Source organism: Larimichthys crocea, chromosome XIII (assembly GCF_000972845.2).
Source record: "Larimichthys crocea isolate SSNF chromosome XIII, L_crocea_2.0, whole genome shotgun sequence".
In the NCBI taxonomy this organism is placed as follows: Eukaryota; Metazoa; Chordata; class Actinopteri; family Sciaenidae; genus Larimichthys; species Larimichthys crocea.
The window spans coordinates 5,101,753-5,390,110 of record NC_040023.1 but is presented as its reverse complement, the minus strand read 5'-3'; the positions used below and the strand labels follow the sequence as shown (position 1 = coordinate 5,390,110).

General features: G+C 41.1%; 4 protein-coding genes, 1 long non-coding RNA gene and 7 other non-coding genes across 20 annotated transcripts; 7 read left to right on the top strand and 5 right to left on the bottom strand.

The window, feature by feature from the left end:
• The first annotated feature begins 61,523 nt into the window (after nt 1-61,523).
• ctps1a (CTP synthase 1a) lies at nt 61,524-68,756 on the top strand. Of its 2 annotated transcripts, none has more exons than XM_027287325.1 (19): nt 61,524-61,762; nt 62,835-63,028; nt 63,119-63,289; nt 63,381-63,481; nt 63,592-63,708; nt 64,893-64,976; nt 65,076-65,156; nt 65,247-65,398; nt 65,495-65,627; nt 66,639-66,727; nt 66,826-66,920; nt 67,029-67,091; nt 67,468-67,511; nt 67,595-67,691; nt 67,778-67,833; nt 67,917-68,013; nt 68,093-68,237; nt 68,326-68,417; nt 68,496-68,756. In XM_027287325.1, the coding sequence occupies exons 2-18, from the start codon at nt 62,860-62,862 to the stop codon at nt 68,408-68,410; spliced, it is 1,779 nt and encodes a 592-aa protein (XP_027143126.1). In that variant the 5' UTR covers nt 61,524-61,762; nt 62,835-62,859; the 3' UTR covers nt 68,411-68,417; nt 68,496-68,756. The 2 variants fall into 2 exon arrangements, with proteins under 2 accessions (XP_027143126.1, XP_027143127.1); XM_027287326.1 differs by lacking the exon at nt 61,524-61,762 and adding an exon at nt 62,214-62,362.
• LOC113747510 (small nucleolar RNA SNORA16B/SNORA16A family) lies at nt 65,764-65,900 on the top strand. Its single transcript, XR_003463667.1, has one exon. It is a non-coding gene; the product is annotated as a small nucleolar RNA SNORA16B/SNORA16A family (small nucleolar RNA).
• Nucleotides 68,757-68,795: 39 nt separating the features above from the next.
• Nucleotides 68,796-69,983, bottom strand: LOC104924888 (uncharacterized). Its single transcript, XR_002042512.2, has 5 exons — nt 69,849-69,983; nt 69,691-69,749; nt 69,460-69,511; nt 69,152-69,222; nt 68,796-68,968 (listed from the first exon to the last, which is right to left on the bottom strand). It is a non-coding gene; the product is annotated as an uncharacterized LOC104924888 (long non-coding RNA).
• LOC113747531 (small nucleolar RNA SNORD99) lies at nt 69,038-69,111 on the bottom strand. The gene has a single exon (XR_003463688.1). It is a non-coding gene; the product is annotated as a small nucleolar RNA SNORD99 (small nucleolar RNA).
• Nucleotides 69,297-69,426, bottom strand: LOC113747522 (small nucleolar RNA SNORA44). The gene has a single exon (XR_003463679.1). It is a non-coding gene; the product is annotated as a small nucleolar RNA SNORA44 (small nucleolar RNA).
• Nucleotides 69,576-69,651, bottom strand: LOC113747509 (small nucleolar RNA SNORD103/SNORD85). The gene has a single exon (XR_003463666.1). It is a non-coding gene; the product is annotated as a small nucleolar RNA SNORD103/SNORD85 (small nucleolar RNA).
• LOC113747511 (small nucleolar RNA SNORA16B/SNORA16A family) lies at nt 69,813-69,949 on the bottom strand. Its single transcript, XR_003463668.1, has one exon. It is a non-coding gene; the product is annotated as a small nucleolar RNA SNORA16B/SNORA16A family (small nucleolar RNA).
• A 1,222-nt stretch (nt 69,984-71,205) lies between the features above and the next one.
• On the top strand, nt 71,206-76,515 carry rab42a (RAB42, member RAS oncogene family a). The gene is made up of 2 exons (XM_027287497.1): nt 71,206-71,669; nt 72,937-76,515. The coding sequence occupies exons 1-2, from the start codon at nt 71,455-71,457 to the stop codon at nt 73,376-73,378; spliced, it is 657 nt and encodes a 218-aa protein (XP_027143298.1). The 5' UTR covers nt 71,206-71,454; the 3' UTR covers nt 73,379-76,515.
• Nucleotides 76,516-78,316: 1,801 nt separating this feature from the next.
• LOC113747527 (U11 spliceosomal RNA) lies at nt 78,317-78,451 on the top strand. Its single transcript, XR_003463684.1, has one exon. It is a non-coding gene; the product is annotated as a U11 spliceosomal RNA (small nuclear RNA).
• Nucleotides 78,452-79,231: 780 nt separating this feature from the next.
• Nucleotides 79,232-79,366, top strand: LOC113747528 (U11 spliceosomal RNA). The gene has a single exon (XR_003463685.1). It is a non-coding gene; the product is annotated as a U11 spliceosomal RNA (small nuclear RNA).
• A 3,270-nt stretch (nt 79,367-82,636) lies between these two features.
• On the top strand, nt 82,637-99,459 carry gmeb1 (glucocorticoid modulatory element binding protein 1). 2 transcript variants are annotated; one of them, XM_019268104.2, is made up of 10 exons: nt 82,637-82,766; nt 84,646-84,839; nt 85,075-85,127; nt 85,224-85,339; nt 86,550-86,653; nt 87,281-87,429; nt 88,229-88,354; nt 88,476-88,613; nt 88,931-89,053; nt 90,425-99,459. In XM_019268104.2, the coding sequence occupies exons 2-10, from the start codon at nt 84,712-84,714 to the stop codon at nt 91,273-91,275; spliced, it is 1,788 nt and encodes a 595-aa protein (XP_019123649.1). In that variant the 5' UTR covers nt 82,637-82,766; nt 84,646-84,711; the 3' UTR covers nt 91,276-99,459. The 2 variants fall into 2 exon arrangements, with proteins under 2 accessions (XP_019123649.1, XP_010736666.1); XM_010738364.3 differs by having other exon boundaries at nt 88,916-89,053.
• A 16,471-nt stretch (nt 99,460-115,930) lies between these two features.
• ptprua (protein tyrosine phosphatase receptor type Ua) lies at nt 115,931-285,344 on the top strand. Of its 7 annotated transcripts, none has more exons than XM_019267015.2 (31): nt 115,931-116,613; nt 167,586-167,714; nt 199,649-199,920; nt 210,483-210,564; nt 215,916-216,031; nt 219,858-220,029; nt 220,820-221,113; nt 227,436-227,756; nt 230,704-230,813; nt 233,635-233,836; nt 237,004-237,106; nt 238,875-239,154; nt 242,413-242,449; nt 247,860-247,998; nt 249,645-249,674; nt 250,132-250,289; nt 250,640-250,827; nt 255,073-255,145; nt 256,554-256,630; nt 258,743-258,760; nt 262,572-262,608; nt 267,114-267,211; nt 269,080-269,196; nt 269,361-269,515; nt 271,326-271,461; nt 273,273-273,422; nt 275,775-276,089; nt 279,320-279,445; nt 281,806-281,963; nt 282,642-282,783; nt 284,281-285,344. In XM_019267015.2, exons 1-31 carry the CDS (start codon nt 116,544-116,546, stop codon nt 284,341-284,343), a joined length of 4,368 nt encoding a protein of 1,455 aa, XP_019122560.2. In that variant the 5' UTR covers nt 115,931-116,543; the 3' UTR covers nt 284,344-285,344. The 7 variants fall into 7 exon arrangements, with proteins under 7 accessions (XP_019122560.2, XP_019122564.2, XP_019122559.2 ...); XM_019267014.2 differs by having other exon boundaries at nt 115,932-116,613; nt 250,129-250,289; XM_019267016.2 differs by having other exon boundaries at nt 115,934-116,613; nt 250,129-250,289; nt 282,648-282,783.
• Nucleotides 285,345-288,358: the final 3,014 nt, after the last annotated feature.

Here is a 288,358-nt window from a genome sequence, read left to right as displayed (position 1 = left end):
ATGATTGAATTAGGATGGAAGCCAATCAATGGGTAAGTGAATAGCAGTTTCCCAGTCGGAGAGCAGAATGTCCACCTTTAGAGGAACAACAGGGAATGCTCTGTCACACTTGAAATGTTGAACGCCTTCCTACATATGATCCCTGACCTCTTGCTATTGTCAAGCCTGCAATGAAACAAGGAGAAAGCCAAAAGCCAGTGTACACGAGACTGTTTTCCACCTCCAGGAAGTCCCTTCTATACATTCCTGTTTGCAATAATACGGCGTCTTAATAGCCATGTTATCCTGGCTCATGAGATAAATAACTGGCACAAATTTTCCCTTCAGAAAAACAGAACAAGCGTGCGAGCGTACAACAAGATGACGTCGAAAAGAGCACCAGCTGAGCCATGGGAGCAATGAGGACACTGTTGGAGCGGAAACAGCTGATCAGTCATGTGACTTAAATGTGTAATAAGTCAAAACCGAGCGACAACCTCCAGTGCTGGGAAGTGAAGCCAATGCGGAAGTGCTAAAAAATGTAATTCCTCGAGCGGCCATATTAATATGTCCAGATGGTTTATTCGAGCACCCAGGGAAAATTCAACTTGCCTCAGATCGCATATGATCTATGTCTTGATTTTTAGATCAGCTGGGAGGCGGAAGAAGTGGTACACCCAACGCGGCGACGGCCAGCGGCGCATATTTTCGGCTTCAAAAGAACGGGTGAAGTCAGTCAGGCTCTGTTCATTCTTTATACTGTCAATCGTCAAAACTTAGTCTAAGAAGGTGTTTCCATCACTTATTAAACGCAAAAAACTAACAAATTTTTTTAAATATATATCTCTTTTTTGCTAGACTTTTTAAAATTTTGTTTTGCACTTTCTGTCGATCTTTTCTAATGTGATAGAACATTAGCTGAAATTAGCAGCTTTTTTGGACCAACCTTTTTTTCAATACCAGTCACAAAAAGCTCAATGCAGATTCAGCAATCTTACTAATTTGTTTTTAAACATTTGAAACAAGCAAAATAATTATGTTTTTTTAATTTACTTTTTAATGTTTGTGTTCCTCAAATTAAACTTACAAATAAATGAAATGAACTGCTAAAATTGGTTTATTTTGTTCTATATTTTCTAAATGCTGCCGTCCCAGCCAACCAATACACACTAATCACTGGCTTTCTCCTGTTCCCATCACCATCTCATACAAGTAAATGAGTGTAAAAAGGGCCCGATAGACAATACCCTAAAACCAATACAACAATGAGATTCATGAGTGATTGACTGAGTTGCTAATCTAAACCTCACATGAGGGAGGCTGTCCCTGTTTGCATTTCTCACACTATCAATAGCTTCAGCTTGTTGTTAGAGAAGCAGAGACTTTTTAAACACTCTGTTCCACTCCTAAATTAGGCTTAATATTTGTGTTATCGATACATGTGGGAGACACTACCCTATATATCTTCCTTAACCTCTTCCTGTTCATCTAGCTGTGGACTCCATTGGTAAAATTAAGTACTTAACTTAATTAACAGCTTCAGGTATTGAGAAGCCACGGGAACTAATCTAAAAAAATGCATATTTGAATATGCTATATAAAATCGAGTCAATTTTCACACCCGAGGAAACATCACAGATGAGGTGTTGTTTTGTTGTCTGCGCTGTTGCACAACACATGTAATTAAGAAATGTAAAGGGAACACGCAGAGGTGTTTTTATGCTTATTAATCGCTGCTGTAGTACACAGCCACAGAGAAAGCAATCAGCATTGGTGCTTGTTGTATGTAAGCTGTAGCAGACATAAGGTTTGTGTTTGACCAGACCATAACGTTCAGGGCTGCAAACCATAGAGAACGAGCATGTGGCAAATTAACAAAATACATAAAAATAAATATAAAAATGCAGAGTTTCCAAGGTTGGTAGGGTTGGTAAAATGGTTCCAGAAAGAGTTCCTGTGGTAGAAATGGGATATAAATTGGAAAGGACCCTAACCCAAACCCGCAAAGATAAAAAGCAGCCTACTTATTAGTGACAATTGTTTGACCAGGCTGAAAAACTGTCCCTCATAGTCCACCAATTTTCAGAAACTCACAATCCAACAAGTGCGACCACTTCATGCAGCAATTAGCCAGTTGTGCAGGGGTGATACAAGTTATGAGCTTCATTCATGACTGTCTGGACCTTTGTTCCTGTGTTCCTGAGTTCTTTCTTTAAACCGTTCACAGGTTCCTGGAAAAGTCACTGTGATAGGAAAGGCATAATAGTAGGGGAAATGCTACAGACGGGTGCTAGGAAGTGAGTTTTTATTTTTTCTTTCAGCCTGTACAAAGGGATCACTCCCTGGCTCTAACCTTTGTACTCCTAATCAGCCGAGCATGGTGTGCACAGACAGGAATGAGAATGCACTCCTACCCCTCCAGTTGCTATTGGCAATGTAAAACAGGCCGGGTCCTACACATTGTAGTATTGATTATGCCGGTGTATCTTCAAGAGAATAGGTTCTGACCAAGAGATGATTGCAGTGTGTCTGTATTCATTTAGTCATGGGGTGCAAAAAGGAAGAGCTGATTCTGTAATCAGTGTCACACAGTGACAGATCAATATGGTTCGAGACACGTTGCAGGAAAATATGGCTCTGCTGGCTGTGAGGGTGGCTGCCAGAGCCATGCTTCATAATCAAAAGCTCAAATCACAGGAGATGTTGTTATTCCTCTGTGAAAAAGGGCTTCAATGCCCAGCAATCATTTTTTAGCGTTCACTGTATCCTGTGTGAAATGGACATAAAATAAGGATGAGCAGCTGCTGGCATCAAAAGCTATCAGTCAAATGGAGCAGAGGCTAAAAGAAAAGGACAGTAGAACGAGGACAGTGGATCTTTGCTGCCTTTTTCTCTGGTCTCTGTCAGTTCAGTCAGCTGTGATTTCCATATCAATATTTGAGTGACACTGAATAATTTAGAGGCGTGCAGTGACACAACGGGATGCAAGGCTGAGTGGCGCCCTGCCACCGCTCTTATTGTTTGTGTGTGCATGTGTGTATCTGTGCATTTTGCCGGGTTGCATTCAGAATATATATTTTGTGAGTCAACTGACAGAAATTGAAAAAGCAATCATGTATATGAAAGTCTGCATTGCTAGAGCAGGCTCTCAAATAGTCCTGCCAAGGAGCCATTTGCTCCCATGAGAGCAGTTCTGACTAGTTCAGCTCAGGATACATTCACAAGTAATATTTAAAACAATCATAGCATGACAGATGACATCTAAACAAAACTTATTTTCCATAGAGTTGTATAATATATTCATAGGGTAGATGAACGAAAAGGAGCGTCTGTTTTCCACATGGGCGACATGTTTGAGTTTGTCATCTCTCTGCCAAAAATATTCTGGGTTTGTCCAATTCTCACAGCTGATGAACCATCGGCAAGTGGTCCATTGGCGTAAAACAGCAGCAGCAGTCATATTTTTCAGATTGTAACATATTGTGCTTTTAGTGGAATTACATTTAGACATTTTTAAACTCAATTAATGGAGCATTAAACTCAATTCTTGGTCATAACAAGTATACCATAGTATGCCATGAGGAAATAGTGTACTGTGTAATATACCGTAATGTAGCATACTACAGTATACCGTAGTGTATAACACCATTTTTACAACCAAGTCATTTCCATGAGTTCAAAGTACAAAGCAGCTGTGTTGGTGGAGCCCAATGAATGATTAAATAAACAAACAAATCATAATCTACAGTCACTTATAACTGTTTCATGTAGAACTGTTGTATGTAAAAGCAATATCACACTGGAGGTTGTGACGTTATACCGAATATCAGCACAGCTGTGACTCACAGCCATGCTGATATTCAATACAATTGCATTGTTTTTGTACACATTACACACATTGTATACATCATGCAAAATAATATAATACAGTACTAGTATCGTATAGTAATATGCATAATATAATTTGTAATAATACACAATATTATAGAATAATGGAATGTAGTTAAGCCTAGTTTATACACAGTAATGCACAGTGTATAGAGTAAAGTTTAGCTCATATTATGCATAGTATACTAGAGTATAGTGCAGCTAGTAAAGCGTAATGTAGGACAGTTTAGTGTACTGCCAGTATGTCTGCAGAACAGACTGGTACTGTGGTCAGTATGTGGTTTACAGAGAGTGAGCAGTAGCTCTTTGCATTCCACTCAGCTACTGTTGACCCAGAGACTTTGCCCCTGTCTCTGTGACTGATCAGCCATTTATCAGCTCTGTATCTTGTGACTAGAGGCTGCTGTCACTGCCTTCCTCCCTCTGAGTTGCCTGGAGACTGTTGCTCCTCTATCCACTTCAGGTACAAGGACAAAGGGGATGATGCACTAATCCGCTCTGGAATATCGTGGCCAAAGTGCAATGTTTCTTAGTGGAATGTCTGGTTACTGCTTAACGGAACAGGGAATTTGATTGCTTTGATTTAATAATGCGCATGCTGTTTTAGTTACCTAAGGATTGCTCATATCCTCATGCAACACATTGTTAGATCACTTAACTCCACATACACTGGAAAATCAACACTTCTATTTGTCTTTGGTGTGCAGACAATCAATGAGGCTGGCACTGTGATTCATTTTACTTGGTACTAACAAAACAGGGAATAATCAGTAACACATACAAGGTTGTTAAGCAGCATAAGCATAATATAAGAGATTGTATTCTGTGGCATGGATTATAAATGTGGTGCCAGTCAACTACATTAGCAATGGCAAATGCTTATTTTGATAAACAGGGAAGTACAATGAAGCTTATCAATTAATAACACCACACGCTTGCTCATTTTCAATATCTGATTGTAGGTGAAAATGATTTTCTCAGTCTTTCTGTTATTTCTAATTAAACATTTATCAGTTAGTTTCTCTCCTTGGGCAGCAAAATTGAGTTTTGCTGCCACAGGATTTTTTTTACTACATTCTACGACATTGCAAACAAATAAAACTTTTGTATTAGCTGAGACTAATTGGAACTGGAAGGAATACAATTTGACCAGTTACTACACTACCACAACTTGGACTGACTGTACTATTGATTGTTCAGCTCCTCTGCTTGCTTGCTTATAATTTTTAGCACACACACTGACACTCTTAAGTCATAGCACGTCATGTTCAGTTGTCACTCAGTTTGGTTGGAGTTAAGTCCTCTGCTGTTATCATCAAATAGACAAACCGGTCACCGTCACACCAATCTGTAATTCTTTTTGATTTTAGTGTGTTTATTTTGCCTGGGTTCTGGCGATGGTGTGTAATGACTTGGCCGATATCAGCCAATGTTTATTTCCCTCCTAGACCTAAATATGTGGATATTTTGTTTTGTTTTTGTTCAAATTACCTGAGCTACTCCACAATCTTTCCATTTACCCCCTGGAAAAGGGTACATCCTGGATTGAAATCAATCTTTTCTAAAGTAGGCAGAAGGCCCATAATTCTTCACTGCACTCCTGTCACAAGGTTTATTTTCCACCCACCAAAAACACTCCACCATAATGCTCACAGGGCATATTCACATTATCACAGAAAAACAGCTTCAGCTTGTGCCTCCTCCATTATTGTGTATGCAATGTGTAACATGTAGGGAAGTCCATGGTGCAGGTTCAAATTTGACTTTGACTAAAACTGCATTGACCATTGGATGCTGCCAATCACTGCACAAAGGAACTGTACAAAAACACTGTTTGTGAGTCTGTGAAACACATAGATGCATAAAATGTTGAGGTACTATCGATTAGTAGTACTATCGGTTTCTGAAGAGCCGTTCAGTACAGTTGTCATGAACTGGAAATTTGAAAAAACAGTTTTTGGTACCAGGCTGTAAACATCATTATTTCTGCTGTGAAGTTAGTTATTTTAATATAGGGGCTTATGGAGATTGACTCATTTTGGAAACAGCCTCAAATGGCCATTTGAGAAACTGCAGTTTCACGTCCACATTGGCTTCACTTCACAGCCACAGGGGTTGTCACTTGGTGAAACATAGTAATCTACTGCTGGTACTATAGGTAAAGTGGCACCTTTTAATACCAGAGTAGTAAATACTGCAACGAACGCACGGCACAAGACCCTTGCTTTTCCACTGTAGTGTGAATGTACCTATAGAATAAAGACTAAAAAGAGTGGGTGTGTGCTTAACCGTAGTGCCACCCTGTTATAGTCCATTATTACTCATGCCATCTAAGGTGAGGAGTGATGTAAGAGAGGTACCTGTGCTCCATTAGTTATGTTATCTTTCAGGTCTTGAACATCGTTCCATTAAGGAATACAAAATCATTCTCAAACCAGCCAATGTCTCCAACATTAGCATTGGTTGGATGGCCAAAAACTTTGGTCACAAAGTTGTTTTTGTGGGCATGACTTTATGCCAGCATTTTGTCATCATCCCCCACATAAATATAATAAAAAATGTCCAACCAATCCATATCCAGCTGAACATCAACCACTGTCTCTGGGCGCCAGCCAATAAACAGCCTTTGGGGACTTTATTCTGGCTCCACAAACATGATGGGGACAGATATGACTGCTCCTATCGCTCTTTGATTTCTCTCTTCATTTCTCTTCCCATTTGTCTGCTTTGTCAATTTCAGCCTCCCCAGGCAGCTGTATGGAAGCATGTAGCCAGGCTCATTGTTTCGTTGCACCAACTATTTCCTTCTTCTTTATAGCCCCTGGATACATGAACCAGGCTCCATTTGGCACACACACACACACACACATGCATTCATGGATAGAAAAAAACGACAGGAAATCAAGAGAAAACGGGTAGAGATGGGAAGAGGGGGGGTTTAAGACAGACAAATGACTGGAGGCCATGTTTCCAATCTAATCCTCTGTTTGTCTTCCAGGATCTCTACTCTTAAAGGGCTTGACATCAAATTCAATAAGAAGATCTCAGGCTGGCATACCACGGAGCTCATTGGCTTTCAGTCCCTGTTCGCTTTCTCTTTCTATCGCCGCTTCATCCCATCTCTCTCTGTGCGCACTGCTACGGTTCAATACTGTAGGGTTTTTTAGAGGTCACAGCGACGAGGGCTCGAGTCTGATCTGATTTAAAAGGGCAGCCATGATCTGAGTCCATCATGCTGAAAAGTTAACCATAAAACTAATGTTCCTGCTCATATGCTCGCATCTCTGCCACTTTGAAATCTGATCTCAGAATAAACTTGATAGTCTTCATTGTGGATTCATTGTGTCCCGCTCTGTGTGGTCTTTACTGTGTCTAAATGTATGTAGAAACTTCTTCTTTCTCCACATTTACTGATGTGAAAAATCCCCCCACGCGCAGTCCTTGAGTGTGGTCACCTTCCCCATGGTCACATGTCAAAATATAGCTTGTAATGGAAGAAGGGGGGAGAGAAAGAGAGAGGGGGAGGTGGAGGAATAGAGGACAAAAGGAGACACTGAAGTATGGAGGTGAGAATAGCAAAGGTGGAGCCTGTCATGCTACTCATTATGAAAGGACCAAGGTGGTAAATGTCCCTGCGTGCCTAAACACAGAGCTCTTGGGAAATGTAATACACCTTAACTGGATGCCTGGATGTCCTACACTCTGGTTACATTTATGTATGTACTATACATTTCAGTGCTGTTTGTGAGGCCGAGGTTATAGATTCATAATGATTCTTTGCACACTGCCAGGTCTCCAGTGGATCAATGAACAATCCTAGAGGGGAGAACATTTGCACTGAAAATGACTTTGCTAATAAAGAAATTCTAAAGTTATTGACTGTAGTATTACAGAAAAGTAGGAAATAATCCAACTTCCACTATTGTGTGGTCTTTACAATCAGCAGTCTTGGGACTGGGAGAGTTCAGAGCCAGTTAAGCTGTGAGGCGTTATGTGGGCACAATGGTGCCTTGAGTAAAATGCTAAAATTAGCATGCTAACATGCTCACAATGACAACAATAACACGATTGTTTGATTGGCTATGTTAACCTTGTTTACAATCTTAGTTTAGCATATTGGCCTTCTAAAATTTGGTAATTAGCACTAAGTACAGCTGAGGCTGAGAGAAATTATATTAGTTTTGCATGATGGCGCATGGGAAATCCCGGACTGGATATTATTTGACTTGACTGGACTGGACTAAGGTAAATCCATAAAGCAGTTTGGCTTATTTCTTTTTTTGTTTATGTTAATATGAACTGAACTGTTTATTTCATACATCAGTTGTGTTGAACTGAACTGTGGTGATCCTGAGTTGTTATTGTTTTGTGGTGCTGATTAACCAAATAGTATGACAGATCGAACTTTGGGATTTTCCGGAACGGGCTATTTTCTTTGTGTCTATGTGTGGGCTTTAAGGTGATTTAAGGATTTGGTGTAATGAGTTTGTCTTGTGCTCTTTTCCTAAATCCTGTGTATGGTGGACTAACAAAAATATTTGGCTCACAAACCCGACTACCCTAAATGGCATCCCAATCATACAGTCTACCATTACAAAGGGATCATGAAAGTTATTACAAAAACAAAAAGCAAAGAAACACTGTAGAGCCTCTGCACTAACTAAAATTGAAAAAAAAAATATAATTGCCTGGCATTGCTGGACCAATTTGCGAATACTCTGGAACCACTCACTTTTTCCATTACCAATTGGCGCACGCCAAAATGCCTCTGGACGCTTGGATATGCCTTCAACCAATCAGTGCAATAAAATGTGTGATGTAGCAAAGTTAGTCAGTTAAGCCTACCAAATCCTGTTTGAAACATATGTTTAAGATCAGTTGCTTGTTCTTCTTTTAGAGAAAATATACCATCAAGTTTGTCTAATATTGACGTTATAGCAGATCCAACAGAAACAGTTCCACATCTGTCCACCATCTTGGTTGTTCCCAAAAATGCTTAAACAGCCAATAAGGAATTCCTCATACAGTCATCGTATAAAATCTGGCTCATGTTGGCCCTGATCCAGGATTGCTGGAAATCTGTCTGAATGGGAAGAGAGGCCAGGCGTATCTGCCATAGTAAATAAAACCTGAGCTCACACATCTATCTGATGATAGTACCATTGTGTGAGTGTTTGACATAAAATAACTGATCACAAATTTAGATTTAGAGGTGGAGGACTGTTTGGTAAATCTGACAGGATAATAGTAAGCTGGTAGATGGTTTTAAGTGTATTTAAAGTTTGAGTCAATCCTGCAGCTGTGAATGAGTCAAACCTATTTCCTTCAGGCCAGGGAAACAAACTCACAAAGGACAACCTGAAACATCTTTGAGTCAAACTTTCATTTCACTTGATTTGTGCCAGGCTGTTTTCCTTGGCTATCATTAAACATAGACCAAGAGAAAGACAAGAGCGAACACTGGCCCTGATTGATCCCTAATGTGATTTTTATGGCTTTCAAACTGAGTTTTATTACTTGGCTGCTCTGTACTGTAATCTTAACATTTACCACTGACATTGGGCTTAGACTATTATGAAGCAAATACTCATACGCTTCCATATCCAACTGATGTAATTTATTCTGCCTCACATCTTTCTATCTCTTATTCTTGTTGTATCTATCTAGTCTGCCCATTTTCAAGAGTTAAAAGCCGTTGGTGCATGAAGACGCAGGTCTGTAAGTGTTCACCCTCGGACTAGGGGTGAATAAGAAGTGGAAGGGCATACATGGGGGGGTGATCAGAGAGGCGGGGAGACTCACATCATTGATTTTTTAGGGACTCTGGCCAAGCAGTTTCCCCACTGCTCCTGCAATAAAAGGTCTGTGCTGGAAAATAATCAATGTGCAGGGATTCTTACCTACTTGTTAGTACATTCTTTTTCTTGCTCGAGGTTCATGCCCTTATTACACCTGACATGTCTGGCAGCAAGGACAGCAATTGCCCCAGACAGCGTACAATGGATTATAACGGCTTCAGCAATAATATAGCTCTTGAAAAGTGAAATGTTGTTAGGTAAGCAGACTGCACTGCCTGCGCAGCAGCTGCTGCCAGTGGATCCTATATGTGCGCAGTGATATAGTATATCAGTTTTGGGTTTTATATTTCTATGAGTATGATAGAATATTTTAGATGTATCTTTCACGTTTTACATTTTAAATTCCATAGATTGCACTGTCATACTATTCATCATGGCTCTAAGTAAAGAAAAATAGTCAAAAATAATCCAGAAAAAATAGCTTTAATGTGCAAATGTGTGACAAAAATACAACCAACCACCAACTACTTTACTGATTTTGGTGAAACTGGATCATATTAAATAGAGAAAATGTGTTCTGGTCTTTGCTCTGAAGTGTCCTCCGGCTTCTCCGCCTCGACTCTCTGCAATTTACAGAGTTTCTTGATAGACGGTCAAGTAACTGTTGCAAACTGTAGCTGCTGTTCGCTGATGTTAGTTTGTTAGCTGGGCTGCTTGAGCTCAGAGCACCAGGGGAGTATTAGTGTTTGTACCACAGACATTTTGGATCACTGTTGGGAAACCGATGCCGATGTCGAGCTAGAACCGGAGCTGGAAAAGCAGGGCAATGTATCTGGGCTCAGCAGCCTCAATGAACATAATGATAGAGGCAAAGAGACTGAAGAGGATGTCGATGGTGGATGCTTTTTGATCATAAGTAATATAATCATAATAAATATAATATAAATACATATATATTTATAACAGTGGTATTACACTATTACAACTTACTATATTGGGGAGCTAAATCACAAAAATACAAATTTCTGTGTATGTCATGGATTATTCAGTATAAGGGGTGTCAGTCTTTTATGCAAATACAGTTCTGTGGATTAGGAATGAATCCTGTGTCAGTATTAATATGGACACCTGACTATAGCTTTAAAAGAACTGAGAACCTATCCTTTAAGTCCTCAGTATTCTTCAAACAAACTATATCCAACCACAATAGAGATGTTTATACCTGTTCTGAATGACCACACTTAAGGCAGGGCAAAAAGTTCTTCCTACATCGCATCGACTCCCTGATGGCGATTCCACCATCGGCTTACAATGTTTCAAATGCTGTCAGACTCCATGACAAGCACTTCGTGTGATGTATACTGAGGGCTTTGCTATATACTCAAAGTACAGCATTTGGGGAGGTCAGGGGCAGTTGTATGGACACCCAGATTTCGTAACTCCATTCGACTGAGTCCTTTTTCACAAGCCTGCTGTTTTATACCCTCTAGGCATCCCCAGTATCATGACACACCATTTATTCCCCAAGCACAATCTCGTAATCATGTCATACGCTATAAAGTGAATGTACTCACATAGAGTTGTTGCTGTTTGAACAAGTTCATTGACTAAACCATAAAGAAAAGGCTTGTTTTTCTGTGAGTGTCTCTTGAATCTATCAGGCTATTGAGTCTGGCTCGACACAGACAGCAGCAATGGAACAGATGCTGTTGAATGAAAGCCCTGTCAAGACCAGTGGTCTCAGACAGTCTCTCCTTTCTTCTGGAGTCTTTCTGTGCTTTCTGAGAGCCCTCCAGCCACGCTGCCTCTTCCTCATCATCTGTCGGTGGCAGACGTCAGGTCAGCTCAAAGAGGCAGCAGGTGGTCTGTAGTGACAGTCAACCTCTCCATCTCTGACTGCGTAAACTCTGGATCAGCTCGACTTGTGTGAGTCCTGGCTCAGGTCTGCTCTATAAAGTGAATTTGTGCGTTGCAGTGTGCCCCTACCTGTGCTGACACCACAAATCAACAGCCGTTGATCTAATTTGACAGTAGAAAGTCCCTTGTATTCTGCTAACCCCAAAAGACATGGTGCAAAGTTACTGGGAGCTACAGTTAAGAAGTTGGATTTGGTGTTGTGTTTCATTTCAGTACAAGCTGTATTTTTTTTTCTTCTTTTTTTTTAGTTCCCACAATTTAATCAAGCATGAAACCCGTTCGGTCAAACTCAAAATTGATTTCCCTTTGAGTCACTCTCTGGCAAGGAAGAAAAAAACTGTTCTGGCTTGGTGCACAGAGGTGCAGACAGAATATGTTATAAAAGCGATGACACGTGACTTTAAAGCTAATACTTACCAGTCCTATCTCAGAGAATGTTGACTACATTGATGAACTGTTGAACATTGACTCAACAGGAAGAACTTTAGTCTCTTATTCTCAATAACCTACAAACTACTCGAGATATACTGGACTGCTATGGATGTTGTTGATTTTCTTTTTCAGGCCACCTGGTGTGTCTCAGAGCCCTTTGTCACACCATAGTATCTGTGTTTACCGCAATCGTTCGAAAGATTTTCATTCTCATCAACTTGGTGACACTTGGCGATTACTGTAGCAATAAGAAATGACATGTGCATTGACCATTGCACTGAGCAGCTGAGCGCTTACAGTCTAATCTGCATTTGCAAATTGATCTGGCGATCCCAAGCAAGTATCTACAGCCACAGACGGCCACAACACAGACTGTTTACCTGCTTGTAATCAAAGCTCACTTAAATGTGATTGGTCAGTACTACTTGGACTACAAACAGAAACCAGAATGCTATGAAAGAATATCTTGTCCCTTGCTTACAGATTCTGCGTTCGTGTGCAGATATCTGTTTATAGACATTAGCAAAGGGGAAGTGATTTTATACGTAAAGGTCAGATTGCTTGTTATGAGTTGTGATGACCATTCTCATTATTTTTTATGGAGGGGCAACAATAACTAGCCGAAGTACCCTTTTGATGCAGCTCGGACAACGGCTAAGGGAAAGTGATCAGAACAAATAGGGACAAACTGTATGAAATCATGAATAGTGAGGCTGTGTTTCCTTTTGCATATTAAAAACAGAGTAGCAATGCTACAAATGTGGAAAAAAATCCAAATATTGGTAAATGCTTTTACACCCGGCTGAGGTTGGTGTGTTTTTAAAAGTGGCAAAATCCAGTAGAAACAGAAACGGACACATGAAGCATGTGATTCTTACTGAAGATCTTGCAGATTATTTGCCAGAACTCAAAGACTGTTTAAAATTCATAACTAGTGACATGACCAGAGGGAAAACCCTGTAAGCTCAGAGAACATTGTGTGTTTAATTATTATATCCTAGCAGACCTTAAACTCAATATGCTGTGCTTAACCAAAGTGTGTTGGCCAGCTGCTGGACAAGCGCTGCCTGGTCGATGATATGAACTGAGCATTGGGCTGTGAGTAATATACTGTTTCTCTGAATCATCAGTACACTGTAGAAGGATTCAGTGGTTTGCAAAAATGGAAAACCGAAGACTATCAGTAACTGGAACTAGCATTTAAATGTGTGCTGCAATGAGTCAGGCTGCTGCGGTGATGCAATGAGTCAGGCTGCTTCGGTGATGCAAGAAGTGAGGCAACATTCTTCAAAACATGATGAAGACAGAAAAACCTCCACCTCTTGTTCAATGATTTTCTTAATTCAGTCACACTTGGTTAAAGGCCCAGAGGTTGCGCAATGAAGGAGAACCGGTGTGCAGCTGTCAGGTCAGAACTGATCAAGTTGTTGGTTTCAGATCAGGTCGACAGGCAGTCAGGTCTCATGTAGGTCTGATCCAACACGTCTAAGTTAAGTCTGACTCAAGTCTAATCTCAGGTCTATAGCGACGGCTGTTATATTCTATAATTCAAGCAACCTTTTCATGACTGATTAATGGGAGTAATTCTTGTACCATGACACATTCAGCCAGACATCTTATGAGACAAGATGTGTAGTGTGAGCAAGGAGCAGCTCTTGGGATGGGCTCAAATTACAATGGGAAAACATCTGTGGTTTATAGCAGTCTGGGATGGTACGGTGCTTGCCACACCCAAGCTTAAGTGGTTCCAAAATGTATTTAGCGTAGATTATAAAGTAGCAAACATGAAGAAAAGTTCCCCTAGATTTTTTATTTTATTTTATTTTGTTTCTATTTCGCCTTTTCTCTAGTTGTTGAACTTTTAAGCTCAAAGTGTCAAAACAAACCTGATTCCAGTCCCTGCCAGTATCTCAGTATGAAATGACTTGTTTGCAGCAAGCAACAGCAGCCGCTGTGGCTGTCAAGTGAAGTGCCAAAAACTGCAATTTCTCAATCAGTCAATCCCTATAAAGTCCGTATTAACATGTCCAACTTCACAGCAGAAATAAACTTGATTACAACCTGGTTCAGAGAACGGTTTTGGTCTCTATAGCTAATTTCCCTGTTCATGACAACTGTACTGAGTCTGAATATCTACCCGTTGAAATTATATTAAGGCCTAAATTTATGCATAATTAACAGCATTTGATAAACAGGTGGGTGGCGTTACAGTCGGCCTATTTGAGCACCCAGGAGTAATTCAGTCCGCCTTAAATCCACCCATGATCCACATCTTCCCTCATTTTTAGATTAGCCGAGAGGCGGCAGAGACAGAACTGCCAAGATGGCAGCAGCCAGAGTCGCCACACTCAATGAGCTTCAGGAAACCCATGGAGGACGTCACGGATACAGCGTCCATATTTATACTATCTATTGTTTGCGCCTGTAATTTATACCCCTCTGGTGTAAGAAGAAAATAATTGTTACAAACTATTTGAGCTGCTTTACTTAAACCAATATCCTGGAGAAATGATTACTTACTTACTCATGATCATAATCATCATGTGTGTCTTTCATTTTGTTTGTTTGTCTTGTTGTTCGTTCACACGACTTCAGGTTGTAGCTTTACAGCGACTAACAGCTGGGTGCCGTTGCTTCACAGACTCTTGGCTTAGGCTACCCCTAACCAGACTGTGCCGTCAATCACCATGGGCGAACCTCAACCAATCAGATCAATGAACCAGTTAGCATAGTCAAACTCTTAGCCTCTTAAGCAGCCGTCATTATTGTTTTTGTACAAACACACAGCTAGAATTAAAAAATCTAAAACACCTCCCAGCCCAGTGGTATCAATCTTCTCAACTGACTTTAGTAAAGAAAATGTTGAACTATTCCTTCAGGCTTTGTACGATGGTAGTCGTGAACATGCCAGAAACATAGAAGACGAAGACAAATAGAACCATTGGTTTTTAAATATGACAAAGAGCTGCTGACATGGTCTGGTCTGGTTGAACTACACGCCGTCCTCCTCTGAATACTCTGTCCCACGCTGAAATAGTGTCACAGTCAAGTTGAAAGTGAATTCTTTAAATTTCCTTCCCGTTGAGTGTTCTGCTCACAAATGCATGGAATGAGAATAATGTCAGCTGCCTGTGGATATGAGGTTGCTGCGTTTGGTGAAAGGTTGTCCACTCTCTGAGCAAGGAGGCAGCTAGATGTGACCTCCTTTCCTCGGCTTTACTGTTGTTTCTTAATGCGCAAGAGGGAGCCCAGAAAGCCTCGGCTTTACATTACACTGTTTTTAGATTAAGTTGACAGAGTGAAGTGTGTGTATGTGTGTGTCTCCACCGGCCAGAATCCATCATACTGTTGTAAGGTGGCTATGAAGCTTGCCACTGCTACGGACCCCAGTTTAATCACATCCTCTCATTGTCTGTCCCCGGCTTCAGGAAGGAGTGGATGGAGAAAGATTGCATTTCCTTTCAACAAACTGTCACCTTGTGGGTTTCTGTTGAGCAGAAGCGCTTTCACGAGGCTAATAGGCAGCTGCTGGTGTCTTCTTTTCTCTCTCTCTCTTTTTTTTTTTCATTGAGTGAATGGTTGTAGTTGTGGATGTGGTGGTGGTGGTGGTGGTGGTAGATGAGGGGATGGCAGGAGGGAGATTTGTAACCCGAGGAGACGCGCATCCCTAGGGTGTTAAGTTTAGAAAGAGGACAAGAGCTGAGAGAGGTGGAGTGTGAAAAGAGAGGGTGAGATGCCAGCAGAGATAACGCAAACTGAGGAAGAGCGAGGGGGGAAATTATCTGATTGAGTTTTAATAAGAAACAAGAAAAAAAAAACAGAACGCTAGACTGTGAAAGTTGGGCTCAAGTCAATGATTATTGCTTTAACTTCGTCTGTCTCCTACTCACACACACATATTTCTACACATTAACAGTGGTGGAAGATCTTCTGCTTAAATACAAGTAGAAACATGCAAGTAAAGGTCCTGCATTGAAGATTTCACAATAAAAGCATTGACCTTAAAACATACTTTAAGCACCGGTGTGTAGGATTTAGCCGTGTAGTTGCTGATTGCAACCCCTTTGCCTCAATAAGGCATTAGTGCAATGCTCAATGTTTGCTTACATGGTATGGCATTCAAAGGTGATGCAAAACATGTACTGATATTCATGATATGATATAAATAGAGCCACTTAAATCTGACACACTGAATCTTTAATCTGTACCTGTACTTGCAGATGGTAAAGCTGGTGGAGCTAATTTTAATTACTTTATCTACTGCTGGGTAGCTTGTGAATTCCCCCAGGGATCATTGGTATACAAGAATTATTATATATATATATATATATATATATATATATATATATATATATATATAATAATATATATATCAAGTATTAGTATCTGAATTTGAACTGCAATATCAGCCTCCACATTGTAGTGGAGTAAAAGGAAGTTGAGTAGATGTAGTTGCTTGCCACCACTGCACATAAACACATGCACAGACACGCTCAAGTCATGCTCGCTCATGCATGTCTGGCAAGAAGAAACACACAGAGCCGATATATCACATCAATATTGACCACAATGTGTCCAAAAACTGATCCCAGTCAGTATATTGTGCCCTCGTTCTAAAGCATCATTGTGATCAAGTTCCAAGTGATTATATTACTTTGGTTCAGTGGAAATGTAAAACACATTAAATGCTGAATATTGGTACAAATTGACTGCCGACTCCACCGCTAATGTGGCGTCAGTCTTTAACAGACCCGTATCGCTCGAGCCATAAACAACTCACAGCATGGCACCCTGTTCTCTGCACATCCACAGAGTAATGCTACACTCACAATAGCACGTGTGCACCCAGTCCATGAATCATTAACCATCTGCTGGTTGGGTGGAACGAGGGAGGGCGGGAGGGAGGGGGTGAGGAGGATGACAGGGAGAAAGAGAGAAAGAGAGGGAAAGAGAGCATAGAACAAAGTCTGCTTTTTTTATGGCTTCTCTAAGACCCAAAACAAAGGATCTGTTTAGTTGCCTGCAGCATGATGGGAAGATTAGGATGTGAAGGGGGCGGTGGTTAAAGCCGGCAAGAACAGAGAAGCCCAGTAATCACTTATGGTGGTTAGCAGAGGCTGTTCATGACATTGATATTTGTCATGTTTTACTGTAGTCCACGTTGCATTGTGTACTTTATCTTTGTTTTGACTAACACTACTATCATTTGAGGCAGCTTTGTCAATTTGACATGAAACACAGCTAACTTACCCAGTTAACCATCACGTTTAATAATTATTATAATCGTCCATCTTTCCTGACCCAAGTTTTCGTTCTATGTTTGAATCAGAATGACTTTGCTTTTGTCGCTTTGGTGTTAAATTAATGTTTGATTCTTGCGTCTCGACATGTGACATGAATTCAAAGACACGGCATTCTTGGAAAGGGATCAGGGATCACTGTGATGTAACCGAGGGGAGGCGAGTGTAGTGTATTACGTGCAGGTTTTAAACAGGTTTAAATTCTTGGCTTTAGACTTGGTCAGGCGACACACTCAAGTGTTATCCAGTCTAATGCATTGACGCATTAGCAGGGTTGGGTCAGATTACTCTGAAATGTAGTCAACTACTGAACACAAAGTACATGTTTGCAGTTAGTAATATAATCCAGCAGATTCTGGAAAAATATAACCTAAAACACTTTTGGATTACTTCTAAATTCAGATCTGACACATGTGGCATGTGTTAATAGAGCATAATTAAAAATTAGTAAACCATGTCATTTATATAGTTTAGATTAGAGATTATAGTTACTTATTTTGCAAACTGATTACCTAATCCCAATTGCATGTATTGCAACTTTGCGCATTAATTAATACAGTTATGTCATTACTTTTTATAACGAGTAGTGCAGGGGATTACAATAATTACCTTATAGTTACTAATACTACAGTAATTCTCCATTATTTCAGCAGTTTGGGGCTCCAGATGGCACTCGAGTGTTCTGTCAGAGAGACTAATATTGGAATATTGGTCTGTGAATATCTCCAATTTGGAAATCATATTAAACCACAATGTCCCATTTTCTGTTTCTGCATATGCTAATAGAGTATGTGACGTATGAGCGTGGAGGAGTGCTTAGTGTTTAAAGATACTTTTGATGAAGTTGTCCTGAGTTACAAGTTAGTAAAGTTACAAGTAACGATACATTTAGTAAAGTAATGATTGATTTTGCTGTTTAGTCATGCAGCTGATCAAAAATGTTCAATTAACTTGCTCAACACTGCAACAACAACCCTGAACCCTGAAGTGAGTCCAGCTCAAACTGTCTTATATAGCTCAGTACTAAACCTTTAGGCGGTTCATAACTTAGCAACCAGCCGTCTGCTAGAACTATAACATGTATTTTTTTGTACCCTTCACAGTCTTTCAGTGAGGTTTTAACCAGAAAGGCATATAACTGTACACTCAGCTGCCAATGGAGCTTTCAGTGGCATGTGAGGAGTGTGTCAGAGCAAAAGGTACGTCATGATTTTATACACTCAGCGTTAAGGATTCATTCATATACACCTGTAATTGCAATTACTGAATTGGTTGAATGTGTCTCACTGTGAGGTCAGAACAACTCAGGAGTCTCACAATGGTACTGAAACCTAAATTAGTAGGTAGGAATACTGTATGTGTCACTGAGTGACTCAGCCGGGTTGAGCGAGGGAGATGAATGGCAGCCATGACAAATGCTATAATTTAGGTACTATATTAATCTTATATTGTGACATTTTCTTAAAGCACAGTAGCACAGTCTTGCCAAACAGCACTGATATGTTCATTTTAAATGAATGTAGCAGTACAAATGTTATTGATTTCTTAATGGGTTACAAAGTAAAATGAGCAGTCACACCATATCAATCAGTAATGTGCAGTTAGCATTTACACACATCTCTGACAGTGCTGACAAAAAATTACAGCAATTAAAAGCAAGAAGTTTGCAGATTATTGAAAGGCTGTATCAGTGTATCTAATAAAATGTATGTAATTATAGATAGGATTCAAAGAAGTTGACTTAATAGAGCCTGAAGAGAGAAGACAAACAGGACTTATTTGGCCTTGTAGTCTGGAGAGTGGGCATTTGGATGGAGACCCTAAGGAGCAAGTAAACGTTGGAGGTCAACAAAATCAAGCTCACCAACTTTTGCCAAAAGTTATACTTTGTAGGAAAAAATAGACTGGACAGCTAAAACTGAAAGGCGTTAAGTTTTTTATATCTTTTAATAAATCCCTGCTCTGCTGGGGTGTAAACCACTCAACCAAAGAGATGCAGCATTGTTTGCAAGTCTAGAAGTCGTGATACGGGAGTAAATGATCAAAACTATCCTTGAATTCACTGGGACAACTCTTCCAATCCACAAACCGTTGGGCAAGGCATTGAACCCCAAACCTTGCACTGCAGTTAGCTGACATCGGTGTCTCAATGGTCAAATGAGAAGCAAATTGTAAAGGGCTATATGCAGTAAATGCAGCCACTTTCTATTTTATTTAACTGTCCAGTTAGTGACTGCAAGTTGTCACTACGTCACCAACCTTCAAGCACCAACTATTTTGTTAAGACATGCAAATAAAGTTTGTGGTGCCACGATCTGGGATCATAAGACTTCACCCTACAGTCTTGCTAGTGGTACTTTGATTCAATGCACCACTATGGTAATGGATGAAAGCACAGTAAACAAATATATTATATTATATATATAGTATATTTTGCAAGTGTTAAATCATGAAGTAAAGTACTGAACATTGGCAGTGGTGCAAAGTGATTCATTGAAGCAGACATGAATATGTGTAGTGGATCGGCCAACATCCCTGGAGCCATAAGACTAGTGAGTGAACCTTGACCTGTTTTGTCAAATTAAATCAGGAATATTTACAAGTATATTTAGCCTTTGTTGCATTTCTATAGTTATCTTAAGAACACCAGCTTCAGTTTAACCTTTGAGGATATTTTCTATTCTTACCGACTTTATTTTACATAATCTATAATATCTTCAAACAATGGTTATTTTCCTGACATTTACCACAAAACAACGTCGCGTTTTTTTCTTTTGAAAAACTGCTGCAAATTAATGTTTTGGCAGCAACAACCACAAAAAAACACTCCTGGTGGGCCTGCTTTATGTTGCTACAATGTGTCATTGTGTATAAGATAATGCTCTCCAAGTGTATGTGTGTGGCAGCAAACAGCAGTGTGTTGGAGTAATGGCAGGGGGCAAGGATCGAGCATAGCTGCAAGCTGTCACACTCCTGACTTAAAGAGGCAGTGCGCTAACTCTGCACACACACACACACACACACACACACACACACACACACAGTTACACACCAGCTATTATACCCAAGCAGCCAGTCTGGAAGGAAATGAAGCATCATTGTCATACGCAGGCACACACACACAAATACACATCACAGCCTCAAGTGTTCTCTTTTGTTGAGGAGGGCAACAAAAGACAGTGGGACAATGAGAGGAGGAGATGGCTGCCTCTGAGGGAGGCAATGAATGAAAGAAGTAGAGATGGAGGAAGGAGAAAGAGAACAGACGTGTTGTTGTTGTGATGGACAGGTGAAGGCAGGCGGGGAAATGGAGGATTGGATGAGCAAATGTCGATTTGTATGGCATTTAACCAGTGGGCCCATGTCGGTGTTATTGTGTAGGTACTAGGTTTTGGTGTAGGGAATATTAGTGTGCAGCACAAGAATAGGATATGCATTAGGTCACTTTGCATGCAAGAGGCAGACGGCTCTTTGGTAACCTTGTCTTTTTATCTGGGAATGGGGGCTTTTGCATAAACAGCATTTGTAAAAAGCCAGGGACACGATCTGTGCCAAAATTGCCTTATATCTCGGATTTATCGCAGCCCAAGGTCATTAACGTGTCCTTGTTCTGACCAAACCCTGTGATTTGTCCTTCACTTTTAAAAACCCAGCCTCTCCGCTCGGATCGCCTCAACATTCACATCACACTCACACCTTCTACCCGCTGTGCACAAACAGCTGTGCACGTCCGTAGACAGACATTCATCCAGATACAGCTCCCCACCCACACACCCTCCAGAGCAGAGCATAGAAGGGCTGCGTATGCCTGAAACCTCACCGTGCTCTGTCAGAGACCCAGTGGCAGGAAAGTGGCCGAATGCATGTGCAAGGATGGGGGTGGGATTAGAGCTATTTAAAGCTGTATGCGTCTGTCTCTCCAGGCTCAAGCACCAGATATGTTCCCCACCCTTCTTCTCTCTTTTTCCTTTTTCCACAGAACGCATCCCATGCACCACTGTGGCTCGGTAAAGCAGGCATGCAGGCCTCTGCTCCTGGGCTCAATCCACTTATATAACATTGTCATTGGTGGAGAAGGAGCACCATCTGGGCCTGGGGCTACTGTACTCACTGTCCTCAGTGTGTGTGCGTGCCTTTGTGAGTTTGTGTAACAGAGAGGGAAAGGGTATTACTGTTTATCAGGTTTTTTCAGTCATTAGTGGTGTTGTTAAATCCCATTTTTAAATACGAATCTATCAGTGTGACATCGATTGTGATGTATTAGAATGATTTATTCCAAAGGATAAGCTTCAAGATAAATACAGCTTCAAACCCCAGACAATATCTGCCATAAAATTGTTGTTTCCACAGTTGTTTTTGCATGAATGTGGTAGAATTGATTTTTCCAGCTGCCTTTTCATCAGCCTTTAGGCATCTTATCTGTATTCCCAATATACTTTTATTAGACTTAGATTAGACTTTTATTGCTACTGGGGGAGCTAGGTCATCTGGGAGAGATAAGTGATCAAGTGCAGGGTGCCTCAGGGCTCCATCCTTGGCCCACACTTCTTTTCTATTTACATGTTCTGCATAGCAAATCTTAGAGAAAGTTATGGATTTGATTTGTATGCTGATGATGCACAACTGTATCTTTCCACTGATCCTAACAGGATTGACCATCCGAAACATACTGAACAAAGATATGTTGCATATCCATGCTCTCCAGAATGAGACATACAAGGATTTTCTGAACTGTCAGATGTTGTTTTGTAGGATTTGAGAAAAAACAACAAAAAAACCTGATGCTGTGGGGTGCTATGGGGGTATGTGTGCGAACTTTGAACTTGCTACCTTATACAGTGTCAAAAAGTAAATCCAAATGCACACTTGAAGGTGGACAAAAAAGGTAACTTTAATGGTTTTCTTCAGAGGCAGGTAAACACAAAATAACAAAAAGGTGGCTGAGAAGTCCGGGCAAAAACAAACTAAATCCATAATACAAGATAAACAGAAATCCAAACAAACAAAAATCCAGAACTGAGAAAATCTACTGAACAAAGAACCTGGGAATAAGCAGACAATCTGACAAGTGAAAACCAAGGAACACAGAGGCTAAATACACAGGTGAGGACGATGCAAAACACAGTGAAAACTAGTCAGGTACAGGTGAAACTAATCAGGGTGGAGAACCCCAACAAAGACAGAAAGTAAAGATACAAAACATCCTAGGAAACCTAACACTTTCAACACAACACAGGAAATGCTAAACAAGAAACACAAAACCATGACGTATACGTATTTTGAAAAGGTGACTCATGCATAACAATGTAAATGTTGTAACCGCTGATAAAAACAAACCACGAAACTCTGAAATTCCCCTCATCTTCTCATCACATCATGGTTTTCATTGTTTGTTAGCATCAGCTGTCTGCACTACCAATACAATACCAGAGCTTGACACCAGCATATTAATGCAGCACACACATACTTACAGCCTAAATCTTGACCTAATGCCTACTTTATTCTATAGAGATGGAGCAACATAAGAATTAAAAGTTGCCTGACAGGCTGATGTGTGGCCCTGTACTGAAGTTAACAAAGAGGCATGGTAGTTCACATCTACTGAATTGAGAAGTCTGTTTTTTTCTTTTGGGTCAAACCACAAACCAAGCTTAAATGGATGGTGGCAAACAGCCACTCGCCACCATTTATCCCTTGTCTCTCAACAGCCAAACTTAACTCTAGCTGATATAAGTTCGCCTTGAGGGGAAGGAAAACTCTTTCCTCATCCTTCAGTATTACTTAACTTTAACTGATGTGGGCCAGTTTTTTCATGTTCTTTCATGCCTATTGCTCCATAATTTCTGATGTGGGGGAGGCTTTAAGGGCATTGGACCATGTCCTGCTGTGTTGCAGTAGGCTGAAGTTCCAGCGACAACACAAAGATATCTTGTCAAAGGCATTGCCACCCAAAAGTCTGAAAAAAATATTTCATTCTTTAAACCTCATGAGCCTCTAGGTTATTTTTCTGCTCTGCAGTTTTCCACTGCTAGGTTTGTCATAGTGCTAGCTGGTATCTGTTTTATAACTGAAATACTTAAATACTCATACTCCAGTACACATTACATTTAAAACAATTGTTTCACACGAGAGGCACTTTACATGGCATTACTCCACAAGACCCCAGAATGTTGTAGTCCTTTGTGTACAGCGCCGGGTTGGCAGATTGTAGTTCAACCTGCTCAGATGCTGGGACAATTGTATGATTGGACAAATGATAACATGCAAAATTGTTTGCCACTGGGTTAGCAGGGTCAGTACTGTGTTTTTTAATATAAAGCATTGGAAATTGTTACTTTGTAGATAGACACTAAAGATGGGCTTTAGGAGGGCTGATTTTTGGCTGATTTAACCCTAATTTGTCCTGGTACCAATGTTCGGCCCAGAGTTTTTGGTAATCTGATGGGTTTATAGATCTGGTCTTAAAACTCCCAACCTGCTTGTAGACTCATCTGAGCCTAATTGGAGAAGTAATCAACCAATCAGAGTCTTATAGGACTGAGAATTACAAATATTTTGTCACAAAAATGGCAATATGTGGGAATGAAATGAGTACAGCAGTACAGGTTATTGTCCTTCAGCATATTTCTTTCATGTTAAGTGAAAATGACATTGGCAGAACAATTTTAACACTCACTAGTGATTGGTTAGGGAGCAACCATCCCCTTAAACAAAAATCAATAAACATCAGTAACATGAACATGATATCAACGTAAAGTAAAGGGAATCTAGGCTAAATGAGTGACATATCAACCCCATAAGCAGCAATGTGCATTTCAAAAGATTCGGGACTCTGTAGCTTCATTTATGAATTAAGTTAAGGCATGCAGGTGCTCCATCCTCCTTACTTTACTCTTGTGCGTCTTTCATTTGATTAATCTATGCCTCGTGTATATTCCTTCCCTCTCCCCACCAGCCAACACTTGACTTTACCGCCTCAGTATCACCTGATGATCACCAGTCATCTGTCCACCCAGCTGCTTCTCTTTTACAACAAGCGACATGTCGACTATAAAGGGCAGTTTTTAGCCACTGTCCGCCAGATTGTCTTTTATTTGTTACCTTCATTTTCCATCCTTTATTCTCCTATGCTTTCTTTAGCCCTTCTGGCTTTGTTCGCCTGGTCTGACTCTTCCCTTTCGTTGACTGTTGCATGCCTTTTGACCTAGTTTTCTAGAGTTTTTAACCACAGCTGTTCTGCCTCCTGAGTCTGCTTTGCAGTACTATGATCCATGATGCAGTGTTACACCTGCACTTTTTAAAACAAGTGTTGTGATTCTTTTCTCATATGCAATATGCAAATCTATTTAGATGGTATCAAACAGCAGGAGACCGTGAGTTCGTCTCCCTATCCAAGTCAGCTACACCTTTTTTTTCGTTTGATAATAAACCTCATCACGGTATAATCAGTGTTATTCTTCTATGATTGAATGTATTATGTTTAAAGTGTGTACTATTGTTTTTTATATTTTGGTAACTGATTGGCTATAGATCACAGAGTACCAAAGTGGGTGTTATTTTGGGCCTTACAGGTTGTGGAAATTTTTTCCAGTCATAGGTGACTGGCAGTTGGCTCACTTCCCAGGCTGGGAATAATCTACGATGGATGAATGGATATGAAACTGTCCCGTTTGAATTATTAGTATAGGAAAGATGAGCATGGAAGTTCACGTTTGAATATGACAGCCATGCAGGCTGTTAGGCTGTACTTGATCTAAATGCTACCTGCCAAATTTCATGGCAATGCATCCAAAAGTTGAGACATTTGGCGACAAATGTGAACCTCACGGAGGCAATGTAGGGAAAGTCCAGGGTTCACCGAAATGATGATTCCCAGGATAAGTTTTCGTCTATGCTACATACTATATAGTATACAGTATATACCTTATATCAGTCACTAGGACACAGTGGAGGGGGTTTGGGTTGGAATTCAGTTGCAGGAGAGATAAATGTGGGGACAGCTTAGGACAGCAGCGCCAGATGAGTTGATTGACACAACTGGAACTGGTTGTCTAATCACCGTCTCCTTTAAGCGGGAACTCCTTTAGATTAGCCGGGAGGCAGAAGAAGCAGTACATCCAGCATGGTGGCAGCCAGCATCTGCATATTTTCGGCTTCTAAACAGCGCTTTGGAAACCTACAGGTGTCAAAGTATCGTGCCTGTAACTGTTCTGGGAACCCACGGTGGCAGCAGACTGCTACAGACACATACTATGCCATATTTCACACACGCACAATCCATGCTTTGAACCACACAATATTTACAACTCAAAGGCACACTCACTCATCTTCATTATTCACTGAGCCAGTCCAACTGAATTAAGCCACTTCATAGCCTTGGGAAAGAATGAGCTCTGGGGCCTCTGTTGACCCCCCTTTTCTCTGGTAGATACAGTTAAAGTGGTCAATAGAACTTTTCCACAGCAGCCGTTTTGACATGAAGTAGTGGTGTTTCCAATGACACTAATTAAGGTTCAGTTCCATTTATTGCAGCCGAGCCTTTGCAGTGAGCCAACATGGACCACAGCAAGCACCCTGAATCTGTTTGGCCTGAATGGACCGGAGCCTTAATTTGCATCATTGGTAACACCTGTGCTTACCCTGCTATTTCATGTCAAAACGGCCACTGTGGAAAAAAAAGGTCTATTGCTGTAATAAGCTGATAATCAATTGGGTTCATGCACTGTGACCTATGAAGGAACTGCATGAGCTTCTGAGACATTACCTGGTCATCTCCCCCCCTCCTAGTTCTCTGCTTCTGTCCGTTATTTCATGCCTCAGCAACTAAATGGCACACAGTTGATCTGCTGCAGGTTACAAAAAAAAAAAAAAGAACAACTTGATAAGTGGTTTCAGTTCAAATGTGACCTGCTGCATTTTAGCAAAGAAAAAAAGGCCAGAAGAGGAGAGCGTGTGTGAGTGCTGTGTTGAGCCCTGCAGCCTCTTCACTCCCCCCTCAATGTTTCCTCCTGTGCAGAAGAGCCAGCAGTAATGACCTCCCTCCGCTCTGCAGAGCACCTTCAGCCTGGCCGTGGGCTGAGGCAATCTGTCGCTTGTTTGTGCCGCTGACATCTGCTCCCATGGGGACACGGGATTATTTCTCCTCTCTTTTTTTTTCCAAGATCCTGAATGTGAACCTGTGTTTGTGGATTTTTTTATTATATGTGGGGGTGTGATGAGTGGGAGAAACGGCGAGAAGAGCACTTTTTATGCACACATGTTGTTGTTGTCTACTGAAAAGATCAGCCTGTTCGAACTCCCAGGTCCTCAAATACCACCGCTTTGTCACGCCCCCCCCAGGCTTCAATGTAGACCCATCCACGTCAGGTGACGTAGTTTAAAGCATGACCAAGTCCACACCTGGAGATGACTGGCTCATAAAAATTTCACAATGGAGAGCAGGGTTCATGTCTCATGTGAAACCAAAAGTAAACGTTGTATGTCTAAAAGTTTTAAGTTACATAACTTATAATCGTGGTCCATGATTGGCATCAGGTGATTTGCAACATAACATAAGTAACATAACACTTATTTTAAACCTAACCAGGATCGTTTCCTCTGTAGTACCAAGTTGTCTTAGTGCCTAAACTTAACCGAACTGTTTCACAATGTTAACCACGACTTAAAAAGGCTTTTTGGCAGGACGGTGCGCCTCATAAAAAACGATAAAGCATCTGTGTGAGATCTAGAAGGTGCGTGACAAAGTGTTGGTGTTTGAGCTGACCTGGGACGAGAACAAGTCTGAGAACACAGTTGGTTGAGACTTGGACGTTTTTTTTTGTAACTCTTCATGGCTGTGGTTCAATTTACCTTAGTGCATCTATTGCCCAAAATGGGGCACACAGTGCAGCGAGTGTCAGTGTCATTGCTGGTTTGCAACAGACGCAGTTGTCATTTTCACACCCATGGTGTGTAAGCTGTAGATATACCTGCACCCAGAGGTTAAACTGGGATTTGGCATGTTGGGGAACCCTAAAATCCGGTGTAACCCTATGGGGACCATAGCAGCAGATGAATGTGAGAATATGCTGCATTTATCTATTTCATATAATCTTACATTCAATGTTTTCGGGTGTAATAAGTCATTTGAAGATGATCCCAGAAACTAATATAATAAAAAAGGTTATCAGAGAACTCACTTTAACCCCTTCTTGTGCCCATTTGTGTAAATATTGGTGCATTTGCTCACATGCAGTCAAAAGCAGTTGTGGATGGGACAGACGTGTGCGTAACTTTTCTTTTATTTTGGCAAGATATCAAACGCGAGTGTTTGAGGAGAAGGGGGAACTGTGGCGCTGCACATTATGAGACACATACAGGTCATGGATATATTATAAGATCAGTAAGGTTATTTTTATAGTGAGCGCATCGGTTTCTGCAGCTGTCTTCAGTTCTCCACCTTTCAGCACAGAAGAGATTTGTCCTTTATGAAAATCACCGAGAGCACAAACGGCACAGTTTGCATCGCTTCAGTTAGCAGAGGTGTATTTTCTAGTATGACATCTATCTAGGCAGCTATTGATGTGACTCAGTAAGGTTGTCTTTGATTCATATGTGAATCTTACATTAATGTTCAGGTGTCACTGAACGTACCTGGGATCAAAACATCAGCACAGATGTTCCGTTTGTCGTCCACAGCTGGCTGATTCTTACCTGCAGCCTCACACAGCAGCAGCAGAAACAACACGTGCATCTTTTAATTGAGAGTGATGTGCACATTTACGCAAGGGGCACAGCGGCGGAAATCACATGAGGTCCCCTGGACACTAATACTGGTCTGTAATCACTGCTGGCTGCAGTGACTTTGTTCGTTTTGGAGGTATATGAGTGCACAGAGACAGCTTATGTTAGCTACCAAATGAGAAACAAGTCCTATAATATTACACAGAATGGCTATTAAGTAAATGTTGCCATTATTTATCCCAGTTCTTGATTATACGTTTATTAGGTTTCATTCTTCTTGATTTAATTTATTGTTATTGCATTTGTAAAGCTTTAGTTTTAGTCGTCTACTCTTCGTGCACATGTGCAATGGACCTGTGAATTAATATTAGATGTAATGTAAACAGCTCAGTTTCATGTGTGCAGCAGAATTGCTTGTGACTGTGATAGATTTTATGTCTACCCCGGGAGCAGCAGGATTACAGCTAATACTACACTCTGCTTAGAAAATGTACCTATGGAAATTCCTCATAAGAATAATGCCACAAGCAAGCATGTGTGTGCGTGCATGTTTCTTAATGTTGCTCCATACTGTAGCCCCACACTAGTGTTGCCTGGCATTTTTTTTTTATTACCACAATAAAAGCCTCCTGAACCAGATTAGAACTGCTGCAAACACCACACAGTAAAGGAAACAGAATGAAGAGGAGGGAAACAGTGAGTTACAGTGTCCCTGGGCAGTGAAACGCAATTTGTCGAGTGGTGGGAAGATACTGTATATAGTGAACAGTGTGTGTTATGTATTCGTAACACGACTACACAGCGGTGCTCTGGACCTAATCGCAACTTACTCTCGGTCAGCATTCCAACAATCTGACTGCTCCCTGCACAGCAGATTCAAGCCATCGACCTACTGCGGATCAAAACCAATTACGTCTGATCACTGACACAAATGGAGACAGAGGGGGAGAGAGAGGGAGAGGGCTATAGAGGGGGAGAAAGGAGCATGTTAAAGGCTCATTTTAGATTATGGCGCTAAGCAGTGATGTAGCATTAAATCAAAAGGGAGGCAAACCATTACCTCCAGTAATTATCTTTATGAAAAACAACCCCTAAAAATAAAACCAATCAATTACAGTTTAAGCAATAGCATCAATCTGATGCTCTTTGCTATAATTACAAGATGGATTGATGCCATTAAGGTTTATGTCAGCCTATAAAGGTAGACATATTACATAGAGAAGAAGTAAACTGAGTGAAGGTGGATTTGATCACCGCTGCTGCGGCATCCTTTTTTCTTTAATTTATTTTTTTATCAACCCTCCTGTTTATTTTTCGCAGAAAATAGGTCACATGGAGGAACGTGAGCTGCACCGCATGAGAAATTAAGTCCCCAAAATCTTGCAGAAAACAGTCGGATGCAGGTGCGTATTACTACTGTCTCTGGATGCTGCGCATTCACTAAGTCTCTCCAATCCACAGGAAGCTTTTCGTCATTCAGCAGGTTTCGACTCGAGACAGTAAGACACAAACAGAGGCACAGTGGGACCTCGGCTTTCAAGGAAGAATCGTTGGATGGTTTTTATCCCGTTTACATATTCTAAAAATATAGTAAAATCCAAAATACCCACTCTACTACTACTACTACTACTACTACTACTACTAGTGTAGCGTACTACTCAGTGGTAAACTGCATCCTTTTTTCTGTGAAACTTGCTCATACAAATGTTCAAAGACAGATTCAACTTCTCTGTACATACATAATATCATAAATGCTGAATACCACCTGTTAAGAGGTGCATCATTAGCTAAATAATTTGAGATTTCTGATTCTAATTGTCTTTGTGAGACGCAGACAAGGTGAACAGGATGGTGTCTGCATGTGTGGTTCCCACAATGAAGCATGAATTAAGTGGTGTAGTGGTCTGCTGCTGGCCATGTTGTTTTTTTTTTTCCAGTGAATGTTCGAATTACTCAAAGTTCCAGGCACACTTAACCGGCATAGACTTCTGCAGCAACTTGCCATCTGGTTTGCACTCAGTGGGATTATGACCCAAAACACACCTCCAGGCTCTGGAAGAACTATTTGACCAAGAAGGAGAGCGATGGGGCGCTACATCAGATGACATGACCTCCACGATCACCCAAACTAAACCTGATTAAGATGGTTTGCGATGAGTTGGTCCACAAAGTAAAAAGCATCGAACAAGAGCTCAGCTTGACTACCTCATGAATCTAATTCTGAAACTAATTCAAGTGCTACTTTGAAGAATCTAAAATTTAAAACTATTCTGGATAACACTTTTTTTTATTGGCTTCATATAATTCCATATGTGTTATTTCATCGTTTTGATGTCTTCATTGTTAATCTACAGTTTGTGTCCAAACCTTTGACTGGTACTGTAGAGGGGGTAGAAAGGAGGCAGTGGGGGCACGAGAGACCGTAAATCTGGCACATGCAAACATGTAGGCTTGTGTATCTTGCCAAGAAGGAGAGGTTGCCAACAAACATCCAAAGAGGAGAAGGTCAGAGGAACAAAAATATTTCTAAAACGTGCTTATGATCAGGCCGAATAAAGCCACATTAATATCGGTGAGGCTTTCCAAGTTGGAGAGACCTCAGAGAGTTAAAAAGGCACAAGACAGATGCAGAGGTTGCTCTGTTTCTGGGTAACATTGGTGTTGCTATGTTTCACAGAACAAATAGGTCAGTATTGTTTTGTCTGTTGTTGTGATGTTAGCTCTATAGTAGCAGGAGAGTTGCGAGTATTGTTGTCTGGAGCCGGTGTGCTGACTCCAGGAAACCATACCGTCCTCTGTGCTTGTTATCTTCCTTGTTAGCTTTGCTACAAACCTGAGGTTCTCTCTCAGGTCACTGCAGTTTCTACTCCATTGTGTTTTGGATGCTGTGTTCGTGTGCTTGCATGTCATTTGTTTGACTTTTATATTAAAATGTTTGTTTTGCTTCAGCTATGAGAAAGAGACATTTCCTTCCACACCTCCTTGGGCTGGTTGTTGTAAGTGTTGTTGCCTTGGCAATGCACGTCCGTGAATTCGAGGGAACTGAAGTGAGGGGTGTTACTTGTTTGGCTATTTTCAACAATCTTTCTCCAGAATGATTAACCCTCCTCATAGTATAAGTTGTGTTTGAGACTGTTAGGGTTATCAGTCAGGCTTGCGCTTGTGCTATCAGGTTGTATCGAGTTTGAAGTAGTGAGGTGTTAATAATTGGTTAGTGTTTGGCATGAATGTAACTGTGATTTTTGGTCTGTTTGGTGAAGATGCAGCTTATTTATGTTCAGTGTTGTGAAGATGATAAATGTATAGCTGATGAGGCAGATGTAGCCATATTACCCCATGACCAAGCCAACGCACATCATCACACAGCAAATGTACAGATGGTAATACTGCTGCACTTCAGTTCTCTACTTTGATTAAAATATTTTGTCATATTAGAGAGAAGGGTGTTGTTTTATCTTTTGTTATTTCATTCTCTTTGCTATTCAAGGGTCCAATACAAATATGAACAGGGAGATCATAGTCATAAAAACAATGAAACATGAGATTCAACCAATCCCAAAATGTTTACACATCGTATCCCCCTATTGTGAATGAAAATGTAATGTCTTGTTTTCATGCTGGTTATTGACTGATCTTGTGTATGGGCTCAGTTAGTCAGCCCTCATTGCCATATCCCCTCTGTGGAAATCAAACAAAGACATGCGTAAAAACAGCGTGGATAATGTGACTCTAAACCTGAAAGGGCAGTGAGTCAGATTTTAAAATGCGTAACTGTGTGTGATGACATTCCCATCCGGTTTTACTGCCGTGCAATGATGTGGTTGTTGCAGGATAGTTTAAGTGTAGTGTGTGTGACTTACTAAACTTCACTTTCACTTTGTGGAATCTAGCTATGTAGATACTTTTGGTAATTGCCCAAATTTTGAGATATCAGTTCGCTGTCTCCGTCGACTTTATGGAAGGAGATGTCAGTAGGTCCAGACTGAAATATCTCAACAACTACAGGATGGATTGCCATGAACTCTTATTAGATATTCATGTGTCCATCAGGATGAATTCCCGATTTCTCATTTAGCGCTATCATCGGGTCAAAGTGTGATACATTTTATGACCAATTATGACATTCACAATTTGTTTTGTAATGTGTGTTGATCCACTCAGTTCACAAAATTGGTTCTTGTTAAGTAAAAGTGTTAAAGCTTGTGAACAAAAGCTAGTAGTAGAGTTGGTGGAGACCAAAACAGAGTTAGAAGGAGATTTAATACTGGACTCAAATTCACCAGGTGCCAGAAAGAGCTCCAAATGAAAGCTGATGTTGATTTGTGTCTGCCCTCTATGTAAATCAACATAACAACAAGAAGATGCCGCACACAAGGGGCTAACAATGTCTGTTAATGCAGCTTTAACACTGGCATATTTTAGAAGAAGGCACAAAGAAAAAAAAATGCCTTGAGCAGAACAAGAATAAAAGATTCATTTTAGTTACAAAAGAATAAGTATATAAAATACAAAAAGATGACATTTTCCTCATGCAGGGTCATGTGAGTGTGTTTTCACCCCGTGAGTTCATGCTGCTTGTTTTCCATTTAACTGTTCTGATGACACATGATTTACGGGGAATTTGTTTTGGAGCCGGAGGAGTAATAGAGCGGAGTGATGAGTGTTTTTACACACAGATCCAAAGCCTTATCAGCAAGCTGTGCATGTTCCTAGTTAGTGTGAGACATTCTGTTATCCAGGGTCACGTTGGAAGAAACAACATGTCTCTGTCTTCGTACATAAACAAGGTGGAGTCAGACCATAGAGGGGTATGACTGATACAGCTGATTAATATTAGCCTTTGATTAATAAGGTCAGACATCACAGCTTGACTGATCATTTTGCTTGGCTGGTTACTGAGTCTTTGGGTGTCTTACAAAGTAAAAAGGCTTTTCTTACATTAAACCATGTCTTTATACAGTTCCTTACCACACTAGGTGTTATCAAGCTTAGTGATGAGCTCCTGTTGGCCCTGAGCAGGCCTTACATTTACATTGGCAAATCAGTGGCTAGATCTAAGAATATATGCTTTACAATAGCTCAGTATTCCCAGGAATTACATTCATATTGGATGATTCTGTAGCGATAATGTCGAATGGTGGATCGGCATGTAGCACATCCAACCTTCATGTTTAGGACTGGAGTTTAAATCCCTTCACATATTGCCCTTTTACAGATTTCATTGTGAGCTTTCTCTAAACTCTTAAACTTTAGCAACAGTCATTGATCGTCCAATATGAGCCTGCAGTTGGGTTGGTTCATTCAGTAGATATTTTCTTACATTTGTTTTGGTCTAGATGATAGGATATGTGTATGAGCTGATGTGCACATATCTTGAACAGCACCACCAACAATGTTCACCTTGGTGGGTAGCCAGCCGCCAAGGTGACCAGTCTTTGGAGACCAGTTTGCACGTTCATCAAGCCTCCAAATGAAGCATTGCATGTCAAATTTATCCATATTCATGCCGTAGTCAGTTTGGAGGTTCAGTAGCAGCTGACTTTGAAAAAACAAATCAAAAATTCACCAAACGGATGTTTCTCCTTGAAGGTAACCTGCAGATTTTATTTACTTTTTCTTTTTGTTACTGTTTTTTTTTATGCATTGATGCAATACATATTCATGCCAACAACACTATTCCACCGATCTACAGGTGGCAGCGAGAAATGCAGAGATGGACAGGCAAAAGGCAGGAAAGACGAAGACAGCGGCCTTTGCAAATGTTTTATGAAGGAGGCAATGCATTTATTAGACCTCAAGGACACACAGTGATTTGGTGAGTAACTCCACAGGGTGCCTTGTAAACCCCATAAATAACAAATGTATTTTATTTTTATTTTCTTACCTCAAACATATTGCAAAGCATTTTTAAAACCTTCACTGTTTTACATCATTCCATGTTTTGCCCTTCTCATTTATGGACTATTGTTAACTGTTACAATGCACCAATATTTTTATTTGTTGACCATGCATAAGAAAATTGTTGGCACAGACCTAGTCTGGTAGACAAGCTATTTTTAAAAGTGTAATTAGTATAAGTGATCAAATAAAAATGTTGAAAGTGATTCTCAGTATCTCAGAATTAAACTTTGCTGGAGAACTAGAGGAGGTCTTGTCCAGGCATGTCACAGCACTGTGTTCACTGGACTATATTTCTACATGTACAGAACAGAAATGCTCTTTCTCTGCTCTCTTGCTTTAAAGCTCTGTGTGCACAATACTGCACTGTGTGCTCATTTCACAGCTCTGCGCATGCAAAATGTATGAAGCCACACAACAGTGTGGCCTGTCATCTGTTATACAAGATGACAACACTGTAATTTTCATGTAAATAGTAACAGTACGTATATAACACTAACTGTTTTACTGCATTTTTATTTAAATTGAATGTGACTTTTGGCGCTGAGTGGGATTTGGATCTATTCTCCTTGTGCATACTTTTATTTTATTTGCTTGTAATCTGTGATGATTAACTAAATAATGTTTTCAAAAGGCCCCACTTGTCTTTGTTAGGTTCATTACTGCTTGACTAAAAAGGGGGCCTGTGTGATTCAAGGTTGGATGATTTTAAATTACAGAAGTCTGGGACTGACAACATTAAACTGAAATTATTCAGTCCAACTGACATAAAAACCTGTGGACATCTGTTCTATTAGTGTTGTAATTGCTGCGATTAGAGGATTTCAATCAATTTGTCTCCTGAAGTCCCGGTTACACCAGCTTTTAACATGCTGAAATTATACAGCAGAATCCATTAAATTTTAATAAAATCACTGCAATCAGTCAGGCTGCTTGTGGGAGTGACGTAAATCCATGTGTTTGTACATCAGAGTTTGTCTCCTATCACTGACCTATTCTGTTGATAGGGATGAATTTTGAGGAAACAAAGGTATCTTAATGTATGAAGATATGGTGCAAGCACTTTTTTGTTTTGGTTGTAATCTGCTGCCTCACCACTAGGTGCAAATAAACACACTGGACCTTTAAGTGGCTGTTCTGTTAGTGATGTCAAAACTACAAACTCACAAGGTAGCTATCCCAGAGAATTAGACATGGACTGAGTAGTAATAAGTAGTCAGTCAACAGGCAAAAATTTTAGTTCTAAGCTTGCAAGTCATTACTACATTACTAAGAACTATGTATTTCATATGTAGCCTTTTTCACACACGAAAGTGGCATAATGAAATTATCCAGTTTACATACACCAAGACTCCATTATGTTCTTTCTTACATCTAGCAGTATTGGGTAGCCATGGGTAGAGTTTTTATTTTACTTGCCTTAATTGAGATAGTTGTCTCTGAAGCTACATTTCTATCCCAATATAACGACTGTGAATGCAATTGTAAAAAACTAAACTGCAATATCTCTTCACATGATGACACATGACTCATCCCTGTTCCTCTGGAAAATCCACAAATCTCACTGTGACCAGTTTCCATTGGAACTATACTAATGAAATACAGTCCCTATGATCAGTTTTTACAACAAGATCTGTGGATTATCCAGAAATCTCCACAAATTGGGTATTTTTCTCATTCTTACTGTTTCGTATGATTATTATACACTCCATTATCTTCATACTAATGTTTAGTTTTAGTTTGCATAATTATATTGTCATATATAAAATCAGTATTTGTTGTGAACAAACATTTACTATAGCATGTAATGGGAATAATAAATGAAATCTGAAAACTCCAACAAAACAAAAGGATCCTTGAGTGAAAGTAATGGCATCAGGTTTTGAAGCAAAAGAGAAAGGGCCTTGAACCGAGGACCTGGGGCTCTGCAGGCTTATAAGAACTCCTGATTCAGGCCCCATGGTGCTGATAACAGTATAGTACAGGCAGATGGAAATCCCCCTCCGAGGCTGGGGACTGAGATTGTAAATTACGGCACCATGGACCAAAACGACATCCTGATGAGCAAAGAATGGCGATTCGAAAATTCAAATATGGAAGAACTACAGCTGACACCATTATTTCTAGAAGTGGGCGTAGGGGTGAGCTGGGGTATGAAAATGGGTGAGCCGCTTCGAGCCAACTTGGGTTTATTTCTTGCGAAAGAAATAACTCTATTGCCTCAACTCGGTTTCTGCTCAGAGAATTATTTCCGACTCTTTCTGTCTTTTCTGGACCTTTCAAAACTTCTGTAACTCTTTACCATTACTGTAGCTATGGGCTGTTACGTTGGACCTTTTGAAACTTCCATAGCCCTTGACCTTCACCGTATTTATGTGTTGGAAAAGAGGTCCAGATTTATGACACAAACGTCTTCTGTCCAACAAAGTTTGATCGGGAACCTTTGGGGTTCATGCTTGGCATCTTAACCCCTGTCCAACAAAGTTTGATCGGGGACCTTTGGGGTTCATGCTTGGCATCTTAACCCCTAAGACACAAGGGCGCCCCATGCCAACCTAATTTCTGAAATCATTTCTGGAAGTTTTGATCTGCCTTCGACAGATTTCATAAATGCTTCTATAATTTAGATGAAAATTCAAGTGTCCATTTACATATGGTGGGCTTTGATGGGCACTGAACTCCAAAATGGATTTTGGCAGTAGTAAAGCATTTTCAAACAAGGAAAAACCTGATTTCAATTTTAATTTGAATGTTGTAATCATCTTTGTAATATTATTGAACTTGGACATCCGTACAAAACCTGACTGGATGCTTTCACAAATTATATCAGCAGCTTAACTTAAAAACAGCAAAATCGACGTGAGCTTTCATATCACTTGACGGTCTTATCTAAGTTTTGCTTTACACCTTCTTTTCCTTGGGCAGCTGTTTGTGTCCACCGCTGCTGTGGAAATGAAACATTCTCTACATTCCTGACTCTCAGCCGCCTCCATTGAGGTCACTGCTTAGGCCCCTGGGCTCATTCACAACAACTCCCTGCAACAGCATCATAGTCGTTATTTCCTCAACCAGGCAGCCAGAAGTAGCACAGATGAGTCAACAGTGCACTCATACAACTGGTGATATATCTGAGCTGTATAACACATCTACACATGATTTAATTGTGCTGTGGGGTTTTTTTTTTTGGAGCAATCAACAGATTTCAGTGGGCTGAAACAATTCCTTTATTCATTAGGCTGTACCTTTCTACTGAGCTGAGTTGTATGACAAAAAACCATGCTTGGTCCTGATTAGACTGTGGAGAGCACTTACTGATTTTCCCCTATGGCCTTGCAATCAGTGTAGGATCAGGATGAAACAGCCCAACTCTCCTCTGACAACTCCCACATCAGTAAATCGCAACTAAAATCCTCAAATCACTTTATGACTCCTGACATATGCTATTTAAGTGCTGTATGATTCATTTTTTGACCAAAAAAAAATAGACAATCAAATGTGAGGTGCTCTTCAGCGGAATAGAGTAATAATATTTGAGACATTTTCAGACAAGAACAAGTATTTGTTTTCTTTTTCTCATCACATTGTCTCACAACACTGTTTCACATATCAGCAAAATGCCAAGTCCTCTAAATACAACTTCAAAACACATCATTGCTTTCCAGAACGAAACCTATTAAGCATTTTTCTGGTCTGACACCACTGTTACAGAAAAACAGTGTTCATTTTTCAGAGAAACCATCGAATTACGGTCTTCCATGTTGAACATTCTGTTGCTGAAATGAGGAGCACTGTTCCTGGTCCTGGATCCAGAAGATCTTCCCCTAACATATGCCAAATCAACCACTGACTGTTTGGTTGTATTGTATTGGTTGGTTGTATTCCCAGTCCCACTATTTCTATCTCTACCCAAAGCACATATCCATAGATGTCACATGACAAGTAAAACAACTTCGACTACTTCAGCTTCTCCACGACTATGGCACCGCACCGATCCACCGATCAACCAATTGTTGATCTAACCCTCCCACCCTCACCCAACTCTTTCACTTGGGGTATCAGCTCATTTCCAACCCAAAGAGAGTAATCCATGGTTGGAGTCAGAATATCATCTCCTCAGACCTAACAGCGACCCCAAGTACCCTGCAGGATCTACTTCTCTTTAGCTACTTGACTTATCTTCACCTGGACGATTCTAAGAATGACCAGGCCGGATGAGATACATCAGATTCTTTCCAGCGTATTCTAGTTCTGCCCCTTAAATCTCCTTGCATGCTAATCAGATGCCTGAACCACCTCAACTGGCTACTTACAAAACAAAGTGGCAGCAGTTCTACAGCATTTTTTGGTTGGTTGCATCTGCAAACGCTCACTCATGATCAAAAAGCTTGTGACCGTAGATGAAAAGGTAGGAAATATCAACTGGGATATTGTGAACTTAATTTTCTTTCCACCACAACAGTGTGGTACAATGAACTAAGCAGAAGTACTTCATCAGAGAGATGACGCAGTTCTTGAAATCACTCGTTGGCGGTGCTTCGACAGTGAAAATGAAAAACGGAAAGACAAGGGGCAGCCTCTGCAAAGGTCAACACCCGCTGAGAGCACAGTTAATTTACTCCTGAAAATGCAAATCCAGTACCAAGGTGACACTATGCTTCAATCGATGTGTTTGTTGGATCACCAACAAACAGCTTTCTCTCTGAAACCTCTTCCCTCCACATCTGTCTGACCGTGAAAATGAGTTGGCCTGCGTCCAGCAATTTTTGTAACTTTCTAAAACTGACAATCGGACAAGCGCATCCACTTCATGCAGTGATCGGCCAGCTGTGCAGACTTCCATCACTTTTCAAGTGTGCAACTGGAGGGTAAAAAGAAGACTGTGACTGTCCAAAAGTGTACCCGTTCCTATGACTTCAGCCATTAGCTTGCTTATATGAATTAATTCCTTGATAATTATTATTATCCTTAAGTATTTGGAACACTTACTAAGACGTTTCCCTCTTCTATAACAGGAAAACAAAAACAGGCGTCATTAAACTATAAAATATATCTTTAAAACAGAAAAACATGTAACCTGGAAGGGCACTCGGAGAGCATAGTCAGGGTCAATTGTCCGTGATACAATATGCAAATCTGTGTTTGTATGTCTAATTACATTCAACCTATCTACCTCGGTTGATAAAGGACTGTCATTAATATAAGCCTGTTCCACATTAAGGCCTGTAGCTGAGGTTAACAAAAAAGAACTGGCAATTTACATTACACCGCTGTAAATAATTAAAATCTTACATAAACACAGTTCAGTATTCTGTATACTGCATAGATAAAAGATTTGTTATATGTCCAAACTGTTAAATAGGTTCTATCTATATATCTAATAAGTTAAAAGCAGCAGCGAAGAAGAGATGCCGTGTAAATTTTTCCACCCCAAATGGTGTTCTCATGCTGTGTTGCCATAGAAGCCTGATTCGATGTGTAATTGCTAATGGGCTCATTAGTGAGGGGGAGAGATGTGAGAGGGGAAAGGAAAAAGTCCAATGTTGTGATGCAGCTTCGTTTCATGTTAACTGTGCTATATCGACATTGTTGGATTCTGTTTAATGTGTTTTGTGCATCGGTGGAGTCTTTCGGTCGGTTCACAGAGATTTCCAGCTGGTGTGTAAAGCAGGATCGTCGTTTAAACAATTGCTGTCAATTTTAATAATTTTTTTTTACAGTGTACCTAGAAAAACAGAGAAATCAGTTCATTTTCTGAAATCTAGTTCACTCTATTCTGTTTTGAGGCTTGTTCTCATCAGTGCCGTAATAAAAAACAGCAGCGGCAGTCTCAGGCTCCAGCTTCACTTGTTCCCTCCTCAGCCGAGAAAAGACACAACGTTCTGAGCACCGGCGTGCTCAAGAAGGAAACAAAGAACACTGTGTGAAGTGCTAAGGATAAACGTGCAGATCCTGTACACGAGTGTGTTGACTGTGGGTCAGAGGAATAAGAGGGAGGGAGGGAAGGTGTGCATAAAACTGCATTCCAAGTAGGACTTTGTGGACCGAGCTTGTTCTGTTGACATCTACTATTTTTCTCTATTTACTCTTCATAGGCTTCTACTGGGAATAAGAGGAAAAGCACAAAACAGCATGTGCTGAGAATTAATAACATCCTAATATATATATATATATATATTTTTACTTCTTAGAAATCTCAGCATTTTAACCGGACCTGTATGTTTTTGAAATAAAAAAACAGGTGGCTTTAGTTGTGTTGGTATATAATTGAAACAGTCTGACAATTCAATTCCTTTCTAGTAAACAGATAACGGCATTAGCCGTTAGATAAACGGCTAAGGGAACACAAAGGAAATTGTTGTAGACACAGAAAACACAATGGAGCCATGATTGAAAAGGGTCATTGGTTAATGTCTTGCCATTTTAGATAACCAGAACAAAAGGAGTGTAGATTCAAGTACACAGCAGATGGACAGGAACAAGAAGAAAACATGAATTTAAAGGTCATTGTGTCTTTAATTTGTTGATTTCAGCACAGTTCAGCTGACGTTAGCAGCACACGAACAAGGAAAATATGGGTTTTTGATACTGGAAACAATCAGTTAAAGGGATAGTTTGGATTTTTTTAAAGTGGGGTTGTATGAGGTACTTGTGGTCAGCGTGTTACGGCAGTCGCCGAAGTACTGAAGTAGAGCAAAGCACTGCTGTGGACAGGATCAGCATAAAAAGATGTTTTAGGCACGTAAAAATGGCAAATCGCGGTGATTGCTCACACCGCAGAGGGTTAAGTGTACGCTATAGTGAACCTACTCTTACTGTTTTACTTTGCCAAACTGGTAGCACGCTAACTACTGTCTAGTGACTATGAATAAAGTACCACACACAACCCCACTTCAAAAAAAAAACAAAAAAAAACCCGAACAGTACGTTTAAAAGAAAAACCTGAACTCTTTCATTTCTTTTTTTTGGCTTTTTACTTTATTTTTTTGGATAGTGACAGTAGAGAGAGACAGGAAAGGTGAGAGAGAGATGATGACAGCGAAGAACCCGAGCTGTCAGGATTTAGCCTTGATCCGAGGTACCCCCACTAGGGAGTTACCGGTGGCACCTAAACTTATTAGTGGGAACTACTTTAGGAACTGACGGGAACTGCAGAGTCAGGGGAAAATACCCTGTGGGTTTGTTCCTAAGAGAGCATTGCACAGTGTTTTAGTCTGGGGTCCAAGTAATCGCCCGCGATTGCAAAAGCAATCGATAAGGCCATTGAGAAGTTTAATTATCACTTAATTATAAGCCTGATTATTAAACATGTAGAATGCAAAGTCACATTTTGTCTTAGCCCGTCACAATAAATACATATTTTGTCAATTTATTTAATTTCAATCAATCCAATATTGCGTCACTTTTTTCTAGCTATGATACAGTACTCATGTAGATACGGAAATATATATTTTGCAGATACAAGACAACAACTTCTTTTACCTACGTGGTCGATATATAGTAATCCAGAGTTGTCTGTCAGTCCGAGGTACTGCTTGATTTTTAGTCCATGTAGGTGCTTTTACATGCAGTGGGTAGATTGCATTCATCACCTGTTTAGTGCCCACACACACACACACACACTGTCCACTGAATAAATCAAAGACACAGAGTGGACTTTTCATAAATTTAAGTGCTGCATTAATCTCAGTGACAAGGCGAAGCCGTTGCAAACATTAAATACCGTTTCATAGGCCAAAAAAGCATATGGAGAAATTTAGAGTTTTGCAGAATCTATTTTGATTTAATTAAAAGAGTAAATTCTAAACACATAATTTCATTTGACAAATGTACATTTTTATGGTTGCTGCGACTATGAAGTGAAAGTTTTAAAAAATGAAGTCATGTAAATAAAGGAAATGTCTCAGCAGTAGTTCAGCATTTGGGAAAATACACTCATAACTTACTCTTTTGCTTTTAGATGTGACGATTGATACCAAATATGAAACTGACATATGGAGAGGACAGCTAAGACAGTAGACTTAGCTATCATTACCTGACAAATTAGGTTATGATTCATGTGTCAAATTATGCACATTTTGAATAAACCGATCGCTTATTAAGAAAGAGAAGCGGTCCAACAAACACATGTTGCTGGCTTTGTTTTTGTGATTTTCATGTTTGGATAGAGGTGATCAATAAATGTCAGTAGCGGTCAGGAAAGGGACGCAAGCCTCTTAGCCTCAGTACAGTCAGTGTTAAATTATAATATTAATTGTGTATGATGTCATGTGATAATGAGTGCACCGAAAAGCTGATGTCCAACCTCTCCACATGAAACATGTGTTTGTGGTTCAGAGGCTGTGAAAACCTAAGATAAGATAAGATGGACTTTTGAGCCCACACTGGGGAAATTCACTTGTTAGCTCACAAGAAAATAAATAATAAATCATAAATAAGAAATACATCTGAAAAAATGTGCTTGAAATAGAGAGTCTGATCATCTGTGAGCACATATTCAGTCAACGTGGGTATTTATTTGTTAAAATACTTTACATTTGATGCCTACTGGTACTTATTTCTCTCCATATTATCGCCAGAAAACATTTAGTTTGAAGAAAAATTGGAAAATGGAAGCATCAGCCTCTTTAAACCACAACTTGTCATTTTTGTTACTGTACAAAAGCTTTATATTTTCTGTACAGACATGAGTGCTATTGATTTTTTTATGCAACTCTCACCAGGAAGGCGAATAAGCACATACTTTAACCATACATTTCACTCGTTTCACTCGTTTCCTTTGCATAAAACTCCTCTGACATGCAGGAAATTATGGATTTTATATTTGACTTTGTTTGTTTGGCCACCACGTATGAACGACGCGGATAAAAGCAATAATTATAGAAAAGTCAAACTTCAATAGTAAGGAAAATAATTCACAGTACTGCCCGCATATTGACTGACAGCTGATCTCTGGGTGGCGCGGTGCAAAAAGACAGCAGATTCGAGCCGTAACACCAAACACAGAGGCTAAACGAAAACACGTCTTTAAACAGGAACCAGAAATGTAGATATACAGTAGTTTTCCAGGAGGGGGGCCTTTTTTGGATTCAGGCCACACGTCCATCAGCTAAGTTGTGATGACTCATGCTGTTACACCATGCCTACGCATCTATCCCTCTGCTGCACACCAGCTTTATCTGTTTCTGTCTTTTCCTTTCCATCCCTCACTGCTGTTGTCACACACACACACACACACACACACACACACTTTTATGGACAAACTCTCCTCCCCTCCCCTTTTTATTCTGCGAGGCAAAAAGCTAGAACACAGTATTCTTCACCGCCACCAATCCGTGCCCTCATTTTAAACATATCTCCTGCCTAATTCACTCAGTTACGTAACAGACAATTATACAACCAATTCAGCTCGCTCCTCAAAGACTAGCCTCGCAAGGGCACTTCAAGCGCCGCAGTAAGCAGGACGCTGGTGATATGGGGGAAGAGGAGGAAATGTGTAAGTAATTTTAATAAAGAGATGGAATACAGTTAAGACCCATCATGGACTAATGATAGGAAATGAATAACGGGGGAGGGAAGGAGTCGGTGTGAAATTGTCAATTAGGATTTTCTTCCTGTGGTGACTAGAGGGAATTCAATAAGCCACAGGCAATAGCAGGCCACTTCTGTATGGAGATCATAGAGGCCTGCTTCTTCCTCTCTGTGTGAGCTGAAGCTCTTCAAGCTAAAGGCAAACTGCAGATTACGAGATCAGCTTTAATACATGAAGTGAAGTGCTCATGGAGGAGGGTTTTTTTTTATGATCCAGTCAGTGTCATCCACCTCTGCAGTTTGAATGATGACAGACTTATTGCGATTTTTATTATTTATAGAGCACATTCAGTGACTCTAATGGCACTTTCTGATCACATTTCATATGTAGTGTAAGTTCACTCAACATATTTTGACCTGTGACATCTCTATTATATTTATTTATTCTTTTATACGGGTGAATATATGAAAAAAAAAAGACTGTTGAATAGAATAGTTGAATGATGAATAGATCGGCGGCAAACTATTCTTCTTATCATCCATGTGCGGTCCTGACCCCAAGGTTGAAAAACGATGTGAACGATTATCTAGATATTTAATGCTACATGTTTAGAATCTCACTTTGAAAGCTGCTATAATGGATATTTTTATAATATCAATGTATCAAATGATAATGTGAAAGGAGCCGCTCTTAGTGATGAATCCCTCAGAGAATTACCAGGCCGACAAAACTCTCCAAACCATTTAGCAGCTAAAGAGCCAGATATTTCTGTGTGGTCGGTAGAGACCAAAACTAATCTTAAAGAGTGAACAAACACGTCTCCTAATGAACTTTGTAACTGCTGGATGTGTAAATAAGAAATGTTCGCTATGTCAACTGTCACAACTTGTTTCCCAAGAAATCAGTTGACCGGTAACTTATTAGCTTGTTAGCCTAGAAGTGGTGTGCAATGGTGAACAAAACGCCAGGGGGAAGTAAACAGAACAGTAAAGATTAGATCAAGGGAAGCTTGGTGAGATATTTTTTTTGGTACCCTAAACATGGCTTTTCTAACATCTATTTTGGGCATGTTGTCCTGGATGCCAGGTCAAAAGAAAATGGATCCTAATAATTAAAAAACTCCAGAACGGCTACCAGACGTCATAGTGAGATTGTTTCCTCAATTGTATCATTCAAGAAAGACCTTAAACATCCGTTTTTTATGGGTTGTTTCAGAAGGCAACGACGAACAATTTTTTCTGATAGAATAATCCTGACTTAAGTCTGCTACTCTTTTTACTTTTAGCCACGTCTCATAGTCAGAGTACTAGACAAGTATGTGATTTCATAACAGCTCATGTATTTTGTCGTTCGAGAGTCTGGCCATCAACAGCTTCAGTCCCAATACATCAAATTGGCTTTGACTTTTTTAGAAATTCAGATCAAATGAATAAACACCCATGTTCATATTATTCATGGCTGCCTCGCTGCTCTCTTGTAAGCAACATAACCAGCCCTGACACATGGTCTGTTCTTCTCTATCCTCAAATTAACTGAGCTCGTCCGCTGTTTTCTTGCTGATGGCCATGAGCTTCCCACTGCTCGCCCACAACAGAGCCTAACATTCCTGGGAACATGTGATTTTCCCCTCTGCTTCCCTTCCCTGCTCCCCCCCCCCCTCCCCACCTTCCTGACCTCCCAGACACGTGGCCGCAGAGCTGTTACTCCCTGGAAAACAGCCCTACCAAAGAGCTAGGAGGCCTGCGACTGCAGAGAGAGAGACAACTCGAGCATGTGCGAAATTATTTCTGATAACATAATAATTAAGCCAGCATCACTGCTGCTGCTAATACTACAACTTCTTTACTGCAGGCTGCTCCTGCTGCTATTTCTACCTGTGCTAGTACTACAAAAATTGCAGCTACTATTACTGCTAGGGTTGCCACCTTCATTCAGTGTTGGGAAAATAAGGGACACCTTGCCAGCAGCCTCATGCCCAGGGGACGCAAATCAAAGCGCAGGGGTCTGGAGTTCCTCTCCCTCATGAGAATTTGTGAGTCAGACACTTTATTTCCTGCATTCTGGTGAATTTTTATGCACCAACTTGTGCTTTTTATGTATCAAATTCAAGGTCCTCTGCTACTCTCTACGTGAATGTAAAGGAAACAGTCAATAAGTGTATGCGCAGGCATTATAAAATAAGTTTCATTTAACCTTCAGTCCTGTGCCTTTCAGAAAAGATGCCTTTGGAATATAAATTTCCACCGAGTGGGTTATTGGTTAAATTTCTCGCTTTCTCACACACGCACTCTCTTCCTCAGAGGAACGTCTGTAAGAATGGCACGGCCTTACTAAATTGATAACTCTAAACACTATCCGAGTCAGCTATCAACCCTGTGACATCTCGATTTTAAGTCACTTTGTAAATCTAATAACTACACACATCAGACAACAAGAAGTTACTGTATCCTCCTCTGGGGGAAGTCTCGGTGTCATGAATTAAGTGATTCCACTCTGCCCTTGTGCTGCTCGGATGTCGTAGACGTCTGCTGACTGTTGTTCAGGTTGGACAGTCCATCATGGATACGGAAAATACTCTGCAATTCAGATCTGTATTTTGGACAGTCGCTTTGTTTTTACAGGCGGGCATGAGCTGGAGGTATTCGCCCACATTGTATTTTTTAAACCGCCGGTCCAAGTCTCTGGAGCCAGGGCTAAGCTGACACGGTTTTATGGACAATTTGTTTGTCATCCTCGGTGCCATTCTCTTTCACAATTTATATATTTGTCTGCTATGTCTTGGGAAACTCCTTTTGGTTTTACTATTTCTCATGTCTTTACAATCATGTGAAAATGTAGTTTACAAGTTATTTTTTGTCTAACACTGGACAATCCCATACCTGTACTAGAACTACTCGTCATTCCTAATGCAACAATAACTACTCCAATTAATACTAATACCACCTACTACTATTGGAACTGCTGCTAATACAACTGCTTTGAATATTAAAACTATTAAAACTATCATTGCTGTTACTGCTACTATTAATACTACCACAACTATATGCTACTTATACATCTACTATTATTCATATCGCCAATGGTGCTGCCATCACTACTGCTTCTGCCAAATCTTTTTTCCCTTTTACTATTATCAACAGTATAACTATTATTGCTACTGCTATGACCGCCCTTGTAGTATTACCACTACGATTACTATTACTACTGCAATGTTCATTCCACTGCTTCATCTACAACCATTATGAATACAACTGCTTGTACTACTGCTACCATCACAACACATCTATTGTTGCTGCACTTACCAGGCCTCTTCCATTACTATAAAAGAAGAAATAAAACACAATAACAACTGGAGGATATTTGTCCAGATGGATGCAAGAATTGCTGGATGGGATCGGACAGTCTGCATCACTCCAAGCCAAAATGAAAACAGCTGCGGTGCACCGCACTCCAATCATGTACCGGCCATATCCAAGAAGGTTACTGGGACAGCTGTTAAAACATAGCCACTCATCTGCTTTTTTGAGACAAAAAAAAAAAGAATCATATACCAGCCTACTTTTGGAGCAACAATCTTACATAAGAGAAGCGAAGGCACGAGAATCTTGAAGATTATCTTTCTGCCTCTGCAACCCAAGCCAAGGTCAAATGAGTGTTGTGGAACAAGATAACACACAATTTAACAGCCACAGATATTTTCCATAGTGTTCTTAAAAGACCAGTGTGACCCCAATGACTCCTTCACCTCACCCACTCCTTCCTAGCATGAAGAAGAAAGTATGGTGGGTGCGTAAAACACGAAAAGCCTTATCTAGAGGCAGTGTTTGGTTTGTCCGTTGTACACTAATGAAACCAAAGTAAATAGAGCCCCCTAAATCTTATCTCACGCTTTGGATCTATAAGGTAGTAACTTTTTACTGGAATGGATTGGACCTATTGACTGGTATATATATATATTTTTTTTATCTTGGTGGCTCCAAAGGGCAGTGACTACATTTACACGCACACTAATTCTACACTTCTATTGTAAATATGACAGTATTCCAATGTGTGGATATTCCAAATGTAGCATTTTCTGATTGAGACATGTCGATATTATTCATGTTTTAGGAGCTTTCTTCGAGGATGTATGCAGTGTATTTGGAATATGTGTTTCGGTTCAAGTCAAAAGGAGAAAGGCACCACAGGTTTTTGGATATGTACAAATATCACAGCACCAACCTTTTCAAGAAGGCGGTCATTTTAAGCATGTGAAAATGTAGTGTAGTCTATGCATTGGAGTAGTCTCTCAACAAAAATGTGTGATGAAGTGTATTGATTCAGTAAAGCCTTAACCTGACTGGGCGCATCTCCATTAAGTCGTGCCAATGATGCTCTTTTGGTCCATTCTCTACGCAGCTTCAAACCCCACCAAGAGTATTTCAGAAGTGTTTTTCCCACCAGACTTTGTTCATTTGCTCAGATTTGGTCATTGTTCCTTGGTTTATGTGCTTCTAAATATGTAAATATGCTGATTCTGGGATGCTTCTGAAACAGACTGCAGAGCTTCTGGTGGGATTTCAAACAATGACTAGAAAGGCCACGATTCGCTGCAGTGGCAATGTTACACACAGGTCTCATACGTGCCTGTTGGTATTTAGCCAGAAGAGGCAGTGCATTTTATTTTTCAATGCAGGATGATCCTTTATTATTGTAGCCACCCTTAGGAGCTTGGTAATAAGCGAGGTTAACTGCTTTAACTGCATAAGTTAGAGCAGACTATCTACCACACCGTAAATAAATTGTTTTAAGATGAAAAAATAAAGATGTCTTGAAGCAGCAGAAAGAGGTAGTGGAAGATTATTTCATTCAGGGAAAGCTTTCTATTTATCTTATATCTGAGTGGATGTGGAGATCTGTATGGAACAAAAAAGACATTTTGAATTAGAAAGGACAAACACAATAAACACATCTGAAGGTGAATTGAACCCAGTGAAGTTGCCTTCTAGATTTATTTGCACAGAAATCTTTGGTAGCTTCATCTTTAAAAAATGTGAGGTTTTTCATACAGTGACTAAACCTTCAGTCTAGTCGAGCGTGTAAAACACAATGCAATGAAAGCCTTTATTTACCTTGAGGGGCTGTCAGCCCACCACAAAAAAAAAAAAAAATCATCTGTCTGGCTTTCAATAGAGAATCCCATGGTGGTATAAACAACGATCCCACACCAACACAGAGCGGTAACACTTAATACTTGTAAATTCTCTTAAATGTAAAAAAAGATATAGCTAAAAATATAGACGCAACATTTCTCATGAGTTGAAGTGAAATAGTATTAGCTAGAATTTGTTGGAATATTAGGGTATAAGACGAAGAAGGGTTGGTCGTGACTTTGCCCTCCTGGGGGTAAAATTGGGAGCAAAAACAAGTGTTGCGTTGATTGATTGAGTTTCCACATTTATGTGGGTTGGAGGACTGCCTGGTCTAACAGATAGCCTCTCCCTCACTATATGCAAAACAAGGGAACGGCCACCTCTGGATGTGCAAGGTGGTCATGGTCAGGACAGTCCAAATGGGAAAAAAAACATGTCACCAAGAAGGACACCAGAGTAGACCTTTCTCAAGGTCGAGGTCATGTAGGAATAACTTAACCAAGAACAGTGTGTGTGACATTCAAACTCCCCTTCCCGTTCAGCTAGTAATTTATATGAATGAGATCCTAAAAAAATAAAACGGAGGACAAAAGGAAGGTTTGCCCTTCACTTTCCTCTGTCTCAATCAATGGCAGCAGGAGGAGTTTTGATTTATGTTTCCCAGGATCTGTGCTCCAGGAACAACCCCAGCTGTTCCATTGACACGGCTAAGGCCAAGGGAGAGACGAGTAATGTCATTAACCAATGAACGAAAAGGAAGAAGATGAAGAGATCGGTCTGTGTGAAGGGGGCGAGGCGTGGGGGTACAGATGCCCACCGATGTTCCCACGCGACGGAGTCATATCTCAGCGTGTACAAAAGCCCTGCTCCGATGTCATCCTCTCAGCATAATTAAATGAGATAAAAGTCGCAGTGGAGGAGTGAGCCTTAAAGCCTCACGACTGCATCAGTGTGACGCTGCTCAATGGCATCGGTTCATGTTTCTGTGATATAAACATGCTCAGTTACATCTTGGGGCAGCTCACCGGCTCGTGATGGAGCATTAACAGATGGGGAGGGAGTCTGAAGCAGAGGAGGCCGATAAAAATCGAATACAAATACTGAAAGATTTGCACTTAAGCTGCCAAAACCTGATTTTGTGCAAATATTAAAAATTAAAAGAACACTCCATCGGAAATCTATCCTTTAAGTAGGGTTGGGTTCAATCATATTTTACTGATCTAAAATCCAGTATCAGTCCATCAACAAATCTACTTAGGTTTAGCTTTTAACAAACAAAGTAACAGAAAAAAAGTAGCCTCTCTCTGTGTCTTCTTGGGCAACACATTCGTGGTCAGCTTGGCAGATTTAAAGTCCCCATGAAACATAAAGCATAGTGCTATTTGCTTCCACATGTTTCCTGTAAAAACAGGCAGATAAAGAAGGACTTGTAGATATTGATTGGAGTTGACAATAGCCAATAGAGCTGTATGTGTGTTACCCAGACTGCTATGAATTGTAGGTAGCGCTAGTGATAAAGTCAGCATCTACCTTCCAGTAAACACAGACATACCGGAGGGACTGCTAATAACTTCCAAAAACAGTATCATGCTGGTCTGAATCAATTTGTTTAGCTGCATGGCTGATTGAACTAACAACAGTTAACAGTTTGCTACTTAGCATTCTTACCATCGACAAAATCTGTAAATCGCCTCGGTAGTCTAATTTGCGGTTAGGCTACTTCAGGAGGTCGTTAAAGCTTCGTTCATCAAGAAACTCTGTAAATCACTTAGAGTTGAAGCTGAGGCACCCGGAGGACATCGGAAGGAAAAGAAAGATATAAAGTTGTGGTTTTCAGTGAAGTCTGGCCGTACATGCATGTAACAGCCCTACTGAGTCACTCATAGACCATATAAAACATGAATCATTCCGCTCCGGCGGCATCGTAAGTGAGACGTTTCATTGGATGCAAAATGAGTGCAGAATGAGTCGGCAACAACTCTTTATCCTTACCAGGAAATGACAAACTCTAAAATACCATTAAGAATACCTGAAAATACTTAAAAAACTTCACACTTGTTGGAGAAATGGTAGCATTTTGCGATAAAATCAATTAATTCCAGCAGGGGATGACTCCCCTGGTTGCACAAATAACCCCAGCTCCACCCTCTTGTCCAAATATGGTCACTTCTGGCTCCAAAAAACCAAGATGGAGCAGAAAAAAAGAAATTTAAAAACTAGGCTTACTGTTGACACTGTGAGACAAATAAATACTATTTATATAATCAAATCATCAGGAAGATAAAGCCAAGATAATGACTAAGCCAATATCAATACTGATAATTTCATATTTGAGTGACTGACATAAGTAAGCGTCCAGTGTGTTAGTAAGGTACAATACAATACAATATATGAATATTACAGAGAACTATAAATTCAAATAATTTCAGCATTCAGCTTTAACATCGGCATGGCAACTGCCAACTGAAGCATCTGAGAAAATGTGATATATCTTGTTATCAGTGTAGAAAAGCTGTGACACAGCTGTTAGACCATCACAAGACATTCTGCATATCGTGATAACACAAAGCAGTATGATGTGGCTTTGATCTGTGCAGCATATGGCAGAGCTTGACAAAATGTTTACACATGCAGCCCCGTCACCACCCCGCAGCACACTGTTGCCCATTAAGTGGTTAATGATGTCATGTAATGAATGTTCGCAATGCGCTAGTCAAGCTCCTCCGTCTTGAGCAGACGTCATCAAATGAAATCATTGTGTGCACCGGTGTACGCGGCATTGCAGTCGCAACAGACCTGTACAGTGTACATAAAGACTGTGTAAAGCAAGAATACATATGTGTTCTTAGTTTGTCAGACCAAAGAAGAAAGTGTTATTAACCACCCAGCCAAATTAGAATCATTATAAACATCGTCAAGTTTATGAAATCAGGCGTCAAAATCGGGTCCGCCGAATTCGCTGAAGCCACATCCACTTGCAGCATCTGAAACGTGTCAGATGAGTTCAGAAAATGACACGACTAACTTTGAAACACTCTGATCGAGATGAATTCATCTCTATCTCTCCGCTAGGGGTGCAGGAGTACGCTCAGGGTGGCCTCAGCGTGTCATCGAGCCACCCTTTAAGGACCGCCCACAAAATCCTGGACTGAAAACTGATGAAAAACTGTTTTAACCTCTAACTCCACATTTCAGTAATATCTGTAATTTGTAATTTGAAAGATATTTCAGAATTGCCTTTACACTGACTTTAATATTTCGACTTTTTAATGCCATTAGCTCACTGATAACGACGCCATAATAGATAAAATAATCACTGTAATGAGTTGTGGTATTTTTAAAGGATTATCTGCACGATTGAGGGGTAAAAGCACTTTAAATTGAGCGAATAACACGAAAACCACATGGTTAACCCCCCACAGGCGATACTAATGTGTGCCTGATTAGACCCCTTCTCTGTACACACTGTACTTGATTGACATGTTCCTGACTCTCCTCGTTGCACCTGTTACGGCACAAATTACACCTCTGAAGTGAAGACAGACAACTCGTTTTGCTTTAACGTACCATTATGAAGTAGTAAAGAAGTAATGTTGCTTTCACAGAGTAACTGCGATAGAAGGGCACCATCTATGTTTATACTTGTTCCCTATACTCCTCACCACGATATTTCACAGGAAAATGAAGGCTTGATTTAAAAGCTTTTTCGCCAGACGTTTCCTTCAACATCACCCCCCCTGCTGTAGTTACTTGCTTGTGCGAAATTCAATATCAAATTCTGACAATCTCAATTAACCTCTTCGGTGAACATGCTTCTTTCTTTTCGTATATTTCCATAGTGATGTTGATCATTTCTTCGCGGAGCCAAGCTCTGAGGAAAACAGATGGCAACCCGGTCAAGGGAGCTCGACACACTGCCACTTCAGAAAACACAACTAGAAAAAGACACAAGCAGTATTAAAAGATCATCAATTTTCGCAATAAATGTGCAGCGTTTATAAAACACGCCGTAAATACACACAACACAACGAAAGAGAGAAGGTAGAACATGCAAAAAGAGGCATGAAATCCTCTCTTGTTCACCTCTGTAAGAACATTCATTGGACAATTATCACCTCCTTTTACACAAAGAAAATAGAGTCTCAGGAAAGCACAGAACACTTTAAATGGACCCGTTTCAATTTGTTTGTTTATAATCATGTTGGATCAGCCTAGAAAGCAGGAATTATGAGCACTTCTGGTCATTGCATGAAGAAATTGATCAATCTATTAGAGGAGATGGCTGTTTGAATGAAGTCATCACAAGCATTTACATAACACACCTGAATAACTAAAAGTCATCATTTTAGAAGCCTGAGAAGCCAGCAACATATTTGTATTCCATGTCTGAGCTGAAGGGCTTTATTATTAGTGTATGAAATCCAGAACAAAAGTCAACCTGAGCAGAGGTCAGATTGGAGAGTGTGAGGGGCCTTTAATGTTTACCTCAAAAGGACCTTTATTTCTCAATTGGGCTGGAAATTCGTGTTATTTGATGCATTTCAGTGCTGTTGTACACCTCAACACCTCTTCATTCATGGAGAAAATCCTTAAAATAGAATGTTCAATTGATTTATCTATTTGTAGATCAACCCCTTACGTTACTTTAATGGCAGACCTGTTAGGAATACAAATTGCTTCTTATATAATCCCTTCATATATATTCAAGTCACTCTTAAAGGTGCAGTGTGTACGATTTTGGGCCTTTATTTTTAGACTGAGGCAGCCATGGAATATAATATTCATAACTATGTTTTCATGCATGTATAATCACTTGAATTTGAAGGATTATCTCATGATTCTTGTTTCATAGTGAGGGGGAGCTTTGTGATATAGGCCTGTCAGTAACTGTATTTGCATAAAGCATTAAAAAAAGTTGGTGTAATGTGTGTGTATATACAGATATATATCTGTGGTAAGTGACAACCTTTTATATTTTTTATATCCGAGGTGGATGATCAAGCTGAATACTATCTGCTATCAGCCCATTACATGAACAAACCGTCTGGATCTATTGGTCTAAATGGAGAGCGGTTGAGAGCAATAAAAGAGTCAGTGTGCATGAGAGAGAGAGACTTCATCACCATGGTGTAAGACATTGTAATCTGCCCATCCCCCTTCACAGCCCGACTCCACTCTGCTCACACACTCACATGGAAAGGCAGTCCTCAGCACTAAACTGCTTCGGCATGGTGTTTAACCCCCCACATTATTACTAAAGCTTTACTGAGACAGGCCTACATTTTTCACAGTGGATGAGTGGGATAAGGATTGTACCACGCACGACAAATGTGATGAATTAGACACCATCGTCAGACAGATCTACTGGTCTTTTATTTAAAAGCTTTCATGCTTTTTCACATTTCAGCGCTTAAGATTTTCCTCCTCTGTTGGCAGAGGGAATCATCAATGAAATCGGTCTCACCTTGCCTTGAAGATACAGTCCCTTTGTAGGAGTGAGAAGTCATTTCACTGAATTAAGTATGGAGCTTCTGGATGCGTTTAGCCTAGCTTTGCGTAAGATTAGATGCAGGAGGAAAGAGATTGAACTGGCTCTGTCCAAAGGTAAACACAACAACTCTCATGTTATCTGATTGTCAGTCGTCTGATGCTGTATCTTCTTTGTTTTATCTGTGCATGGACTTACAAGCTAGTGATTTCTTGGGGAACAACTTGCCAGATTTGGACTCTCTACAGGCAAGATGGTACCAAACCTGGTAGACTAAAGACTTGGAGAAGCTTCCTGTTGGCTGTTGTTCACCAAGAAGTTGTTCCAGTATGTCATTCCTACTAAAACCATACGGTCAGTTCAATGTTATTTCTTAGATAGTCATTCATCAACTGATTTAGCAAATGAGAAACATGTTAATGTATGTATGGCATGGCAGGATGACATTGAATAGAATAGAACAAATGCTTCCACAATCCATCAAGGAGACATTTTTACATATACGGACCTCAAATACAACCACACACAAACAAAGGGGTCATAAACCTCTATACTTTTTGTCCAATGCTGGACTTGAACCCGACTGAGCTACTGCTGCCCTCATCGTACAACAGTGCCTTCCAGAAACTCTGGAATTCTCTATTTTAAAAGAAATAAATCAAATTTATGATGTGACAACACAACGGTTATGGTTGGTTAGTTTTTAGGAGAAATATCATAATGTGGGTTAAAATGAGTACTTCAAGGTTAGAAAAACATCTGGACTTGGGTTAAAGATGACCGCTTCCTTAAGGTCAAGGGACCATCGTCGTCATGGTTACAATTATAGCCACTTGGTTAAGGTCACGGTTAAAAGAAACCAATGTTGACTGTCGGTGGAAAACAGGAAGCAAACAGATGTCTCCAATGACATTTTTCTGACCGTCCATCCACCCCACCCTCATCCCTGTGTTGACTCCATTGCTCCTGACGGACAAGCGTCATAATTCCTGCAGCCGCGAGGGAGCTTTGTCGCTTGCAAACATTTGTCATCTTTCCGACATGAAATGACTAATGCTGTCGTTTTTCTTGGGGAGGACAGTCTTGCGTATCAGCAGTGGCAGTAGAAATGTATTGTAGTCTGTATAAGCCTTTAATAACTGTATATGCATCCAGTGTTCCACCCATCCATCTTCTGTTGTCTCTTATTGAAATACAGCAACCCAGCTCTCCTTCAGTGACATGACAATGAAATCATTCTTGTTTCCCCCTTTTGCTGCAAAGCACACAGCGCTGTGATGATTCTGTACTGCTCCCTCAACAGATGTGAATCAGTGTGAGCACTATTGTTCACGAATTATGAGTTTCTCTCTGTGACGCGCTTCGTTTCTCTTCGTCTGTGTAGCCATGCATGTTATCGCTGCTTATACCACCCATGTTTTCCACGGGGAACCAAGGCAGAGACGATGTACCATATAAAAGACAAACATTTATCATGTCTTACATATACAGGTCTACCCACGCACGCTCTAAACACACAAAGAAGTAAACTGCATTATTTCCTTTGTGTGCAAGTTCCAAAGAAAGACGGCAATAAATAGAACAAGCCATAAAACAATGGTTGGAATATTGTCAAAATAAATTGTTGGTATATTAATCACAGGTAGACAGCAAGCAGCAACCTCTGTGGCTGTGAAATGAAGCCAGTGTAGAAGTGCAGATCCTCAAACATGCACTTGAGGCTGGCTACAGAACGAGTCAATCGCCATAAGCCCCCATGTTAAAATGTCCAACAAGAGAAATAAACATGTTTACAGCCTGGTACATAAACCAGTTTTGGTCTCTGTAGCTAATTTCCCTGTTTGTGACAAATGTACTGAGTCTGATTTTCTATAGAACTAATCTGTTCAGATTATATTAAGGCTTAAAGTTATGTCTAATTAACAGCTTGGCTGCTTTGATTGACAGCTGGCTGCCATTACAAGTGGCTTGCTCAAGCAACCATTCAGCCCACCTTCACCCACGATCCAAGTCTTTGCCCATTTGTGGTTAAGCTTGGAGCCAGTGGATGCAGGTCTGCCAAGATGGCAGTAACTAGAAATGCTACTCTTTGAGCGTCACAGCGACTCTTCAGAAACCTATGGGTGATGTCACGGATACTAGAGTCTATTCGTTACTTACCTCACCCATCTTAAAAAGAAAAAAATTATGTTTGATGTCTTAGAAGGACAGTCTGTTAATAGACAAGCCCTTTGGCACCTTGCTCAATGTATACTACCACTATACAGGGTATAGTCAATGTTAAATATCAGGTAACAATGTGAAAACAATGTGTATAAAGAGGTCGCTCATCGCGATGAACCTACAGAGAGTTGTGACCTGAATCTGCAGCTCCACTCATCTTTATGTAGCCATTGTGTAGCTGTCCGACTGCAACTTTATTGTTTAGGTTCAGCCTTACCGCTCTCATTTTCAGCTGCAGCAGGCAGCTGTTTCCAGAGAAAAAGCTCTACAATACCAAACTGCAGACAGACACAGTTAGAGACTAGCTGGTGGACACAGTGGGACATTTAGCAGCTCAAGATATTTCCCTTTGGAGTTGGTGGAGACCAAAAAAAAAAAGCAGAAAGAGAAGAAAATACAAAGAGAATATTGAACTTATATTTGCCAGGTGGCCAGAAACACAACTCCAAATTATCAACCTAAAAAGTCATATCAATGTTAGGTTCATGGCTTGTTTCTACTGCAGCCCAAGGCCACAAAAAAAAAAGGAGGTTAAAGGGCTAGATGAACGTTTTGGGAACTCTGCTTCTTCAGCATCTCTGAGAGGAATCAGAATGTGTGCATCCTAGCTTATCATAAAGACTGGAAATATAAATTGTAACCACCAATAGTGCCAATATCTAACAGCCAAAATCAAAATATAAAACATATATATTGCGTCTAAACATATATTACGCTATTCACTGCAACTGCTTCACCTCCAGCAGCTTCCTCGGCCGACATTTTCACAGTGTCGGTGGTCCTTCCCATTCCTCTACGTAGCCACAATGGCCACCATTGAGGGCGAGAAGTGTCTAGTGCTCCACACACAACTTTTTGACCATTATTAGTACACCATCCGGTTACTTGTAGTGCACTGCACTTCAATTATTTACAGTGTGAACAGAGTTAAGTACTTAAAAGCAAGTTCAAGTATGGAAGTACGCAATATGTAACTATTACAAGATGTAACTTGTAAACGAGACAGCAAATAGACAATTTTTTTAGGCCAAGCTGGGATAAATGCATTGTGGAATCCAGCCTATAAGCATATTTCGTTAAATGTTACACTCAATGGAGCAGAGCGCACGTGTGACAAAACATTAACATACTCTGTAAGAGTATATGTCGCATAAAATGAATGAAGAATAGCCAGTTTCATCTCAGACTGACCTGCCGCCCTGCCTGCTGCTTCTGTTACATGTCTAATAGGAGGAAATGGCTTGTGGTGAGGAGAGGATCCAGCCCTTCTGTGGGAGTTTAATTCAATCACAGCTCCGGTCAAAAATGAATTAAAACTCTCATTAAACCCCCCTCCAGTGTTCCAGAGACTAAGCTGGCTGCTAAGGCTCACAAGTAGAGATTTGGGTGTTACATAGAAGCATCAGTCAGCTCCGCAGTTATCTGTCTGTGAGTCAGCCATCAGTCACTAACTCCATCATTTTGTTATTCTAATTTGCAGCGCTTGCGCTCAACCCACACAGTGAGCCCAGTGAACCCGGTTGCAGATGATCCAAACAACAGTGGGCTTCGCGGACGTCTTGTTGTTTAATCTGAACGAGTCACAGTTTGACAAAATTGAGACCGCAGTGCTCCCTGCCTAGACTTCATATCTCACTGAGCACAATGAGGATAATACGCTGCGATCCACATCACAGGACCATTGACCTTTCCACAGTACACTGTAACTAACCACTTTGGACTATAGGCACTTATTATATGGAGCAGAGCGACAGAAAGTGTTGTTTTGTGTCAGGGAAAGAAAAAAAAGAACCTATATGTTGTCAGCGAGCAGGAAAAACATCTCTGAGCCTCCGATCAGTGAAGTGTTTCTGCTGCAGGATCAATTCAGCCTCGCTTTGTTGCTCCTGAGCAGCAGCTTACATTATCACTGGTGTCACACTGATACATTGTTAGAGCTATTGTCAGGACAAGATGGCTCTGACAGTGGCATTTAAGCTTATTCCATTCATCGACTAACACTAATGTATTCTAGTCATTCTTTGTGGATTTAGTAATGAACAAATAAATTGTCACACAGATAAAAAAAATGTGCAAAACTTGTGACGTTTGATGAGTGCGAGCAATGCTCGGAGCTAAATAATCTAACGCTGATAAATACCTCGCACAGTCTGTCAAGCTAAACCAAACATCTAGTTTTTTTATTTTTTTATCAGCTGGCTAAAAGCCTTTGTACATGAGGGAAAATGCAACTTTTTTTTTTTTTGTTCCATTCGCCAACCTGAGGCTTTAAACGTGAAACTTGAGCTCCCCCTGCTGATTCATAAAAAATGTGCTGCCTTTAGGTGCTCGTGACAAGAAAACAGCCAGGGAAAGTCATAAATCTAGTGCATGTGAGGGGTTTGTTGTGATAGCCAAGATATACACTCACTGGCTACTTCATTAGGTAAACATATCCAATCTGTGATCCCATGCTCTGCCATAAATTTTACTTTTATATAGCTCTGTCGACACTGTCAGGTAATATTTCTACTAGACTGTAGTGGGTGTAAGTGTTGTACTGGAGTGTATTCTAATATTCTAACCCTCTCATGTATGAAAATGGGGTGGCCAAAATATTACAAGAAATACCTAACTGGTGTGTAGACAGTAGTGGAAAGTAACTAAGTAGACTATTCAAGTAGTTTAATGTAGTACAACGTGTGTTTCTTATACTTGTATCCTACAATTTACACTTCATCTTTTATCATTACAGTAGTTGGAAGTTACTTTGCAGATTACATTACATTACATACAGAACAGAACACATGATTCTTTTAGTTTTTAAAATACGATGCATTGTTATAAATTAATGTGCCCAATAGTATATGTAGCAGGTAAATATGTGTACACATGACGCAGGTACAGCATTCAAACATTGATTACATGTTCATAACAATCCATTAATTCTGCTTATATAATATAACTCTCTATAGGTCTTTCATTATGAGTACATAAATATTATTTTTGACATGCTGTGCTTGTACATTGTAGGTATCCAAAAGGCTGTGTTGTGTTTAATGTACCAAATTTGCTATAAGATTATTACTGACCGAGGCGTTATGTTATTGAGCTCATTTTGCTAAAGAATTTTGTATTTTTCTATTTTCTTTTAAGTTTTTTTAGGGGAATTTTGCAGGCATTGAAGTTGATATTTGGAAATGGACAAATAATACATAACTTGCACTTGACTCATTCTCTGACTAATGGATGCATTTTTTTTTGCAGAAAGTTACTGTACAAAGTTTGTGTATATTTTTAATTTGTATATGTTTTTAAAGTCATAAAACTGGGCGATATCTATCTATTTTCTGCTTTATTAGACAGACACAGCTGGAGAGATAGAATCGAAGTTGCTGTGGTCTAGATAGATAGATAGATAGATAGATAGATAGATAGATAGATAGATAGATAGATAGATAGATAGATAGATACTCTATTGATCCCGAAGGAAATTCAAGCATCCAGTAGCAGCATGCAAACATACATTAAACATACATTAGAATTAACCTATAACACAGTATCCATATGTTAAAACTGAGATAGATGTAAATTTAAATATGTACAGATAAATTAAACATTTGCAGAGCAACTAAACATTTGCATGAGATTAAAAAATGTGCAGAGGAGTTAAACATTTGCATAAAAAATAAATATATAATATGTGTTAAGAAGTTAACCCGTGGTAACAGCTCTAGCTTGATTTATACGTACATTTTGGTTTTCATACATTTGAGTTTAAACTTTGTACTTATTTACCCACCACAATAACCATATTCTATTCTTTATTACTATCCTTTTATATACATTTTAATTGATAGTAAATGTAGGAGCCTGAGGAAATACATTCCACTATGAACGTGTTTAACTTTAAGTAATCCATCTTGACTGTAGTCAACAACCACACACACACTATACACGTGAACACAGGGGCGCCGTATAGGGAGGAAAAGTTAGGACAATTCCAAGGGCCCACGACTGACAGGGGCCCCCCAAAAATAGGTAAACACCAATATAAAATGATTAAACCATCATCATTGAGTATATATATTTCAAATATAATAATGAAATTAACTATCTCTTTGTTTTTACATGTACGGGCAGTAAAAGTTAAATAAAAAATGGCCTTTAGCACATTTTTATGGTGGCTTTTAATCTTGCATCAAATAGTGAACTGCACTGCATACCAGTGATGCACGGGTTGATCCAAATTGAGCGGGTGACACGACTGGCACGAAGAAACCGCATTTTGATAGGCTACTTTTAAATGAATATAATAACTCAGTAATGCCATTTTATGTAGCTCGATGACGCTACGAAGTTAAACAAGAGTATAGACTACTTTTTAAAATGCGTGTCAGGGAGCGGGTACAATATTTAACAATTATTTGCTGCGGTCCGAGTTCGGGCGGGTTAGTTTAAAACGTCAGTCGGTGCAGGTCGATCAAACATGGACCCATGCATCACTGCTGCATACTGTATGCAGACGAGCATGCATGTACAAATCACCAGCAGTAAATATTGTTTTAGTACTAGTATTGAACTACAAAACAGTTGCAAGTCTTCAATTCAGTGGTTCTTAACCTGGGTTCGATCGAATCCTAGGGGTTCGGTGAGTCGGTCTCAGGGGTTCGGTGGAGCCTCCGCCCTGGAATTTTTTATACCTTTTGTTACAACATATCTTTGTGAGCAATCGTTTTCGAGGATGCTGGACATAAAAACTAAGAAAAGGAACAGACTTTGCTGTGAAAATGACATGAGACTGGCACTTGCCAAGGTGAAGCCACGCATATCTGAACTGGTCTCTCAAAGGCAACAGCAGAAGTCACACTGAGGTAAGTTGTTGTGAGTTCATGCACTGTGTTGGTTTTGTTATTTGAACAAGGTGATGTTAATGCACGGTTCATTTTGTGCACCAGTAAAAAAAAAAATCATATTTTATTTTTTACTAAAGAAGAGAGGTTCGGTGAATGAGCATATGAAACTGGTGGGGTTCGGTACCTCCAACAAGGTTAAGAACCACTGCTTTAATTAGAGTTATGTAAAGCTTTTGATGGGATAGTTAAGTCCTAGAGATGTGGGGGTTTTTTTTGTCATGGGGCCCAAAATTCCTGGCGGCGCCCCTGCGTGAACGGTTCGAGTTACGCAACCACGTCGACATTTGAACGCAACATTCCACACCACAGTTTGTGTAGGGCTGTTTCCGAGGCGCACCTGAAGGCAGCGCAGTGTTGTGAATGATGTGATGCAGCGGCGGCGAATCGTGGTCCACACACGTGTCGAGTCAATCTGAGGATAGATGGGTCTGTGAAAAAAATCTAAAAGCGTTACTGTCAGGATCCATATCTCGTCTGTGGGGGGGTTCAAAGTTCTTGTGAACTGTCGTCGATTTGTTCCCGAAGAAGGAGCAGCAGCAGCTCTGGTTGAAGAATATTTCGGTGAGTCGGATTTTGATGCTAAACGCTGCTAAAGTTAGAAGCTAAACACGATACACAACGGCTACTTCTGGTTAGAAAGATTCAAAATAAAATACTGTTTAAAAATACAATGCGGTTAAATGTATCTTTAGCTCAGCGGTAGCTTCGTAAACCAACACAGAGCATTAATTGATTATGTAGACAGTCTTTGTGAACTATATCGCTGCTTTGTTGGCTTTACTTTTCATATAAACGCTAACCGCCGCTTTTATTTTGAAAGTTGTGGCCTCGTCTTAAGTTAGCCAGCTTGACTCGGGAGAGCGCGTTAGCGACCTTTTTTTTCTGTATTTAAAAGATTTAACTTAAATAAAACAACCGTAATGTTCGGTTAGGCGAATGTAACATTTGTTTGTTTTGTAACAGAGGCTCTGTGTGTCTCGTAGTAGTTCTCGTACGTCGACATTACCTCAAGTTAGCCTAGAAAAAGCTAATCGCTCTGGCGGGTATTACTTTGGTGTAGTTGACTTTGTTGACGTGGGTAACCCGGACGGGCGGCGCGCTCGCCTTATACACTCCTGGCTTAAGGGAATGTGGAATTTCCCCACCCGGTCGGCCCGTGCGGTGTGTGTAAAACGAGCGCCTTCTAACGCGCCATGCTCGCATATGGTGAAACTGTTTTTGTTCTGGTGAAGGATGAACTTTTATCCTTCAGCCACGTGTATTGTTGTGAAATGTTGGTGTTTTTAATTAAGTTAATTAATTTCACCGTTTAATGTTTATTTAGCTCGCTGTAAGTTGCCACGGCAACAGCCAATAGGGTCCGCGTTGTAGAGCAAGAACATGGAGGTTTAGCCAGCCACAATTGACATTTACAGAAATGTTATGAACCCTTTATGTGAATAAAGCGTCAATATTATTGTCAAATATAAGAAATCTGATGAGTTAGCTTCAGAAAATATTAAAAATATATATTTTATGCACTTTATATGTGTGTTTTCTTTACATATATTTGAAATTAAAGCACAATATGCTTACTAAATCATATCAGGACCTTTTTTTCTTGTTTATCATCTGTCTTGTGTTTGTTTTTCAGTCTTATCTGCAGATACCAGAGCACAATGATGAAGTACATCCTGGTAACCGGAGGAGTCATCTCCGGGATCGGCAAAGGCATCATCGCCAGCAGCGTGGGCACAATCCTGAAGTCGTGCGGCCTGCATGTCACCGCCATCAAGATCGACCCGTACATCAACATCGACGCCGGCACGTTTTCGCCCTATGAGCATGGTACGTCAAAAGGAAAACCATTTAACACGTACACGATTACACATGTTATTATGCGTGTGTGTTTTTACGATTGTGTCGCGCTCTGTTTAGGTGAAGTGTTCGTGCTGGACGACGGCGGCGAGGTGGACTTGGATCTGGGGAATTATGAGCGTTTCCTCGACATCCGGCTGACTCGAGACAACAACTTGACCACCGGCAAGATCTACCAGTCGGTCATCAACAAAGAGAGGAGGGGAGACTACCTTGGCAAGACTGTGCAGGGTAAATAACTGCTGTTTGTGACCGGAAGAAGTGCCACGCTGAAGAGAAACGAGCCGGGAATGATTTTGTGCTTTTCATTTTTTCTTCTCAGTGGTACCACACATCACAGACGCCATCCAGGAATGGGTTATGAAACAGGCCAAAGTACCCGTCGAGGACGACGACGTAGAACCTCAAGTTTGTGTGATAGAGGTGAGCGGAGCAGCTTATTTTATCGCGTCATGCTTTCCACCGCCGACCATCTGTTGTTTTGAAAAATCCCCGCTGCTCTCCACTGATGATATTTGTGTCTGCGTTTGCAGTTAGGAGGCACTGTCGGAGACATCGAGAGCATGCCTTTCATCGAGGCCTTCAGACAGTTCCAGTTTAAAGTGAAGAGGGAGAACTTCTGTAATATTCACGTCAGTCTGATACCACAGGTGAGACGGTAACACCCTCTGGCCTCACTGCTTTTATCTTGAGGGCTTGTGTGTGTCTTGTCCTCTGGAGCTATTAAACAACTTAACAGAACTTTGTTGTTGAGCAGGTTTTCTGGTCCTGTCATGAAATTTTTCTTTAGCTGAGAATTCACTGCAGGGTGTCCCATAGTGGCTTACAGTAGTCATTCAAATGTTTTTATTTATTTATTAGTTATGTGACAGGGTTATTTAGAACTGATTTCCTCCTCGAACTTCCCCATAATATAATATTTTGGAGTACAGTTCTAGTTTTTTGTTGAGCATATTAAGCAAGGACAGAGTAGGTGTTCTAACCATTGAGCAGCAGGAAGCAGGTGTCACCACATGTAAAAACATGCCCTCGAGCTGAAACGGAAGAAAGTGTGAAGAGAATGTTGTGAACGTGTGGGGGAGGCTCAAGGAGTGGCTTGTGAGAACCAGTCCCCCCCCCACACACACATGTCCAGGCCGATGTGCATGTTGACTTTTCAGGAACACCTCTGTAGGCGCCACAATATATGAAACCCAATATGTCAAGCTTTGCGTCTTTGCTCTGTGGTGCATCTCTTTGTGTCCACGAGTCGACGTGGTAGCAGATAAGCAGCTGATTGCAGATAAAGTTCAGAGAGTGGTGCTGAAAGGATGACTCAGCGAATCCATTAGACAGAAAGTCAATCAATAATAATGCAGTTAAAGATTTAATCATTAAAAATGCCAAAACATCCTCTGCTTCCAGCTTCTTTTTATCAAATCATTGTGCATTGAATCATTTTGTTGTTTTTTTTGTCTGTAACATGCAAGTTCAGAGTATTACAGCAATAATAACCCCATACTGGGCAGCTGTGGCTCAGGGGTAGAGCGGGTCGTCCACTAATCAGAAGATTGGCGGTTCGGCATCTTGCTTGGCAGCCAATGCCATCAGTGTATGAATGGGTGAATGAGATACGTACTGTAAAGTACAGTTCTATTCACTCCTGAACTGTGATATTAGATCCACTCGTCACTTTGTCAAAAACCAAGAAATCTTCTTGGATTTTTGAGGGGATCAGGACTCCATGTCCTCTGTGTTTCCTGTATTCTGACTGAAGCCTGTTTTGTACACTTGTCTCATGTTCAAATGGGAAGTTGGTTTAAAATATGTTTTGTCTTTATTTTATTCTGTTCAGCCCAGCGCAACAGGAGAGCAAAAGACCAAACCAACCCAGAACAGCGTCAGAGAGCTGAGAGGACTGGGTCTGTCCCCTGACCTGGTGAGTCACCTGCTCTACACACACCTCCTCTTTTCTATAAAAGTTGCGTGATCAGATGTGTACATCGTTTAAGTTTCATCTTTTTTTCCGTGCCAACAGATCATGTGTCGCTGCTCCACCGCTCTGGAGAACTCCGTCAAAGAAAAGATCTCGATGTTCTGTCATGTAGAACCCGAGCAGGTACGTCCCGTTCTGTCCTCGTCCTATTTGATGAAGCAGAGCGCCGACTTCTCTCAGCTGCTCTAAACTCACCGTGCTTTGTCATCCCAGGTCATCTGCGTCCACGACGTGTCGTCCATCTACAGAGTACCGCTACTGCTAGAGAATCAGGGCGTGGTGGGCTACCTGAGCAGGAGACTGAATATGCCCATTGAGGCCAGACCCAGAAAAATGCTGACTAAATGGAAGGAGATGTCTGACAGGTGAGTCTTCAAACATTAAACACTAAATCACCCATTGCAATTTGACGATTTGACTCCATTTCACATGGTGCTATAATCCTCACGTTGTCTTCACAGGTCAGACAGACTCTTGGAGCACTGCTCGATAGCACTGGTTGGAAAGTACACCAAGTTTTCTGACTCCTATGCTTCTGTCATCAAAGCGCTGGAGCACTCCGCCCTGGCCATCAGCCATAAATTGGAGGTTAAGGTACGTTCAGCGTTGTTAACACTGCTCGTTACTACATCATGACCTACACTGTAGCAGCAGTGCCTTTGCTGTGTCAAGCTCAATGTTAAAGTCTCTGGGGGAAAAATGGTCGAATAATCATGAATGATTGTATGCAACAGGCTCCTATCGAAGCCGTCCATGCTCTCTGGTAGCAGTGGACGGTCAACAGGAAGCCGAAATGAAAACTTTCACCGACGGTCGCTGTTCAGTTCGACGGTAACTGCCTCAGCAACATTTAGGGGAAGGACATCAGGACTTAAGTCCTGATCCCAGTCAAGCCTTTACAAGGATATTTTCTAAACGTTTGACTTTATTTCTGCTGAATCATCATGTTTAGTACTCATGATGCTCTAGGGAACCTTAACAGAACGTTCTGGAGTTGCAAGGAGCATCATGTTTCTCTGATTCTAAGCAGATTTATGGAAATATTTCTTTGAAAAGTTTGTCACAACAGAATCTAAAAATATGTATTATCATGTGACAGATTTGATTTTGAGTCATGACTCCTAGGAGGAGAGCTATTTTTCACCGCGATCGAGCACTAAGTGTTTTGAAATATCTTAAATGACCAACTTCCACCCACATGCACCCGTTTTTGTCTTCATGTAGTATCTGTAGGATCCTAGTCTAAAACAGAAAATATTTGCCTCTTTCCAGAGGAAATCCAGCAATTCTTTCCTTTTTCAGACAAAAATAATGCGTGAAAACTCGAATGTTGCCTGGTACGATGTACACCCGTATCAAGGGGCAATATCCTACTTGCCCTTCAGCCCGTAATCGCAGAAATCAACTGTGGCGACCATCATTCTGTCACTGTCCATGCGTCTTCTGTGTCTGAGTTTAAATGTGTTGAATTTGTGAATCATTAAACTGTTAAAGAGTAACTTGGACCCAGATTGAAAATCCTGCTTGTGCTGCCATCTAGTGGTTGTTGAGCATTGTACACTTTCTAGACCTGCCACCTGACGTTGCTACGTTTCTCCTCTTCAGTATATCGACTCTGCGTTTTTGGAGCCGAGCACTCTGCAGGAGGAGCCAGTGAAATACCACGAGGCATGGCAGAAACTCTGCAGTGCTGAGTGAGTGCTGACGTGCCGCTTTTTGTTGTAAGTAATACAACCTGGATATTAAAATCTGTAAACTCATCAACTTCTACCCCCCCACCCCGTATCTTCAGTGGCATCCTGGTTCCTGGAGGTTTTGGTGTCAGAGGAACTGAAGGAAAGATTCACGCCATCAACTGGGCCAGAATGCAGAAAAAACCTTTTCTAGGTAGAGGATAACTGTTAAGATAACAACGCTCTATTCAGCATCATCTTGCATTCCTAATGTGTGTGCACAGCGAAGCACAGTACTGGGCTGACGTGTGTGTTTCTGCAGGTGTGTGTCTTGGAATGCAGTTGGCTGTGTGTGAGTTTGCCAGGAACACACTCGGATGGACAGGTAATAATTTGTCATGTTATTCAAACTTGCAAAAAAAAAGTTTCCAGGCCAGTTTTCTAACTTTTCGGTCAAAGACTGAGAGAGAGGTTTTGTCAGACCTATGCTGAGCACAAAGTAGTGTAACAATTTCCCAGACTGTAAAGAAATTGAATATAAAAGTTAAAAGGATAGCTGCTTGACAAAATGATCTCAGCTCCAGGTCTACTTTTTGGCTCTCTGTGCTCCAGAAAAAGCAATTTAATGCACCTGGAGTTAAAATTATTTTGTCAAAGTGAGAAGAAGTATATCTCTATAAACTGCAGCAGCCTCAGGTGCCTCTGTCTGTATGTAAGGCGAGGAACAGAACTGATCGCTTGTCTGCCTGTTCTATTCTTAGACGCCAACTCGACTGAATTTGACCCAGAATCAAAGCATCCCGTGGTAAGTTTGTTTCCAACTTCAGAACTGATCTAGTTGTGACTTTTTGACCTCGAATTGAGATTCTGACTTTTTAATCTCTGCAGGTGATCGACATGCCAGAACATAACCCGGGGCAGATGGGTGGAACCATGAGGCTAGGGAAGAGACGGACCATTTTCAAGAGCAACAACAGTGTATTGCGTAAGAAAAACTTCCCCAAAAATTCATTTTTAGCCCGATATCGCTGCTGTTGTCTGTCCTGTGCTCAAAGGTACTCTGTGTTCCAGGCAAACTTTATGGAGATGCAGAGTATGTGGACGAAAGGCACAGACACCGCTTTGAGGTATGTTGACCTCTCAGTTCATCAGCAGTGTTAAACCACTGCTGGTCTGCATGTTGTAACTTGAAATGTTTCTCCTGTTGCAGGTCAATCCTGAGCTCAAGGGTCACTTTGAAGAGAAGGGCTTCCGCTTCGTAGGTCAAGATGTCGAAGGGGAAAGAATGGAGGTCATAGAGCTGGATGGTAAGGAAACAATCCCGCTGTAGACTCTGCAGGGGTGGTGTTTACCTCGGGGGTTCTTAAAAATCGAATTGTGTTTCAGATCATCCATACTTCGTTGGAGTGCAGTACCACCCCGAGTTCACCTCTCGACCCATCAAGCCATCGCCTCCTTATCTTGGCTTGCTGCTGGCAGCTGCCGGGAAGCTACAGAGCTACTTGCAGAAGGGATGCCGCCTGTCGCCACGGTAAACACGGCAGCATCACGTCATATTTCTCAAATTCATTACACGCTCAGCTTTACCAATCAGACTGACCATTTTGTCTCTGACACAGGGATACATACAGTGACCGGAGCGGCAGCAGCAGCCCAGACTCTGAGATATCAGAGTTGAAATTACCTTCCATCTCAAATGAGTGACCATGAGGTAAAAAAGAAACTGAACGTGAAATGTTGCCATTTGTCATGCAATTACCTGAAACACTTCCCCTTTCTGGTGTTGCAGAGCTCAGGACTTCATGGTGGCATCTATGGACTACAGCACTGATGAGGGTTGCTGCTGACAAGCTGCAGTGAATGAAGTGTTTGGAGCACCCGTCACCTAAAACGGTTCAACTATTGACTTCGATAATGCAGCTGTAACACCACGATCAGATGTTTCTGTACACTATTGTGGCCTTATTGTAAATAAACACTGCTACAAGTTGCAGCTTATTCATAACATGTCTAACAATGAATGGTGGAAAATAAAACTGGTTCAGAAGTAGTTCTTGGTTCATTGCATTCTTTATTTTACAGGTCTTAATACAAATCATGTAACAAATACATGAAAGTTCCTACTGCACATTCAAGTCAGTACAAGTTTATTGTTCTTTGCACCACTATAGCAAATTAAACATGCTGGTAGATTCTAAACATTTCTCCATCTTTCCAGATGACTCAGTCCCTCCACTTGTTCAGGCTTCTTGTCAACTGGACCTGGAATGTAAAGACCAAGATGACAAATTAGTGCAATTCAGGAGCCTGTCTGCACATCTTAACATAAAAAGCTGATCTCAGTCCCATATCCGCAAGCTTCATCCAACAGTCCTCAATGTGTTAAGTGATCATCATGGATCAGACTAGAAACTAGTGCTCTAAAAACAAAATGTCTTTACATACCTTCACAAGCCAGGACTGTTTGAGAGCTGAAGCAGCCCAAGGATGCCACGCTGATCACGAGCAGATGATTCCTACAGAAGAAATGAGTGTTCATGAAAACATCTGTGGCATGTGAATCACTTCTGACTGTGCCATCAGACACAGCAACTGTAGGACAGTTGAGTGGCTGCTGATGGCAGAAGGGGCCACAACAGTCAAAGACCACCCGATTTTCTTGCACGCACTTGGAGAACCTAGAGCTACGAACAAGCTCCGGTCCTTAGGATAGCATGCTGTAATGTGGATCAAAGACCAGAGGGAATATTTACCTCAACATGAGATGTCCTCATCCAGTCTTCAAGAGTCAGCCATGCGGGTCACCTGAACAAGAACGGCAGTTTTTAAATACATGTTCCCATTTAACTAAGAACTTAGTTTGAAGAAACGTGGCTCAGTAGAGTACATTGTGTGTCTCAATCAAGTCTGATCTCAGTGAGGGCAAGTGTGTCATCACAGCCAAGAACACTACACATTTCTTCAAGTGCAGCTCAGAAAGTTACCTGCATGTGATTCAGTCATTGTCAGGCTCCATCCTCCCATCTTCAGCATTGCCTGGCACCTGCAGAAAGTCAAATGTTTAGAAGATATCCTCATAAAGGCTTGACCAGGATTTTTGAAGTCCAGATGTCCTTCCCCTAAATGTTGCTGAGGCAGTTACCGTCGAACTGACCAGCGACCGTCGGTGAAAGTTTTCATTTCGGCTTCCTGTTGACCGTCCACTGCTACGAGAGAGCATGGACGGCTTCGATAGGAGCCTGTTGCATAGCAACACAGCATGAAGAGACTGAATATGAGAACTTGCCTGCACTCTGAACAGCCAGTCATGATGGTTATAGACATCAGGTAAGGATCCTGTTGAAGGTTTGAACCTGTAGAAGGAAGAAAAGTAGTCAGTGCATGTGCTACAGAAGTCATTTAAAGCAATCCTGTGGTTTTAAAGTCTGCAGGGAGACGAGCCTAAGTCACTGTGCGCTGCCTTATGACGCCTTATAACCAAGCCACGTGGTTCAAACATTAGCATTATGCTAACACGAAGCTAAGCAAGTCTTAACCCGAGTCGTTAACAAAATATATTATAACACAAACCAGCATAATGTGATTTATAGTGCAAGTAACGACGTGCTACGTCATAAAGCGTGATTGTGTGTTTTTACATTAGCTGCCGTTAGCAGGCCTAGTTTCATCTCGTGTGGCTCAGATTAACCAGTAACTCGACGTAAACGTTAATAAAACACACTCAATGAACGTGTAAGCTCACTGTAGCAAACTTATTTATGTACATATCTTTTCTGTGTATGGAAATAAATCATAAATCTAGCTGAAAACCTTACCGAAGTTTAGCTTTCTCCGCGCTGAAGCCTTGAAGAAGAAGAGGACGGTTGAGAGGCGCCTCGTGCTCTTATATACCGAGCAGCAGCCCGCTGATTGGTCCACGTGGCGAGTTGTATGCCGGGATATGTAGTTCTACACGCTTTTTAAGCTAACCTTTCATTTTATTGTCACTTATACCAACCCAGACAGAGATTTTGACGCTTCGCCAAATGTATATCTCTCACAGAGAAAGATTTAAGTGAATATATTGTGTAAAAAAATATATAAATATACGTGTAATATTATTTTTTTAAGCCTACTACTTCAGAACCACGGACAGCAACCTTTGAGCTCATGGTGTGCACATAAACAGCTGTTAAATATGGACCATGAAGGAGAGTACAGTGAAAGAATTTCACACAATGCAGACAAATCCTATTTGTGCACATGAGCCTGTGTGTGAACGTTTTTTTTTTTAAATAAATAAGTAGCTAACTTATGTAAGAGCTTTAGGCAAGGCAAGTTTATTTGTATTCGTACACAAGGCAATTCATAGTGCTTTACAGAGGCAAGGAAAAACATTAGACATTAAGACAAGCAATAGCAACAGAAATAAAAAATAAAAAAAGAGAAGAAACATCAGAATGTCATTTAAAATCATTAAATCAGCAAATGTCTTTATGTGTAAATCTGTATTGTGGCTTATCTCTGACTCCCTCGTATAACAATTGTCTCATTCACGGCTGCAGCCGTGTAGTAGAGCATAGGTAAATCTATCACATGATTGCTTTTCCTGAGCAGAAGGCAAGGCAGCAGCAGCAGGAGCGAGAAGAAGAGGAGGAGGAGGAGGCAGGAGGCAGGAGCCGGGGCTGCATGTAAACACGCCGCGCACAGGGCTTTGTTTCACGCACACATATACTCTGCTGGTATCCCCCATCTTTCTTAGTCATGCCATGGATATTTTGTGGCAATACCAGTTCAGGATCATTTTACTCGGGGATTCGACGGTGGGGAAGTCGTCGCTGCTGAAGCGCTTCACGGACGGGATTTACAGCGATGTAGCGGATCCGACGGTCGGTGTAGATTTTTATGCCCGCTCGCTTGATATCGAGCCCGGGGTGAAAATAAAGCTCCAGCTCTGGGACACGGCTGGTCAGGAACGATTCAGGTACGACACATTATAAACATCATAATGAGAATAAAAAATGTTGCAGATATGGAAAAAAAAATTAAATAACCACCATTCTCCACCGTGTAGATTTAGTCGTTAAATAACCGAGAGGCCTTTGGCTCGCTGACGTGTTTTGGCTGCTATTTAAATTAAATTAAGGCCATCTCCTCTCCCATTATGGTATAATGAAGTGAGTGTAGACGCTGGAGAAAAGGGTCATGAGAAGATTATAGGCCTCGATCTCGCCTGGCCTATATACAAAAAACTGAAAATGGAGTTGCATCATTGCATTCATTCATGGATGATGGGCAGCCTCCTCATATTTAGGCCCCACTTTGATTCCCTGACATACCATACATCTATGCACCAGGGTAACACAAGGTAAGGATGACAACTCTGTACCCAAATCTAGTTTTTGCATTCGTCTACCCTGTTGCTTGTTCTGTTTAATGTGTCCCTGCTGTCATGAATGACTTCCTTTTTTAAAAGCTCTGCTTTGCTGTCTGAAGAAGAAGAAGCTCCGCTCTTAGATCTGCTTTCTCTTTTGAAGCCCGAAGCTTCAGAGGGTGTTTTTCCACCAGGCTTCACCAGGCTTAAGTCTTTCGCTTCTGTCTTGGGCGAATATGAGAAGTGTTTGTGGAAATCAAACAGTGAGCTTGACAGATTAGGACTTGTGTATCAATGGATCTTTGGACAGATGGGGCAAGGGAGGCTGCAGCTGCAGGACCCCCAGACCTTTAGGGCTCCCAAGGATCCCATGTTTACGATTCAGTTCAATTTAATGCTGTCAGTCATCCCCAGCAGGCTATTTAAAGTGCAAATACCATACTTTACTGTAATGTGTGGCCATTTTGAGGCCCTGCCTTGTGAAAGCTACCCTGCATTAAAATCCATTTTTAATACCTTTATTATTTTATATTTATTGTGTACACATGATGCCTGAATACCTCTACATTTGCACATACAAACAGACGCACAATGAACCTAATTTTCGGGCATGTGTATCCTATTTAAGGCAATGTTATACATACATAAGGGAGTTCTGGTTGGGAGTATAGTGATGGATTTTATCAGAGTTGTAGACTTGGCTGAGACTTGACTCACAAAAATGAGGACTTACTTTGAGACTCGGCACTCCAAACTTTGGATTTTCACAAAGTGATTTCAGGATAGTGGTAGGTCTTTGCTGGTTGGTGATGGTTGTGTCTAAGATGTCCATTAGTGCTTAAATGACTAATGTTTCATTCATCTATCTACCCACCAGGTCCATCACAACTTCATACTACCGTAACTCCGTTGGCGGGCTACTAGTCTTTGATCTCACCAATCGCAAGACCTTTGACCATGTGAGGGAGTGGCACAAGGAGGTGAGTGAGCACATCCTGCCTCACCACATGGTCTACATCCTCATTGGCCACAAGAGCGACCTCAACAAAGACCGCAAGGTGAGCCGCGATGAGGCGGAGCAATTGGCGGCAGACCTGGGCATCCGCTACGTGGAGACGTCAGCCAAGTGCAACAGCAACGTCGACCGGGCTTTCGAGCTGCTGACCAAGGACATCTACGAGCTGATGAAGATGGGGGAGATCGTCACCCGTGACGGCTGGGACGGGGTGAAAAGCGGCCTCACCGCCAAGGTCCTCTACCCGGCAGAGGACGAAGAGGAACTAGCCACCGCAACCGCTGAGAAGGGATGCCACTGCTGACTGAGAACTGTCCAAACACTCGTCTTGTCACACCAAGAGCTCACCTTGTCTCACAGCTGTCCATCGAAACCAAGTCACTCAGGCTTAACACTCTTGTCGTATCACCTTCCATCACTTCCTCACCTTGTGCTTTGTGCCCTATCTGTGTGTCGGTTCCTCTGACAACTGGGATTCTTTTCTAACAGCCACTGTATATCCCAATGTGTACCTTGTAGGCAAGTTGTATCTCTAAATTCATGTGGTGTAGCATGAGCCAACCTGTTTCGAGCCTCAATGGGGTTCGGAAAACACAGAAAGCGTGCAGTGGTGATCAGGTCTTACGGTTTGGAGTGTAGCCAGTCCTCCTTCTTCATAGCCATGGAGTTAATGGACTACTGAATATATTAAAGGTGCAGATAAATCCATGGACTATGACTTCCTGTAATCTGGCATCTATTGTCGGTTCCTACCTGTCAAGGTTTGTGCAATGCTTTGCCTGCAATCTCTTGTGACTGTAATATTGTAAATAATAGTGAAATCTATAGAGCTGAAAGCTAAACAAGTCACTGAAAGCTATTTAACTGATAGTGTGAAGACAGATACAGTGCACACTACAATAAGTGTCATCATATTAAATCAATGTGCTCCTCTTGCTACTGTAAGCTGTATGTGCACTTACGCCAAACTGACTTTGATCATCCTGTGAATAGATGAGTAATGTTTTGTAAAAAAAAAACAAGAGAGAAAAAAAAATAGATTATTTCTAGTTTTAGGTGTATACATAAAGATAGGCCACTGTAATTAGAGAAGGTGGTCTCATTTAGGTATTTGTATCATAGCATCAACAGGAGCAAGAAAACAAGTGTGTCACCTCTCAGCCATCAGACATTTATTGACTTTGTTTAACGAGAACAAAAGGGAGTTTGAATTTCACTTGCAGCTGTTTGCAAAGACTGCAACAGCTGTTTCTCTGATTCAAAACTCAATTCACTCAAATAATATTCCATTCAGGTCTGAGTGGATGATGGATGCCAACTCATTACATGCAATAGTGTGGATGTATGTGCTGCTTGTGTTTATAGACTTAATGCTGTGTTCCAGAGGTGTCAGTAGGAGATTTAGGAGAGTCTGGCGAAAAGTAGAAAAGTGGAAACTGATTTGTCAAGGCTGAGGATGCTATATTAACGGCTGCATACACTGCAAAAGCTAATTATGAAACCACAGCACGCTGGATTAAGTTTTTAGCCAAGGGCCTTGCAGCATGTATTTGCTGCTATGACTCATATTTCCAATGAATTTACAAAATGCAGGACCTTAAATATAGTTCAACATTTTGCAATTTGTCTTCTTTCCGAGATCATTTCTGCGTGTTAAAGTATGGAGCTGGATGAAGGAAGCAAGTAGCCTATCTTAGCATTAAGAGTGAGGGCAGGAGTAATCAGTGAGCCAAAAATACAAAACTACATCTACCAAGCAGCACCTCTGAAGGTTAGAAAATAACACATTGCACCTTGTGTTGTTTAATTCATATATAATGACAAATGTAAAATAAATGGATGGTTTTGGAAGAAGCTGCATGCTGTCACTATTTCTTGATGAAAACGAGCCAGCCTCAGTGTTGGTGTCTTGGTGTCTTGTGTTGTAAAATTGTGCTGGTAAAGACACTAAAACCTCACTGACAATCTGCTGTCCCGCAATTGCTGAAAACAAAAGTATTCATCAAGAAATAGTTACAACATGAAACTAAACCTAAAATTTAAATTTCAACATTCCTCTTTGGGTACAAATTAAACAAATGTGATACATTGTGTTACTTTATAATATTAAGAGGTATTTGTAGGTGTGTTTTTCAGCTTTCCAAAGACCTACGTTAGCTGTTTTCCACCACTTCCAGTCTTCATGCCAAGCTACGCTGGTCGCCTTCTGGCTCCAGTTCCACACTTAATCCTCAGACATGAAACAGGAATTAATCTGACGTCTGAGCAATGTGAAAGCAATGTGTATTTCCCAAAATGTTGAACTATGTCCTTAAATCTATCAAAAATGCCTGAATGGATTGCCTACATCCATTGACTTTCTAGCTGCACTGAAAGTTGCTGAAATTCTAATTACTAAGTAGCTTTGACATAACTGATTAGGATTCACCCACGTGACACTACTAACGCCAGCTGTAATGGAACCTATCAAGGTCAGCTTCCTGTTCTGAGGTGAATTCATGATGAATGCATGTCTGCACGTACAACTTTCATACACAAACAGTAACAATAACTACCTTTGACTCAGAGGATCACACATACTTACACCAAATCTCCAGAGGCTTTGGAGTGCATACGCTATTAATCTGTTGTTTACAGGCCTAGAGTGTACAATAGACGACAGTACTACTCTTTGTCTGGAAACTCACCTCACCTCCCACCACTCATTCACCTTTCACCAGCATCTCACCAAAAAAAAAAAACAACCTGTTCACACACACTGTAAACAGCAAGAGATTATGCATTCTATAGTTTTTACTCTGCATTCATGTGACCAAACTGACAGATTTGTTTGAGTTGATAATGGCTGTATGGGTGATCCAGTAGATATACTGCACGGTATGTAGTTGAAGTTTGGTATTTGGTAAGGAATGTATTCTAATGCATTTGCATCAACCCTTTATTGTTACTTTTCAAACTGTACAGTGTTTTTTTTTTTGTTGGTCTGACAATCAGATGTTAACATATTGTGTTCACAGCGGTACTATACTTTAAAATCTAACTAAATGTCCTTCCAACATCCAAAATCACAACTTGACAGAAAGTCTGACTTAAGACTACAACAACCTTTCTCATGTTTCTTCCTCATCTAAACAGGGTTCAACTGTATGATATTCTTTGGATTTGTATGTCAATGCTGTGCCGTTTAGCAAACTGTTCTCCACTGAGCATGAATCCCATTCCTGAGCACTCTACATCAGAAGGGTCCGTTGTACTGCGTGGTGTGAAGATGGCAGCCTCAGAGCTTCGGAAAATATTGGTTAAATTTAAAGGACAAGACTGGAAAGATGCCAAGAAGAAATGGCTTTTTTGAAAGACTGACTCTGTGGGAAGAAATAAGCTTATCAACCATTACTAGACGCCTCCATATCAACCAATGTCAAATAGTTAGAAAATGAAAAATAAAGAAATGCCAAGACTTACAACAGAATCTGTAATCTTAACAAATAGTGACCATCCTGTGTAATGATGGTGGCCAATCTTTAGTCCAGATCCAGCCTCTTTCTTGCTGTTCTTACAGAAGTGGTTCAACATTTTGGGAGATATACCAGGAATTACATCCGGAGATTGATGTTACTCATCAATGTTGTATCTTGTTTGGTTTAAACAGAAAAGTAAATTAAGGTTGTTGGGTAGGGGGGGAGCTACCTGCTGGATCTATTTCTTGGTGACCAACAGCTGGGCGCAGTGACGGTTGCCAGATTTGGTACCATCATCCCTTTACAGAGATACCTTTACTAAAACCAACAGTCTGAGTCTGGGGTGATGCACAGAAGTACTAAACTGTTTGTCAAGAAATAGTTCCAGCATGTAACTGTAAACCACAGATAAAACAACAATGAACCACCAAGATACAACGAGTAATCTGCAAGCTCATATTTTGAAACTTTGGGTAGAGTAGCTGCCTTCAGTCTCGTCTGTTAGCCGGGCTAATCACATCTTGGGTCCAGCTGCGTACTTAACAAAGTGACAAACTATTTCTCAAAATGTTGAATTATTCCTTTAATGGTGTGTTTTTTATGTTGTTCACATGAATGATCAAACTAACCCACCGATTCTGCTTCTGTACCAGAAAAACATCAGCAGCTGTGTTAGACCTGCGCAGTGGTACACGGCACAAAACTATTCAGCTCCTGATCCCCATGCATCATGGCCACATTTCACAGCTTTATTGAATAAATGTTATTTATTTTATATATCATGTATAAGGGGGTTTGCCTTTTATTTGATGTGATTTTATTGATTGATTAAAAAAAATAAATAAGAAGAAATAAATAGATGTACAATGAATGATGTCTATACTCTTGGTTTGTTGTTCTGTAACTGGAGTTTGGCGCCCTCTTCTGACAGATTGAAGGAGGATCATCATGACCTAGATTGGTTACTTTTGATATATTAAGGATGATGAAGGTTAAGATTTTAGAGAAGATCCAGACCAATCCAGGTGTGCCATATCACCTTTAATCCAGATGTAGTGGTACTTTAGTCCTGATTAAATTTAATGTCTGAAAGGAAACAACCTAGAATAAAATAGGTAGGTCTATATTGGCTAGAAGCTCTAGTTTGACAATGAATGTCATAGAAATTAAATGTTTTTTACATATATATGTTGACAGCGTGTCCTATATCTGCACAATAGTCAAGTCAAGATCATTTGTATAATTTAATATTGACATTTAGTTGACGCTTTTATCCAAAGCAACTTATAGGGAGGAACTTACTGGAGGAGCGGGGATCGAACCGCTGACCATCAGATTAGTGGACGATATATATGTATACCCTTGATTCAACTATGGGATAACACCTTTAATTTAAATCTAATAACATAATTTGTATTGCTTCCCGTTGCTTTAATATTTAATCAAATGTATGTTAACCCACAGTAAATATTTGTATTTTCCAGACAGTATGTGAACGCAGCACTAGTTGGACCAATGAGAGCCCACAACTTGTCGGTTGGCCCCGCCTTTTTTACCCATCGTGCTTCGCTGTTCAAACCCATGCGTTCAAATCTTCTTTAATTTCGACGATAATTCACAAATAACTCCATATTTCAAACATATAAACACGCATTGTGGTGCATGGATGTAAAGACGACACGTTATAAAACAGTCAAACGTGGAGGCACATTTTCACCCTCCTGCACCGTGAGTGAGGAGCGTGTGTGCGCTGGTCAGGACGTGGGGTGTTCACGGTACTCGTTAAAAAGGGCTTCTGCTATGTTTGGCACAGGAGGGGTGGGGATCAACCACTCCTCCTGCGGAATCGCCATCAAGAGATTTCGGAAGCACAATTTTTAAAACAGGGGCTGCTGGTGATCGATCATCCCGGCGCCCCGTCCCAAACTGTACAAAGATAAAGATATATATAAGTTGTGTGCATTGGAAGAATATCTGTATGTTTATACATTATAAACAAGAAATAAACAACTGTGAACTTTCTTCAATACTCGCACGTTACTGCGCAACAGCTGTTTAATTTTAGAACATATTGTATAATTATATATATATATTGTGTATACTTTTAATACTCATATTTGTACTTATAATGTTTATTTTGCACTATAACACCAAGACAATATATCTGATTGCAGTATCCCTGTGTACACTAGTGTAATATATCATATTTATATAGTGTGTTCATTTCTATTTATGCAGTAACACTTCTTAGTACTTGAAGACAGTTATCAGTAAACATTCGTGTATATTTTTCAAATATACTGTACATATATTTTTATGTTATTGTGCTGAGCACATTTCATTGCATTGTTGTTGCCCTGTGTTACCGTTTTTTCTCCATTTCTCAAAACAGAAATGGCATTCTCAAAACTCTTAAGATCATTATTCTGTCTTACAGTTCAGCACAACAGTGTAGCTCAACTTGCAAAAGAGCATATCTCTCTCAAAACAGTTAACTCATATCAAAACTTTAGATTTCTCATATAAATAGCCAGTACCTCCAAAATGGAGGTAAAGAAGATTTCAGGGTAAGAGTAACCTCCATATCAGAGTAAAAAGGAAAATTATATATGTATGAATTATGTGTTTTCCATTCCTGAACCCCTGAGTGAGGAGCGTGTGTCCGCTGGTCAGGACGTGGGGTGTTCACGGTACTCGTTAAAAAGGGCTTCTGCTATGTTTGGCACAGGAGGGGTGGGCATCAACCACTCCTCCTGTGGAATCACCATCAAGAGATTTCGGAAGCACAATTTTTAAAACAGGGGCTGCTGGTGATCGATCATCCCGGTGCCCTGTTCCAACCTGTACAAAGATAAAAAAAAAAAAAAGTAGTATTAATACCTATAAATAATCTACTAAATGTGAATTCTGTTTTGTTTCCTGTCAAATACTTACACATTACTGCACAACAGCTGTTTAATTTTAGAACAATTCTTCTTTAAAATGAACATGAGGTTAAGACTTGTATCAACTTCATGCATTCCACATTATAACTAATTCTTGTTATAACTAACAACCTAAAGGTTTAGGGCAGGCATTGTCCAAAGTCCGGCCCAGGGGGTCAATCACAACCCGTGGTCAGATTTCATGTGGCCCGAAGCTTTATTTTTATAATATATTAAGATTGTCAGATACTGAAGCATTTGAACGCACTAAACATTAACCTGTAAGGACACAACTGCTGTAAACCTTAATGTTACCACACTTTATATTACTCATGTTTAAAATGAACGTGAGGTTAAGATCTGTATCGACTTCGTGCATTTGTATGGAACTTTTACTGTTTAAAATGAATGCATCTTCATATCTAAACACCCCTGGTTTAGGGTTAAGCCCTCAGGTTAAGGGCACTCTTTAAGAAACTCTGCTCTGTGCTGCAACTATTCAAATTGCCAAACCGGCAGTAGCTCAGTCCATAGAGACTTGGCTTGGGAACCGGAGGGTGGCCGGTTCAAGTCCCAAAAAAATATGGAAGGTGGACTGGTAGCTCCTGGGCACTGCCAAGGTGCCCTTGAGCAAGGCACCGAACTCCCCCCCAACTGCTCGCAGGGCACTGGTCTGGCTGACTGCCCATCTCTCCACCATCTCTCTCCCCACATTTGCATGTCTATGAGCCTTGTACTTGTACTGTATGTGTGTTTGGGGTTAAAAATGCATGTAAATAAAAAAAAATTGCCCAATTCCTTCCCAGGTAATAAAGTATATCTTCTTCTTCAGTGATACCACTGACTTCAGTGATACTAAAGCATCTGAACGCACTAAACATTAAACTGTAAGTGAGAAGATTTGTATCGACTTCGTGCATTTGTATGGAACTTTTACTGTTTAAAATGAATGCATCTTCACATCTGGACACCCCTGGTTTAGGGTTAAGCTCTCACTTCTTCAGGAAACTCTGCTCTGTGCTGCAACTATTCAAATTTGTATCCAAACCAACCACCAATGACAGCACTAACTAGGCTGCAGGCAGAACAGGCCAAACTCTAACGCGGCATAACTTGTGTCACCAAACGTGGCACACTCTCTCCTCTTGCAGATGATCTAACACACACTTTTGTGTGACGGTCTGCAGAAGGTTACAGCTGAACTTTTTTGCAGAGTTTTTTTTTTTCCAGTGATACCACTGACTTCAATGATACTGAAGCATCTGAACGCACAAAACGTTAAACTGTAAGGACATAACTGCTGGTGTTATGTACCTGTAGATGTGACACAAAATATTACTTTCTGAATGATTTTGTACAAGACAAGAGCAAGAGTGATATGTTTTAAAACTTAGACGTTAACACACTTTATATTACTCTTTAAAATGAACATGAGGTTAAGACTTGTATCAACTTCATGCATTCCACATTATAACTATTTCACGTTATAACTAACAACCCAAGGGTTTAGGGCAGGCATTGTCCAAAGTCCGGCCCAGGGGGTCAATCACAACCTGCGGTCAGATTTCAAGCTTCATTTTTATAATATATTATGCTAAGATTGTCAGATACTGAAGCATTTGAATGCACTAAACGTGAACCTGTAAGGACACAACTGCTGTAAACTTAAATGTTAACACACTTTATATTACTCATGTTTAAAATGAACGTGAGGTTAAGATTTGTATCGACTTCATGCATTTGTATGGAACTTTTTACTGTTTAAATGAATGCATCTTCACATCTGAACACCCCTGGTTGAGGGTTAAGCCCTCTCTTCTTCAGGAAACTCTGCTCTGTGCTGCAACTATTCAAATTGCCAAACCGGCAGTAGCTCAGTCCATAGAGACTTGGCTTGGGAACCGGAGGGTGGCCGGTTCAAGTCCCAAAAAAATATGGAAGGTGGAGTGGTAGCTGGAGAGGTGCCAGGTCACCTCCTGGGCCCTTGAGCAAGGCACCGAACCCCCCCAACTGCTCGCAGGGCACCGGTCTGGCTGGCTGCCCATCACTCCACCATCTCTCTCCCCACATTTGCATGTCTATGAGCCTTGTACTTGTACTGTATGTGTGTTTGGGGTTAAAAATGCATGTAAATAAAAAAAATTGCCCAATTCCTTCCCAGGTAATAAAGTATATCTTCTTCTTCAGTGATACCACTTCATGCATTTGTATGGAACTTTTACTGTTTAAAATGAATGCATCTTCACATCTGGACACCCCTGGTTTAGGGTTAAGCTCTCACTTCTTCAGGAAACTCTGCTCTGTGCTGCAACTATTCAAATTTTTATCCAAACCAACCACCAATGACAGCACTAACTAGGCTGCAGGCAGAACAAGCCAAACTCTAACGCGGCATAACATGTGTCACCAAACGTGGCATACACTCTCCTCTTGCAGATAATCTAACACACACTTTTGTGTGAGAACAGTGGTTCTTAACCTGGGTTCGATCGAACCCTAGGGGTTCGGTGAGTTGGTCTCAGGGGTTTGGTGGAGCCTCCGCCCTGGAATTTTTTATACCATTTGTTACAACATATCTTTGTGAGCAATCGTTTATGAGGATGCTGGACATAAAAACTAAGAAAAGGAACAGACTTTGCTGTGAAAATGACATGAGACTGGCACTTGCCAAGGTGAAGCCACGCATATCTGAACTGGTCTCTCAAAGGCAACAGCAGAAGTCACACTGAGGTAAGTTGTTGTGAGTTCATGCACTGTGTTGGTTTTGTTATTTGAACAAGGTGATGTTAATGCACGGTTCATTTTGTGCACCAGTAAAAAAAATCATATTTTATTTTTTACTAAAGAAGGGTTCGGTGAATGAGCATATGAAACTGGTGGGGTTCGGTACCTCCAACAAGGTTAAGAACCACTGCTTTAAAATGAATGCATCTTCACATGTGAACACCCCTGGTTTAGGGTTAAGCCCTCACTTCTTCAGGAAACTCTGCTCAGTGCTGCAACTATTCAAATTTTTATCCAAACCAACCACCAATGACAGCACTAACTAGGCTGCAGGCAGAACAGGCCAAACTCTAACGCGGCATTACTTGTGCCACCACACTCTCTCCTCTTGCAGATAATCTAACACACACTTTTGTGTGACGGGTCTGCAGAAGGTTACAGCTGAACTTTTTTTTTTTTTTGTACAGGAGCGTGATAACAACAAGGCGAGCGCTGTTCAGCAGGAAGTCAAGCTATATGAGCGAAGCGCGCATGCGCCGCGGCTCCTCTCCTCAATCTAGGGCTGCGTTTCTCTTCATAAAAAACGGTAAGGACGCGCTAATTTCTCCACTGCGTGCTTTTTAAACGTTAAACATCAGCTCTCACGACGTCCACGGTAGTTTTAGCCGGGTGTAATTGCGTGGAAAGGGAGAGAGAGAGAGGGAGAGAGAGGGGGGGTTCAAGCACGACCAGGCTCGTAGCAGAATGGAGGGGCAGCGCCGTCGCCGCGCCGTTGTTTGCTGTACGTGCCGCCGCACAGGGAGACGTCATTTTGAGGGGGAGCGGAGAGTTAAAATGCAGAGTTACGAAGGGACGTACGGTTCAGAGACAAGCGGCACGTAACCGTCACACTGTAAATGCAAAGCTTCGCCCGTCTCTGGGCGGTAATGCTTCGCACAACGTTGCACAATTCCTCCTTCAAAAGCGGCTACATCAAGTTACGCCCTTAGCGTTAGAGCCGTAATGGCTACCGCCGAGGAGCCCGAGTCTGAGTATTGTCAGCAGCGAGTCTGTGTGACCGCCTGCTGCTGCAACTTTGTGCGAGAGAGAGAAAGAAAGAAAGAGAGAGCAGCGTGTGATGTGTTAAACACACCCGCAGACTGTGCAGCATCTCTGCTCTTATCACGCAAAAAGAGCGGTAAAAAAAAAAAACGCGCACTGAGATTATAATATGAAACCAGGAGCTTCACGCATGCAGAAAAGGCTTTATGACAGTTCATTGTGGTAAATATAGCTCCCATGTGCAAAAACAAAAATTCAACTTTATTTATTTATTTATTTATTTCTATAGCACCTTTCATGCAGAGTTGTAGCCCAAAGTGCTTCAGATAGACAAAAACTAACTGAACTTAAAGTAAGAGAGCAGCTGCATGAAAAACTACAGATTACAAGAAAAGTAAACAAGCATAAAACTACAACAATGAAAAAAATTAAGACCTAAAGGGTAAAAAGCATGATTTAAGAGCAGTAAAAGTAGATAAGACCTGTACAGTGAATAAACACCAGAGATAAAAGTAACATGGAGTGATCAGGACATAAAAACTAAAAGCAGTGAATCCTAGTTAATTAATTTGCACATTAAAACAAAGTTAGCCCATATAAATTAGTGTATTCACATTGATGAATAAGTGAAATGTTTCCACATAATAAATAGATAGATAGATAGATAGATAGATAGCAGCATGTGAACATACATTAAAACGAACCTATAAGATAAATCTGAATTAAAAATAAGAATATAAGTGAAGTAAAAAGTAAAAAAAAAAATTTCTTTTTATTAAAATAAGAATTAGAACTACAAATGGGGATAGAAAACTATTTAATGTACAATTTATTGACTGTAGATACATTTACGTAATATGTTTTATTTTATTTATTTATTTTTACCTATGTTACAACATGCTTACAGGTACACTATGTCCACATGTTCAGTTAGCTACCTATTAAAGGCTATTAAAGTGTGTGTATATGTGTGTATATATATCAAAAAACATCATCCAAGTACTTCCAAGTATCACTATTTTGACAGATATTAACTTCCAGCATAGCGTAGACTGACTCTGTTGAACTTCAGAGGTTCACACAGGAGGCAGGATTATAAGAAATTTATTTTATTGTTAACTTTGGTTGAATGCTAAAATGAAACCAGTTCAAGAGCCAGAGAGGGGTATTTCCTGTTTGGAGCCACAGTTGCAGAGTTTATTTTAAGCATTTCACCTCGACTTCCTATTAACTAGCCAAGGATGTATGTGTGCACGTTGCATTCCAGCGACCTCATTGTTGTATTTGATTAAAAATGTTTTTAAGTTATTTTATTTCATTCAAAATTCATTCTAAGGTCACATGAGAGCCTTAAAAGTAAATTAGCTTCATATCAACTTTCATGATATATATTTTTTAAACTGTATTCATCCCTTTTTTTCCAGATGAACAAACACCTGGATCGCTGTCATACGAAAGCGGCCCCCCTCTGTAGTCTACTCTGAGTGTTGATGGCGACCACCGAGGAAGTCACGGTGTCCATGGGGGAGGTGGTGATGGTGAAGGCGGATGGTGAAGGAGACCCAGATGACCCGAATAAAACTCAGGTCATCCTCCAGCTCCAGCCAATCACCACCGGGTATGTACCGAAGCCAGGTGTGACTTCACTGAGACTACGCTAGGCGAGGACGAGCACTGAAATGACAGTTCCAAACGATATAGGACAACAAACACATCTACAGGGATTGCCACATGATGAGCTATTATTAGGTTTTAATTACAGTGGGACACTACTCCTAAGTAAATATACAACAGATATACGGAATATTTTATACTGACAAGAAGTGTGAACATGCCGAATGTTTTCTTTTCAGAGATGAATCAGCAGAAACAGATGCAGCCGTCATGACCGTCGAAACACATCCAGGTAAGAGATTGTCCGAAATGACACGACAAAAAGTTTTTTCCTCTGGCCTCACGTTAAAACGTTGTGTGCGTGTTTGTGTGTTTTTAATTCTGTCAGAACAAACTGAGGACAGTGACGTTGAAATCGGCTGTCCCATAACGTGCGGCGACAGTAAAGCTGTGTTGCTGTTGAAGAAATTTGTGTGCCCGGGAATCAACGTGAAATGTGTGAAGGTTAGTATTCATCGTCATTGAAGCACCTCAAACTATTATGTTTCATAAAGGCCAATCCGTATGCAGTTATATTTTAAATGAAAAAGAGTAAAAAGACACATAAACTCTATAATAAAACAGACAAAGACAAAGAAAACTGTTACAAATAGTTGTCACTAAATAATACTGTAGTGTCAGTAGTCACAGGAATTGAGCATGCCCTGACTGCTTGTGGTGTCTTGGAATAACCACAGTGGGAGTTAAACAGTTACTCACTAATATCAGTCACTGTCATGAGCAGCCAAGTGGAACAAATGTTCTGAATTAAACGAAACACTGAGCAAAAAAGTCTCACAAAATAAATTCAAAACAGTGGGAAGAAATAATCGAGCTCACCCCACATGTACAAAGGCCCACTTCTTGCCGCAGTGCTTCGATTGCAACCTGTGGCTATTTGCTGCATGTCACATAAATACATAAATAAATAAATAAGTGAGGTTGCTGTCAGCATTGCATAACTGCACGATGAGGCTGTAAAAACTAAATCGAACCAAAGCAAACAGTACGCACAGCTTCGTCAAGATGGTACACTTGGTGGACGAGAACACTGCCCACAAAATGTCTTTGTTGCTGTTGCTTGTACCAACAGTAAATGATATGTAGGACAGATGAAATTACAAACGCATGTTTGTGATGACACTGAAATCATTTGTTTTGCAATAACTCACGCAGAGGTTTTGCTCTGCAGGACAGAGATCTGATCTCTAACAAGAACACATTTAAGAATACGCATAGTAGAAACGCAAAGGGGCGAGAGCAGATCGTTTGTTATCTGGATACAGATGCCAGATGTTAATATCAGATGTGAAGAGTGCCAGACATTAACTGGGAATGTTATATTGTTAAAAAATATGCTACAGTTCAACACACATGTCGGACATTGTTGCTGCAACTCAGGCAACCGCTCAGAAAACATAATAAATGAAGTAAACAACATAGAAAATTACGTTTTTAACAAGGCGTACGGCCCCTGTGTCACAGTTATTACATCAAATATATTTTATAGTAGGAGCATGTGGTTTCCATTTCAAGGACAATGATGGATGTGGTCACTACTGCACAACACCGCCACAGCCCTTATTATATAGCGCACAGTTCTTCAGCACATAACATCCCCTCAGCATAGTATAAATGACCTCAATGTGGCTACTTAACTTATCGTCTCCACTAGTATGAAGACCAGCTGATCAGCCCGAAGCAGTTTGTGCACATTTCTGGAAAAGCCACGCTGAAAGACTGGAAGAGAGCCATCAGGATGGGTGGAATCATGCTCAGGTGAGGGGGACTCACATTTTGGATTAGTGAAGTGTTAGTCATCACCATTGCTGCTGCTGCTGACGCAAAGAGCAGATTTGCGACTCCTACATGAATTATTCCGCGTGGTGACACCATACAAATGAACCGAACAGACGTTATTCCATCACGTCTGAGCTGTTAATACGGCAATAAAAAACGACTCTTGGCCTTCTCATTAAACCTCCTGTCTCTTTGAATGATGGAAATGTCCTAGTACATATGGAATATCCAGTAAAACATATTTAATCATATGCAACTACTCCTGCATACTTTATGAAACAGAATATTCTAGGACCTGAAGCTATTAAAGACACCGTAGTGAACAGTTGTCCCTGTTGTCCTAACCATCTTTAGCTCTAATATTCCACTAACAAATACACAAGTATTGATGAAACTCCCCATTGCTGTTAGAAATACACAAATATTCTGTTCTGCTACTGCACAGTGCAATCAGTTGTGGTCAGTTGTTCCACTTCACCAGTCGCCCCTTTACAATCATAACTTCCAAACAACAAGAACAAGTGTCCTGAGGATGCAAATCTTTTTGTTTTCTCTCTCTTCTATTTCCAAACTTGTTTGATACTCCTCCTGATGTCTGCTCTGCAGAAAAATGATGGATTCAGGTCAGCTGGACTTCTACCAGCACAGCACTCTGTGCACAAACACGTGCCGCAGCACCAAGTTTGACCTTTTAATCAACAACACGAGGTTCCCTCCTGACGGCACCGGACTCACCACGCCCACATCCTCTCAAGGTGAGAACACAAGCACGGTCACCATGCCAGCACTATTAAAAATTGCTATTGATTTTGAGTAGAAATGTATGTGATGTCAAAGGAGAAATAGAAATATTCTCTGTGCAAGTTGCATACAGTTGGAGTTAGAGAGACTTCTTACCACATCCTCCTACAGACCTTAAGTGTAGCATCACTTGTAAGCCACAGCTCAGCTTTACGATGTTGTAAACCACACACACACACACACACTAGTTCATTGATGTACCCATAAGAACTGACTTTTGTCTCCGAGTTGTACTTTTGGCCGACACAGTGGCAAAACAAACTTTTCATGGCCCTTCAGCTACGATATACTTTACAGAGTTCACTTGTCCAGTCGGGCAAGTATGTCAGAAATCTTCCAGAAGTCCATTTTTACTTGCCCCAATACAAATAGTATTATTTAGTAGCAGTTACCAAATAGCAGCAAAGACTCTTAGTTGCCGTGCTCGGAGAAACAATATATTATCAGCCCTTGTGGCACCCCTGCTGCATTTTTTGAAAACTTGCCCTTAAACTACCCGGCAGTCCTTTTTTCGTCGGAGCCTTGCTCCACTGCTGCTGTCCTCACCTTGAATTTTACAGTGGTTCATTAATTTTGCATTTTTAATTTCCGGAGAAACGGAATGAGAGAAGTCAGTCACATACTCCAACATTCAAAAAGTTCAAGTCGGCTGCCAACTTGATCTCTGGCGTTCATTGCGATGCTTTTGGACTGCTGACCTTCAAATGTCGGACTTACCAAGTAATAACTTGTGTTCTTTTGTGTAAATTGCAGCTCAGGTGGTCCTGGGTAATGGTGGAATAGTGGGCGAGGACCGGGCCGAAATTCTGAGTGGGAAGGCGGACTGGGGCTCAATCTCTCTGGAGTCTGGAGACAAGAAGGAATCTAATGAGATCTCAGGTCACAGAGCGTGCACACAGATCACTCATTGCACAATAATGATCATTTCATGTTGAAGGTCACCGACGTACTGTAAAACAAAGCAGTGACTGAACTTGTGTGTGTGTGTGTGTGTCTACAGAGGACACACTGAACTTTTGGAAGGGCATTGCTGACGTGGGTTTGCTGGGTGAAGTGGTGACTAACATCAGCACAGAGCTGCTGGAGCTGCTGAATGGCGTGCAGCAGCGCAGGGAGCCAGCTGGCTTACAGGACACAGGTACGGAACAATGCTAATGTGTACTGGCTGCTGGAAACTGCGTCATCAAAGCAGACCATATGCGAGACTTTTAGGGCTCGCTCGAAGGCGCATGAACTAGAAAACCGAATGGAAAGAAAGGACAAATTCAGCTGCTGTTGGAAGCTGACGGATGAAAACGACGACATCGGAGAGCTTTTAGGCTACTTTTGGTTTCTGTGTCAACGAATACTTTTAACGCTTGTTTGTTTACAACAGCTGAATTTGTTCCTCCTTTCTGACTGACCAAGTGACCCTTTGATTGATTGCCGCACTGATCTCAGATTCCTGTCTGGTAGAGGTGGCGGTGCTAAGTAACCTTGCCCAAGTGTTCGGCCTGCTCGACTCGGTCAAGAAGATCCTGGAGAGGAGGAAGCAGGAGACGGATCCCTGCCAGGAGCAAATCCTCAGCACGATCAACAGTGAGTAGAGGCTAAAAATAAGTTTCCACACTTGATGTGCTGTTTTTTTTGTACGGTGTGTGATTTCCTCGGTTGAACTCTTTCTGTGTCAGTCGTCATCGTAGCCTGGCGAATATGCTGTCAGGTTTGTTTTTTTATTTCTCATGGAAGTCCTAATACCCGAGGCGTTTCGATTATAGTCACACTACAACAAATCCACATTGCTTTAAGTTTCCGCAGCAATATGCAAGCATAGACGCACAAGTTTTTTCGTAATGTGAAAGTTCTGACTTAGTGAATATTTGACATGACTGATCAGCTGTTTCCGCTCCGACAGCCTCCTCATCCCTCCACACAAATCGATACACTAACCCACACACCCATCCCCTTTTTTATCCTGGTAAGCTTCGACTGGCGGTCTTAAACTCACACCGTCTTGTTGCGCCCTCTTCTTCTGGATTGGGATTTGGCGCCACCTACTGCTTAACTCGTGCACCAACTCCTTATATTTGCAGTAGTGAACAGAAACAAACTTTTTATTTGCATTTTCTTTTGCACTGGTTTAAAATTTGTGATGCATTTGGACGGGAACACAGTCTGACAGGGCAAATGTTCTTTCGGAGACAACCAGAACTAAAAATAATACAGAGCAGCTTTCCAAAATGAAAGTTTATGTCGAGTGCTGACAGGTATCAGTTGACCCGAGGCATAAAACATTCAACAACCTCTTGCCATCTCTTTATTTCACTGTGTATTTACGAGGAGGGATGTGATCATTTAATGATGTTTATCGTTACACCTCAGTTTAAGTAACAATACAGCATCACCGCCAGCTCAGCATTATTAGCAAACCTGCTGTTTGACTGTCAATCAAAGATCCGAGGTGAGAGCAGTCTACCCTGTTATGTTTCCTTTCCTTAACCCTGAACCGGCAAACAGGTTCTGTTGCAGCAGTAACATCAGGAAGAAGCTGAAGATGAACTGACTTTAAGCTGCAGCTTAAATCATTTTACTTTTATACTTTTTGCAGTGAAATTCTTTTTTTAATGTCTTCTAATTAGTCATATTTAATGTGATAATTATGCATCATGCTGCAATGGCCTGAAATGACTCTTTAAATTATGAAAAATGACGTCATGCAGAGCTCTATATTACAAATAAGGTTATGTTACTGCGGTGTTTGAATACTAAATCTGCAAAATCACAGATGACATTTTTATTGAGTTTGTGCTTGTTTTGAGATTGGGCTTGACATTTGCTTTGTGTGCCCACCATCTCTGCTTAATATTGGTATTAAATATCAATATAAGGATGTGCAAAATCTCATTTTAAACCAGCTCAAAGTGGATTTGAAGTTCTTCCTAATCAGCTGTTGATTTCCGTCCTGTGCAGACCTGGAGGTGCAGTTGGAAGAGCAGAGGAAGCAGCAGCAGGTGCGAGCTCTCCTGTCCTGCCCACAGCCTGCCAAAAACAAAACTCCCACCAAGCGCCCGACCAAGCGGCCCCGTCTCCAGAGGCCCGCCTCCACCACCACTCTCCTGACCTCCCCCATCAACCAGCAGGCCACCCTGCAGCCACAACAGTTCACCGTTCTTTCCCCCATCTCTCTGTCCTCCGTCGGTCAGCCGTTCACCATGGCAGGCCTGCCCATCGCCACCCTGGCCCAGTCGTCCAACACGGTCACCCTGCTCCCCGCCGGTTCACAGCTCTTCACCCGTTATATGGTGACCGGAGACGGAAAGGCGGACACTATCACCTTGCACCCGTCCTCAGGCCTCACACTCCTGGGCACCACCATGCAAGACTCCAGCCAACTGGGCACAGTGATGAGCCCCTTAGAGCTGGTGCATCTGAGCCAGCAGGCCGGCGGGGCAGAGGTGGTGCCCATAGAAGGCCAGGTGGTGGATGGCACCATGCTCGTGCAGCAGGAGGTGATGCAGACCGAGGTGGAAGGCGCCCAGGAGCACACGGTCATCGAGATCAACCCGGCTCCGATGGAGCAGGCGATGGGAGTGATGGAGCTGCAGCTGACCGGGGAGTCGGGCAGGGACGGGACCGCCATGATGGTCCAGAGCGGGATGGAGGTGACGATGACTGCCGGGGGGGAGGAGACACAGTGCCAAATGCAGGAGGCGCAGACTGAAGGGGTTCAGGGGTTGCAGCTGGATGCCAGCGGACAGTTGTCAGGTGTACAGATAGTGGTGATAGAAGAAAATACTCAGGAAGAAAACAAGGTCAAATGAAACACGCCTCCTATTTTATCCAGCAGAGCAGGTATGGACTCGTACTGAGCTGCCACAGACTCATGAAACTGTAAATATACTGAATTTCCAAAATCCACAAATTGCCTTGGCTGAAGACCAAGCACTAGGGTAGCCATGTTTTTTGGTTTGTATGTATGTGTGTGTGTGTGTGTGTGTGTGTGTGTGTGTGTGTGTGTGTGTGTACATGCTCCTCAATGAATTTTATTGAAACAAAGAGGCATCACAGCTTAAAAAACCCATACTGCTTCTGTTTGTTTTGTATTTAATGGATGATTCCAGTTGATTACAACTTCATATATTTGTAATCTTGGCCATCGTTTCTAGCTGTAATAATAACACTGTACTCACCGGGTGTCAGACGAGGGGCCACAAACACAAGTACAAGACAATCAGACGAGTTTTTAACAGAAATCCAGATTAGTTTTGGAAGACCGAGCCACGAGGAAAGAGTATGATTCAGCAAAATAAAAGCTGAATGATGATATAACTTTACAGATATGTAAATATCTCTTAGCCAAAAAAAAAAACAATTTCTATATTTAAACATTCAACACATGTGAAGTCCAGCTTACATTTTGTTCACGTTGTTGATATGAAAAAAAACAAAAACAGTTAGGAGCGTCTGGTTTATCTAACGTGTCACCTCATTTACAACCTGTCAGAGTTCATTAAAGAGACGTCGCTGTCCCGGACGTCGGCAATGACCTCGATCGGTACAGAAGTGATGGAAACGATGGCCAAAAACTACAAGAGCTGTCATCACCTGGAATCACCCTTCAAGCCTCCACGAACAAGCCCGAGGACGAGCCAATGCACTGTAACTCTTAAGGTCTACATTGCGGAGCTTTAATGGTGCTGATGGTTGTGTCATTTCACGTCCTCGCTCACGCTGACTCAGCAGCCGTCTACTGTCGATCAGAATTATTTACCAGTAACAGTGTTGGTGTCACTCGAGGCTGGGATTAATTGCACTGTCTTATTGTGTCGTTGTGTCGCATCCAAGCTGTATTGTTTCTCTCTTTTTTCTTTTTTTTTTTTGCACTGTGTGTGTGTCGTCCTTTCAGGGGACTACAGGAAGACGTTCGCAAACAAACGCCTGCTCTCTGAACATTTTTTCTTTTGAACGAGGCCGCACCGTCGGGTGTGTGCAGAATGTTTTTTTTTGTTGTTGTTCCCGTGCATGGTTAAATGGAAAAAAACAAGACTGAGCTCCTCGCACTGGAAATGCATTGCTTCATGCACTTATTCTCTCAGTGGTTTCTCACCGCGTGATTTCATTCACAAAACTCCATTTATTTTTCTTTTAATGTGATCGTTTATTGCTTTATCTCAGTATGATAGGTAGTGTGAGCTACTGGGCTGATCGTTTAAGTCAATATCTAAAGAAAAAAAAACCCACATATATATACACACTTAATGTCAAACTTGGTATGCCTGTATTTTACACTTGTAAAGTAGTGTCATATTTATTAGTTTCCAAACTGAAGAGATGGGCCTTTCTTTTTATGATCCAAATATGGTTTAATTTATGCTCTTGGCTGTAGTTCACATCAACAAAGACCTGTTCAAGAATTGTGCATTTCCAGTAATTTAATTTAACAAATGAGGGTATTTGCATACAGACTTTGTAATGTGTTTTAATATCGGATTAAAACTGAAAAAAAACCAAACAAACCAAACAAACAAAACAAGCGTGACTGTATTGCTTTGTGAGCGTAGTGTCAGAGTTTGGCCACCAGAGAGCGCTGTGTGTCCGCTCCACTACGGGGCCGAAACCGGAGATGAGGCTTTACAGATGTGTTAATAGATGGTGGGAAATGGTTTGCCTCTGTAATCTCTGACTTCTCTGTGTGTCAGGTTTATTGCGGTATAATCTGCACCGTCATGGGTGCTGCCGCGATGGGCAGGAATCTCTGGAGGCTGAGCCGTGCTGACGGGGCACCGGGGCTCGCTGCTTATTACATTTCTCTCTCCTTGTAGCCCCTAATACTCCAAGACAGGCTGCGTGAGGGTGAGGGTGAGGGGAATGGCATGGGGATTTGGGTTATACAAGCACAAAAACAGACATGGGGGAGCTGAAATGGAGACCTGGTTGTAGGTGTAGGTGTACAAAAGAGAAACATCCCGACATCATGAGCTGAATGTAAAGCTGCTGGGGGCCAGGTGAGGGTTAAGAGGTTGAGAAACTGAACCTGCCGGGGTCATTGTGCGGTGTAGGAGGAGAGGATATGCTGTCCGAGTAAATTACAGAGGTGTTACATAGGGTGCAGATTGGATTTCCTCGCATGTTGTGCACAAGACAAAGAAAAAACGGGAGCAGCCAGAAGCATCAGTTACATGTCTCAAACACTCCTGAGAGGTGTAAAGGCTGGCGTTTTATCAGTATCACCTCGGATATAGCAGGTTTTTCTGAGAATAGATGCACAAGTGTGACATCTTGTGTCTAGTATATCTTTATAGGCAGGATGGTATTGAGGTCTATCTATAGCATCGGGGGAGGAAAACAGGCTCAGACGACCTCTTTCATCATATCCCAGCAGATTAAACACGCTTTGACATAAAAATGGAGTGACACGGTGAAACCATGCGTTCATTAAGGTTTTTTTTTTTTTATTATTATTTTAAGGATCCTTTCTACAAAGCTGCACATTTATTCTACACACGAAGCCTTTAAGACAGCCTTACTAATGAACTGCGATTGTTAAACCCATCCTCATGAGGTTCCATTCATGATTAGTACCCACGTTCATTACCTAGGACCAACATGTAAGAGGCGTTGATGTTGTGTTTATCCAGTCAGCACGGCTTTGAACAGCATTCTTTTTGTGTTTCCGCTGGGATGGATGGACGCCTTTGCAACAGCTTTTAAACTACAACTGGCACTTTACTGTGTCGATCAAGAAAGAACGTACGTTACTCAGCTGATTAAATAAATTTGTTAAGGCTAAAACGTTAACAAACAGTCGCACCCTAAGGAACAGGGCTGGGCTGTGAAGGAGTAGCGGCACTAAAAAGTATTTTTCCCACACAGTCTTCGTAAAACGAGTGACTGTAAAATGGTGAATACCTCTTTATGGCCTTAAAAAATCCCCAGCTACGACTCCTTTTACGACCAAAATTTGATGGGGGCAGCCTTTAGCTCTCTCAATTCTGATACTTCTATGTAGTACACTGTGTTCCACCTTGATTAGTGCACTCATTTCGGGGTTGTCTTCATTGACGGCCGTTGCGCACTTACTCGAAATAACAAACGCTTTTGAATCGCTTTTATCGTTTCTTCTTCTTCGTCAAATTGCAATCAGACAAATGAGAATTAGCACCAACATTTGACCACCAACATAAAACCGAAGCACTGCTTCAGCTCCAGCAACTTCCTTGGCTGCCAACATTTCTATGTAGTACACTATGTATTTACTGGTGTAGTCACTAATTGAACCCAGTGACGGCCATTGCACACCAGAAAAGACGATCGCAACATTGTATCAACATTGTTGGAGTATTGGCGCCAACGTTTGACCACCAATAGTTGACTACCAAAATTTACGTACAACAACTTACCTTACCAAATAACTGCTTCAGCTTCAGCAACTTCCTTGGCCGCCGGTGGTATCCACGCCTTCCTCTACATAGCCAAGAAGTGTCCAGCGTCCCACACTCGACCTTTTGGCCGTTATGAGTGCACCATCCGGGTACTCACAGTAAATAACCGACAGTGTGAAGGCACTTACGCTACTCAAAAAGCAAGAATAAGTATGAAAGTACGCGAACTGAGACACAACATCATGTCATACTAGCTGGGCACAGTGGTATCATAGTGATATCACATGTTATATACTGTGTTCCCTGTCTTAGTTTAGCATGTGAGTGAAGCATGTGAAAGATATTAAGATATCATCGCAGTTGGCTCTCGAGATTTTAGAGTGGAACAAGTTGTATCATCAATTCTCCATGGGTTTGTTATGAGTGACATCTTTTACATTGCGTTGCTCCATTGTTAATATAAAATGATGAGTAACACAGCTTAAAGTATCAAGCAGAAATGTCAAATGTTCTCCATATGGGCGCTTCAAATGAGATTCAAGAGATTCTCAGCTTTTTTTCTGTTTCATATGATTGAACATTGAACACATGAGTTTTTTGACTGCTGGTCAGAGAAAACAGGCGATCAGAAGGCTTCATCTTGCGCTCTGGGAACTCGCTATCTTTTGCATTTTTCATGATTTTCTAGCATTTCACAGATGAAACAATTCATTGATTTTGAAATGTTTGCAAACTTTCTTTTTTCTTTAAAAACTAATCTTCAAAACTATAGGAAAAACAAAAAAAACGTGCTTACCCAGACCTGTTTTTGAAGTGCATGAGCAACTCTTTAAAGCTTAACAGAGCAGGATTCAAACTTTTCTTATCAGTCTTAGGAGCCAATTATAGAGAAGCAGTACTGGCTGGAGCTTCCCCCAATAGATTTTATAGTCCGTCTTCACCCGTACTTTTATTCCCTATAGTTTACAGTTTACTGATGTAACATTATACAATATCTGGCTAACAAAATCTTTTAGATTTAAAAAAAAAAGATATATATATATATAGAGAGAGAGGGACAGCGAGAGACAGCAGCTCCTCACCTCCTCACCTCCTCTTGGGATTGCCAGATCACAAGGTTTCCAGGTGCAGCTGTAGGGCAGAGTGAGGCAGGTGCCACTGGAATTTGAAGAATAAAAAACCTTTGTCGCTGTCAAGTTAAGTCTAAAGCCAAGCCGGTGGCCCCAAGAGGATGAAATGTTCCTCAAACAACCCAGTTCAAACATATACTGGAGATTTTGCTCTTCCTCAGAACACTGTGTCTAACTGTACATGTTAAAGATTAATACGAACTTGGCACCTGCCTCAACTATTCACCATTCGTGACGCATCGAAATAATTTCCTTGATTTGGGAACATGCTGACATCGCTATAACGCAAAAAAAAATCCAACAGAACAAATGCACAAGTTTTAAACAAACCAGCGGGTTTATCCAGACTTAATAAACTACATAAATTGGAGATAAATCTGAAGTTAAAAACCATCAATAATGAACAGTCATTGCACAGGAAAACTAGACGACCTCAGCAACTTACTTTGCTGAGCACAATGTTGTTATAACCGATAAAAAAAAATGGGTGAAATTACAGAAATAAGACCCCAGTTAAAGGGACTTCAAGTTTTCAAGTCCATGGAAAGTCCAAAATGGCAAGGGCTCATCCTCTGGGGATTATGAAAGTGCTAAGTTGACATTTCATCTGTATCTGTGGACATTTTTGAATTGATGGCTATGTGATTTTATTTTTTGGTGACGTGAAAAATATGTAGGACCACTAAATATTAATTATGTTTAATGATCTGATTAATACTTTGCACCGGAAGTCGGTCAATTAAGGAAACTTGCAATCTTTCTACTTAAGTTACAGTTTTGTTTGAGGACCGCCTGTGCTTGAGTAAAGATTAGTATATTTTATCGCACTTATGTTTTAATTACGGTTGTTAAGCCATTAAAAAAAAATCTAATTAATTACATGCTTTAGTACATTTTCTTCCCCTATGATAAATTCATCAAAACGAAGTCGGTATATATTTTGGCTTATTTCAATATCCATAAAGTCCAGCCACATGTTTTAAGTAATCAGTGACAAAGTTGTTGATTAGTGGTGGCACTGAACAAATAATCACCGCTTTAATCAGGAAGATTCATCCAGTGGGGAACACAAATACAGCCACAAATAACTTGATGCCAATCTGTCTTGTAACTGCTGAAATATTTAGCTTAGGATCAAAGAGCTGAATGGATGTACACTCGGATTGACTGAATATGGCCTGAGGGAGGTGATGTTATTCAGACAGACTGAACCACTGTGTTGTTGACAGAGAAGACTGCAGTAAAAAAAAAAAGAAGCATGGTCATCCTACAAAAAAAGTTAGAACGTTTCACCCCAACACAATGTAACATGGTGCTCATTTTCGCGTCTGACTTTGATTTAGTGTCAGACTTAGTCGTTTGACTTGACTTGAGTCTGGTTTTAAACATTAAATCACCTCATCTTTGTCACTTTTGCCAGTTTCATGCCTGTAATGTCTTTATTTAAGCATTTCGAGGCTACAGTTATCGTGCTTACATGTGTTGTTCGAGGTTAGTGGAAAAGGCTCCTTGCTCTCACATGGCTGACTGACTTGATATTAGTTCTGGGATTTAGACATTCCTTTTGATCGCAACATGAAAGATACTGTAGCCATCTGAAAGCATCATCGACGGTACATGCACAGCGCTTGCTACATTGCTACATTAGTTCATCTTCAGTTTTGTTTCGGCTGTTTTGTTGCTGCATCAGCAAGTTTTTGCTTGGTCACTCCCTTTTTTTTAAATCTTCTTAGCTTCCTCTGTCAACGTCACCTTCAGTCTTTCTTCCCCTATCATGTCCATAGATGCTGCTGAGCCTGAATACATTATCCGATTTCCTATGTCTGGTTCAACTGGCTTCACTCCCCGTCTGAACTTGCCGGCCCCTCTGGGCCTTGAAAACTTCCTCTTCTTGGTGGTCTTGATGGTACAAACACAAACACTCCCCCCTGTGCTTTGAACGCACAGTCCTGGAAGAATAGCTAACAACCTGAGCTAACAGCGGCTATAGTTTGCAGCAGTTTATTTTACTGTCCATCACAGAACTCTGCCAATAACAGAGTTCATGCGCATAAAATATGATACAGTTTCACCAAAATCAGCGAGATAGTTGATGGTGTGTGTCTTAAAGTGTTACATACCGTCTCGTGGGTGATTGTACCTGGGGCGCAAAGTTACATAGTGCAAGAACAGACGTACGAATGACAGAGACACTGTTCAGTTGAATTTATTGCAGCAAAAGTTACGCAATGTTACTTTAAATGTGCTTATCCAACCAAGGAGTAAGGGACTAGAGCACATTTCGGTACATTACTTTGTAACGTGAGGTGTCAAATCCGTCGTAGTATTATGATCTGCTGTGCGGTGCCTTTTCATCTCATAAGCCTTCATGGATCTGTTACTCAAACTGTCCCCACCTGGATTGCATTTCAATGACTCACTTCTGCTGAAACAACACGGCCCGACACTACACTGTTTTTGATCTGAACACCTGTTTAGTACTTTCTGTATTAATATTAAGGTGATGTGGGTTTTTTAAAAGATAAAAGTAATTACAGAATCCTAAACATAAGAAAGAAAAATAACATTAAGTCAAATGCCAGACCTAGGCTGTCAGTCTGACACTACTAAAACTACTGACACAAGAAGCTGAGCTGTTGGTGGGCTGTTAATCCAAACTACTGTATCATCCCAAACACTCCACTCAGTCTTGCTTGAAGGGATTTGCGGCTCTGAGGACTTGTGTGTTTACAGCGTAGACAAAGAGGATTGTCGACCTTGTCTGATTCTCCTTTTTTTTTTCTTTCTTTTGGGCGACCGAGGCTGCGAAGAGAACTAATAAAACTCTGGCACCCCCATCTCCTCCCTCTGCCAGCCATGTTGGCGCACGGCGTCGGCAGCAGAAGGTGCAACTTCCCCTTCTCCTGGGCATTGACAAAGCAGACAGAGGGGAAAGGGAGGGGCCCCCGTGAGCGATGACGGGAGCCCGGCTGATGGACAGAGGTGTTAACCCCATCGTCGGGCGGGGGAAGAGATAGCGGCGTTCTTGTTTACACACACTGAGGCCGCCTTGTCACCTTGTCTGTCAGGGAAACATCCTATCTGCCTCCTCTTATCTGGCCGCGAGACAGCCAGCCAGTTGGAGAGATCTGCTGCAGCCTTACATCACCATAAATCATTTCTCTCAGCCATACCATTGTTGGTTTTCATGTTATATTTCCCTTCCACTCCCCCTGATACTACACAGTCCTCCTCCTCCTCTGCCCTCAAATAGCTTTGTCTCATATGCGCTTTTCCAAAGCTTCCCAGCATTGGCTGACAATGACCCTGTGACCCAACACGCTCACGAGGCGCTGAAGTGTATACATTTCCATAAAGACTGCGTTGTGAGATGAAAACCTTAGCCAGAAGCACTGTCTTTTGTTAAGAAGTGCTCATCCTGTTCATTACACAGTGTTGTAAATGAAATGTAAATGTCATTTGTACTATTAAATCAGGCTTGATTGTTAATCTTTATGGAGTGTTTGGACTGTTTAAACGCTGCGACCTTGCACGGAGCAAATCACATCAGCACAGTGGATCTGGGTAGAGAAGGAGGCACATCGGAGTAAATGAAGCACACACTGCACAAGGAGAGTTTTAAAGAGCCCGAGGACATGAAGAGGCAGTGTGGATGAGCTGTAGCGGTGATGGACAGTTATTCTGGATATAGATTTCAAGGACTGAGGGGGCGAGAGCAGCAGAGAGAGAGAGAGAGAGAGAGAGGAGTCCAAGGAGCTGAACATTTTCATAAATTGATGACTGCTATTGTAGGAAGCTTTAAGTGGAGAAACAAATTGACGAGCGGGGAAGTTGAGGATTTTTTATTTTTTTTCAAAAAGAGCCAAGGCTTGTCTGTCTCTCATTCCCTTGTTAAAATGCAGTAGATAAAATGTTATCAAACGCAGAGTGGGACTTTCCATTTAAAATTAAATAAGACCAATTTGCGGTGTCAGACAGATAGGACGGAAACGTCGGATCGAGGCGAAGAGGAGAAGGAGAGTCGCCGTGGTTTGAGGAGCTGGGAACGTCTATTGCTGTATGCATGAGTGCCTGTCTGAGTGCGTGTGTTTTTTTTTGTTTTTTTTGTATTTCACAAGTGCTCCTTTAGTCGCAATGATCCTGCTCAAACACAGAAGCACAGCATGCCCTTAAATTACTCAGAACACGCAGTAGGTGCTGGCTGTTACTGGAAAAACATTTCAAACGCGGACAAAGTGTATGCTAGACAGACGGTACTGTATGTCTTGTCAAATTACCAAACCTCAGTAGAAAATCAATTTTATATCTTTTCCAAAACGTGAAGTGAAAGTCTATTGACTCTTGTGGGGGGGAAAGGGGCCGGTTGAAACAGCAAGTATTTAAGAATACACTACAGAAAGAAAGAGACAGATGTCACACAGGCCTATAGCAGATATATATATATATATATATAGATTTGCTAGAACTAAACATCTGTACAGCTGAGGACGATGGGAATGTCATTGACTCTTTGGGTAGTTGCTCAGTAATCAAATTAATCAGTGCTTGATGAAAAATTTTGGAGATAATCAAAGTTGTTCAAGCACACAAGAATAAGATTACTTAAAATATTGTCAACAATAACATTTTTTTTTTCAGATTCAGACAATAAAGAAGAACTTTCAAGTTTCTTTGATAGGTACTTTCCAAGCACAACAAAAATGTCCTTGAAAAAGTAGTTGGTAAAAGGTCAGAGACACGCCAATCTCTTAAACTGCACAAGTAAGTAGCAACAAAAAACAGCAACAACACATCATACAGCTTTTGCTGAAGATTCAGAAGTGTCTCCCAGACTTCCTGGCATGTCGCATCCAAAGCAGGACAGGTGCGTCTGTCGAAGCACCAACGTCAACGTCAATCACCTGACGGAGGTGAGCGGCGTGAAACGATGTGCTGTTCCGAGTGGAAAGGATATGATTCAGTGCCTGACGCTTTGACGTGACATGATGTTTCAGCATGATGAGTGTAGTTCACAAAATGGGTCTGCAGCAGGTAATGAAATTCACTCTAGTTTAGTGAAACTTTGATGTTGGGAATGGTTGTCAATGGAAAAACTTGAAAGCTCCCCAAGAGTGAAGCCAAAATGGGTCACAAATCTCAAGGCCAAACTGAAATATGTCAAATACATTGAACGTTAAAAAGTTTTTACGCATATTTTTTGTCACACGCAAGAAAACCGTGCTCACAACGCGATGACGAATATTCCAACATAGGAAGTCCTGTGAATACCCGTGGCCTGGATTATAAAGTTTCTATATTATCAATGGATCACAGACCAAATAACTGAATTTTTATTTCACACACGAGAAGGCAGCATAAGGGCGCAGCCTTTAGTTTCCTCTTTAGTTTCAGTAATGACGGACTGAAGGCTTGTCACAAGTCTCAACTAACAACTGAACTCTGATCTGTGAAGTAAACTCTCACTGTCTGGCCACTTTCAGAGAAAGGGTGTGATTGATCTGTTCAAGAACTATCGATTGTTTGTAATCTCGTGAGTGCAGGGACATGGATAGAGGGTAACTCCAAAAAAGCATTTTTGGAACGTGCCGGTCATGCTAATGTGTGGACGACTACAACCTTGTCTACACTCTTTTTCTGTTTCGTCCGCTTTTCGTTCCATTCCTGTCGCGTCGAGCGATGGGAGGTGAACGACTGCGTGGGTCTAAATTGTAGAGAAAGAAAAACAGACTAAGCTGTTATTCAAATCAGTGATTTCTGATGAATAAAAGAGAAATGGAATGCATTAACATTACATAAAAAACACACACACAAGGACACACAAGTGCTACCATAAGGGACTGATATTTTTAGTAATGCTATTCCATCAACCTGGCTGGCCACTATAATGAGGCGAGGGAGATGGAGGCTGGTTCCTTTCACAGGTCAGCGGACTGACAAAGCCCAGTATGCTGGTCTGGAACCGGGAAGCTGTCTGCTTGCTGGGGTTTGCCTTGGTTGCGTTTTGCCTGTATGGGAGTGATCTGTATTCACCTCGTACGGCGCTGTGCCCCCTTTTCTATTTAATATGGGTCTGCTGTAGCCTCCCCGCCATCACCTGGCACTGCAGAGTTCATTCTCAGTGTGTGTTTTTATCAGCACCCCTAGGGGCATATGTAATTGCTCCGTGCTGATAAGAACAGCCCTAGCTCAAAGTACCATCTCATACCGCAATTACACCCATGGAAGTACAGGGTGGAAAAAAAAAACAGTGAAAATAAAGAAACTACCCGGTGCTGCATGGCAGGTGAAAGACTACGGCCTTAGCTCCTCCTGCTGAGCCCAGCCGAGGCTGATAGAGGACTAAAAGTCAGCCATCTCCTTGGGGATGAAGAGTTTTTAAGCTGTTAATCCTCCGTCTATGGATGATTGAGGTAAGCGTCTGACATTTGAAGCCCTTAACGTTCGAGTTTCCCAAGCTTACGTTCGTGCGTGTGCATCAAATGAAGCCAAGACAATACAGGCGGTAAACTTTCACAGGTACTTCCTGTGTCCTGTTCGCGATTTGTTTGCACACACGAGGGGGAAATCTGAGCGGTGCTCTCGCCCCCCAGATCATGACAGCTCACCGCTCCTCCGCTTATGAAAATAAATGCTGACGAGTGTTGAACTGGCTGGGGTGCTCGGGTGTCAGCTGGGGGGAAGAGGGACGGCTCTCTGGGCTGACAGGCCGACGCGGCTGGTTTGCATTGAGATTCATGACGCAGCTCTTCGCCCAGGCCGCCTATCCGGCCTCTGTGGCCCCCTCGGTTGATGCTGGTGGGAGGTGTATGACGGTTGGAGCAGCACTGATGCCAGGGCAGCTTGGACTCACGGGCCAAGGCAACATGTCTCTTATCAGTATTCTACTGTGACAAGTGCTGACGTTGCCCTGATGCCACAAAATGTCTTTGTTTTTGTCTGTCATTGCACTTCTTCTGACATCAACAACTTTTGCTTTAAGGCTTTCTTTGCGTAATTGTTTTTCTTGCTTTTTTTTCCCTCTCTGAATATTATAAGTGGCCTTCTGCCAGTTGTTTTTGTCCATGCGCCCTAAACTTCAATAACTTGACCCCTGCTTATATTAGATTTCCTGCAAACAAAACCTATTATGCTGCTAATTCATAAGCCGCCAACACCGATCCTGCAGCATCTGCTGTCACTTTCCAGCTAGTCATAAGTAATGGTAGAAAGAAAACAGCGATGGTAGTGGTCAAGAAAGCTAAGATTAACATGCTAAAATGCTCACAGTATCAATGCAAACATGCAGGTATAATGTCAGCATACTAATTAATAGGACCAGTGTGTTTACATCAAGCGGTGTTATTTCTGATTGCAACCTCGTCCTCTCCTTCCTAGCACGACGGAGAAACAACGATGGCTGCAAAATGCACCAAAAACTCAAAATGTCCTGCCTAGAGCCAAAGTTTAGTTTGTCTGTTCTAGGCTATTGTAGGAAAAAGGTGGTGCAGCATCACATGATGACACTAAAAACACACTTTTAGCTTCATGCAGCACTGAACAGCTTCCACAGCAATAAAAAAAGGTGATTTTACATGACAAATATTAGATTTTTGCCAATAGAGCCCCCTAAATTTGACATATTGGACCATTAAGAATAAACTCAAAGCAAAGTTAAAGCTGAATGTCTTTAATTCCGCAGGTATAGCATCAAAAATCAAAGTACAGGTACAATTAAATATTGAACCTGTTGACAGCGTTAGATGAAAAGGTGAGGGATCAGCAAAGAGATCACAACACTCTTTGTAAGGAGGATGATAAATGTGTGTACCAAATTTCATGACAACCCATCAATAGGTGTTAGGAAATCTCACTGGAAGCTCAAAACAACAAATGTGAACTTAAAGGTAGTACTGGATAGAAAAAGAAATCACGGGATGACCAAATTGTGTAGGCTTTTCAAAGGTGAGCGTACCTTTAAATGACCAAAAGGCTCTGGGGTGAATTTATCCACTGTTACAGTGAATTCCATTAATGTACAAAAAAGAAACTAAAGCTGAGGTAAAGCTGAGATTCTAAAATATCACCATTGTTGGTCACGACAGTTCAAATATCACAGCAGGTAAAGAGTAGGAGCTCTACTCTGCCTATGGCTGACTGATACTGATACTAGACTATCTGACCTGAATTTGGCTTCTGATGAACACATCTTTTACCCTAACAAAAATAACTCTACTGAGTCTGCGTTGCTTCTTACGACCCTTTTCTACATTTGTCTTCTCCCTGCAGAGGAGGGGAACGACAGGCATTATTATTGAGCTGCAGGGGTGGAGAACCACTGCCACCGCAATTTTAGACCAGCATTTTTCAGGTGGTTAAAGTTAAAAACATAGAGCAAGTGTCAGGTCATTTTTATTGTGTGATTTTGGTGGAGAGGCAGGGCATTTTTGTTGGCCTCCACCCGCTGTTTAAAGTGTACTTGGTTTTAAGAAAATACCACAGTGTAGAAGTACTCTGTTGTAGTCTTGAATCCAACATTTTTACTCCTGGAAAAAAACTAAAGTATTAGCCCCAATCTTGACCTAAGGTCCTAAAAGTTAAGCCGATTATCAAGCAGAATGGCCCGTTTGTGACAGTATTCTAATTATTTATACATTAATGTCTATATCTTTGTTGCAGTTGATAATGGTAGAGCTAATTTTAATTGTTTTATATTTTATTCTGCTGGGTAGCTTGGGAATTTTCCTCTGGACATGCCCCTCTACCCATCAGTTTCTGTAGTCTTATTTAAAGTCCAGGACAACCTGGTTTCAAATCTAATGTCCTGTATAACATTAAATATTCATGTTTTAATAGGTAACAATCAAAGTCAAAGAGTAATTTAACACTCTGAAAAATGATGTAGAGATGTAGTGTGTCAGATTTAGGGGGCTCTATTTATAAATTATAGCAGAAATTGAATAAAATATGCACAACTGCATTTTCATCAGTGTATAATGGCATGAAAATAAGAAGATAGATAGATAGATAGATAGATAGATAGATAGATAGATAGATAGACGAAGCGTAGATAGTAGATGATAGAAGATAGAGATAGATAGCCTTAACATACATACATAGATACACAGAAACATAGAACAAGAATTCTCATCAATTGTTACCTTAGACTATATATGTATGTATGTATGTATGATGTATGTATTATGTATGTATATTATGTGTGTGTTTTATATATATATATTATATATATATATATATATTAAATTATATATATATATATATATATTATGGCATTGCCGTTCAGGAAATTAAAAACTTTGAATATATTGAATGAAGTCTGAATATATTGAATGAAACCTTGAATATATTGAATGAAGTCTGAATATATTGAACGAAACCTTGAATATATTGAATGAAACTTTGAATTATGGAGTGAACCTTGAATATTATGAATGAAGTCGGAATTATGGGAATGAAACTTTGAATATATTGAATGAACCCTTGAATATATGGAATGAAGTCTGATATATTGAACGAAACCTTGAATATATGTGAATGAAACTTTGAATAATGAATGAAGTCTGAATATATTGAACGAAACCTTGAATTATTGAATGAAGTCTGAATATATGGAGTAACCTTGAATAATTGAATGAAACTCTGAATTTTGATTGAAACCTTGAATATATATAAAGAAACTTCACTGACGTCAGACTTCGCGGCAGTGCCTGCAGCCATCTTGTGTAACAGTCTGTAAAAGCGAAAGACAATGAGTCAGGCCGCCCGCAATTAGTTGCAGCGATATTAAACAATGAGGACATGATAAATACACTGCGAATGCGTGCCGAAATCCTCCCGAAAAAGCTCAATTTCTAACCGTGGTAGGCCTACAACAGGCATAAAGTTTTCGCCATAATATCATTATGCATTTGTCTGTCTGTCCGCAGTCCGCTGTGTGAGTAGCTTGCCAAAGCTGACAATGTGTCGCGGATCATAAAATAGTTCAATACTAAACTAATATTCACCCTGCATTGATCTATGAATGTGGGCGATGCTCTATTGTATCTAAACAATTTATGAAGAGCTTCTCTTTAGTTCATGAAATCCCTGTAGCCGCAGCAGCTCCTCAGTCCGGAGAAGTGCCGCGTCAGAGAGCAGTGCCATTACGCACGGCCATTCACTGTTTTACCTTCATTAAATCACCTGAAAACTATATAAGCTAACCATACAGTGTCTTGGACCCTTTCTTGTGTATGGTGGGAGATGTGCACTGAGTCAGGGTCGGACTAGGAACAAAGTCCGGCCCTGGCATTTTTTTCGGGACCGGCCCATCATTGGAGCCGTTTGGTGTTTAGTTCGGTAGCTTAAGCAACCGCTCCATATGTGAAGGCTCGCTGCGGGGGCGCAGGTTCGACTCCCATCTTGCGGCCCTTTCCGCATCTTAACTCGGATTTTCTCTGCTCCTCCTTTCCTCTTTTTAGAACCTCTGTCGTCCATAATTTATTGAAATTATATTCGTGCAAATACAGTATGAAGTTTATCTTAGACTGTATATGAGTCTATCCCGCTTCGGTTTCACATAAACCTAGGGATATATATAGATATATATATATACCTACCTACAGGCGCCGCAGGTTCTCTTCCAGTCTGTCATATTGAACCACCATGTGGCTCTAAAAAAAGCCTTTTGTGTTTTTTGCATCTATTACGCCCCCTGTAGCTTCTACTTCATGCGAGGAAAATTGCTTTTTCTTGTTTTACTGCCATAACTTTACAGTTCTGTTCAAACTAAATGTATTATAAAGAATTTACTGCCTGTCCCCAACCAGATGTTGCCCCCAGTCTGCCTCTCCTCTCTGACACCGGAAGAATGTACTCTGCTGAGTAGACCTAATGCCATTAAACTCCATTAAAAGTGATAAGTAGCTGTGTAATACTGCTATGTTAGGACACGCTGTAATTCACACGCTGTTCTGCTGATATATAAGGTGGCACTAGCCTGTTACACACACACACACACACACGCCAACTAAAAATGGCCCTAGACATGGCCAATATTTCCAGACGGAGTGCTCTTTAAGGCCATTGTGCATGGACATTCATCATTCGAGTTGGCTTGTACTTGATGTGGATATGCATGCAGCAGAGAGCACGCAGTTGTGAGGATGCCGCCAAAACCACAGTACAAAAAAAAGAAAAACATACAGAAAAAGCACAGGTGGTGCTTCTGTGCAATATTTTCGAACTGGATGAATAAAGAGGAGCCAGAAACACTGGATTCATACTTTATTTATATAAGAATATGTTACTGGTAAAAAGCTTTTTGTCTTGTTATGGCTGTGTTTGGTCACATATCTTATCCTAGATCAACTCTAATTATGGTGTGCCAGCTGGAGCGTTGTGTGCATGTTCTTCATCGCTGTCTGTTATGTGGGTAAAGTGTGTTTCACAGGACGTACACAATGTAGCTAAATGGATCAGAGTATTAAATTACAGTCTATCATTTTATTAATCCAAAGAGGAGAGACTAGCTGCACAGTTAGAAAAAATAAAAAAGATACACAAATCATAGCAGGTAAGATACAGAAGACGACGACAACAGGTAAACCACTTAAATAAAAGAGTGATGCACCCAAGGATGAGATATGAGATAAACCCTAAATGTACAATAGCCTATATATTTATTATTAAAATGATTATTTTTGGACAAGCAGAAAATCATCATATATCGAAGAGGACCTACACAGATTATAGATTAATAGTCTGTAAACAAAGTCTGCTTACAGGTATTTTGGAGCACTACTAATGCATTTAGTGTCTCCAGGGGGCGCTGTGTGACAGTCTGACAGTTGTCCTCAAGTGATGTCACTTGAGTCAGCGTTGGTTGCAGACTACAGGTTTTGAAAAAGAAACAAAAATGTTAGAAAATAATAAGATGAACAATAACATAAGGCTGTTATGATGTAATATGATACAATGATATGATGATAAGAGTCTGGGAGAAGGTGTTTGAAGATGATGTGTGCATGAGTGATATGTATGTATCTGTGTTTAGTGCTCCTCGGCTGATGTTTATGTTACAGTAGTAGTACAACCAAAGAGTTAATAAGCTTGTCATATAGTTGGCACGCTCAATGCATATCCAAAAACTAGGTCATTTTCCAACCGCAGTGATTGGAATAAATGTTCTACCTGCATGCAGTAAATTGTTTACTTAGGGATTCAAAGTATGCCACTCACTGTAATCTCTCATGCTATATGTAATGTTTTCATGTCGCCCGCCCACCTGAACACCTATAAACATTAGTACGCTTATTAAATTGCAGTCTCTAACACTTGACTACCACCCCCACGTTTACTTCCCTAACACGCCAGTTATATTTTTCTTTTTTGACACTGATTAAATCCCCCCGCAATGCCTAACTCACTTTTATTGGAAAATGAATGCGTGGGAATGAAAACATTGTCCACAAAATGCCCTATAATTACAGTGTTGGTTCAATACAACAGACTACTGAGCGGGCTTTTTGACGTACTAACTGAGCAACATATGCCCCTAAGCTTTAGATTGTGTCACACTCTGCTCACTCTGGAAACTCTATCACTTATTTTATAAATTTACATTTTGCTTGGTCATGATGTGTGTGTGTGTGTGTGTGTGTGTGTGTAAGGTCAGCTCAGAAATGTGTGTTGTGTTTTTTGTGCTTTGCTTGAGAAAACTTTAATAGATTGAGTATCGTTCCTAGATGCCATATGTGGTTTCGTCTATTATCAGTGGAAATGTTCAACATATTTCTCACAGTTTGACAGCTGAAGTGGATTGTGAGGAAGGCTGCTTGAATATTGTTCTGTTTTGTAAAGGCATTCAAGGATCAATTAATATATCATTTTGTTAAATCAATACATACCACTTGACTGAACATGATATTTATTATCCCTTTAACTGTTTTGTTTTGTACTGAAACACAGACTTTAATGTACTTAGCATTACTTGCTCTTTATTTCCCACAAAAAAAAACTTCCAAAAGGACACAAGCTCACCCTTATAATCAAAGTTTGTCAACCGTAAAAAACCTACGTCGATTTCTATTTAAATGGAGTATTGCTGAGCATAAAGAATTGGATTATATAACACGTATAAAGATTCATAACTGCTACACGTTGACTTCTGTCCTGGTGAAGTAAGTCCTGGACATTTGGACACAGGTAGCCATGTGGAAAGGCATTGTTCGCTTCAATATGGAACTTTTATATCAATCGATAACATAAAACATTTTACTCTGTTTCACTCGGACCCTGTGTTTTGGCTTGTCATTTGACTTTGTAACCACTGAACAATTCACTAACCAAAGCCAATGTGGATATAGATGTAGAATGGTTTATTGCATATTATGGACGAAGGTGAACCAAGATGAGCACTGTGAGAAGGATGTGGGGTGGCGGGTCAAGGGACGAGGGGAAAATCAGGGTTGTAGATGGATGGTTGGAGGAGTTCGGAGATGGACTGGTGTCAGGCTTCTGGTGGCAGGAAGACAGGAGGGAACTCCTGGGGGCCGTCTCTTTGTCGCTGTATGGGATTAAACCTTGCAAAGTGTCAAAGTGGTCTTAATTGGTTAATCTTGGTTAATTAACTTTGTGTTTTTGGTATACTCTTAGTCACCTCGATAGAGGAAAACCAGGGCTTTGATGAATAAACTTGTCCATGCATTATACCTTATATAACACACATTGTCTTTGTATTAATAACTTTTACTGTTGTACACTGTAAACTTCTTTATATTATGCCAAATGTAAACGAGCAGATGTGACAAACATGTTATTCACAAGTAAGTTCATATTCAATCCTCCCCCATAAAAAAGGCAAAGTCAGACTTAATATATACTAATATATACTAGAATGATAGAAATATGGACATTCACATGCTTAACTCATCCACAAGCTCGACGATATTTCAAAAAAACAACTCAAGACGAGTAACAAAGACAGACTGGAAATGTGACCTGAAGCTCAGAGCACTACATGAAAGATTTTGTCATTGATCGTGTCTCTTTCAGACACTGAAGGCCGACGCTCGCTCCGTTTGAAGGCCACGCTACACAGTTTGACAAAGAGTCAACAACACACCCAGCCCTGAACAACCTCAGAACTGCTGCTCAAATCATCATCGTCATCTTTTTTGGCCAGCGACTTGTTTTGTGTGCTGCTGATGTAAAAAAATAAATAAATAGAAGACGAATAAAGATGTTGGCGAAGCTGTGACCATGAAAACTGAGAGCAGTTTATATATTTTCAACAGTAAACTTGAGGTGAGCTGCAGTTTGACTATCTCTTACTGTATTGTCTCTGTGTGTGTGTGGTTAATTGAGCAGATGAGTGAATTATAAACAGTAAATGGTGTTGTAGCAGTTGATCTATATCTTAGCCCTCATTGGCTACCGAGGGTGTCCATCTGAAATTCACTTGGTGACTTAAAAGCTGCACAAATCAATATGTTTACACTGATAATGGATCAGTTGACTTTGAGTAATTAGTAATTAGCCCGGTTGCTCATAGAGACGAAACCCACTCACCGCTATCGCCCATTCTACAGTCCACAGGCCCATGGGAGTCTTTTTCTCACTGCTCTCATCAACCTTAAAGGAAAGCAGCAACGTTTAGATGTGTTCAGTGAAAAAGCTCTGACGTACCAGCTGCACACTACACACTAACTGACTGACAAAGTTAGTGACTAGCTGTTTGCCTACAAGTTTACCAGATATTTTTCTCAGGATTTAGTGGAAACCAAGCGAAAAGGAGAGTGAATATTGGACTGATTGTTTTCTACTGTTGCTACATGTTTGCCGGATGCGTAAAAAAACAGAAATACTCGCTAACATGTTGACCGTAACATGTTGATTAGGTGAAAATATGTTTGCAAACACAATCGCTGCCCCCTGGTGGCCTAAAAAAACAACCGACAAAGTTTTTGTTAAAAATCTTTACATGGACAGACAAATTTTACACAACGCACGTCCCCAAGGCTTGAGGCACCACCTTTTTTTTAATAAACTTCCAGTTTTACGGGTTTACTTTAGCAACAGGGCACTTAAAAATGCAGTAGTCAAATCTATCAATACATTTATTACATGTTTCATAGCACTGGCAGTCTGTTAAACATCCCTCAGGCAGAGCAGTGGGTGGTAAAAGGTCAAAATCTCCATCAGCCTCTGGATTCATTCCTTCACGGTTACAAAGGAAGAGATATTCTGTCTAACTGCAATATAAATATATATCCTGCTGTTGTAGTGACCGCACTTAACTCACCAAACTTTACTTTCGTGCAATCCTACAACCCCAGGCATTTGCATTACTTTAACCCACCCACATACTCCCTGAAAACAGGTGCATGCACAACTATGCTGAATACCCAACGCTTGCATAATTGAGGCCATCTTTTCCCGCTGTGCAGTATAATAGCTGTGAAAAATGAGCAACCAAAACATTCAAATGCATGAGAAAGACAAAGTACATGTGCAGTTCTCAGTTCCGGTTCAGGTTTGTCAAGAGAAAATGTCTTAAATAAAAATACCTGGGGTGTAATGGAAAGCACACTCCAGTGTGATTGTTTTAGCACATGGTGGATTAAAGAGAGGCTACCTTAACATCCGATCAATTTAACACTATTCATCAGTAACAAGGGAAAACAGAGGCTAGCTGCGCTGCTACCCTGATGAATTATGAAACAGCCCAGACCTTAAGTTGACCTGTGGCTTATATCTACTGAGCTGCTTGTATACAGAACATATTGTGGATAATAAAACCACTGCTAAAGGCCTGACTCAAGCATTGCGTGGCAAAAAAGTGCCACTGCAGCATCTAGGCATCCGCTTGCTCAAAAGCTTCCTCTGCAACCCTTAATTTACCTTTCTGCTCATATTAAATCACTCCAAATGTAACACACACACTGAAACAACTGCAGCAGCGGACTTGTGTTAGCTCGACCTCTGCTGTGTGCGTTCGAGGGAGACGACCAAAGGCAGAAAACAATACTGTGCAGTGCACCAGCCTCTGATATAGTGCAAGGAATACTCATATATCTACCTTTTTTTTAACAAGGCTAATTTTATATGGATTTTATATTATATTATTATAAAAGGTAAATAATATTTTGGAACAAAATAAATGATTCTTTAGGTGCCAAGAAATTACGATTATATATATATATCAATATATCCATTAATCTATTAATATATTTTATATATATATTATATATTTATATATTTATGTTTTGACTGATAATTGGACACATTTTTTATTCAAATTTGGTCAAAGATATAATCAGACTGTAGAATAATGACAGTTCAACATGGTTGATATAAAATGATAATTCTAAAAGGTAAGAAAAACACAAAGATTCTTATGTTCAGGTGTTTATACACTAACGAAAACAAACGTTATGAATATTAATTTCCGTTTCTGCTGTTAACCTTACACACTGGACCTTTAATAACAGGGTGGTCCTTTCAAACGTTGTGAGAGAGACACGTCTTAAATTGCCAACAGCTAATAGCTAATGTCCTGTGAACCAACTTGAGTCAGATGCCCTCCTCAGAAGTCTACAATGCGTCTCCTAGCAACACCTGTTCTCAGCTGTCAATCAACTGATGCCACGAAAAGAGCAACTCAGAGACTCTTTTTAAAAAAAAATCCAGTTTCATCCTCTTTTTTTAAAAAAAAAGCTGCAGTGTCACGATTATTTATTTATTTACACACAAGTAGAATTTCAAATTGAAGTTTAACTTTAATCCTAATACGAGATAGTTACAAGCTATACAAACAAACCATAAAAATAGGTCTTGTGGAAATATATTGTGATGCTTCCCTGCCGATGTAGTTGATTTCTGTTTCTACTGGTGGGTGTTTTTCTTATGAGATCACCAGCAGGAGCTGTGAGCTTACCACCTTTATAATTTCTAGGTTTATTACTTGTGACAAGAGTGACGTGAAATACAGCAGAATTAATACGGGCAAATTAACGGGTTATATAACATGTAATATAAGCACTTTATGAGCGAGCTGTTAATGTAAGCACAGAGGAAGTTATTAGATTTGAAGGGCATGTGGATCACATCAATATATCAACCTCTCCCAATAGTTTAGAAATTCACATTGAATTATTACAGCCTAGCAAATGAAGCAAGCTCACAATATGCCCCCCACAACCATCCTCCAAGAAATAAATATCTCCCAGACACAAGTTAAAAGCCCAGAGGCTACAAAATCAATATTTCATAGGCAGGAGGTGATAAAGAGTCTTGATCCGGCTCTTCCTGTCTTTGAAGCAGCCAGTAGTCCAGTAGTGAGCAGCAGGATGGCTTGATGCCATCTGAAGCCACAGCCAAGTGGATTTGGGCCACTGCACAAATTTAACAGGTATAGGAAAGAGTTGGCTGCACTTCACCCTGCAGTGTGCAGTTGATAATTTTTTTTGAAATAAAAGCCTGGGTGACCATCACAGGGTGCTATTTATCCACTTTCTACCAAACAGAGGTCCTGTCACTTTGGCATGACCCTGCTGTAGAGAATCAAAAGCCAGTGGATAAAAGTATCCTGCACAGGGTGGGTTATTACTGTTCAGACAGTCTAACCACTACTGATTGGGACTAGTTTACTGGAGTCCAAAATCAATGCAGAGGTTCAAGTTTCAGATCCAAAAGGGGGTCGAGAGAAGAAAAATCAAAACCTTGAATGTTGTATTTTAACACACATTTGAGATTTAACCAGCTAATTAGTGATTTTTATTACTGGTTTATTCCTGATTAATGTAGTTCCAGTCAAGAGGGTGTTAAATCTCTATTAGGTAGCTCTGTTAAACTGGATTTATAGCCGCTGCAAGAGGTTAATGGGAATCCAGTTGTGGATACCTATGGTGTTTTGATTTATTTCACCCATCGATAGAGCCACTGCAATGCAGCACACACACGTGCTGCTCATGTATGAGCTTTAATTAAAACCCCCACAGTAACAGTACATTCTACATGCTTTCATTTGCTTTGTGGTACAAAGAGATAGCGACATACAGAACTTGAATTACTTCCATGTAACTCACAATGTTATCTCGCCACGTCTCATTACCGAACAGAAGGCTAATGACGGGCAGCCTCTGTGTTTACATGCATTCATTTACGCAGAGCGGCGATTGCAGCGAATGGAAAGCTCTGTAAATGGCTTTGCTTGATGTATGTTATTGGAAAAGACTTCCTTTTGTGTTCACTATCTGCATTAGTGGAGAAAACACTCACAGACATCAACTGATAGAATTGAGAATAAGCGATGACCTGATTGGATGAAATCCTTTGGTTAGTGTTCGAGTCATGCTTTCTCTCGAAAATGTTCTTTTCATGTATTTAAAAGATAAAATCACTCAGCCCTTCATTCATCCAACCGTGGTTGATAATAATAAAGTATTAAAAGCTTTTGGATATTTGTGTTTTGTGACCGTTTTCTCTGTGTTTGGTATTTCTACTTCCTGCCTTTGTTTTCCCGCCAGTTTTCGATTCTGATCCACTGTGATTTGTTGTGATTTTGTTTCACTTGGTCCTGCCTTGTTATTTAGTTCCCTTGCGTCTTTGTTCGTGATGTGTCTGATGCTTTTTCTTATTGGAACTTGGACAGAGCCCCAGTTTCAAAATGTTTTTATTACTTTATTAACTCAGCTGATATTATGTTTACATCAGTGGTTCTCATGGCAAGAGTCATGGGCAAAGCTGGATTATCAACTGGGCAAAGTGGGCAACTGTGCAACGGCCCAACACCCACAAGGGACGTGGGAAATTCCAGGTTCACCATGTGACAGTTAGTTGGTGGTAATCAGAGCCTCAACAGGACACGTGCATTGCTTCTTAATGTTGAGTTAAAATGTATTTTTGAAAGACGAATGAGCAAGATTTAGGCCTGAATGAGACCAAATATGGCACTGCGGTGTAAACGTAGGTTTTCCCATTCATTTGACTGGGGATAGTATGTTATAGCTGCACGGCGTGGCAATACGGCCATCGTGGCAGCTAGTGGTACAGCTGCTTGTCACAACCTCAGACACAAATCTGTTGGACTCAAATGCATGACTCTAGAGCTGACGAAGATGTAACAAAGGGTATTTATTGTACAAAAAAACCACCCAATCAAACAAAAAGCCGTTCTCAATGGGGAAAAAAATCAAAGTGCCAAACAAAAGCTCACGAGGAGCGTAACAATTATCAAACGAAATTTTACTCTCAAAAAAGGAACACAAGCTTCGATTAAAACATGAAAAAAAAAACCTAAACACCAGGCTGGAACGCTTGACAACACTCAAAGACAAAGGGAGACGAGGATTATTTATACATGATGTAAGTGAAAAGAGGTGAAACCAATCAGGGGTGGGGCAAACAATTACACAAAGGGAGGAAGTCAGGGTTTGAAATGGGAGGGAAAAGGGGCTTAAGGCAAGGGGTTTATGACATGAAACACTAAACATGACAAAAATTAACACAACCGACGAGACACAACGTTGCTCGTTGCAGCGTTTGTCCGTTCTGGGCTACTGTAGAAGAACCATCTATAGCTATAAATAACCATTCTTATTTTCAGGTGATTACAATGAAAACATGAGCCTGAACTTGAAAACAGCTGGAGTTAAAACAGACAATAAGCATTACATTTCGGAATATATTTACAACATTAATCATGCTGATACCTGCTGAATACATCTTCATTAAACCAAAACCCATGGGCAAGGTCAGAGGTGAGGGTCAGCACGGCTCAAGCTGGGGAAAAGGGATTCAGCAGCCAACTTTCCTACAGGCATTTTATCCGTGGCTTGAGCCAGAACTCGGTCGCTTTTTATCACATTGCCACCCAGCTGTCACAGACCAGTGTGTTAAATACTGCAAAGAGTCGCAGAGAAGAGATACTCCTGTATCATATTACTGAAAAATAGGCTGCTGTCAAGCATATACTGATTTGGTAGCCTTTGGCAAGGTGTTACTCCCTCAACTCCAGTGAGTCAGAGTTTAATCTGGTGGTTTTAACATAATAATGTGAAGCAGAGATGAGTCAGTTTGCATGAGAGGAATCCACTTACAGTAAAGGGAACATTGACATGACTAACATGACTAAGTGTGGTGACCTACTGTATGTCTAATCATCTGTTTTGCCTCAAGAAACTGCAGACAAAAAAAAGAAAAAAAAAAACATATGCATGGGTTTGTCAAAGTATGGGTGGGAGATCTAACTCGTGGCCACATGGAGGCGCCGCAGACCCACATTCCTGCGTCCCACTTGCTCGCTTGACAGTGCAAAAAGTGGAGAGCCGTTACAGGAGAAGGGGTGTACTAAGGGGGGCTCTTTTTGAACGCTTTAGCTTGAGATCAGATGCTCCCTGTGCGGGCTTGTGGAGGGTGAGCAGGCAGGCAGTGCTCCTGCAGGGGGATCCAGCGATGAATGGAGCTGAGCGCACAACTTCTACCCAGTCCTGCTGCTGTCGCCTCCGCTGCTGGAGTTTCCTTTAGGATTTTCTGCTTCTTGTGACAACAAAAAAGAGAAAAGAAATACGAGCTTGGACTTTACTTCTTTCTGCCAACATGTATTCAGCAGCATTGCTACTGATGCTGGTCGTCAGGATCTACGCAGACAGTATGGAAGGACCAACAGGTAAAAGGGGAAAAAAGGGGAAATGTTTGGGGAAATGTCGAGACGCACGGCGCGCACCTGTTTCTGAGTTGCCGTCTTTAAAGTTGATTGCCTTGGGTTTAAAGTCGCTCTTCCTGCACAAGTCTAAATGTGCGTTTTTGTTCTTTTTCTGGAGGTTTCAACAACTTAGAAAGTTAGAAATGTCAAGAGAGAAATGTGAAATGAGACCGTGCCTGCAGCCGGTGGTGTGAACTTTCTCCCTTTTTGTGCATAAGAGTGAAACGTTAATATTCCGGAGGGCATCGGGGGATAAAAAAAAAAAAATGGAATTGCCTTCATGCTCAGAATATAATCACAGCATCATTTCATTACACGACTCAGTGGTATTGGTGATTACTGGATTTTTCTGAGGACGTTCAGTCTCGAGATTAAATCTGCAAAGTTGAAAATAATAAGCTTTAAAAAATGAAAGTGGAATTTAATATTTGCACTCTCTCTTTCCTCTCTCTCTGCATGCTCACTGTACGTCTCTCCATCTCTGCCCAGTGTATTCAGCAAACATGTCATGTTTTCATTGTCCAGGCATCATCAGTACGTGCCATCAGCACCACTCTCCACTCCAGTGTGTCATGTAAATGCAAATCAGATCCCGGTGATTGAGATTTTTTAATTGCTGATGTGTATGAAAATGCCTGCATGTTAACTGTATTGATGTGACATGTTGTATGGTAATGTTGCTGATGCAGGGGATCATTTGGTTGACTGGTTTCAGTTTGTCAGCCACCAGAGGAAGGGTTTTCTTTCTGCTGCTGCTACAAAGCAATACAGTAGAGCTGAATTAGTAACGTCAGTGTTGTGCCTCCAAATGAAATCACTGGCAGCTGATCTAAATATCCTCTCTGTGTATCTGTCAAACTCTTGAGTCTTTCAGTTTTAAAGTGTTCTCGTGGAGGAAAGCTGAGATTTTAAGCCATAATACATGAAGTCCACAGAGCCTATCTGAGACAGGAGTTCAAATCCTCTTGCCTGTGGCGAGTTTAACATTTGAATGGCTGAAGGAGTTTTTTTTTTTTTTTTTGCATTTTGAAGATTTCTAAAACCTCTGAGTCTTTTCAGGGATGTTTTCTAATACAGTAAGAGGGCAGAGAAAGAAAAATGCCTCCGGTCACATTGTGTCAAGTAAAAGTGCCAGTTGGTTTATCACGAATGTTTTTGCAACTGGTGTGAGCGCTCTACGATATAAATACTCTGGTGCATGGGTATCAGTTACACAAGCTACGAAAAACCAGTTGCTGAACAGACGTGCACTGAGCCACTCCCTGCTCTCCAGGATCAAGTTGGTTCTGTAGGCAAGATTTAATGGAACAAGCCAACTGTCTTATGAGATTATGTGGAACAACAGAGAAGGCAGTCTCGTCACCAGTTGGCATACATTTTGGTTTATTTGTTGGAAATGAATTGTGGGCATTCTGGTGGGAAAAGATTTCTACATAGGAAGATGATCAGTCAAAACAAAGCTGGTCTGGTGCTTATGTCTGTGTTTTTTTTTGGCATGGCCTGAAATATGGCCGTAGCACCTGGCATTGAAGACGTAGAGAAAGCTGGCACTTTGATGAGATGTTTCCTTGTTGAAAGCAAAGTCTTCATTTCCACATAGCTGTTGCATGTTTGCGTTAAGGCTTTTTGAATCAGTCAGATAACGTATATCACCAGGGGGCTGCAACTAATTATCATATTTATCAGTCATTTAGTTGATTTAAAATATCAGAAAATGATGCACGTCACAATTTCCTAAAGCCCAGGTGACATAGTCAAACGTCTTGTTTTGTCTGACCAACAGTCCAAAACCCAAATATATTCAATTACGATCATGGAAGACGAAGAAACCCAGCTGGAACCAGAGAATATTGACCTTTTCATGTAGATGAAGTCATGTAGATTCAACAACACCCATGTCTGCCTATGCCAGAGGTACATACAGGGTGTGCATGGTTTGTTTTTGATTGACCAATGACAATTTTTGTTCCCAGTATCTTATGTATTACCTTAGTTTAGTTAGTTTTACTATTTTTTTTGTTTTGGAAAGTTGCTTGATTTAGAGCAGAGAATCCAAAGAGCTAAACACATTTGATGGTAGGTGGGTTGCGGCAATCTTTGTAGCCATTGTGAAGGGTTTTGATGGGTATTCTTTTGAGAATCTTATTAGACAAATCAGTCATTAGTCATCCTTTATTAGACAGATGACAGGAAGTGAGGAGAGAGATGGTCAGTTTTTTTGTAATCCCTACATCACCAGAGTACCACAAAATGCTGCCTTTCCAAAGGGTTTAGCGTACGTGGATGCTTGGAAATAGGGCGATGGTGTATCCTGATGAGCGTCAAGAATCCCCTAGTCTGTGGCTTACATATGCAACAATGTTATTCTTGACACTTGTTGCTTCTGGATGCTACTTAAATAGAAGCTCCGAGGGTCAATGTGTGTCTGTCTGTACGTGGAGGTCTTTTTACTTCAGCTCCATAGTTTCACCTACAGAACGTGTGATTGTTGAGGTAAGGTGAAACCTGTCGAGTCGTTTAAGTGCACCTGACCTCTGAGGCTCCAAGGAGTCAGAACAAAAAGGTAATTTAATCCTAGAACGAGACCACGTGAGCGAACCCCAACGCTGAGTGGCGCTGACACGCAGCTCGGCACACTCTGTGATTGGAGGTCGGAAGGAGGTTAGCTTGAAAAGACCACACTGAAATGAGCACTGACACGAGAAGGTGGGTTTTCACGGGCTGCTGGGAGGATGTAGAGAGGGGGTCCTCAGTGTGTAGCGGTGTGGATCCGGCTCAGTGTTAATCCAACAGAAAATAGCCCAACACATCTCTCCTGGGGCAAATGTGGAGGCTGTAAATGGAGAAAATGGAGCGTATGCTCGCACAAAAGGCTATGATGAAACGTGGTTGTTCTGGAGGAAATAACACAAGATTCTTTAATAGAACAATAGTGAATTGCATAATGGCTACACGTTGTTCAAGAAAATGAGTACAGTCTGCAATTATGGTTCGTGATAATGAGATGGCAAGGAACAAGGGTTGTTTCAACACTCATTTCATAAAGGAAGAAAAATCAAAGAAATCTATCAATACATAACTGAGTTCACATCATTTACCACACAGTTACAGGCCCTGAGAGCTGCCGGACTAAATTTCAGCAGCGCCAGACTAAACAACGTAGCTTTAATTGTCTGTTTAGCAGAAGAAAAATGGATGCAATTAAGCTTGAAATGGATAAAAATGACCAGTTTGAAATGATAAAGTGCAGGCCACATTTCACTCCTCACCTTTCTGGTGCAGAATTAAATGGGTTGCTTATTAAAGTCCACACAAGCCTGTTTTTTTTTTTTCTTCAGTTCAAATGAATGGGTCAAGCATCAAATATGTGGACGCATTCAATCACCCAAAGCAGCCTGATAGACAGAGCCAGCCAGCGAGCAAAGCAGCCCAGGCTGAGGTGGAAGACGAGAAGGCCTTTTCCTTCCCCTATCTTCCACCACTTTGATGGCTTTTGTGAACATTTTAATTGCCTCTGCTGTTCGTTGCCAGTCATTCAGTTCGTCTCAGAGAGAGTTTTACTGGCAGTGTGGCTAAAGTGAGGCATACTTGTGAATAACAGAATTACATTTTTTTTTTTTTTTTTACTTTTAATCATCACAGCAGAAGACTTCATGGGATTTTGGAAATTCTGAGACCTGTGAGTAGCTGAGGAAGTTTGCAGACTTCAATAGCTTCATATATATTTATGTATGTGTGTGTGTGTGTGTGTATAACTGCAGCATGATAATTTCTGTTTATCTTAAAATGATTTCTTCTTATCGCTGAGGGAAGAATCGGGACTGCTGTTGTGCAATTTTCTCCAAGAGAGTTAAGTTGGTGAAATGCAGTTTTACCTCTGAGAGACCCAACAGTGGCTGTCGTGTCCTGTTCCAGCTCCATCTTTTACATTTAACAATGGGCGGAGCTTCATTCTGCTGGCTTCAACCCATTGATGATATAAAACATGGACATTGTATCTGTGATGTTGTTATAAAAATTAGGGTTACACAGTTAGTTGGATGTTTTAACTTATACAATGTTTGTTCCTATTTATTACATGTCCTTAGGGCACTTACCTTTATTGCTGTTTTCCTGAGACTGGCAGGGGAAGGTAAAGTTCAGGTTAATGTATAAATAGAGGGATTTCAGAACAGAATGAGGCCTAGGGACAGGTCAGAGAGGTGACATCAAGATTGGGGACATACTGGCTACTCATTAGGGGATATGTTGAAGAAAGCTGTTTAAATGCATTATATGCAAATTGACTGTTAACAATTTACAGAGGTTGAGACAGCCCATCTTTAGGAAAATGTATAAGAACCAACTGTTAACGGTCCTCTGGGAGCCTTTTTCTCTGTAACCCCTTTAGGGGGTTGCACTGTGAAACGCCCCTCTTGTACAAGAACAATAAATTCAACTTAAACTTTGATTTGATCCTCCTTATTTAAGGGTTTTTCTTTAAAATTCCCGGTTTCTGAAAAGCCCTCGTGAGCCTTCCAGGTAATCAAAAAATGGGCGTAGATGTGGATTGTGGATGTTGATCTATCACAATATGTCTCTTGTTTTCTATTTCTTCATTCAGAAGACGACAAGGGGGGTTAAAAGAAAGCATCCTTGACAGAGCAGGGCTGAGTTTGCCTGCTGGTCATATCTGTTACATTTGATCATCTCCAGATTATGTGTTGGAAACCCATGTTGGTCATTCATGGTGGTGGCAAACAGACCATCCCCGAACATTATCGCCTTGTGCAATATATTCCAGACGTTGATCTACCAGTGCTGCTGCTACTCCCATGTGCCTGTCACCACACTGCATTGTTAATGGAGCTGACAGTGCTGCCAGACTGCCTTAGCCTGGACCCACGGGGCATCTTTGTAGGGAGATCCAGGACTGTTTTTTTTTGCCTCTCCAGGTGTTAGAAATGTGCTGTTTTTTCCCCCCCCATCAACAACAAATCATTACTGAGCAGATGGAGTTGTGCCAGCAGGCGCCGCACTGCCTGTCAAGCTGATCGCTAAACGTGTTTAGACAATAAAGTTAATTTGCTCACTTTTTCGGGCATCCTCATCCTCTCGTTGCTGAATGCCTACGTCGGTATTCAATTTACATGATTTTAAAAGAAGCTGCCGGGTTTGTGATTGCCGAACGCTGACTCCTTCCCTCGGTGACTCATTTCATTGCTTACACAGCTCGCGGTTTTACTTCAACAAGCTATATAATGATATGCAGGATGGAACGCTTCATGAAATCAGTAAAATAGTTGAGGGGAATGAATCCACATAGCATGAAAGCATCAGCTGTTTGACAATCAGCCGCCAGTGGAATTTAGATGATGGAATCTGCTGCAGGTATGCAGAGTGCTGCTAATTGTGTGATTACAGTTTCAGAGAACTGATCTGATGCCGCGACAACGGATGCCGGGGATCTTTAAAGCATCCAGATCTTTCAACTACAGATGATACTCAGACATCATCTTGCTTTTTTTTTTTTTTTTTAGCAAATTTAAGAGAAGCCCACAGTGCCTGAGATCCCTCTCTGCACTCCTCCAACCCCCCCCTCTTCTCCAACATAAGAGCTCACCGTCTGCCACAGATCATGTCTCAAATTGTCCACGGAGCATTGAGAGCATGAGCATGATGCTTTCAAAGCAGCCGCATAGGCATCTTACCCGATTGCGTCGAAGTAATTGCGCCGACAACAATATCTGTCTCTGAAAAACCTGACTACTTCATGTCAGGAAAGTGTCTCTTAATTCCTCTAACAGCTCCAAGAAAGGAAATATCATCAAGCCAGACAGGAACACTTATCCTGTCAAATCTGAAAGAATGAACCTCGAACAATTTCACCTAAAAAAAAAAGCACCTTTTAACACCGTCGGGTAACAGTTTGAGGTGGTGTGTCTTGCGTTCATGGGCCTTTTTTTGTTGTTGTTGCTTTGGTGGCGTATATTGACTTTCCCTAACTGAGAACACTGGAGCTATATCTCAATTAGAAAATATACTCAAAAAAGTCTGTATGAATATTAAATCTGCTTGATCATTAAGTGTGTCTTTGATGGACACTATTGTCCCAAGATGGATAGCACAAAATATGAAGATGTGCAGCTCAAGGTTACAAAAAAATTCAGACAAACTGCAGACTGTGGAGAGGCAAGAGCAAGGAAAATTTTCAAGAAATCAGAATTTAAGTTAAAGACAAGTAATTTTGGCATTGTATCCATGTGAAATAGGATAGGATTATGCAACATATGTCATTTTCACATAAGAGTTACAAATAAATTTAGGGGACATTGCAAAAAAATAAAAATAAGTAAACATAAAACTAATGAGAAATTAAATAGAAATATTCTAGAAATTTCTAGAATAGAAATGGAAAAAGATGGAAGTGTAGATGACATCCAAATTAAAAAATAAACATAAAATCACAAACAAAGAAGATATTTTGTGGTGTTGCTTTTGTATTATTACATAAGAAAACAAAGAATTCAATTCGAATGATTATTTGACACAATCATAACAGAACAAACAGACAAACTAGAAAAAAGTTACTAAAATAGTTTTCATACTGAAAGATCGGAAGGTTGTTGTGTTTGGATTGCATTTAAGAACTTTAAAAAAGCTTATTTTTGAAAAACTCAGTGCGAAGTATTCAAAAGCATCAATACTGAAAGCCAGGTATTGTATCAGCACTGTTATCCACATGTTTCAAATGATAGCTTCCCAGCCTTACTTAGAGGAAGTAGACAAAGCAGGTGAGGGGAAAGTGGCTGTATCAGAAAAGTAAATTAGAGCACTTCCTCAAAATTGCCGTTGAACGCACTCAACATCTCCGATTGATGATAGAAAACACTGTTAAGACTTTCAGGGAGGATTTTTCCTTTCAAGGATAATTTACCCTGCGGTATTGTAATCATTGCTGTCAGCACACAGGCATAGCCGACTTGTTGTGACGTGGAATCCTGTTGATTGTAACTTTGTGCTTGTGTTAAGGATGAGTTGGACACAGATATGAGATATGCGGGAGCATGACTGTTCTGCAGTGATGGCTGCTTGTCCATTTAGCACAGCCCTGCTGTCTGTAAGATACGGCTGGTGCTGCCATTACCTCTCAGATTTGTCACCGCCTCTGACAGCCAGCCATGAATAATCTTTATGAATATTCCTCTAACGCTTGTGCTGCCGGGGCGACGGCGTGTTTACACTCTGCGGCTGAACCAATTGTCCGAGCTATTCCTCGGCCATGAACCTGGACCACGGACCTGTCGTGACTGATGACAGGTTGATGTGAGTTTGTGACACTGCCACTACCAGACAGGAAACTTTCGCTTGGTTATCGCTGCAGTGTGAGATGACCGGGCAGCAGATTCTGCAGACGGGGGAGGTCAGAGTTCAGCCACAGGATGATTTTGTGACAGTGTTGTCAGCAAGTGTTACTTTAGATTGAGAGGACGTCTGGGGCCAAAATGCTGGGAACAGCATTCTTCTTGCTTCCTTTCCTCTCTGAAATAACTACATGGTGCCAAAAGCTATTTCTTTTTAGCTCTGCTACCTCCTCTTCAGCGTTTTATCTTCCAGACTCTTGGGCTCACATGTTTAGTCCCCCGTGTCATTAATGTAGAAGACCATAGCGCTGAAAAACTCAAGTTAGATTAACTGACAAATTACAAACTCACTCCTATGTACCATTCATTTTCATAAGATGCAAAAAAAAAAAAAACAGGAAAAAAAAAAAAATCAGTGATATGGAGCAAGACCCGGGGTGTGTACGTCCCTGGGTAGCTGTAGATATTACACTTTAAAAAGTAGGCGTTTAAAGTTATCAAACCTGTGGGCCTCCGAGTGTCCCTGTGGCGCACAAGAGATATTAAAAGTTGAAGGGAAAACTTGTAGGAGAAAAAAAAGTAAAATTATTAAATAAATAATATGACATGTCCCCTCAGTGGAGTGAACAAGGGCACTGCGGCAATGCCTGTTCACCCCTGTCAAGGTTAGCAGTGACCCTCCTGTGCACAGCAGGGGAGGTTATGCAGCATGAGCAGCAACACCTGTGTGTCTGCTATCACTGCGGGACGTCTTCATCGACGCCTTTCTTCACTTCCTCCTCCTGTAACTAAATTTGGATTAGTGCCACTTTTTGTTGCCCTTTTTTTTTCCCGGAGCGTCTTACTTTGTGACAGTATACACAAAGTGTCAGAGCTCTAGAGTGCAGCCTGAGGAAGAGGGGTGTGTGATGAGTAGTACCCTTCCCTCCATCTGCAAGTACTCCAGAGGTACTTTTGATCACATAACCCCCCCCGGACCTTTCCTGTGCAGCTGCTCTGCGGTTGGTTACTTCTTATGCTGTCGGACCATGTCGGAAAAAAAGTGTTTTTTAGTAGTGAGCAGTAGTAGAAGCTGCTTTGAACAGCAAAAATGAGAGGCATTAACCATTGGAATGGGGACAGAGGTGCACCAATCCAATTTGTTCTCTCAAGATAATGATTCCATTACCTTAACCCAAGGTATACCAATTACTGCTCTTGTACCAGTGCAAGTCCAATTTCCCTAAATTTTAAAACCTGTACCTCATCTATGTAGCTGGAACTTCTTGGCATCATTTTAATATAAGGTAACAGGATGTCAGAAAGGTGTAGGGGAAGAGGGGTTTCACAATCTGTACAACCCTTAACACCGAGGAGCTCCCACTGTGATCTCGAAGAACTGTGTCAATTTGCAGCGGGATGTGTGAAAGTCGCTGGCTTTTCCTGGATAAACCGGTTTGAAAATGAAATTAATAAATATTTCCAGCGTCGGCTTCCTGCTGCAAATCAAACCTTTAACCCCAGCAGCGTTGATGCCTTGCCTCCCCCTTTCTTGGCCCTCTTGCCTCTCGACCCATCTGTCTGCTCATTGCTTCTTTCAGAACTTATTTGGCGTGCACAGTTTTGTTAGTTCCGTCTCTCTCTTCCTTCCACCTTCCCTCTTGACTTCTATGTTGAGGGCCGCCTTGGCATTGATTCAGACGACGGTGGTATCCTGGCAGTACTAAGATGCAATAGCACCTGTGCCAGCATCTGCTGTGTTTGCCTTCCAAAACGACGTCTGCATCAGTCGCGAGTACGGAGGTTGCGCCCCCTGTGGCCTCTGAACTCAAGACAGATAAACGTAAAGGATTACATTCATGAGCAAGGAACTGTGGGATCATGGCCTGCATGTGAATTAGAGCGCTGTAGGATCTTTGCATTCACAGAGGACAGCGTTACCCTGGCCAAGAATGATTGGAGGCACATACCTCTAAAATTCTCATTCTGTTTTATGAGATGTATCGCAGCCGGTGCCTGGAGCATGATGTTGTGGTTTTTATAAGCTTGCCGTTACAGGAGGCATTGAATCATTGATTCAATGAGCAAGACCCACAAGTGCAGGTGCTGCATTTCAGGTGGAGACGGAGAAAAAGAGGCAGGGAGTGAAGTGAAGAAAGCGGGAGAAGAGATGAATGTGTGGAGTACAGGAGGGGGGAGGCAGCGGGGATTATTATTACATTGGTGGAAGCTGTTGGGAAACAGCATGGAAATCAGCTGGTGGTCATCTTTCTGTTTCTGCTGCTACTCTGAGCATCACCTTTCATCTTCTCTCCACCGTCTGATCCAGCAGGCCCGCTCGCGAAAGTGACTCGAGAGGCATCTCCAGATCGGCCACCGAACATGTGTGTCCCTGCGCCCTCCTGGCCTACACCCCTAATCTCAGCATCAATAGAGTCTGAGCAGATGGCACTGTGGCCGGGGTCACCGAGCCCATACACAGTAATAATAGGGCATGAGAGGATGATAAGGCTGGCCCAGACACCGGAGGGGATGATGACCTGAGTAGACATTGAAAACAGATCTACTTTGTTTGCCCTTGCATGAGGCAGCGGTTGACATATGTTGTTTGTGAGCCGGTTTAAACACAGCCTCCTGTATATTGACCTAGAAAAGTGATGAGCGCAGCACAAAGCTTGCCATCAAAAGGCTGCAGAGGTTGATTTACTTCTATTCTGTGTTTCATATAGAAGCTCCTTCCTGGTGTTCATGTTTTATAAAACTAAAGAAAACTCTTTGGAAATGCAGGAAACGACGCCTCTAATGTTATTTCAGCACTGATCATTTTTATACCCTAACTATCCACTAACTACAATATTTACAGTTTTATTCCAACAGCTGCTATGGTGACAGGCCTATAGAAAGTGTTAGATGTGTCATTTTTATGAAGTGAGGCATAAGAATGTACAACAGCTCTCAACTGAGCTCGGCTCGACTTTATTTCCATACCACTTTAAATGCTTCACAGCTCATCTAGTGTGTACTTTACGGCGCAGAGAGAGGAGAATAAAGAAAGGGAGGCAAAAATTACACAAAAATCCAAATCACTGTTTCAACAGATGGAGAGAAGCAGTGCCAGTGCAAATCCATACGTCTCCTGTTTGTATGGAATATTCGACTGTCAAGTGATGCAACTTACCAGTATGTGTTGCACTTGAAAGAGTACTCCACTGCTTTAACATCGCAGTCCTGTAACACTGTCGGACATGTGATACACAGACAAAAAATCTATGCAGCAGAGCCACTGATGGTATAAAAAATGAATGACGTATACGTGATGTCACTCATGGATTTCCGAAGAGCTGCTTTTACAGCTCAAATATGCTTCCAACTCCCTGCTAATCTAAAAATCAGCAAAGACGTGGATCATCAGCGGACCTGAGGCGGGCTGAATGAAGCCTGGGTGCTCAAACAAGCCATCTGTAACGGCACTTACCTGTCAATCAAAGTGGCCACGCTGTTAGTTATGCATAACTTTAAAAAAAAATCACCCTCAGTACAGTTAGAAATTTGCTGTAGAGACCAAACCTTCTTTTGTACCAGGCTGTAAAGATGTTTATTTCTGCTGTGAAGACATTTCAACATGGGGTCTTATGGAGCCAGCCCTCAAGTGGCCGTTTGAGGAACTGCAGTTGGCACTTACACTTAGATTTTAATTCCCAGTTCAGGAGAACCAGAGACTTGAGACACAGAGACACTTATCTTCATTGTCAAAACCTGGTGCCTACATTACCCACAATGCAACTTTACTGAATTCACTCGACGGTGGACGTGTTATGCCATTAGTGGCTAATGTATCCTCAAGCAGAGATGAAGATGTTCAAACTCATTCTTTCACTCGCACATTATTTTCATTTTCAAATTTGCCAGACGCTGACCCAACTTGAGGACATTTCTCAGACTTCACACAGCTTGACTCTGGACCTATGAATATTTACTTTATTATCATATACATTTTCATTAGTATTTTCAACCATTTCTTCATATAAAAGCTACGTATTGGCTGACGAGTGAGTTAAGATAACTGTCGAGTTTTTCTCACTGAGTTGCAGAAAGTTCTGAGCCATCCAGGATTTGATGCCCTGGAGGCAGTTCTTCGGGTTTGTTAATTTATTGTGGTTACAGGGCTGCAAGGGTAAGCGAAGCAAGGTGTTGTCAGCATAACTGTGAAAAGCAATATTGTACTCGTGGATAATGTGGCCTAGAGGGAAAATATAAATGTAGAAGAGTCTGGGATCAAGTATCAAACCTTGGGGATATGACAGGAAAAAAAGGCTGCGCTTCAGCCTTAAAGTGAGGAGTCCGGACAAATTCTTGACTCAGCTGCCAGAGGAAGGTCATTTTTCACTTTTAGTTATGGAAATTTGCTACCTTGACATCCCAATTCTTTGCTGCTTGCTTCCATTATCGCGTGTCACTTACTTAACAATTAAAGTTACTTAAGTGGAGGAAGGATTTGCAGTGGCCCTGATATGGAGAGAGAGAGGAATGCATATGTAGAACAACGTATGACATGTTTGTCATTGTGGCTCCTGAGGGACGTTTTGCACATAAATTGCTTCTGCCTGAATCTGTGCAGCCACGCCCAACGGAGTTCTGTAGTGAGTCTCAGACATCTCTAATTATATGCACACAAAAGTAGGCTATGCATTGTTTTTCGTATCTCCACAGTCACCCCCCCTTCCCCTCCGCTCCCCCTACCACTCACCAACGCTGTCACCCACTTTCTGCCAGGCCGGAAGACCTATTGTTAATTAAACCTGCCAATCATAGAGAGCGAATGGGGGAGGGAGTTGAGGACACACACAGAGATAGAGAGAGAGAGAGAGTTCTTCACTTTCTAGAAAGTGATTTACGGCAGTGCTTACTTTATGGTAATCGAGTCAGTCACATCTTCATTTTTAGAGGCTGCAGCCAAGGACAGTAACAGTTTGACTTGAGCTGCGTTTATGTGTGAGTGTGTGTGTGTGTCTCCTCAGTCTGTATACGCATGAGTGCATTTAGGGAGGGTGGAGGAATTATTAGAGGGCGCAGATTAGGGATCCTGTCAAAAGTGACAGCTCTTCTTTATTTCGTCTTCATCGAAAAGGAAAGGAGGTTGATCACTGAGCTCTGCAGCACAGAGCTCGACATGAGCACGGGCCTCCTTTTGCTTACGCCTCCTTTCCGCCTGGGTGATGTCTTTGACCCCGTGTGTTGTTCATGTTTAATTACGAATCCGCTGGAGAGGGATTACAGTACAAGGCAGGGTGAGTCTGTGGAGGCAAAGAAGTGAGAACATAAGTAGAATCACTAATAGCAGGTTTAGTGTGGCCGGTTGGTCGGTTAAGATATTGAAAACAAGAACCACCAGCGTGAGTGTAGGCCAACAAGTTTATCATATCCAGGGACGGCCAGCATGTTTTGGGGAGCTTTAATGTAAATCCTCAGCTAAGCGGTCCCCTGCCTAATTAAGTTGATGTATTTGTGCTTAATTGGGCTAGAGGCGCGCTTGAATTGCTCACCTCCTTGACTGCTTACTCCAGCACAGATGTAAGAATGCCCCCCGCAACAACACCTACCTTGCAGCCATGTGAAAAAATGCACACTGACACACAAACACGTCCAAGACGATACACATGCTTAGGTAAGGGGGAAAAAAGGAAAAGTGCACACTTTTGAGCATTGACAGGAAAATCTTTTCTCTCACGTTTGTGTCACTGAAGGGTTTTTACAGTGTGCCACCACCGTTACTGAGCCGTCATCAGTTCTACTGCTACTACTTTTACTAAGGCTGTAGAAATACTAGAAGTACTGCTAATACTGCTTATGCTGCTGTCGCCTGCCATCGCCAGACTAATCTGCAAATGAAATATCATGAGCGCAGATTCGTCTGGTTCCCAAGCAAAGTACAATCTAATTCCATAACTGCTGATGCTGCAAAGCACTTAGGAACTATTCAGACCAAATTAAGCACTGTGGCGAAAACAATGTCCGGCAGGACTTTCCATTTATTCGAAAGAGGGTAGTGAGTTTAGGTTGCAGAGTATGCCAAAAAAATATGCAGTGACCTGTGGTGGACAAATTTTAACAAGGAGAAAAAAGCTGTCACACCGTGGTGGCCAATCCTGCAGCTAAATGTCACCAGACTAAACTATGATACTTCCCCAGTTGTGCCCTGGCTCGGTTTATTTCGAGTAACCCAGCTTGTATGTCTGTGTCTGGCTCGCCATCAATGCTGTGAAATAGCAACACCATGAAGGCTGCTTGGGTTCGTGTCCAACATAAACAGTGAATGAGAAAGACGATAGCGAGTCACAGAAATAAAGTTGTTTTCTGATTGTTTCACAGCTGTTACGTTCGGCGCAAATAAACATAAGCACGCCACCCACAATCCCACCAGAACGCCTGATTGGTTTGAATACGGCCCAATGCTGCTGCAGCTGCTTCCACTAACAATCCCACTGCTACTGCAGCGCCTACAAATGCTAAAACCTCTGCCGCTTCGCACTAATGCCACTACTACATCTGCAAACAAATGCTGCTGATGCAGCTATGACTACTACTACTATAGTACTAATGCCATTGCATCTTTTGTTACTAGTACTGTCACTAGCAATGTTCCAAAATACCAATGATCTTCTTATTTCACGATTGATACTAATGCTGCTATTATTACTAATACATCCGGATGTGTCACTTCTAAACACAGCTTCTAAATGCCACACACACCTGCTGCTTCATGTCATTTGACATCAGTAACAGCGACTATAGATTCAGACTGCGGCTGAAGCACTTTATCGAAAGGTTTGTCAAAAGAAAGTTGGTGTTTTAAAGTGTTCCGGCCTCTAAATTGTGCAGATTTGCTGCTTCTCTCTGCCTTGGTCAGACAAAGGAAGCAATTTCATAATAACACATAATATGGACAAGATGAACTGATTCACTGACAAAAGAGATAATGAAAATCATTAGTTACACCCCCTAATGCAGACGGAAGAAGTAGTTAAGGTTCCTAACCCTGGATGTTCTGAATTAATGTAATTAAGTTGCCGCATTTCTGGAGCATTGGCATGTGTCAACACTGGGAAATGGGACACTGGCAAAACCTAATGGCCTCGATATGTTATATGCCACTGGTGTGTGTTGCTCTTAATGTGTTTACAAGTGCTATTCCCACTGCTGCTCGTAGCAGTGATACCGCTACTACTGTTGCTGATAGTCTTTCTTCTAACGTTACCACTACAACTACTGCTTTCAGTGCTACTTCCATTTCTACCACTAGAACTAATGCTATCACTGCCGCTGCTATCAATAACACTAGTAGTTAATTAAGACTAAGGGCTTCCCAAGTGTTCAAGTATTGATAAAGTCTGCCGTTAATCAGACCAATCAGCTTCATCATACGCCTGTATGTATCTGTCTAACTCTAATTCGAAATAAACGCCGTTACCAGCGGCGTTAGTTTTTTCAGTAACGGGTAAACTAACGAGTTACTTCATCTATCGTTGTAACACCGTTACCGGTACCAACACGCCGTTACTGCGCGTTACTGAACCAACCTACTCGTTTTGAAACTGGCACCTCACTCAACTCGCATACAGGCATGCTTTTTTTTCTCCCTTTGGTAAGGGCGGGATACGTAATGACGATTGGCTAAAGCAGAGATTTCATGTTGAGCCAACCAGAGACACCCGGTGGGCGGGTATACACACAAACCAACACACAGTCGTAGCGCGCACACACACACACACACACACACACAGCATGTCAGATGAGATGGCGAGTCCCGAGGCTGAGTCTAAGACAGCGTGGAAGTATAGGCAGTATTTTAACCTCGTCGAGGTAAAAGGTAAAAATGTACATGTTACATGCACACTGTATCTAAGACCGAAGACTTTGTCCACGTCAAAACTTGTAATTGCGTTGAGGTGCAATAAATTAAAACCTCTGTATGGGTATCTGTTGTTTGCTTTACTCCAAATTACTCCAAATTATTTGGCATTTTTTAACTTAAAAAAGTAACGCATTAGTTACTTTCCTGGGTAACTAGTTACTTTTATAGTGTAGTAACTCAGTTACTAACTCAGTTACTTTTTTGGGTAAGTAACTGGTAACTGTATTACTGTATTACTTTTTCAAAGTAATGTGCCCAACACTGTTCGTTATTGATAGTATGTGCTATACTGTGCTAGCCCCATGCTGTGTATCTTTGAACTTGGGATATGAAGCCTTGTTTCTGGGGAGCTGACGGGACCACTGGACACCTGACCTCTGACCTTTGCTGACCTTTGCTGGTGCAAGATAAGACCTGTGGGCATGTGGGAATTCTGGTGGTTGGGGTTTGACTCTGACTAGGTGTCTGCAGGGTGAGGGTTGGAGAGGGGGAGGGAGAAAAGAAAAGAATAAGAACTCAAGCGAACATGTGGGTGTGCGAGTTTTGACCTAGCCCGGGGCATGAATAAAAATGTCCAGTAATTGCCTGAGTCTGTCACTGAGATCATTACCACAGGTGTTTGAGCCCTTGCGGATGCAGATAGGGATGTAAGTCTGTAGAGCTTTGACAGAAAAACAACCTTTTTTCCCCCCAGATTTTTGACTTGGCATGAAGTTATAATGATTAGGTAGGTAGGGGCCCTTTCACTGTCACTAAATTTGACAGTTGGTCTTAATGATGTTGACATTTCAAATATGCTTTGGGAGAAAATGTTGTTTGGCGCAATCGCTCTCTCTCCCTTCATGTTATGAGAAACAAAATCACTGGCATGTGAAATTTGCATGGTGGTGGAGGCGGTGGGGGTCTGTGTCTGTGGTTGTAGCAGGAACTGGGAGGAGGGCACAAGTTTTTTTTTTTTCTAGTTGATTAGGCAGCTGAAATCATCCTTTGTGAAGGCAAAGGAGGGAGGGAAGCTAAACCTCCCAGAGGAAGGCCTTTTGGGTTCATTGCTGCTGGATTGATGCATGGGCATGGGGGAGTGGTGGTGGTGGTGGGGGGGTTCGTTCTGGGCTCGCTTTCAGGGGTGTGGGCCCATTCAGAGGCGAGACTGGAGGCTCCTGGATTTATTCCGGCCCAGTGGGCAGCTGCAGCGGTGCCGGCGGGCCGCGCCGGAGGATTTAAACCCCCATATCGCAACTGCAAAGCAGCATGCGACTTGAAGAGAAAACGAGAGCAGGGAAGCAAAACCGTATACTCTCATTATCAGAGTCTACAGGAGACTGAAGCGAAGGGATAGACAGAGAATGATTGCTCCAGAAAGAGAAGCAGAATGACTTGTAGGAACAAAGAGTCACAGTAATGGGAAAAAAAGAAAAAAGTAGAAATAGCAGCAGGAAGTTTGCAAATGCCTCGATGACAATATGAAGTCTTCAGCTGCAGACTGAAGGAAGGACTAAAGAAGAAATGGAGATTAGGAGAGGAGGAAGATGAGAGGGCTACTTAGTGACTGTGTGAAGGATAGAGAGCCTGTTGTCCACTTTTTGGACACAGACAGAGACACTGTTTGCAGCTGCATGGACCCTGTGGCGGAGCTTCATCTCTGAGACTATGTGTATGGGGACAAACACACACACACACTAAAGGGAGGCTTCTCATTAGTGTGCGTTGCGGCAAGAGGCTCGCGTTAGAGACCATTACGTCGTCGTAAGAACTGCTCATTTGTCAAGACTGAGGCGCAGGAATCACCACATTTAATGCAAAGTCCACAGATACTTTAAAACTGGGACTACATAACTCCACACTCGGAAAATATCCATGCATGACTATCTTTACACACATAGCGTGTGAGAGAAAGAAAGCACAGTCTATTTATTCTCCTGGCCCTCTGCCTCCTCGGCCTTCTTTCAAGACTTCGAAACACCCAAGGGAGACGCTTCATTTTTGTAAACCAGGTGTGAGACAGGAAGCAGTTTGTGCGTACGCTGTTAACTGTGTCTGTCTATATTCAGTTCAAGTTAAAGATGCCCCTTTCGACTTAGAGATGAGCTCAGCAAGTTTTCTGGGGCACCCTCCCAACAGTGTTACCCTCCAAGTATCACGGTGTACCAAAAGTCCATCTTAAACGTAGACCTGATGTAACTCTGGGACTGCTTCATAGGGGAATGGCTGAATGGGCCTGTCTGCTGGCCTGCCCCAGGGTTACGGATGATGAATGGACAAACTCAAGGACTGCGTTCTGGAGTATGGAGTTTTCCAGGACTTTACAGTGTGACCTTGGTGCGTACGTGAAGACGATTCACAACTCTGGTCTGATTGATGATCTGTGGACCTGACCCCTCACCTCTAAGCTCTGTGGTTGCAGAGTAGAGCGACATGTCGCAACTATTAAGCTGATGTATTGGTCTGCTGATGCGGGCCTTTTATTAGAAATATAACTATCAGACAGGTGGCATTGTCCACCTTCTCTGTCCACGCTGGACATGATGCATATGAGATGATGATGATCTACTACAGCTATTATGGACTGAATCATCTTAATCTGTCTTCATTCAAGTTTCTATTGGACGGGTTTATTTGACAAATTCGGCAATGATCTTTGAATGCATATAAAACCTCTTGAAGACCACCGCGTCATCGCGCTTGAACGAGTTCTAGATCATGCATACAAATGTTTGGCAGATCAGTTAGTTAGTTGGAAGACAATTTAATGATTCAGTTAAAAAAAGTGTCGACTTCCTTCCTTTGAGTGGTCATAAAGGCAGAAAATGTATCCATTTCTTTAGTCCTTAAGGGTCCACCAATCATTTGGTGGTACTTTTAGACCATTTCAGAAAGTACTTTCTCCAAACACGATGAAAATTGATCTCTGTTGACCTCATTGTTTTGTTATTTCTGTGAAAAAACAGCCAACACTGGCTGCAAAATGTCACGTTCAGGAGGCTATGTATGTTTGTCACAATTTTAAACTCCCACCAGTATTCGCCTCAGAAATCCAGTATCAGCCGAGCTATATGAGATACCTTTTCACCCTGGGGAGAATCCGGTCGAGTGGATGTTAAAACACTGAACTCTTAAAGATGGTTAAATCAATAAGTGTACAGCAGCACAGCACTATTACATGTCAGCAGGTGGTAGAGTATTCCAAAAAAAATATTGAATTGCATGTAATCCATATCAGTCAAATCCTGTTTCCATTGTGTGTTTGATGTCACTCAGTGTGTCCGTCAGGATGAATGTAAACTGTCATCACTGCATCCAATGCGAGCAGGAGGCTGTAAATATATCAGTCAGGTTTATGCTGCATTCATGTCACATCGGATTTACCGTAAACAGAGTAGGAGCTGACAAGTGGGACGCTGGCAGTTTGGTGTCAATGTATAGGACACGAATGCATCCAAATTACAGGATCCCAATATGCCACTTTCCAATATCACCTGAACTCAGCATAACTTTCTGGTCTACTTTTACAGTTATTGCTCCACTTCTCATGGCCGATTTTCTTCCAATACACTTCCCACCGCACGAGCACCTGTTCTGTGTTTGTCATTTTCCAGTCTCCAAAGCTGACTCCGCAGAACACACCGGAAAAGGGCTTGATTACTTCAGCCAATAACACAAGTAGATCTGATTGCAAAGACCCTCAGCCATGAATGCGAGTGATTATCCAAAATTTCTGGAAAAAAAATAAATAAATGCATTTAACGTATAATACCACACAACGTAATCTATGGTTTGTAATGTTTCATGGTATGTGGCGCTGAGTGCCAACTTTCTAGATTCTCCTTGAAAGGGATGGTAATTACAGTCCTGCTCTGACAGATCACAGACTTCATGATATTGAGTGGCGAGCGAAAATGAGAAAATTGATGGTGTTTTGTCCCTAACAGCAGCTTTGCTACCCCCACCCCAAAAAAAAAAAGTCCAGGAAAAAAAAAAAAAAGATGCATCAGCAATCATTGATGCTTCATTAACAAACTGGTGATCAGTTCTTCTATTAAAGGAGGACGGAGTGAATAGGAGCTGCCGGACGATAGTTGGCATATCATCCCTCTTGCAAATAAATTACCCACTTTCTCAATGACGCATATACAATAGATTCTAATTATAATGATTCTCAAGGGTTCGAAGGGACGTGTTATATCGCTAAGTAGGCTGCCCATGCTGAGCGAGATCCCAAGACTCCGCAACGCTGAAACTCTGCCTGTTGCTTTTGAGGCACTGTGTGGGATTATTCTAGTCAATACTCTAAAGTAAAGACAGGTTTATGAGGGCGGTTATTGCTCCCCCCTCTTCCTTTCCCCTCTGATGTTCTAGTAAATTCGACTGAGTATCTTTAGAGAAGCGTCTTTCTCTGAGGAATGTGCTCCTCCACAGGGGACCGGGTATATTTGTAGAAGCGATCTGTCTACTTGAAGAATGTGTCTCCTGAGTGTCTTAACTCTCATTTCTTCTCTTACTGCCAAAATGAAAGAAGACACACAGCGGCGTCTGCCCATTATCCTCAGGGCTTAGTCTCTCCTGTCTTCTCAGATGAGAGTTAGGATGTGTGTGTGTGTGCGTGGGTGTGGATGTGTGTGTGTACATGTCTCTATCGGTTTATGTGCATTCGGTGCATGTTTCTGCCGACGTGAAGACATTCACACCTTGTGTAGCTCCCGTGGAAACCTTTTGCCCTCCCGAGGGGAAAAAAAAAAGAAAATCAAAAAAATCAGACATTTAGTTGAGATGTGATCTATGGGGTAATATTAAAAACTTAAGATGTAGACTACAAAAATCATTTTATCAAGTACTTTTGTCTAAAATCTCACCCTCTTAAAAGAAGTGAAGAAATCCCAGTGCTGCAAGATAACTCCATGTTTTACATCCAAAAGATCTCGTTTCTCGCATTTTGTGAAGTCGAGTATTATATTTTTCTTTATTCTACGCCAGCATTGTCTTTTTCAGGTCTTGAGAAAATTCTGAATAATGTCTGCACTCGTACATTATTCTACATATTTTAAGGGAGCATAGTGCACCCTTCATTTGTAGTCTATGCATACACTTGTATTATTTAAAAATAAAAGGGTTTGACAATCTGCTGGTGGTCTTTTTGTTCTGTTGTGGTTGTAATCCTGTACATAGTGAGTGTTGTAGTGCTATTAACAGGATCGGGAAGGACAGAGAAGTGTTAATGCAGTCACGTAAAACACTTAAACAGATTACTACCTCATTGTTCACATGTAGCAGCGACAAAGTGAGAAAAAGAGAGTAGTTATATGCATATCAGGTATAAGTGCAAGTACAAAATGATTAACATAAGATGTTTTTGGGGTGGCATGGTGGTTCAGTGGTTACCACTCACAGCAAGAAGGGGTCTTGCTCTGTGGGGTTTGCGTTCTACCTGCTCTCTGGGTACTCCAGCTTCCTCCCACAGTCCATAGACATGCATTTAATAGGTTAATTGGTGACTCTAAAAATTGTCCGTAGGTGTGAATGTAAGTGTAAATGTTTGTCTCAGCCCTGTGATGACCTTGTTAACTTGTCCAGGATGTTCCCAGTATTAGCAGGGTTTGGCTCGAGCCCATGATGATGTGTTTACGGAAAATGGATGGACGGACGATGTTTTCCATCCCTTTTCTTTGGCAAACATTTGAAGAGAAACAAGGTAAATCAGTGGGCTGACACACAAAGACAAGGCAACCACAATGACTGGTCTCCAGTTCATCTAACGTGCCTGATTATTGACAGCATCTGGAGAAAACCCACACAGATATGGGGGAAACAATCAAATCCCAGTCAAACCCATTGATGTGAGTTGGCACAGTAGAGTATGGCTTGTACACCATCATCTATCTTTTAAGCAAAGACAAAATGACATATTGTGTGTTCAAAAATAACAGGAGCTCACGGTGCACCACGGAAAACCTTATCGTGAAGTAAAACCTGCAAATGATTGAGAGGGTTTTTAATGAATGCCAATGACTTGACAGTTATCGAGGCAGGTGCTGAGAAATTTTGACTTTCAGAACTCTCTTTCAGTCACGCCCACACGCAGCCTCCACTCCCCCAACTCGGCCGGCTACTGGCATTTTCAGCTCACTGATGGATGGTTCAGTGAGTGAGTTTCAGCTACCGAAGCTAAAACGCCTTGTTCCCGAGCCAGAAAATGACAGTGACAAAGCGGCATTTTATTATAGTATTCATCACTGTGTTTTGCATGGTGACATAATACCTCTTAACCTCACAGTTTTATTTGATCTCAGCCACAGTTAGTCAATGACGTTATTGTTTTCCATACTGTATTCCACCTACAGTATATATGCGACTTCCATCAGCGTTGCCTCCGGTCTTTATCTTTTGCCAATAATGGTCGATGGAAGTAAGACTACTTAATGCAGGTTCAAAGCCTAATGTATACAGCGGGCCTCATAAGTTTTTAGAAAACACATATTTTCACAGATCCAAAGTTGGCAACCCTGCAGTGTCAGTGCCCTGTCTGTATGAATAACACATGAAGCTGGAAGATGGCTGGTAGCTGTGCTTGTGTTTCCCACGCAAAGCCCTCTGCCTTTCTCAAGGATCAGCTGCTCATTAGAAGTGTGTTGTTGCTAATTGATCAGAAGCGTTGGGCCTGGATGACCACCCTCCAATCAAACCATGGCCATGCCAGAGAGGAGATTTTTTTTTTTTTGATTGAAGCTCCAGCATGATCCAAAGCAGCATGAAGCCTCAGAACTACAAGCCACAGAAGCAGACAAACAGGAATAGCTGAAGGCGTCTCTTTATTCCTCCCTTACATGTGTGCACATTCACACTCACTGCACCTTCCCGCAGCCACATTTTCTTCTCTTATGCACACAAAGACAAACACACACACATCTCACACGCACGTATGTGTGCTTTTCTGCTACCCACCCACCACCCACACTCCTTGCCTGTCCTGGCCATCAGTCAGCTTCCCCGCCGCACTGCCTGTGTGACAGAGAAGCCGTCAGAGCATCTCAGTCAGAGGCTCTGATGCTGAGCCGGAGTGACAGAGCGACAGGGGGGAAACGTGGCAAACAAACAGCCAGTAATATTGCCCTGTCCTTTCACTTACAGCTCTCTGTCAAACCAGAGTGCTGACAGAGTGTGAAAAAGTACAGACACTCTTAAAACATGCACACACTTCAAGCATGTATGCACACACACACACGCATAAATACAATACACACACAGCTGTTTATGCACTATAATTGGATCATTTCAACGAAGCATTATTGCTGATGCACATTGAGTTATTTCCAGTGGCTTTTTGCCGCAAATCTCCGTTAGCCGAATGCAAAGATTCATGAATGCCAAAACTGTATCCCTCCCATTCGGTATGTGACTTTGCTATCGTAACCACCCCCCCTCTGAGCCATGCCGAGTTGTTTACACAGCTCCGGGTGAGGATTATGTCCACAGGCCCTGATTGTTTCCAATGCCTGGCTGGCATTAATGTGTCTGGGTAGCTAAACAGGGTGGGTGATGCAAGGAGATGCACAGGCTCTTACCTCAATCAGGGTCTGGATGATCCGGGATTACTGGTGATCGCATCCATTCATTCCCTATAGGCTGCGACTTGGTCTGTCTCCAAGACACCCGCCTAGTACTACATACTAATCACTGCTGAGACGCAGCATCTGCAAAACACTGCACTAGGAGATTGTGGGAATGTTTATGGATATAGAGGATTCCATTTGGGGTAGCAGCTGCGACGAGGTATATATGTTTAGATCCAGTGCTGTGACGTTATCTGCTTTTCTTGCTGTAGGAACAATCCAAAAGCATCGGTTATGTTTTATTAATGCTAGATTAAGGAATCAATGACGGATATGCCTGCTTGCACTTGCAGTAACATGCAGTTTTATAAGCACACGCTGCAGGAATTGTGGAAAATGTCACCGCCATGTGCTTCTTCACCATGCGACCTCGCCGGCCTTAACAAGGGTTCATTTTTCTGTTATATAGGGTGCAAAATAATTAAACCATGAAGTGCCATTATTGAATTTAATGTGGAAAATCAGTCCCTTTCCTTACTGAAACAGTCATTGTTTCCTGCCCGAGTTCTGCGGAACAGTGACAAAAGAGATTAAGAGGGCCTAATTCTCTTCAGAAATCCACTTCAGCCCTACTAGAAAATCTTGCCTGAGGGTTGGAGAAAGCTTTATATCCCTATCACCAGGCTGAGCTCCTCTTAGCTTTATGTGTCCCCAGTCTCACTGCCATTCAGCAATGGCAGGTGCATCTGATAGTGTTCACCTGGGGCAAATGACTGGGATTACTTCCTGGATGGCAATTCGGAAGACCTTCTGCCCTCCAGACGGACTCAACGGATTCTCAGACATCTGGTTGCTTATGAAAGATACCACATCCATACTAATGTTTGATGTAACTGCATTATTGAAGAAACCACAGTCCTCGTGGTCCTCTGTTAGGTGACCTTTGACCCAGACACTGAAGTAGATCTAGCCCAGTACACTGCTGCAACATATTCAGGCATTAAACTCTGATATAGCGCTCTTCATCTCCCAACTCATCCACTAAGGCAGGTGCAAAAGTGCAAGTGTTCAGTCTTGATTACACTCAAACACAAACAAGGATGTGTCCAGCAGCATGACTGCAGGCTACTAAGACTCCGCTGGATGCTTAATGCCGAGATCTCGCTGCTCTGGAAGGTGACACCCATGTCCGTTGACTCGGTGATGAATTATTCTCCCCTTAATTGGGACAGAAGAGACGCTGTCCGTCTTCAAATGGGCTGCACGGCCGGTGTCACCAGCATCAGGGAGTGTCATAAATCACTCCTTAGAGTTAGTTGAAAGTATGAATCATGTTGGTGGGGTTGGGGGCTTGCACAGTGCGGTCCAAGTTCATGGATGTCCTTATTCTTTGGGCCTTGTAGCCAGATGGAACAGTTAACAGGTAGTTCATTTACCCTTCGGCTATGACATACCCCCCATTGGAGGTGAAGCAGCTACTGGGCAGCTTGTACTTAAATTCATCTCCCGTCATTCCTCCCTCATGCGAGAACCTATGGATTTCTAGACTGTAACCAAAGAGAGTAATCCCATTTAGAGCCCCCCCATTTGGTCCAGATGTATTTATGTGTTTCATCTCTCTAAGAGTGATTCATTGTGTTGTGTCGGGGCTTTCTGTCTGAATAAAGCATTTGCTGGCAGGTTAGCCTAATGCAATGCTCCCTTCTGGAACTTCACTGTGGATAGCCTAAGGGTGCAAACATAAGTGGATTAGAAAACACACACACACACACACACAGAGAGAATCCACTGTCTGTTTTATAAAACCAGCACGTTCCGGCATCTCTCGCTCCCTTCCCTCCTTCTCTTTCCTTAAAACGCCCCAACAGGACTTGCAAACAAGCACATGCATAAGCATAAAAAGACCCACATGCTGGAGCATTGTTCCGGGGCGATGCATTGACGGAGGCCTTGCGCTGAGCATCCGAAAAACTCTCACTCGATTCTCGCTGTGATGTTAACATGAGATGAAGTGTTATCTGGAACGGCGTGGTTGTGAGGTTTCGCCGTCTGTGGGGTGGCACAGCACCACCGACTGTGCAACGGCGGACAGTGGGTACAACCTCGAGCAAGGCAAGGAGAGAGAGTGAGACCCAGACATAATGATGCAGTACATGTTGCTTTCGTTTTTTTTATTTATTATTTGTTGTCTTCGTTATACTGTCTGCCTCATTGCCTTTTCCACAGGCAGGCCATTAGTGGGATGTGATGGTGTCCGACGCTTTCTTCGAGTGACAAACATAATTTAATTCTACTGTGTGTTGTATCTCCATTTTAAGGCGAGGACGTGGTCCTGTGCCCGGCACCAGGATACATCATTACAGAGCAAAATGTCCTTTGTTTCTCCTTCACATAGTTTCCTCAGAGGTCCCAGGGGTCCTCGTGTTGTCTGCCTTAGATAACAGATACGGTATGCCTTCCGTGCACACACAAAGAAAAACATTCATTACTTCACTATCGACGCTGTGTACTGTAAAAACCCATGTGCGTATTAAAATGTGAGGGGGTGGGGGTGTCTGAACTGAATGTCTTCAGACAGCATTAGACAATGAAGGCATGACACTTAATTCATTGACCTCATTCCTTGATCTTGTTTATTTGTGTTCTTCTGGCTGCTTGGCAGGACCCACTAATGACGGCAGACAGCTACTGCTGCACAGCGGCTCAGGCTAATGCTGCTTAGAGGGTGTACGCGCCTCCTTTGAGAAGCAGGGCGATGAAGAAAAGCAGAGGAGATGTCAAGTTATTAAATTATTTCAAACATTATTTCAACTCTCCTTCTCATCCTTGGCAGAGACCACACATGAAAGCAGTGGAGTAATAGACTTTTAAAACCAGCTCTGTGAATGGCTGATTTAATGCCTGTATTTCAGAACACTAAATCAATACTTTGCCCCACCTTCAGGCTCAGCACAGCAGCTCCTATAGGATATCCATAAATTGAGTGGATGATGGCGGCCAAGTCAAAGCCACCTACTCCCATTAAACCCCATCATGAGGAGAGACAGGTATAGGTCACATTGTCCAAGGGCTGACAGAGATTAATTGAGGCTGTGTGACTTTGTGCACCCTCGGGGGCCTCAGGAGGCATCTCTGTCCCTGCCCTTAAATAACCTCGTGGTGCCCAGCCACCTTGCCGACAGTAACAGGTGAATATTTTATGAACCGCAGGGATTTGGGAGAAACCGCTAACGATTTTTTTTAGGTGGTATCTATGGCCTCAGACGCGAGATAGCAGATGGATTGGAGTTTACTTTCTCTCAACTCAATTTGAAGATTTGGCTATCTATTCCACAGGCAGAGCCTGTCTCAATTGCTTGAGCAAACCAAGTGTCATGTTAGTGTCTGCCCCTGCACTTGAGTATTCTGCTTTTTAAATGGGAAGGCCAAACTTATGAGAGAGCAGCTACAGTAAACTCTGTAGGGAAGTGTGGATTTTTTTTTAGAAAGGCACAGATGGCTATGCTGGAAGGGAATGCAATGACAAACTGCAATGGAGACTCTAGCTGTCATTTGTTTTTCAAATCTTCAGCTGCCTGGGACTCCGTCTCCGTCTGCTAATGTCAACCTGTCTGGCTTCGACAAACGCTTGAATTAAACTTCTTTTCATGCCCAGGCCTCTCTTTTTGTTTGTGGGTACAAAGCATGAAGAGCTTCCATAATTGGGCCAGTGATTTTCTGCCACCAGCTCATTTCTGAAAAGCTTTTTTCCCCCTATGCACACATACAGTACACGCATGGTTACACTTTTGAAGATGTACAGTGCACATGACAACGCTGCTGCGAGGAAGTTTGAATAGGCAAAAGACACAAGCGCATGGAAAGATGTGATCGGATGGAAAGGTGCATTTGGCATTGCACGCTATCGTACACAAAATACGCCTCGAACAATGTCGTCCATAGTATACTGTATTCAACAACGTAAGCAACTAAATGTAAGTTTTGAAAAGTTTACTATACTCACTTTAGGCCTCAAAACACAAATCAAGACTTGTGTGGTTTTGACTTTGGACTTGTCCAAGTCGACTTGGGACTTAACATGAGACTTCTTGGACTTTTAGAGTTGAAGGTCTTGTCTTGAGACTTGACTCAGGACTTTTTTATCATGACTGGGGAACTGAATTGTGATACTCGATTCAGGACTTGCTTGTCTTGGATTTGATCGTACCTTGACTTGGCAATATTGGTGGTCTTGATTCAGGACTTGCTGCTCATAAATGGGGACTTGCCAGTTTTGACTTGGTACTTAAATCTGGACTTCATAAAACAACTTAAGACTTACTTATGACAAACACTTATCAACTTTGCCCACACCTCTTAATAGTAGTAATTAGGCTAAACTATGAAATTAAGACAAGAAGTGTACTAAACCGGAATTATCCTGTAATCTTGCTGTGCTTAAACAATGCCTGGGAGAATTACACAGTTCTATATATTTCAAACAAACCATAAAACTGAAGTACACCACTTCCTGCGCAGGAAAAAACAACCAACGATCGAGTTTTTCGAGAGTGACACTGTTACCTTAATGAACCTGCTGTGAGCAATCTAAGCCCACCCTTGTTTGGACAGAGGCTGCTCTTTTCTCTTTTCACCCCTGTGCCGTTATTAGTTTGGAAATGAAATGACACGGTAATAGAGCTATGGATTGTTTGCTTCATTTAGAAGCTTTTTTTTTTTTTATGCGTCATCAGATCGATAGTTACGCGTTTCGAACATCACTCGGCAATTTCAAGCTGGCAGACACCATTGTATCATTTTACAAGAGAAGCGAATAAATAAGCAAAGTACTTTTGGATAATAACTTGTATTTATGTGTCAGTGTGTGTGTGTAATCGCTGTGTGTTTTCACAGCTCTGAGACAAAAGCTCAGGTGTGTACATACTTTTGTCTAAGTGAAAGACGCGCACATGTCCCACCGAACAGTGTGCGTTTTCACATTTTTGCATGTGTTGCCACACTGTGGTTGTGCGACAGTGTTTATGTGAATGTGTGATTCCATCTGTCTCTGTGTTTGAATAAATGCATGCTTTTTCAAATCGCTCTCCATAAACGTCAGAGCAGAGTACATCAAAAGGCCCATTGCCTCTCCCCCCCCTCCGCCCCCCTAGGCCATTTCACCTACTCGGTGAAATTGCGTACCCCCTAAATCTCAGCGCCCGCTGCTCCATTCAGAGTAAATTACCTTTTGTACACAAGGGTGTGACATGTCGTTGCATGAAAAACATCTTCGGTTTCATCACTCTTTCCGACATCTCAGGCGCTCGTCTTCACTCCGCTCTTTTCCTGTTTTTTTTTTTTTCCAAACTCTCATTCCCGTTCTGATGAGCTTCGGGGGTGACGAAACCTAAGGGAGGGGGAGTGGATGTCGTCTAGACACGCGGTGGTTTACAGCTGAGATGGGAGAGGGTGGAGTTGGGGATAATTCTTGCACCACGGGGGGTACGAGTAAAGGAAGGCTCTGCTAGGTTTGCAGAGGTTTGTGGGGGGTTAATGGAGATAATTAGAGACATTTTGGGAGCGCAGAGGGGGGCTGAATCATCGAAAGGCGCTCCTTCCCTCTTCCATCCTTCCATCCCTTTACACATATGGGTGTTTGCTGTGGAGAACTGCAGTTTAAATGAGAGCAATGCACATGCAAATATCCCAATGAAACACCTGCATCCTCACGTGGATGCTGTAATTTATTTATTTTTTTCACCCTGCACTTCACGTATGACTAATTATGGCTTGTGACTGAGAATAGTGATGATGAGTTGACAAGGACATCTCTCCTCCACCGGGGGCACTGTGAACTTGTAAACACTGAAACACAAGTGGGTAAGTGTCAGGGAAGATATATTTCAGATATCATTTCTACTTAAACCAACAGCCAGCTCTGTGTTTTGTTTTGTTTTTTCTGATTCCTCATGGAGTCCTCTTTTGCTCTTACACATTTAAACCTGTGTGTAAACCTCACTAACCCTCGCAAATAATGTGTTATTTTCTGATTTATCACGAGTTTCTAAATTCCCTAATGTCCAGAGGTGTTTCCAGTATCCAGAATTATATTTGCAATGATACAGAAAATAGAAAAGTAGACATTTTAGAGGGTACAGAGTCTGTCAGTATCCAAAATCCCCACCACACTGTAATCTATTTTTTGGGGGGATTTATCGATGTTTATATGTTGGATTTGAAGGAAAATTAGTTAAATTGAACATTATTTTGTTGAACATTTTTAAGAACACAACCTACTACAGAAAAATGCTTCATCATATTCTCTTCTATCTTTAACCTGGTTTTATTTTCTTTCCATTTCGTATTTGACACCTTGTTTCTCCGCCTGACGCCTGAGCACTGATCGCTGTGCAAGCTTTTTTAAACCTGTCGTTATTGCTCCCATGTGAAACACAGTCTGTTTCCATCATTGATTTAGTCTGCAGATTATTTTTTATTTCAAGCCGTAGGTGATGACATTTAAATAACATTTTTTCACATCTTTACTTTGAGATTTTTTAATACCATCACACAAGATAGAGAACAGCAGAATATATGGAATAAGATCATTTTTGGCATCTTTTTGCTTGAATTCTCAAAATACTTTCAATTAATCAGTCAATTAATTAATCATCCTGATTTGCAGCTGCAGTTTTGGTCCCTAATTCCTACCTTTGGTAGATGATTATTTTATGTTGGGTAACATTTTCATGTGTATAACCATCTAATGTTAATATCTCACAAAATAAGCCACAAATCTTTTCAATACTTTAATCTCTCTGTGCTGCCAGATGTTCTCAGTTTCCTCGTGAACGGTGGTATTTACATGCAACATAAGCAGCAAGAGTGTTGTGTTGTGTGTGACAGTGCTGCTTTAAAACCTGAACCTGTACTCACACTTCAGAAGTTCATTAAACGTAAATGTTGAAAAAACACTGTAGAGCATTACAAACCCGCTTAAACACTCCTGTGTTGTTGTTGTTTTTAACAATCAGGTCTTTCCGACAGATATTCCCACATGACTTGAACACAGCTTAACTGTGTTTCTCTCTCTCCTCTCCACTTCCCCTCTTCCTATAGCTCTCGTTTCTCACTTTAAACATCTCTGCCTCTTGAGCTCACTTGAGTTTTTCCTGTCGCGGCTCTCTTGAGCACACACCCAACCCCGTCATGCATTCACACTTGGCTCATCCTCGTGTGCGTGTTTGTATCATGGCCTGAGGTAGTGTTTATCATCACTGCAGATGATGAATCCAGTCATCTGTTTGTTTTCTTGTTCCTCCAAGATGTTTTCTCATCATGTATCGACATTTATTGACATATTTTTAATTTCCTGTACATGAGCGTCCTCCATCTGGAGATGGCATCACGTGAACAATCTGCATGTAGTAAACCTCACATAGAAATTTGCATTTTCTTTTCTTTCAGTGCAGATTCACCCGTATTTCACAGAGCCAACAATGTTTCTTCGTGCACTACGCTGCCGTCAACCATTTTTTTAAAAACATATCCTGCTGGTTCACTGGTTACAGCTTTTACAATATGAGGTTTTGCTGCTTTTCTCTGGTGAATATCATTTTGTATTCAGTCAACGTACTATTAGCTGCACAAAACAAGACGACTGAATTGTGTTTTTCTGCGCTCTGAGAATGTGTGACGGCCATTTTCTCACGTTTTATAGACTAAAGAATTGATTAACCGAGAAAATAATTGGCGGATTGATCAATAGTGGAAATAATTGTTCAATGAATGTGTCCAGTCTTTGAGATTTTAGCAGTTCTTTGAAGAAAATGACTCTGAAGATCCAAACCGCTCATAGACTTTATGATTTCCTTCATTCTTTATCAAAAATATATTTATTATGGAGCCTCTGTTTGCTTATAAATAACACCACATGACATAGTTCTTTCCAGGAAACCTGTGATGAAAATGATAGAAAATCATCTGGTTACTTGAAGTCATTATTTTAAAGATATTTTCTAAATCTAGTCTGCTCTCTCACATGTTTTGTTCGTACATTTCAACTTCACTGATAAGGAACTGAGGTTTGTTGGCTACATTATTATGAAATCTTCCCTAGTGCCTCATTCCTCCTTTTCTGTTTCATTCTATTCTGTTTTCTGTTTTTACGCCTTTTTTTTTTTTTTATTGTTGCTGCAACAGTTCAATTTCCTCAGGGCGATCATGAAAGTTTCATTTTATCTCATCCTCCTCTTGTTTTTTTCCTAAAAGTATCTGCTGCATTCTTTTACTCTCCAGACGAATACAGCAGCAATACAGGGTTGCTGCTTCAGAGCCTCCACCCGCTGTGCTCTCAGATCAGCACATGATGCTGTCTTTCTGCCTGACAAAGCAAGGGTTTGGGCTGGAAGACTCAACGATCCTCAGGGGAAAATAGTTTTGAAGCTAAATAATGATGGAGTACAGCAAAGCCAAAAGTTGATGTGTAGCACTACGGGATATAAAGGGCTGAAACAACAATTACAAAACGAAAGCTTGTTTTGTCCATCTGAGTTGTTCAAATAGCCTCATTAACCCTCTGGACCCATGACGATTTCTCGAATGTTGCTGCAGTTCACAGCTCAAAAGCAACTATCTCAGCAAACAGAAATAAACTGACAATCAAGTTGTTTCCATTATAAGAAAAACTAATTTTTTCTCATCTCATCTTATTATTTAACAATAATAAACAACAGTACAGCTACATGAGAAAAAAAAAAGAAACGCTACCTGCCGACTCTTCGGCAAACTGTCCCCCTAAAAAAAGCCTCAGTCTCGGCAGTGAGTGCCGACTAAATCCCACTGTGATTATGTGATGAAATTTCCAGCAACCCACATTATTATAAACAAAAAACAGTAATGTGGTAGTAGACAGTGTCTTCGCCAACTTATGCGAGAAAAGATCTTTGAATTTATGTGGGAAAGGGAGCACGACCCGGTCAGTGCTCGCTGCCGACTCTTCAGTAAACTGTCCCCTGAGAAAAAGGCATGAACCTCCGGCAGTGAGAGCAGGGTAAGTCCGTTTACTGAGGGTGATTATGCGATTTGACGTGAGCAAAACACTTGGACTCACAGTTTCTTTGTCGCTTTCCACTATTCGTGCTGGTTCAGGATCTCGCTCGCGATGCAATCTTACAACTTCCATAAGACGGTAAACCCAGGGATGCTTTCTCAGCTGAGCCATCACTTACAGTGGAAACCAAATCAAAGATATCAATGTAATGATGTACATTTTTGGAGCTTAGAGAAGAAAACCTTGGACTGTGTGCTTTGGGATCTATTTTAGGGTCTAGAGTGTTAAAATCAGGAGCAGCACGGTGTACCTGTGAAAACAGGTAAATTGGGGGAGCTTTGTCAAGTGTAAAAAAAATAAGCCCGGTGATTGTTTTCACCATAGTGATAATTCAGTACAACAAGCCTGTGTTATGAACTTGGGTGCCCACTCAGATGAAATACTGAGTTTCAGTAATTTTTGGCTTCTGTTGCACTCATTCATTTAGTTTTAATCTGTCCTTTGTCAGTCCCAAGTAGCAATCTCAGAACCCATCGGCTATCGTCTGATAACGATTCAACCTCTGGGAGAAACTGCCAATGTTTTGGGGCTCCCGGCGTGGCCAGTGTATATCCTGATAACGGATATCCGGGCCAAGACTCCTCTTTAATGTACCAGTCATTGTTTACATAATCTCTACAAGCAGATATCTGAATATGATTGCAGAAGAAGATGATTGCATTTCGGCCAATGCGTGCTGCCTGCATGCAACCAAAACCTGCTCCAACATGATTGGTCAATATTAGAAACCACATCACGTACAATACCAAACTCTTGGACTACCTCCTTTTAAAAGACACAAAAGCACTTTCGAACGGTGAGCAGAAACGGTGTGAGACAACAATGAAGATAAAAACATCTCTTATACACTTCTCGTGTTCTCAGATATAGCAATATTCAATATTTGTGGCCAATACAAACCTTAATAATTGAGAGTATAAAATTTTGATAACCTAACACACAGCACAAACAAACCGTTATTGTTTTTCAGATTAAAAATAAATACCAGTGCTCTCTGGCGGGCCGAACTATGTACTCTAAGTGGAGACCACTACAATTTCTCATAATGTATCGGCTGACATATACACCAAGATCGGCCCAGCTCTCATCTACAGAGGAGGGGGGTGATGATGGGCTCTATATCAATTACATGACTCTTGTAGAAAAGTAAATCCCCTCCACACACACATCACATCCCAGTCAAAACAAGCACTTTATTTTGTCACTTAGGAGCAGAGAGCGACGCTGCAAATCTCATCATATGACATTTTATCCTGAAAATGAGTAAAGCGGGGGGGATGTCTGCTCATACAAAACAACTGCCGGGATGAAAGTAAGAAAATTGGGTTATCATTACATTTGTAATGAATATGACGGGATTTTTTTTTGGGCTTTGATGGGACAGAAGCTTATATTGGAACAATCAGCAATACGATGAGAAGAAAATCAAGTTAAATTAATGAAATCCTGGTTAATGCTCCTTTTTGCTCTGGACCTACTGGGAATTGGTCAGATACATCTGGAACAACACAGGATGCGTTTCAGGCTCAAATGCATTTATGTGCATTTATATTTGCAACAGGTACGACTCGCTTAAATCCTGTTTCTCTCTCTGTTGTGCTCATTAAATTTGCATTTCATGTCATTTAATAGGAGCCCAGGGAAATGATTGCTTGTGAAAACAATTTATAAAAGACAGATTGTCCTGATATGATAAAAAAAAAATATATATATATATATAAGATATATATTAATCCCCAGTATGTAAGGAACAGCCTAGAGGTTTGTTTACTACCTCGCTGCGTCCATTCTTGTTGCTTCTTTTCCAGCAAAATGAAAAGTACAAAGCACTTTTCACTTGCACCCAGTCAGATGTAAGAGGTGTGAAGAAAGCCTGATAAAGTAAACGCTTCCTTGTTCTCCTTTCATGCTTATTTGTACAGACTCCAGCTTTACAAGAGCTCCCCCCCCCCAATCCATTTGCTTTTGAATAAAGCCAAGAAAGCGGTCAGTGGCTTCAGTCGAACCTGTGCTGATGACGGTGTTTGGGCTTATTAGCCCCATGGGACACGTTGTGCTAATGCTCTTTTTCATTACTCTCCAAGATTATCAAAAGCTACTCTCCTCCAAGCACGCTTGTTTTCTTTCTTCGCCGTGTCCCGTGCCCTCACTTCGTACACCAGCACACACACACGAGTGCCTTGACTGGCTTGACTTTGCTCTTTCGGTTAAGGCTCGCTCAGAGATGAGAGGGGAGACTGAGGCAGAGGAAGAGCTCGGTTGATAAGGCAGATGAAAGGGGGAAAAAAAAGGGAATAAACTGCTCTTGAAGGAAAATGTTAAGATCGGTAATGTGCCTCCATGTGGTGATTAAGAGGACCCAAGGGTGGCACAAGTGGTGGGAGGCCCGGGGGTTAGTTTCTTAGGAGCCAGGATCAAGGCCAGATTGACAGCCTCCACCAATTCCCTTTCACCCCGGCTCATTTCCTCAATGGTTCAGCACTCCTGGCTCCCTCTCCCCCCTCACGAGACACACTTGCAGACACACTCTGCTACACAGAGAGCCATTGGTCATTATCGCCCATGAACGTTCTGCTGGGCTCCAAGGGTCCTTCCTACCAGTCTCCATGCACCAGTGTCTGAGTGTAGACATCTGCTACGTGGCTCCTGTAGTTCCCCGGGGTTTGTCTGATGCTGTTCAGCTCTCACTGGAGGAAAGGAAAAAAACTGGGGTGACATCCTGTTGCTTCAACTCACACACGTTCATGTGTTTAGATAGTTGGTGCATGGACTTATGCGATGTTCAGTCATGTGTTAAAGGTGTCTCTCAGGACCTCTTGAGAAGCCTCTGAAGTGCTCAAGAGGTAGTGATTTTAAAAAAGCCTTTAACTGCTATTACTAAACAGCTATGAGACTGTATAGCATGAACAAGCCAATCAGTCCCACCAGGATTTCGTGGGCCTTTTTTGAGATAGTTGCGGTGTAAATGTCTGATGTTGCATGAGGTTTTCAAAAAAATTGCGGTGAAAGTTGCGGTGCTTTTTACATTTTTGTTGCGATTTTGTTGTGGGAGGAAGTGCAAGTTGTGATAAGTTGCGATTCGACAGTCGTACCGGGGGCGAGTGGGCAGCGAGCACTAAGTCCATGGCCCCGGGAAGCGGCGAGGACCGGGCAGGCGGGCGCCCCCGAGCCTTTCCAAGCCGACCCAGAGCCGGTCGTGACGCACCGCCGTTGAGGAAATGCGCCGGGGAGAGGTCCCACGAGTGGATCCTCCCGCACCTTGCAGCCGTCCCTGACCCGCCGAGTTCAATCCCTCGGGCAGACTGCACGGAAGTTGCGGAAAAATCGCGGTGATTGGTTAAAATTGCAACACCGTCCTGAATTCACAGGGATTCACTGAAGTTGCGTTGAAGTTGCAGATCGCAACATTGCGAATTCCTGGAGGGTCTGGCCAATAGAGCGATGTAGCCAATGCTAATTACTTCGATTTTTGTTGTCTTCTGTTTACAACTTTGAATTATACTCAAGTTTTAATCACCATTTGAAACCAGTGTAGTATCTTTTAATGCAATATTATTGTTTTAATGCTGTAAATAGTGATATTCATAGGTTATTTTTAGTCTGGTTGCAGTTTAGATCTTTGATCATGATTGTGATTAAATATAATAAGGTCGCCCTCCCGTGTCTCTGCCTCTATATACCAAAATATAATATTAGGAGGTTTTAAAATGTTCTGTATATATTCTTCTATTGCTGCCATGTAACTTCACATACTTGTCCATAGTGATCATGTGACTTGCCGACATGTACTGTAGAAACAGAAGGCCCTAATCCCTGAAACATGTAGGCACGTTTTTAACTGCTACTAAAAATCCATGAGATATTAAAGGCTTTTCAAATCACCACCCTCCAGAGCGCCTCAGATTTCTCCGACAATTCAAAGGGAATATGAAATATTAGCACAGTACGAAGTGGAGGCAGCCGCCTACCGTGCGTCAGGCATACCCTGGATCAGGAATATAATATAATTTCACCTTGTGTCATCAGGATAGGGATGAAACCGAGAGAGCAGGCCTGGGGAGTGGACATGATTCAAGAGTGTTTTTATAATCTGACATGTTTAATAAACCACAGCTGTAGTGGTAATCCATCATGATGTATGATTATTTCAACACGCGTTTGTAAGATTGGAGATGAGAAACTACAGGTGGGAGAGGTCAAATAAGTTTGTTTTTAAAAAAAAATATGTTGTCACTTTCCTTGGTATCTGTTTCTTTTCTTTCTTTTTACTTTTACCGGTTGCAGTTTTGAGATACTTCTGCTTCCACCACAACTCAGTGAAGGCAAACTTAGTTTCACCATTCTTTGGTAGAAAGTATTTTAATAAAAATGTTCACATTGCTAACTAGGACTGCACCTTTTTTTGAGATTCAAAGCTTGTATTGGGTTTTTGAATTAAACTTTGAATGTCTGTCATCACGTAAAGAAGTCATCACCTTGAAAAAACAAAAAAAACTCAATCTGAATAGAGTGATTCATCAGATTAAATTAAGTTAAATCAGCTTCATTTAATGATTAGAACTCGTCAGTTTTGTCAACATAAATACAGGCTGATCCAGTAATTGCATACAATTACTTAATGACTTAATTATCTAATGACTTCAGTCATTTTTGTAATCACTGTAATAGAGTTAGAGCTCAAATAGATTTTGACAGTGAAATCAGCATCAGCAGAATATTTTGTTGGATAAAAACGTCAATTTGTTTAAACTAGATTTTGACTTTTGGACTTGAAAACGCTCTGGAGTTATTTGAAATGTTTGAAAAACAATGTTACACAGCCACCACTGGAATATAAACTCAACAAATAGTAGTTAAGCCATTTTTTTAAATTTTTTTTATCTGTACTTGTGCAGAAACACCAGTTTAATAGGAATGAAACAGCCGCCCAGCATTCGGGTGTTCATTTAGAAATCCAATGCCCCCTCCCTGGACAGTTAATCCAACACTGGCATTATCAACACAGGACATCCACACACCACAAAACCTCCTCCACTCCCTACTTGTAATTACCACTCTAAAGCTAATGTGCTTTTTCCCCCAACCGGTAGCTTGATATAATGTTAACACTACACGAGGTGTGAGAGCCACTCTGATCCCCCGTTAAGAGGGTGGATGTTTAATGGGAGGTCACACTCTGCGTTCTGCCCACTGACACAGACAGCCTGAGCAATGGAAGACATATGGACCATTTGGTGCCCCGCATCTTTTACTGCACAACCGGCAAAGGGCTATGTGTTGGCAAGATGCCTACTATCTCACCTTGAAAGGACACGGCATCTCCGAATACACACAGTTTAAGGTTAGCTGTGAGAGAACAGTGTGTTTTTTGTCTTGATCAGCCCTTTTTGTCTTAATGTAATTTAATTAATTAGGTAATGTTTTATTGGAAATATCCTATATTAAAAAGGTCTTTCGGCCAGCTGCTGACTGTGTATCGGGAGTTTAACTGTCCCATGATGGTCCAATTTTTTTTTTATCAACAGTGACAAAAATTTAATTAAGTTTGGGCATAGATTTTTAATGTATTAAATGGATAATGGCTTATGTTTGGAGCCAAAAACATCAGTTTTATGGTCCTAACATAAAGCATGTCCACTCACAAACACATAATTGTTCACATTGACCCCAGAATAAAAGGTGATGCGGTTTGACTCTGTGAACGTGGCTCGATTTTGAAGATCATTTTAAGGTTACATTTTATTTCCTTTCAATTTGGAGCTGTTTGTTCGTGCTGTTACGCGGGGACGTGTGCCGCCGCGTTAAAAAGGCCAGATGCCAAGTGGTGCTAAATGAAGAACAAACTGATGTGTTTGCTCTGCGGCCCAGCCTGGATGCTGCTCCTTGTAAAAAATATTGGCAGCTGTTTGAGAGTGTGAATGTTAAATGAGGATGGGATCTGGGCTGTCGGGGGGAGGGAAGCCCTCAGTGGTCCAGCACTAGTGATGGATGGAGAGCTTTAAAATATTATCTGAACAGCGGCTTAAGTGTCATAATGGATATTACCACCGTCATAAACTTTCATTTCTTGCTTAATGCTCCGGAGACAGTCACATAAGCTTGTGCGCATGCCTGCACATATGCCCGTGGTGATGGGCGCCGCACGCCCGTACACACAGATTGCCATAAACACGAACACACACTCACATGGGCTCTAGTTAACCTCTACAGAGTCCCAGTTGCTCTTTAACTCAGCCCAGATGGCTATGTGGGCCGTGGCACCGGCCTCTATATTGGCTACGATTAATATGCAGCACAAATTCCCAGCCCTTGTAATTCTTTACCCTTGCGTCTTTAAAACTCCTCCCCAGTGACTCGACAGGGCTGCATATCAGATCGGTTCTTCTGTATGACCATGGCTAAGCACCTAATTATCAGCTTATACTACCCCGTGAAGGAGGTTATCATCCGTCGTGGTGGCGGGCGGCGCAGCGTGTCAGAGGGTGCGGGTAGCCAGGGCTGACATTGTCGTTGGGGTTTCTGAGGGCCCTTGCGAAAGTGTCAAGGCCGGCCAGCTGACCACATGAGTGCAAGTTGAGCAGGCCCCCTGGCTGTGGTAATTACAGGCCCTGTCAAAGAGCCTATATCTTAACACACACACTCGCCTCGCCTCCTTGCCTTGTTTTCCGTCGGACGTGTCATGAGTTTCTGTCTATTCCGGGCTCACTTGTTACATGTTGATGCTGCTGTCGCCCGGTGAAAAGCTGTAATCTGTCGAAGCTCCCCGAAAAGTCCTTTTTATAGTGTTGCCTGGACGGGAGCGAGAGAGTCAAACACGTGGACGAATTTAGCCACATTTTGTGAGATTCACATAAATCTGCGACACCTTAAATAAATGGGGAAACTTTTACACATAACACCAAGAATCTCAAGGCCTTTGATACCCAGAGATAATGCATCGCGAGGTCATTAAAGTGCACACCGCACTCATGTGAACCAACATCAAGCAACGTGTTGCTTTTTATGAAAAGATACCAAAGGGTTCAGAAAGCTTTGTGTTTTTTTTCTTCCAACCGTGATACAAATTATAAATATTTTCAATTACACCCTTGTGCTCACTGTTTTCACAGGCAAACATTTTGAGTATTGCTGTTTTTAATTCTTGTTGGAGCCAATGCATGGCTGTAAAACATAGTGGACCCCATAGAGCACCACTGTAGGTTACTATCTATTGATTTCATGTGTGAAAGCTGCTATTTTCACTGGTATAATACTGCTGCAATATACCATCTAGCAAAGATCTTTGTGGTATTACTTTAGGTTTAAAATAGATGCATTTTTAAATTAACATGCACAGCTGGTAAGAAGAGGTGTCTCATTTAAAGCCTCACAGAGACAAGCTATAATGAAGCAGAAGTAGCTCTGTTGTTAGCAAGGCGAGTAAATTACATGTATTTATATATACATACGATACATATATGTATGTAAGACGGGCTAATAGTTATTTTTGTGCTCTGTGCGAAGCACAACACCATGATGAACTCAGCCTCCTCAGATGTACTGGCAGGAACGTTCTTTATCTTTATACTGAGACACATCAGCGGATGCTGTATCACATTCTGATGAAATATTGTGTTATCTGACACCAGTCACTACCATCCTGTTTGAGTGGATTTGACATTTACCAGTTGTAGGATTGGAGTCAGGTCATTGAACCATCACACCTACGACGGCGGGGGTTGGTTTTATTTCCGTCTGACCCTGTGTCGACCTGGAAACATGCACACTTCCTTTATTTCTCTCTCTGACTATGAGAAATCCTGATAGATGTTCTACTCAGATCTTACAGCTCTGACCTTTTGAACCCTGCCCAGCTGTTACTCTGCTGTGAGGCTGCTGTTGTGTTGACTGGTAAACTCCTCTGCTTTCAATCCATTTCACTTCTGCTTATGCAACCTTGCTGCACGTCGTATTGACGACTCTTTCTCTCTGTTCCACCGAATTTACCATTATTCCATAATTGTCACTTGTCAATGTCACGCTGTCCTTTAGCCGACTGAAAGACGTGCATATGCTCAGGCCTGATTGATTTGTTTCTTATTTAGCTCGGCAGTTACAGATGTAGCTTTTTAATAATACAAGGTTTACGATTACTCAAAGGGTAACTGAAAAGAGGCTTTTTGCACATTACAAACACTTTCTACCTCTACTCGCTCTCTTTCTTTCCTTCCTTCCTTTCTTCATAGAAATTGAAGTTACTCCAAATAACTGCAGGCATAATTTCGTCGTGTGCAGGAATTAAGCAGCTCACAAAAAGTCTGCAATTATGTCTACATCTTTGACATTTGGGTAACTTTTTTTTTTTTGTCATAATAATGGATAGCAGTCTCCCAGCTAAGCCTCTTATTACAACGTCTCATTTAAATATATATAGTGCTGCTTACAGTGTGACGCAAAGCCTCTTGCTGCATACCGCTTCCATGTCCAACAGAGTTCTCATGGGTGAAGCTGAATGGTGTAACCTTGTGCTGATATGAAAAAAGAAAAATATGCGTGATGCATCCTCAGCACACGAGTGGAGTGAAAAATAAAGAATTAAAAATTGAGAGCAGAAGACAGAACGGCTTTGAAAAGGAAAGTAAACGATGCCACCGGAAGGAAAGGATCAAGTGTTCCACAGGGCATCTGAATCAAAGCCCTCTCTTCTCTCCACAGCAGAGCGAGAGGGGAGGTGTGAGCTGTAATTAAGCCGAGGCAAACGACAGTGCGACTCTCTCCGAGGAGCGCTGATCTCTTTCAAAAAGCAGCTCTCATCGCCGTGGTTACAGCGCTCTATTATGTGAGTTTAGCATATTGTTTGTGTGTGCAAATGCGGATTTTTTTTAAAGTGCCATTGTGGCAACAGCTGCTTTATTTGGGGGGGGTGGGGGGAGCTCGTGTATTTTGTTAAACTTTCTGACAGTTGGCTCTCAGAGCGGCAGCGTTTGTGCGTGCGCTCGGCGCATTAAACTTAACGACGGCAGCAGGTGGTACTGAAGAGAACTGCAACAAGGTGCTCAAAACATAAATCCTCCAACAACACCTGCATTTTTAGTATATGACCAATAAATTAGATATTGGTGTTCCATACCCAGTATCAAATATATTTCACTCTACTTAAGTAAAAAAGTGAGGTCATGTAGTTTTCATAGATGTTTTATGTACAGGTAGTTGACAGCTTTTCTAATTATTATACAGATAAGAGATTTTCCAATCAAGGTATGTGATCAGTTTTTAAAATATGATGCACTGCTACAGACTAAACTAGAGCCACTATTTGGCAAAAAATATTTTCAAATATGTGATTGTTTAAGATTCTTAGATGGGAGAATGTGCTACTTTCAATCCCCACATTGCAAAGAAGAAAAAAAAAATCATATATGGGCTGTGGACTGTTATTTGGACAAATAAAAGATATTTGGGGACGTCGCCTTGGACTCACAAGGTCTGATGTTCTCTGTTATGAAGGGAACATTTTGGTGACAGATGACAGATTTTTACTTAATAGTGTTGTTACTTATACTTGATTGAAGAATCTGAATATGCCCTTCACCCCTGACCAGCTCAAAGAACTGCAACTAACTCAAATAAAAACAAGGTTTTCAAATACTAAAACACAGAATCCTCTCAGAAATAAGTTTGAATACTTTGCGGTCCAACTTGATAAAAAAATAAAAAAATAAAAATAAAAAACTGAACACTGTTAGCATGCATGGGAAGGTGAGGTAAAGTGTATTGTCTAGCCATGTTTCTTGTTGGGATAAGGGCAGCAGGGAAGCTGTGCAGTCAGAGCCCTGTCTCTGTAATGGAGGTCAGGACCCTGCAGCTGCTTGGAGAACCCAGGGGACGAGCTGCAGGAGCGATGTTGGGGCCCGTGGAGCTCTGAGGACGGAGGAGCAGAGAGACTGTTGCTATCTGAACTTCTGCATCTTGTTGCTTGGTATTCTGGGCACGTTCTCTTCCCTACTTTATTATTCTTGTGTACAATATGTAAAAAAATAAATCAACTTTTACGAATAGCTTATGGTGTGTCCCGTTCTTGTGGCCGACCACCCGCAGTTCCAGGACTGAGTGCATAATGTATTCTGCAGCCAACATGAAGACGAAAGTGGCCAATAAATAAGCATCACTATCAGTCTTGCTGCAGTAGAGTTGTTTCCTCATTTGTGGTTTCACATGACTGAGTTCAGTCTGCTCGGAGCGATTCTGACCGTTTCATTTTTGCTATTTGATTGTATGGAAATCGACATCAAAGCCGCTGGGGGGGAGGTTTGGGTTTGTTGTCGTGACATCACACAATCATGCATTTTGTGTAAATCTATGCACGCCATTACCATAACTGCGACTAACATCAGGGAGATAGATGCCAGGGTATGTTTGAGGCTTCTGTATTTTAGGGATCGGACGTGTTTGAGTTCAGCTCGATCCACACCTTCTCCGTAAATTAACAGGCTTTTAAAGACCGTTCATTCATATGTTGCTTCTAATTAGCAAGAATTTAAGTGTGGAGTTTTCCAAAATGAATAAATCACCAGCAAACGAAGATATAAAGCTTACAACTAATGCATTTAGGTCAGTCCTGACATGAATATTCCTCTGTTGTAGGGGACAAAAAAGACTTGACATAACCACTTAAAGCGGCTTTCCACATGAAGGGAAAAGTGTCTCCTCCAGCACTCTTGATTAAATTTTCATATGTAGCAGTAGTTGAGTGTATCTGTCATTTTCCCCCCCCTATTCTCCATCAGGGAAGAGGGACCAGTGCTGTAATGCAGGTGCTGAAGCGAAACCCTCCATCTTCTTAATTAGTGTGATTTGAGCCTCATCGGACAAGGTCTGTTTTTATTCATCAACCTCTATTCATGCGGCCCTCTCTTCATGACATCTCTAACAATAGCATTAACTGGCTAAGCAGTTCCGATTTTTGAAGCACAGCTTCAGATTGCGGGAGATGGAGCCCTGTAATTGATGTCTCTGTGGATATATGTGGATTAAATGAGAAATGAAAGGAGAGAGCCTGTCCTAATGAAAAGTATCTGCTTTGTCCGCAGTGGGTGCTTTGTGACTCACTTTTTCCACCTAAATAAACTGCTGGCAGAGAATTTATCCGCCGTCTCCTCGCTGACAATGGGTGAAGTATATCTTAGCCAGAACCTTTTCTCTCTGCCGGTATCTATCTTATTTTTTCCATCTGGCTTGCTGGTATATCATGCAGCCACCCCTTTAATCTCGCTGTACACGGACCAGCTCATCTGTGCTGCAGTGTCGGGTCAGTTTAGACTGACACTTCTGGAACAGAACAAAACTGTGGAAACATTGATTTTTCTTCATTTCCCAAAACAGGGAACCGATCTGATTTAAAGCACATTAGGTAATCAATGAACTTCATCAACTTCAAATAGGAACTGTAGCAAATTCTGATCCAGTTCTGTGGTGCAACTAATTCATCTGCATGTATCAACAACCCTACATACCCCCTGCATGTAGACTGTGGTGACTCCATGTTACGGGGCAGTAAACAGCTATTTGTTACTCTCTTAAAGATACAGACGGATTAAGTTAAAGAGCGTCATTGGCCTGGTCTCGGCCAGACCCGGCTACTGGGATTTTGCCGAATTGCAGTTAGGGGACTGGAGCCATTGCGAACCGCTAATGAAACAATTTCACACAAGAGCATTTGCCCTGCGGTGCCAATCTTGCCATATACTCCCAACTTGAGCAAGATAAGTGCACCATGCAGTTAAAGGAAAATAGATAGATAGATAGATAGATAGATAGATAGATAGATAGATAGATAGATAGATAGATAGATAGATAGATAGATAGATAGATGAGACAAAGTTAATCCTCCTTTTAATGGAGACTTATGGTCTAGGTCTGTCTCAGGTTGGGCAGCCTTGTAGCCATTACCAGATCATTTACTCGACATCTTGTAAAGGTCACAAGAGCACAGCAGCTGAGTCCATCAGTCATAACATGCTTGGATATCTCCAGTCAAATCCCCATATCATGATAAATGAGGATAAATGACTGCAGCTGTGGCTCCGCCAACTACGTTTTGATCGATCTCTGCCCACATATACATATATATTTATATACGCAGTGTGTTTACTCATGCAGGTTGCCACGGTCGGCAGCCTCGATCAAATCAACTGATGCATTCTGCAACATGTATGTTTTCATTTAGAGACCGCTGTGTTTTTCAGTTTCACTACTTCAGCATCATACCTCTGATATGCTAATCCAGGCAGTGTGGTTGCACAGGCTTGGGAGAACAGGCTCCAACAATGTGTTGGGTTGAGAACTATCCCTGTGTTCCTGGAACATCATAATAGCCCACCGTAATAGCTCATGATGGTTGCTGCCACTGGACTCCTTTAATCATCCATTTGCATTTCAATACTTGTCCCTTGCCCACTCGTCTGTAGACCTGTCAGCGAAGAGAACCGCAAAGAGAAGTGCCCATGTTGCATTAGCATTTGTGTCTTCGTTAGTCCATCACATGTACCTCATGTACCATTTTTCTTTTAGGGTTCAGTCATTGTCATCAAACATCAGAAAGCTAATCAAATGATTTTTCATCTGTAACACTTTAATTTGTGTTTGTGTCAGACAAACAAAACACAGAAAAGGGAAATATAAATAGATAATCGATTTAATAAAAGAGCAACAAAGAACAGGAAAAAAAAATGAATGAGCACTCTTAAGACATTTATCAATGATGCACAGTTGGTTTAGAAACAGCGTTGCTTTGAAATCTTTCCAACAATCGGAATATCTGTGTGTTTTCAGGAAATCCGTGAATGAACCCCACATCTATTCACTGTTCTTCTGGTTTTTGCTTGAATGCAAAGACTGTGAGCTTAACGAATGACAGTAACGTAGCAATGAGCCAATAGTAGTAGAAAGATAATAAAGAGAACACTAATGAGTAAAAGATCTGGTGTCTGTCTTTCAGAGCTGCTCGGTATAATAATGATCTGAATGCAGTTTCACCACGGAAAGAATAAAATCGCTGAATATTTTTACGGTATGAAGAAGGTCAATTTACAGACTTCAAAATATTGGCTCTCAGTGACTTTGGTCTGAATGCTGCATATTGCTTTTGGTATTGTCAATCAAAATCCTATATTGGAACCCCGCACCCTACCGAGAGTGTTGTTTCTCTTTAATAAAACTTACATACCCTACTCTTTTACCCATTCTTCTTCTTCTTGACCCCGCTGCCTCTCTCGCACTGTTTCCTCTCCTCCTCCTCGGTGACACGTCTGAAAATGCAGTGCTTGTTATTAATGGTCTATGAGGAAGTGGTGTTCTTCTGCTGGCTCACTATTGATGAGCTGTACAGCTGCATCTCTCTCTCTCTTTCTCTCTTTCTGTTTCTCTCTCATCCCCGTCCCTCCCTCCGTAAGTAAACTTGTCAAGGGGTCTGATGCATTGCCTGCACACGCTCAAATGCAAATCACGCAGCGGCGGAGCTTTATCTCAAACCAAACAAGAGAAGCGGCAGAACATCCTGGATCCTCGGTCCCAACAGAGCTGCTGTATCTGAGAAGCTCTGATTAAAGGAGTGCCAGCTGAGCTCTGCTGCTGGTTACACAATATTAGGCAGGTTTGCCTGTGGAATTTGCTTTAATGCACTGGGAAACGGGCTTAACAGATCGAGCTGCCTTATCAGCACAGGATGAGATTTTATTTGGTCAGGTTTCACCCAGTCAAGTTGATGGCTGAAGGAAGAATCTGCATTAAAAATAGAAACTCACACACACACATACAGGAAACCTGAACTTTTCCTTGAAACATCAGAGATTAAAATCATGAAGGAGGAAGTTCAATGCTATCTTTTTTTTTTTTAATGGAGGCTTCAGGAGCATTTACAGTTCATTTTCTTCAGATGAGCAGTGAAGGGGCAATCTTTCAGACTGGCAGCCATCCATACTTGGATTTATATCCGTGAGACTCAGTCGCCACTCTGTAATCACTGTTATTCTTGTAAAAGTAATAGCGAAGGAGTGTCCTTGTTAAATCTGTATATAGATGATTTAAGCCCATCTGAGAACGCCACCGGATCAGTGTGATCAATAGAAACCTGTCCTCATCCCAGACGTCTTTGATTACCTCTTAGTGTTTTATACTTTACAGCCTTTGTAAGCAGAGAAATATATTGTTTTCCACAAATCCCCTTGTTATACACTATCTGTGATTTGTTTTCATTATCCCCACCCCTCTTTGGCTTTGCTCTTCCCTCTCTCCTTCTTCACTTTGAGAGCTCTTCACCCGGCCCACGCTTTCTGTCTCACCCCCCTCTAATTTATTTCTCCCTCTCCAGGATAAATGCTCTGCAAGAGGCTTGTGTTTTCCTCCCTCTCCATCACAACATATTTATGATGTGCCCGCTGTGCGGACTATTAGTCAGGGTCGCGGTATCCACTGTAGAAGAAGGCTGGGTTGGATAGTCGTACCTGGGGTCCATCACAAGCACTTCAAGCTGGTCTACACCTTCTCCCATTAATCTCCCTCCAGGGCCTCTTCTGGCTGCCTTGCAGCCACTTTGTGAGGCAGAGTTATGCTCTTTGTGCGACTTCCTGACTTTGATACTACACAAACACAGCTAATAGGATTCAATTAACTCCTTCTATGGACACTAAAGGGTTTTATACTCCTGACTGGTTTCGAAAGGCATCTGTCAAAGGGGCTGGTGCACACATCCAAGGGTTGGTTTTTAAGATTTTTGCCTTTACCACAATACAGTAAAACTGCAAAATATTCAGTTTGATTCTGGCTTATTGCATGTCATACCTCATGTCCTATCCTCATGGTTTCTTTCAGTCTCCACACTAAACTGGCAAATGAATGTAAAAAGCCAGAAAAGTAATTCAAAAAAAGCTCTACCAACCCTTTAATTGCTTGAATCCAAGGCAAATCAGGCTTTTTAATCATTTATTGAAATCTATCTTTTATGCTTTTGCTCATAGTAACTTGTTCTAAGGCTATTGTAGTGTAATGGCTGCTGAAAATACTGATATCAAGTATATTTAAGACAGTGGTCATATGTTTATATTTTTTATATTTAAAAAAAACAGAAATGAATTGATTGAAGTATTGAATGTGTATCAACCAGCCTGATATTTTATTCTTGTGCGCTCTATTGTTGTCCAAAGACTACAAGAGTGGGCTTGAGATTTGTTTCCAATGAGGTTTATAGTGCTCTAGAATGATGTCATCCTTTTCGTTTAAGCTTTTTAAGTAAAAAGAAAGTAAAAAAAAAAAAGACTAATATTGTGTTTTCCCTTCAGAGTTCTGACATTTCGTGGGGAAGCCTCTGAAGCAGTATTTAGACTGTCACTGAAAGCCGTATTAATGAGATTCTTAGCTGCCTCTTGCAGGCCACAAAGGATTACTCTGTACAGAAGTCTCTTTTTAAAATTAGTAATGAGAAAAAATATTTTATTGCTTGCTTATGTGGAGGATTTTGGGTCAAACCCATAAAGTGACTTGGATATGAACCTCTGGAATTGAATATGGATAGCACAAGTTTTATGTACTCCACTGTACAGTAGGAAAGTACGAGTTAGGTGAGACTCACTTTAACTTCTCACTAAATAATATTTTCTTTGCCAAGTACAAGAGAGAGTTGAGACGGGAGGACAAGCCAAACATAGATAACGCATTCCAGGCATGGTATCTAACGACAAGCTCGGGGCTTGTTCAGCAAATTACCTCTCCTACCTTTCAAAGAGAGGCGCGCCTCGTTCTTGCACATTTATTTATTTCTCTCTCTTTGTTCTCTTCCTGAAAAGCCTGTCAGCTGTGACAGCAGCTCACTAAAGTTATCTCGGGCGACGCCGTCCGTGTCTCTAGGTGTTATTGCTGCTCTGCGTGGCAACGCGTTGCTCGGGGACTGTGCCGAACGGCGCCGCACTATCGCGTCTGATAAGCAATTAGCATTCTCAAAGCTGCTTTCTCTCACATTCAAGTTATTATTATGTGGAAATTTGAGCAATCTTAGGTCCCACGTTGGCCAGATTCCCCGTTGCTGTGAAGAAAACGAATAATTCATTCCCACAGTCGTTAGAGCTTTAGCCTGTGTGACATTGATGGATTCATTATAATTTCATTCATTTTTAAGTAAGCATCCAAAAACAGCAAAACAACCTCCGCTAACGACACACACACACTTCCTGTGTGCATATTCGAAGAAATGCACGCGCACACACGCAAGTAGGAATTCAGACGAATGCATGTGGCTTTTCTAATTACATGGGCTTGCCCTCCTGCTGCCAGAGAAGCTCATTTGGGCACCGAGAGGAACGTGTGCGCTAAAAGCAAAGGAGGTTTGGGAAGGATGAGTCTTAATGAGGGGAATCAGTGGAACGTGTCTGATGGTGACATTTCTTCCCCGGAACTAGAGGGCTCTCGATGAAAGGCAGGCCTTCACCGCGGGGCCTGCTCCACCACTCAGCCCTCTCATCCTCACATAACCGGGCATGGCGCAGCACAACAAGCAGCTCCTCACACAGGAGGCAATTAAAACTCTGATCTGCTTACACACCCGGAAACACTCGGTTGGCTGCAGGCGTGAGGGGAAGAGGGTCGGGGCGGTGGGGACGTTCACTGGAGGCGGGGTGATGATATTTGTTTGTCAGCAGTTAATGGTGAAACGCCGTGGTCCAGATTTAGCAGTCTTAGTAGTTTATTGCAAGATGCACTATTTCTGCAGATAAAACTTATACATTAATAAAGAAAACATATGGCGCCTCAGAACAAAACACAAAAAGCAACATTGGGGGGAGTAGGCCAAACGGGATACTATTAAGTAGAAGCTGGCACTGAGTCAGAATAGCTCTTTAACACCAGCAGCACTGCTGCCAGGCCTTAATATGATCTGTTAGTGAAGAGGGTCCTGGGTGTATATAGGGGGTTTAGGGCATTTGGAGTCAGATATACAGTCAAACTCTGCAAAAGCAGCGAAAGCAAAAGGACACACACTCATTTCCAGCTCTGCATTCTCGGTCTGAGATGCCACTAGAGTGGCTTTGCATGATTCACAAAACATCCTTATGTATTTTATTCAAGCAAGCCCGTCAGTTGAACCTATACAAGGCGTCTCTTTGAACTTTCTTCTGATTGGCAAACTTTGCAGAGGCCTGCCAACGAGCCGCATCCAGCGCTGCACCACTGAACCCCTGCCATTATGCTCAATGGCATGATAGATTCAGCAGCTTTGTTTTGGACAATACCGATATGGGGCAATGAATTTAATTAATTTACTGTTTATCAGACCACAAATGAGACTATCAAGAATTCGGTCGGAAAAAAACTATTGATGCTGCTGGAGCATAGTGTTTCTGGGGACTGGGCCTCACTGCCTACTGTACAAAGACACACAACTAGGTTTTGGGATTGTGGAATGTGGTGACTGCCTTAAATAGATCCAATTGGGTAATAAAAATTAGTTTTGAGACAGTCTGTAAACAAGAAAACAGTTCAGTCCGATAAGTTCTTATACCCATTTTGAAGGCAAAATAGAAAACACACAACCTGAGCAAGTGTACAGTGTGTCAAAGTTGAACTAGCAAACTTTAAGCTGTTGTGGATGTTTACAAAAGACAATTTGGATTGCAATCGTACTGTTAGTCTTTGCTCTGGATTCCAAGAGATTTGCTAAAAAACATGTTGTTGTTGTCTGACTGCTGGATGGTTATTGTTTTGCGATATTGGCATGTTCCAAGACGGTGGTTCCCAATCTCTGCCTTTTTGCAAGCACCTCCTTCATAATTTAACTGATACTGGCATGTTTGATTGATGAGCATTGCCCGTTTTGCATTTTGTGTCTGTTTAAACCATGTTCATGTTTTTTGAATGCTTGTTTTTCTGCTTTCTGAATAAATCTTGTAAACCTGAATCTTGATATCCTCGCTGTATAAGAGCTTGAGCTCTGTTTTCTTTATAACTTCCAAATTAATCAGGGTTCAAAGAGTTTTTTTTTCAAAGCAGACGTTTTGACTTGTATTAGGAAAGTCACAGATGGGATCAATAACATTAATGATCCGCTGGTCCAACAATGCAATTAGTGATATGAGTTGCATCTGTTGATATATTTTAAAAATGTTTTCTACCTCGAGGTCTGAGCAATAATTGGTTGTTTTTAGTAGTTAACCAATTAGCCGACCCACAGAAACGTAACCAAGAATTTTGAGAATCGATTCATTTTTGTTTGGACTGATATTTGTACAAGACAAGAAATTTTAAATGAGTTCTGGAAAACTGCGATGGGTACTCATCACCACATGTGACATTTTAGAAACAGATTGATACATTAGTCAAAATTTCAAAAGATTAACCAGTGAAGAAAATGATGGATGAAGTCAAGGACATCCATGCATGACCATAAATTGGTTTTCCAAAAATCCAGACTTTTTATTTTATTTATTTTTAAAAAAAATCTGTAGTGGACCTGTGTTTTCTGACCAATTAAACAAGAACACACAATTTTAGCCCCCCTACTTTGACAAGCTGGTGGCCTTAAAAGCCTGTGGTTGTGTGATAATGGCAGAATAGTGAATGTAACCATTAGAGGCTAGACATGGTTGAGTCACCTTTGCCGTCTAAGAGCCAGGCTGTTGTTGTCCTCTACCAGCTGAAGAACCCCCCCATCCCCTCACTGCTCTGGTACTGCTGCCTATTATTTCTGGCAATCTGGATGACCTATTGCTGCTGTGTCATTTTCACAGCACAGGGCTAATTGCACCAAATGGTGGTAGATTTTTGAGGGAATGGATGGCATAGGCAGTACATGCTGACCGCCTGGTGCCAACCATTAGCTGTAATTTAGCTTATAGCTGCAAAGATTTTCCAGTAGTTGACGTATTAACACACATACACACACACACACACACACACACACACACAGTGAGCCTGTGGTGATGTAACTTAGCAATAATTTCACAATTTCTCTTCCTTCACCAGTTTTCTCCTGGTAGGATACTACTAATAGCTACAAGATCTATAGTTCTTCACTTAAAGCACATTTTGCTTTTTTCTTGTTGCAGCTGGCTGTACCTTTGATGAGGACTCTGACCCTGGCCTGTGCGAGTACCGACAAGGCCAAGATGATGACTTTGACTGGCAGCTCATCAGGACCTACAATTGGCCACACCCAACCCCGGATCTTCTACGAGGTACAATTCATGTGTCACAGTTAAGAATATACCACCTTGGTGGTCTTATAACTTGACATCCAACTTCAGACTTCAGAGTACATATCTTTTTCTTTTTTATGTATCTTTTTGTTGGTACATTTTGGGTGCTAATCCAGGTCAAAAATGACAAAAGGTCCCTCCAAAATACCATGAATGTCCCATGAGGACACCATCAAAGATTTCATACTATTATTCTTTATCAAAATCTTTTGACGTTTGGAGATTTCTGTTGCATGGCAAGCACTTTTCTAAAAATAGCTTAGACTTATTGTCAACATGCAGAAAACCATACATCCTCTGAGTGCCCCACATCTCTAGTTTGAGGTCGTACTGTTTCATGAAGTTGTGATCATCCCAGGGGCCACAACACGTAATTTTATACAGTGAGGTCAAGTTCAAGAAATGGTCTCACTACAAAGAGAAGGCTAGTTTGGGGACTAACACCATCCCAAATAAATGCTATTGAGCTCAATGAATCCGCAAGAGTCTCAGCTTTCCAGTTATACCCAATTTATGCAATTCCAGTACTGTTTAGGGACCTCAGTATGGAGAAATATTCAAATACCCAAGACAAAAATAACTATATCATATACTGTATGCAAGAAACTACATGGGATTAGCATAAAGTGTGCATGTCTGTAAAAGCCTCATGGGTACCCATAAAACCCATATATTGATCTCTTGAGATGAACGTAAGTAAGTTGGCACTACATTTTTAAAAGCCCCTGAAAGACAATAATTATGTTGAGGACGTCGGTGGACATTTGGATGTTAAAATGTGCAAGCACGGCCAATCACAGTGGTCACTCTTATCTCCTTTAATAGCAGCAAACTGTCAACCATGATGTATTTGCAGTTCATTAGTGGGGTGAAGACATACAATGTTGTAAATACATATTGACAGCAGCCTTCACTTTTAGAGTTTGTGGTTGATTTTCTTTCTATAATCACTCTAAATAGTATTCTCTCTCTGTCCAACCACCGCAGTCCAGAGGAAATAAGTTGATTTTGATAGACTCTGTCTTCAGTTATTGAAATGTAAAGCACGAGGTGCAACAATGAGTGGTGCGGTGAGTGCTTTGAAGCCTTTTTTTGTCCTGGGTTTTGCTTCTCGGGCTACATACAATGTACCCTACCTTGTTGGTTGAGGTTGGAGCATGATGCAACTTTAGAGGAAGACTCTAGACACAGCCTTCGCCTTCTATGAATGCACAAATCTGTACATACACTGTATAGATATATACAACATCACTTCTAAAAACTTTCTGGTTGCCTGGCCTTCAACAAACTAACCACTTTGTGCCATACGTCAGCACACATAAAGAGCCCTTAGGCTCATGAGGTATATGTACTAATGGAACAGGAAATATTACCAAGGGAACATGCGTGGGTAGTAACCACATAAACCCACGGTCTTAGCAGGTTTCCTTCTGCAGGTATTTAGGAATATATATTTTGTAAAAAAAACACCCAAAAAACAAACCAGAGACACTCCAAGTGTCTGAATATATTTATCTAGTCTAGAAATAAGTTATAAATAAACAATGCTGTTTTTTTTGTACGAAAACACATCACAGAATAACCCAGCAGTCTACTATAAGACGGGCTTGCCGCAGCTTTTATGTGCTATGCTGTTTTCAGATGGTTCATTATGTGAGCTCAGTGGATGTTCAAAATAAAATAATGACACATTTAATGAAAACAAATTCACTGCAAACTGGCTAGGACTTGCTCGTGCAAAATTCTGTCAATTACTACAGACAGTAAACTGCGAGTCCAAACATCACGTCCAAAATAATTTCAGTGAAAGCAAGGCAAGATAATTGTGTGGTCGTTAATGGGGAGGGGTCCAAAGAAAAGAGCTACGGTACTTCATTATTAATGTCAGCGTTGCTTTGAAAAGTAAGATTTTGAGAAAATGTATAAAGCCAGCCGAACCTCTGCAGTATGAATGATTTTTAATAGGAGTGTATTCTGCTAATAACAAATCTTTTTTAATTTAGATTATCCCCGACAAAGATCACTTCACAGGCATGTACTCTAGTCCAGAAAATTAATTCCCAGTATCCTATCATAAAATGACCATCTTTGATATTGTCACTCTGCTCAAAGTTAGTTTTTAATAGACAACAAGAAGATAAAGAAGACTGAGAACTTTAAACATATCACAGGAGAAATGATAAGGAGGAGGATAGTGTTTGGCACAGATTTGGATCTGTCCATTAGACCCTGTTCAGATTCAGAAACTTGTATCAAGAGTTATCCAGATTCTGTCTCAAACCTGCTGGGACTGATCGCAGTCCACCTCCCCCTCGCCTAGCATCACAATGCATCTCAGACACCTCTCCAGAGATGCTCTCTGCGATCGGATTTTGCCTCCTGACTTGCTTTTGATTTATAAGCAGTAAGCTCTTGACTGCTGCGGAACAGAAAAAAAAAAAAAAAACACATTTGGCCATGCAGCTGGAGCAGAAAGTCACAGGATATGTTGCCTCGGGGAGGCTATGAACTTCATCACCTTGTGCCAAGTTGTTTGGCAAATACGCAGTGTTTTGGGGGCTATGTTTTGTTGTATGCACAATATAAAGTTGACTATGTGGTCCTCCAATGCATAGCAGGTGGTGTTCTAAAGTGAATTACAGGTGTTTCTATAGCCCATATTAGAAACACCTCTCAGTGTAATGCAGTCCAGTTCAACACCAGTGCATACTACAACCTCAATAATAAACATGAACTGTAATTATTACCTCTCTGACAGTGTCATAGACATGCAGCAGAACATTCGATTACTTAGACCATGGAGCCTTTCTGTCTGTCTCTGTAGTCTAAACTCAGAACTGAACCACTTGACCCAATGATGAACAACTTTATTTGTTTGTGGCTTTGTTGAGCAGACAGTCATATCACATCTTAAAGCTGCACTAATCAATATTTTTACATTAACATTGGATCCGATGACTTTGTGTAATGTATTCCAAAAAAAAGAGAGAAAAAGACAGAATTATAAACCCAACTCTGCAGTTCCCTTTCGGCACTTTAGAGATTATTTAGTCTGTTTTAGCTCATTGTTTTAGTTTTGTGACTGTATCTAGAACATAGTGGAACAAATTGTGAATAAGACTATAGATGCTAACGTGTTATATGTGTCTTTTTAAACTTTTTTTTTTTAGCAGATTTCTTTAGAACAGGAAAAGAAATAGGGTCAGCTGTTTTGATTGATGGCAGTTTATATATTTATAGTGATCCCACTTTGATCTTTAATTTACTGTGAAGATTTTTTGATTTTCAAACCTAAAAAATAAAAGAGTAAGAGACAGAATCCTGTCAAATTGGCGGTCTGTGGTCTAATTTGCATTTGTTGTGGAGGTCCTTGACAGAAGTTTGACAACCCTGTTATATGATATGACAATCCATATATTTGAATTGTTGAATTCAGGCAATATTTGGCACTTTTGTCTAAAAAAAAAAAAAGACTGAAGCAATAAGTAAAATAAAACTCATTTTTCCAGCTTTTGCGATACATTATGCTACTGACCAGTCTCTAGTAAGTGTAGTAAATATAGAAAATGACGCAACAAATACTTCAAACAAGATCACCTGGGTAAAACCAAAGAAGAAGAAGCTGTCAAATAATGATGAGACATGCTGACTCGCAGTAAAATCTGGCTATTCCCAGCAGTAATCACAGCAGTCACTCACTCATATGTCCTAAAGAAAGTCTGATCATGCTTGATTTCCCCCCTGGTTGACCGCTGATGGATGTTGAAATGGACTTACAGCCGACGTCTGCGCTCTCACCAGGTTTCCTCAGTGATTTATGCCAAACAATCTTATTACGTTCCAATCATCAACCTACTGACAGCTTGTTTTCCCACATCCGATCTCTTGCTGCTTTTTCTATTTAGGTTTGCCATCACGCGTCCACACAGGTGGCCCGCATCCAATCTGACATTTTACATGTATGTTTATTTAAAATAGAGCTGTTTAAGGGAATGGTGTGCAGACGTATGTCTGACAGGAAAATCAAAATGAGGATGGGTGCTGGTTATAGGCTGCTGGCTTGGGTAAATTGCTGCAATTTGTGGAAGGAGCAGACAGATGTCCGGGATTTCATAATTCATTCACAGTTATCAAGTGCTTGTTCCGCTGTTCCAGGCACAGCTCCCCCGGGGCGGGCACGGCATGCTATGGAACTCCATGGGATTGGAGGAGACTAGCATGGGTCATTGCTGATTACACTTCCTGGTGTTCCTCGGGGGGCCTGGCAATGGCACAAAGGCCGCTCTTCATCTTATTTTAATCCATTAGAGAAGGTCAATTTCAGCCGGGATGAGCACATGCTCGGGTGACTTGGATGTTTCTCTCTGATGCTGCCGGATAAGATGTGAGGATCTGATATGTAGCTGTGTGAGATCTCATCATCAGAGGGACCTGTTGTGAGCCCTCCTTATAGGGGTCATACATAAACCATAGGGTGTGTTAGAGACTAGTAGCAAGTGCTACACTGACATCTCCTCCTCCATATGTCTCACCATTAATCCTAATAACATGGTCTTTTTCTTCTAAATATTGAATAACCCTTGTTTAATATAGATATACAGTATATGCCTGAAATACAAACACACACACACAAGGGGCTCATAGACATACAATACCCTGGGAGCAGTTAGGGGTTCAGTACCTTGCTAAAGGCCACCTCAGCAGTGCCCAGGAGGTGAACTGGCACCTTTCCAGCTTACCAGTCTATCCTCCATACTTTGGTCCATGCTGGACTTGAACAGGCCTCCCTGCAGCCACCCTTCCAGGCCAAAACCCTACGGACTGAGCTATACTGCTGCCCCCATGAAAGCAAGCAAAAAAACAAACAGATTATTTTAGTACATCTATGAATTTTTAAGCTCAACAAAAACTTGGAACATAGATGCTCATCTGTACTGGATTAAGTCTAGTGAGGTGAATGTCATCTGCCTGTTAAGCTTCCATGTGTATTTGCCCTAATTTAACATTGTTTATATGTATTACAGGGACATCTAATTGATTTGCTGTCAAGCTGTAAGTGAACATGCTGACTGCTGAGTGGAAATATTACTTCAGTCAGCTTTATCTATTATGTTTTCACACAGCAATGAAAACAGATCTATCCTACCCTATGGCTTATCCTGCAGCTCAGGAAGAATATGCAAGGTCAGAGTTTTCTAAGAGGATCTCTGAAGTAACGTTGCAAGTATATGCTTTACCTCGAGTTTTTCCAAAGGCTTTAAATTCTTTCAGAGACGCTAAAGAGACTGCGATTGAGACAACAGCTTAGTTTATTGGGCACTAGCAGCTCAATAGTATTGATTTGTGCCCACCAGCCAGTAGAATACCAATGACATGAAACATTGCAGCCAAAAAGGAACATGTTATGCCCTTCAGCTTTGCAGTTTTTCTTCACAAGAGTGTTTCTTCCGAATCTCTCAGACAGCCTTGTCAGTATTGTAATGCAGGATGTGAGATGCCAAGGCTGGAGTTATATGAAAAGGCAGACATGATTGCTGTGCATGATAGATAGTGGTTCCTCTGTTCTTTTGGTAGTGCAATTGAACAGATTTCTGCTGTGCTGGGTCACGTGGAGCAGATTCAGAGGAGCTTGACGGAGACTTTATTGGAGTTGAATTAAATTGAACCCGCAGAGGACACCTGAAAAATGGACCATGTTTAAGTCGATATCACCACAGGGTCCCTTTGAGAGCTGGCAACATCTAGAAAGGTTAGTCCAGATTAAATCCTCAAACATTGTGCTAGATAAAATAACATAAATATATAACATATAAATAATGAATATATCTTATTAAAGTATGCATGTGTAATTGATGGGTTTTATGCGTCATCTGTATAAGCATTTGCATTTTGTTTTTCTAAATGAAAAGTTGTTCTCGGTTAATTTAATCAACATTTAATCAAGCGCACACAGTCAATAGGTAGCCCCTGGTTAATACCAATTTTCCTAATTGCCTCATTTTGTTTGGACAATCATTTTCAGCTTGAGAAGTGTAGACACACCTGTAAATTGAAGCGAAACACGCCCCACTGCTCCACATGAACTACATAAGAATCTATTAGGATAATTATCACTGCAGTGAAAGAATCCTTTCTTACTACTTTAATTTAGTGTCAGTGTTTTTGCAGACAGCTGAATCGTTATATATGTATACCAGCTTAAATAAATATGAAAAAGGGTATGTTTGTGTGTTTTCCACTTGCAAGAAGTGTAGGCGGGAACAATATTCTAATGGAAAATAAACCTTTCTAAACATTTAAAAAAAAACACAGCAGCCCCAGCGCTATCATCCGTGCAGAGAGATGATGTCTTCTTTTAGATTTCTTCAAACACTCAACCCTACCATTTCAAACAGAGACAGAATGCAAATATCATTTGGCTGACTGAAAAAAAGAAAGAAAAAAAGTCAGCGTTAATGGCGGGTTTGATTCAGCATAAATCACCTTGGAGCTATAAATGCTATTGCAGTCCAACATGCACAGAGCTCAGCAAAGTTCAGCAAAGCTAAGCAGACTTCTGAGGCTTTTCTCTCTCTTTAAACTTCCCTTTTAGGATTTGAACATGATGCTCATTTGCAGTGCAGAACTTCAAAACATTCATGGTTTCTTGCCTCCACCCTCTGCCCTCTCACCTGTCCCTACTCTGCTATTCTTTTTTTGTATTCATTATTATTCTTTTTCTTTACTGAACGCTGCTGGCTTTGATGATGCTGAGTAGAAAAACTATCTAGAGGAGGCAGAATCATTCTTTGCATTTAAATGGCACATTAAAAGGGAGCCGTTTCTCTTGATCGCATGACTTATTTGAATTTGTGAGCATTGGAGAGTCTGTTGTTGTGGAGGTACAGTAAAGTCTATGTACTACTGAAGGGTTTATCTACAAATACTGGTACCGACCAGGCATTTTGTTGTTTTCTATGAAGGGTCAGCACTGGTTCCTTTTAGACCACGACTTTCACTATATTCAAAGCAAAAGCTTCTCTTTTTAAAATCCTAGCAGGTCAGGATAGTACCCATAGCTACCCGACCTATTACAAGAGCCCATTCGCACCACCCGACTAGTAAAAAATGAGTCAATGACCCAAACTCAACTTGAACCACAAAAATCCCAACATTAAAGTAGCATAATTGTCAGGTCTAAGCTGTGTGGCGCTCATCCAGTTGCACATAGTAGCTAAAATCTCTTTTTTTCTCACAGTGTAACAACATTTTTTGATGTAAACAAGATCTTGAACTATTATTCCAAGTAGGTTTTGAGCAAGTAAATCTTAATCACGATGGTAGCAAATCAAAAACCAGTCACATGAATCATTTCTAGAACTCTAATGTGGAAGTCACTTCCAATGAGACATCACATTTTTTGTTGTTTTTTGGTTTGAACCATTTGGTAAGAGCCTGGGTCGGCCGGCTTAGGTGGGACAATCTTAAAATAGTGACACTTCTCATTGCAGCTGTCAGTTACTCTGGTTCTAAATTCACTTTCTTTTATCAGACTCAAAGGGAAAGTTAAAGTGAGGACCTGACTGAGCCAGCTAAATACCAAAAGCAGACCATAGACAGATTTGAGAAATAAAAAAAACAGGATGAAAACACATAATACACTGAAGGAGAAAAGGCGAGATTCAGAAATGATAGTCTGAGGGCGAATGATAGAGCTTGTTTTATCAATGTAGCCCAGAACTTTCCATGTGGAACTTCCACCTGTCTGTTGCTTTCTTATCCTCTTGTGGTTTGTTGAATGATAAAGGCTCAGGACAAACAGCAAAATTGCACTTTGCCCTAGAAGAAAACCGATGATAACAGAGCTATCTAAAACCCCTGTCCTCTGTTGCTCAGGCTCAACCCCTGAGCGCCACACATTGCTTGCGTCAACTCTCATCAAAGGAACAAACGCACGTTTTTATCCTCGTGAATCAGCTGCACGAGTATGATGCTGTTGAAACAATGTTGACAGCACATGTTGATTGGCTTATTATGTCGCTAGACAGAGATGTGATTAGGCGGGCTCCATCTGATTCACTATTGTCTTTGGAGAACTGCTGCTGACCACTATAATCAGTTGATTCAATAGGCAAGATTTTTTCAATGGCGCATAATACAACTCCGTTCTTGAAATAGATTAAAATGCAAGCGTGAAAATCATTTGTGAGCTTTGACGAAGTTATGAACGGTCGAACCTTTTTCCCCAAGTGTGCCGTCTTTCTAAATATAATAGGAAAGAACACGCTGTAATGCCGGAATAACAGGGTTTAATTTATTTAAAACTGTAAATAGATGTACAACCTGTGTACACTTTCAACCTTGATATCCTATACTCTCACTCTGTAATTTTTCCTTCTTTTTTTTTCATGCCGCACCATGTCGTGTTCAATCACAAGCATGGGTTAGCAATTTAAATTGAGATGCCCATTTTGTCCTCACATCTGCAGGGGATTACTCTATCTCAACAGCAGGTATGACAATAATGTGACCGTCCCTCTGTAATTAACAGGGTTTTTAATGACAGACCTGTAAATAGAGGACGGTGTGACGCTGGCTCACTCCACTCCAATCCTGGCTCACACTGGTAAGATGGACCCCAGTGTCATATTGGCATCCTTTTTGTTATTGTCGTATGAGTAGGAGGACAGAGTTTCACAGAGGTTGTCAAAATAAGAAAGCTTTTCTGAGGCAAGGGTTTGTTTATAGAGCAGCCTATGCATTTGGGTCTCAAAATGAGCATTAAGATTTTACTCACCTTAAGGTGTAAGCAATATAGAGAAACACAATGTTATACTTGGTACACCTCCTAATATTTCTGGGTGTATCCATAGTGTAGCCATTGGGGGGCAGTGTGTCTTATAGCATCTTTACAAATGCTTAAAATAATATATTTGAGATATTTGAGCCACTTAGGTTTAGCCTACAGTACTAACAGCTATTCATAAGCTGAGGACCTCCAATATGGCTGCCAGCACACGTGTTAACCTCGCATAAAACCCTCCACTTGTGCTCAAAACACTAATTTCGCTTTGGTTCTTGCGACTCTTAAGTCCAATGCTAACAAGGGGGTCAATCTGAGCACCCTCTCTAAGCTCTCTCCAGTTTATGAAAGTCATTTAGAGTGGATTTGCATTATTTATTAGCTTTGCCCATGCCCTTCAATGTTTGCTTGAGCTTTTAATACCTGGTATTAACAGCATGTTGCACCTCGAGTGACTCTTCCTACAAACAAGTCCCTCTCTCCGCTCTCTCTCTCGCTACCTCTGATTATCATACGACTGCTCTTGCACCCTGTTTACTTCTTTCTCTGACTACTTTATCTGTCTTCTGGCACATCAGTTCACACACCGTGTATACACCCACAGAAACATAGCAAATCTACCGCTGACAATTTGTCGTTCCTCTCACAATTTTTTTTACGAATGTAAACAGCCTGGAAAGCCACACATGAAATACATCTAAAACAGTGGTACTGGTTAAGAATATTTTAAATTAGACGTGAATCCAACTAAAGACTAAATATATTAGGTTTGCTGTTACAAATATAATGCTGCTATAAATGTCGTGGGTTGAACTACTCCACAGACATGTTTTTTTCACATTCTGCATCACTCCAGATAAATTCATAGTATAACAACATCCTGGAGTAAAGCAGCGCCATACAACAGAGTGCCTTCCTCTGCTTATGTCAAGTTTACAGCACAGTGTTATAGCTATAGCTCATATTCTGATTAAGGTCTTACTCAGGTTAAGCTGCTTACTCGCATGCATTTTCATATCCTGACCATAAATATCCATGCATAATAATTCAAACGCTACTCACGATACACTACTTTCACAGGCGACAAAAACACGATAAGGTGTCTTAGTATTTAAGCTCTTACATTTAGGTTTGTAATAACTGGGATTAGCGCACCGCTGAGGCTATGAATTTAAATATTTTTAGCTCATGCATTTGACTATTTGTTGTTAGCTGGTAATATTTTATTATTATTCCATGTGAGAAATAGGTTGGCAGTTGGGTCTTGTATATGAGATGAGGTAATCCAGCCCATCCATCTCTTTACTATCGTTTTTGTCCCACTTTGACCACAATAAATTCAATGCCCTTAATAATGACTGAATACATGTCACTGCCAGAACAACAAATGGATCTCTTAGTTATAATTTTATTTATTCTCTTTGGATTTAATGGCAGTCTTCTCTAAGGTTGACCCCTGTTTCTCCGTTATTATCTCTTTCGCTTTCAACTCGTCTTCTTCCTCCAGCTTTCTTTCTGCCCATTGTTTCTCACATCTCTTTATCTTACCCTCTGCTTTTTGTCTTTTTTCTTCATCCTCTCTCCCTTTCCTCCTCCTCTCCCTTCCCTCAGGTGCTGACAGGCTATCTTTAGGAGATATTTCCATATCCTCTCACTGCCTCACTGTCAGGGTAATTGATATATTATATATTATAGGTTCCAGAGTTAGGATGAGTCATTTGCATATAATGGCCTGATAACTGATGTAATAATGAAAGCCTAGAGCAGGCACAGGAAGGATGAGGCTTGTGAGACTAATGACCATTTAAATAATGCACAATAAGTGATATTTTCCAGCCAGATCAAAACCTCCGGAGCTCTGTAGTGAGCAAAAGGAGAATACACGAGATATCTACAGTTTGATTGAAGTGCAGAACAAAGTCAAAATCCTTCAAAGAACTTTGCCAACTCCTTAACTCCTTTAACTACCTGCTGAGACCACAGGATCTCTGACCCCTTGTCCTAAAAGACCCAACACAGACGTTTAAAAATTGCCAAAACTGATTTTTCTCTAAGAATTCAGCTACTAGTGGAAATTTGCGAACCCCATGAACTTAAAATATGACTTGAAGCTTTAAGTAATTTGCATGTGCTGTCAGTTTCTATTTTGATTACAGCTACAATGAGGCAGAAAATGATCTTTTTTTTTTTTGCAAAACAGGTTTTGAATTCAAGTTTGCCAGACTTGAACAAAACAGTGGCGTCTCATGCTCGGTCACCCACTGTTCATATCACACTGTGTGTTTGTAAGTCAAGTTTAATTAGCCAAAATAAATCTGGAGAATACTTTCACACCAAGTGGGAGTGTGTGTAATGATAAAGTCTATTAATTAAACAGACGTACTTGTGTCACTAAAGAGCAGCTTTCCTCAACCTTGTCGACCCACTGTGTGCCTCTGGCCTGTGGTGCTACGTAGCGTGGCTTCACTTCAGTTAAGAACCGCATTCCACCCACATCAGTCAGAGGTCTTTCCTATTTAGGGCATTTTATCAGAGAGCTTCCTTCCTGTGGGAAGCTCTGCCAATTTCCCTTTTCCTCCCCCGGCGAGTGCGAAAGGTTATCCTATGCTTTTCTCCAACTCAGCTTGTCCGATAAACTTTTGTTTCACCTCGCTCTTTGGTCCTTTCGGTCTTCGGTCCCCAGTGAGCTGCTCCAGAAAATTCCCTGGTTCCTGCTGCCTACAGTATGTATGTGTGCAAAAGAAAGAATCGACTTGTTGAGAAGACAGCCTCTTCTTTTGTCTTTTGTCTGTAGCAGAAAACAGAGAGGAAAGTGTAATTGGTTTGTTCACTTTGTCCAAAAACATGTCAGGAGCAGTCGTGATATATTGTGTGCAGCAGGTTTGTAACTGGCTTTGACTGATATTTTGAAGTTCAGTGCTGATCGTGTCTGATTTAGGCCAACATTATCTGATATTTTCAAATGTTGTCCCACTCAGATCAAGAGCAAGCATCCTCATAGGCCTGTCTATGATGGATGATGGATTACATAAAAAGAAAATGAAGACTGGCAGATAGACATAACCAATCCAATGTATTAGTCTAGACCTAATGCCTGAAACATTTTACCTCCTTACTCCACCTTGCTGTGCGTGATGAATCCCTCCATGTGTGTCAGTATTTCCCACTACTCCATTTCCTTTCTAGCTCATGTGTTGCGTATCAATTGCCCCTGTGGTTGCCTGACTCTCTTAATTCTCGTCTCCGTCTGTGGCTTGCAGCTCTCTTTGGCTGCAGGTTGTTGTTGTTGTTGTTGTTGTTGCTGCCTATGCGGCGGCTGCCTTTTCCTTCCGAATGACAGATAAAATTCTGGTTGACACAGAAGGATGACACGGGAGGGTTATCGGACTCAGAACAGGCAGCCCCAGCGCACCACTTGCCCATGGTCGGCTTCCCCACATGGGTAATTGGCTTCTTCTGCTGCTTCTTCTTCGTCGTCTTCTTGCCTGCCGCCCGCTGATGAGTGCCTGTCCCTATCTATTTTTTTTTTCTTTAATTCTCACCAGCTCTTTCTTGCATCTCAACTATGGTGAAATTGAAAGTTTGTAGGATTTAAATTTGAAATGGTACTGCTAAACATCCTCTACAGTCTGCTCGCCGTTTGAAAAAAAGCTCAGGCAATGTGGGAAATGAGGCTGGCGAAGATGATGATGTCAAAAGAAAATGTTTCCACTCTCAGACACTCGCATCCAAATGTGAAAGCTCTGTCTGGGGGTTGGAAAGACATCATTTGGCTTCCTTTTAAACCTGTTGAAGTGCTAGCTTTACCCTGCCCGACTGGTGACCTTTTACTTTTCTGTATTGAGTTCACATAAATTCTCAGATAGTGGCCAGGGATTTTCTTTATCTTGACTGCTTTTCTGCTTCCATTTTATTTTGGTGATACTGTGAGCTCTTAATGCAAACTTCCTTTATGTTTAACTGTGGTTGTTGTGGTAAATCCATTTCCTATCCAACTGCACAGCTATAAAGTCATATTACTATTTGGCTGCTGTAAATTTATATTCTTTAACAGAAACATTGTTTTTATTCATTATCGCACATCGCCTCCATTTTGCAAATGTGACAAGTTTTTGGAAATGCTGCTGTTAAAAGAAACTTAACACTTCCTGTGCATATGTTGCACATTAAAATCTTTGTAGCACCTCAAAGTACATAATCCCCTAGAAACATCTCTTGATAGCACTAATGAATGAAATAAAATGTGTAAACCAAGTTCAGGTGAGTGTGATCAATCTGCATTTGTACCATGTTTTTAATGATTCACACAAACTAATAAGATACAGTATAATGCTGCTTGATGGGAAAACCTGAAGAACTTTTAGACTGTGTTGAAGACTTGGTTGAAAAAGGTTGAAAATGAATTAGTATTAATATACCCATGGATATCACAATTATGTGTGTGTGTTTGCACTTGTATACTTATCGAACTGTGGACTTTGCTACCCTTACATATTCATCAACACGGGACTGGAAAGCCAACTGAGGACATATTTCAGTCCCCTGTTGGACATGCTAAAATCGTGTCTGAAACACTTTGGTAATTTGTTTTAATTGTAATATTTCAGTCCCCTGTTGGACATGCTAAAATCGTGTCTGAAACACTTTGGTAATTTGTTTTAATTGTAGTGTGTCTATGTGTGATCCAACACACACATTTTTAAATTTTTTACTACTTTGTTTATTATTGAGGTTGTAGTGGGTAGTGTTTTCCTGCATTCGAATTAATAACAACAGAATATTAGTGAGTGAATATACACATTTTTACTTAAATAAAACAGAATATTAGTGAGTGAATATACACATTTTTACTTAAATAAATAACTAAATTTCCTTACAAATGATCCAAAGTAGTGAATGTTTCACTTCACTGACAGGCTATTCCTTTAGCAGTTTTCTTTGTCCTTTCGAGATAAACGGCAACAACCTTTTCTTACAAATCCAAAACTTGCACTCCAGTGACAAGTTGGCAATTACTTCTGGTTTCTGTCTTTGCGCTTGTTTGCCTGCTTGTCTTTGAATTACCACACAGTTCCCACAGTGCCTGTTAAAGTCAAGCAACTGAGAGACTGCCGACCACTTGCAGCGATGCTGGGAGGTGCACCCATGGGTACCTCATGGTTCTTATACTGTGCTTCAACAGTGCATGGAGGTTGTCTCGGCTTTCCCGTGGTGCATCTTTATGCTGAGATGAACTGACATTCTCTCCTGGAGCTGCCGTCGATGGAAGACAGAGAGAAAGTGAGGGAATCTACACTTGGCAGGGCTAATCCAGACTTCAGGACGTGCTGTTCTAGCCTGCTATCTTTAACTGGGGGCTGCATCTCCCACAGTGAAGAATGCAAGACTTTGATCGGGCCGCCCACACTGGTGCAATGTTGTGGCCAGAGCTGTAGGCTTACATGTATCATAGTTGTTTCTGTGCACTTTATACTTCAGGCCAGAGTGAAACAACGAATGGTGGGTTGCGACCTTGAAATTTGCCCTCGGCGTAGACAAGCATAGACTTTTGCTTTCCTGCATTCTCTCTAATCCACGAGGAGAACAAATACCTTAAAGAGATGTTGCTGCAAAAAAGACAAACCACACAATCACAGATAGAAAAACAGTGGACTGGCACATCACATTACTATATTGTTGGAGGAAAAATCTCCTGACAAAGCCAATTAAGTCTGTGTTTTCATTTCTTGACTTAGATGAATCCTAATGTATCCTGAAGAGTTTTAATTGGATGTGGTACAATCGCACCGGATTAGACCCAGTTGAAGTTGGTGCAGGGGGTATCAGTTTGCTCTCCAGTATTCTCCAGAGTTGGATTTAAAAGTCCCTGACCACCAGAAAGGGTGAAGGTTTCTACAGCGACGGCACAGGGAGATAGGGGGAGTTTATTTGCCCAAACAGGCGGATAATTAATTGGACGTGAGAGGATTGTGTAATCCTGTTTTCCACAGTCCGTAACCACCCTCGTCCTGGGACTATGGACCCAGGCACTTCAAAGGCTTGACAGAGACTGAGCGAAGTCCACCTCGCAACAATACATCACCTCTACCCGCTCTACTTCTCCCTTTTGCTGCCTAGCTTTTGCTCTATCTCCCTTCTTTTCTTCTGGTCCACACTGAAAATACTATAAAGATAGAGAAAAATGAGAGCGATAAAGTAATTAAAACTCAGGAAAGTTTCTCTCGGCACCGCACATCAAATTAGTTTTTTAAAGTAATTTTTGCCTTCAAATGGTCTTTGAATGCTGCATTAGCCGTATCTCTAAAGGCACTGTAATGAATTAGTATAAAATTTGCACAGGTCCTCATTTTCTTTTGTTCTACCTTTTCTCTTAAATTGGGCGAAGGCCCTAAAATATCATAAAACTATGTGAGGTGAGGTAAAACAGTTCCACCTAATTTTGGGGGGTACAAATTTTCCATCTAAAACATGAGGTGTGATTACCACCACCTGCAGGTGCATCTCCACAGCTGTGAAAACAGAGCTTTTGTTTCTTGCACCTGTAAGCTAGAGAGCTAGAAGCACAGATGAAGGGGGTGCGGAGGTGTAATGATGACTTTCCTTGCATCAAGAGGGGAAATTCTTTGTTTTAAGCACATAGACACAGACACCTGTAAAAATAAGGCACGTATTATGTATAACATGTTGATGTCAGGTATGGTGCAGAATTAGCATCATTCATCTGAAGGAGATTCAACGTCTAAAATGACTTTCAAGCAGTCTCAAGTCTCAAGCAGGTTCCTTTTTTGTTGTGTTATAACCCATTTGTTTGCTCTTGTATGTGTGTTCATATACTGTGTATATAAAGAGGCTGGCACGGGTAGAATAATCAGTAAAACGAAAAAACTGCCTTCTGAATCTTAAATTGATCCACCCTGGTCCTTAAAATCTTCCGTCTCTGGAAGATTGAAGTCAGCCAGCTTTTGTTTTCCATCTCAGCTCAGCTGTGGCAGCGATTTTTCATCTCGGGACTTTGAGCTTTGTCATTGTTCACAGTGCAGAACACGGTTGTGATTAATAGAGTTCTATAATGTACCAAGCGTATATACCACCCTCCTTCTGTTCACACGGTCATGAATGAAAAGAAAGAGGAAAATAATACATGTAAGCGGCTCTTGGATGATAGATTTTAGTGTGAGGAAAAACTAAAACAGGATGCTGTTTCCCTGCAGAAAAATAAATCTATATATAAAGTAAAAAAAGCAGTATTTTCTTTTTCTTTTTTTTAAATTGATGTACCAATCTGACATATCCCTATTGTGTAGAAAGTGACTTGCCCATCAAGAAGTACTGCTTGTACATTCAGCCACGTTATTTTTTTTTATATTAAGTTACAGTTTGATGCTATTGTAAAAAAACAAAACAAAACAAAAAAACTAAAAATACTACAGACAACTGCATAGTTTTAAAGTTTGATAAAGGTCATGGTTATGGCTAGTTTCACCCATAAAAGTACCCTTTACTGTTCATAGTGTGCTTTAGGGGTCCAAACACATTTGCAATAATTGTATCTCACTTTGGCTGGTTGGTGATGCTTTGCTTTGACCTTGGTTTTGGGCAGGAAAGCAGAAATACAAACATTTCACTGAATATATCTGTTTACTTCAAGAGACTCACTTTTTTCTCTCACTAGTTGGTAAGACTATTAAACACTTTTCAGGCTAAGTCAACCTTCAAATAACAACTCACCTACCGCTTAACGTTATGTAACAAAAACTTGAACAGTTTTGGGATACAATACCTGCATGTATCTTGCAGTTGCTGTGTTATGCATTTAATCTTCTTCTTCCCATCCCACTTGTTCTGCTGTAGAGGAGTTGTGCTTGTTTTTGGACCTTGTCGGGTGTCAACAAAACTCGAGTGGGATGTTTTGAGAGTGTGTCTTCTCAACAGCAGGATCTCATTATTTTCAAGGTGCCCTGGTTCCATAGTAAGGGAACAACAGATTTTTTTTTAACACTATGCAGTGGATAAACGGAAATACCAGATCACGGCTATTCCCAGAAACGACTGAAGGTGCATCCTAATTTTTTTCATGGTCATCTTAAAGTTATACTATTGGGATGATTTTTTTAGGTAAAAAATACAAAACTCTATTTGTGTTATTATTGGTGCTGAAAGAAAAAAAATAAATTCTCCTCACGTTTTCAAAGTCAGATGCTATAGGTTTGTATATGCTATAATCATATTCACCTAAATTAAGTTAAATGTTCCTCAAATCGTAAAGAACAAATTAAGCCTCAAGCTTGTCTTTGAAACACATGTTTCGAAAGAGTTTAGGTACGTGATGGAGGTTGATATACTGTAGGTTGAAGGAAGAGAAAACTCAAGTTGGATAGGAGAAAAAAAGGGGAACAAAGTGGGATGAGATCATGCAACAGTTTATTATGCAGATGAGAAGAGTCAGCGACTCCTAAACTGTCTGAGCGTTTCCTAATTCATCACTGTCGTTTTTAGTGTGTGTGTGTGTGTTCGTGTATGTGTGTGTGTTAGTTACGGTACAGCAGAGCATCTGCGTGGCAGCCACCAGCCTCTGATTGATCACCCTTCTGCAGACTGCAGGAGCACATTCCTGGGGCCATGCTGCACCCACGGGTGCCACGGAGTCTTGATTAAGGCAGAGACGACCCCAGAAATGAAGGCCACTAGAGGGTTCACACTCCCATGCATTGTTCTTTCTCTTTCTTTCTGTCTTTGCACTCCTCAGATTAATTTATCTGTCCCCTTCATTCACCCATCTGCTAATTTCCATTTTTCCCCCCCTTTATTTCTTTTCCCTCTCCTCTCTTCTCTTGTCCGGCCACTTGGCATCTCCTCTAAATCGACTTCCCTGCCTTTTTATTTGCCTCCTACTTTCTGTTTCTATCTAAGTCTTTATTTGCTATTTTTTCTTTGTTCTTCAGAGTCTATCCAGTCAGGGTTTTTATCCGTTCTTTATTTCTTTAAGTGACAAACTTTGGATATATTTTGTGTGAAGCTAAAATCCTTAGCTTCATTGTTTTGTTCATTCCAGCCTAGTCTCAAGCTAAAGTGTAATAATACACATGCCAATCCACTAGAGGATACCATGTATGTCACATTTTGCTTTGCCCAGTTGTGAAAAGTACACATGTGCATGAATGTGAAATACCATGAAGAGCCGATAATGATTCGAGCAAAGGACAAATGACCGAAGTACACTTAGGAAGAAGGTCTCAAAGTATTGAGAGTTCAATCTCAATCTGTGTGTCCATAAATAAGTCTCTAAATGTGTACAAGGATCTGCAAATGTATACAGTGGTCCCTCGTTTATCGCGGGGGATACGATCTAAAAATAACCCGCAATAAACGAAATCCGCGAAGTAAGTTTTACAATTATTATACATGTTTTAAGGCCGTAAAACCCCTAACCACACACGACTGTATTCAGAATTTGTATGCGTGCGTGTGCAATCAGATGTATAAATCCATCGGGCAAGATTAACTCCCTGGACCAGTTCATCACAGGACTAACACATAGACAGAAACATTCACACTCACAGTCACACCTATGGTCGAATTTAGAGTCACCAATTAACCAGCATGTCTTTGGACTGTGGAAGGAAGCTGGAGAACACAAAGAGAACCCATGCAGACACAGGGAGATCATGCAAACTCCACATAGAAAGACCCCAGGCAGATGGGGGAGTTTGTATCAGGAACTTTATTGCAGTGAGGCTGTGAGGATCTCTAAATCTGTTCTCTAATTGCTGGAAATACAAACAAGTCATGAGTTACAACTCAGGCGGGCCTTTCAGTTGGCGACTATAAGCTATACTTTTGCTGTGGCAAAGTGTGGAGCTTTGTCTTCCTAAACCAAAACCATCATCTTTTCCTAACCCCTACATTACCCCAAACCCCACATAAACCTAACCAAACTGCAACCTCAACCTGAAATGTTTCTCACCACGATTTATTTTGCAAGTATCACCAGATGTTACATATTTATTATATCACGCCATAGCCTCGAGGATACCATGTCAGTGTCATGTCTTGCCTCGCTTTTTTAGCCACTAAGCAGTGTTTTTCTCAAATAGACCCTTCTAGGCAGTAGTATTGGAAACTGCTGGCACCAAGTCATGAATAAATAAATGGCAACAAACATTCAGTCACACTTTGTCCAGCTTTTCATTCTTTTTCCTGAAACAGCACAGTCACAAAGACTGCCCTGCGGAGATCTGAGGGCCCGCTTTATTCAAAAACTTTGCTTTGGTTATTGGCAAAAAAAAAAAAGTAGAGGAGGAGGAGAAACAAATGTTGTAAGAAATCTGTCGAAGCTTTGAAAACAATTCCGAATCTGGGAGGTAATTTCACAATTCAAAGCACACTGAGGAAAAAAGTAGGGCAAACACTGAACAATTGTAAAGCAGCACATCAACTTTCTTAGAGTTCTTAGATAATCCAAATGGGATTCGAGATCTTTTTGCCCTCCTGCTGGGTCGTCTTCTCATTAGCAGTAACCCTACTTATCTACAGTTCTGATCCGAGCCAAGGTATGTCAGTTACAGCTACAATGTACGTCTAATGCTCGGCTCATTCATTACAAACCCAAAGACAAATACAGATAGTGCCCAATCCCATCACCTACCAAGCAGAGGTGCACTTTAAATGACTTCTTAATAGTGCTGAAATAATGGTAATTAGATCATCTACCAAAGAGTGTTATATTTAGTAATATTTCAGAATATCTAAGCTTCATCGTTATTACAACAACAAAACGAACACTCTTATTGTTAGTCATTTGTCCCATGCGTAACAGTGAGTGTTTACTGAGTAAGAAGTGCAAGAATGAAAATCCACTTGAGCGACTCAAGTTTGGGATTGATGGGTGACAAGTTCCTTTGTGACAGCTGACAAAATAACAGCACTAAGAGGTCGCTAAAGTCCTCATGTTTCAAACTGGGTAAATCCATACTTAATGAAAAGCTGCAGATTTATTTATTTTTTAAAACTTTGGCAGCACCACCTGCTGTGACAGCACCGACTGGGGAGTGACCAGAACAAGTACAGCAAGTTTCAAGGCGTCCAGTGGGAAATTGTGAAGATGTTTTTTCTGTCCTCTGATTCAGTGAGGACTTACTCTTTAAAGGGCAAACCGACAATCTACTGAATCTAGGTGTGTTACTTTTAGTTTTCTTGTCGCTCTTTTCATTTATTCTTTTCCGTTCTTCTGCTACGTTTCCATCCCTGGTGGACTCTGGAAGCAGCTGCTGACGGCTATGAATTTGTCTTCCATTAGAATGGAGTGTCACCGGCTCAAATCATACAGACGCTATTACACCCCTTAGGCATTACATTATTTATCTTCCCAGCTGACACCAATCACCCGTAGCGACTGCTCCGCAGACCCGCTGACATCCCTGCTGTCACCCCACTGCCGCAACCCATTCTCCCCACATTAACATCCACAGGGGACCCAAACGTGTGCTTTCCCCAGTTCTTACTCCATGGCGAAAGCCTCCAAACTTCCCCTCCCTATATTTGGCCCCCACATAGGAGAAGGGATTTGCGTAAAGGATTAGAGAAGAACGCAGAAAGTGTGGCCGAGGCAGGGAAAATAACACTCCCCGAGTGTTTGATTTGCTTCTCACTCCCCAATCAGGCAGTGAAATAAAACAATGAAAGTCAAAGCTGCTTTTTATGTACAGTTTGGGAAAGTTGATAATTCTTTCAGAGAACTTCAAAAGGATATTTGGGAAAATGCCAGCAGTCCAAGTACGTTAGTTACAGTACGAGCACAGAGCTGCCTAACAAATGCAACCGCCCTTGATCCAAAAAAATAAATGCCACATAACCACACACACACACACACACACACAAACACACACTACTCTCTCTCTCTCACATGCACACAAACACAGGTCAAGGGTCAGTTGTGTATTGTTTCCCATCTCTTGTGGTTTTCCTCCACCGTCCCTTTGAGTGTCTTCCAAACCGTCTCTCCTGTCATGGATTAATTGGATTTTTGACCCAGATCCAGTTCTCTCCCCCTCCCTCTCGACGTGCTCCGCTTGGGCGCTGTCAAGAGATTGTGTAAAAATGTGTGCGCATGCGGGTCATCAAATGTGTGTGGAGGATTTAGTTTGTCGTTGGCTACCTCGTTTCCAGTCTGTTGGAACCCTTTTGTCTCCCTGACACCCCCCCTTGTCACTCCCCTCATAGGAGGGCAACAGCCGATGCACAAAGACGGACTCCCTCTTCACACTTTGAACCCCTCTACACACACACACCAGCACAGACACACACACACATACACAAAAATGTATCCCCCCCTCTTCCCCCCTTCTCAGTTCCAGCCACTTGCTGCCTTGTCACAACTATAACAGCCGCTGCCACGTCCACTGCTATTGTTCTGCTGGCATTTTGGGACCACATTAGGGGGCTGCTGGTTCATCTGTAGTGCACTAAACAGAGAGCCAGTAAAAGGAGAAGAGACAAGGAATTACCCCGACTGCATGGCTGGAAACTTGTGTCTCTCTCTCTCTTTTATTTGTTGTTCCACCATTGTCGGCCTAAATCAAGCCCCAGCTCTCTGCAATAAAAGTGATGAGAAGGCCGTCTTGGGATTGCCCCTGCTGCTTCTCCGGTTCCTGATCATGAATTTGTGTTGAAAGGTCCTTTTTGTCTGCAGGCTGGAGCACATTTCACAATAAGAGCGCATGACCTTGCGCCAAACATGCTCTGGTCTTTGCAGAAGGGAAAAAAATAAAAAATAATGAATGTAATTGCTGCAACTTTGTGTGGATATTTCCCTGCAGGCTTTCATCAGGATTTTTCATCTCTGTGTTTGCTTGTAATTACAGACCTGAGGCTGCTATGGGCACAGGGTTAGCTTTCACAGCCCCTTTATGGACATTCGTCTGCTCTCCTGCCATGATTTGCAGTCAGTCAGACGTCTCCGCTCCGACTGTTAGCGGATCCGAGGATTAAGAGTTCTGCTCATAAATGTCAAATGATAGATTTGAGAACAGCGTGCGTTTTCCCTCCAACTTCAGCCGGGATGCTTATTATGCTGATTTATTGCTATTGATTTCAATTTCCAAGGCTTTATTTGCTGGAAGCCGTACCATTAAAACTGCAGCCACACAGGATATGAATTAAGATCCCGGGGATTACAAACGCCTTTCAATTGTGTCTAGCAGAGCAATGACTTTTGAATGAGCAACACTGTGTGTGTGTGTGGATCTGTGAAAGTAAATGAACTCGAAGTAACGGCTGCTTTTTGTTTGGCCCGTTTGAATTCTGCACTCAGGCTATTGGCTGGTTTGGGGTCTCCTGGCAGCCAATTGGATTGAATGTGGGTGATTTTGAATAACTCACGGCCACAACAATGCGTGCGGTACGTTAGTCCGTTGCTCGAGTCCCAAAAGGATTTTAAAAAGCCTCCCCTCCCTGTCAGTTAACGGTCCCCCTTTCAGTGACACATTTAAAATTTAAACCACCCTGTTTTTTTTAATTCAACAGCATGCCGTGTGTTTTGGCTTCAGATTAAAGACACACACGGGTTCATTGTTATTTAAAAAGGCTGTTGCAGGCCAGCATTAGTGTGCCCCCTACTGCCAAACTAAAGCCCCCTAACCATACTCACAGATTGAGGGCTGTGTTTCATTTTGTCATATAAATCTATAAGTTGTTTGATTATTTGGACTTAAATCACTCATAAAATAGTCAGCCAGTAAAGTAAAGTAAAGCTAATTCTAATATAACGGATATACTTTAACTGTTATATATTTTAACATTTGTTTTTTAATAAGTTTCAATTAATACAAGGTTTTATGCTGCTAATATATGAAGACCAGAATCATTCACAATTAAATGAATATAAATGCAGATCAAATGTATTATATAACCCTGAAACTGTGAAATGCTCTGTTGCTGCCAATGCGCATACAGCCGACTTGGAAAAAGGGCATTTGGAAACATAGTGCTGCGATAAAATAAAAATACCTCCATGTTTTAATGTTTAAAGAAGCAAGATAAAAGTTTACTTCTTTTAATATTTTTGCAGTTTTTTGATACCACTACTTTTGTGAAGTGAAAGGATTTGGTACTTGGCACAAACTCACATCTGTCAGCAGCTTTGATCTGAAAATATTTGTATCTGTACTCAACGTCAAAACCCTGTATGAGGCAAACACTAACTGTTACTGTCAGAGGTATTGCTGCTGTATGTTCATACTGTATTCCAAATTCAACCAGCATTTCCTGCCCGCACTAACCCTGGCTGACAATATGTTCCTGAGGTCAAGGTTTCGTGGGCTGGGGAAGGGACAGCTGGAGGGAAACAAGTTCTGGTGTTTGCAGCTTGAAGGTGATCTGGACCAGATGGTTGCCTCTCTCTCCTCCAGATGCACTTTACCTTTCCATATCTGCCACTGGCACACAGTAGGACTGTAACAGATATGGCCTTATCGCAGCCACTGTGTGTGTGGAGGTGGAAGTGGGACCTGCAGTGGGCCTTGATCCAGCCTGGCAGATCCAATACCCCCACCATCCCCCTTTCCTTCTCTTCTACACAGATGCTGCAGCTCTGCACTGCACCAACTGATGAAAATCTGATCCTAGGCTATTGGCCTCAAACTTCCCATCCACTTTTTATGGTGCCTATTGGTGAAGGGAAAATACAGCCAAGAAATGGCCTTATCTTGAGAGTAGATAGTTAAGGGAATGGGAGACTTTGTTTGTCTTTGCCAAGCAGCATTGAAACTGGGGACTCAAGAAGGCTCCTTTGCAAGACCTGGTTTTATTGATTAGCCTCTTCCTCCCTTTACCTCAGGTTACTCTGTCCGAGTACTGGTTCTCATGTTGCATTGTGTAATGTGCCTTGCACTTACAGGATGTTGTAAGTCTCCTCTTTCACTCACCTCTTTGTACGACTTGATGTCCGAGAGATTTCAGGATCCCAACTGTGACGTAGACTGTTATATTATACTCACTCGAGTCGTTCTTCTTTTCAGCATGGAGACTTATCCAGAAAATTATAATATGTCTATCTGAACAAGATGCATAATTATTCGTCATAATCAAGAAAGAAGTGTCTTTTAAAGGCAGACATAGAAAATAAACTACTTTTAATTTTCACTTGTAGCTTTTATTAATGGACAATGTGGTGGATAGAGAGAGCATGTCAGCCATAAATATTTCCTGGATCTATCACTGTTGGTGAGTCCCAAGCAAAACGGTGAACTCTCTGTAAATGTTTGTAGTCCCTTTGGTTCTGTCCTTTGGTTGCAAAAAGTTTGTGTGTAGAGCAAAAGAGGTGAAATGCATTGGTTAAACTACAATTTCAGGACCCATTGGCAACAACTATTTCATTTTTAAAAAACTTTCTTATCATTGTTGTGTTACAAATTACTAATCAGTCTCGGTCCAGATATCCGGATATCCGAGGGCTACACCAAAAACCCAGAAACTTTGGCCATCACCCCCAGAGTTTAAATCGTCATAAGACAATATCTGATGGGTTCGGAGATTGCTGTAAGGTTATCTGTGGACTACTTAGAGGTTCTGAACTGTGATAGTCTCAAATTTAATTATTCTCAGGACAACAAGCACAGCAGGAAATAGGATAATTTTATTCCAGAGAGGGATGGAGGCACTTCGGGAGAGAGGTCCCTGCTACTGCACCTGTTAATCCAGGATGTCCCTGCACAAGCCCTGATCTTCTACAATGAGAGAGAGCAAAGGAAAGGTATGGAGCAGGGCCTGGGAAACGACATGCTCTGTTTACATGACCAGAAAAACCTCGAAGAAATAGGGCAGAGAGAGCGAGGAATACTGGCGTGAAGAGCGAAGAGAGAGCATCAGCTCCCCAAAAGGCCTCCGGGATGGCAAGATGAAACAAACAGTAGATCACAGGAGTTAGATGAAGAGGCTGAAGGCGGGTGGTATATATCAAGATGCGGCAGAATGGGGGAGAGCTGCTAGTGGTTTGAGGGAGGATAGTAGGCCCACATATTGTCACTGGGCGGCTGCTAATGCACTATTGATTTCTACCACTGAAGAAATTCCACCACATCCTAAGTCCACTTCCATCCACTTATGTCTGTCATCTGGCCTGGACCCTGACTTAGGACCAGTGTTTAGGGGTTGAGGATAAGAAAAAAAAATGGATTTATTTTTTGGGGAACCCTGAATCCATGCTGCAAGCAACAGCAAGAAGTCCATCTTTCATTAATAAGCACTGCTTCTAGGGAGCATGGGCCGCAGACAGTCAACAAGTGTGTCAGTCAGAAAAGTTGGCAACAACTAAACTTTTTTTCAAGGTCATAACATACAGCAAGATTTCTTCTCTCTTGCTGCTATGATTGTGTTTTAAGAGTAATAATTAAGCCTGACAAGTCTAAAATGAACATTCATGTAATCATACAAATTTAATTTGAGGTTGCTTGACAAGTTTTTTCTTAAAACATGTTATATCTACTGTACTGTATGAAACACCTGCTACATTTACTACACTAAAGGTTGTTAAGCTTTGTTGTTTTGGATATCACACTGATTTTACACTGTTGCAATACCTTTGTTATGAGTGTCAGTTGATTTTTTTCTCTGTGGTCTAATAGTTTAGACAGCAACTTTTAATCCAATACTCAACAAGTTCTTTTCTTTTCTTAGACTTCAATTGAAGTTTGCTGAAGGCAAAGTACAGTTTATTACAAATTGGTTTTAATTTTCCAGCTGTAGCTATTGATCTGTTTTGATAAAATTGTATTCTCCAAAGTAATTGCTGAAGTGTCAGAATGTGGCATTTCTTAAAATAGGTCCAACATGGCATTAAGAAGCGGTCAGACGATCGATCCACCGAAAGATTGGAGAAGTCTCGTTTTCCAGGACACTCAATTTAAAGGGAAGTTATAATAATTTCCAACCTGTATATATTTGTCCTGAATGCCTGTTGGTTGTAATAACGACCACCATTGTAGACATTTGGGACCCCCAAATGAATGGTGGTAGATTCGTAGACTCTATCAAGAAAAAAAAAAGTGGTTTGAGGAACCCCAACCACAAACACTAGTAGGTATTTCCAAGGAACTACCTCAGATGCTACAGTCTGAGCTGAATAAGTCATCCTGACCTACCTTTTGGTTTAGGGATAAAATGACTTTGTTAATTCATTATAGTTAACTGAGCTTTACTGCCATGGTTACAATAATAAACCCTTATTTAAGGCTGATTGTGGTCATGTATAAATTGAAATGTTGACTTGGAAACTTGAGGCTTTGTCACACAATGTTCGGGTACTTTCCGACACCAAAACCGATGGATCAGTTTTCATAGGACAGTCTCAAATAAAATGTTATCATAACCAGTTATTCACTAGTCAAAGTTAAGCGCTATTATCTCGCACAACCACATACCATCCCTTGCGGATAGCAGTTCAGCAGTGAATCAGATCCTCTCTAGTACAGTAATAATGTGTGTGATTCTGCAGCATAAACAGAACAGTAGCTCAGGAACTACCACTACATGCGATGCAGCATTTGCATAGACATTAAAGCGTGCACTGTTGGCACATTCAATCAGTATGTGGTGCTAATCGTCGCATCTTGGAAGCTTCGGTGTCGAAACATAGTAATGACTCTGTTGTTGTCAGCGATCTCCAGGTTGTCTCTTGGGCTCTGGAGTCTCACCTAGGGAATTCATTAGCTGGAGTTGTCAGCTGCAGTCAGACTTGTATTGTTTGCGGGGCGTTTAGGCTCTGTCAGTGTCGCATTCATGACCAGCTGCTGTTGGTTTGCAGATTTCCCATTTGCACGGTGTAAGCACTGTGTCACTTTTTGTAAATGGCAAAATCTGCATTGCCTTTTGGCTCCAGTAAACAAGCCCCAACCCCAGTGTTCCTGCCAGCCGAGCAGATCACACAGTACAGCCAGAGATACAAAAAGGAGCAAACAGCGAAACCAATCTGTGCTCTTCCAATCATCTACGCTCGCCGCACTTCACTTCTCTTTTACGTGCAATATCATCTGAGGTCACCGTGGCTCCGGGTTACAATATCAGAAGAAAAAAGAATAAAAGACAGAAAGCAAATGAAGATCTGAAAGACCAAATTGAAAATCTTGGATGACCTTCTCCACATACCCTGAAGGAGGAGTGTCAAGGAAAATAGTGTCGCTCGCCCTCACCAATCCCACATTCGCACCAATCTCGATCACCATCTCCAGAAACCAGACTGTTAACTGTTATTCACAGCGAGTGGAGGTAGTGGTGGGAGGTGGAAAATGTTAGATAAAAAATTGATTAAAATACATCAGGTTTTGCTTGGCCTTTTCCAAGAAAAATATGACTTTATCATTGTGTGTGGAATAAGGCTGCCTGAGTTATACAAAGCGTTATTGATGTCAGCTGAGGAAAGGTAACGGAAAAATGATGGAGACAAACATAAAGATAAAAAGCATCACTATCTCTGCCTTTTTGTGCTGCACTTCCTTTCCACTTTCGGCTCCTCTCCGTTTTTTCTTAGTGTAAGTGTGATAAAAGTGGGCAGACCTATGACTCAGGTTCCCACCCCACATTCTGATATGAATTCAGGGAGCTGAGGCCGTCCCCTAATCTCTTAATGCATGTTCCCTCGCCCTTGGCAGGGTCATGGGAGAAATAGATGGAGCCTTATCAGCTTTTATGGATTTATGGAGAATTTCTCTGCATCGGGTGTGTTTTTTTTTTTTCCTACACCAACCTGTGTGTGTGTGTATGTGCGCGTGTATACAGCATGTGTCTTTGTGCATGTGTGTGTCCTCAAGGATTTTGAGTAAGGTTATCAGTGCCGGTAATATCTTTATGAATTTTATCATGTTTCTAATTACAGCATCAATCATGTTGACTTTTTCCCTTCAAGCTAAAATGAAGAGATGGGCCTGTTTTGACAAATTTGTGTGAGTGTGCTAACCTTCAGCAGTTATACAATATCTCATTCCTTCTCTTTGTCGAAACAAAACAAACAAAAACAGAAATGTATAGCTACCTTATGGCTTAAAGCTGCACCAGTCAATATTTTTACATGAACAATAGGGATATCAGTAAATATGCTTTCCTCTAAAGAGTCATTAGTTAATGTTAGGCCTAAACCTGTGTTTAGGTCACTGTGTTTCTCAAACCTTTTACACCACATACCACCTCAGAACATATTAGCATGAGGCAGTTTTATTCCTAATATGAAAATTATTTACTGTTATTGAATCTTAAACAGAACCTGTTCAAGAACCAGCACTAACTTGGTAGAAAAAGGTTACCACGGGTCTTTTTTGACCTGCAGGAAGAGGAAGTCTTTGGCTGCGGGAGAATGCTGACAGGGAGCGGAGCCAGTGTCGTGCCAGAACTGGAGCTGGGCAAAAGGGCAATGTAACCGTGTTCAGCAGCTCTCAAATATTGTGATGGGAATTGTTTTCTGATGTTTTACACAAAGCCAATTAATGATTAATCAAGAATATAATAGTTAGATTAAGGGATAGTGAAAATAATCGGCATTTGCAGCCCATGAATACATTTATTCAGTTTCACATCTTAGAACTGTAACCTTATGAGGTTATCACTGCTGATAACATTTCGTGGAGATCAGTGATAATGCATTCTGAGTTTTGTCTCATCTCAGTTAAGTTTACATCACATTAGTAAAGAGGCCATTTCATGGTGTTTACTTGCTTGTTACTACCACTAGGTGGCTTCAGCTGAATCCAAAGAAGACTGCAGCTTACACTAACAAGTTACTGTAAAGGCTATGTCTGAATTTGGTTTACTAAACAGAATGAGTTGCTCAAAGATATTTGATGATACAAACTGAATTAGCCGAGGCTATGTTTCTTTCAGTGTCTCCCCCTCGCTCTTCTAAATACACTGCTGTCATGAGGACAGTTGGAGGCTTGCCCTCCGAAAATGAGGGGGTCCAGCTCTCATAGCTGAAGAAAAAGCAATTTAGCCACAGAGTCCCCCTGAGAAACTGCACATCAAAGCAGCATTGGTGGCAGGGAGGCGGGTGGGGGGGAGTAAGCCAGAGCCTGCCTGGCTTTGCCTGCGAGCAGGTGAGTGAGAGAAAAATATCAGCGTTGTCCAAGAATATAGCGAGATCTCAAAGGACAGCAGCTGCTTGTTATCACAGGATATTTCTGGCAGTTTGACGTCTCATCCATGCTTTGGGGGCCGGGGAGAGGGAGCTGGGGGAGGGAATGGACGGTGGTCAGGGAGGCTTTGTGACATGCATTTTAAATCTCTTTATATCCAGGTTGTCTGTGGATCTGACCCAGCTTTTGACCTGTTTCTTCTCTCTCTCTCTCTTTCTCTCTCTCTCTTTTGTTGTTGCTTCCTTTCTTCATTACTTTAAAGCTAGAGACTGATGAAAGAAATCAAAAGTCCTTCTGTAATTCTGACCGAGCAAGCCAAACCACACTCAAGGCCACAACTGTAACACAGTCCGGACGTGGAAAATTACTTGATAACACAAACTTCACATTTTCCTCTGCCTCAACAAATAGCTGCCTTTAGAGGAAATGTTCCTTTCTTTAGATGATGGTAAAAAGCAAAAAGAGTGTCTGTGGGCTGTAGTTCGTTATCGGCACTCTAAAGAAAACATGAATCTACAGTAACAGCACAGATGACTTCCTGGAAACCTTTTCTTACCTTTGATGGAAAATGAGTCTTCACATCACCTGTTAATAAAATCCCCTCACTGATATTTTTCTTTGAGGCTTTCGCTTGAAAACAGAAAACAGATGGCGACTCTTTGTGTATTCAAACGTTGCGTTTGTGCATGTTTGAGCTTGTGTGCGTGCATTCTAGACGATTTTGAATGAAAAGAAGAAGAAGTGGAGGTGGAAAAAAGAGCTAGAGGAAGAGGAAATCAAGGAGAGGAACGAAATGAGATAGAGAGAGTCGTAATGACGGGAGAATTATAAGAGGAAGCCTCTTCTCACTCTTGGGAAGGTCAGCAGGATTTGAAGTCTGCTTTTGAGTCTTGTAAACTATATATATATATATGTGTGTGTGTGAGAGAGAGAGAGAGAGAGAGAGTAGAGTGTGTGTGTGTGTGTGCTGATATGTGTCCTGTATGTCAGTGCGCGAGTATTACAGCCATCTCTCTGGTTTAAGCATTCCCTCGGCTGCCATTATGGCCTAATAACCGTGTCAGTGTGATTAATGGCAGGAGGCAGGGCTCTGATTGTGCTCTTGCTCAACTACAGTACCTAGGCGACTACACTACCCACGATCCCAGCTGTCTGTGCTCGTTCACGGCCATCTCGGAGCAGCAGCAGCAGCAGCGCCACAGCAAACGGATATGAAGGTTACACGTAGAATTAGCATGCGCCTTCTCTCCTGCGGGCGGCATCACAAAGTCCATCTGATTGGAAGATTAGAAGTTAGGGAGGAAGGTTTGTGATCCCCAAGGCCACTTTAACCAGTCCAAGGTAATAAACACAGACAGCGAATTGCCCATCCTGTTGTCTCCTGTGTGAAGTGTGTGAAGTTACAATGAAAGAACAATTTGAGGACATCCTATTTACTTTAGTTGATGTACAATATTTCTAAATGGATTAAATGGGCAATTAGAAAGTGGAAACTTCACTTTTCCGACTGTAACAGTAGTTATTTTTCCATTAAAATGTTGCGTAAGGGAATTTCTCACATTTTGGCATGGCCATCTTTATGTGAATATGAGAGGATGTGACAAGATGACATAATTAATAATGCTCTAGTAAAGAAAGAAGATTATTGCTGCTTTCTTCCCATTGAGAATATGTAAATGTGTCTTTTCTAGTGAATTAGAAGAATGTGCTTTCTTTCATCCGCCGCTATGATGGCCTAGACAGTGTTTTGAAAAGTGTTTGTCAGCTTTTATCTCTTTTCATATTCTTTCTTTTTTGTGTGTGTGTCACTTTCTTCTACCGTTGAATAGAGCTGGAAGAATGAAGGAAGAATCGAAATCATAAAATGTGCTCGTACTGTATCAGTGGGCATTGCAGGGAAGCTGTTTTACTGAGTCTGACGTTGACAACAACGGCCGATCCAACGGCTGCGAGGACATAAATGAGCACCACAAGTGACAGTTTGCTGTTTTATTGTGTGTAGTGTGACGCAATTACAAGGCGTTGCATTATATTTCACGTTGCGTAAGGGACTTAGAATAAGTGCATTCAGCCTCCCAAAGAACAAATGACTCTCTCGACTACGAGCGTTTTAGTGTATGGCTCATGAAGTCCTTTTACACATTTGAAAATGGTTTTAATGGTGCAACTTTTATTCATGATGTTTATTTCCATAATTTAGACAAATCTGCATTTGCAACTGAAATAAAATGTGTTGGTTTTAATGTTGAATAGGTCCAGAAACAATCATTTTGCTGAAGCAGTCGAAGGCAAAGCTGCCCCCTTTATTTCCCCTCCCTCCATTGTGGCGCTCTCTTCTCGCAGGCCAGGGGATCTCTACTGTGCTGCAGGGATGAGAGAGCCAGCAGTGACTCTGTGAACTTCGGTCCAAAAATGAAAGCCCAGTCTGACAACCAGTGCTGTAGCTTTGAACACATGAGATCTGTGGCAGCGCTGCAAAACTGATGGAAGCCCTGTGAAAGAAGGGAAGCAGGGAAGAAACAGAGACGGACCAAATACAGACAAGTAGCCAGAGAAGATCACACAAATATTCTAGGTAACAACCTTGAGCCTGTCAACTTTGGCTCTCGGGCTTTTTCAGGGCTTAAAAAAAAAAAAAAAAGGCAAACGTTCTTCAGTTTGAAAACTAACATGACATATCTATCCTGGGCTGGGGTGTTACAGGTAAAGCCCAGAGTTGGATCTTGTTATTTTTTAGATTTCAAGTCACTCAATGCTGTCTGGCGGGTAAAAATGCTGAAATAGCTCCTATTTGTAAAGTACATGTAGGTATAGCTGCTGAGGAGTCTTTACTTGGCAAGGTCGATCTGTTTTATTGGGATTAAAGTTTGACACTGCTCTTTATCTGTTTAATTCACCTCAGTAAGCTGTTTCTGAGAGTCTGCCAATAACGATTTAACTGTGAAATCAGCAGTATTTGAATTGAAAAGTGCTTTTAGTCCTCAAGCATGTTCTTATTTTCTGTTTTTTCCCTCCAGGGTCTTTCATGATGGTCAATTCCTCGCAGCATTTTGGGGGCCAACGGGCTCAGCTGCTACTTCTCCCGCTCAGCGAGAACGACACCCACTGCATCCAGTTTAGCTACTTCTTGTACAGCCGTGACGGCCACAGCCCCGGGGACCTGCAGGTCTACATCCGGGTCAACGGAGGCCCCAAGGGCAGCGCAGTGTGGAATATCTCAGGCTCCCAGGGACGCCAGTGGCACCAGGTGGAGCTCGCTGTCAGCACTTTCTGGCCCAGTGAATACCAGGTAAGAGCCTTAGTATAAATATACGTTGAAAGTATCGGTCAGATTTGGAGGAGTAGTGCAGTAAACGGCCTGAAATCGTCCTACGTGAACACAAGTTGGAACACTTTTGGTTCTTTCACATGGGAGATTTTTGTATGTTTTGTCTGTGCTCTTCTCACTGATTGTATGTAGGCAGGGTTCAAATGATAAAATGCAATGTCACATTGTATGTGACCCTTCTATGCACCAATCAAGAACTTTCTGTGTGTTTAGTCCCTTTTAAACTGAGTATCTTTGGGTTGTGAACAAAAAGACTTTTGAGGAAGAACACTGATCAACCTTTTCTGATGTGTTATGACCCAAACAACTAATAGATCAATTGATTGACAGATCAATCAGTAATGGAAATAATCGATTGTTTCTCTATATTATTAAACATATAAGTTTTGAAACTAAGTTTTAAACTTTAAGATCAGTTGGATTGGACAGGAATTTGGGACTTCTGCCAGATTTCTTTGTTTTTCTTTCTATATACACTACAAAGTCCTTGTTGAAGCTGTTGTACTTCTCTACCATTTTGTCTGAAATGAAACCTGGTAGATAATTATAGATTTGTAAATTGGATCCAAACAAACTGTATAGAAACCCACACATACCAAATTTTGTCCAGAGTCTAAACGTGGTATCTCTCAAACGCTGTCAAATGTTATTTTCAGTTCGTTTTTAGTACATGAAAGATGAACAACATTTGTAGCTCAAAGCCAATTTGATCTTGCAGTGTTGTTCTTTCATGTAATAAATACGAATTTGACGCAAACACAGTGTAGTGAGTCACTCGTTAAATGGGCACGCCACAGATTTTACCCCAACTTCTTCATGGTGAACACTGAGCCTGTGAAAACAATTCTGTGGCTGGTTTTAACAGAGATGAGTTGAGTTGAGTCAAGTTTAAAAAAACAAAAAAACATAGTTATTAACCAGAAGGAATTTATGGAAATATGGTATAGAGTTAAAGTTATGGGATCCAGACATGTGTGCATGAACATATTTTCAGCAGGGGATGCTTTCCTGGATACATGCATGCATACATTTTATGTCGTGAATTTTTTATAGTTAAATGTGAAACATTGCAACAATTAACCAAGAAATGATAAACCACACACAAGGCATAAAGCAATAAAGTCATAACAAATGCAAACTTTATTGCCATGCTTTATACAACGCTACTGTCATTGGGTGATAAAATGCCTCAGTGGGCGGGTGAACATTTGAAGCTGATGAAAAGTAAAAACAGCTTTGACACTTAGTGCTGAAGATGTCTGCACAGTGATTTAAATCAAAGTCCAGACATAAAAATGATTATTTGAGTTCGCTGCCTCTCTCTCGCACATCTCTGCTTCAAAACTCAGAGGTCAGCATTATTCTTTAAATCCAATCAATTGTTTGAATCACCATGGGCGAATCATTTCACACATCTGAAATTAAGAAAGACAAGATAAAAACCAGCTGCAGCTCACTACCACGAGCTCATGCTACCACTTTAATATACTACTAGCACCCCCGTGGTAATGGATCCAGTGTTTTTGGAGCTTGACCTGTGCAAGGGATTTAAAGTTAGGATATCTCCGCCTTTGTTGTTTTGACTTCTTTTTTTAAATGTGTCTTCTGTTGTGAGGCTTCAGCTGTATAGAAATGAAATATTAAACAACTGGAGAGCCTCTTCAAAAATCCAATACTGTCAGGAGTGCTGATATTAGACGTTAACTATATAATATCAGCTATAAGTAATAAATTGATTGACAGAAAATGGATTGCAATTTTAATATCTGTTTTGTCACATGAGACATTTATTAGGTGAAGTTATTACACATACTGGTCAGAGCTTCACAAATGGATTTTCTCAAATGATTTCTTATCACTGTAAAATGAATATATTTAATATGCTACTCAAACTAAATATGACATCAATGTGGGTTCTGGGAAATTTTGATGAACTGTTTCCATTATATGCGATATTTTATCAAATGAATGATTAATCAGTACTCCAAAAATAATTAAGACATGAATAAATAATGAACAGAGCCTTTTAGTTTTTAATTTTTTTCATTTGTTTCCCTGTGATATTATGACAGCATGACATTATGACAGCATGCAGTGACATGGTGAGAGTTAATGAAAGTCGCTGGCCAAGGTCACTGTTAGGGCTGAGCAACAATTCCATAATATTGTATGTTGACTCTATGAGTAAACTCATATTGTAATGAAATGTCATGTTAGTGTTTAATGAAATCAGCCAAGTGTAATTAAAAACTAACAAAGTTTGAGTGTTTGTTTGTTTTACATGTTTGAAGAGTTTTGTATGATGCCAGCTGCATTATGATAGACCACTGCACCGCGTTGCACATTTGATGTCATTCAACTTCAAGTTAAGTTTAATTGTCACATATAGAGGTAGAGTCATAGTAAAATGTGTTTCTGTTCAGTTAAAAATAGTGTCAAATCGAACAGTAATAAAGAATGGAGTCATAGCTCATAGCTCTGGATTGGTGAAGTTGGTTGGTTGAACTATTGGATGGATTACTGTGTAATTTAGTCATCATGTCATGTACGTTCATTGCCCCCAAAGGATGAAGCCGACTAACTTTTAGTACTTCTCATTAGTGCCATCATCTGATCTACGTTTGTCCACTACTTGGATTATCACATGCAAATCAAAAGATGTTTAACATATAGCAGAACTAAACTAACAATACACTGAACTAAGACGGTGAATGGGAAACATTATACTGTTTAGCATGTGTCATTATTGGGGGGATGTTTTTCTAATATTGTGATGATGATGATTGCTTAGCGCTTGTAAACATCATCCCTCCCTTTTGTTAAAAGTTTCAGGGGTCACTTAGCATGGTACTGAACCACCAGCTGCTCCATTGAGCTGTTCAGTGACTACAGTCAGCCTCAGCAGCTTTATTATCATCCTCCATATCATTTAAACCACATGCAAAGGTTAGCAAATTGCAGCTGTGTCGTATATCACAGTGGCTCAATAGGTGTATAATTACAGTGGGCGTGTGTTTGCATTGTATCTTTATTTATTGGTCAATTTGCCTGCGTGCTGCAGTGTAATCAATAGCTCCGTTTGATGCCTGTATTGTCAATGCTGCATTATTAGCGCCGTTGTGTAGCTTGTAAGATTCTGATGACTGGATGCAGCCTTGCCTCACCTCATTACGGCCGATAATTTATCCCCTAATGCTTTCTTTCTTCCCACGAGCCCGCCGCCTCCTACACTCCCCAGCCCCAACCCAAAACAGACCTTAATGAGAACGCGATGGCTGGTGTAAGGGATTGCGGGAGCGTGGGTCTGCCGAACAGTCAATTGACCTCAATTCCATGTGACCCTCAGTGCGGGGGAGCGGGCTGGGTGTTTGCTTCCATAACCTTGGCACACTCTGGGGCCCATCTCAATAAATCAAGAGCCAGTTAATGAGATTAGAGGGCTGCACAGATCAATGAAGACAGCCTGCGCTTTACCATCCTCAACTCTCGTGTCCTGAGCGACTCTCACAAACAGCCAAACTGATTTAAAGTAATGATTTTCTTCCCTTCTGCATGGACGTTCGAAGTTTGTCTGCCTACGAGGAGGTGGACGCAAGGGGCGGGAGCTCTCGGAGGGGGTAAGCTGAGGTGCACAATCAGATAAGTCAGTCCAAGCGGGGAGTTTGCTTAGCGCTGCGGTGTTTACCATTTGGACAGGCGTGCATAAGCAATGTAATCTACTGCTATGGTTCTCCAAGGTGCCTGAGTGAAGAGAAGGCGCTGTTCTATGAAGTCCTCCCACCAGGCGTGCAGACATGGGACAGATTGTTTTATTTGTCCTGTAAACCTGAATGTTCGGCAGCACGTAATGAAGTAGGTAAATCGGTGCAGATGAGGGAGGGGACTAAAATGAAGGCCTGAAGGGGCAAAGTGTGTCTATCTGCTGTGTGAAGAGGGACAGAAGTCAGGAGTGAGGCTCTGTGCCTCTTTTTCTTTTTTTTTTTTTGCCCCAGGAAAACTCACCAGCTCCCACTGCTACGGCTCAAAGCTCGGTGCAAGCCCCACAGGGCTCCACTCATCCATCCAGTCCCATTGATAAAGATCACTGTCCAACACTCCCAGCCAAGAGATCAGGCCCTGCAGGCCAGGGAGGAGCAACTTCACACAGGCTACTTCAGAGGGGTTGGAGGAAAAAGTGTGTGTGTGTGTGTAGGTGGCTGGTGGTGGTTGGGATTAAATAAAGAAAAAAAAAATCCAGTAATCAGCAAGCATCAACACTCCCTCAGGAAAGACAGACTGCTATAGAGATATGTTGGACAGTGATCAGAGGTGTTGTTGTGCTTTTGCATTTAGACTTTCACTGATATGAGATTTCAAAATTCACAGCCAGTATTTCTGGGTTTGGACTATCATGGCGGACAGAAGAGCGATTTGATTGTTCACACTCTCCCCGTCAGCTTGGTTTTGGGAAGTGCAGTAGGCGTCGGAAGAGGTGCTCTTTTAGAAAATCCTGGCTTCTCTCCTTTAGATTTTTTTTTTATACCCTTCCTAAATTCTCCTTCATGCTTTGACTGCTTTGTCCTCCTTATCCCACCATCTTAATTCCCAATACATCACCCTATTTAGCCTCCTTCTCTCTCATCTTTCCTATCTCTCACTCTTTTGCTTGCCTACTTAATTGTTTTTTTTTGTGTTTCTCCTACCAAATTGTCACCTTATTTTACCCGTGCAGTGAAGCAGTGTAGCAAAATAGCTTTAGTCAGGGTCATAGCAAACACGGTTGTCTGTTTCTTTTCTGTAAACTTTGCTGACTTTAAAGGTAGAATTCTGGAGCTATATCTTTAATGTTATTCATGGTCATCATATTTTCTTCAATAGCAATTCGCAGATGCATTCAGTGATGACGTCTCTATATAGCAGTTTTTATTTGTTGTGAGTCTGCCATTCCCATACTAGATACAGATTGCATACCTAATCATGAAGAATACACGGGGAATTATGCATACTTAATACTAACTGAAATTAGTTGAACTATAGCTAATAATATCAGGAACATATCCAAGATTAAAGTACTCATTATCCAAAATCTTCTGTTTTAATTTATCCATTGTTATATGATTGGATTTTATCAGAGATACCGGTCAACTGATAAAACTGATTTCTTGTCTGATATATACCTAAAACTTTGTCATCTTGGTAGCAGTAGTGATGTATTTCAGTTCTCATTAACCATAGAAATACATGAAATGAATGAATAACAATTAGTGTCGGCCACCAGTGAAGCACTAAAGTTGAGGATTTATAGTTAAAGTAAAATTATAGTAAAATTCCTGCTCTGGCCTGCAGAGGCAGTGCTGAGTCTGAACGTTGCCTCTCACACACCTGCAGGTCCCCACTTGGCAAGTGGGGCGTGCAAGGCCCCTGTTGGTAAATGTCTTGACGACGCACACAAACACACAAACACGAAATGTTTACAAAATGAAAACATCCAGCATGGACTGTCTCCAGCAGCAGGCTGCAGTATACAACTCACTTTATTTCCTCAGCCTGCGGAGAAAAAGGTGGCAGTCGCAATTGCACATCATATATTTCAATGTTTTACTGCCTCATTGCCAATATGGATCAATAGTGTTGGTCTCATTGTAGCTGAAGAAATCAATTAACAGAACATTGTTGCAATTTTTGTTCACCACATTCCTCAAACGATTGCATGTAAGCCATTAAATGAATCAAAGTCCTCATGAAGATTGATATCGTCCACAGATCAGTTGAGAACTTTATCATTAGTGCGCACACATGAATAATTTCCGCAGCGCTGTAATGAAAACTAAAAGCTTAAAATATTAATTACTGTGCAAATCGTGTTTTCAATGCAATGTATTTTATTGCCACCGCACATTTTATGTATTCACGACGAGGCCTCCTGGGATGCAGTATGGATTTTGTTACTCTACACTATCAATTCTCAAACATTGAATTTTATGAGCCAAACGCGCTGCAGCAGGAGCCGCATATTAAAATGCTTGCATGCTTTTTACATCAAATGTGACTGTCCAGCTGCTTCTGTCTCCTTGACTGTCTACACTTGCTGTTCTTGTGGCAGAACTTGCATCCTGACTCGGGTTTGTTTCTCCTGTTATTTCCTTTGGCTACTGCCAGTGACACAGCCCTCCATCTTAGGTGGTGGCCCCCTACTGCTTGCAGTAAACCAAACCATGATTCACACATCACAGATTGTGCTTTTGCAGTGTCCTTCTTTTTTCTTTTTCTTTTTTTTCTTTTGTCACAACAAAAGCTTGAAAGAAAGCTGGAGGATGACATCACCTTGAACTAGGTATTCTCAATTGGACAAATCCATCTCCTACATTGTTTGCAGAAATAGATTTTCCGTCCGTGCCTACTTGTGTAAGTATTGGAAAAGGGTGAAACTTCTATCAAATATTAAAGATGCTATCAGCCCCTGTCATGACAAACAATATCAGTGTGGCTTAAGCTTCCTTCCACTTTCTGTCTCATCCTCCTATGCAAGCCGTTCCTCCACTATCTCTCCCTGCACACGGCTCCTCTCTATACATCTTTTTATGTCACCTTACTATGACAGCCCGACACACCGCAACATAAGAAAACTCATGCAAATAGACAAAAGTCAAGCAGAAAGAGGAGAAGAAATCGTCCTTTATAACTGCAGAAAAACAAAAAAGTACAGATAAATACAACAATACCATTGATTGGTTTCACACATTGTTGTTGATGTACAAGAGGATTGACATAGTGGTTGACTTGTGAAGCACTAGTTATAACAGTTAAAGTTGGTTTTTTTTGAGTTGGTTGATTACTGAGTATTGATGGATAGAGTAGGGGTAAGACTAGACAAGCATGGTGCTTCTTCCTATTCCTTTATGGGCATGAAATGTTAATGTATGTTGCTTACTGGAAAATGTTTGTTTATGTAAACTGTATATATTGTTTTTTTTGTTTTTATATATAGGGTATATATTTTATTTGTCTTCTATTTATTTATATTCAAAAAAAGCATTTCAGCCAATGCAACAATCAGATATGGACCACAGGTTTAATAGTCTGAGTGATTCAGCTCCTATGAAAGTGAAAGTGTGTGACGCACATGATAAAAGATGATACACACAGCCCATGTCATGGAGTACAGTACTATAACCATGATAAGGATTTGTGTCCCGTAAAACATTGTATTACTTAGTTTATTTCTTTGTCTATGCAACTTGAGGCATCTTTCTTTAGCTACTCTTGTTTTTAGTATTTTCAGAACATTACATTTTATTTTAAAGGGTTTTATCTATGCGACAAGATCAGTGTGTTGAGCTCTCAGGGCCACCGTACATTCTCCCACTCACACTCACTGCATACATTGAGCAAATTGTCTCATTTGCAGTGCCCTCCTTTGCGTATGCAAACATGAAGGGATTCCACTGTAGCCATTTGGATAATAGCTTGTGTTTATATGCGCACATCTATCGGATGCCAAGGTTATTCCTCAGTGTCTGGCTCAGTCATACTCAAACACACTTTTCTAAAAGTGAGGGCAGATGCGGAGGAGCTTAATGATGGCTCAAAGCGCGTATAGTTGAGTGAATCGATGACGGTGGGTGCGTTGACGCGTGATGAATTGAAGAGTTAATCGGTCAGACGTCTCTAATGGCCTGACATAGGAATGAAAAATAAAAAAAAAATTAGTGGAAAGAAAGCCTTAGTCTGTATCCATCTGCCAAGGCCCTTTGTGGTATTGATTGGCCCTGGGCACTTAAAGCCTGATGTATTGTCAACATTGCAATCTATTGCCCGTCTGAGTGCACGGTCACAGTCTGACTTCCACTGGGCTTTGGCATAGATAACTAGAGGTAGTATGAGTGGGTGACTCACACACACACACACACGTTTGATGTACTATACAGTTCCAACTATAACTGTTAATGCACTCAACCCACAAGTTCAAAGTTAGTTGCGCTGCAGTAAAAAAAAAAAAAGTGAAGAGTTGCTTGTGGAGCAGATGATTTGGGCTCTGCTGACTGTAATTACTACTCAGAAACCCCACAACGACTTTGTTGCACTCTGGGAGGCCTTCCCGATTCACTTTTCAGCTCTGCGTGCGCCCGCCTCATTTAGATGAGTGAGTGAATATTTAGGCTGTGCTTAAGGACACCTGCAGCTGCCGCATGGATTGATGAAAGGGACAGCGGAGAGGGGGAGACGCACTTATTCATGTTTTAAAAAAGAAATATCACTGTTAGACGTACATTAACAATAAGTCTAATCAAGAAGCTACACTTAACACTTAACACACGTAATGGAAGACTAACATATTAGAAGTGTTTTGTTCTTTGAAAGTACTTTGAAAGCTCGAATTCTAAAGTAGCAGGGTGTCTTTTTATTATTTGCTATACTGATGTTGGAACTGTACAGCTCCACAAGTATTTTATTTCCCGCAGTGCTTTTTTTGTATATTTATATTGCAATATGTATTGTTAAATCTGTATAATTCAACAGTGGCATTCAGTTCCTGTGTTTCTGAAACACTAAAATCTGTAATCTTTTAGATATTGTGAAATAATTAGCTAGGGACTTAGACCATTACAGATTAATCTAATATTCAGAGCTGCAACTGATTATTTTTTATTATCAAATCACCAATGCAATATTTTCTTGTATTGCTTAGTTTATACTCAAGATTATATATTGCATTTTCGCCTAATAATCAATACAAATAACCCATTATTAAACCACTTTTTTTTTTGTAACACTGGCATTATAGATATTGGTTGCCACTCCTTTGCATCAAAGCACATTTGCATGAAGGTAAAACTTCTCCCACATTGTACTTCTGAGTGTCTTGGAGTGTTGGCCACCAGTGACAGCTTGTGCACTGTGGCTCACTTCATAATGACTAGTGTCCTGTTGCTTCTCCAGTTTTCAGGTCTGTATGTGTAAATGGGGTGTTAGTAATAGCTGCGTTTGTAATATCGATTTCACTAGAGACTTTTGATGTTTTGTGGTCTAAGTGCTTTTAAAATTCTTGTATCTTACAATAACAACAGGCAGTTGGGTCTGTAGATACAGTCAAGCAGCCATCTCGGCAGCATGCATTGGAGATGTTCCTGCTCATCTTTTACTGTGTTTGATCTGACAAAAATATTCACAATTCGGTCTACCTATTAGCATTTTGAGAGCACATTTTAAGGTATTTGTCAGCACGTTTACTTTTGATCTGGGAGTATTTTGTCACAAAATGTTCCTAAGTTCAGGGTTCAGGTCTTCCATGGTCAAATCTGGAGGTAGCTGGTTAGACAGTTCTCTAGAAACCTGTGAGTCGACAATCAAGTGCAGACTCCCAGACTCAGTCCATCAAAGCAGGTTAACAAAACAATGCACCAAAGATACTATGCATTATGTCTTAACACACCTGCTCTCTGAGTCATTTGATAAGCTCTATCCAATATCAGAGCAAAGGTTAGAGAGAAGGTTTGAATGCTCACGATCCAGCAGTCAAGAGATGGTTAATGGTTAAGTAAAGTCAGTTGTAGATATATTCATATATCACAAATCAGTCAGCATAAGATACCCTCTATATTTAGACTTTGATATGATTTATAAAAATATGACACTAAAAAAAATGGAAGACACATCATTGGGATAGGTTTAGAATTAGGATCGGTTATGCCTGGTTAATGATCTGCGTAGGGCAAATAACTGAGATTTCCATTGAGACAACTAACTTGATTTATTGGCAGAAAATTAAATTGCAAATGCATGTATTCCCATGTTTGCAATCTGCATTTGGAGAGATGAGTTTAAGCATGCAGTATATCAAGCAATCCAAGCTATTTATGAACATTAAGTCACCACTCCGATTACTTTACGCCACTGAAACCACAAACTGTCAGGTGTTGTCTTGCATTCAGATCCGTTCCGGTTGGTGCAGAAATTACCTGAGCCTCAAGGGAGCATTTATATCAAATCCTGGTATTTTCCTGTTGCTGTTTCAGAGAGACGAAAAATAATCTGATTCAAAAGATTTGGACACCTGTTCAGAATCATTTCAAAATATTTTCTCTATCTTTTATTTTTCCTAAATGTAGCACTTAAAGCAGTGTTGCGCATTTGATAAAGTTGATGATTCTTGCGATTTTTAGGTTGTATCCTCATGCTTAAGTGCACTTATTGTGAGTTGCTTTGGATACGATTATCAGCTAAATAAATGCAATGCAATAAAAGCATTCTTCTAATAAATTCAATCATAGCTGTGACTAAGATACTCTGCTTGAAAGAACACAATATAAAGCTCAACCAGAAATGCAGTACATATTCCAAATAACTGTTTTAATGCCGATATCAAGTTTTACAATAGAGCTTTCTTTTAAATGTAGTGGAAGTGGAATTGATGAAAAACTTGCAGAGTTCTGTTATTGACTGGCCTTTGGACCCCATTTCCCCCAATTTCCTTCTTTGTCAGACTACTTGTCACTCAAGATGCAATGGTGTGTAGTCATTTAATTTATCGACTCTCTCCACAGGTCATCTTTGAAGCGACGATTTCCGAGGAGCGACAGGGCTACATTGCCTTGGACGACATTGTGCTGCTCAATTACCCCTGTTGTAAGTACCCGTTCTGCACTGCTCATAGCCTACCTGTTGACCTTCACTGAGCCCGGGTAAAAGGTCTGTCAAGAAACTGTTGAGTTTCCTAGGGCTCAACAGTTTCCTGGAAATATCCTTTCCTGGACTATGAGGTAATCCTACTCACAAGGGGGAAACTGAAGCACATATACGTGGTACTTGTCTAAGTGTCACAGCCACAATAACACAGTGGGAAGCTTCACTTTTGTCCATGGCAGAATGGCTGACCTTTACCTCCTCTGATGGCTGTGCTCTCAGCCGGGTGCTTTTAAAGATAATGTGATGTTACAGGAAGAAAAAGGACACGTAGTACTTTGATCTACTCCCTGAGGTTTTTTTTTTTTTTTTTTGTAATTACAAAGATATCAGGGGGTTTATAAGTGCTGGTAATGTTACATTATGTCCTGTCCATTTACTATTATACCCCCAACAGTCCTTTTGGTAGACAGGCTCTGTGTAGATGCAGTACTCATCACAGCAGCCCTTTACAGGATGATAACCTCTATTGGACGCCACACACAAAAAGCTAAATCTCATCTGATTGTTTGCCTGCAAGTAGTTGTCCTTGTTAAAGCTATACTAACCCATACTGACTCCCAAAAAGAGATAAAATGGTACTAAAACAGAATGGAAGTCAATTGAAAATGGAGTAATTATTGGCTTTTTATTAAATAATAGGTTTACACATTTAACAGTTATCAGTTTGCCCAATTCTTGTTTCCCAGCTGTGATATAATGCAGAGTTAGATTACATGTTTAGTTTATAATCATTTCTGCGCTGCTTGTTGACGGGATTCCATTAACCTAAATCAAATGTAGTGCAAGGTTTTAATTAGATTTCACACTTATATAGATCATTATGTTTTTGTTGCCATCATCATTAAATGAGGTAATCATTTCCGCACTGAGTTCCAGTAGGTTCAGGGAAGGTTGCATTGCATCGTGGTGGTCTCATTTCAGTTTCAGAGGCAGAAACTCGAAAAGCTAAACTCTCTGAATGTTTTAACGGTTTTGTGGCATATATTTGCTCATTTTGCTTATATAAGATCTGCACTGATCAATATTTTGTATTGATCAACTGATCACTCTTTGGCTTGCCTTCTTGATGCCAGGCTCACTTCCAACATTACTTGGGCCAAGATCTTGACTAGGTTACTTTGACCTGGCACTGTTTGAGATGGTTTTCCATCAAGGCCATAACAATTCAGGTGTTTTCGAGAAATTGTTCTGTACTATCTGTTATTAGGATATACAGATGTTCATGTATTAATTATTAATAATTCAGAACTGGACATTGACATATCTCCGTTTTCAAATGGAGCATGAAAGCTTTGATGAACCCCCTGTACATTATTTGTATGGCAGCAGACGGCAGACGAAGTTTTTAAGTATCTGGTCATTTAGCAGCTAAAGACTCAGATCTTTTTCTAAAGAGGTGGTGTGAATCAAAACATTGGTAAATAAGAGAGTAAAAAATTTACTTAAGTTCATCACACTACCAGAAGCTTGAAATGTTGTAGCATGTAACAGCTATGTAATATGTGACATGTTGTATTTCTAGCTTGTTCTACTGCGTCAGATCAACAATACTGACGTTGCTGTTGTTGTTCAGAAACCAAATATTTCTGTACCTTGCTGCTTAGATCCACACTGGCCTTTTATGATGATGCTAATATTGTTTTTTAGCTGTATGAATGTGAGAAAATGTTAATGGATGATAATATAGGGTATTTATGAGCTCATGAAATTCAGATATCTTCTTTTTGCTCGATTGAAAAATCAGACAGGCCGCACGTTATAAATCATTGAATCCTCGCTGGGAAACAGACCGAGGAACAGACATAAAACCAGCAAGAATCCATTATTTATTCTTTTATTTTTTTTCTTACCCAAGCTCATCTCAAAGTTTGGCACTTGCCCTCTGTCACCCTATCCTCGATGGATGCATTTCCATGCTGCTTAACCATCCAAAGATGGTTAAGCAGCATTGCCAGTTCCCCTCGGTATGTGACTCAGAGTTCAGCCTTGATGCAGATGGTGAACCATGCTATGCCTGTTAGCTAAGATTAGTGTCCCTGCCAGAGGCTGCTTTATATGTGTACTATGTCTGAATATTTTTATTATTGATTAATCTGTAAATAATCTATAATCTGCAAACCCCAAGATTCCATCTTCTGTCAAAGATATTCAGTTCAGAGAGGACGAAAACAAACAGCAAATATTCACATTTCTTGGCAAGTTGGCAATCAATTTAACAGTTGACCATTAATACATTAATTGGACACCGTAAATACATGAAACATAAAGCACAACTAATGTGTATTCAACCTCACGTGTAGACATCCATCGTCTTACACATAAACTAATGCCAAGTACTGAAAATACATGTGCACCATCACGTATTCTTTTGTACCAGCTGGTGTAGCTGCAAGAGCAGTCACCCCTAAAAACACACAGAGTCACACAGAGATGTAAGTAAACATTAGTAAGCTGGCATAAATTTCCCTACAGGCAGCAAGAATAACGGTATGCCCCTCTAGGAAAGATTCAAGTCAACAGCAACCGCTATTCAGTTTGCATTCCCACTCATTTGACATTCGTGTTGTTTTCCTCTGGAGTCTGTGTCTTTATTCAAAACACGTGTTTCAGTCAAGACCAATCCCTGCTGCATCAAGAGTAAGAGCCGGAATACATTTGAGACTCAAATTACCTTGCCTCTATTTATGTTTAGCAGTATTAATTAAGGCTAAGCAGGTCACACATCCACACTACTGGGCTTTTAGATTTTAAATTAAATTTCATCAGTCACTATTAATGCAATTGCCTCATTCTAAAATGACTTCCTCCTATAATTGGGGCTATGAACGCCTGTCTTTTAGAAGATGACTTGAAAGTTTATGCTCATTTCCTCAGCTATCTTTACTTCTGCTCTACATATGTAGAATAAGTTACGTGTTGTTACGGACATTCTCCCGAGGAGATTTGTTACCGCAGAGCCCTCTTAATCTTCTTACTGGACGGAGAGGGAAGAGGAAAATGAGCAATAGGTAAAATGCAAGATGCAATTTCTATCATCCCATCCTGAGCCAGATGTTGCTGTTGGTTACTGTGGAAACCAATTTAATTTTGTGCATCACATTGGTGTGACCAGTGGAAATAATTTGCCCAGAACATATCCTGTTTACACCACAGCAGGACTTCCAGTTATTGTGGCCAATCTCTTATATTTTGGAGATTATTATTGTCTCATTTTACTGTTATCATTTTGTTTCATTACCTGAAAAATCTTGCCAGTTCAATATAGTACGGTCTAACCCGCCGTGTAAAACCAGAATTCATTCGTACGGTTTTTATATTATTTTATTTATAAGGTGTTCTAAAGATTCAGGTTCAGTGATTCAGAAACAGAGAGGAAATTCATGTTTTTATTTATTTATTTATCTTTTACTATATTGGAGCAAAAAATGGAGCTTTCCATCTGTCACATTAAAAGATATAGTCCTTTAATCCTCAATTTATGTTTAGTGTCATTATATTAATATTGAAACCTGTCAGCTTTAATATTAATATGAATTAATATGTAAGGGTAAGCTAAATGCTTATTTATAGCATAACATCAGTTGCAAGTAACTGTCAAACAGTTGAACAATAACCTTTATTCCAGGTTTAGCCTGGAATGAATGAATGAATGATAATAAATAATAAATAAATAAATAAATAAAATATATAAATAAATATTATATATATATATAGTTAAGGAGTCATTTTTGCAGTTTGGTTCATGAGGTCTCTTACTGTATGTAAATGAAGTTAACAGCAGGTTTTAGTGTTGTACACATTTTTATGCCTGCCAAAAGACACAACTCATTGTGATGAAAAAAAAAGGGACTATTTGCAGTTTCTGGCCTGAAACCTGTAGAATTTAGTTATGTTATATATTAAGACAAAATCTAATTACTGCCAGCTCCCAGCCCCAGCATTACTCTTGAAACTTGTTTCAGTTTAAGTGTCTTAATTTACATTTTGGATGTAGCTTAGGTATTGTTGGTGATAAAGGCTACGGTCTGCCAACTTTTAACTGAATGCAAATGTTGGAGGTTTATAAATGCTTCAGTATTCCAAAGATAATTGTTAGACAACAGTACCTTTTTAGTTAAAGTAATGTTATGTAGTTTGGAGCCAAACACTGCATTAGTGAAACTGCCACTTGAACGCATTTTGACAGGTTAGAGCAGGAGAAGCTCAGGCGTAGACGATGCAGTTAATTCATTAATGGTGGCCCAATTCCATTTAGCTCTGCTCTTAAACAGGTCTGTTTTTTCTGGTGTTAGATAATGATATATAATAAAGAATTAAATTAAACAAAAAACAGCAATATTTATTAGACTAATGGGGAAAAAACAATGGGTTAAAATGTAAATTTAAACATGTTTGCTTATAAGAAAACACAGGATACCACTATTATGAATGACATGGATGTATTGCAATTTAACCATATGGTCCGGCATGCATTACAGTAAACAAATGTAATGGTGTTTGTGTATGTTGGCAGAGATTTGTGAATCACTCCAGGGTATGTCATGTGATAAGAACACAATAGACATGCATTTTAACACAGACATCTTTTATGTACTGCATGGCTTCATCTAAGCGCACAAAGAGGCAGAATTCAGTCTTTGTTTGGTAAAATTCTGCATCTCTATTTCATATTTTATTGAAACGAATGATAAAGTAATATCAAGCAGCGTTCTTTAGCTGGCATGAACAGAATAAGGATGCATTCTTGATAGAGCTTTAAAGGTAATTCTAGATTCATTAGATGTCCAGTGTGAGAGCGTGCAATATTTGATGCTGCAGAAAAACAGTCTGTGTTATCGTAGGAAACTGTCTCTGTCAGACTGAATGGAGGATGTCTGCGTATGTGTGGCTGTAATTAAAATATGTCTGTATTAATAAGTGATTTAGTCTCATATGCGGCCTTATGATCTGTGGAAACTTTAGCTACTGGGGACGAGGTGAGTCAACCTGGTTGCAAAACAGCTTCGGGTGATATTTTAAAATGTATAAAATTATTTAATGATTCATATAGAAGAATACATATGTATACATACTGTATGTTTACATGTTTTTCTGCATGACTTGTGCCATATTTACATGCTCTTATGTCTGTGAGGTTGTATCAAGGTCTGGGTGTGTAGTTATTGTACAGGCTCTGAATAAATTACAATTCACAATCTGTGTGTTTAATATATTTAGACAGTGATGCTTGGCTCCAGGTGTGCCACTTTCATCACTGTGTGTGTGTGTGTGTGTGTGTCCTCCCATCACAGACAAGGTGCCTCATTTCTCTCGGCTGGGTGACGTGGAGGTGAATGCCGGGCAGAATGCCTCGTTCCAGTGTGTCGCCACGGGAAAAGTTTCTGAGATTGAGCCTTTCCTCCTGGAGGTGAGACAAGTTGTTTTTTTGGTATTATCTTTGCTTGAGAAGTCAAGCCACCATTTCCACATCAGTACCTGTATAATAGAATGGGATTTTAAGATTGTAGGAAGAAGAAGAAAAACAAAAGATAAAAAGAGAAAGACGTTCTACATGTTTGGCATTTAGCTGACAGTCTTATCCAGAGCAGCTTACAGTTCTTTGCATTTGCATGTACGGCTGATGGCAATATTCCGATGGAAGTCTTATTCAGGCTGCTGTTTACATGAGATTTCTAATACTGTATTTTCGTACATGACTGGGAACGTTCCACGTTATCGTCAATAACACTTGGCTGTTGCTGAGATGGAACGGTAAATGGAAGAGCTTAGAGAAATTTCATTCTGTTGGGTGCTACAGCTGCCTTTATCTGAGAGACAGTTTCATTGAGGTTAGTCAGACACTCATGAGGGCCTCGTAACGGCATTATCCCAGAGTACTGGTCACGGAGCCATAAAATTGGCATGCTTGGGTGGTCCGTGTTAACTCACAAAGTCTAAAATTTCCAAATACCTTCTACCTATTCAAATGGAAAATACCATGGGATGACTAGTACAATCAGAAACTTGATCTCCAAGTTCTCAAACCCAACAGCAATGTTCTAGGTGAAAGAACTGTCCAATAAAAACAGTTGATAGTGACGTCAGAAGTCTCAGAGATGAAATATCCCAACACATTATCAAACCTAGAATGTAATGGGGTATCAAAGAGATGATTTGTGATTTATTTGAAAAGACCCTTTAAAATACTATTGTAAATGTATGGAAACACTTGTAATTGTACTGTAAATATTATGTAGGTCTGATTGATCTCACAGTGTCAGGGGAAATGCTTAATTGGCAACCAGAGTGCTTGGTAATGGGATAAACATAAAGTCCATGCTGCTGATGAGGATTAAGGGCCCCAGATGCTGCCTTGGTTATCTTCCATTATGATACACCACACAAGATAAAATGAGCAATTGCACATTGCTGCCATTACAGCCAGTAAAACATGTTTAATGTGTGTTTCTGTTAGGGGTTAGGGTTGTCATGTGTATTTTTTAATGTATGCATAAACAAAACTGTGTAAAAATGCCAAAAATTAAAAAAATAGAATCCTGAAATATTGCAAAAAAGCTTTTACACTTGTCTAAGGTGCAAACGCTGTTATATTGATACAAACAAAATGTGAAACAGACCTGTCGAATAATTCATGACATGCATGAAGTTACGTGACTTCAACCTTGATGCTTTCCTCAAACATTCCTCAAATGAATACACGACACAAACAGAAAATCTGCATTACCATCATGTTTTCTACATCGTTCTCGGCTGTTTGACTGCCACTTTTAATTATGTCGTCTTGTTGTCTTCTCCTCGCAATAATTTAATGGCATCCAACTGGAGATTTCGCATCACCAGCTCCTTATCCCAGCGAACCAACTCCTAACATTCGCACAACACTAACGAATGGAAATGTTCATTCATTTGCATTTTCTGGAGATTGGATTAAAATCAGCACTACATTTGGACTGACTCCTGACTAGAGGCTCTGAGGGAGTCTGCATTACAAGCTGGGGGCTTGAGAGCTTTGAAAGCTGCAGGCGTTTTTTCAGACGTTGAGTGTTGAAAGAAAAAGATGCATTCGTTGCATTGTGGGTGTAGGATAAACTTGTGGAGCTAGATCCATATGAGCGACTATAAGTAAGGATATCTCAGCCTTAGATGGCTTAAGGCTTTAGATTTGCATTCGAAACAAAGAATAGCAATAATTGCTATTCTTTGTTTTGAATCTGTCCCCTAAAAGTCCCCCAACTTTCTGGAAGTACAACACTAATCTGTTAATACCCAAAAATTGAATCGCCTGAAGTCACCTCCTGTGACCTTGCGATGAACTGTATGGTAGTTATTAAAGGAAATGGAAGCTATTATCTTTACCATCAGCATAATACCAGTAATAATATTGTAATTTGAAGATGTTAAATAATGCAGCAGGTTTGTGACTCTGAGTTTGTCTAATGGTTGTGTTGTTGTGGTGAAATGAGTCATTTGAGGGTTTGGAAGATTATTAAGTTCTTGCCTTTTTTTGCTTTTGTGGCTTTTTTTGATTGTGATTTAGTTTACTAAAGCCCCCAAAGTCATTTCTCTCATGCAGCAGCTGAATATAGTTTCAATTTTCTTAGTTTGAATCTGAGCTAATATTAGTCTTCAAAAATCCATCCCTGAATGCCTCCACTCTTCCTCTGGCCTTGAAGCCTGCAAACATCTAAGTGCTTTTGAAAATGACGGCAGCAGGGAGAAGGCGCTTTTGCAAATGAGATCTCCGTATACTTGGTGATCCATCCCTCGCGTTTCCCCCAGATTTTATTTCACAACCCACCCCCCATCTCTGTCTTTTCTGAACTGAAGCCTTTGAAGATCATTGGCATGTGAAAGAGCCATTTTTTTATCAGGTTTGCGACTTTGTTGACAGAGCTAGGCACACCCGCACGCACGTACAGGAGGAAGATGCAAGCAAACAATGCGAGGCTCGTCTCTTGTAATTTGACAGTATGCCGCAGTGAACCACTCTGCCTAAGTTAACACTGGCTTCGGCTCAACCCTGCTTTTCTCATTTAAATAAAAAAAAAAGAAAAAGAAGAAGGAAAAAACCCGGTAACAGCTGAAAATAAAGATATATCACAAACCATTACTGCCTTCTGTTCTTCCATTTGTTGTTCAAGGCCTGTTTGATCATCAACACTGAGTCTGCTAATTGCTACTTCTTCTTTGATCTCCCTGGCGCCGTAGAGGTCCTCTTTGGACCAGTCTCTACTCCACTCTTTCTTCTATTTAGGTAGTCCAAACAAATTGTAAGCATAATGTTTCTTAATCAATTAGCGTCACATTTTCTCTGCTGTCCTCTGGCCCAAATTGCAGACGGCTGTCTCAGATGCTGTTTACATCTTTAACATCGTCGTGTCCCAGTCCAGACCTTAATTAGTTATTGCTCAAGCTCTTAATTTTGATATGATGCAGGGGGCTTACTGCCAGACGGGAATGACAGCACACTTGGCAAATGGAAGCATCGGTTTGCTTTAAATGCTCGAGAATGTTCATGCTGTAACTCTGAAGAGTCTCTTCATAGTGATTGGTAAAAACAAAACAAGTAGCAAACAGCATTTTAAAAAGTTCATGGCGCTTTTATAAAAGCAAGAGGCGGATTATATTGACGCCTAAAATAAAGTAAAAATGAGTTATAATCTGTAGCTTCAGGCAGTTGTACCCAGCCGCTGTACATCTAATTTCACATTTTCTAACAGCGCTGCATTCTCCCCCCCTATCCTCCTAAACCAATTCAAACATGCAGATGTCAAACCCACTTGCTTGTAAAAAGCGTGAGCAGGGGACAGTTTACATAATGATCTGCTTATTCTCTGAGAGACCTGCATATATTGCGGCTCGCACCCGGAACAGCTCATTGCGAGAGTTGGCCTCTGATTTCCTGTTTCGCTGGTTGGGCCAATTGCCGGTGTGCCTGGAGCGCTGACACATTAGCATGGCGAGAGATGGGGAGATGTCAGCTCAAACCCCCGTGCCGGAAACCCACGAGGCCTGTGTCACCAGCCTCACGAGTGAAAACGCCGCTGTTACTCGTGACATTTATCACATATTTATTATCTTGCCATCCCATGTTGCTAATTTCAACCCCCCCTTTGTCTTTCCTGTCCGCCTCACAGCCTGTCTAATCACCTGAGTAGACTTCAGGTAAACATGTGTGGTTGGATCGTTGTGCTCGGCTGATTTCTCTCTGTGCTGTTTTGTCTGGCTGTCAGCGGAGGAACGGCATGTTGCTGGACACTCCCTTGCTGTCTCGGCTGAGCCATAAAAGGCTGATGGCAACTTTCCAGGTGGAGGCGCAACGTGGGGAGCAGGACCTGTACCGCTGCATCACCCTGTCCTCCAGGGGTGCCGCGGTCTCCAACTTTGGAGAACTCATCGTCAGAGGTGAGCTAGATTTGGGAACATGTGAGAAATGTTTGTTCGATTAAAAGGGTAATCAATTACTAGTTGCATTACTTTACTAGTGACTCATTCATATTTCAATACTAACCAAAAACCAAACCGAGCATTTACAGTGTGTCATATTCATATTCGAATAAATCCTGTTATGAAACACTCTGGAAGCAGGTGTAGTTTCTGTGTATTGTGTCAGTCAACAAACCTCCCTTTATCCACACACACACACACACATACACACACACACGTACACACACAACATCATGTGATGAATTAATTTGATGTTCGCCGGGATGATGAGGGTCATATTATCCATCAAGGCTGAGTTTTTGAGAGAGGACGGAATTAGTTATACAATTATTCATGCAAATAAGCTCTTATTCAGCATCATTAGAGTGAAAATGAAGAATTTACAACATTCAAGAGTCTCCCTCTCTCTCTCTCTCTCTCTCTCACTCTCTCTCTCGCTCTTAGTCCTGATGTGATTAAAAGATTTTTATGACTCGGTGCTCTAGCAGAGCAAAAATAATGTTATTGAAACTGTAAAACAAAAAAGAGAAAACCAGTGACAGAAGTCCTTGACTTCTCCTTTTGCGAATATGACTTTGCTGTTCTCTGCTAAAAAAATGTCTGACTGAATTCGAATTGAAGTGCTTTTGAGGATGGATTTTCATCTTTTTTTTTTTCTGTTGTTTCGAAGTAATACCACTCAGAACAATATCAAAAACTGAATTCTAACAGGATTATACATTTACTGACAAGATATTCTTTATTGCAGTGCCCCCAACACCAATCGCTCCCCCACAGCTCCTGCGGGCAGGCCCCACGTATCTGATCATCCAACTCAACACCAACTCCATAGTCGGGGACGGACCAGTCATTCGGCGGGAAATCCAGTACAGGGCCAGCCAGTCCATGTGGACGGAGACTCACGGTGTGGGCTCACTCACCTATAAAGTTTGGCATCTGGAGCCAGACACTGAGTACCGCATCAGTGTTCTGCTTACCCGGCCAGGGGACGGCGGTACCGGAGCACCTGGACCTCCTCTGATCAGCAGGACGAAGTGTGCAGGTGAGTTGGATCAAGCAATGAATCCTTCAAAAATGAGTTTCAGGTACAAAAACGCAAGACAGAGCTGCAAGTAATCTCATTGGTTGGGATAAATCTCAGTGGGCAGGGCTTATGTAGCATATTTCTTTTTTTAATTTATTTAAACCCATTAAAATAAGCCAGTGAGGAACAGGCTAATACAATAATTTTTCTATCCCTACTAAGCTCCTCCTCTGCACAAGTTTTACGTCAATCACTGAGAGCAATTTTTGCCTTCAGACAGCTCTGCCTCTGCAAAATCCCTAGATGAGTTCATGAGTTTTGGACATGCAGTAAAGTCACCATGGTAATAGTAATACAATTAAGACGATAATAAACTTGTGGTTTATGTGGTAAAACTTGGTTCAGGTTCAGACACTGTAGCTACTTGGTTAAATTTAGAAAGAGATCACATTTTTGGTTAAAATAACTATGATAGTTATGTAATGTTTCCTGGCTGTATTTGACCCATCCAACCACTTAAACTTCCTCCCCGTGTAGACTTTTCTTGCTATTATGTCAACTGGCTTTGACAGCACATCAAAATATTACACTAGAGGGGCGCCTCCAGAAAGTGATATTACAGGGATATATACAGCCTATAGTTTGACACGAGGAGCCACTGACGTGTTGGGAGTGAAAATGGGTTGGACTTTTGACGACCTAACCGAAGACTTAAATTATCACAAACCAAGAAACAGAGTGTTTTCGCAGTCTGTTCCTGCTGTGAAACTGTGTAATTTGCCAAAGTTCTGAGCTGCAGCTTGGAGCTGCATCGAACTGTTTTGATGCGTCACTTAACAACTTGTAGTTTGCCTGCAGCTACTGAGAACAAAAAGTTAGTTTGATGTCACTGGAAGGTGACATATTCCTGGCTTACCTCTAATAATAACATGAATGATTTACAGTCATTTTCATGCAAGATAAACATTTAGAATTTTGTGAATTTTGATTCATAATTAAGGCACCATCACCACCGCTCTTGGTTAATGACTGGTCTCAACCCACCCTAGGGGTTCTCATGTCAGGTGAGTTGAAGACAAGGTCTTCTCGCTACCTCACATCTGTGTGTTAGCCACAGTGCTGCTCATCCGGGTGAAAAAGGCACCCCGCCACTCTGTCAAGTAAGACAGCATGACGCCCCCTGTCACCTGCCACACTCTTTGATCCACTCTTGTCAGTGTCTTCCACTCGCCCACCTCCTGTCAGCTCCCATTGCTCAGATCTGAAGCTTTTTTTCCCCGGGGGAGAAAGCAGCAGACAGCAGAGGCCTCATGTGACACAAAAAACTCTGGATGAATTTGTCTTCCTAATGTGTCACACAGAGCCAAATCTTTTAGCACAGTGACTCCTCCTTTTTGGACAGTTGTTGAGTGTGACATTTTCTACTGAGGAGGATTGCAATCCCATGGGGCGATTGTTGAAGGTGGCTGGCCACACAGATGCCCAGTTCAAATGCTTTTTCCCTGGTGTTCATGCTTTTCATGTGGCTACAAATAAGAGACCTGGACATGATGGAACATTCATGTACCTTAGAATTCATGCATCCTGTCTCTTGATTACAGCGACCATGTGCAGGATTCTTGTGGAATAATTCTTCCTTTTGTTTGTAGGAAAATTGCAGTCTTTGAAAGTTGTTAATAATTGTATTGCTTTCATCTGATTCGTCTCATATTCATCTCCTCAGTATGCCTGTTACCCTCTTTCTAACACCATAAAGGCAAGTACTACATCTGAAGCGACTGGTCATCAAGTAGGTCGTTTTTTTACTCTTCGTACAAATACCGTCCATAGCTTTTTATGTGTACAATGCCATGAATGAACATCGAGGACACCCTCTCCAAAGGTGTGCAGTGCTCTTGTGGTGTTGGAACTATTAAGTGTATCGAGACAGCAGAGGCACCAATCACCAGGGCCTGATTTACTGCAGCTTTTTCAAGTGGTTGCCAGGTGCATCTCTCTTGAGATGCGAGAAAAAAGGCAATTCGTGCACATACCTGTAGTCATCACGTCTGCAGTCGGGTGACAAGGACCATTCTCAAGACATATCAAACACAAAGTGGCGGTACGGTAAAGTACGGTTCATAATTGCACGATGGTTCGGAGCCGTGTGGGAGGTGTCTCAATGGTCGCATACAGAATCTAGTTCAAACAATGCTCCCCTCAAAACATGCAATGCACGTTATCCACACTCCTGATGCCCTAAAGGAAAAGCATCTATATGTTCAAGGCAGAGCCCACAAACACTTCATAGGGTACCACAATGCTAAATTCATCCATGCATGTGCATTTAAGAGCGGTTGGTGCAGCTTATAGCGGGAGACAACAGAGGCTCATTATGTATTCTGCAGGATTTACTCAGGTCACGCACTCGGCAACTGTCAAGTGTAAACAAAGTGAAGATGGAATATTCAAGAGCCACAACAAAGGTTATTGAAAAAGAAACTAAAAAAGAGAAAAATGAGAAATAAGCAATTAGGCCTTTATTAATGTAAACAGTACCTGATTACTGTGATTACTTAATATAATATTTGTGATCATCAAACTTGGATTGTAACTTCACTACGGGCTGCAACAACATGTTTCTTTCTTTCGAGTCTGATTTTGGCTTAATTTACCTTAAGAACCCCATCTCATGAATCATAAATGATCTTTTGTGGTTATCAACTAAATTATCATTAAAGTGAACTGGTACCAGTTTTAGGCCCTGGGTCTTTCTAGATTCTGACTGTTTACATGCCAAAACAGCAATAAGTCTACAGTTAAGTCTTTTCTTTATAGCTAGACCTTTCCTCCTGCCACACTTTGAGACCCATTTCAAGACCATCCTAGGTATCAGATTAAACTGTCATGAAGCTGGGAAACATCAACATAATTTAAATATTAGATACCTGCAGAAACTCATTCGAAACAGTCACTGGTCCAAACCCTATGTGGTTCCACAGAAAGTATAGAGGGTGTGCACTGAAAGTCCATCATAATTCCAACATAGCTCCTGGCAGGAGGGACAGGCCTCAGTGGCAGCTCACTGAGGCAGCTGTTAAAGATGAGGAGGATGAGATGAAATGTGCAGACCCATAGGGACTCTCCCTGATTCATCTTTTTCACTTCCCCTGCTCATCTCTTGTGCGACCTCCCTATTCCTCTTTTACTCGCTCTGCCTCTGGCTAATCCCTCTGATTAGGCTAATCAAGCTGAATGTCAGTTTGGGGCAGGACTGGTGGAGGACTGGCGTGTGGAGAGGACAGGACCGAGACCGCTGCGGCGCTACTGTAATGATGAGTAATGGTGTCTTAAGCAGAACCTGCACATTCAGTCAGCGGGCCTCTGGTGGCAGACCTGGTTTTAACAGGATTAGGCTGCCATACAGAGCTGGTATTATTTAAAAATCTGACATGGAGGAAGTTATTCTCGTGCACTTTGGATGGATGGATATTATATGATTTTTGCTCTTTGACTGATTCATACTATACCATGGGAAGGTTTTAGTTTATATCAGTGTCTGCTGTGAAGACACAAATCAGCCAAACTCTGCCTGTTTCACCCTTTTGGGAAAGAGCAAACATCTTTCAAATCAGCAAGGACATTTCCTTCGCCGTCTCATCTCTGTCCCCTCAGAACTGATGTCTCCTTCCTGACATTGCTTTTGATCTATGTTTAGTGAAGTGGCAGGGCTGTAGCTATTGCTTCAACCAGTCCAGCACCCTCCAGCAGTCTGCAGCTCTGCACTGCCAATCCATGCCAGGCTGAAGGCATTGCCCTCCTCTTGGTTTATCTGATGTCTCAGCAGTACAGTGGACGTTTCAGGCCAGGCTACAGGACGTAAATAACCCCCTGTGTGCTTGAAACTGGACATTTTGCATGACAGGGACATGGAGATCTGCAGTCACTGCTTTCACACATGACAGCATTAATTAGGCTTTATTGATTCTCTGCCAACGCTGTGGACTGGTCTCCTGCTGAACCTCATTCACGTTAGGGGAGCTGGCACTGTAAAATGTTATGTTGTATGCTACCTCTTTAGGCAGTTTTATGCTTTTCATTGATTCACCCCTGTGTAACCTCGTAATGTAAGCGTATAAAGTAAGCTGCAACTGTTGCTGTCTCCTTTTCCCCATCAGTATTCTTCTTTTTAAGCTGCACTGGAAAAAAAATATAGCTGTCTTGTCAGCATAAATCACAAAATTGTGCTGTAACAGAGAACAAATTCTCATCGCCTCTAACTAGAAGTAAATTGATGATGGTTTTCCATCCACTCATCCATCCATTTTCTTTTTCTCTTCTATCAGCATCCAACAGCCAAACACCTGTCTCCCCTGTCTAATCTCTATGAAAAGATATCTGCATATGAATGCAGAATCTGTGGGAAAGGAACCAACATATTGGCACTGGAAGCATTCGGAAATCTGTTTGTAGACCAAGCAGTATTGACCAGTCTTTGGCTTCAACAGTCCATGTGGACTCTTTCCACCATAAGAGGTGGAAGCCATCAGCTATAATGTTATCTGCATTATTATGCATTTTTGTAGAGAACATGCATCCAGGCATTCGTGTATTCATATACAACCTTACAAACACTTCACCTCCATGACAACTCCTAGAGTAAAACTGTGGCCACCAAATGGGTGGGGAAATTTTGGTGGACCAACCAACCGACAGAGCAACCTATTGAGTTGCTGGTTGCAGCTAAAAGGAGCCATGTCTAAATCTGGACTCTCAGTTTATGAAACATGCTCTCATATTCATAATCCAGACCCACAGATTTGTAAGCCATGCCCACGGATTTTCAAAGTATATTATATATTGCAAAACCGTGGGCACGGATTATGATTCCAAGAGCATGGTTAAAAAACTGAGTAGGTTTTTTTCCTCAGCTAACCTCAGGGGATCTAAATTCTTTCAAGAAATTGAAGTTTTGAAATTGTCAGTTGCTTATAAACACACCTAACTAAAGTTGCTTATGATTTCCTCAGTAATATGTACCAATTTGCCTAGTTCTTTCCAGAAATGTCTTATTAATCAATAATTATGGACTTCAAAAGATGAAGAAGAAGACAAGCTTAGTAGCTTATCAAGTTACTAATTAGACTGCAGAGGAAGTCTCGGCCGGGACATCCGTTATCCATTTTCTGGATATCTGCTGGCTATGCCAGAAGCCCAGAAACATTGGCCGATGACCCCAGAGGCTAAATTGTCGACAGATAGCCACTAGGTTCAGCATTCGCCCTAATCAAGTCATCTTGGGAGATCCCAAGATAGTTTAGGCTGGATGTGATGTATAGCCCTTGGGTCTTCTCTCAATTTGACATGCCCAGAATACCTGCACAATAAAGTATCATCATCTCCTCATCATTAGAAGACTGAACCACTACCAAAACAGGCTCTATTCTCAGTACAGGAACAGAGATTCGACTGCACAATCCTTCTGGATATCTAAAAATCCTCATGCTCACCCTGCTCCTCAGGATGATGGTGAGGTACTGTGAAACAGATACAAGTTTTGACTGCTTGTTAACTGTAAACTCATTCTTTGGGTCACGGCCATAGTAAAGGTTGAAGTGTAAATGGGCAAATGGGTTGATGGGCAGTGCAATACTTTCCAAAATGTAGACACAGCACCAATCCTGCCTTTCAATCTCATGGTCCATTTTACTTAACTTGTAAACATCACCCATCTCATGGGTCAAGACTTCTGTCACTCCATTTCCAAAGGTGAAGTTATGTGATAACCCTAAATGTGGTTTCAATTTAGTGATAAGAAACAATATGTAGCGTGAAAAATGCCACCAAAGGTGAAATCAGAGACAATTAACTCTATGTTTTGGCACGTTTTAATTGTTTGTTTTGCTTTTAGGATCTGTGACTTTACTGTATTTTCAGCATTTAGTCTCGCTGTTCTTTTCAACCAGCAACAAGAAGTAACGCAGCTGAGAAATCCACGCAAAGTAATTTGTATGCCAACTGTATGCCAACTACCAAGCATCGAAGCGGAGTGAGAGTTACCAACTAGCTGGTGAACACAGTGGAGTATTTTTTTCAAATGTTGGAAGAGATTGGTCTAATCTGAAATTTGACATTGTTTATCTGCAGCCTCATAGATTTACCCAAATGCCCAAGTGTAGCTTTGGTTTTGAGTACTGACAATTTAGAACTGAGAAACAAAATGCTGTCAGCGAGCTTCTTCCTCACTGTGTTTGACAATTTATCCTCTGTGGTCCCTTTTGGTATTCTGTGCAGAAGCTGGTAAATATGAGCCTACTGTTTGCACTTTATTGATATCATTTCTGCTTCTTCTCCCTTTCAGAGCCCATGCGTGCCTTGCGGGGTCTTACGGCTTCAGAGATCCAGCCCCGGCAGCTGGTTCTTCAGTGGGAGCCGTTGGGCTACAACCTCACCCGTTGTCACACCTACACATTGTCCCTGTGTTACCGCTACTCCATGCCAACAGGTGGCAGCGGAGGAAACAACGCCACGGTCAGAGAGTGTCTGTCCGTGGAGCGTAACACGTCTCACTTCACCCTGAGGGACCTGCCACCCTTTCGCTCGGTCCACGTCCGGTTGGCGCTGGCCAACCCTGAAGGCAAGAAGGAGAGCAGAGAGGTCACCTTCCAGACTGAGGAAGACAGTGAGTGGGCGGTTTTTCTTTTACCCACACAACAGTAGACAAGACAAAAGATGTTTGCTGTAATAAGTTAAAAATATTACCTCTGTGCAACTCCAATATCATTATGGAAAACAGGGATGTGTTTTTTTTTTATTTTTATATCTGCATAGAAAGTCTTTATTGTCACAGTTACTCAGCTCCTGCTTCAGAGCTGGCTTCGTCTTGCATTTCTAGTTTTCTCTGCATGCTCCTCCATGCTCAGATAATTATTGTGCAACGCTTACACAAATCCATGCCTTTAGTCATCCAGTACCAGAGGGAAAAAAAAAAAAATACAAATATTGACTCACAAAATAAGCTGGATCAGCGTAACTAAATGGAAGATCAGCCTTTTAAATGGAAACCAGTGGAACATTAATCAGCTAAGGCCGTGGCTGGTAGCAGAATGGTAAAATGATTTTGCTTATCTTTGTATTAATATTTTCCTGTGTACATCAGCAGATTAGGCACATTCTAATGCAAATTCCCAGGGAGTGGAAGTACAGAAGGTCAAACGCGTATTGTGATGTAGAAAAAAAACTTTGACGTTTCAATGTAATTGAATGCCACTCAGGGATATTCTTGACCCAGGAGAGAGCGTGAGAGGGAATGATGGCTATGATATGAAATTGGCAACATTTTTTATTTTATTTCATACTGAACCTTCAAGATGCATTTGACTATCTGCTAAAAGATGTGGTTATTATAGCAAAACTTGAAAATCCCAAGCACTGCAGAAGATACAGAAAAGGAGACAGCTCTCTTAATTATCTATCCCTACACATTTCTGCCTTGTAGGCAGGAGGAAATTAATTTGCATACATGGAATAACATACAGAATGTAGCATGGTCTTGTAATTGTATTCATTAGATTTGACTGGTTAGAAAGTGACAAGTTAAAACACGTGTCAAAAAACAAGCTGTGATTTCAACCCTACCCCGCACACACACATATGCACACTTTACTTGATGTTTTGAATGTCAGCACCACTGGAAAGTTTTGCTTTTGAGCCACTGAATGCCAGTCTGACAGTCTGACAGTCCCCAATCCCCCTGTCACAAGGAGAGCCGCCATCACCCTCACAACTACAGTAATTGAGCCGCAGCCGGTGACAGTTCCTCCTGCCTGCTTCCTATTGGGCTCAACAATCAAACGCTGGTGTATCGCTTTGCTTACGCCGTGTCTCTGCTGCTTGGAGAAAGAAGATTTGGCTGTCAGGGATTCATGGATACAGCAGAATTCTCTTCTTGTGTGCTTTGCCTACCAGAACTTCATCCTCTTAGGCTAACAAACTTACAAACATCGAGGTCTCCGTGCTATCTTCTTAGAAATAACAGGTAGTTCACTTTTTTAAGCTTCGGAAGCGTCGGCATTACAACATACAGTGATGTTCAAGCACTAGACCTAGTTATTTTTTTCCTGTGTGTAGAATAGCGTACCCTACAATTCAATAAAACCCAAAAATAAAACAAAAAGACAAAAAGAGCTGTTCCAGTGAGTTAACATGCACCACAGCAGCACCCTGTTTGACCTGAATGGAACTGAACCTTAAGTAGCATCATCGGTATCAACACCTGTGTTTACCTTATTATATCGTGTCAGAATCTCGTCCTAAATAAAACATATATAATCTGTTTTTCTTTGATTTGAAATCAAGTCTTCAGTTATTTTCTTTGATTTTACACATCAAAGTCTGTTTGAAGTGTTGGGGAATACTGCTGTTTGTGTGGCAGAAGTTCTGTAAAGCTGTGCGAAGTCTGTCCTAATATGTTAGATATAAGTGAGATTCCCAGATCTCTGTAGCCAACTCATCTCTGCTTGAAGCTTCACTAAACCACTAGCGTAATTTCCAGATGAATATTTCTTCAGTTTAACTGAACTATGGGTAATGTAGGCGCCAGGTTTTGACGAGGAAGAATGCACGGAATAAAAAAAACATTGTCTTTCTGGTTCTTCTGCTTCAATATTGATACTATTTAACTGTGCACTACTCTTTAAATGCGACCGTGCTTGCTGTAGTTGTGTTTTTCCTGCACAATGAGGGATTCTTCTAGTTGCGTTCAGTTTTACCTCCAAATAAAGTGGATCAGATAGTCTGGACATGTATATATGATCAAATAATCAGGGATTGATTGTGTTTTTTTTCTGTTAACTGAGTACAGTTCCTGTATGATCCTGAACGATCCTACATTTTCTAATGGAAATATGATTCACTCTCATACAGTATAGATATAGCCAGGTTTATTTTGGGTGAGCAAATGTGTTTTTTAATCCACAGTCTCTCATGATCTGAACTTCAGTAACTTACCATGGAAACGGCACACAGTCTGTGTTATTTCAAAGACTATTTGGGGAACATTTTTTCACTTCTCTGCACAAAACTATCAGACTTCAGTACATATTATGTAACATTATTCTAAGCTTCTTTTTTTTTTTTTTGCTCTCTTAATTCTCATTTTGTGACATTGTAACAGAAAGCTATTACCACAGAGCACCATCGCCAACAATCCACTGTGGCTGATTTTTTTAACACTTATTTCACTGCATTTCATGCACCGAAAAGGGGGGGCGTACTCCTTTAAAGAGATGTATCTCATTAAAAAGAGGCTATTTTACTTTGCTATTTTTCTGTCTGTAAGGTGCTGAAAGAAGAAAAATTGACACTGTGCTCTGTTATCAGACAGCAGAAGCTGGAGTCACAATTCATCCTGAGGGCTGAGAGCAAACTGGTCCTCGGTTTCCTTTCATCACCTCCCCTCTGCTCTGTCGCTCTGATCCCCCTCCATCCCTCCCCATCCCTGTGCCTTTTTTTTCGCTCTGTCAGAGTTGTTTTTACCCCCTGGTATGACTGCAGAGGAGGCCATTAATTTGAGACCCGAGCGGAGTGTTTGTTTCAGAGAAAGCTGTTTTTCCTTTCTCCTGCTGTAGTTCCCGGCGGCATCGCTCCGGAGTCACTGACCTTCACCCCGCTCGATGACATGATCTTCCTTAAGTGGGAGGAGCCCGTGGAGCCCAACGGTCTCATCACGCAATACGAGGTAGGCTATCTTGTTTGTCATGCAAAAAAAATCCACAATCCACAATAATGCAGCTGCCTTCACATCACACGCTAATCCTCTCCAGGTGTAGGATGTGATTTTTCCCTCTTGCCAATCTATTTTATTCATCCTCCCTCAGTATAAAGACTCATATCAAGGGAAAGTCTCCTCTGCTCAGTCTAAAGACTGTATCGCTCCCACTCTGTAATTTCCCTCAGGCTTGTTTTTGCTGTTTCGTGCCCAAACGAAGGTAGCACACACATGAGCGTGAGCCACTGGAGTGGGGAGGACCCACTTTTCACAGTTCATGGGATTTACTGTACATGTTCATATGGTAATGAAGCCGAGGCACAGACTTCAGGCTGTAATTACATGGGGGGCAACCACCCTAATTACTTATTTGCCTAAGAGATGCCTCCGCAAGGGGGCAAATTTAAATGTTTCTAATTAAATATTGATGGCCCCATACCAACTCGTAGACCTTTTGTAGTGTTGGGCTTTTTCTGCAAGTAGATGTGAACATCCGCTATGGGTTAACCTGACGGGGAGAGAAACTAGTTTCCACTCACGAGCTGGGAGCTACCCCGAGAAGTGAGAGGTGCTGTAACCTTTCTCCGCATACAGATGATGTGGCCCTTGCCCCCTAACCCTCAACACTACTTCTGCTCTGGATGTGCAATACTGGATTTATGAGCCAGATACCATTGTTGCTGTTTGAGAGTCAAAAGTCTGATAACAAAATATCAGCCAATATCTGTTTGTTACCACAAAAGGATTTATTTTTAGCACAGGAGCACAAACAAAGCCCAACAGTAACACAACCTTGTGTAATGACCTTTTTGGTTGTCTGTGTTGGCTCCTACTCGTTGAATCGTGATGAGCTCCATGCCATTTCCACTGAGTCCAATCAACCCTTGTGAAAAAATCTATAAAACCAGTTTTAAATTCTGATCAACACTCTGATTTTGTTGCATGGGTGCATTGTTATAATAGGAATACCTACTATCTTTTAAAAAAAAGCGAGCCTGTGTGTGCTGACATCTGCAACTTCTATTGGCAAGTGAGCGAAGCTGAGTGGCAGGTGAGTAGACAGCAGAATGAATTTGATAATGAAACATCCAATAATCATAGACTGTATGAAGAAAAATGTGTAGTGTCACCCATACATTTCTGAGGAGTCGCGGTGGCTGTCACCATCAAGCCAATCAAAGATGCCATGCCCTTAATTCTGCACAAGCCTTAATACAATTCAAAGCAGGTGAGTGATATAAAAAAGCAATGGTGCAATTAGTTCTAGGGACCAAAACTGTTTTTTTGTGCCAGGCTGTGAACATGTTTACTTCTGCTGTGAAGCTGCGCATTTTAATAAGGGGGCTTATGGAGATTGAGTCAATTCTAGTGCCAGCCTAGTAGTTTAGTGAGTGTCCTTTGGGTGTCTAGACAAACAATGAAAAATGTTCAGTTTTAGTGTTATCGTCACTGCATTTGGAACAGGATGTGTCCATGCTCACGGGTATGGCTATATTGTGTTTTGTGTGCTGCATTGTGTCTTAGCTGACCAGAGAAAGCCATATGCCATAGCAGGCAAACACTGTATCTTTATTCAAAAAATGTAAAACAGTAATAATATTAGCTATGTCAATCAGACAAGCTCTAATGTCATATCTACGTTTACAAAGGGGCTTTAGATACAGGGCTTGGATTCACATTATGAAGCTTATGTAGTTACAATATTTGAAGAGTTAAAATAAATATGTCACATTTCTCTGACCTGTCATTTTGTAACCACCAATTCCATCCATTTATTCATCTATGTCTCAGGGTGGCTGAAGTCTATCCCAGCATGCATCGGGTGAATGAAAGGGGGGGAAACTTGTTTTACAGACTTAAACACATTCATCAAATTGCAACAGAAAAGCAATAAAATCATGCTGGTCTTCATTCATACTTGTCGTCTTCAGTACTCATTTAAATTTTTATTTTTTTTCCTCTGGCTTTACTTTATCAACTAATCCAGAGAACTGTGTAAAATCAGGCCAACGGTGCTGGAGAAGGAGGATGTGACACAGAATCTACCTGAGTCTGATTATCAGCGGCTAACAGCAGCATAAGATTTATTAGATCTGCGCTGTGAGGCGACATCTTTTTGCAGTAGTCCGAAGATTAATTGAGAGGCATTTCTCGTGAGAGAGCCTTTAAATAAAACGCCATCTAAATCCAATCTTTCAGATAGTGTGATTAATAAGCTATTGGCTGTGAGTCGCATCACGAATAATCTACAGGCTTGTACAGTAAGATTTGTTCTGACTTACCTAACAATGGTAAGAATTGGGAAATGAGTGACCTCCTTTGACACCTGCTAAGGTGAAAGCCGAATATCTAACTTGGACATAAACGTTTGATCATGTCCATAAACTCAAGAGCTCGTGCCAGGCCACCAATTCCTTTTTAGAGCTAGGGGGAAGGATACATCGGTCCAACATGTTAGACCTGAATGAAATAACTCAACAGCTACTGGATAGTTCGCCATGACATTTAGTACTGATGCTCACGCTCCCCTCATGTCCAATACAGTCCATCAGCCAGTGCTAGTGCTAATTAGTAAGTATTGGCATTAAAACATCCATTATCTACCAAGAGTATATGTAGGGTATATCCATACCGCAGTTTAACATCAACATGTTGTCATTGCCAGCATCTAAGCATGCTGTCATTAGCGTTTACCTCAAAGCTTCATTGTGTCTAAGTAAAACCTCGAAGAGCCACAAGCATGAATTTGAACTCTTGTTTTAATCCCTTGCCATCTTTCTTTCATTTCCAGATCAGCTACCAGAGTATCGAGTCATCAGATCCCGGCATTAATGTGCCAGGTCCTCGCCGCACAGTGTCCAAGCTGAGGAACGAGACATACCATATGTTCTCCGGTCTGCATCCTGGAACCACCTACCTGGTGTCAGTCCGAGCCCGAACCACCAAGGGGTTTGGCCAGACGGCTCTCACTGAGATCACCACCAACATCTCTGGTGAGGCCCTGTGCTGACTGCTGTTCCTGTTGTGCTTGGTTCAGTTTTAGCAGCATGTCGGTTTGTGTGTGTGTGTATGTGTGTGTGTGCAAGTTTGTGATTGAAAGTTGAAGTTGAAAGTATGTTCTTGAATGGGAAACTCCAATGTATGTATAGGATAATAATCTATGCCAATTATGGCATTGTGACAATTTAAAGAAAAAAAACAAAAAGTCTGTTTTTTTTGGTCAAAGCATGTGCAGACGATAGTAAAGAAGACTAAGTAATGACTTGTAATAGCCCTCCTTTGAAGTGCTTTTGATTAAATTACGCACTTACTTTTAAATTATACAAATTATCTTCATCTCCCCACAGCCAAACAGCTTTCAGACATGCGTCGCCTTCGCTTGATGGAATAACAGCCGACCTGAATTTGTAGTAAACCACAAATGTTCCGTTTGAATGGTTCGGGTGAAAACAGCTTTTTTTTTTCTTTCAGCCAACATCACTGCAAACTAAGTCTGTGTTTAGCATTCAGACGTGACTGAGAAATTAGAGCAGCAGTGTTTGTAAGCGAAAAGGTTGCAGGTATGGATCTTCCAGATCGGTCTGGAAAATAAGTCTGTGGGGAATGTTGGAACACTCTCATCTACAAATGGGTATCTGCAAGCTTTTTCGCTAATTGTGTTTACTCAGATGAAACATCACATGCTATTTTGATGTTTTCCCAAAAGGAAAATGCCTGGAGTTAGTAGAGTGTGGGGATGATTTGGTTTTTTCTAGGAATGCGTTCAGAAATAGTAAAGATTAGATTTTCAAAACAGGTCATCAGATATCACTTTCTTCTTGTTTTCTGGTTTCTGGCCTTGTTTATATGCCTATAACTGTAAATAATCTCTAGCAGCCATGTGAATTTTGTCTACGGCTAAAGTAGTTTCTTCCTTTTAACAATGAACTGAAATCATAAATGTAAGCAATATTGTTGAAATTTCAATGTCTGTCTGAAGTCTAAGCAAAAACCCTCCACCCCAGACCCTACAAGGTGCATTAACATAGTCTACTGTGTATTACATTAACACACACATTTTAATAATGCATGATAACATATTTTGGATTACTACAGCTTCAAAAAATATCTTGCACATATAAATATTCTGCACACTGTTTACTTTTGCACACTACCTTGCAAATGACTTACTGCACAAAACTATACAGCTGTTTTAATTTAAAAAAACATACTGTACACACATTTATAGTACTTGATTTTTTATCTTCCTTATATTTTTACTTCATGTTTGTTATGCACCAAAACACCAAGAAAAAATCCTTTTATATGAACACAGCTTCCTTCCTACAGCTGTGATGCTAGATTGGAATAAAGTGGCTAAAGTTGTCATTTGACAATGAACCGCTTGATAGACATGGACATGCAGATTAAACCACTTTGCCCATCAGACAACACTGTTATCTTTGCAAGCCTTAAGAGTATGATATAATGTCAACTATTGTTAACGTTATCTTCTGTTAATTGGTGCACATGATTAATTCATTCAAGACCACAATGGAGTACTCAATGTACACAAATCGTTCTGATTGTAAGAGCCCGATTGTATGGATCCCTGAAAAGTCCTCCAGGGAATGTTATGAATTCTGTGGTGTACTGATCGGTCATTACGAGTGTAGAAGCAATGCAGTGCAGCTACTGTCACCGCATCCGGAGCGTCGTACACAATAAATGCAAATGCAAAAAGTCTTTGTAGTCAATCAAGGATCAAATTAGGATCACTACGAATTACAATCAATCAAAATAGTCGGCCCTATTTCTTTGATTATAGTTAAAAAGATCTATTCCTCCTTTTGCTGTCGACCCACTTAAGGACTCCCCGTTGGTCCCTGGACCCCAGTTTGTGTATACTGTATTACAGTATAACTGGATTAAACCATCAACTGATGCTGTGGATAAACAAATTGCAAGGGCCAAAGTAGTTCAGAAAGAAAATCACACATGAGCCTTCGGGGGTTTCTGTAAATTTGTGCAGACTTATTAGTTTGTTTTTGGTCTCTAATGGATCAGGTTAATTGAGCTGCACATGTGCAGTAGAAGTGGCTGTATAAAAAAACCACATGCCTCTGAAGCATGATATGATGCAAAACACAGAGCTCGGTTGACTTTTGCTGGATAAGTAAAGAAAAAAATGTCCCTGACTGAATCTAAATACCATGAATTTTAGCAGAAAGATTAATCTCGACTACTTTATTTGTCATAACCCTGCACTGTAAATCATGCAGCCTGTTCTCCATCCCTCTCTGTTATCTGTACCTGTTCCATCTGGTTTAGAAGGTGGCACATGTGGGCTCACAGCCGTCAGGGTATGCATTTCAACCTACAGTCTCCCATGCCCTCTCTAGAAAAAAGCCCAGTGGGAAGCCAGCTCCAGCACCGTTTTCGGTGGCGAGCCTGAAATTGTAATGTTGCACTATTCGTCTTTTTATAATTCATGCCCGGATTTAACCACCTAACTGGCTCAAACACCTCCTCGACACCATTTTGTGTAATGCAGACCTCAGCTGTTGTGTGCAGCCCTGAGTGTTTGCTTTTTGCGGATGACGGGTTACACAAGCAGATTTTTACAACAAGCATTAATGCCCTGCCTCTGACGGGGAAACATTTCCACTTCCATTCTGGAGCCTTTTTTGTTTCTGCTTATCTGTTGTACCAGGGTAGCCATTTGCTTCACTACATACTCCAGTTAATTCACTCCCTGTAGTAAACAGAGATGGGAACACTCAACCTCATTGTCCCCAGAGCTTTGCTGAGGTTGTGCAGCTTTGAGATCTGTCCTAATTATATTATAAGGGCCTCTTGTTTTCTCTGTAGTTGGCTGCTGTTTCTAGTCATCATCAGTCAGTGGCACTGTGTGGGAGGCCTCCACACACTGTAGTACACAGGGGACGTGTGCGGGTAAAGAATAAAGATAGCACACTATCTTTTCACGTACAGATGGGAAAATTACTAAAGCTGGAGTGCAGCTACGCATCCTTTTTAAAACCTCAAATAAACAATGATTTTTTCCAGGAAATGCAACAATTAAATGCTCCAAATAATTTAGGTGTTTTCTTCCATAGTATTTCAACTTTTGCCTTAACTCTTGTATGCAGGTTTTCTTTACTCTGTTTCTTTTCCTCAGCCCCGGTGTTTGACTATGAAGACATCCCATCTCCGCTGAGCGAGTCGGAGAGCACCATCACTGTGCTGCTGCGCCCTGCGCTGGCAAGAGGGGCTCCTGTCAGGTACAACTGATACACTGTTCACTCCTACGCCAGGCATTCATTCATTGCTCATTCGCACTGTGATATTTATAGCAGCAGTCAAAAAGGAGCTCTCCATGGAACAAATAGTTCTCCGGGCTTGTTTTAGAACAATGTATGAAGTTTTCTATAAGAATTTTGTATAAAATGTGTGAAATATTTCACATCACCTTTCTTATTCTTGATGTGTAGAATACATATGTAAGCCCCATTGGTTCTAATGTATATAGTTAAATGTTAAATAGAGCATTACATGGACATATGTAAGTAAAAATTGCTGGTAGATTGAAGTAAAAGTATGCATAGGTATGTAGGTTCTCTATATATGGTTATGTAGGTTAATACAGATGAGTACATGTACGTTTAATTGTGTTGCGTTCATGTTTCAAATAAAATATGTCTAGGATGTATTTTTCTATCTAGTGTGAAAACAGCCCCACCAAAAAACAAACCGTATCTTTACTCCCTCTATTCTACCTGACTCACCATGTTAGACAGTTTTGAAATGACAGCACGTAACAACCAATCATATGTCTGCATGACTTGCTGACAGCTCTGACACTGTAATGACGACCACACTTCAGTTTCAGTCAGGAATCAGGGGGTTGAGAAAAAAAATACAGGCTTTGAGGAAAAACTGAAATAAAGGGAGAATGAATTTCTCTCGGTCAAAAATAACAATGCAAATATAAATATATGTTGTATGTCGACGCAGAGGTGAGACAAACAAAACACAATCAGTCTTTGAAGGTGGCCATGAATAACAAAACCTCGGGAGAGCTGTCGACATTGCTATCGGCAAAGATAGACGGAGAGTACAGTATTGATTTTCTTTCAAATAAATTTTTACATTTTTTTAGCCGTAATTTGCTGCAACATAAAAACAAACACACCAATAAATATAGGAGGCTTTAAAAAGAAAACATCTTTTATTATATTTAGATAGCATACAGATAGATAGTGTATTATAATTAACTGTTTGTACTCCATTTTGGCAAAGGCTTTTAAAATCAGTTTGGTCTTCTGCAATAAACAGAGGCACAATATCAACAGATTGTGTTTTACTAATAATTGCGGTTGCCTCCATAAATACCTCATTTTGCACATAGCTCTTGTTTTCTTCCCTCAGAAGAACGGGCACCGTTTCAAGTGTTGAATCACTATTTAAAGGATAAATTGTGGTTTTATGTAACCTGGTTCTTAGTTTCATGGTTTTGGCTCATCGTTCCTGTCATTAAATATAATACTGCACGCAGTGAGTGAATTGCTAAGATCTGGAAACACGATGACACAGCCAAATAAGAAATGACAAGGCAAGAAACGGAAGCAGTCAGACAGTCGGGCAGGTTGTAAACCAACTCCCCCGGGTTAGCTTAAGGTATTTGAAAGAGACAATAAAGACACAGTAAAACCTTGAGATGCCATGCCCACCGTCCTGTACTAACAGGGATTATTACCAACATTTCGGGTGCTCTCAATGTTTTTCCTCTGAGTTGAGTGGTTTTGGTATTACGGCTAAACTGTTGGCTTGTTTACAACCTGTATGATCATTTGACTTTATTGTAGCAATGACCAGACTTCTTAGAAATCCGAGTTTATTCATGCCCACAGGTGATAAAGAGCAATAAAACCGACATATTGCATGCCATGAAAAGTTGTAGTAAATGACAACTAAGCAAACTGCGAATGAAGTCCATGTGAGGAAAGCAAGGAAGTTAGTCGTACTAAGTTCCTTACTGTCCCCCTCCAGTGCCTACCAGGTGGTGGTGGTGGAAGAGGATGGTTCCCGTCAAGTAAAGAGGAGGGAACTGGGCACCAGCGACTGCTTCCCCACACCGAACTCCCACAATGAGGCGCAGGCCAGAGGGGCGCCACATTACTACACAGCTGAGCTGGCTCCCAGTAGTCTGCCTGAGGCTACGCCCTTCACCGTGGGTGACAACCACACCTACAACGGCTACTGGAACAGCCCTTTAGACCCCACCAAGAACTACCTCATCTACTTTCAGGCCACCAGCAACTTCAGAGGGGTAAGAACTATTAAGACGCCTTGACAAGGCTTTTGTTTCTGGAGCTCAGACACACACTACTTTTATGTTTTAGCAACCTTGACAGTCGATTTAGATTTATGTCAAGCAGGTCGGAAAAGGCTGTGTTCTGGCGGCGCTGCGAGAAAGGAGGCAGTCCTCTGCATAAACAAGGCTTTATTTATTACCAACTGGGGTGATTTGTGTAATGCATTTTAAGGACGGCTTTGGGTCGATTGTTTCCCGCTGGTAAATATTGGACTTCTTAACGTTGCATCATTTGCAAATAGAAAATTCCTCAAAAACATCACAAGAGCAAAGTGATCAAAATGAATTTTAACTACTTTTAATTCCGATAATTACGTGCAGAATATATTCTGTACTGCATTTTTTTTTCTTTGTCTTATCCCCTCATATTTATACTCTTTAAAAACTTTAAGAACTGTTTGCTTTTTTCCTGTGGGGAAAATCAAACACCGCCTCCCCGGATTAAAACGATCTGAAAAGCAACTCCTTGAGCAATTGAAAAAGTGACTGAAGCATGAATAAGAAATGGCGCTCGCCAGTGTGCACAGAAGCAGTGAAAGTAAATGCTGTTTAATTCATTAGGTCCATATGGACCTTATGTGTGCCTGCCTGCAGCTTCTTATCTACAGTAGATATGTCAGTTTCTGACTCCTCAGAGGATGCAGATCCACATTCCTCTGGGCGCTGTAAGGCGGGTCTCCAGAGCCCGGGAAGGCCACACTCAGCCTCTGATCAGGGTCGAAGCTGACATATCGTGCCCGACTGAAATCTCCATCCTTTGAAATGAAATCAGCAGTGGGCTTTTCCCATCTTTGACAACCATTCTTGATGATTGTCCTTTAAGACCAAATTAAAAGCTTTGTTGGCACAGCAGCTGTGAGACAGAAATCATCCAACACAACAAACTGAATATAATTCATATGGATGATTTTCTTTTTTTGTCCTGCAAAGATATTCATTTCCGGCCCATTTCTTTAACTATAGTTGTGTTTCAGTAGAGACGGGCTGCTCAGGGGAAAAAGAAGAAGCAAATTATTTTTGACAATTATCCAGGATAAATTAGATGTACACGGCTTATTGTGGACCATGAGCTGCCATTGAATTGAAACAGTAATTGCTTTGGAAGATATGCCTTCAGTGGGGTTTGAAAGATGCATGATTGGTGGTTCCAGTTTCTTTTGATACACACACAATCAGGAAATGAACACACACTCTTTCTCTCTGTCGTATCTGTAGTATCCAGTATCCAGATTTACAGCGATCTATTACACTGAAAATGAAAATACTCCGCAGGCTGATATTTCAACCCTTTTGTTGCGTTTATCATGACTCATCACCTGGGATTACCTGTCACTCATCCCGGTTTTCGCTTACTTGATATACCAATGGGTAGGGTTGGGTTTTGATCTGTTGTTTGATCCCGCTCCAGATTGGCAAAATACACAGATTTTCTAAGCTTAACAAATCTGTGTATTTAATCTTTTATCTGTTCGTGTAGCCGTTTAGATCAGATATAGCTAATTGACATTAAATTCTCTATGTTAGTTACTCGCTTAAACACCCACACCCACAGTCATTTGATAGAGAAAGAAGCATCACTCCGTAACAACACTGTAGTTCATTTAAGCAGCCCGTTCATGGTGGGAATCGACGCCTGTGTAAAAGGAGAGAAAGCTGGCAGGGGTCGATGTTTTGATGACCTGTGCAACCCATCACCGAGGGATTTAAAAAGCAGTTACCACCTAACTAAAAGAAGGAGAAATTAGCAGCTAATGCGAAATAACCAAAAATGTTTGCAAATTGAGGAGACAATGAGGTCTGGGAGCTACTTACCCTCCCACAATGTTATCCGTTTGTTTTTACTGCAACAGAATGGCGATGAGTGGTGAAACGATCTAGCAGATCAGATAACTTCAGTTTCAGTAGTCAAAAGCAGCTCTAATCATATTTTCATATTAACATAGGATCAGCTTATTATGTGTAATGTGAAATGTGTCACCCACAGAGGATTAACACCTGACTGCAGTTCCAATCAGCTCTATGAGGCATTTTAGCATCTTTAAGCTCGCTTTTTTGGTTTTAATGGCCCGCAACCCGTGTTCAGTCTAAATAGTTTTAAAACCAACTGTGCACTACCCGCTCAGCACCAAACATCAGGAAGTTAGCAGCTACCTGTTGAACAGTTGTGCATTTAGCAGCTAAAGAGACATTTTTTTTTTCATGACGAGTTGGTGGAGACCAAAACAGAACTAAAAGGAGAATGAATATAGGACAGCACCTCTCAGATCTGTAGTGTCCATGTGCTCTCAGACTACAAAACAATATTTCATGCTGTATCTCAGCTGAATCTTTGAGTTTTGTGTTATTCATAACTTTAACTTAACTTTACTTAAAAAAGGTTGAAATCTGAACCTCACTGGATTCTCCAGGGGATTAGAAAGGATTCAGATTTGATAAGCAGATCCAATACTGAAAAAGAAATTCCATAAAATGCTATCAGAATCCACCCCAAGGATGGGGATTCTTCGATATACTTTATATCCGTCTTCTTAACAAGATTGGAGGCTCAATTGCATTAAATTGTTACTTTGACAAGCACTCGTAGTTCTGTTTCAAAAGGCCAGAAATCCACCTTGACAGAGGACGGGATGACACATGACATACTACCCGCCGCTGCTTTAGTAACCCCTGGGTGGGAGTAAATATGACTTATCCGTCACTGTTAGAGATGAGAGGAGATGAGAATCCACTTGAAACAGATTTCCAATTAAAAAAGGTAATTTGGCAACCGTTTTAGGTGAAAGGTTTTTGACTCCAATCTCAGAGCACAGATTAGCATAATTGCCCATAAAGGCTGATTTAACTTCCTTAAATCTTAATTATGTAACATGCCCCTCCTTCTCACGGATAGAGGTGTCTGTTTTAGGTGAGGTGAGGGGTTGGTGGAGCCAATCAGTGAATCCGGGAGCGTGACCTCACATGGTGATGGGGAACATAGGCCTCTCTTTTGACAAGGAGTTGTCACCCTCTCGGAAATTTCAATTATTTCCTTCACACGGCAAAGGGCTGGGTGACTTTGACACACATGGCCTCCTGTGTTGAGGGTTTTAGATTTCGACTGACTGACTCATAATTAACTTGCACTGTGTGCCGTTCTTTTTTTTTCTTGCTAATTACTGTGTCATGCTACCAAACCAAATGAACTGACTCAGCTTTTCTTTCTTTTACTCACAGGAGACCAGGATAAACTGCATACGGATTGCTCGCAAAGGTAACGCTTTCTTCTTCAATGTTAAAGGTGCTTTGTGTAAGTTTTTCACATCAATAAGTCATTATCACATCAACTGATTCTAATTATTATAAATGAATGATTCTGTATAATCTTAAACATAGTCCATCACTATCACAAAGGTTATCTTCTGGACTTTGTTCGTACCTTTTTACATTATAGGTCGCTTAACTGGATTGCTGTACTGCTTCACAGTGCACAGAGAGGTAGTTTACAGCACAAAAACAAGATGATGATGCTCTTCTTTTAGTGCAAATGGAGCCTCAGCTTTATTGCAAATGCTAAAATTAGAGGAAGTCAAAGTTATAGAGAGCAAAACTGAATCTGGAACCTTTTTTGTTGTTTATGCAATATTTCAGTTTTTTGTAGCCTTTAACAAACAACATTTCCCAGAAGCCCGTTGCAGTCTATAATATGAAAAAGTTGCATCATTTCCATACCAGTGTCTGTGTGATCCACCTCAACAAACAGAACTATTGCTGTTATTGTCCATCACGAAAGAAGCCCAGGAACACATGCAATGACTTCTTGACTGGCTTTACTCATTAACTGCATTACCCCAGATTCCTGTCCAACTGTGGGAGAGGGAAGAGAATCAAAGTTCACAGCAACTCCTAAAATCTTCGGCTGATTAGCCCACTCGTTTTTTGATTGTCTTTATTGACGCCCACATTTGTTTGGGTGCTTTGTAAACTAATTATTGATATATACCAGATTCCAAGATGGTGCCCGGTCACGAAATTTGCTCGCTGATTGGTGAACCAAAATAGTTTTCTAGCTTCGAGGTTTGCTTCCACATAGTGTGGCCCACTGCAAGTTGAAGGTGTTTTCAGTGACAGCTTTTACAACTGGCATCTTGTGAAAAACACAATTTGCAGTGTTCTCTTGTTGAAACCTTTGGCAGGTGACATCCTAACCCAGTTGTAACCTGTTGTATTTGCTATGTGTGATAGGTGTGCACACATGTAGGGCTGCAGTGACATGGATCGGAAAAATTATAACGGATCGTAATGATTATAGTAGTTGAGATAATAAGGTTACACTTGGTTTAGTGTTTAATGTGGTTGCCCCATGGACTCTTTTGTTAAACTGTGTCTTGCAGTGTCATATCCCCATGTCTCAGCAATTAAGCCGCTGAATAAAATGTTATCATTATCTATTGTAATGAGGGTCTGAAAATAAGAAGCAGGTCATAAAAAGCTGTAATTCTGAATATGCTACCACAATAGCAGCAGCACTGGGGTGATACAGAGGCCAGGGTTGTCTTTTCCTGGCTAACATAATGTTGAATGGGTGAAATTGTGATTCTCTAGGTGATCATAACCACTGTAGGATTTCTTCTTCGCAGTTCCAGTCGTTTCAACTACGTGGTACAGGGTGCATGTCGGAGATTTCGACAATTATCCTGGCTCATGCTGCTGTTTAGGGGATTTGACACAGACTTAGTGTTGTTTTGGGCTTCTGCAGGAAGGAAGCCCCATTGCCAATCTCCCCTCAACAGACACCAAAGGAAAGGTGAAAGCGAACATGCGTCCGTGCTCTCGCTCTGTTCCTCTCGAATCACTGACACTGACATTTTTGGCAAACCCCTCTTGGGCTCTGATGGCTTTGAAATCCAGAATTCAACAATACATCCTCCATCCCCTTTTCTTTTTTTTCTTTTTTTTTCTCCCTGAGAGAGGAAGCGACCAGGAGTGTTTGCTTGAGAGGCAGACACAGATAGAAGGCTCTCAGTTCAAACAATAGGGGAGCAGGAGAGAGACAGAGGGTGAAATGGAGTTGTTCCCCCCTTTCCTCCCCACTGAATTATGTCTGAAGTTTGTAGTGCTCTTGAGAAAGGTGGCAGTTAAATTGGATTCCTCTCCCTGAACTCTTTCTTATCTGGAGTGAGATGACATCAAAGAATCCTGCCTCACTATTGTCTGCCAGCATGTCATGTAAGTGGAGGAGGTGGGTTGCAGGCATATTTATAAGAGCCATTTTTTACTATGGTTGTGCATATACGACCATGGCAGGCAGGCAGACCCAGAGGACATGCTGATGCTACTCCCTCAGAGGTGGCACAGAGGTCCTGTTAAGACCGTTCTTGGCTGCTTCTCATTTCCTCTTACCAGCTTCCCACACACACACACACACACACAAACACTCGCGCTGCCAGCTGTGTTCACCGGAGCGCTCGGCCAAGCCACCGCAGTGGTGGGCGAGTGTTATTTATTTATTTTTCTCTTCGACACCCGGGCCCTTTGCTTTGTTTTATGTCCTCAGATGAAATATAGCTCAACATTACCTTACACTAAAGAACACGTTTATTACAAATCAGACCATTTTTAAAGATTCACTGTTCTGCAACATCAAATCTGCATTTTGCTTTTTCAGTATTTGGAAATTTTGCTTAAACTCTGTTTGAAACGGACCAACCATAAATCATCAGATAGTTTATTTCGACTGTATTTGCGTCAACAAAAGATAGTCACAGATGTGTATTTAAAAATGGCTTATATTAGATTATCTAATATATCTAGTAGATGGTTCTACATTGCTGTTTTTTCAGTCTGTATTAAGATACTAACGACGAAACATTAAACGTCTTTTGGCAGCTCAAAGTGTTTGGTGTCATTGACATAAGCTAACACTTATTTGTAGAAGCGATTGGCATCAGTGGGTAAAATTTGCCTACATGAGACGTTGTAATTATTCAACTACATTAAATAGAAAAGAGGAACTTCAGCACAGTGGCATAAATAGCTGTATTTATTATATCCATATAATCATACAGGTCATTTTAGGCCTCTGCTAGGCCTTTGTTGGAGATCAGCTTTTATTTGTTGTTCGTGGCTTTCATTTGAAAATGTCCAGTGAATTATACGTGTGTTGATGTCAGACTAACATATGAGAATTAACAGATGTTGAAGTGTTGAGTTTATTGACGGCAAAGAAGAAGTGATTCATTTATTTTGTGAAAGAGTGCTTCTCATAGCAGGAAGGTGGCGAGCGTGATATGACTGCGCTGATGGAATAAGTGCTGTGAAAATTAACGCTACACTGAATTCACGCGGTAAACTAATACATTAATAATGTAGCACAGCTTATGGCAGTGTGCACTTATGTCCTCTTTCCTCTGTGAGCAAATAGCACAATGTGTTTTGCATGATGAATTGCAGACCAAAGATGATGACGCATGCATCGCATTACCTTTTACCTCTCCTTTCCCCGTGGATTTCCCTGCATGACCACTGCTAGGATTATCTTGTGCAATGAAATGAACCACAATAGCCAATTTCTAAATATGGGCCCATAAACGCAGAATGACTCACCCAGCCTCATATGTGTGATTATAGAAAGTCTGTCAGGCTGTATTGTCTGCCAGGAGCTACAGCCACCAACAATCCACAGCATTCTGCTTCACTGTAAAGCAACACCCCCCAAAAAGTGTCTTAGCTCTGCTAAAACACATGTTGTCCAACTCTTTGAGACAGTCCTGAGACCCTTAAATAAGTCTCCGTCTCTGCATTTGGCTTTATTCCCCATCTTATTTGTTTTCTCATCAGGGAAATGGCTGGTTAATGAAGAGCATGCTGCCAGGAGTGTAATAATAATACTCACTTCAATTCATTTATACTTAATAGCAATTTTTCACCTTCGTATAAAACACAACGGGGAGCCCAGATGATTCATACAGAGGGAGATTTCATGCCTTAGGCTGGCCGAGACGGCAATGCAGACAGAAATGCACTGAGACTGTGACATATGGGTAGGAGGGAAATGGCTGAATAATGAAAGCATGCATCAGTTCAGTAAGATAACCAGAGCGTCGTCTCTCCCCGAAAGTCAGACATGTTTGTAGACGCTCACGTTGCTGATATCACTCCACTCTTTATGATACTGTTTAGTGAGCTCTTTATTCCGCTGCAGCCTCCAACCATTTTACGTGGAAAATACACCGTCCTCTGAAAAGCTCCAAGTGGATCTGTGGTGACCTCTAACACACCTCACTGCCTCTGCGGCTTGTTTGAATTAGCCTGGTGGATATAGCACCACAGAGTGAGGATCCTTATCCTGTCAGTGCGCTGCAATAACCACGATCAGTGCAGGAGACTCAGGAGATACTTTCTTCTGTCCATAACTGATCCTTTAATGTATAAATAAGACATAAAGGTGAGCTGTAAATCTTTGAAACATTAGAGTGATAGGTTCAAGACTTCTCAGGGAGCAGTTTATGGAGAGCTTTTTCTTTTTTTGAAAAAAAAAAAAGAGTTAATGCTCCTAATGGGAGATGAAAGCCTGAGGTTTCGAGCAAGTTCTGAGGTAGTGAACGTTTAACTCACATGATTGATCAGCTGTTTCCGCTCTGACAGGCTCCTCATCGCTCCCATGGCTCTATAATACATCCAACAATGACTCCACACAGATCTGATGAACCTTCCTCACATCAATACACGAACATACAAAGCACAAATGTCATATTTATGTCCTGTTTGAGGTCTGACTGCCGCTTTTTCAAATTGCAAACAGCAAGTGACGTATGCAAAATGATGGTGTGTGTGTGTGTGTGTGGCCTCATTTTACTTTTACTATAGAGTAACCACAGATTTCACACGTAAATAGAGGAGTCTAGAAAGCACTGTCTAGGTTTTCAGGTGATTTGTGTTTTTTTACAATATTAATAATACTTACAATATTCCTAATATACATCAGGTAAGCCCAGTAAGCAAGACAAGAGCAGGACATTAGCGAGTACGATACACAAATATGAAACTGTCAGCTTCAGCTATAAATGATTCACAATGTTAGTGCAAAAATAAGCTGTTGTACCATCATAATATTGTAATATTAATGCTATTTTGTTTATTTAGTCATGCATACATAGAAATGTGTGTTTTTTTCAGACTTTTCTTTCTCCGCCAGCTACGCATTATTACTGCAAAAGACACTCGGCTTTCAGTGCCGTAAACACCAGCGTGCACTCACCTGAATGTTTGTGAAATTCCATTTACAGGTATCCTAAAACCTCAGCAAATGAGACGAAACGAAACAATTTGCATAGCTAGATAGAAACCTCCGTAAGGGGTAAGCGAGGAAATGTGTTTCTTTCATCATTTGGATAAAGTCGCTGTGAAAAGTCACTTCACTGTGGTAAATAAGAAACTAAACTCTTCGCTTAAGTCGGTCAACATATTCAGATTTCCCACCTAGCAGACCTTCAGTACCAAGACCATCAGAGGATGCCAATCTTCTTGGCAATAGTTTTGTTTTGTTTATGGTAATCACGCTGAAATGAATGTGACGGTGATTTATTGACATCCAACCACTACATGTTGCATCTTGTTTTTGCAATTAGAGTCGAACAACCGTCTCCCATGCCTCTTTCTCACCTCTCTGTCCTGCTGTGCAGCTGCCTGTAAGGACTCTAAGCGGGCTCTGGAGGTATCCCAGCATGCCGAAGACATGGGTCTCATCCTTGGGGCCTGCGCCGGCGGACTGGTGGTCCTCATTCTGCTTCTCGGTGCCATTGTCATCATCGTCAAGAAGGGGTGAGCGGCTATGAAAATGTTTGTGTGTGTCTGCTGGCTGCTTGATGGGTTAGACCTTTTGAGAGTCAAACATTTACAGTCTTATTCTTATTGTTCCTGTGTAGCCTATCCAAAGGAGTAAATTTATCTCCATCCCAGTTGGCAGCTAGGGTCTATTGAGGAAAGCATTTGGCAATAAGAGTGAATTACAACCAGAGTTAGTGGAATGGTAGAGCATTAATCCTAAACTCTCCCACCGCTGCCGCAGCCAAGCTTTTTTGTTTCATCTCATCTTTTAATTTCAAGGTCTGCGTGTTGGCTGAGCACATTCAAATGCAGCCTGCTTCACACTGGAAACGCTGGCTGCTTTCCACCTGCAAATTACCTCTGTCGTCGATCGCACCTGCAGTGTATTCTTCCCCCTCCGCTCGCTGGGCAATGGTGGAACACTCATCTGAGTGTGAAATATTTCATCAAGGGGCATGTTATTCCATTGCCCACTCAATTACATGAGGCGAGCAGCTGTGAGGTGCCAGTGGATGGGCTAGTAATTGGTTAGGAAGGTTGTTTTTGCCTCTTTTTTTTTTTTTTTTTTTTTTTCGGAGAGGGGAAGTTCTCTGCCTGAGGAATTTTCTCACAGAGAATGGAGGGAGAATGAATGGGATGTCTGGAAGAAGGCAGTGGCTGATAAGATTGAGTGGTCCAATCTCACAGCCAACAATAGGAGCTAGACGGGCACATGGGGGCAACGGGAGCCGACATGTTTATATTTAGCCACGAGACATTGTTATTTTGTATGTGCAAAGATTGACAGTAAATATAAATCTGGTAAGGGTTGCTTTAATTAAGCAGGAGGGAAATCCTCCTATGTTTAATGCAAAAGATAAATAATGGCTGCTATCTAGTGTTTACAACTTATTCATTTTAGTTTTTAATTAGTCTCAACTTTCTAATATCTTAATTTCATGATAAAGGGTCGATGGACACTGTTAACATCAGTCCAGTCCATCATTTTGATATGCCATATTTCATGTGTATGTCAATGAACCAAACCAACAGTAAAAAAAATACAGAAGTCACCTCAAGGCTCTTTGCATCTCAGACATCGCCCCGTTATGTATTTGTTCTTGAGAAAGAACTAAAAAGTCCTGCATATCATCGACCCCTTCGCTCATTTTATTTATGATGTTTTAGTGCTCAGACCATCAGGTAGAAAGTTCAAATAATGACGTCTAACTACGAATGTCTGAGGATTTAAATGAGTGAATACGCAAATAAAGTGCAAGCGATCGTGTGTTGAATTTTGGGGCGTTTTCAAAGTCAGGGTTGATGATCCAACACCCCATGTATAAAATACTTTACTGCACTGTTGGGATTGAAAATTCTGGATTCTAATCCAGATACAGTATAATCTAAAACAAACCTTGAATGTAAGAATGAAATCTTTTCACTGGTCCAGACTTTTGGTGTGCAGCAGGCCCCTTTTTTTCTTCATTCTTGATGCTTTTGATCCTGCTCCATGATTGCTTGCGAGGACAACATCCCAACGCGCTGAGCATCCTTCATTTATCTTTCTTGATGCCATCTTGATAAACCATAGTCACCTCTCTTTTTGTTTTCTCCTCGCTCTCTGTCTCTCTCCTTTCCTCCTCCCTCATGCTAATCAGAAGGGACTTCTATTCTTACCCTTACTACCCGTAAGTTACTCCTTTCTCCATCTTCCGCCCTGACACCATCTTCCCCTTGCTTGCCCTTCGTAGCTCCAGGATTACTAGAGTGGAAATCAGCATTGCTATCTCCACCCCATCCTCCAGTGTAGAAACCACTGCCCTCCCCCTCCCTCCCTCCCTCCTTCCTTCCTCCTCCATCTCCTCTCGCCCCACCACCTCCACCACAACCCCCACCGCCACCCCCCGACACTCTCTTGCTATCACCAAATCGCACTCTACCCCTTGTCCAGTTTCAATCTCGTAGCTCTTATATTTTCCCCTCAGTCCAATTTCTCATCTCCTCACCCGCCCTCCTTTCCTTTCTTCCTTATCTCTTTGCCTGTCTTTCTCTCATTCTGCCCCTTCTCTGTCTATTATTACTCCCTGCCCCTCTTTCTCTCTCTCTCTCTCTGTCCTCCTGCCTCTCTCTGCATCTCCACAGTAGGAAGAAGGTGGCCATAAACAAGGCAGCCATGTCCTACAGGCAGGAGAAGAGTCGGAAACTGAGCTCTTTAGACTGCAGCATGACAGAGCAGAGCACTCTTCAGCAGGACGAGAGGATGGCCCACTCCTTCATGGATGCCCACGGCTGCAACGCTCGAAGTAAGACAGCAAAGAACATATGGGTACTCTTGAGAAAGTGTCTAGAGAGATGAAGCTGCCTCCTTCCTGACCTTCAGCCATGTTTACTTCTGAGCATGTATCCAATCTGTTCTGCCAGACCATAAGGTGCTCTCGACAGAGAAATCTCCTGCAAGTCTCTCGTCTGTTTGAATATTCTGCAGTGCCAGTCAGCCCCTCACGTCTCTGCAAGAAACGCCAACTTTTCTTTCCTTGAGCTGCCCCCTAGACTTTTCAGCCGAGTTTACATTAATAAAAAAAGAACGGAGTCCGTGTGGCGGGGTGCATAATGCCAGCAGTGTGCTTTGAACTGTGTGTGTCCGTATTCCCAGATGAGCAGCGTAGCTCCGTCAACGAGTCCAGCAGTTTACTGGGAGGCTCGCCCCACCGTCACTGTCGGCGGAAGAGCTCGCCTTATCACACGGGTCAGCTCCACCCTGCTGTGAGGGTGGCTGACCTCCTCCAGCACATCAACCAGATGAAGACAGCAGAGGGATATGGCTTCAAACAAGAATATGAGGTAAGAAAAGAAAGAGATTTTTATTTTTATTTCCAGGGGAAGGAAGTCATGCTCCAACATATAATGATATTGTGCTTCCAGCTTTGTGGTAACAGTTTTTTTTTTTGGAAGGCTCAACATGACAATGCCCCCATGCACAAAGCCCGGGTCAATAAAGAAATGGTTTACTCTGCACAGAGCCCTTCAGGCTGTATGTGTAAGTTCAACATATCTTGCTGTGAAAGTTGCATCACAGAACGCTATAAGATGGAAAAAAAATAATAAAAAAAATAAAAATGGAAACTGTCCTCCCAAGAATAATGACAACATCAGTCATTTCAGCTAGTGCCTCAAAATGACATGTTTACGTTCAAGCAGCCTCCAGCAGCCTTACGAATTATGACACTTGTCATATGACACTCACCGTAAACTGAAACCACAATGTTCGCCTAACCTTAACCAGGTCATTATTTAACGTACAAGAAAGACGGAGAGGCTAATGATACATACAATTCTAAATTTATACAGGGAGTGCATTTCTCTGTGACGGATTGCATCACCTTGTTTCAGACAGCGGTGTGAAATAAAGCTGACACTGACATGCACAGCGTACAGTGTTGTACATCAACCATTACTTGAATTAGACTATGCAACTTTTACGCTGCATTCGTTTAAAATAGAAATCGCTGCTGGCACCTTTTTTGGTAAATCTCAGAACCAGACGGCAACCTTTGTGGCTCTTTGGAAACCTGCCTACGTCACGCAAACACTGCTCACTCCTTATAGTGTTTAAAGTTTACACACTTTTGTTGTCATATATGACCATATTTGACCACATGTATTATTGCTTTTCAGTCTAACAGTCTTAATTTCTTTCACTGGGCAATGTTTTTATTGCGGTTGACTTAAGTTTAGTTGTAGCACTAAATAAGGATAAATTAACAACTGAGCAATGTGTAAGTGTAGCGTGAAAATAACTAGTCGCAGCCCAGCAGCCTGTGTTTGTATCACACTCAAACTTACAGTCAAACTTGCGTTCGCTTGGCGCAACAGACCGTTGCCAACTGCGAGCCAGAGCTCATCACCCAACATCAATTTTGGACCTTGCATATGCTCTCCTGTCTGGAGCAAATCCCCGGAGCCAGGTTCAACATCTGGTGGAAAGCCTGAAACCAGAAGAGTGGAGGCTGTTATAGCGCGTTAATTCCCATGAGTCTGGAATCAGATGTTTGGGTGTCCACATGTAGTCTTTTTTCCATGAATTTAACAAGCCAGGGCCTCCCATAACCTGAACTTTTAAGAATGTTGTGAGGCTTTTGCTACATGGTTCTTAAGATAAGGAGCTCAAACCTGTGAGGATTTATGTGCAGAATTATTTTTCCAACACCTGTACTGTACCACCATTTCTCCAGCTGAGGGAAGAAAAAAAAAAGAGTTATATTACAGATGACACTGCTTAAATTTTTCAGTCAGTCAGTGTACACAGCCAGCCTGTTTTACTGCAACTACTGTCTACTTTGAAAAGGCTTAAATGGAGTGTTTAATATTCATGAGCGAGCTGTAAAATGCTATTTTACTTCATCTGCATAAAAGAGATAATGCAGATATAGTGAACGTTCTGCTGCTGTGGGGATTAATTATGCTTTTTTTCCCCCCACAGTTACTCCGTTCTTTTTACTTTTAAATGAAGTCCAACCTGTGGCCATGAGACTTTTTTTTTTTTTTTTCCACCTGCTGGAAGCCAGATGCACTTTTTCGATTCATTCATTCCCATCCCTGAGGGGCCAACAAATTCCCCCCTCCCAAAATCAATATATGGGTCGCTTTTTCACTCTTCAGTCTGGCTCCCCATTGCCTGCAGAAATTAAAAAGATGAAGGGGATCAGCGTGCACACCACTGTCAGACTTCATAACCCTTATTTCCCTCAGGGTCGCGCTGCTGCCATTGATCAGACATGTTGCAAGGCACTGTGTCGGGGTGGTGGGAGGGCGGGCTGTGAATGAGTCAGGCTCTCTGTGTAGGTAGGGCAATGTTTGGAAGCCAACATCTGGAACCAGAGCTAGTGAATAAATACAGTGACAGAAAGTCACCCTCTGTGACTGATGCCGCCCTCCTATGGGGAAAGCCGTGTCATTTTATTTTCACCTGTAACTGTAGCTTCATGTCAGCACTGCGACACAGTGATATGAGGAGGATCCCAACCAAACCTGCGGATTTAACAATCTAAAAAATGAAATCTGACAGCTTATGCATGACATAAACATTTTGATCAGCATAAATTTGATGAATAAAGCCGCACTAATCAATATGTTTTCTGCATTAACAAAAAAAACGGTGTCACTAATAATGAAGGTCCACAGAAAATTGCCTGTCTATGCAATTCCTGTCAACTCTACTTTAGAAGCTCATTGTTGCTGCGCTATGTGCAGCAGGCAGCTGTTTTCAGCACAAAAAAAAGCCCTATGCATTACCTGCTCGGCACCAAACAGGAGTGGGTGGAGACCAAAACCATGAATCAATATTAGGCATGCATTCATCAAAAACATTTCAAATTAAATACTAGTGTGTCGTCTGTGTCTGCTGGATGTGTAAATAATGTTTGAAATTGAATTTACTGTATCAGAATAAACCCCTGTGGATCTATCATCTAGTTTTGAGAGGGATCCCAAATGTTTTGTTTTTTTTAATGTCACGCACCCGCTCTATTACTGCAGCTTTTAAAAAAACTGTGAGCAAGATACCCCAGCGGAACATTTCACAGGAAAATAGACTTTGGAGACTGCTCTCTAGTGAACAATGGTTTCTTAATGACCTCGAACAAATCTTTGGCTGTGACAAATTTCAGCACATGCTTGATACCACCGATGGACGAGTAAACAATCCAAAGAATAGCCCCTGTGGTTTGCATCAAGTCTGGAACTTTGAAAATGTATTTTCTCAGTCTGCTTCCTGATGGGGTCTGACCAAGCGGCAACCTCCGGTGCTGGGAAATGAAGCCAATGTGGAAAACTGCTAAAAACTGTAATTCCTCCAGCGGCTACTTAAGACGGGCCCCACAGGCTTACATCTTTTTAACTCACCCTTTCAAATCATATTGAGGCTTAAAGTTGCGCATAATTAACAGTGTCACCACTTGATTGGCAGGTAAGTGCCGTTACAGATGGCTTCTTCGAAGCACCCAGGCGTCATTCAGCCCGCCTTGAGTTCGCAGGTGATCCACGTCTTTGCAGATATTTAGATTAGCCGGGAGGCAGAAGAAGAAGTACATCCCACATGGCGGCGTCAAGCAGCGCATATTTTCAGCTTCAGTCACACCCAGAAAGTCCTGATGAAGCAGATTAGCAGCTGAACTCGACTAGAGAGTTTCTTAACTTAAATTTTTTCTGCAGAGAAATACTTTGGAACCAAATCTTTTTAAAGGCTTGAACATTTAGCCAGTGAGCTTAATATAGAAATAGATCAAATAAAGCTCCATGAAGGTGAAAAGAATATTGTTGTGGCTTCAAAAGTACAGAGTTGAATGAAGGCAGGTTTGTTAAACAGGATTAGGTCAGGTATTACCTGTACAGGATCCGGTAGCAGATGTAATCCCCTGATCAGCTTGCTTTGCGTGGTTCGATCAGGGTTTCAGGTGGTCCCAATTCGCCCACCCCACCCCCACTCGCTCAGGGGGGGTTTGGTTGGCTGCAGATGAGAGACTGCATGCCGCAGTATGAGGGCCTAGATGTGCCTACTGATACAGCCAGGAGATCAGGCTGTGGCTTAAAATTCAGCAGAATATGACACGACTCAAGCCAAGCACATCCGCACTCGTGTTTATTTATTTCCCCCCCTCATTCTAGTATCGATCTGTATTCGATGACTCATCTCTGTGCACCGTCACATTTGGTGGATGGGCGTCACAAACAGCTGTCACAAATTTAGCCGTTTAACACTGACGTATTACAGAGCGACGGCTTCTTCGAGCGGCGAGCTTCACACTGTGTCTGGAATGAGAATGACTTCAGCAGGCTGCCTCCTCCTTCTCAAGGCCGCAGCCATCTCTCAGCCTCAGTCTCTCCCCGCTATGTTGTGGCAGATGTCTGTTGATGACTTGGCAAGAAGATGCTGTAATGGTGAAGTTCTACTCAGATAACCTTAGGGTAACACACTTATATTAGGAAAGACGTTTCTATACTAGAGTTTCGAGATGCGCCAAAGACACGTCGCCTCCTTGTGTTTGTTCTTTTTAAACTTCACTGATGACCTCTAACTTTGCTTTGCAGAGTTTTTTCGATGGCTGGGACGTCACGAAAAAGAAGGACAAGACCAAAGGAAGGCACGACAGCTTGCTTAGCCGTAAGTGCTTCGGTGTTACAAGAAATGAATGCATTGTCATTACTCGGCTGTGTTCAGTAGGTTTTTATGTTTACTGTAGCACACCTTAACATTAACTGCTTTTAAGTACCATTAGCTTTTAACGACACTGCTGCCGTGTCTTATGAGTCTGCCAAAGCCTCCCAATAATTAGTTTTACTCCCAGTTGAATGGTTGTTGATTCTAAAAAAATAAAAGAACAACTCTTGTTATAATGTAATTAATGTTTGATTCATTGAAATTGATTGTTTGACAGTGGCTTAAATATATATATATTTTTTAATGCTGAGGTTGATTTCCAAAGAAGCCTTCCAGTGTGAAAATCTTACAACGTCAGCTTGGTGTTTAAGTGTGTCCAGGGTAAACAGAGCTTTTTGTGAGACGATGACATAATCCAGCCCAGTGAAGGTCAGCGGGCTGTGTGCCAGTGAAGTCAAAAAGGACTTTCTTCAGTCTCTAACTTTCTCTGATCGTTTCTTTTTAAAAGCCAGTACAGCTGAATACATAGCACAGCTGTTAACATTAACCTGTATTTATGTTGATTTTTTCCACGATTATAAAATAATGATTTCATCCCTGCGGCTCAGCGGTCTGACTCCTGGTTTATTAAATCACTATTTCATGCTTGTTCGGTTGTCTGACAAAAGGAACAGAAAAATATGTAAATGAGAACAACTATATGGGAAATTTAGTTGTATTGAAACACAGTATACATGATCACAGGAAGTGGAAGCAGGTTTAACAAGCAATTACTCAACAAACTCTATTGAAAGTCACTTTTAAGTTAAGTAACATATGCTACTTACATAATATATATATTTTTCTTAAATCTAATCAAGTATATTTGGTGTCTTAACCCTAAAATGCAACAGTAAAAGCATTGCATAACACACAAAATGCTTAGAATGATTATATGTTGTTCAGGAATATCAATCATTCAATCTTTAGGTGGGATAGCAGCTGTCTATGAGACAGATGTCATCACATGTTTTGCGTTATGACCCTTAAAGGATGCTTTCATTATTATTTTCATAGCTTTGGCATTTGTCATTTCTATTGGTTAACATTGCGCTGACCATAGTATTTGCTGAGATCTGGGAACACAGTGGCATCTCTACAAAGAAACTTCCAAAAAAGAGAGCAGTGGTATCAGATCAGTACTCTGTATCAGCAGATGTGTCAGATCTGAGTTCAGGGGTCAGAATTTAGATTAAACAAAGTTGGATCAGTCGCTGAAAGTCGATTCCAGTCAAGGACCTTTGTTGGATGTCATATCCTTCTCTCTCTGCACATCCTAAATATTATTTCATTTGAATTTGTTGAGATCTTGTTGAGAACAGGTCTTGTAATGTCTTAGTAGTGAACCCTAAACCTTTTTTCTGCATTTCAGATGATCGCCATCGAGTCAAGCTCCACTCTCTGCTCGCAGACCCCAGCTCCGATTATGTCAATGCCAACTACATAGACGTAAGTCACACTCAGTCTTTTGTCGTCTTGCTCTCCTCCCACTCCTTCATCTCTGTCTCTGCTGATCCCACATGTCCGCCTTAACGGCTCATGCTAGTCTTTTTTCACTGTTGCGTTTGACCCGTCGCTTGATCAGGGCACTGCATCTCCACAATGTTGTCTGAGGTTGTTTGAGCTCTCTGTCACTTAGACTGAGCTGTCATTTAGTAACTACACCCACGGCGCAGAATTATATCTATGCGTTCTAGTATATGCAGGCTTTGAGGCAAGATTTTATTGCAGTGACTCAAGAGATCTTACAAGAGCCCATGAGCTCAGAGCATTGGACCTTGTGATTCATCTAAATGCTTTTGTAAGGCGACATTGCGGCGAAGTTGGACCCAATACAAAACGGCTGATCCCTTCATCTACTTTTAGATATTTTAATCTCACCTACAGTTCAGCTCGAATGAGTATCTCAGGGAGCCTCTCCAGTCCCAGCAGCAAGTACGTGCTCCTGCCAGATCCTATCTTGGCAGCTTGGCATTGGATGGACCAACACTACCTGAAGGACAATCTCTTTTTCCTTCAATGCAGGCCAGGATCTAAGTTCTGCTCTTCACTCGTAATGAAAGGGCGACTGTGAAGAGCTCTCAACTGCCTGTCCTCTGTTTTTTTGGTCCTACCTGCCGAAGGCCTCATTGCAGGGTCTAACATGAGTTGTTATGGTCTCTGAATGCCATATTATGTCCTCTGTTCTTATTATTGTGTTGCTGAACAAAAGGAAATGTAAAGTGGACAGCACGAGCCAGATCAGTAGTGGATGCCTGACTCAGCATAGGTGGGTGGCGCTGTTTTTAAAGTGGAACGTCAAAGCTCACAGTGGCCACTTCATCCACTTTAGTGCTCTGCGAGGGCTGCATTAGGACGAACGCTCCAAGGACCTTTGTGTCATTAACTGTGCTGTCTACAGCACCGCCCGCATGTCATGCCAAGACCCCTGGCTCACGACACTGCAGCGAAATGATTCCAAATGATTCATGGAAGACGACAAGGTTGGATTAAATTGAACACTGCCTTTTTTTTTTTTTTAAAGGTTAAACTGAAAAGTTCGACCGCCCTCTCCTCTCATTCACATGTGGGTTTTTTTACATAATTATTCTTAGGCATAGCCAGCAAGACACGACATCTTTGTGAGTCCCTTTTGTTGCTGACAGGCTGACAGATGTAACACAAAAGTGACACCCTCCACACTCTTGAAGGATTTTGCTTTCACTGTTATTTACACCCACTGTTGAGGAGTTTTTCTTGCTCTGGTGGATGGATGCCTGGCTCAATTGTGTTGGAAGCAGCAGTAAATGGTTTGAAATGACATGAAATGGGATTGCGCATGGGAAGTAATGTTTGCGGCATGGCTTGATAGACAAATCTCGAAAAGCTTAATCTCCCTGATTGACGGACAAATTCTGCTTTGGCTTGTATTGTTGTCTGTCTTTATCGGCCATCTGGGGAAGGCAGGATAACACAGTTTATTTGCCCGTGTCACCCCAATGTACCGTTGAAAATTACGGTTAAGAACTTCGGTTTCATACAACTTTGTTCATACGGCTTTCAACTACTTAATTTAGTAGTTTGGCCGTCTTTTCCATCTGTGATAAAGACATTTTGCTATGTCTGAGATCTCTGACTGCTGCAGTGTCGCTGAAAAAGCTTCACCAACTTTGACCCGGTGCATACACACAATTTTCTGTGCATGGAAAGTATATGGTCCGTAGTTTTTTGGTGTGCTCACTTTTGGTTAAACTTCCAAATAAAGTGGTTTAGTGGCTTGTTTACAACTGAGTCTGATCCTCAGACTACTTTGTCTTGACTTTTTAGTAATATAACATGCTCCCAGATCTCGGCAATGAAGTTGCTGAGCATAAACATAGGAATTTTAGCCCTTTGAACATTATTCTCTCCACAGGTCCTCAAGGCAAGCTGCTATCTAACCATTTCATTCCCCTCTTTTCCTGCTCTTTAATCACAATAACTAGCTCTTGTTTCCTCCCCTACTTTCTTTCTTTCTTTCTCTCTCTCTCTTTCTCTCTGTTTTCCGCCCGCCCCCGTTTTCAACCTTTCGGCATCTCTTAGATTCGGATAAACAGGGAAGTAAGTATCTTGCTCCTCTTCTCTTTCTCATCTCCTACCTCTTCACGCTGCCCTCTTTTGCTGTCCCTGCCAGCGCTCCATGGCTTCACTCCAACGGCAGATCCTCCTTCCTTTTTCGCCCTGAGCTGCCGAGCCTGTCCGCCTTTAGCCATCACCCCCTCAAGTTCATTTTTTTTTTCCTCTTTCATCCATAGTCAGGAGTTCTTGCTTAAACATCAGCCTGTCCTACAAATATGATGATAGAGGAGAGTCCGCCAGGTCCGATCAAAGCCAGAGTTTACTCACATGACACAGCAACACCCAATGACAGTGAGCTTAGAAACAGATAATAGAAGGGTTGAACTTGATATCAAATGTTCAAACTTACGGCATGCTTGCTTAGCTGTAAGTTACCCACAAAAAAAGTTTAAAAGATTTAATAAATATATTGTTCAAAAAAAAAGTTTAAAAGCTTTTTAAACGGCCAATTAACAAGTTAGAAAGATTAACTGCTAATTAGCAAATTAGTTCAGTCATTAGCGAGATTATCTCCTGTCTAATAAATGACTGCAAACCTTTGCTGTTTTTGTAACAGTTCAAACTCCTCCGCGGAGGATGGTTGTGTAAAACACACAGCTACAGCTCTTTCTTCCTCAAAGGTCAGCAGTGTAAAACGTTGGCAGTTCTCCAAAGTTAAACCATAAATGAAAGCGCTGCATGAGTTTATTTTTTAAGTAAAAAAACATGTTCTAACTGGCCACAAAGTCACTCACTTGGCACTTTTATGATTAAAATAAAAACAAATGGGCCTAATACATTTCCTAGGGAAAAACCATCCCTAATCCCTAGTCTATCCAGGACTATCCTCAACAGGAAAAGGGTTTTCCAGCAAGTATAAAATATTATTTATTATTCTTTTATTGATCAAAGGATAACCCCTTGAGATGTATCATCTCATTTTCGAGGGGGTCCTTGTTGCCAACAGAGATATACAATGTTTACAGACGATACAAAGACGCAGACACCCATTCACTACAATGCTCCAATAGGCCCCTCCCCCATACATATACATGGACAAAATAAGAATGACACAAAACACAACTGCAGCAATATAAAAGCAAAACTAGGGCTGTTTTTATACATATGCACACATGCACACAGAGCACTTATGCATGCCCACCTATAAATAAAATCAAAAACAAGAACAGGATGTTTGGAAGTGAGTAAGTAGAGAGGACTTAAAGTGATGAAAGGAGGTTATAGACCTAATCGTGCAAGGGAGATTATTCCAGTCTGCTGGGGCTTTAGATTTAAATGCATGTCGACCAATTTCTTTGTTAATTCGTGGAGTAAGAAAGAAAAGTTGATCAGTATGCCTTAAATTGTATTGTGAGCTGAGTGGAATCAGATATTGTTCCAAATAGAAAGGAAAATTGAAGTAGTTGCACTTAAAAATGAGTTGTAACCAGTGAACATGCCTCCTGGACTTGGGGGCCAGCCAGTTGAAAGACTGGTACATCTGGCATCTGATGTGTATTATAGGGACACCTCAGTACAAATCTACACAGAGAATTATATAAGACAGAGAGAGGTCGAAGATTTGTTTCTGAGGTGTTCTGATAGATGACATCACCATATCACCATATATTAGAATAAATGTACACATTTCAACAGGTGTAAACATGTTCAAAGTGTATATATGATTAAATGTTTTCATCTAAAATAGCAAAACACTAAATGTAAGTGGACAAGAGAAGTGTACAGTAATTGTTGCCTTGTGAGATCACATGAGTATCAATCTAGCCGTCCTTTAAGTTATATACTTGGGGCTAAACCACAGAAAGATGTCGCCAGAGCAGTCGGTGTCACTCAGGTAGAATTACTCCTTCGCAGTGTTTCAGACCAATTAGCATCCTATAAAGAACTTTTGGCAGCTACGGCTGTTGTACAGGTGGAAGCAACCGTTCATCCAGCAATAACAATGGCAGCTCCTAAAGCGGTTGAGAGTAGATGCCTCTCGTGACTGGCTTCGGCCAGTTCTACGTCAGATGGTTCATTAATCTGTGATAGACAGATGGTTCATCCGATCATCTGCCAAGTATTTATCCCTGCCCTTTTCCAAACAGTTTCCAAGGACGACTTCTCAGATGGTCTCTTGGTCAAACCGAACTACACTATAATTAAATTCTTGCAAGATTTTGGCAACAAAGAATGCAGCTCTAACAAGAATTATTTCCATACTTTGAATCAGTTCAATAATGGGTACTTAAGGAGGTAAAAAACAAAAACAAAAAAACATTAATTATTATCTGTGTGTTTTGAAACTGTAATACTAATATTTGCTTTTGTTTAAGTAGCTTGTTATACACCCACAAGTGTTGATATTTCTTCTGTTATTCTCTTATTTCACTTTTAATGCAGCTCATTTTCAAATGCAGGTTATGAATCATTTGAATTTGTTGATTCCGCGGTATGACAAGAACAAAACCTTGATGTCATTTTCAAAAGATGAAGCCTCCAGAACTCTCCTTTAATGTCCTCAGAGAGGATGATTTCTATTAACGTTCAGAGTTTCAGCAGGATTCCTACAAGTGATTCTGATTCATTCGCCTGCATACACCCACCAAGGCCAGATTTTCACTAACTTGTCACAGATTGGAATTAAGGTGAGCCGACTTTGTCGATCAAAACAAATCAAAACAAACGGATTGTTTTTCTCTCTTTTTGGATAGAATCGACAAACTTCCCACATCTCAAACGACTCTGCATGTTTTCTTTTATTTTCCAGTCCATTGTGAATTCACATCGCTTGATTTTTTTTTTTTTTCTGCTTGGAAAATGTGGTTGCCAAGGTGACAGACAGGAAACTGGTTGGCCCAGGGAAACCGAAGCTCATGGGAATGAGGGTCCTTGCGCTCATTCATAGCAATGGCCATCCATCTCAACTTCCCTCTGTGGCATGACAGTTATGGAATGTAATTTGCGTGCCTGCTGAATAGTGTGTATATGTATACCAGTGTGTGTGTGTGTGTGCATGGGGATATTTGTTCAAATGTTTACAGTATGCAGCAGTTGGAATCATTTTTACCAATGAGTGATGAGGTCTTGGGAACTGTCATGCTTGGTTGCTTTGCATTCAGCACACAGTGTTAGCCTGGTGGAGGGCCAGGACACTCCTAATAGCCTTCCAGACTGTGCACACTGTATGATAACTGCACTAATGCCAAGCTGAGCAGAAAGGAGGCAGCCAGATCAGTCAGTGTCACTCAGGTAGAATTACTGCTAGAGCTGGAGATCCTTCACTTGTCAATCTACCTTTGATCAGCAGCCTTGGCTGCATGCAAAGCACCCCACGCAGGGCCGCCTTTGAAATGCAGCTCCCTCGCTCTGCTTGTAATGACCTGGCGCAGAGACAGACAGGCGAAAACTTGAATTAATGCCATTTCCCGATGCATTACATATTCAAGTGCGATCCTCCGCCCCCAAAAACTGTGAGCCTAAACATTGCACAGAATTTGGCTGGTCAAACAATGCTAATGTCTTTTAAGCAGGGTGAGTGTCGCCAGATTAGTTTTCATGGGGCCGCTGAAATATCTTCAGTCAAAGGCAGAGCCGAAATTTAGCAGAGCGCTCACATCAAACCCAGCTCTGAGATGAATAAGAGATGACCTGATGCTGAAAATGGAGAAAGAGAATGAATGGGGAGGGGTGAAATGAGAGTTGGAGGTCCTCGAGTCTCACTTCATCATGCTCTCTTATAATTATTAACTCTCTCCCATCTCCTTTTCTCTCCTTTCTCCTCTCTCTTTCTTACTCTCTCTGTGTCTCGCAGGGCTACCAGCGATCAAACCACTTCATCGCCACTCAAGGTGAGTGCGTGATACCCAGCCGCGACTGCTAATGTCCGTGTTTCTTCTGCGTGGCTGTTTGCACAGCAGACCAGCTGACAGTATTAAAATGACTGCACTGAATCATTTATGTGTAAACAACAAGGAGACTGTGTCGCCTCATGCCTCACATCTGGATTTCTGCCATAAAGCATCTCTCTCTCCTCCGCGTGTGAGAAACACTCCACCATAACAATCGACTGTAACTGTCAGTCAGTCAGCACTGTACCACTACTGACTGTCGCTCTCTGTGAGGTTCTGCCTTTGTGTCGCTCCTCCTTGCCATCTGCATGTGTGGTTCACCATCTCTCTGATGTAGATTTGATACACTATATAGGCTGCATTCCCCAAGCGGCAAACACACACACACACTCAGAAAGAAGGAGAGAAAGACATTCTCTTTATTCTCTGCCGGCTCTGATCCTATTTATTCAGTGAATGTGTTTTTCACTTCGTAATCCCCTTCTGATTTCTATCCATCTTTCACTCTGGTCTCAGTTCTGCCGCTTTGCCAAAGCGACCTCCGAAAATGTCTCTCTCTTACTTGGCTCACAAAGTCTTTCTGCATACACGAGTGCAGGCAAAGGTGGGAAGGAGTGACACAACATGCGTATTATTCGGGGAGGAGGTGAATATTAGAACTGAAGTTACTGATTTAGAGTAAAATACAGCTGATTATCTTCTTAAAAACAAACAAAAAGTCATTCATTGTACGTATCTATTACTTTCCTGTGGTAAATATTCATAAGATTTGCATTTAAATAGGCTGACATTGATTTTACTTTGTTATCAAATACAATGCCTGCATTACCATACATAGCCTGCAGAGTAGGCAGTAAAACTGGAATGTACTGGAATTTATATTTTCCAGCGGATGCTGCAGTAATGTAACTGTAATGTAACATTTACTTAATTTCCATCTGTTTTAGACTTGAATTAAAGATACTGTCTTAATGATCATAGACTAATGTTGATAATTTGGTGCATTCATGCAATACCTTTGCATTTCTGGTCTTAACCTTTTAAACTAACCTGAAATGATGGTTAAAAATCTGGAAATAAGACGCAGGTGTTTCTGTAACTACAGTATAAATTGTCTTTTTTTAATCATCAGAGTCTGTAATGCACATAAACAGGGACACAGAATTGCATACAGCCATTATGAATTTAATCTGAAGCATGTTTATTTTATATTTTTCTCATGTATAATTCACCTTGAAGTTGAACTCAAGGTATTTCTACCTCAAGCTGCTGCTGTAAAGACATGTTGCGGAAACGACATTCGTTGCAGTTAAACGGCAGGTCTGCTATGTCAGCCGTGACTCGTGTGAACTCAACAGTAACATTAATTTATTTTCAAAATGTAGTTCAAATCACACACATTACTGAGCTGTGTGGAAATAAACAGATCAAAAGAAAAGATGATCTTAACCTTTTTTTTCTTCTTCTTCTAGATCTTGAGGGTCACCTTATGTGGGAGGCCCACCCTGTCAATCACTAGCTTCTGTTTCCATAGAAACTATATTTGTCTGATTCAAAAAAAAAAGTTTTAATATCTTAAGAATTAACTAACGAATGTCATGTCTAATTGAATTAGCTTGTTTTCTATATATTTCAGCGTTACCATAAAAACATGATGTTTGGATCTGTAAAACACTTGAACAGAAATATAATTAAATCACTTACCAACAACAATTTTACTAATTATTTATGTCGAGATGTGTATTAGATTTATTGTCGTACAGATTTATCGAGCATCATTTGACGAATTTAATCCAAACTTTCACTGCACTGTAGTTACAGGAACACTGACACATGTAGAGTGTTAACATGTCCACTGACTTACACACACATCGAATCATTAAAAGCTGTGACTTGCCTCTCACACTCTCTGCACGCACTGAACCGTGCTCTGCATGTACTCGTGTTGGGCCCTGGGTGGTCGGCTGACGTGGCAGGTCTTGGTTGATTCGTTGTATCGTTGATGAATCTTAAGGCGGCTGTGCACGTGCAGCAGGTGCTCTGGGCTAACTCTCTATTATGTCCAGAGATGAGGGAGGGAGAGGGAGGAGGAGGCGGCGGCGGGCGGGGGACGAGGAGGAGTAGAAATGCCAAGCGCGCCCTCAAAGTCCAAAGCGGCGGTGTGTTGCACTATGCATACAGATTCACCCACCCAGCCGCTGGTATCACACATCATCTGTCTCTCAGCCGATTGCCCCGTTCTTTTGGCGATGCATTAGTGGGCTTCTCCTGCTGCTGCTGCTGAAAAATTAACATCTCATATCATTAATGCACGTAGAAACCGGAGCAGTGATTTCTAACAGGGGAGGAAGCTGTGAATAACCCCCATGAAGAGGAGGGAAAACAGTGGTTAAAGGGAGTTGCCTACACGCGTGTGTGTGTTAAAACAGTACGCAGGCTGAAGTCGACTCACCTCTAGTATTTTGTATTTATGAAAAGGAAAGCCATTGAACATGGCCTGTTTTTTTAACAGACAAATAAGGCTGTTAGTCCTCCTCCTCTTCCTATTGTATTTCTCAGCCTTCAGAGGGCTTTGCTGTTTACCTTGGGGCAGGCAGTCACATGTACTGTATATCTTTTGATTCCTCTTGCTAAGAGAACTGTAGAGGAAAGAGCATTAGTGTTTTCTTCATTGTATTTGTTTACCCTGTGGGACAAAAAAAAAACCCTCTGTACAGTAGGCCAATGTTTTTATACCTTCATGGCTTATTTGAAATGATTATGCTCTGAAACATTTGCAATCACATCAGCGATGACCCTTTTTGTTATCTTTTTTGTACAAGCCATTAGACAGGTTCAACTCTTTCCAATTCTACATTAAACAGGACCAAAAAAATCCAGTCACATCCCTCTAAATCTCAATGGGGGAACGTGTTTAGTAAAGAGTTGATTTTCAAGGATAAGGCTGGAGCTTCAGTTTCTCTTGAGCATCCTGGCTCTGATTGAGTGAGTGGGAAACGAGGTGTAATTTCCCCCACACTCATCGCAAGATGTGATGTCACAGTTTTAATGTGGCTAATAAATGAACACGTGTAAACACATGGCACATTGACAGAACGGGGAACACACGGCATCCATGTTTCTATGGTTACATGTTCTATGTAGGAAAGGTGATATAAGATTATTAGATATTTGATTCTGGCACTAGATTTATAATAGTGTAATAATAATGATGATAATAATATCAATAGTAATTGACTCTTGATGGACACAGTCAACTCTCAACTGCATCTCCCGATCTAGGCGTAGCCACAATCCATCAGAACCTGTGAGGCGAGAAGCTAAGTTGACTGGACATTAATAACATAGAAGATGGGTACATGAAATAAACCAAAGAAGAATACAACAGGTGTCAGGTGGATAGCCTCAGTTTCAGTGACACTTCATGCTGACCAGTCTGATCGTCTCATTGGCCGCCACAGCATGACTTCTCAATTATTCCATGTTACATTATTCTTAGTACTAGTTCTAAGTACTTTTGATTGCTTTTGTACACGACTGCGCTCTGCAAACGAACCTGGAATTAAGAAATGGATAAATATAAAAAGAAAAAAATCTATAATGAAGAGAAAAGAAAGTATATTCTGCTTCAGTGTTCATTTCACCGATTAATCATTTTTCTCATTTTTAGTCAACCACGTTTTTTTTTCTCACTGTAATCTACACAATAGCTAAATAAAAGCTCATTCAGAGTGATACAACTTACGACAAAATCATTATATTTCCATCAAGAAATATAAATGAGATGAAAATGTGCGGTAGTTAGGATTGATGCAAGCTCAAGTTCACTTCATCAGCTTTAACCAGAGGGTGTTTTTGCTGTAGCTGAAACACGATACAATGGGAGTTGTTCATCTTAAGTCGTTAATCATTCAACTGAAATTAAAAAAATTCAGATGGCTTAAATATGACTGAAACAAAATGGCATCGACTTTGACTAAATATGACTCGAGGTCAGTGTGAGGAGACAAGATAATAATCCTATTAAATAAAGCGAGTGGGTTGAAATGAATAGAGATCTTGTTCACTAAAAGGGGGGTGTAGTTTGGCAGAGGAGTCGGTATGAAGGAGGACCTTGTGATATTATCAACGCCACAGTGTAATGAAATCAATGAAAGTGTCATCTTCTCCAGGGGGCTGTGATTTGTGTCAGCCACTGGTGTCTGGGAAGAGCAATACAGGAGCTTGTTTGCACAATGGCTGAGGATTTGTGGGTGTATTGAAATGACATTTCTCTGTAGTATTAGGAGAACACAGAGCGGGCAATAGTTCATGAATGACACATTGTTACTCTATTCCCTGGCATGGATTACACAGCGCCTCTACAACGATGGTTATTGCTGCTATTTTCTCTGACTTATGGCTCATCTCTCCGCCCTCCTTATCCTCCCTCTTCTTTCTCTTCCTACACCTCTTCTTTCTCCCACTCTCCCACCTATACCGCTACTGTATCTCATCCTCTGCAGGCCCCAAGCAGGAGATGATCTATGACTTCTGGAGGATGGTTTGGCAGGAGAACTGCTTCAGTATTGTCATGATCACCAAGCTGGTGGAAGTGGGCAGGGTAGGTTTCCCATCCCTTTGTCCTTTGACCTCTTGAGCACCGTGTGAAGATGGATGGAGGGAATGTATTTGCGGAGCTCCCTTTATCATTCACTATATATCAGGATCGCTGCTGCTCCGCCGCGTGTTGTGGGAGGAAATGGCTGTCGCTGTCAGATCATGAGTGATCACCTTTTGCTTCTCTGGCCGTGCTCCAAGGTCAAAGCTTTGATGTATATGAGGGACCATGGAGGAACACTGTGGCCTCTCTTCTAATAACTATTCCTGCCTCTGTTGGCTACAGTAACCAACTATTGTATGTTCAATAAATGACAAAGTATTTTATGAGGGTTTTTTTAACTCGCATTAAATGTACCATCTATAAAATGTGATCAATGAAGAAACCACAGCCTGCCAGAAATGTTATTTGTATTGAGCACAAAAGTGTTTACTGTTATTATGACAAATTAGAGGGGACGTGGACCAATTTTTACACATCAAGTTCAGTTTACTCATCGCACAGAGTACTACTCAACCTCTGAAAACAGTTTTATAATCTCTTATGATGCACAAACTATTTATAAAGTCCTAAACTCTTTATAAGTTGTGCTTGCTAGTTTTATACTAGTGATTTATTGCATTAAAACGTCTAGTGAAAGCGTGGAAATGTCTGCATCAAAGGCAGTCAGCTATGTAAACAGGAGGTCACTGTAACACCACAGGATGTAGAATAACTACCAAAATTAACAGTGTGGCCCAGCTGCATACATGTAATACAGTGATATATGTTTCACAGTTAATGCAACTAATGCAGAGTAAAATAAGTGGCTTCTAGCCTGTGTTTGACCTCCAAAGACCTGATACAAACAAGAGTTACATAATCTCAACTGCCAACATTTGACTTATCAACAAATGTTTGTGTTTCAGAGTTAATAGTAGTCATGTAAAGAGTGGTAATCATGCTTACCTAGCTGACGTTATTCAGACATTTACAGTAGTCCAACGTTACTGGCATAGTGCTTTGGAACATGAAGTAGTTGTGCTGTTTTAATGTTTTCCTTATTAAACAGCATTTTATCAAGTGTCAGGTCAGATGAGTCGACCTTATTCCATCTTTCACTCTTCAGTCTAAACAAATTAGCAAGCCCTAAATTAGTGATGTGTTAATCTCTACCTAGGGTCTAAGATAATGAGCATTTCTCTGCTATCCTGACCATTTTTTAAAAATCTGGAGTAAACCGCTAACCAGACATCTGCCACTTCCACCAAAAGCGTTTTAGTTTTATAGCTGTTTCTGTTGTTTAAACATCTAATACATGAAAATACACATGCCGAAACAATCTGATTTAGTGAAACAGACAAAATCGCCGCAGCCAAATAAATGTAAAAAAAACAAGAAAGGAAGCCAGGGTCACAAATGGACGGAGACTAAAGGAAAAATGGGAAATAAATAAATAAGGAGCCCAAAAACTGCCCCACATGATTAAGAGTGTCCTTTCATCCTTTCACCTGCCGGTGCAACTACCACACCCCATAGGCTACCAGAGTCTTTCCCAGGCTTTGTAGGTAAGAAAAATATAGTGTCAGAAAATAAGTCCATAGCCTGAAGCACTAGAAACTGTTGACACTATGCAACCAGCAGCAGAAGAAAATGTCGACGGCACCAAAAACACTGCATCAAGGGAAAAATAAAGTAGCCATTCGCTTAAAAAAACTTAACAGCGCTGCTTCGGAGGACTATTCTGAAATGCTCTAGAAATCATATCAAAAATGCTTATCCGACTAAAACTTTTACATCTTACAACCAGTGTTGGGATAAATCAGCTGTACATATGTGTGTGTGTGTGTGTGTGTGTGTTAACCTGTGAGAGTTGTTTGTTGTTTGTTCAGATGAAGTGCTGTAAGTACTGGCCCGATGACACTGAGCTCTACGGTGACATTAAAATAACACTTCTGAAGACAGAAACACTGGCAGAGTACACTGTGCGCACCTTCGCCATGGAGAGGGTGAGTCATACTCATGTTATTTTTATCTCTGCTCTCTTGGTATAGCCTCTGTGTCATCTCTCATTCAACTTCGGTTTTGTTTAACTGGTCTCTATTTATAACCTAAACGTTTCCGCTCTCATAATAATAGTATCTCATTAGATCTTCCTGATTGTTTCTTCCAGAGAGGTTACCCTGCTAAACACGAGGTGTGCCAGTTCCACTTCACCTCCTGGCCTGAGCATGGGGTGCCATACCACGCCACCGGCCTGCTGGCTTTCCTGCGCCGTGTCAAGGCCTCGACACCTCCTGACGCCGGGCCTGTGGTGGTCCACTGCAGGTAACTACTCATTTTCCACCCCGATGATGAACTCAAAACCTAACAGATGTAGGTTCTACTCGTTTATATCATATTTCTTTGATAATACACACAACTGAATTTGCCCTTTTTTTAATCTCTACTTTAGTTTCCAAAAATAATGACGAGTGTCTTGGTGCTGTGTGTGTGCGTATGTAGATGGGGAGCACTATAGTCACAACAACAAATACCAAACATTAAAAAAGACAGTCCAACACGTTGTTGGATTTCACACATAACCGGCGAGGAATTCACAAAAATGTCAATGTCTGCCTCTTCAGTGAAGGATTTTTTTATTCTTTGTATATTTGTACTAAACCTACAAAAGAAACCATTTCTCACAAGGTACGTTTCCAATCCATCTGTTCATATGTGTTAAGTGTCGCATAAAGATAAAAGCAGTCTGGAAAAATAATGAAACATCATAAACAAAACGCGCTTGGCTCGGGTGGAAAATTTGTCAAATATCTTTAAAAGCGGACGGGGAATTAGTTTTCTAATACACCTTGACATTTGCGATATGAAATATGTATTTTTAGCATGAATTCAAAAGCTTTTAAATCCATCCGCGGATTGCGAACTATTCGGGATGAGATCTCGTAAAGAAAAATAAATCCATACAAGCATAGCTTAAATGCATACTCACTTGGTAGCCATGGTAACACATACACATGCCAGCATGTGTGAGTGCATCATACAAGTGTTGTGCTCGTATCCTGCTGTGTTCTTAGCAGTCCATTAAAGAGTGTTACGCCCCTCCACTATATTGCTGTACAACACCCCTCTTTTCTTTGCTGATTTGCAGTGTAATTATAATAATAATTGCTCAAGTGTAGCGCCAGAGCAAAAGAAATATGTATTTGAAAAACACCCCTCGAGGCCTCTGCAAGTGGTCTGTTTTGGCACCGGCCTTTGATTGGCAGCTTTCACACCAGACGGAGTTCTTTTGAACTGAACCGAACAGATTAGGCATGACTGACATTTGATTTGGAGGGAATAACGCCAAAATGTGTACGATATAAAAATTGTCTTCTGTTCCCTGTGTGTGTGTGTGTGTGTGTGTGTGCATGCAGCTGGATTTCAGCTCATGAGTCACCCACCTCACTTATTTTTGTAACATGACTGCAATGTGTGCCAAGTCAACCCACTAAACGGGTATAGTGCTGCATAACGATGTCTATCAAAAACGTCAGCAGGGTGTGAGACACACGAAGAGATGCTGGGATATATATTGTTGATCTCTGTTTTTCTGTCCGTACACCAGCCATCTGAGGCTCCTAATTCTGATTAAGCGCCGTTCCTTTTACACCTTATCATAAATGATGTGCTTGTTTAACAATATTGATGCACTCCTCTGTTCGGTGGAAAGAGCCAAGAAAATACTATGAAGACAGATGGATTCCTGAGGCATAAAATATCCCAGTGCAGACAGCTCAGATGGGTTTTAAAATGACCGAGCATACCTGCGAAGGGAAGAGGCATTCACCAACACCCACACATGCCTTTATTGCAGTGTTAGACCCAGATACGGAAGGCATGGGTCAGCACATAGGTTTTTTTAACGTCTCTAACTAAAAGATTTTTCACTTTCAAACTTCAACTGAGATGGCCTATGATGCCAGAACATAATGGTCGTTGTATTGTATTGTCTTTCTTTCCACTACAAAGCCTTTTATCAGACTTGACTTTGGGCAGAATATCTCGATCATTACTAAAGGCTCCCCGCTGAGACTTTTTCATTTCAGTGGTGTATTCAGGCTTGTCGATCCTTCTCCTCTCTCCTCTGCACCAGTATGGGGGCAGGCAGGACCGGCTGCTACATTGTGCTGGATGTCATGCTGGATATGGCTGAGTGTGAAGGAGTGGTGGACATCTACAACTGTGTTAAGACCCTCTGCTCCAGACGTATCAACATGATCCAGACTGAAGTGAGTGGGAGGGCAGTAAATGTGCTTGGAGAGGATGACACTGTTAACTATAAGCTCACACATTTAATCTTAAGAACGTGGTAGGAGCGCACATTTTTCATGACTTCGATGTCTGACAATTATCAAGCAAGAATTTTATTCTTTTCAGGCTGGGAAGGCCTCTGAAACAGACGTTTTGAGATAAAGTAGTGATGTAAGAATGTGAAAATACTCAGCCGAAAAACACAATATCTAACATGTTATTAAGTTTGTTATGGCTGACATGGTACTCAACTGTTCATTTGAAGTTACGTCTATGTCCAGTGTTTCTTTCCTTGTTGCTCTGGTTTGGTCTCCACCAACTCCTGAGAAAGAAAAAATGTCTTTACTGATAAATATTCAACTCACTGTAAAAAAGAAAACAAAGTAGCCTATAAAGTTGGATGACCCGACTCCACTTCTTCCCACTGTATAACTACAGTATAAAGCCAAAATTTCCCGCTGCCATCTCGTGATTTGGAGCCAGACTCTGCAGGTCGGAGCCATGGTATCAAGGTCAAATAACTAATTAAAACCAAACTTGAAAAATGAGCACTTGAACAAATATCGGCATGACAACTACCTAAAATGACAGTAACGATCTTTGGGAAGAATATGTTTGACGCGTCTTTTGCATTTGATGTTCCATCTCCTAATACGGAGGGGGCGGGATTTATGAGCTATACTGCAGCCAGCCACAAGTGGGTGATAGACATGTTGTGGCTTCACTTTAAGAAAGTGAAGTCATATAATCAGCAGCTTGGTGCTGACTTTGTTTAACCTGTTTAATAACATCATATTTAAGACTTAAGATTTAATATTTAAGACGATTAACATATATGTCATCTGTATACTGTTAAAACATGAGAAAAAGTCACATTAGTGTTCGGCAGTGTCATTAATTTGGTACTTAAACACACATATTATCTCTTCATATACTAAGCTACTCGCCTTAAATAAAAAAAAATACATTACATTACATTACATTACATTACATTGCATTTAGCAGACGCTTTTATCCAAAGCGACTTACAGAGGAGGACATAAGCTGACAAAGGTGTAAAGGAGCACAGAGTAGTTGTTAGTTTGCAAGTAAACACACTTGAAAATGTTTCTATGTAAAGTGCACTAATATGAGGTCCCATTCTTTGAATAAACAAACCAGAGAAAGACGTGCAGTACTAGAATAAATACAACTAATAAAACCTGACAAATGTTTTTCAAATGTTCTCAAATGGAGTGGAAACGGTGCAGAAAACACCAAAACAATGGTATTTATCTCCCTTTTAATTTCATCTTTTCACCTTTCAGCTAGAGCTCTGAATACATATTTCTGCAATTAGAGAGCACATTAAAATTTTTAAATGAGTTTGGAAGAGGGACAGTTTTACGCCTGTTATTTTGAATGTATCCGAGACTCTTTGATCTTTTGTTTGGTTGGATGTCAAAACATATTTCTTAGTTTCCTCGTTAATTGCTCAGCTCATGACATCATTTGAATATTGTGTGTGGGCAGTGTTTTGCTCTTGTGATGTGTGATTTCTGATTTATTTATTTATTTTTACCCCATTTATATACAATTTTCTGCTTGGAAACAATGCCTGAGAGTGGGCTTGATGGTGTGAAGAATGTTTGGCAGTTATTACTATTAGGATTCAGCATTCAGCAGCAGTAATTAAATTCTGCATTGTTCTTCACAAGTGGGCAATTAACAGTTAGGGCCTCATAAATGCATGGGTTTTGTGTGCCTTTGTAAATTTGTGGATGTTTTCCTCATGCTGTCTGTCTCCTAGGAGCAGTATGTGTTTATCCATGATGCCATCCTGGAGGCTTGTCTGTGTGGAGAGACTGCCATCCCTGTTAATGAGTTTGCGCTCACCTATAAGGAGATGCTGAAGGTTGACTCTCAGAGCAACACCTCACAGCTCAGAGAGGAGTTTCAGGTAATGACCCACAGAAGTCTGTACTGGTGTCCATATGATCTCACTCATGCACTAACTGCACGTTAACTCCAACCTCAGAGCTAAATCTGTTATTTCTGCACACATCTGTTGTCTGATTTTATATGATTTTGTCCACTACATTTATCAATGAATGCTAAATAACAGAAACACCTTTCAATGTAGTTCAACAGCACCACAAACTACATTCTCCAGAATGACCATACAGTTGTACTGGATTTACTCGGTTTCAGCTAGGTCTCTTCTAGCTAAGCAGCAACCCACGTTGGTGTGAAGTGAAGTTGCAGTTCCCTGAACGTCCACTTGAGGCTGGCTACAGAACAAGTCAGTCTCCATAAGCCCCCATATTAAAATGGCCAACTTTACAGCAGGAATAAACATGTTTATACACCCTGGTACAAAAAACAGTTTTGGTCTCTCTTAAAATTTGATTGACAGGTAGGTGCCAACTCCACCCACGATATATGTCTTACCCATTTTTAGATTTTTAGATTAGCCAGCAATATTGGCCGTCGTGAGGATGTAGGATGCGGGTAATATAATACAAGATCCTTCAGGAAATCTGTGGGTGACGTCACAGATACAACGTCCATATATTAAACTGTCTATGATTCGAACTAACACCAGGTTCATCCAAACACAATATTTACTTCTGAGTTCATTAGAAGATTCCAATGTCTGATTTATTGTTTACATATTACACTTCTGAACTGGTACAGGAGTACTAACTGAATTAGCTGTTGTCCTCGCAGATTTACATTGATGTTTTTAAAGTAGAATTATGGGCACTGTCCCTTTTTGAATAACAAAATAAACCATAAACCAGCCTCACAAGTTCCCATTCTGACTGCTTATCACCCATTGTAAAAGTCGATGGACGATGCACATTTACTTGAATTTTGATTATTTCGATGCACAAAGGAACAAACATGGCAGAAAACAATCTATATGACCTATGTGACCGCTCCGACCTGAACAGACTACAACATATTGACACTGTCAGCTAGAAACGTAGAGAAATGATGCCCACAGCCATGAAACATGAAACAGTGCAGATGCAGCAAATCTAACCGCAGTCAGTCGAGTGTCAGTCTATATGGAGTACGGTAGGTGTTAACAGGAGTCACACAGCAGACCTTTATGGTTTAAGGTGTTAATTAATAGTCGAGCATCAGATTTATCTCTTTGTAATCACCACGGCAACCCTCGAGAGCTGAAGTCGCGTGGAGAGCGGACCAAAACAGTTTCCATGTCAAAGAGAAGAGAGAGAACGTCGGCAGCTATATGTGTAGGGGCCTTAGCTGTGCCGCAACCCCGTAAGAACTGTAAATCTGCCTTTAATATCTAGAGCAACCATGCAGATGCTCCACTCAGGTTTTACTACTGCCGGTTCTAAATCCTGAAAATCACTGTGCTGGTTCCTCATAAATCAGGAAATACATAATGTCCTAGACTTGACTGTAGTTCTGCCACTTGACTTTTGTTCATTGAAGTAAATGCCCATTTTACTACAACTTGCTGATACAACACTGATACAAGTCCTCTTCGTAAGAGCTTTTACTTTTGCCCTTCTGTACACACTGAGTGTTTCACTGTAGGTCTTTGGTGAGAAAGAAAAACCTCTGGCTGTTTGAGATAAATGGGTCGTTATCATGAGAGTGATAGCCACCAGGGCCATCGGTATACATAAAAAAAAGAATTTGCTCAGCAGAGAGTTTTAGAGTTTTTTTATCTGTCTTTTATGTAATGGTATTGGCTTGTCCAGTTAATGTTACCTTCACTCAGCACTGCTCACGGACAGACTCTCATAATTGTGACTTGTAGCTGAGATGCAATATTCCAGTTATGAGCCGGAACGTTGTATTCGTTTTGTGTAAACCAATAGGGAGTCATTCACAATATGAAGCAAGTTAGATAATCAGTTCTTTTCAATTTCCACTGCTTCCTAATATGCTTATTCATAATGTATGAGACTGTGCAAAAAAAAAAAAAAAGTGTTTTTATCCATTAAGCCTCGTGGCGGTTTTGACTGATAATTGATGCGTTTGAACCTTTTTTTTTTGAGATGATTGGAGATAGTTGTGCTTGTCAAGTATTGACAGTCCAGCTGTTTGAGTAGAGAATATTATCATTGCCTCTGTCCATCTCTCTTTGATCCCATTTCTGTTCCGCTGCGTCTGTCTCCTCTTATCACAATCTTCATTCTCAGACTTTCACTTTATCGCCGCATCTAAAATTTAAACATATTCTCAAACACACGCCAGCCCTTTTTTTAATTAGCTCTTCTGTGCACTCCTCCTCTTCCTCCTTCTTCTTCCCTTTCTCCTCCCTCAGACTCTGAACTCTGTGACTCCTCACCTGGACGTGGAGGAGTGCAGCATTTCTCTGATGCCCAGGAACCGCGAGAAGAACCGCAGCATGGACGTCCTGCCGCCGGACCGCTCCCTTGCCTTCCTCGTCACCACCGAGGGTGAAAGCAGCAACTACATCAATGCGGCGCTCGCCGACAGCTTCCTCCGGCCCGCCGCCTTCGTGGTGACCCCGCACCCGCTGCCCGGCACCACCACGGACTTCTGGAGGCTCGTGTACGACTACGGCTGCACCTCGGTGGTGATGCTCAACCAGCTCAACCAGTCCAACTCTGCCTGGGTAAGAGGAGAGGGGCTATAAAAGCAGCTGGAGATTTGAGAAGTAGAAGTCACTTTATTACTAATCTCATTAGGTGGAGCTCTAACTCAGCTTGCCACTTATAATTAAGCCATGGGTAACTTTGAAACCCTTTGACAGCGTCTGTGTCACAGCTGGATTTTCATTAGTGCCATACAGTGTATTTACATACACTCCAATATTAAAACCACAGTAGCATTTTAGAACGGTGTTTTGTAACATTTTAAGGACCCAAAATTCACATGCTCTTGTCTTAATTTCCCAACGGCATCATGTTGCACTCAACGGAATGGACAGTGCAACACATTCATCTTGTAGAAATTAGATATTTCGAGCCTATTCAATTGATCGTTACTTTCCCTTTTTTATTCAGCGCACCGTGGTTTAATATCCGCCAACAGAGCAGCTTATCCTCTTAGAAATACAGCATGTTATTACAGAGAGAGCATATGGGGAGTTCAGAATGTCAGAGCCAATTTCCTACCAGTTCGAAACACTGTAAGGCAAACAGCAGAGCAAAAGTAAACAAGAAGTGGCACAGAAAGAAAACTCTTGAACTGTTGAACTTAATAAATCTGGAAAAAAAGATATAGTTATTAGCCATCAAATCACAAAAAAACATAAGTCGATTGATATTAATCGTGGGACAAGCACGTCTCTTTTCATGATGCTGTGTAGCTGATAAATAGTAGTTCAATCAAACCCTGCTCTCACAGCTTCTTCTGAGTAAAGTTACCTAACATGAGGCACCTGGGGCCGTGTTCACAAAGGATCTTGTGTTTCCACTTGGATTTAATGGCACTAAAAGCCCCTTAATTTCCTCTTAAAAGCTATTCATGCATTTATTTTACCTGATAACCCCGCAGTGATCATGAAATCAGCTTCATTCATGTATTAATTGCACTTGATGGTCGCTTGAAGAACTGCCAAACAATTTGGGCTCTGAAGAGCGAATTCTTACTTTGTTGAATGAGAAATGAAAACTGCAGAGACAGATTTGGTCTGTGTTGGAATCTAAAGGCAGTATGATTTTTATGAATGTACATGTACCTTAAAATAATAATTGTTATATTTTTGTTACTTTAGAATGAGTCTTTAATATCTAGAGGAGCTGCAGGTCTGCATCTTGAACCGGCATGTTTCTACAGTAGCCCAGAACAGACAAACTAAACACTGGTTCTAGATAGGGCCTCAATTTTCTCATTTTTATGTGCTGTTTGTGTTTTGCTAGTGTCGCACTAGGAAGGCGAGGAGGTTGCAGTCGGCAACTACACCACTAGATGGCACTAAATCCCACACACTTGTTATTTAAAGTTAGCATTACCACTGTTATGTGCTGTCACTGTGATGGCGCTGTGTGGATGGTCATTTTACTGGATTTACTGTCAGATTTACAGCAGTTAACTTCATACCTAAATACAGAAAATGTTCATATATGAGCTATTAAAACAGACTAGTCCCTCGAGGAAATCTCGACTATGAAAGACAAAACAATTTTATGGGTGCAACCAATTATTTTCCACAACCAAAATGTTTTTTTTCTTTATTAACTGGTTATTCTTTTAATAATCAAGAAAATAGAAATTAATTAGAAATACAAAAAAAATATCAGAAAATAATGGAAAATGCTCATCATATTTTCTTAGATTTCTTTCTTATATTTAAAGCATATTTTTTTATTATTTATTAGATTTGTTTTTATTTTATTTATTTATTTTTCACTTGTGGAAAAAAAAAGTTTTTTGTATTTCAGTTTTATTTATTTTTCCACAGTGCTGAGAAAGGCCAAAGAAAATCTTGAAAAACTGAAAAAAAAAAAATGTGGACAAACTTGCTTCAGCACTACTCATTATCGCTGCATACAAACATTTTAAAAAAAAATGCTGATTTTATATTCACAAATAAGCAATGACTGCTCATATAACCTTCCTCCGTGATGTACCACTGTAGTGACAACGTGTCATCCACGTCTCTCCGTCCTTCAGATAAAAAGGTGGATGTGACGACGGGTCATCACTTGTCTGGCCTTTAACTGGTGCCCTGCCACAACGCTTGAATCCATGCATCCGGGCCGTCCATCTCATTTTCACGGGCTCTGTCGTGGCATTAGCGCGTTCTTATCGCTCCCGCCGTGTTTGCTCATGCGTGGGTTTGTTCTGCCGTCTCCCTATCGCCACTCTGTCACCGTGTCATGTTGAATTCCCGCTCAACATTTCCACCATGCCTGTCAGCTGCAACCTGTCCTTCTTCCTTTGCACCCCCTCTCTTTTTATTCTTCTTTTTCTCCTCCCTTGTCTCTTACTGCCAGTGGATTAACAGTTCACCTCTGAGCACACACACACACACTCGGTTTGGCCTCCTGAGTTGGAGCTGCCTGTCTCCTGTCTGAATGTGTAAATATTTATCTCCCCTTCCTGCCCAATGTCACCTGTTAATACCCTTCTGTCACTGTGAAATGCCAACCTCGCTTCCTCCTCCAGGGGTCCCCTCAACCCCAAAGTCACCGCAGAACCCGTCAGTGTGTCAGCACAGCTCCCCCCCTCCCCGTGGGTCCTGTTGGCCGGTGGGATGCATCTTTGAAGCAGCAGTGATGGGAGACCTTGGCTTTTTGCGTATGCCAACCTCTCGGCTAACTTCATGTTTATCTCTCCCAGGCATAGCCAAGGTCTCCTACTCCATTAATTTATAATGTGCTAATGGTAATGATTTCGACTCATGAATAATTCAAGCTTGGTGACCGCGGCTTATGTGAAAGATTGTTCCCGGTGACGAGCGGGTTTTTTTTTTTTTTGCTCATTTAATTTACGGTTGCTATTTGTAGATAATCGTTGTCATTTAGGCTAATTGTCTCTGCTGTCAATACTCAGGTGTCTTGTTACCGGGCCTCACCATCACCATGGCTGCTGTCATAATGATTTGTCCTGCCTCAAGCAAGTGTGGGCTAATGACCTGTTACCCCTTCTCCACTTTTCTCCTCACCTCTACTCTCCTCCTCTCTTCTCTTCTTTTCTCTTTTCTTCCCCTCTCGCCACCCCTCCCCTCTTGTCTTCTCCTGTCTCCTATCTCCTCCTCTCTTCCCCTTTCTCCTGTCTCTTTCTTTCTTCACCTGTCTCCTCCTTTCTTCTCCTGCCTCACCCTCCCTTCTCCAATCTCCTCTTCTCTCTCCCTGTCTCTCTCACCTCCCTTCGCCCGACTCTTCTCCTCTCCTCAAGCCTTGTCTGCAGTATTGGCCTGAACCAGGGTTGCAGCAGTTTGGACCAATGACGGTGGAGCTTCTGTCCAGGACAGCCGACGATGACGTTATCATCCGTCTCTTCCGGGTTCAGAACATCACTCGGGTAGGTAGATCCACCGCAGCATGGATACATTTCTGCTAATGTGGAACATCTTTGCTCTAGAACATCCTTGAATTTTATGTATCTAGAGTTACTGACTCAAACTGCACCAACCAGACCTTAGATAAATCATCTTTACGTTTTGATTTCGCTGCCGCAATCTGTCCATTTATTTGTTTTTGGCTAAAAACATAATGTGTATGGAGAAATCTTCATGCAGAATATTTTAACAAGCTTTACACTGTGTTTTTCCAGCCTTATATTGGAATAACATTTGTTTAGCTCACCATTAGTCCACTAAAGATGCAGTAGTAGCTGTAGAACAGAGATACGTACTGGAGTTTTTTTTTTTTTTACAATACTTTAAATACTTTAAGTAGGTTCCAGCAATGCAATAGTCGTGTTTTTGCAGACTCTTGATGACGGTGCATGGTGAAACTTTAGCTAAAACATTTAATTCCCTTCATTTTGCTGTCTTCACACTCACAAACAAGCACGATCTAAATTAGAAGTCTGAATTAAGTTGCCTCGATACGTCAGTTTGAGAGTGTTAATGGCAAAAAAAAAAAAAAAGTTGTTTAGATGTCTAATTTTCTCATCAAATGACATGTTTTTCGCTTTAATTTTGGATGTTGACACATGCCTCCTTCCTCGGCAAAGAGCTGCTCCAGCTCTGATTTGCTGTGGGAGGCATTTCCTGGCATTGAATCCATTCATTTATTTTTAAGAGGGTTAATGAAGCCTGAAACCAATATAATGACTCCGAATGCTGACCTACCGTCAGCTGGCATTTGTTGTTCCCAGCGGTCTGAATGATTTGCAGTGTAATAATCCCTTCTGTCAACAACATGGTAATGTTTTAGTCACATATGTATGGTCCCTGTTTAATAAGCAGAAATCTACATTTTACAGTTTCTACAGTTACAAAAAAAAAAGTTTCTTTATTTTGACTATATCTGATATTTCAGTATTTTGTGTGTGTTGTGTATATGTTGTGTACGTGTCTGTGTGTTGTCTGAGTCATCTAGCTTGGCTCCAGCTTCCACTTTACACTGTTGTGACTCCCCCAGCTCCCCTCCTCTGACCTCAGTAGCCTCAGTAGGTGCTCAGCAGTCTCCTGTAGACGCTTCCAGCAGCTAGTTGAGCAGACACGTCCCTGTCCCGAATCCACCTTTAGTTGACAAACCCTCCTAGCTCTTGTGCCGCCATCCCTGACCCTCACGGTGGCCTAAACCTCACCTGTCAGTCACCCAATCTCTCCCACCCAGCCCACTTAAATATCTTGACACTTGACATAAAAAACTGTTCCCACACGGCCTCTCTGCAGGATCCCGAGGAGGCAGACCCCACAGAGCAAGACAACGATAGCCTCTGTCCCAAGAAGGTACTCCTTTGTCCAGTAGATACAGCAAAGGTGCTACAGTATTAGCAGCATTGTTGCCAAGCAATCGCAGAGAGCTGGAGCCTATCCCAGCTGGCATAGTACTTGTTAGTGCTTGTGTTCCTTCCAAAATAAAAGGTACCTTGTGGAAGCAATGTTTATGGGCTGGTTTTATCTTGAGGACATGCACGCACACTATTTCCCACCCAGAAAGGGTAAATGTAATCAATATTCACCATTCTATATAGTGAAAACAACTGTGAATATAGCAGTTTAGAAAACATTTCCAAAGATCACCTTTTAGGTGGCATTTCTCACAATCCACCAAGAATCCCCTGACTGTCTTTGGCCTTATCGAAAGTTGCAACCCAGAAAGCGTTACTTCTGCATGTGCTGAAAGAACAAACTCCATTTCAATCCCCAGACTGGAGAAAAAGAGACCGTGGAGAAACAAGTTTCTGGGTTCTCCGACATTACCAATAGCTTTCTAGGACATTTTTGAAGCATGAATTTGGGTTAACTGCTCTGTGACATTTAAGTGCACGAAAGTGTCCAGATTTCTTTTGGACAAAGAGGAGACAGCCCTCAGGAAGTCTCGGATAGGCTGATATACTTTGACAATAAAAGAAACACAGTTTAAAATGTGACTTTAAAGCTGCTCCAGTCACCATTTGTAATGTAAACACATCTGGTCCTAGTGAGCATCCGTCAGCCTACTGTTTTGATTTTAGTGCACAACTTCAACTGGTTCACTCTTTGGTACACTGCTGCAACCAATTAGAAGTAAAGAACATGAGCTCCACAGTTGAACTTGAGCAAGTTTTGAAGTATTGACAGAATCCCCTCAACCAGATAAATGTTTGAATGGGTGCGGTGCATATGCAATGGGTTTAATGCATATTACAGTATGATGGCTGGAAAAAAAAAAAAACTCAACTCTTCTCACTTTTCCCTCGCTCTCTACAACGCTTACTCTTTCCAGCTGCAGGAAGGCCAGCTCGTGGTGCGTCACTTTCAGTTCCTGCGCTGGTCCCCATACCGCGACGTGCCCGACTCCAAGAAAGCCTTCCTTAGCCTTTTGGCTCAGGTTCACAACTGGCAGAGGGAGTGTGGAGAGGGACGCACCATCGTCCACTGCCTGTGAGTCCACTTACATACATCTAGAGTCTAGACCCCATACATGTGTTTTAACGTCAGCTTCAGTGCTGATGTGAGTCTTTTCTAGACCTGAGGTATCTTTTGATGTAAAGTTCAAATTTATTAAGAATTCATCGTCTTTCCATCGAAGGCTGGACTTTTCTACTTTGATCAAGCATACTGTGTTCTAATAAGATGCCTCACATTCATATTATTCATCTCGCTACTGTAAGACCCGCCACAGTCACACTTTAGAAAGTTTCTATACTTTTTAGTGGGTTTTAAATCTCATTAAAAGAAAAATAAACCATTAAGTGATGTGTCTTTACATTAGCGGCATCAGTGGTGGCGTATGCTCTCCATTAGATTTGTCCCCATCCCATCTCAGGTGCCTTTGATCTCCGGAGGTCAGGCTGTGTGTTAGACGTCTCATATCTGATTAGGTCCCCGCTCCTGTATTTTAATGAGAACTTTACTCAGATATTCATCTTGAAAGTCTGCCAGTTGGCCTTTTTCTGACAGCATGCTTGATCTGCGCTCAGTCAAACTGTGACATTTCACTCTGTAGCTCTCCCTCTGAGAGGCCGTCTGAGCAGCTGTACCACATCTTTATTAGGTCACTCATGTCTTTATCCTTCTATTCTGTGTTTGTGTCTGCGTGTGTTTGTTTCGTTCTTCCTGGAGTAGGAATGGTGGCGGTCGAAGCGGTACTTTCTGTGCCTGCACCATGATCCTGGAAATGATTCGTCACCACAGCGTGGTGGACGTGTTCTTCGCTGCCAAAACGCTGCGCAACTCTAAGCCAAACATGGTGGAGACAATGGTGAGCAAGCAGGGGTCTTTATCTGTCTTTACTGCAACATATTACATCATAGTAGGTTGCTGCCTCATGCAGTGAATGTCAGGGAAGAAAAATACTGCTCTGCAGGAAGACAAGGAAATTAAATTTGCCACTTTCCAGAAATAAATCTACCATATTTTACTTCCGTTTCCTCTTATTGAACATATTTCTAAATTTATTGATTCGAATAAACAGCATAAATGCAAAAGTCCACAAAAAAGCATTGCAAGGGTCGGTTTACTGAGTAACGGGATACAATTTTAGATGCAGCGTATTATAATGCAAAGTTAAACAAACAAATAAAGTGGGCGCAAATCAATACAATTTCCTTCTAGGTAGCACAAAATGAGGTGAAGACGTGTTGGAAATTTATCAGGATGAGGGATACATTTGTACTTATCTTGAGGATGTATGACTCCAATCTATGAACATACAGAGACAAGAAAAACTGTGAGAAACAGAACGGAAATAATAGAAAACTGAGGGTTTTAATAAGTTCTGAAATCAGAGAGTCAGAGTTGTTCCAGACCTCTGAATTATTTTGGCACCTTCCTGTTTGGCTAGCCAGCTACGTACATCCATTAAAAAAAAATAGCAGAACAGAAAAAAAATGGCTGTTGCACAGGTGGTTATAAATCCAGAAATAATAGAACCACAAAAATAACAACTCTTAAAAAGTCCCATTGCTTAGATTGCTGTGGAAAAAAACAGTCACCTCTGCAGCTATCACACCAACTTGTTTGATTAGGACCAAACCAAAACAATACAAGTGGCTGACAAAACACGATGTCAGGCTGAATAATAAAGTGAACCAAAATGAGAAATAGTACCTTTGTTGGGAACTGTTTCCAGCAGATGATACATACACATTCGGTGCACTTGTTTTTACCTGGATGATGTGTGTGTGTGTGTGTGTATTTGTGGTTGTGTGCGTGTATGGGATTGATTTGAAATAACCTCTGATTCATTGTAATGAAAGAACGTGTCACCTAGTGCAATGGTATGACTCATTAATGTTGTTTTTGGACAACAATGGAGCTCTGTGGCACACACAGGAAGAAGATATATTAGGCTTTGACGCACACAACAGTTGGTACAGGGTATCTGCAGGTCTTAAAGTGTTAAAAAGCTTTGGATTCAGGGACTGGATTCTTCCTACTGGTTTTCCTTCATACTTTCATACTTGCTGGTATGACCGTGAAACAGGTATTAAAAGCTCTTAAAGTCAATATGATGAACCCTGCAGAAACCTTGTGTTAGTATCAATAGATTATTCATTGTTGGTTTTAGTCTGCACTTGGGATTGGTTGACAAGAGAAATAAAAGGTTGATAAAAACTAAATTACAGCAGTTGTTGATCACTAAATATCAGGAATGCACTTAACATAACACTGGACATAGAAGGATAATGTATAGTTAGCAAATTATATACTGCTGATGTGGAAAATAACTTTGGTCAATAATCTGTGCTTGTTCTAGGAGCAGTACCGGTTCTGCTATGACCTGGCCCAAGAGTACCTGGACTGCTTGGAAATCAGATAGCACCAATCCCTCCCTTCTCGTCCTTCTTCGAGGAGAAGGTCTGGATCCTTGATCTTGCATCCTGGATCTCTGCTCCTGTCTCCTTAGTCCATGTATACAGCTCTGGTTGTCTCCTTCGCCATGCCTGGATGAAATGTCGTCTGCCATAAAGGACTGATTGAGAAAGCTCACTGGACAACTTGTAACATACTACTGACACCCCCTTTTTGCTTTTTCCCGCGGCGCTCTGATCCAACCTGTACTCTTTTGTGCCACTTTACATCTGCCAAACCAGAGGACACTGAACAGGAGTTCATTTTATATACGACCGCTGTCAAGGCAGCCAGACTACCTGTTGTACACCATGATGACAGGATTCAAAGAGCTCAGCTGTGTCCTGCCTTATTATGAACAAACACTGAAAGGGAACTACAGTTGATGAAACCACTGGGTGATTATTTTGTGTTTGTTTGTAACACTGTAAATGGTGCAATCTGCTGTTGGTGAACATCCCATGTTGTTCTGTACTATATTTGAACTTTATCGTGGGTAAGGCTGAAGATGGAAGTTTAACTGATGGTGAAAAGGATAGAAGTCGGTCACATCCGATGGACATATCTGTACAGTAGAGTTGTCTTGGACCTAATTTCTCTTTATTTATTTTCCGTGTATATAGATGTTTTTTTTCCTCCTTCTCCCTCCCTCTTCCCAGATGTTTCTAGATGTTCTCAACGTCTTATCAATGTGCCAATCCATTCACTCTGTGTCTGTAAATGGGGACCACTTCAGCATCTGCATGCCCAGTCTTAAGTGTTTCATTGCAGTATGTGGCCCAAGTCTGCTTTAGGGTGGATTCTACGACGCGAATCCCCTCGCTAGTCCAGAGAGAGCTCCGTAAGAATAACCATGTGTTGCTGTGAGAATACGGCGGAAATCTGTCGCTTTCTAAATTTGTATTTATTCAATGTGTTTTATTTTCTAAATAGTGTATAAAACAGGAAAAGAAATAAAATATGTTGTTGCTTAACAGCCACGCTTTTTGGAGAGATTTTTTTATTTTTATTTTTTATACCTCACTGACCTGGCAGGGGCAGTCATATGGTGATAGGTAGGTCCTATGTATTTAGAAGGGGTTGGGTTTGTTTCATAAATCTGTCCATGGTTGTAGGCTATATGGTGTTACAAAATGTCCTCACTGAGTTATTGCTACGGTTTTGTAAGAATTTCAAAAACAATTCATCCTCATGATCTTTCATTCATAATATTCTCAAATATAGGTTAAAAAAAACCGTGTTCCACAATAATCAGCATCCCTTCATGTAACATCCTGTGCATTTTAGCCAAGATAACAGCTTTCTATAGGAGGAATCTCCTATATATGTGTGTTGACGTTAGTGAACACATGGCATGGGATCTGAGACTATTCCTCCACACTGAATTTCTACAGATCCTTCAGATTTTGAGGTCAACACTGGTCGACTCTTGAGCTCATCCCGCAGATTTTCTAAAGCGCTCAATGTCTAACAGCAAAATCTTTCTTCTGCGGTCAGAGAACCATTTTGTGTAGATTGTGAGGTGCGCTTCAGATGATTGTTCTGCTGGAAGATCCAACAATGGCCCATTTTAACCTTCCTGGCAGAGGAATGGAACAACACTTATGATAGCGGCGGGGTTTCCCCTGAGGGCGAGTGCCGAGGGGGGATGTCAAAGAGGGCACGTTGAACGACTAATCAAATACAGCCTAAGGGAATCTAGCTTGTGTCTCCTGATATTTATACCCCAGTGAAACTGGTGAACTGACAAATCTGAAATGTGACTGGAAATATACTTCCATAAAATCAAAGTTTATACTTATAAATAAACATAAACATAATAGGATAAATATTTATAATACAAAAATATTTAGTTAATGTTAAAGGGCCAGTGTGTAGAGTTTAGTGGCATCTAGTGGTGTAGTTGCTGATTGCAACCCCTCACGCCCTCTTTTCTAGCATGAAGGAGAATATTTTCAGGTGATTATACACTAATAAAATCATAATTATCCGCATTTCTATCATATTCTGTAAATAGAGACCCCTAAATCTGATACACTTTCCTTTCAATATTGTTACTTCAATAAAAAGGTTAGATGAGAATTACATTACTAAAGACCAAGCGGATAAACAGCAGAGACATTTTTTCACAGCCTGTTTTTTCCATATTTAATAAGGCCTGCCAATAATTCTGCAGAGCACTGTATGTGGCATCCATTTATCACACTGAATAAATTATGTGACTATTAATACCGTGTATTTTATCAGTGCCTGAGAACCAAAGTTTCAAATTGGAGTTACTTTTTCTTTCACTTTACAAATGGGACCCCATTCTTTAAAACAGAACGCTGCGTTCTGCAAAGGTATTTCCAAGCACTTATGAATTTATGATGCTAGAGTTGTTGACTCACCCACCAACACCTCCACTGCTGCCCTAGCTACTTTCAACCGGCAGCATATTCCTGCTTGAAAATCCCACAGTTCATTCGCTTGACCTGTATTTTAATTTACGCTTATCATTTAATTAGCAACTTTAATGGACTTTTTTTTTTTTAATCATTATCACAAAACAGAGCCTCTAGGATTCAGCCACCTCTTTAATTGGAGAGTCTTGATGATCCATTGATCGCGGGCCCGACGCACTTAATCTGCATGTAGCGCTTTACAAGCGATGTCACATCTAGTTACTGTGTTTTATGAGTGGCTGATGAGCTCTAGTGATTCGCAACTTGACCCTTTTCTGCACCCTGCGCTCTGTTTCTTATACATACTTAATAATATACTGCACTGTTCTTTTGCTGCCTGTGCACTTTTTAAATGAGAGACGGGACACTGACAGATGATTTTTCTAACGCGCAGAGGAGAGTGCGTCGACAGCGAGACAAATGAACTCCAGAAATAGCCGAACAATGTCAAAAAGGTCAAAGGCCGCGCTAGGGCATATTGTTTGGCTGTCAATGTTGTCACCCACGTTCAATTACGTTCTCTCTTTGTGTTTCTGAGGCAATAGATCTCCCTTCACGGCATTTAAAAAATGATGAAAAGCCGCATAATGCACGTTGGATAAAAAAAAAAAAACACAAACACACAATTGCCATTGTGTGCAGAGCACAAAGGGACGGGGAAGACGTTCTCCTCAAAGCATCTGTTTATGTCAGATTACAAAAACCTGCGGATGATTTTTTTTTTTCTTCATGCGTTGCTGGAAAAGAAAACACCGGTCTTCAGATTTGCGTGGCGCTTGCCTCTTTCTTTTGGAGGCTGATCTGAATGCTTAAGAGTACAGTGTTGGTTTTCATTGTCACGGCGACAGTGTCTGTAATTACTGCAGAAGCCATTGTTTCTCATTGAAAGGCTGCATTCAAGCGCTGGAACTGAGACTTTCTAGATGACTGAATGCAATGAAAAGCACAAGCAGAGGGCTTGCGGGGATCTGGGGATGCTTATCTTGATGATTTCATTAATCACAGGACATTTTCTGCACACACACACACTTTCAAGGGGAGTTATATATTTATTCAGGCAATCAACAGAAACATACAGATTATCTTATTAGTATATAAAGGTGGTAATAAAGCTCGGTAATCCTGAAAGTGGTGGCTGTCTTTCATCCCAGACTACCTGCAGTCAGCGCTCTCACTAAAACTCTGCACATGAATAGTTTATTATTTGCTCTTTTGTTTCATTTTTCATAGTCAAACCCTCCTACTAAGAGAGCAATCACAACAGACTTATGCATGCCTTTTGATTGTTCAAATTCTCACTCATAAGTTATTAATATCCACATAAAAGAGCAGACATGCTGAGCTGTTTAAGCAGACTATAAGCCCATGATAAACAACGCCGGGCTGGTTTCCACGACAGATCTGCTGGCGGTGTGATACAGTTTGTCTTTAGTTGAGTCCAGCAGACATGCCTTTTCCTTATCCCTGCCATGTACATCCACAGCTCCTTAAATTCTGTAATCAATCAGTGGCTCGTTTTGTTGTTGTGTTCATAGCACT

Bases quoted from the DNA above. Each gene is read 5' to 3' on its own strand.
- ctps1a (XM_027287325.1), top strand. From the start codon at position 62,860: ATGATGAAGTACATCCTGGTAACCGGAGGAGTCATCTCCGGGATCGGC. The intron at 67,834-67,916 runs GTATGTTGACCT...CTCCTGTTGCAG, and splicing joins GGCACAGACACCGCTTTGAG to GTCAATCCTGAGCTCAAGGG. The intron at 68,014-68,092 runs GTAAGGAAACAA...ATTGTGTTTCAG, and splicing joins GGAGGTCATAGAGCTGGATG to ATCATCCATACTTCGTTGGA.
- rab42a (XM_027287497.1), top strand. From the start codon at position 71,455: ATGGATATTTTGTGGCAATACCAGTTCAGGATCATTTTACTCGGGGAT. The intron at 71,670-72,936 runs GTACGACACATT...TCTACCCACCAG, and splicing joins GCTGGTCAGGAACGATTCAG to GTCCATCACAACTTCATACT.
- gmeb1 (XM_010738364.3), top strand. From the start codon at position 84,712: ATGGCGACCACCGAGGAAGTCACGGTGTCCATGGGGGAGGTGGTGATG. The intron at 88,355-88,475 runs GTCACAGAGCGT...GTGTGTCTACAG, and splicing joins GGAATCTAATGAGATCTCAG to AGGACACACTGAACTTTTGG. The intron at 89,054-90,424 runs GTGAGTAGAGGC...CGTCCTGTGCAG, and splicing joins AATCCTCAGCACGATCAACA to ACCTGGAGGTGCAGTTGGAA.
- ptprua (XM_019267014.2), top strand. From the start codon at position 116,544: ATGTATTCAGCAGCATTGCTACTGATGCTGGTCGTCAGGATCTACGCA. The intron at 233,837-237,003 runs GTGAGGCCCTGT...TCTTTTCCTCAG, and splicing joins GATCACCACCAACATCTCTG to CCCCGGTGTTTGACTATGAA. The intron at 269,197-269,360 runs GTGAGTCATACT...TGTTTCTTCCAG, and splicing joins GCACCTTCGCCATGGAGAGG to AGAGGTTACCCTGCTAAACA.